Below are 288,358 nucleotides of genomic sequence, written 5' to 3' on the forward strand. Positions count from 1 at the left end.
GACTGCCAAGTCATCCCGAATGTTGTAAAACTGTGGGCATTGTCCCTTGAGCCACCCGTCCGTCATGTGGCGCATCACACGTTGCAGAAGGGAGTCAGCCGCAGTCTCACGGCGAATGTGGGCAAGGCGTTCGTCAGTGGCCGGCAGATTGGCAGAAGTGGAGGCTACATGTGCGTCAACTTGGCCAACGAACCCCTCTGGGTCGGACGGAGTGTCGACTGCCCTGGACAGAGCGTCTGCTATGATCAGGTCCTTACCCGGGGTGTATACAAGTTGGAAGTCGTAACTCTGGAGTTTGAGCAGAATGCGCTGGAGGCGAGGGGCCATGTCATTAAGGTCCTCTTGGATGATGCCAACCAGCGGGGGATGGTCGGTCTCCATAGTGAACTGGGGAAGGCCATACACATAGTCAAGGAACTTGTCAATGCCAGTCAACAGGCCAAGACACTCCTTCTCAATTTGCGCATAGCGCTGCTCTGTGGGGGTCATGGCACGTGACACATAGGCGACAGGGGCCCATGATGAGGCGTCATCTCGTTGCAGGAGGACCGCCCCAATGCCGGATTGGCTGGCGTCAGTCGAGATCTTCGTCTCCCTTGCAGGATCGAAGAACGCCAGTACCGGGGCGGTGGTGAGCTTGACCTTGAGCTCCTCCCATTCACGCTGGTGGGTGGGAAGCCACTGGAATTCAGTTGTCTTACTGACAAGGTGCCGGAGAGCTATAGTGTGGGAAGCAAGGTTGGGAATGAACTTCCCTAGGAAGTTGACCATTCCGAGAAAGCGTAGCACCGCCTTCTTGCCTGTGGGCTTCTGCGTGGCCGTGATGGCTGCCACCTTGTCGGCATCCGGCCGCACACCCAACCGGGGGATATGGTCCCCCAAGAACTTGAGCTCGGTTTGGCCAAAAGAACATTTGGCTCTGTTAAGGCACAGGCCCTGGTCCCGTATCCGTTGAAAGACGCGCTGGAGGCGACTGATATGCTCCTGCGGTGTGGCAGGCCAAATAATGCTATCGTCCACAGAGACGCGCACGCCTTCGATGCCCTCCATCATCTGTTCCATGATGCGATGGAAAACTTCAGATGATGATATGATTCCAAATGGCATTCTATTGCAGCAGTACCTGCCAAATGGGGTGTTGAAAGTACACAGCTTTCTGCTGGACTTGTCCAATTGAATCTGCCAGAAGCCCTTTGATGCATCAAGCTTGGTGAATATTTTTGCCCGAGCCATCTCGCACGTGATCTCCTCACCCTGGGTATAGGGTAATGTTCCCTCATTTTATTGCGATTTAAGTCTTTCGGGTCAATACAGATCCGGAGCTCGCCGGAAGGCTTCTTGACGCACACCATGGAGCTGACCCATGGAGTTGGCTCCGTCACCCGGGAAAGCACTCCTTGGTCCTGCAGGTCCTGCAGCTGCTGCTTGAGGCGGTCCTTGAGGGGTGCTGGGACTCTGTGAGGTGCATGAACTACCGGGGTGGCATCCTGTTTGAGCAGGATTTTGTATGTGTAGGGCAGTGTACCCATGCCCTCGAAAACATCCTAGTTGTGAGAGAGGATTGAGTTTAGTTGCGCCCTGAATTCCGCATCTTGGAAGTCAAACGTGCCTTATGGAGAGAGAGAGTGTACTCGCTGAATGAGGTGGAGGAGTTTGCACGCCTGTGCGCCTAGCAGAGAGTCCTTTGAAGAGCCCACGATCTCGAAGGGTAGGATGGCTTTACGCGAGTTGTGCGTCACTTCGAGTTGGCATGACCCGGTGGTGGGGCTGACGTTGCCATTATAGTCGACCAGTTTTCAGATGGATGGAAGAATTGCTGGCTTGACCTCCAGGGTTTGAAATGCTGACCATGCGAGGAGATTTGCGGAAGCACCAGTGTCCAGGCGGAATGTGATCTGGGACTGGTTGACCGTCAGGGTGGCACACCACTCGTCGTCCGGATCAATGCTGTGCACCGACAGCGGCTGGTGCGTTCGACTCGGGGACAGCTTATTCTTGTTGATGACAGCAATGCGGAAAGGCTCCCTGTCCTCAGTGTCACTGGTCTGTATGATGTCAGGATCGGACTCGGTGAACGGGGGTAGAATTGCCCGAACGTTTATGCGAGGCTGGTTAAACTGTTGCAAGTTGGCAGGCTGGGGTGCTCGACAGCAGGCAGCATAGTGGCCAAGCCTGCCACAGCGTAGGCATTGCCGCGCTTTGGCCGGACATTGCCGCTTTAAATGGGCGGAGCCACAGTTGCCGCACGTCCAGACGTCAGTGCGTTCGTTGCACCACCGCGCATGCGCGGTGCGGTCTTGCATAGTGCGCGCCTGCGCATCGCGTTCCTCCGCGTCAACGTCCCCTCTTTTGGCGCGTACAAGTGCGGGAGGCCTCAGAAAGCGTGCGAAACAGCCGCCCTGCTCCGGGCCGCGGGCCGGGAGGTACTCGATCGTCTGGACCCACTCCGCCTCGTGGGGCCCCTGCCGCGCCGTTTCAGCTGCCTGGATGTGTGAGTACCGGCTGGTGGAGTTCTCATGCAGGATGCAGATCTCGATGGCCGTCGCTAGGGTGAGTTGCTTGATTTTAAGGAGTTGCTGGCGCAGGGTGTCCGACATGACCCCGAAAACTATCTGGTCGCGTATCATGGAGTCAGAGGGGGGCCCATAGCCGCAGGACTGCACGAGGATGCGGAGGTGCATTAAATAAGACTGGAAAGGCTCGTCCTTACCCTGCAGGCGCTGCTTGAACAGGTACCTTTCGAAGATTTTGTTGACTTCAACGCTGAAGTGTTCATCAAATTTTAGGAGCACCGTCTTGTATTTGGTTTTGTCCTCGCCGTCCGCGAATGTCAGGGAGGTAAAGATGTGGATGGTGTGTTGCTCTGCCGTGGAGAGAAGAAGGGCAATCCTCCTGTTGTCCGATGCATTCTCCCTGTCTGTGGCCTCTAGGAAGAGATGGAAGCGCTGTTTAAAAACTTCCATTTCACCCCGAGATTGCCAGCGATGCGTAGCGGCGGCGGTGGGTTGATGTTCTCCATGCTGCAGGATGGCGGATTGCTGATAAGTTGCAGGTAGGTCTCACAGGGGTTAGTATGCGTCCACTCCTGGAACCATGTCGTGTTGGGCGTTCTGGTCTACAAACAGGTCAACACGGCTGGAGGGGCTGTTTAACACAGGGCTAAATTGCTGGCTTTGAAAGCAGGACAAGGCAGGCCAGCAGCACGGTTCAATTCCCGTACCAGCCTCCCCGAACAGGCGCCGGAATGTGGCGACTCGGGGCTTTTCACAGTAACTTCATTTGAAGCCTACTTGTGACAATAAGTGATTTTCATTTCATTCAGACGGTGCAACTTTATTTTATTAACAACTCAACTGTCATAACATACTGTAAGCTTGGGTACGTGCATTACCAGCTTATCTGTGGACCCTGTCCTATCACTATCTAGGTGAGGCACTCAGCACATGGTGAATGTCTGAGAGGCAGGATGTGAGCTCTGTGCTCTGAGTTGGCTGCTGCTAGAATGAGCGGGAACTCTGGTGTCCCCTGTCTTTATAGTGCATGTGCTCTCACTGGTGATTGGTTGCGATGTTGTGTATGCTGATTGGTCCCACTGTATGTCCATCAGTGTGTCAGTGTGTGTGTGATTGCACCATGATATGCTGATGTATATCATGACACCGCCAAGATTCACCAAGGCTGGAGGACCAGGAGACCCGGCAGCCACCGCCATGGAGCAACCATGGAATTCAGAATACGTGGAGCAGGAGTACCCAGGCAGATGTCCAAGCTCAAGACCACCTGACGGCCAGCCCACCCTCCGCCCCTCCAGACGGTTCCACCCACCTCGTGACAGGGCACACTTTGTCGACGGCCGCGAGGAGGACCCCTACCAACAACTCCACTGTATTACGGCACCCCTAGTGGGCCGAGTCACCCCAGTTCAAGCGTCCCTTTTGGTAAATGGGCACCCCATCGACATGGAGCTGGATACTGGAGCAGCTGCATCTGTGATCAACCACCGCACATTTCAGGGAATCCACTCCGGCCTGCACACATTGACTCTCCGCGACACCAAGGCCAGGTTCTCCACCTACACCGGAGAGCTGAGCCCATTGAGGGCACCGCCCAGGTACCAGCGACTTATGGACACCAATCCGCTAACCTACCATTGGTGGTAGCCCGTAGTGGGGAACCATGTTTTCTGGGTCGGGACTGACTGCGTCATTTTAAATTTGATTGGCAGAGGGTATGCCGCATGAACCCGTCTGGTCCCGAGGGGGTCCTGGCCAGATTCCCTGAGGTCATCACAGATGGACTGGAGACAATCATAGGGGCTGTGGCCCGAATCAACGTAGACCTGCAGGCACGGCCTCGTTATTTCCCCACCCACCAGGTCCCCTATGCATTGCTGCCAAACATTAATGCCGAATTGGACCGACTCGAACATATAGGGATCACCTGCCATGTACAGTTCGTCGATTGGGTCACCCCGGTCATGCCAGTACTCAAACCAGATGGTTCTATGTGCCTCTATGGGAACTATGAGGAGACGTTGATCTGCATTTCCTACTTAGACCGATACCCAGTCCCCCGCATCAAGTACCTCTTGATGCTAAGCTAAGCGGAGCACAAACATTCACAAACTGGACATGAGTCATGCATATCTACAGTTAATACTGGACCCGGACTCCCACAGGTTGGTCACCATCAACCCCACAGGTGTTTATACGAATATACCCGGTTGCCGTTTGGAGTCGCGTCTTCATGTGCTATTTTCCAGTATGTGATGGAGAACATCCTAAGGTGGCTACCCAGGGTGGCTGTCTACTTGGACGATGTTCTCATCACGGGGGCGTCCAACCAGGAACATCTGGCGAACCTGGCTGAAGTCCTCCGGTGGGCATCCGGTGGGAAAAATGTGTCCTTTATGCCCCAAAGCCACCTTATTTGGGTCAACGAGTGGACCAGAATGGGCTGCACCCTGTAGAGGGCAGGTTGTGGGCGATAAAACAGACCCCCATCCCGGCGGCCAGAGAGAACAATGCTCTTTCCTCGGATCAGTGAATTATTGTGGGAAATTCATCCCGAACCTGGCAACCCTCATCAGTCCCCTCCAACTTTTGCCAAAGAAGAGTCAAGCGTGGGATAGGACACCGTCTCAATAGTTGGCATTCAACGCGGTAAAATGGCAGCTTTCATACTCAAAATTACTAACGCACATCAACCCCGCCAAACCGCTGCTATTGACATGTGACACGTCCCCTTATGGGGTGGACTCAGTCTTCGTCCACCTCATGGCTGATGGATCTGAACAATTGATCGCATTCGTATCCCGCACGCTCGACAACGCTGAGTGCAATTATGTGCATATTGAAAAGGAAGAATTGGCGGTCGTCTTTGGAGTCTGTAAGTTCCATCAGTATGCTTACAGGCACACTTTCACGGCCTACACTGACTATAAACCCTTATTTGGCATATTCAAAGAAGGCAAGCCAATCACTAAATCGCGTCCGCCAGATCTGGTGTTGGACCCGATTGCTGGGGCATATGAGTACAGCTTGGAACACCACCCCAAGGCAATGATGGGGCCGAAGCTTCCCCATTAACAGGGAAGGCTCCACAATATAAAAAACCCGGCCTGGGTGCAGGTCGGGGAGGGTGACTCTTCAGGGCTTGGGAGTTTAGGAGTTTAGTTGTGTATCTTAATAAATCTCTTTCTTTGTATTCTACCGTGTGTCTTATGAGTGTTTCTCGCCCGTCGCATTCTACAAACATTTGTGTAAAATTATTCATTCCTGCTGGTTTTGATTTATTCCATACAGGGGTGGCACAGCGGCACAATGGGTTAGCACTGCTACCTCACAGCGCCAGGGACCCGGGTTTGATTCCGGCCTTGGGTGACTGTGTGGAGTTTGCACCTTCTCGCTGTGTCTGCATAGGTTTCTTCTGGGTACTCCGGTTTCCTCCCACAGTCCAAAGATGCACAAGTTTGGATTGGCCATGATCAATGTGCAGGGTTATGGGGATATGGCGGGAGAGTGGGCCGGGGTAGAGTGCTCTTTCAGAGGGTCAGTGCAGACTTGATGGGCCGATTGGCCTCCTTCTGCACTGTAGGGATTCTTTGGTTCTATGGGTGATTCAATGATTCAGCACTCCTAAGACGCTACACTTGAAGGCGCTCATTCCTGGAAATTGTGGGGATGCAGATTATAAGTTTTCAATCATTAAAGTGAATGAGCAGAATGGGCTTCACAACTTTAGGTTCCTGAGATACTCTCTCTCAGTTCTGCTTAATACTGAGAGCATTAGACTGTAGGATGAACCTGTATAAAAAATAGTGTACCCAAGTGAACCATTGTGCACCACTTACGAATACTTCCAATTCTCCAGTTTCATAATGCTATTGATACCTTGACTGTAATGTGGAGATTTCCTCTGTAAAAATGTTCCAAACGGACAGGTTTACAGTAATAATTGCATTAAATTTCCCCACTATATTTACAAAGCTGCTAACATAAGAGAAATCTTGCTCCATTAACTATAGTCCAGCATGAGCAGATGAACACAGGCCAATAAAAGTTTTAAGTTGTAACGCGACATTGATCCAAATTTCAGTTTATTCTTACTGATTCTCAGTGTGTGTTAGTTGGGGTTTAGTTGGGAGCACTCTCAAATCTGAGTCAAGCTGGGGTGGTTTAAGTTCCACTTCTGGGACAAATCCAAGGCTGACACTTCTGCGCAGTAATGAGCAGGTGCTGCATTGTCGGAGGTGCTGGGCGGGATACTCTAATAATGGGCTATGTCTCCATGCCGGCGTGAAAACCGGAGCCAACCACTCCGGCATCAATGGTTACCGAAAGTGAGGAATTCTCCCCTTCCGAGGGGGCTAGTTTCGCAGCGGAGTGGTCCCCGCAGCTCCAGTTGGCGTGGAACGGCTGGCGCGAGTTCGCGCATGCGCGGAAGGGCCGGTGTATTTCCACGCATGTGTGGGGTGTCCCTTATCCACGCCGGTCCCGGGCAATATGGTGGAGCCCTACAGAGGCCCAGCGCGGAGTAAAGTAGGTCCCCATGGAACCAGCCCGCCTGCCGATCGGTAGGCCCCAATCTCGGGCCAGGCCACCGTGGGACCCCCCCGGGGTCGTATCCCCCCACCCCCCTCCAGGACGGCCCCCGCACACTCATCTTCCAGGTTCCCCCGTGTAGGACCTGAGTAACCCACGCCGGCGGGACTCAGCCAAACCCGTCGGCCCCTCGGCCTATCGGGGCCCAGTGAATCGCCGGGGGGGGGGAGGGAGCTGCTATCAACGGCTGCCGACCGGCGCGGCGGGAATCCCGCGGAGAATGGGGAAGCCGGCGTCGGCGCGCGATTCTCGTTCTCCCCCCGGGGATTCTCCGAGCCGGCACAGGGTCGGAGAATCCCGGCCGCTGACTTCAAACCAGTTGGTGATTTCCTGGTCACACCAGTAGCAAGTGTCACTGCGGCGGGACAGAGAAACGCAGAGAAAGCAAAGGTCAGTTTTCCGCGGGTGCAATTATAGGTTGTGAATTTTCTGCCCCCAACTGTCGTGGTGGGTTGGGCAGCCCGCCACAGATGTTGGCAACCACATTTTCATTCATTTAAATATCATGAATACTCATTAAAAACCCAGGGGGGGGAGGGGTGACTGAGACAGGACAAAGTGAATGGAAGGGGCCAGTAGGCAAAAGATTGACTGGGTGCAAGGGGGGTGGGCTCGATGTGTAGGGGGTTCACAATAGAGCCAAGGGGAAAGCGCGCACAGAGACACATGATTGTGCGGGGGGGGGAAGCAAATTAGTCAGGGTCAGAAAGCACACACTGTCCTGGGCAATGGAGCAATGTGTAGTCGGGCGTCATAAAACATAGTCAGTCCTGTGCACCTTCGCCAGAATATAGAGGCCTGTGCTTGGCACGCCTGTCCTAGTCCCACTCCAGAGACTGGGGGAGGGGGTCTGTCCATCTAGTGCCAACCGTGCCCAGCATGGTGCACAGGGCCTAGTCTATCCCCCACACACATCTGCCCTGGGGGTAGGTGGATTGATATTGAACTGCAGATGGCACAGGGCACAGCCAGGGGAAACATCTACAGCCTCTTGATGGGGAACGGCTAACGTGGTGGAGGGGAAAATCTCGATGACATCAGGAGGCAAACCTCATTAAGTCACAGTACAATGAGACCTAAGATTGGGGAGGTCAGGGCATCAAGATGTCAACATCAAACGGTTCTGGGGAGGACAGGGATATCAACAGGCATCATAAGGGTATCAAAGATTATAGGGGAAGGGAGGAGAGTGATTGGAGGGAAGGAACACTGCAAATGATGCTCATCTATCACTGTGGTGTTGGGTGCTCTGGTGCACAGATGAGCCAACACAGTTGTATGTGGTACAACTCTATTTTATTTTAACTCTTATAATACAGTTCGTTCTGGATACTCTGCACGTGCTGTCTCCCTGAGTGTGTCGTGTAGTAGGTATGTCCTGGTCCTCCTCTGCAGCTAATACTGACCACCGGGGGTCGTGTCTGTGCTTTTATATCTTTCTGTCATTGGTTGTGGTGTTGTGTGTTCTGATTTGTCTGTTGGTGTGTCTATCATGATGTGTGTGTTTGAATATCATGACATCCCCCCTTTTTACAAAGATATGTGCCTACGTGGTTATAAATATAATTGTGTCGTGAGTGCATCTAAGAGTGTGTGTGTGTGTTGTGTACAGCGTGTGTATATGACGTAACTATTTACATGGGGCGATGTCGGGTGCGTCACACTAACAAGGTTGTACCATAACAAAACATGGATGCGAGAGAAAGAAAAACTTGAACAGTGGTCCGGTCAGACGATATCTGGAACAATAAACAACAACAGGTTATAATACAGAAGTGTTTGACTTTTTGAACGTATGAACAGCGTTATAAGTCCAGTCTAATGGGTGACCGCCTCAAGAATGGGCTGGTCCTCAAGCCGGTTCAGCTGTGGAGATTTGGGGTCACACTGGTTCACCTTGGACTGTTGGAGGTGATGCTGTTGCCGAAGTCTCTACTTTACCATTTGTTGTACTTCGTGCAGTGCTTGGTTTTTCATTCGTGCAAATATAACATTCAACATCTTTGTTAGTGTTGCCTTGGCTGTGGTTTGGTTCTGGTGGCGATGGAAGGGGCATGATCCGTGGCATCTCCACGAAGTCATCCTTGGGAACCAGTGGAGGATCCGGCGTGTGCGTACGGTTCAGTTGCCAGCGTGGAAGGCGGCGCAAAGCTCGCTGATTGCGCCTACGCACCAATCCATCCGCCCTGCATGCCAGGAACAAGGTGGAGTCTTTTTTCTTTTTATGTTTGTGGTGGACGGCATCTTGTAGCCGATGGGTCGTTGCAATCGAAGTAGCACCATCACTAATATCATGCAAGGCGATGACTGTGCCAGATGTGGAAGTTGGCCGAGACCGTGCACGCTGGTTCCGGCCACCTGCTGTGGAGGCTTGTGACACTGGAGTCACTTCTGGTTCATGCGAGGACTGCGCTCTGGAGTCTTGCATGTCTTCTTTCATAGGAACACTGCAAATGATGCTCATCTATCACTGTGGTGTTGGGTGCTCTGGTGCACAGATGAGCCAACACAATTGTATGTGGTACAACTCTATTTTATTTTAACTCTTATAATACAGTTCGTTCTGGATACTCTGCACGTGCTGTCTCCCTGAGTGTGTCGTGTAGTAGGTCTGTCCTGGTCCTCCTCTGCAGCTAATACTGACCACCGGGGGTCGTGTCTGTGCTTTTTATATCTTTCTGTCATTGGTTGTGGTGTTTGTGTGTTCTGATTTGTCTGTTGGTGTGTCTATCATGATGTGTGTGTTTGAATATCATGACAATCACGATGGGAGAGACTTTGATCGTTGGGGTGAGTGCTTGAAGCTGGTTGAGGTACCCTCAATAATGATGCTTAGAGATTAAACTGTAAAGAAGGCTTTATTAGGCTAATAACTGTGCTACAGATATGGACGAGAGCTGACTGCTATACAGACCATGAGGCAGGGCCTTTATGTATGGGCTCCCCAGATGGGCGGAGCCAGAGGCGGAGTCCCCAGGGTTCCAAGCCTGGTCGCAAAGGGGACATCACCTTACATGATGATAAGGCAGTAACCGTTCATCACACTGGTTTAGCAGTAAAACCTCAGCATCACCCCCTTTTTCATACTGAATCAAATGGTGTGGATGCAAAATAAGGTATGAAGAAAAATTGCTGGGGAGGGAACTCACAGCGTGTGACAGGTGTCAACCAATACACCCGTGGGTCGATTGAAGGGGTATCCTACTTATTTCTGATTTTGAAAACAGAGAGGAAGGCACAGTGGAGACATGTTAGGAACAGCGTACCTCCTTCTTGCTGCCGAAGTAAAGAACTGCTTTATTGTTCGAAAACCAGTGATTTGCCGGACAAACTTTACTGCAAATTTGAAATGATCGTAAGTCTACAGAGCAAGCTGACCCACCTTGCCAAAGAAAACCACCTCAAGCCTAGAAGGAAGAAGGAACAAAACAAAAGTTGAACATCAGAAAGGCACTAACTAGAAGTCACTCCAGAGCATCAAAAGATCCTTTATCCTTTTGTTTTTATTCATATTTTCATTACTTTTTCTACCATACTTTCACCTCTTGTGTGAGAGTGGGGATATTAGAAAGGGGAGTTGGGGAAAGGGGTATTTGATAGCCAGTTACATTTTTCTGTCAGTTGAATTATAATACTGTACATAATAAAAAGATACTTGTGTTTAAAGTTACAAACCTGGTGACTATCGTTTATTTGATTCACCCAATGACCTTGGTATTTAAAATAAAACCTAATTTCACCTGTGTTGCAAATCTGGCTCACATGGGGCTTGAATTAACCAGGCATTAGCCCAGGATGTTGTGGACAGGGTTCCATATCAATGGTTTCCATGACACGGGAGCTTCTATCCGGAGGGGGGAGAGGTTCTATATCAAGGGCTGGGTTTCTATATGGAGGGGGTTGTATTACTGGCGGGGGGGGGGTGTTGGTATATCAGGGGGTTCTGTATCGAGGTGGGGGGGGTAGGATAAAATTACATTCAACAGTTTACAAACCTGGGGCGAAAACTAGCAGCGACGTGACGGGATCCGCGCTTGCTCACGTGGTTTCACTGCCTGTCGGCGTCATACACGCCGCACGGCGTGGACGGCTCATAAGGATGCGCTGCTCCCCCCACCCGAACCGGAACACCCGGACCGGAACACCCGACTGGATGGGCTGGCCGCCGCTCAGCCCCGAGGTTCCAGTCACGGGATTGTGGAGGCGCTCCCTGGACGGCAGTGGAGCAGAGGAGGGAGGGCCCTGTATCCAGGGCAACGGCCGCAGAGTTTGCCCCCACGCCACAGCCGGCGGTCTGTGGAGGGAGGGTGGCAGAGGGCCGTCACCGCTGTGGGCCCTGACACCACGGACAGGCCACCCAGTGCCACAAGAAGGTGAACGACCTCGTCAGAGCAGGCAGGGTGAGCCCCCCCCCCCTGCCCGATATCCATATCCCCCCTTATCCCCCCTCCCCCATATTCCCCATATCCCCACCTACCCATATCCCCCCCTCCCCCACATCCCCCCTCCCCCATATCCCCCCTCCCCATATCCCCCCTCCCCCATATCCCACCCTCCCCATATCCACCATATCCCCCCTCCCACATATCTCCCCCTCCCCCATATCCCCCCTCCCCCATATCCCCCTCCCCCATATCCCCCCTTCCCCATATCCCCCATATCCCCGCCTCCCCATATCCCCCTCCCCATATCCCCCCCCTCTCCCCATATCCCCCCATATCCCCCCTCCCCATATCTCCCCCTCCCCATATCCCCCCCTCGCCCATATCCCCCCTCCCCAAATCCCCCCATATCTCCCCCTCCCCAAATCCCCCCATATCCCCCCTCCCCATATCCCCCCCTCCCCCCATATCCCCCCATATCCCCCCTCCCCCATATCCCCCCCTCACCTATATCCCCCCTCCCCATATCCCCCCTCCCTCATATCCCCCTCCCACATATCTCCCCCTCCCCCATAATCCCCCCTCCCCATATCCCCCTCCCCGTATCCCCGCCTCCCCATATCCCCCTCCCCCATATCCCCCTCCCCATATCCCCCATATCCCCCCTCCCCCATATCTCCCCTCCCCATATCCCCATCCCCCATATCCCCCCTCCCCCATATCCCCCATATCCCCCCTCCCATATCCCCCCATATCCCCCTCCCGCATATCCCCCTCCCATATCCCCCCATATCCCCCATGCCCCATATCCCCCCCTCCCCATATCTCCCCCTCCCCAATATCCCCCTCCCCATATCCCCCTCCCCCCTATCCCCCCCTCCCTCATATTCCCCCTCCCCCATATCCCCCTCCCCATATCCCCCCTCCCCCATATACCCCCTCCCCCCATATCCCCCATATCCCCCTCCCCATATCTCCCCCTCCCCCCATATCCCCCCTCCCCATATCCCCCATCCCCATATCCCCCATATCCCCAAGTGAATCCAGCCCTAACCTTAACCTCTGCAATACACGCGCAACTGATGGCGTGCATTCATATACCTGTCTAACACTGTTGCCTTTTTACCCCTGCCACCACTCCCCCCCCCCGCCCCCCGCCACAGGAGAAAACGCGCACACAACACCAGGGAGCATGTGAGGACTGGAGGGAGGCCCCGCTGATGAGAGGCCACTGACCGAAACAGGGAGGAAAGGCCCCTGGAACTGGCTAGCGGACCTGAGGACCGGGAGGTTGCTGATGCAGAGGTCGGGGGCGTACCAGCAAGTGAGCCACTGACATCCCCGTCCCCATATCCCCCCTCCCCTATATCCCCCTCCCCCCATATCACCTGATCACTGCCTGCGTGTCCTAACCATGCATGCTTCATTGTGTATCACAGGAGCAAACGTCGAGGCACCCCATCCCCGCAGATGAAGACCACCCGCAGGATGCCCCTCGGTGGCCACGGGAGACGGAGAGACCCGGACCCTCCGGCATGCGGACGCCCGCAGGATGCCCCTCGCACACCACGGGAGACGGAGAGGACCCGGACGCTCCGGCATGCGACGCCCGCAGGATGTCCCTTGGAGACCACGGGAGACGGAGAGACCTGGAGCAACAGGGAGACGACGCCCCCGTCACGTGCGGGTGCAACGACGCAGGCGTGTGCCACCCAGCAACGAGAGGGGCAGCCACAGGCCCCCGTCACAGCCGAGCCAGGACACCACTACCCAGGACACCACTACCCAGGACACCACTACCCAGGGACACCCCTACCCGGGACACCCCCTACCCGGGACAGCACTACCCAGGAAAGACGAAATACCGGACAGTGACACAGAGTGGTTGGGTGGAGGACGAACCCCCACCCCAAAGTGCCATGGACTCAGAGTGGGGACGAAGAGCACGACACAACGCCACTACTGTCACCAACACCCTCCCCCATCGCAGAAAACACTCACCTCGGTTGGGCACTTTAGTGATGAGGCGTCTGGTTACACTCACTGGTGCGCACAACACAGCCGTCCCGGTACAGCAGGTGGAGGTAGGAGCAGCAGAGGAGCCGGGCGGTCGGAGGGCAGCCCAGCCCAAGCGAACATCTGCCGCCCAGATGGATGCCGGGTTCCTGGAGTTACCACACCCACACATAGATCCGATGCAACCACCGACCCGGAGAAGAGCGAAGAGGGTGACGGCCATCTTGCGGCGGCTGCAGTCGCAGGTGGAGGAGTCCACCCGCGTCCAGGAGCTGGAAGTGGTGCCGGTCATGCGTGCCACCCAGGCCGACACCGCACGGGTGGCGTCCGCGGTGGAGGCAATGGGTGCGACGGTGTCAGACATGGGGAACGGTTTGCGAGGCCTGGGGCTTTCCGTGCAGGCGGCGTCTGTGGCCCAGGACATGGCTGCCCTTTCACAGGAGGCCATGAGCCAGTGCCAGCGCCAGATGGCAGAGGCGCTCATCGCCATGGCCCAGTCTCAGCAGGCCATAGCCCAGTCTCAGCAGGCCATAGCCCAGTCTCAGCAGGCCATGGCCCAGTCTCAGCAGGCCATAGCCCAGTCTCAGCAGGCCATAGCCCAGTCCTCTGCAGGCCCATCGCTGAGGGCATCAGCGCCATTGGCCATGTGCGAGCCGGCGACGCACAGTCACAGACAGGGTTTGCCAATCCCCTGGGCTCCATGGCTGCAAACCTGCAGACCCCTGTCGATACCAGCACGGGCCTCCAGGACTGGCAGCGCCAGATGTCGGGGGGGTGTCGGATGGCCAGTCCGTTCGCATCCCCCAGCCATGTAGAGGCCTGGGGTCCATCGAGCACACCGAGGGAGGAGGAGGTGGTGTGGTCCGTCCCGGGTCCCCCTGTAGGGGAGGTCCCGGAATCCCGCGACACCTCGGACTCCCCCCCTTTCGTCCCAGGTGCATTGGGTGGGCAACGGGTAGGACAGGCTGGCAGCTCGCCATCCCAGTCGCCCGGGCCGCAGCCTTGCCCATCTGGGCCAGGACGCCCCAGGAAACGGCCGCCAAAGGGATCCCGTGTCAGAGGGCAGGAATCACAGGAGTCCACCTCCAGTTCTGCTGTACCGTCTGGGGAACCACGTAGACGTAGTCAAAGGGCCCGTAAGGCCAAACAATTAGACACTGAGTAAGTTGGCACGGGTGCAGGGCACAGATGAGTTTTAGGGGCTAGGGCACGTGCATGAACTCCTTTGGTTATTAAAGTCAATGTTACACCTACAGAAGCTGCCTTTGTGCTCTGTCCAAAGTGTGCGGGGGTGTCATGTACGTTGAGCGCAAGTGTGTGTGTGTGAGGGGTGGTCTTACCTTAGCCCCAGGTGAGTCTGCCCCTTCCCCCTGGGCCGCCATCAACATCCCCCCGGGCAAGAGGACGGGACCGTGCGCTGCAGTGTCACAATCGCATGCAGGGATGGTCCGGGTGGTACTGTGGCCATGGGTCAGACATAGGCAGGTTTGTAGCCATGGAGCCAGGAGCTCATCGCAGTGCGGGTTGTCATCATCCTCCATGATCTGCAATAGACACGCGTCCACCCGCAACTGTGTGAGCACGGCCGTTGTGCCGCAGGTGGATCGGCAATGGGGGGGGGGGTGTGCATGCGGGTGGGGTGGGTGGGGTTGGGGAGGGGTGTGAGGGTGCTGGGTGGGTGGATGGGTGGGGGGTGTGGGTGATCGGCTGTTGCCATGGTGTGCGGTCTGTGGCCATACTGCCCAATTCCCACGCCCATCTAGTCAGTGAAGCGGGCGGCTATCAGCCTGTCCCGTGCCCGCTGGGCCAGCCGGTAACGGTGGACAGCCACCCGCCTGTGTCTAGCCCCTCGGCCCTGACCATTGCCCCCATCCCCCTCATCTGGGGAGGACTGCGACTCTTCCTGCTGCTCCTCCACACCGCCCTCCTCTGCCTGCGGCACATCGCCCCTCTGCTGGGCTATATTGTGCAGGACGCAGCACACCACAATGATGCGGTCGACCCTATCTGACCGATACTGGAGGGCGCCCCCAGAGAGGTCCAGGCGCCTGAAATGCATCTTCAGCACGCCAAAGCACCTCTCTATCACTCCCCTGGTCGCTACATGGGCATCATTGTAGCGGTTCTCCGCCTCATTGCGTGGCCTCCGTATAGACGTCATCAGCCACGATCGCAATGGGTAGCCACTGTCGTCCAGCAACCAGCCCCTCAGCCGGGGAAGGTGTCCCTCGTACATGCCGGTGATGGATGACCGCGACAACACGTATGAGTCATGTACACTGCCCTGGTAACGGGCGCAGACGTGCAGGATCATCATGCGGTGGTCGCAGACCACCTGTATGTTCATCGAATAGGTCCCCTTCCTATTGGTGAACACGGCCCTGTTATCTGCAGGTGACCGCCCGGCGAGGTGCATCCCATCAATCACGCCCTGGACCATGGGGAACCCGGCCATGGCAGAGAAGCCCACGGCCCGGGCATCTTGGCTGGCCCGGTCCACAGGGAAGCGGATGTAGCGGTGCGCCATGGCATATAGGCCGTCTGTCACTGCCCGGATGCACCGATTCACCGATGTCTGCGATATGCCGGACAGGTCCCCACTCGGTGCCTGGAATGACCCCGTTGCATAAAAGTTCAGGGCCACCGTAACCTTGACGGACACGGGGAGAGGGTGTCCCCCACCAGTGCCACGCGGTGACAGGTGTGCCAGCAGGTAGCAGATGTGTGCCACGGTTTCCCGCCTCATCCGGAGTCTCCTCCTGCATTCCCGGTCCGTGAGGTCCTGGTATGACTGCCGGGGCCGGTACACACGGGGCGCCCTCGGGTGCCTCCGTTGCCTTGGGGCCCTCCCCATATACACCCTGCCCATATCCCCCCTCCCCATATCCCCCCTCCCCCATATCCCCCTCCCCCATATCCCCCTCCCCCATATCCACCCCTCCCCAGTTCCCCCACCCCCATATCCCCTCCCCCATATCCCCCCTCCCCCATATCCCCCCTCCTCCATATCCCCCATATCCACCCTCCCCCATAGCCACCCTCCCCCATATCCACCCTCCCCCATATCCCCCTCCCCCACATCCCCCTCCCCCATATCCCCACTCCACCATATCCCCCCTCCCCATATCCCCCCTCCCCCCTATCCCCCCTCCCCCATATCCCCCCTCCCCCATATCTCCCCTCCGCCATATCCCCCCTCCCCCATATCACCTGACCACTGCCTGCGTGTCTAACCATGCATGCTTCATTGTGTATCGCAGGAGCAAACGTCGAGGCACCCACCCCCGCAGATGCAGACCGTCCGCAGGATGCCCCTCGGAGGCCACGGGAGACGGAGAGACCCGGAACCTCCGGCATGCGACGCCCGCAGGATGCCCCTCGCACACCACGGGAGACGGAGAGACCCGGACCCTTCGGCATGCGACGCCCGCATGATGCCCCTCGCACACCACGGGAGACGGAGAGACCTGGACCCTCCAGCATGCGACGCCCGCAGGATGCCCCTCGCACACCACGGGAGACGGAGAGACCCGGACCCTCCAGCATGCGACGCCCGCAGGATGCCCCTCGCACACCACGGGAGATGGAGAGACCCGGACCCTCCGGCATGCGACGCCCGCAGGATGCCCCTCGCACACCACGGGAGACGGAGAGACCCGGACCCTCCGGCATGCGACGCCCGCAGGATGCCCCTCGCACACCACGGGAGGTGGAGAGACCCGGACCCTCCGGCATGCGACGCCCGCAGGATGCCCCTCGCACACCACGGGAGACGGAGAGACCCGGACCCTCCGACATGCGATGCCCGCAGGATGCCCCTCGCACACCACGGGAGACGGAGAGACCTGGAGCAACAGGGAGACAACACCCCCATGACGTGCGGGAGCGACTAGGCAGTCGTGTGCCACCCAGCGTCGAGGGGGGCAGCCACAGGCCCCCGTCACATCCGAGCCAGGACACCACTACCCAGGACACCACTACCCAGGACACCCATACCCAAGACACCCCTACCCGGGACAGCACGACCCAGGAAGACGAAATACCGGACAGTGACTCAGAGTGGATGGGTGGAGACGAACCCCCACCCCAAAGTGCCATGGACTCAGAGTGGGACGAAGAGCATGACACAACGCCACTGCTGTCACCAACACCCTCCACCATCGCAGAAACACTCACCTCGGTTGGGCACTTTAGTGATGAGGCGTCTGGTACACTCACTGGTGCGCACAACACAGCCGTCCCGGTACAGCAGGTGGAGGTAGGAGCAGCAGAGGGGCCGGGCGGTCGGAGGGCAGCCCAGCCCAAGCGAACATTTGCCGCCCAGATGGATCCCGGGTTCCTGGAGTTACCACACCCACACATAGATCCGATGCAACCACCGACCCGGAGACGAGCGAAGAGGGTGACGTCCATCTTGCGGCGGCTGCAGTCGCAGGTGGAGGAGTCCACCCATGTCCAGGAGCTGGAAGTGGTGCCGGTCATGCGTGCCACCCAGGCCGACACCGCACGGGTGCATCCCATCGATGCACGGACCCCCCCATCCCCCTGCCCGGCACGGACCCCCCCATCCCCCTCCCCGGCACGGACCCCCTCCATCACCCTCCCCGGCACGGACCCCCCCATCCTCCTGGGGAGGGGGGATATGGGGGAGGGGGAAATGGGGAGGTGGGATATGGGGGAGGGGGGATATGGGGGAGGGGGGATATTGGGGAGGGGGGATATGGGGAGGTGGGATATGGGGAGGGGGAAATGGGGGAGGGGGATATGGGGGAGGGGGATATGGGGGAGGGGGTATATGGGGAGGGGGGATATGGGAGAGGGGGATATGGGGGAGGGGGATATGGGGGGAGGGGTGAAATGGGGGATATGGGGGAGGGGGGATATGGGGAGGGGGATATGGGGAGGGGGTATATGGGGGAGGGGGTTATGGGTGAGGGGGTATATGGGGGAGGGGGGATATGGGGGAGGGGGGATGTGGGGGAGGGGGGATATTGGGGAGGGGGGATATGGGGTATATTGGGGAGGGGGGATATGGGGAGGGGGATATAGGGGAGGGGGGATATGGGGGAGGGGGGATATGCAGGAGGGGGGGGATTTGGGGGAGGCTCACCCTGCCTGCTCTGACAAGGTCGTTCACCTTCTTGTGGCACTGGGTGCCTGTCCGTGTTGTCAGGGCCGCAGCTGTGATGGCCTCTGCCACCTCCCTCCACAGACGCCGGCTGTGGCGTGGGGCAACTCTGCGGCAATGCCCGGGATACAGGGCCTCCCTCCTCTGCTCCACTGCGTCCAGGAGCGCCTCCACATCCCATGACTGGAACCTCGGGGCTGAGCGGCGGCCAGCCATCCAGTCGGGTGTTCCGGTCGGGTGTTCCGGTCGGGTGGGGGGGAGCAGCGTGGCCTTATGAGCCGTGAACCATGTGCGCAAGCGCGGATCCCGTCACGTCGCTGCTAGCCCATTTCGGTCCGGAGACTTTCGACCCATTTTTCCGACGTGACGCAAGTCGGATTTGCGCCGTTTTTTGCGCCGATCGGCGGACTTTGCGCCGATAACGGAGAATTTCGCCCCCAGTCTGCTATGGTTCTCTTGTTGTGGGGCAACTTCCCAGCCTGTGCAGCTGCAGCTGATGGGGTCACAGCCCAGGGGGATTGGGAGCGACTGCACAATCTTGTCATCTCCTGGGTGGATGACCCCATGTTGCCCATCGGATGGTCCTCCTCCCTATGGGTGACCCCTGCCTGATTCCTTGAGGAGTAGGAGTACCTGCTGTAAGGTTGAGGTGTCGTGGGTGCAATTCTCCCATCGGGAGTCTAAGTGCGACGCCGGAGTGAAAATCGGAATGTTTCACTCCGGCGTCGGAGCCCGCTCCCAGCCCCCTGTTCTCCTGCCCCCGGAGGGCCAGGAGCGGCGTCACGTCATTTACGCGCGGTGGGCCTTGGTTGCCGTCCTCCCTGAGGCCGCCGGCGGGAACCCATCGTGTTGGGCAGGCCGCTCGGCCCATCCAGGCCGGAGAAATCGCCGCTCGCCCGTTGCAAACGGCGAGCGGCAATTCTCCGAGTGGCCAGCCGTGCTTCTCGCCGCGCCGGTTTGGGGGGGGGGGGGGAGAATCATGTGCGGGTGTCAGGGCGGCGTAGCGGGTCACGCGCGGCACCCCGGCGATTCTCCCACCCAGTGTGGGGTGGGGGGGAGAGAGAGAATTTTCCCCCCGATTCCCCTTGTGCCGAGCTATTATGTATTAAAATAATCAGCCTCTGAATCCCACCCTCTCTACATCTCCTCATTCATGCATCAGACTCCTGTTAAGAACTCTTGTAGGCAAGGGAAAATAATTTGGGAACTTATTTGACCTGCATCTGAGGGATTGTAACCTTTTCCTTGAACATATCCCACAGCAATACTGAAACAAGGGATGACTCTCATTGTTCAAGACACTCTTTGTTTCTATCATATTTCTCTGGAAGCAGGTTTTGTCCAGAATCTCTGCTCATCACATTCCCCTCCTGCTTTTGGTTCCATTGTACCATTAAAAATTCTATTTTCCTGAGACACAAAGAAGCAACCGGAAAGGATAACTTTCTGAACTACAGTCTTATCGAAGAGTTTCATGATTGTAAGATTCACTTGAAAGAATTGTAACTTTCGGAGGTAGTATGGTCATGGATGTCCCTTGATTACTCCATCTGTACACTGTTCCCTCCAATTTAATTTATCATCCACTGTGACACCGAGATACTTGTAGTTAGTAGTTACAAGTTCTATGGCCTTAAAGTCCTTTTGCACCGTACCATTTTCAATTTGTAGCAGGGTACAATTTATACTTCAAGCTTCCCCTAGAAGTATACATATCATCACAATCATTCAGCTTAAAAGAATCTTCCCATCTAATGTAGTTGAATGTTACAGCTCATTTAATCCATTAACACGCTTTCTGTGATTGGTGTGTCACTGGGGCACTTTATCATATCAGTTCTTCCACTGAAAGCCTTTTTGTGGAGATTGCTCCTTAGGGCACCATTGCAAGCTGCCTTCTCTCTCTCTCTAGTTGTATTATGAGAAGCTGAGTCAGGTCCCAATCTAACCAGGCATACCAACATTGTCACTCACTCTATTGTCACATAGATTAATTGTCAGTGGGGCCAGGTTGGTGAGCTAAGGGGGAGTGCACTGGAGAGTTTCACCGCATGATTACCCATGTACAGATGTTGGCATTGGAAGCATCCGGAAGGTCACCTTGTCTCCTGTAATGGCTGATAAAACTATAGTTCAAGATTTCTGAAGGGTAGCATTTTCAGAAAAAGGACCTTTCTGAACCACTCATTGGTGCAGATATTGGTGCCAGTGCCAAGCTGCAGATGGCAGCTTGATGGCAACGATTTGTGACCCCATAGATGATGGCATATCTGCGGGGTATGGAGTCACTTTGACAGGTTTGCTAATGCATTAGGCACATTTCCAAGTGAAGTAGAAATCTTCTTTAAGACACTTGATGATTGGTCACACACTAGAAATAATTCCTTTGCAGCAACCTGCGCTCTGAGATGGGAATGGCCAAGGCGTTGCGGAGCTTGCCCCAGTCGCAGGTGGGCATTGCCGAGGCACTGTAGGGCATGGCCCAGTCACTGAGGAGCATCGCCAAGGACGTTGACACCATGGTGCAGACAATGGGGAACCGCCAAGGCTGGCACAGTCAGAAGACACTGGGACAGCCAGGGCTTAATCGAGTGGGGTCTGACCGGGAGGAGAGGGCAGTGGGCGCCATAAGACCATGAGACATAGGAGCAGAATTAGGCATTCGGCCCATCAGGTCTGCTCCGCCATTCAATCACGGCTAGTTCTAGTTTTTCCCACTAGTGGAAACATCCTCTCCATGTCCACTCGATCCAGGCCTTTCAGTATCCTGTAAGTTTCAATAAGAACCCCCTCAACCTTCTAAACTCCAACGGGTACAGACCCAGAGTCCTCAAACACTTCTCATATGATAAGCTCTTCATTCCGGGGATCATTCTTGCGAACTTCCTCCGGACCCTTTCCAATGCCAGCACATCCTTCCTTAGATACGAGGCACAAAAGTGCTCACAATGCTCCAAATGGGGTCTGACCAGAGTCTTATACAGCCTCAGGAGTACCTCCCTGGTCTTGTATTCTAGCCCTCTTGACATGAATGCTAACATTGTATTTGCCTTCCGACTGAACCTGCACATTAACCTGAAGAGAATCTTGAACTAGCATTCCTAAATTCCTTTGTGCTTCTAGTTTCCTAAGCCTTTTCCCATTTAGAAAATAGTCTCTGCCTCTCTTCTTCTTCCCAAAGTGCATAACCTCACATTGTATTCCATCTGCCACTGCTTTTCCCACTCTCGTAGCCTGTCCAAGTCCTTCTGCAGGCCCCCTGCTTCCTCAATACTACCAGTCCCTCTGCATACCTTTGTGCCAACCCGACCCACTCCTATGGAGTGGTGACATGGCCACCAGCTTCCCCGAGGTCCAACCCTCTGACAACGCCGTGTCTCGCAGTCAGCAGCCGAAACAGCCGGCAAATGCGCCGTGGCCCTCTGGCCCCAGAGCCCCCAGAGGATGCCCGCCAGTGGTATAAAAGGTCATATGACATGGTAAGCAGCTGGCTGCCCCCACCTCTGTTATGTACCCTATGAATATACCTCAACGCAGTGGTAGAGCTAGGAAGGCAAAGCACATCGACGATCACTGAGAGGTGTCATAATATACACCAGTATATCATGGTGCAGACACACACTGATGGACACACAGTGGGACCAATCAAATACACAACACCGCAGCCAATCAGCAGTTAGAGCACAAGCACTATAAAGACAGGGGGCATCAGAGTTCCCGCTCATTCGAGCTGCAGCTAGCTAGGAGGACAGAGCTCACAGCCTGCAACACAGACATTCATCATGTGCTGAGTGCATCGACTGGTTAGGACAAGGCAAAGGTCTTTAGTTAAATCTAGTATCGTATTAACCCACAGTCTGAGTATGTATAAAAAAGTTAATGATTCAATAAAATAGTGTTGTACTATTTCAAGTGGTGGTGACCTGTATGTGTTCCACGGATCCAGAGCACCCAACACAACAAGAGGGAACTTGGCGGGGGAGGTAGGTAGGGGGCAAGGACGGCAGTGAGCTTTGGGGGGAAGAGGAGGGGGGTGGAAGGGAGTGTGGGGTGACACCATCAGGAGAGTGGGGCAATGGTGTGCACTTGTCAGCAACAAAATTAAAAATCCCTCACCATAACCAGTATGACGCCTCTGGCTCTTTGTAACATGATGCAGGTCGACCACCAAACCCATGCCCCATCTCCCCAGACATGGGGTCCTGCAACCCCCCATGACCCCCCACCCCCCAGCATGCCCTTCCCACACACAACCGGCTGCAGAGGGACCCTGCTCACTGGACCCCACAACCTGCACTCCAGATACCCGAACAGAACGTCACCATACCCCGACCGCGGCCCATCCCATTGGGTGTTTGGAGGTTGACTGCTGGGTGTGTGTGTGGTGGTGCCTCCCCAGTGTCCATGCACAGTGTCCAGGTATCATGGTCTGAATGGGATGCTAGGCAATAAGTTGCACATGCCACATGGCCCGCCTACTCACGGGGATCCACTTGTGATGTGTGAAGTGCTCACTTAACTACAATTGCCAATTCCCTATTAGCAATAGCCTTCAGTCACGTAGCCAGAGGCATCTGCAGTCAGTGGGAGCTATGAGTGGTCGGTGGGGCAGACAGGCAGGGACTAGGCTGCCCCCGGAATGGGTACACACAATCCACGGGTAGGCATGGAAGACCTGAGCAGAGCCCCCCACCCCCCCAGATCTGATACCGCCAATCCCGGCCCAATCCAACCGGGCTTGCATACCCCCCATTCCCCCGCACCCCCCCAGTCATCCGTCCCCCCCACCCCACCCCAAAGCATAGCAGCAGCAAGCCCAGTGCCCACGGGCTCTTTGCCTGTGAGCGAATATGTCAACCCAACTCCTCAGATCCCCACAGCAGACATTTCGCCAGGTTCACATTTTTCAAAAGGAGTATTAATCGGTGTCAGCATGGCCACTTGCTGGGGAGATGGTTGGATCACCGGAGGCCATTGGATATGGGGTGGCTCGGTTAATTGTTTGGAGATCGATCTTAAGTGGTGATTATTGGTTTCTCGGCACGCTACGGCAGGATCACGATTTTGTGAAGGGGAGCGGGCCAGTTGCATCGCAAAACAGTTTGGCGCCTGGCTCGGTTCTCGTTTTTGGCCTCTCCTGCTATTCACCGGCCTCGTCGCGCTCTCATTTGAGCGCTCCGAGGCCACTGAATTGCTCCCGTCTTTTCTCTCAGAGAGTCGTGAGTCTCTGGAACTCTTCCTCAAAAGGCAGCGGGAGCAGCGTCTTTGATAAGCAAGGGGGAGAAAAGCTATCGGAAGACTAGTAATTCAGAGACCCAGGGTAATGCTCTGGAGAACTGAGTTCGAATCCCACCAGTGCAGTTGGTGAAATATGAAATTTGAAATTTCACACTTATCCTATCCGTACCGGCAACCCCACCCCAAACTATTTTCAGTCAGGGTGGCTTCGGGTCAGATTGGCGGTCTGCTGCTTCCCAACCAGTAACCAATTCAGGGCAACTAACAATAAATATGGGGCCTATTAAAGTCCCATTCCTATACCGACTGGTGTTTTCAGTCAGCAATGTGGCCGGCTCATGTCAGCCTGGACCAAGCAAACTTAGGCTTAGGGTGGAAGTTAAGGAGGGGAGATTGGATTGGGTGGACAATGGATCCTGCGAAGCTCCCCCATAGCTCTGGCACATGTGGGCTGCCAGGCTACATTGATCCTCCCCTGGAAGAGGTGTCCCTCCATGATCACTTTGGACAAATGCTGGACGATCTCAGCAGGTCTGACAGCATCTGTGGAGAGAGAGGGGAGCTCACGCTTCGAGTCTGGCTGACTCTTTGTCAAAGCTTTGACAAAGGGTCGTCCAGACTCAAAGCCTCTTTTCTCTTTCCCCAGATAGAACATAGAACATACAGTGCAGAAGGAGGCCATTTGGGCCATCGAGTCTGCACCGACCCACTTAATCCCTCACTTCCATCCTATCCCCCTAACCCAATAACCCCTCCTAACCTTTTTGGTCACTAAGGGCAATTTATCATGGCTAATCCACCTAACCTGCACGTCTTTGGACTGTGGGAGGAAACCGGAGCACCTGGAGGAAACCCACGCAGACAGGGGGAGAACGTGCAGACTCTGCACAGACAGTGACCCAGCAGGGAATCGAACCTGGGACCCTGGCGCTGTGAAGCCACAGTGCTATCCACTTGTGCTATCGTGCTGCCGTACTGTCAGACCTGCTGAGATGATCCAGCATTTTCTGTTTTTGACCTTGACAGTAATGGGATGTGAAGTTGGAGGATTCAGGACGCTCACCAGATTGGAACTTCTGGCACAAACTCAGCCACAAAATTCCTCACGGTTCATCAAAATTAGACTCCCCTCGAACAAAGGGAAGTCTGTAAATCAAGGGAACAACTTTCATTTACCTGGCACTGATCATGACATCAGGATGTTCCAAAGAGCTTTACAGCATATATAACAATTTTAAAGATTAGTCAGTGATGTGGCATAGGGAAACGCAGCAGCCAGTTTGCGAACACCAAGGTCTCGTGAGCAGCAGTGAGGTGACAATAAGATCATCTGTTTTAGTGGTGTTTGCTGAGGGAAAATTGGCGAGGACTCCTCAATTCGCTCCCATGCTCCTTTTAAAAAAGTTGCTGTGGGAACTCTTATGTCAACTTTTCCAGGGTTTTCCCAGCTCTTCTGCTGAAACTACGGCAGGTGACTCCAACAGCCCTCCAGAACATCGAACATAGAACATACAGTGCAGAAGGAGGCCTTTTGGCCCATCGAGTCTGCACCGACCCACTTAAGCCGTCACTTCCACCCTATCCCTGTATGGTAGTATGTATTGGGGGTCATGTGGGACTGGAAGCCCTAATGTCATTGGCTGACAGATCCCGGGTCCTGATTGGCCGTTGACCTCATGCTCCGCCCTGAAGGCGAAGTATAAGAAGCCGGTGCCTTCCCCCACAGGCCAGTTTACTATCGGGCTGCTGGGGAACAGACACGCTTAATAAAGCCTCATCGACTTCACTCTATTCGTCTCACGGAGTCTTTGTGCGCCACACCCTGTAACCCAATAACCCCTCCTAACCTTTTTGGTCACTAAGGGCAATTTATCATGGCCAATCCACCTAACCTGCACATCTTTGGAAGTATTAAGCATTTTTTGGAAAGCTGGGGGAAGCAGTAACACAAGGGTATCGTAACTGCATTAGTAATCCAGAGACTTGTGGTAATGCACCAAGGCATGGCAGATGGTGGAATTTGAATCAATAAAAAAACATCTGGAATTCAAAGTCTGCTGATGGCCATGAAACCATTGTTGTTTGTTGGAAAAACCCATCTGCCATCCTTACCTGGTCTGACCTCATATGTGACTCCAGGCCCACAGTAATGTGATTGGCTCTTAAATGCCATCTGAAATGATGTAGCAAGCCGCTCAGTTATATAAGGAATTAAGGGATGGACCACCTGGCATCAACTTCAGCATTTGAAATAACAGTGGCAAAGTCCTGCAAAGTCCTCCTTACTAACATCTTGTGGCAAAATTGGGAGAGTTGTCCCACAGACTAGCCCCCTTAAACAGCGTCATCCAAATGCATGACCGTTACCACCTAGAAGGACAAGGGCAGCAGATGTGAGTTCCCCTCCAAGTCACACACCATCCTGACTTGGAAATGTATCTCTGCACCTTCACGGTCATTGGGTCAAAATCCTGGAACTCCCTCCTGAATAATGGGTGCACCTACACCTCATGGACTGTGGTGGTTCATGGCGGCAGCTCATCACCACCTTCTCAAGGGCAATTAGGGATGGACACTAAATGCTAGCCCAGCCGGGGATGCCCACATCCCATGAATGAGTAAAATAAAATGTTGCATTAAACATCACAGTAAACATCACATCCGGAGGAAATCCACGCAGATACAGGGAGAACGTGCCAACTCCGCACAGACTGACCCAAGCCGGGAATAAAACCTGGGACCCTGGCGCTGGGAAGCAACAGTGCTAACCACTGTGATACTGTGCCGCCATCGCCCATGACAATACCTTGGTTCACAATATTGATAAGAAAGCAGATTGGGCCAACCACGTAAACACTTTGGCAAACAGAACAGCGCAAATGTGGGTGTTCTGTTGCTTACCTGGGCAGCACGGTAGCATTGTGGATAACACAATTGCTTCATAGCTCCAGGGTCCCAGGTTCGGTTCCCGGCTTGTGTCACTGTCTGTGCGGAGTCTGCACATCCTCCCCGTGTGTGCGTGGGTTTCCTCCGGGTGCTCCGGTTTACTCCCACAGTTCAAAGATGTGCAGGTTAGGTGGATTGGCCATGATAAATTGCCCTTAGTGTCCAAAATTGTGAATCTTCAAAACCTCGCCATCATTTACGAGGCACAATCAGGAATGTGATGAATTTGACTGGATGGGTGCAGCTACACCAGCAGGGAGCTCGACACCATCCAGGCTAAAGTGTTGCCTAAGCCGCTATCCTCCCAGCACTGGTGTGCCAATGGCTGCATTTTGTTCTCTGCTTTACCGCAGAAACTCACCTTGCCTTCTTTTGCAGAATCCCCTCAACTCACCGGCACCAGTAACCAGAAAGACAAGGGCAGAAGGTGCACTTTCTGTATTTATTTCAGTCACTAATCCGCACATGTTTAATATGCAGCATGCTGACTCAACTGTCTCTCTGTGCTGCAGCTTAAGAGTTGATTACTCTGGGAAAAAAAAAATTCAATAGCTACCCGCAGACTGGTAAAAAAATTACTTACATACGACATTGTTTGAACTAAGCACCTGCTGCATTTCAATTATTATTCTTACTTCAGTTAGGTTTCCCATTTTGTGAGTTACACCGTTCCTCATTGAGCTGGCCTGATGGCCGAACGAGGCCATTTCAGGAACTACCTCCCATTGTTTCGCTTGCACCTGCAGGAAACTTCTTTTTTTAACGATTGTTCTCACGATGTGGATGAAAATGACATTTATTGGCTCTTTCCCAGTTGTGCAGGTTGCCTTGTCTCACAGCAGTTTGGGATTGCTCGACCCCTGCAGAGGAGGCATTCAGAGTTAATTACATTTCGGCCTGACCAACTCAGGGTTGTGCAGGACAGAGAGCTCGCACCATCTACATCAATGGTCTCGGCTGTCTGTGAGACCAGCACACGCAATGGGTGGAATTTAATGCCCTCCCCTGTGTAAGGTTGATAGAAGGGGCATTTTATTGGGCAGGAATGTGGATTGTGGCCCAACCGCCCTCCCACTTCCACAGCAATTAAGTCCATGGCAGGAAGGCCTGTGGACAGGGCTCCCACTGGCTATCGAACTGGCAATGAGACGTCCAACGCCTGCACTAAATTCAGCCTGATGAGTTCCAGATTTCAGTCAAACATGGGGCATCATTCTCCGACCCCCCCGCCGGGTCGGAGAATCGCTGGGGGCTGGCGTGAATCCCGCCCCCGCCGGTTGCCGAAGTCTCCGGGGGCGGGAATCGGGCCGCGCCGGTTGGCGTGATCCCCCGCTGGATTCTCCGGCCCGGATGGGCCGAAGTCCCGCCGATAAATTGCCTGTCCCGCCGGCGTGGATTAAACCACCTTTTGAACGGCAGGACAAGGCGGCGTGGGCGGGCTCCGGGGTCCTGGGGGGGGGGGGGCGCGGGGCGATCTGGCCCTGGGGGGTGCCCCCACGGTGGCCTGGCCCGCGATCGGGGCCCACCGATCCGCGGGCGGGCCTGTGCCATGGGGGCACTCTTTCCCTTCCGCCTCCGCCACGGTCTCCACCATGGCGGAGGCGGAAGAGACTCCCTCCACTGTGCATGCGTGGGAAACTGTCAGCGGCCGCTGACGCTCCCGCGCATGCGCCGCCCGGAGATGTCATTTCCGCGCCAGCTGGCGGGGCAACAAAGGCTGTTTCCGCCAGCTGGCGGGGCGGAAATTCCTCCGGCGTCGGCCTAGCCCCTCAATGTTGGGGCTCGGCCCCCAAATATGCGGAGCATTCCGCACATTTGGGGCGGCGCGATGCCCGTCTGATTGGCGCCGTTTTGGGCGCCAGTCGGTGGACATCGCGCCGTTTCTGGAGAACTTCGCCCCTGGGATGCGTTGTCGAAATAGGTCTAAGGCAGAGATGGTTCTGTGATGGCCTGGAATATGCTCTACTGCACTTGTGTTTATGGGAAATGATTGGAAGCATTTATGCGGGCAACGTAACCATGGAAGAGTTTTGTCGTGTTATGTAATTTGGAATAACACAAGCTGCCACTTGATGTAGTTTCGAGTAAAAGATGCTTCAGACTTTGAAGTGAGTTCAATGTGTTTTATTGAACTATTAGCACAGTTTTCAATGAGTTCAACTCTCTGCTAATCTAAATGTAGTAACTCAGTCTAACTGAACCAGCCTTGCTCTAAGCCACGTGCTGGGGTGTGATACACCCTGTCTCACTCTGGAGATGTTAGTCTGTGGAAAGAGGCGGGGTGTGAGTGCCTCATCTCTTTTATAGTGAGATACCACCCCTGAGTGTCCTGACTGCCATTGGTCATGTCCTATTCTATGTGTTCATTAGCTGCATGTTTGCATATCATGACATTTCCCCTTTTGTTTATGTTTTGTTGGCGTATGTGAATGCGTTTACATGTGAATGAGTCTGTCTAACGTGACTGATGGACGACAACAGAACAGAGCAAACAAAACAAATGTTCACAAGTCCAGTCTCTGAGGCTTGCGTCTGATCCTGGTTGACTGGTGGAGAGGTGGCGACGGTGCCTGACAGGTGGGATGGAAGCCTGACTGCTGGCCTTGTGGTGCGAGGTATCAGGAGGTGGCAATTCAACAAAAGGAAATGGAGGAGAAAGTGGTTGCGGGCAGGCAACTTTGCGCAGTGCCCGTCGATTCCTTCGTACGATGGAGCCATCAGCCGTACGTACAACATAAGAGCGGGGCGCGGCCTGTCGAACAACGACAGCCGGGGCAGACCACCCACCATCCGGTATCTGGATCCTGACAGTGTCTGCTGGGGGTAGCACGGCCAGATTGGTGGCATGGCCTGCTTTTGACGGTCTCTGAACTGCTTCATCTTCTGCAGCACCGGGAGGTGACCCAGGTTGGGCAGGTGTATGGCTGGAAGCGTCGTCCACAGGTCCCTGTTCATCAGGAGTTGAGCCGGCGACATGCCAGTGGACAATAGAGTTGCCCTGGACGCGAACTGGGCACTCCTTTCTCGACTTTTCCATTGGACTGCGGATAGTGCGGACTGGAGATGACATGCTGGAAATTGTATGACCTGGCAAACGTGAACCATTCTCGACTGGTAAAGACGCTCATGATGGTGAATGGGATGCCATGCCTTGAGAACGTCTCATTACAGGCTTTGATGACGGTCCGAGAGGTGTGGTCCGGGAGCTTCAGCACCTCAGGGTAATTCGAGAAATAGTCGATGATCAATACGTAGTCGCGACCATTCGCATGAAAGAGGTCGATGCCAACCTTGGACCACGGAGAGGTCACTATGTCATGCTGTTGGAGCGTCTCCTTGCTCTGCGCTGGCTGGAACCGCTGACAGGTAGCACAGTTCAGGGCCATGTTCGTGATGTTCTGGCTGATGCCGGGCCAGTAGGCAGCTTGCCGGGCTCTGGGTCTGCACTTCTCGACGCCTAGGTGTCCCTCATGAATCTGGCGCAGCACCAAGCTCTGGAGACTGAGCGGAATGACAATCCTGTACAGCTTGAGGAAGATACCATCAATCATCGTCAGGTCGTCCTTCACTTTGTAAAATTGTGGGCAATGCCCTTTCTGCCAGCCATTGGTTAGGTTGTGGCTGACGCGCTGCAAGAGGGGGCCCTTGGCTGTCTCATCACGGATGAAAACTACCTTCTCATCTGTCGCTGGGAGAGTGCTAGCACACAGCTGCACCTGTGTTTCGATGTGCTGGATGATCTCCAGCGGCTCACTGGGCGAGGTGACGGAGCGGGACAATGCATCTGCGATGATGAGGTCCTTGCCAGGTGTGTACACCAAGTTGAAGTCATACCTCCTAAGTTTAAGCAGGATTCTCTGCAACCGAGGTGTCATGTCGTTCAGGTCCTTGTGGATGATGTGGACCAGAGGCCTATGATCCGTCTCGACGGTGAATGTCGGCAGGCCATAGACATAATCATAAAATGTGAGGATGCCGGTGAGAAGACGCAAGCACTCCTTCTCAATCTGTGCATATCTGGTTTCAGTGGGCGTCATCGCCCTTGATGCGTAGGCTACTGGTGACCAGGATAATGTGTCATTTCGCATGCGCGGTGCGGTCCTGCGTAGAGCGCGCCTTGCATCACGTCCCTCTGCGCCAACGTCCCCTCTTTTGGCGCGTACAAGCGCGGGAGGCCTCGGAAAACGTGCAAAATGGCCGCCCTAATCCGGGCCGCGGGCCGGGAGGAACTCGATCGACTGGACCGGCTCCGCCTCGTAGGACCCGTGCCGTGCCGTTTCAGCCGCCTGGATTTGGGAGTACCGGCTGGTCGCGTTCTCATGGAGGACGCAGGTCTCGATGGCAGTCGCTAGGGTGAGGCGCTTTATTTTAAGGAGCTGCTGGCGTAGGGTGTCCGCGATGACCCCAAAAACTATCTGATCCCGTATCATGGAGTCGGAGGTGGCCTCATAGTCGCAGGACTGCGCAAGGATACGGAGGTGTGTCAAGTAAGATTGGAAAGGCTCATCCTTACCCTGTAGGCGCTGCTGGAAGAGTTACCCCTCGAAGCTCTCATTGACTTCCACGCTGAAGTGTTCCTCGAACTTCAGAAGCACCGTCTTATATTTTGTCTTGTCCTCGCCTTCCGCGAATTCCAGGGAGTTATAGATGTGGATGGCCTGTTCACTGCCGTGGAGAGGAGGAGGGCGATCTTCCTGGTGTCCGATGCATTCTCCCTGTCTGTGGCTTCTAGGAAGAGCTGGAAGCGCTGTTTAAACAGCTTCCAGTTTACGCCGAGGTTACCAGCGATTCGGAGTGGCTGCGGCGGGCTGATGTTTTCCATGGAGCAGGATGGTGGATTTCTGAAAGGGTGCAGGTAGGTCTCACAGTCGCTGGTTTGCGTCCACTACTGGTATCATGTCGTGTTGGGTGTTCTGACGCACAAATGATCCAACACGGCTGTAGGTGGTACAAGTCTGTTTTATTGTCTTAACAATGACAACTACTAACTGCTGGCTTGGGAACGTGCTTTACCAGCTAACCTGTGGACCCAGCCCTATCACTATCTTAGTGAGGCACTCAGCACATGGTCTATGTCTGAGTGGCGCGCTGTGAGCTCTGTGTTCTGAGCTATCGCCTGATAAAATGAGCGGGAACTGTGGTGTTCCCTGTTTTATAGTGCGTGTGCTCTCACTGGTGATTGGCTGCGATGTTGTGTGTGTGCTGGTTGGTCCAACTACCTGTCCATCAGTGTGTGTGTGATTGCACCATGATATGCTGATGTGGATATCATGACAGATCAGAGTGAACTCGAAAAACGATTTGGTGTCTGATCATGGAGTCAGTGATATCACCGAAGTTGCAGGATTGCGCTAGCAGTCTAAAGTTAGTTAAATATGAGTTGAAGGATTCGTCTTTACCTTGCAATCGCTGCTTGAATATGTAGCGCTCGAAGATTGTGTTCGTGTCCACCTCACAGTGGCTGTCAAACTTGTCCAGGATGGTCTGAAACTTTGTCTTGTCCTGGTCTTCGGCGAAGTGTAAAGAGTTGAATATTTCCAAGGCGTGATCACCCGCTGTGGTGAGGAAAAGAGCTATCTTCCGTGCATCAAACACACCATTGAGGTCTGATGCTTTGACATAAAGCTGAAATTTCTGCTTGAATGTCCGCCAGTTGGCACTGAGATTGCCGGAGATCCTGAGCTGGTGAGGAGTCCCTGCTCCACTGAGAGAGTGCCTGAAGGCACAGCTCAAGGTGGATAAAGGTGTGCATATTAGGTGGATTGGCCATGCTAAATTGCCCCTTCATCGAACATAGAACATTGAAAGTAGAACATACAGTGCAGAAGGAGGCCATTTGGCCAAAGGTTAGGTGGGGTGACAAGGAAAGGGTGGGGGAGTGGGCCTGGGCTAGGGTGCTCTTTCAGAGTGTTACTGCAGACTTGATGGACTGAATGACTGCCTTCTGCACTGTAGGGATTCTATGGATTCTATTCTATTACTATCCCTCCAAGGAACAAGGGGATCTTGACGTGTTTGTCCATCGATCTCTGAAGGCAGAAGGGCATGTTAATAGGGTGGTGAAAAAGGCATATGGGACACTTGCATTTATCAAACAAGGCATAGATTACAAAAGCAAAGAGGTCCTGTTGGAGTTGTATAGAATTTTGGTGAGGCCACAGCTGGAGTGCTGTGTTCAGTTCTAGTCGCCACAATATAGGAAGGATATGATTGCATTGAAGGGGGTGCAGAGGCGATTCACCAGGATGTTGCCTGAGATGGAACATTTAAGTTATGAAGTGAGGTTGGATAGGCTTGGGTTGTTTTTGCTGGAGCAGAGAAGATTGAGGGGCGACCTGATCGAGGTGCACAGGATTATGAGGGGCATGGACTGGGTGGATAGGGAGCAGCTGTTCTCCTTAGTTGAAGGGTCAGTTATGAGGGCGCACAAGTTCAAGGTCAGGGGCAGGAGGTTTCGGGAGGATTTGAGGAAAAACGTTTCTCCCCAGAGGGTGGAGACGGTCTGCAATGCACTGCCTGGGAGGGTGATAGAGGAAAGTTACCTCACATCCTTTAACAAGTACGTGGATGAGCACTTGGCAATTCTTAATGTTCAAGGCCATGGACCAAGTGCTGGCAAATGGGATTAGATAGCAGGCCAGGTGTTTTTCACGCATTGGTGCAGACCCGATGTGTCAAAGGGCTTCTTCTGTGCTGTATTTTTCTGTGATTCTGCATCCTTGAAAGTTCCTTTACTCCAGTCGGGAGTTCTCTCTCATTCCTTTATCTATATGTCGGGCGCTGGCATCGATACCAGCAGAGGGCACTGTTGGCCCTTAGTCTTTCATCTGATGATGCTTTCAAGCTTCTCACTGTCCCCTTTCCTCCATTGTGGCATTTGGGCTTAATCAAGTGAAGTTGCAGACATTATTCATACGCTAATCTTGGTTAATTGCTGACTGTCATCCCCGAGTTCAACTACTATCCTCACCAGTGCTCACTGTACCACAAGCTTCAACATGAATTACAAACAGTCTGCTACACGTCCCGAGAAAGTCTCGAAGCAAATATTTCTTGCACCACTGATTTTATTTTAATGCATGAAAGAAAGAGTTCCGAAAGCTCAGCAATTTAAGAATATTGGCGCCCTGCAGGATATATCTCATTATGGTGTTGACAATATGGCATGAGCCCGAGAGACCGGTATTCCTTCCCCCAGATGATCCAGCTCCTGGTTGATGCTCCTCCCCGTCGCAGGATTCAGCAGAGAAAGACTTGAACCTGATCCTGCCTCGAACATGCATTGATGCAGTTCATTTAATTGTAGCCCATGCAAGACTGGACATTGGGTAAACACTGCTCAACGGCACAGAGTGAGTGGAGGGGTTGAGAGAAGTGAGGAAGAGATCGATGTGCGTCTGCGATTGATGGATCAAGGATAGCTCCTTGAGGGGACTTGAGGTAACAGTGCGGGGGTGGGGGGTGGAAAGACATTAATTGCTGAAAATACTTTTTTTTAACGATTGAATAAATAAGAATGAAACCAAGAAAGTATGTGGTTGACTGATGCCAAGCTTCTTAATGTTTTCCAATATCATGCTCTGTGCGTTTAATGGTTCCAATTCTATTCAGAATATTACGCAATGTTTTACAGCATGTGCTTTTGAGAAAAGGTACAAGTGGATGTCAGGCAGTGTTCCAGTCATTACGTTACATTCCTCTGCATTCTCTTAATTTTTCCGACGCAACATTTTTTAAAGCTTTTCGTTCCAGTGGAAGTAAGTTTTATTTGCTATTGTTTTCACACCAAGCTGTAAATTCAGGGAATCAAAACATTTTGAATAATTTGAACTCCCCAAGCTTCGGTTCGCCTTCACTTTTTCAACAGCAGAATGCTTGCGTTGGGCCGAGGACTGAGATCCTATTAAATGCTGCTATTCTCTCCCTGTACGATCATGGGCTGGATTCTCGGCCCCGCCGCACCACTTTTCTGCCCCGCCCTGCCGGCGGGATTCTCTGTTACGCCGGCCGGTCAATGGGGTTTCCCATTGTGGGGCAGCCCCACGCTGTCGGGGAACCCCCAGGCACCGGCAAAATGGAGAATCACGTCAGCAGGGAATCCCACCCCCCATGTTTTCTTGTTGTGATCCAGCAAGTATAACAAGGTTGTTTTGTCTTTGTTTAAGCAGCTTGAGCCTTCTACTAGAGAATTGATTCTGATGTGAAGGGGTGTTGTATCACTATTGTACCTCACGGTGATCTAACTCTTTATTTGATCTCTTATAGTCCAAGATGAGGGTGATGCAGAATCATGATAGATGCCAGGCCATTAGATAACCAGTAAGAGAGGAATTTTATAGCTCTGTGGTAGGGCTGTGTCTCATTTTCATTCTTGTTTTTTAATAAAGGCGAATGCAACCTTTATGGAACAAAAAGTAGTGACAAAAATGTAAAGAAACATTAACCACAATTAGGCAACAGTAACCACAATTTAATAGAGACTGATCCCAGAATCCTCCTCCTGCAGTCACCATGGTCTGAGAGGACATTGGCAATCATGGACCTCCATTGGATAACACAAAGTGCAGCAGTGCATCACCAATGCCTTCACGGTATGGCCAATTAGCCAACATTCCTACCCTTACCACCTAACGTTAAGCGTGTTGGAAAGACTTACAGCCTGGTCATGTTATGAACACACGTTCCATGCTCATTGAGCCCCGAAGTGGGACTTGGGCCCAGAGTTTCTGGCTTAGAGGTTACCGAGTGCACCACCTTTGCTCCTGGAGATATGGGTTTGAATCCCACCCTGGAAGATAATGAAATTTCAATAAAAATCCAATGATGACGATAAAACAAAAAAATTGTCATTAACACTGGTTCACGCCATTAATTCTGTGAAAGAGTTTTTTTTTTAAATCGAAATACAATGGAAAGGCGTTTAGCAATTCCAGGACATATAAGGAAAGGTGTAAAATTAGGGCAAAATGTAAAGAACATTTGGGAAAGCTACAGAGATATTATACATGGGAAATAACATGGAAAAAACTCAAAATGCATGAGAGGCTTTAAAAATAAAAAAATGACAAATGCATTTAAGCAGTAAGATATAGAACCTTAGTTAGGCCACACTTGGAGTACAGTGTTCAATTCTGGTTGCCACACTACCAGAAGGATGTGGAGGCTTTAGAGAGGGTGCATAAGAGATTTCCCAGGATGTTGCCTGGTATGGAGGGCATTAGCTATGAGGAGAGGTTGAATAAACTTGGTTTGTTCTCACTGGAACAAAGGAGGTTGAGGGGGGACCTGATAGAGGTCTACAAAATTATGAGGGGCATAGACAGAGTGGATCGTCAGAGACTTTTTCCCAGGGTAGAGGGGTCAATTACTAGGGGGCATAGGTTTAAGGTGCGAGGGGCAAGGTTTAGAGGAGATGTCCGAGGCAAGTTTTTTACTCAGAGGGTTGTGGGTGCCTGGAACTCGCTGCCGGAGGAGGTGGTGGAAGCAGGGATGATAGTGGCGTTTAAGGGGCATCTTGACAACTACATGAATAGGATGGGAATAGGGGGATACGGACCCAGGGAGTGTAGAAGATTTTAGTTTAGTCGGGCAGCATGGTCGGCGCAGGCTTGGAGGGCCGAAGGGCCTGTTCCTCTGGAGGGCCAAAGGGCCTGTTCCTGTGTTGTACATTTCTTTGTTCTTTATTCTTTGTATAATAAGTAAGACCCATTGAGTGACCTGTTGAGTGATTAAGGAGGCAAACGAATATTGGAAAGTGAGATGATATTAAATACATATTTTTGTACCAGTGCTGTGTTCTAATAAAGAACAAAGAACAAAGAAGAATACAGCACAGGAACAGGCCCTTTGGCCTGATGACCAAGGACTTGGAACAACAATATGAGCTTGTGCTCTGCCAACCCTCCCGTCACGTGACCCTTTCAGTAGCCGCATCACACAGTCTACAACTTTTAAGCACTTTTCATAGATAAGTTGGATACTGCAATTATAGAGCCATCAGGGCTGGATGTGCGCCAGTTATTTTTCAGAGAATCTATGGACAGGGGTGGGCCATTAAACTCTTGGAACCCATTTCATCTTTAAACTCCTTAATGGCTGACCTCCACCTTAAATCCATTTACCCACCTTTGAACCATATATTCCGTGATATAATTTTTTCACATAAATCTGCCAGGGTTCATCTTGAAAAAAAATTGCTTGATGATTTTTAAAAGGTTGCTTGCGAAGAAAATGGACAGGCCCTGTAATCTTTCTGCGATGACTTTAATCTGAATCTAAGTGCAATCATTTCCTGCCATTTGAAACCTTTAAATACCAGGTGAAAAGATGCTTTGTGTGACCTATGGCATAAGAGCACATCTCGGACAGCAACCTCTACATTTTTCACTCAGCCACACATCTGCTGTTGCCTGATGCTGCTGTCCCACTTTTGAATGCTGCCAAGCTCGCTTTTACTTTTCAGTAAATTTTAGCCCAACAGGTAATGTACTGAATGCCACGGATGTGGTTCATGCAGATATAGAACCGGAACAAGATACTCCCGGCAAAGTTCACATGTGAATGAGTGGAGAAACAATTGAGGAAAGCAAGAGATCGTGGATTAGAAAGAATTTCAGAGATGGTGGGGTGTGAATTTGGGGAGTGGTGTGGTGGTGTTGCAAAGGGTTTATGTGTATCAACAAGATCAAAAATCGTGGAATAGATATTGACATTTTCAGATGTCAGTGCTGTAAATTGGAGTAGAGTTGGACTTACAGAACATAATGAGGATTGTGAACGAACAATGTTGAGGAATGTGGAGGTGTGTTAGCACGCAAGATAGAAAGCTAACAATTACAGCTCAGGGTATAAACAAGTTAAATCGTATATTTTGGAAGTAAGAAAAGGGTTAAGAACATCCTCATTATATGGCAAGGTTTTAAATGGAGCAGTTAAGCAAAGTGACCTTGATGTCCAGATGTATAGGTCATTAAAAAAGACAGTGCAAGATAATAAATCCATAAAAAAGGTCAATTGAATCCTTGGTTTTATAACCGGAGGCATAGAATACAAAAGCAATGAGGCAATATTAAATTTATGCATGACATTAAGTAATCGGAATACAATTGGAACATTATACATGGGCCACGATTTAGCGACCTCGTTAACCGTTGGCGCAAATCTCGCAATGGCCGCTAAATCTCCGAAGACGTGATCAGACATAGAAACAGAAATTAGGAGAGAGAAATAAAGGTTGGGTTAAGAGAGAGGAAAGCGGGGAGCACGGTGGCGCAGTGGTTAGCACTGCTGCCTCACGGCGCCGAGGTCCCAGGTTCGATCCCAGCTCAGGTGCACATTCTCCCCATGTCTGCGTGAGTCTCTCCCCCACAACCCAAAGATGTGCAGGATAGGTAGATTGACCATGCTAAATTACCCCTTTTTGGGTACTTTAAATTTTGAAAAATTGCAAAAGAAGCCAAGCTCTTAATGAACGTCTTAACTATTGTAATTTGCATCATGATCAACGTGGGCGCGTTTGTTAGCATTTCCTCCTCCTGCCCTTACATGTATTGCCGGTGTGGGCAAGCCTTTTTTTCCTTCAAGGAAACAGAAAATGCTGGAAAAACTCAGCAGGTCTGGCAACATCTGTGGAGGGAGAAACAGAGTTAACGATTCAAGTCTGTATGATTCTCCTTCAGAGATATAGGGAGGGACAAATGTGATGGAGTAAATATTGTACAAGAGGCGGTGGAGTAGCTGGAGCAAAGCAGAAAGTCAGTGATAGCTGGGAGAGGTTGCAAAACAGTTGTGTGGGGCAAGAGACAGAGGAAGCGTCAATGGCATTTATTTCTGCGTTGCCCAGCTCTGTTCCAATCTGATTTGGCCAGTAGAAATCCAACCCCTTAATTATGATCTTGCGTTTACTTCTTGTTGCTCTGTTGCTCTTCCATATTTTTGTTCTTGCTTCTCTTTAATTAATATTGGTGAAACAATTCATCACACTGCTGTTGGCAGAAACTTGCTTTCTATCAATTAAGCACTCTGTTTTTCTGCAAATCTTTAAAATGAGACGTTGTGGAGAAGCACTTTGAGCTATCCTATGGCCTAGAAAGTTAGATCTGTTATATTGTGTTCTGTCTTTTTTTAACTAATATGTTGCCTATTTTAACTTTACCTTTCCTAAGATTGAAAGATGTAACACACATCCTCCATATCCTTGCTCTCATTATTCAAGCACGTCTTGTTTTTGAACACCATCCCCTCTCAACCAATTTAGTCAGCCGGGCATTTACTCAGTGTCAGTACATTCCATCAGCTAATCAGACTCGCGGTGACTGGGGCGAATTAGTGATACAGGGTACATTACATTAAAAATATAATTACATTTGTTAATGGCCGCCAGCTGGTTTCACTTGGAGTTTGAAATAGGATTGGAAATTTAAGCCTATGAAAATTGAATTTGACTAGTTTAGGATGCTTTCAATGTTATTTTTCATGTTTCTTTGTATAGCTGAAGATGTCACGTGATTGTAGAAAGTTTACATAGAAGCAAATCATTTAGCCCATCAAGACCATCGATATTTTTCTCTGAATGAACGACTTTGACTAAACACTGTCCGACCTATTCTCCATCACCTTTAATATTCATATATTTCAAGTATTTTCTCCCTTTTGAAAGGCTTCCATAATGGTTTGGGGTAGAAAGTTCCACGTGCAAATCATCTAATTCTAGATGCTCCGGTTTCCTCCCACAGTCCAAAGATGTGCAGGTTAGGTGGATTGGCCATGATAAATTGCCCTTAGTGTCCAAAATTGCCCATAGTGTTGGGTGGGGTTGCTGGGTTATGGGGATGAGATGGAGGTGTTGACCTTGGGTGGGGTGCTCTTTCCAAGAGCCGGTGCAGACTCGATGGGCCGAATGGCCTCCTTCTGCACTGTAAATTCTATGAAATCTATGAAATCTATGAAATTATCGGGATCAAATGGCTTGTTAAAAAGCCCGATCGACCCTTGATTATTAATTTAAATGTGGCAGATGAGCTGCCAATTTCCAGAGTTGTCTCTCTCCACCACCCCCCCATTCCTCATATTTTCGGGGTTAACTCAGAGGTGGGAGGAAGGTGGTGGGGTGGGCACCCGCCTTATTGTACATGCTCCCCCTCGAAAAATACGCTTAGCAGAGATACATAAATTGCAGCCCCATAGGTTTATTTTCAGCAGCATATTTACTCCTATTTTAGATTAAAAGATGTGCTCAGATTAAAACAGGGAGGATGCACATCTGGTTCAAAGACTGCCCATTGAACCACTGTAGAGCTGGATGTGATTATTTTCTTCACATTTCAAAACAAATTGAGGGCGAGATTCTCCCATCCCGCGGCAGAGTCCACGCCGTTGTAAACGACGTTGTGTTTTACGACGGAATGAACGGGCCGCTGCCAGGACTAATTCTGACCCCTACAGGGGGCCAGCATGGCGCTGGACTGGTTCGCGCCGCTCCAGCTGCCAATCCTGGCGCGAACTGTGCGCCGCGGGATCCGCTCATGCGCAGTGCCCTCCTTCAACGCGCCGGCCCCGACGCAACATGCCGCAGGGCTACAGGGGCTGACGCGTAGGAAAGGAGGCCCCCACCCAAAGAGGCCGGCCCGCCGATCAGTGGGCCCCGATTGCGGGCCAGGCTACATCGGAGGCCCCTCCAGGGGTCGGAGGCCCCCTCCCCTCCCACAGGCCGCTACCCGAAACCTCAACGCCGAAGTCCCGCCGGCTCAGAGCAGGTTAGAACGGCACCGGCGGGACTCCGTTTTTTTCTTACGGCCGTTCGGCCCACCCGGGCCAGAGAATCACAGGGGGGGGGGGGGGGGCACGTAGAGCGACCCGCGACCGGCGTCACGCCAACCACGCTGGCGCCAATGGCGCCGATTCTCCGCTCTACAGAGAATCGCGTGCCGGCGTCGGGGCGGCGTGACCCGGTCGCGGGGATTCTCCAGCCCGGCCCATGGCTGGGAGAATCCCGCCCTGGATCTGCACAACTCAGTTTCTACTTTGCTTACTTCATGTTCCATGGTGCGAAAGTCATGAAGGTAATTGTGTGCTATAAAGGAACCCCTACTTACCTTGAAGCAGGAACAGTTACTGATTGGAGTTACAAGAGATTATGTACTCATTCCACAGAGATCTATTTATCCTGAAACATATTGTAACCTCACAATTTTAGTACTAAATCGCCCATCTCATAACAATACGAATAGCATTCAAGGCGAGGCAGTGGTATTGTCGCTGGACTAGTAATTCAGAGATCCAGAGTAATAATGCTCTGGGGACCAGGGTTCGAATCCCACCACAGCAGATGGTAAAATTTGAATTCAATAAAAATCTGTCATTAAAAGTCTAATGATGACCGTGAAACCATTGTTGATTGTCGTAAAAACCCATCTGGTTCACGAATGTCCTTTAGGGAAGGAAATCTGTCATCCTTACCTGGTCTGGCCTCCATGTGACACCAGATCCACATCAATGTGGTTCACTCTTTAAATGCCCTCATTTTACTTATTTTTACGATACCAGTGCTGGGAAGTGGGATTAGTGTAGATTTCGAGTCGTTTTTTGTTGGGCTCGATGGGCCGAAGCGCCTATTCTGTACTATATGATTCTATGACACGTAGGGATAATTTATTTTTGCATTGTTGATCGGCACTTTTTTATTCAGCAATAGAGCTGAGTTGGGCAGCACGGTAGCACAGTAGTTAACGCCAGGCTCCCAGGTTCGATTCCTGGCTGGGTCACTGTCTGTGCGGAGTCTGCACGTTCTCCCCGTGTCTGCATGGGTTTCCTCCGGGTGCTCCGGTTTCCTCCCACAGTCCAAAAGATGTGAAGGCCAGGTGGATAGACCATGATAAATTGTCCTTAGTGTCCAAAAGGTTTGGGAGGGATTGTTGGGTTGTGGTGAAGGGGTGGAGGTGGGGGCTTGGGTGGGTCAGTGCGGGCTTGATGGGGCGAGTTCCTCCTTCTGCACTGTATGTTCGATGTAATAGAGCTGTACAATCTTTAAAATGACCCAATTAAACCGTTTTAACTGAAGGTGATACAGTATATATAATATATATATAAACTGCAGCAAATAAAGACTGCCTTGAAGGAGGAACAATTGTTCATCATTCAGAAATAAAAAGTGACAGTTTTGCAGAATGAGATCTGTGTTTGCCAAAGTCAGGACAAGTCTGCATGACCTCTTGCTGTGCAGGCTTTCAAATGTCAGTTGAAAGGAATTCAGGACCGGCATGTTCCTGTGAGGAAGAAGGTTAAATATGGCAAATTTCGCAATCCTTGGATGACGAGGGATATTGTAGGCCTCGTCAAAAAGAAAAAGGAGGCATTTGTCAGGGCTAGAAGGCTGGGAACAGACGAAGCCTGCGTGGAATATAAGGAAAGTAGGAATTAACTTAAGCAAGGAGTCAGGAGGGCTAAAAGGGGTCACGAAAAGTCATTGGCAAACAGGGTTAAGGAAAATCCCAAGGCTTTTTACACGTACATAAAAAGCAAGAGGGTAGTGAGGGAAAGGGTTGGCCCACTGAAGGACAGGGGAGGGAATCTATGTGTGGAGCCAGAGGAAATGGGTGAGGTACTAAATGAATAATTTGCATCCGTATTCACCAAAGAGAAGGATTTGGTGGATGTTGAGTCTGGTGAAGGTGTGTAGATAGCCTGGGTCACATTGAGCTCCAAAAAGATGAGGGGCGTCATTCTCCGCCGGCGGGAGTCTCCGTTTTGCCGGCGCCCGGGGGTTTCCCGACGGCGTGGGGCTGCCCCACAATGGGAAACCCCATTGACCGGCCGGTGTTACGGAGACTCCCGTCGGCCGGTCGGGGCAGAAATGTGGCGGGGCGGGTAGGAGAATTTCGCCCGAGGTGTTAGGCGTCTTGAAAAATATTAAGGTGGATAAGTCCCCAGGGCCTGATGGGATCTACCCAAGAATACTGAAGGAGGCAAGAGAGGAAATTGCTGAGGCCTTGACAGAAATCTTTGGATCCTCACTGTTTTCAGGTGATGTCCCGGAGGACTGGAGAATAGCCAATGTTGTTCCTCTGTTTAAGAAGGGTAGCAAGGATAATCCCGGGAACTACAGGCCGGTGAGTCTTACGTCAGAGGTCGGGAAACTACTGGAGAGAATTCTTCGAGACAGGATCTATTCCCATTTGGAAGCAAAGGGTCGTATTAGCGAGAGGCAGCATGGTTTGTGCAGTGGAAGTCGTGTCTCACTAACTTGATAGAGTTTTTCGAGGCGCTCACAAAGATGATTGATGCAGGTAGGGCAGTGGATGTTGTCTATATGGACTTCAGTAAGGCCTTTGACAAGGTCCCACATGGCAGATTGGTACAAAAGGTGAAGTCACACGGGATCAGGGGTGAGCTGACAAGGTGGATACAGAACTGGCTAAGTCATAGAAGGCAGAGAGTAGCAATGGAAGGGTGCTTTTCTAATTGGAGGGCTGCGACTAGTGATGTTCCACAGGGATCAGTGCTGGGAACTTTGCTGTTCATAGTAATGTATATAAATGATTTGGAGGAAAATATAACTGGTCTTATTAGTAAGTTTGTGGACGACACAAAGGTTGGTGGAATTGTGGATAGCGATGAGGACTGTCAGAGGATACAGCAGGATTTAGATTGTTTGGAGACTTGGGCGGCGAGATGGAAGATGGAGTTTAATCCGGACAAATGTGAGGTAATGCATTTTGGAAGGTCTAATACAGGTAGGGAATATACAGTGAATGGTAGAACCCTCAAGAGTATTGACAGTCAGAGGGATCTTGGTGTACAGGTCCACAGGTCACTGAAAGGGGCAACACAGGTGGAGAAGGTAGTCAAGAAGGCATATGGCATGCTTGCCTTTATTGGCTGGGGCACTGAGTATATAAATTGGCAAGTCATGTTGCAGCTGTAGAGAACCTTAGTTAGGCCACACTTGGAGTATAGTGTTCAATTCTGGTTGCCACACTACCAGAAGGATGTGGAGGCTTTAGAGAGGGTGCTGAAGAGATTTACCAGGATCTCGCCGGGTATGGAGGGCATTAGCTGTGAGGAGAGGTTGAATAAACTTGGTTTGTTCTCACTGGAACGAAGGAGGTTGAGGGGCGACCTGACAGAGTTCTACAAAATTATGTGGGGCATACACAGAGTGGATAGTCAGAGACTTTTTCCCAGGGTAGAGGGGTCAATTATTAGGGGGCATAGGTTTAAGGTGCAAGGGGCAAGGTTTAGAGTAGATGTACGAGGCAAGTTTTTTACACAGAGGGTAGTGGGTGCCTGGAACTCGCTGCTGGAGGAGGTGGTGGAAGCAGGGACGATAGTGACGTTTAAGGGGCATCTTGACAAATACATGAATAGGATGGGAATAGAGGGATACGGACCCCGGAAGTGTAGAAAATGTTAGTTTAGACGGGCAGTATTGTCGGCGCAGGCTTGGAGGGCCGAAGGGTCTGTTCCTATGCTGTACTTTTCTTTGTTCTTTTATGTATATTTTTTGTCTTGTTTATTGGAGTGTCTTCGTTCAATGGATTCATACTTATGTTGATATGATGGTGATATGTAACATGTTGTAACAGTGGCATTAGCAGTCACTGTACCAGCCTCCCCAAACAGGTGCCGGAATGTGGTGACTAGGGGCTTTTCACAGTAACTTCATTTGAAGCCTGCTTGTGACAATAAGCGATTTTCATTTCTTGTTCAAGTGACTCTGAAGGGCAGATGGCTTGGTCTGTACAGGAGAGATTTACCGAGTAGCTCATCATGTACATGGTGTGGATAAAATAGTTTTGAAACAATCAATTTGAGCCTGGCCTGAGTCACTCCTGAATGGAGGGAAACTTTCCCACTATAAATTAGGCCATGAGACTAACCATAAAACAGCCCAGCAGCAACGTTGACACCAATCTAACAATGATTTGCAGCCATTGACAGAACATCCACAACGAGAAATTTGAAGAAGAATTCTTCAAAGGAAGAACCAAGACTTACCCCGGTGAGAGGCACCCTGAAAATCAGCAGCGATGCCAGCGTCAGTCGAGCACTCACTGTCCCATCCTTGGCCATTTGAAAACCAAGAAAGTCCACAGAGAGGCCAGTATTGAGATCTGTGGGGGGGAATATTTGAGCAACGTCGGGCTTGCATTTCAAAGAGCAGAAGCGCTGGGTTTGTTCATTCCTCTAAACAGCAGGGCCTGTCACTAACAATGACCTCCTGAAACATGATCTAAGGAAATCCATCAAAGATGCCAAAAGACAGTACCGGACCAAACCCGAGTCCCAGGCTCGCCGCACAGACCCCCGCTGACTATGGCAAGGTCTGCAAGACATAACAGGCTACAAGATGAGGGCATGTAAAATTGCTGGCTCCAATGCACCCTCCCTGATGAACTCAATGCATTCTATGCACGCTTTGAACAAGAGGTCATCGAGAGCAAGCCCTCCACCCCAGAAGCCGCGGATGAACTTGTATCTGAGATCACCACTGCAGACGTCAGAGCAGCCTTCTCGAAGGTCACCCCGCGGAAAGCCACTGTCCCGGATGGGGTACCCGGACGGGCACTCAGGTCTTGCGTGGGTCAGCTGGCGGGGGTATTCGCAGACATCTTCTACCTCTCTTTACAACAATCCAAGGTCCCTATCTGCTTCAAGAAGACGACCATCATCCCTGTACAAAAAAAAGCCAAGCAGCGTGCCTTAATGACTATTGTCTAGTGGCTCTGACATCCATCATCATGAAATGCTTCAAAAGGTTAGTCATGGCACGAATCAACTCCAGCCTCCCGGATTGCCTTGATCCACTACAGTTCGCCTACCGCTGCAACAGGTCCACAGCAGACGCCATCTCCATGGCCCTGCACTCTACCCTGGAACACCTAGATAACAAAGACACCTATGTCAGACTCCTATTTATCGACTACAGCTCAGCCTTCAACACCATTATTCCTACGAAACTCATCTCCAAACTCCGTGGCCTTGGCCTCGGCTCCTCCCTCTGCGACTGGATCCTGAACTTTCTAACCCACAGGCCACAATCAGTAAAGATAGGCAACAACACCTCCTCCACGATCATCCTCAACACCAGCGCCCCACAAGGCTTGTCCCCAGCTCCCTACTATACTCCTTATACACCTATGACTGCATGGCCAAATTCCCCTCCAACTCAATTTGCTAATGACATCATAGTAGTGGGTCGGATTTCAAACAATGACGAGACAGAATACAGGAATGAAATAGAGAATCTGGTGAACTGGTGCGACGACAATAATCTCTCCCTCAATGTCATCAAAACGAAGGAGATTGTCCAAAACAAGGAAGGCAAGACTGCCCAGCAGCGTATACGGAGAATGCTTTCAATGTGGAAAGACAACGGCCGGGATTCTCCGATCCCGCATGGGGTTGGAGAATCGCCCGGGGGGGGGGGGGGTTGGAATCGTGCCACACTGTTCCGACGCCGGGTCGCCATTCTCCAGCGGAAAAGCAGCAGCAATCGCACCCGTTTGTCGGGGGCCGTGGAAAGCGGCCTCCGCAGCGATTCTCCGTGCTCGACGGGCCGAGTGCCTGCCGAGATCCGCCGCCGTGGGTTACGTATGGTCCCACCCAGTGGGACCTCGGAGCTCTGGTTGTGGGGGCGGTCCTGGTGGGGGGGGGGGATCCGCCTCCGGGGGGGACCTCCATGGTGGCCAGGCCCGTGATCGGGGCCTACTGATCGGCAGACGGGCTAATTCCGGGGGGGGGGACCTAAATTTCTCCGCGCCGGGCCCCTGTAGGGCTCCGCCATATTGCCCGGGGTCTGGCGCGGAGATGGCAACACATGAGCATGCGCAGACCCGCACCAACCCTGTCGCGACGGCTTTCGAGCGCACAGCACTCTGGCGCCGAACTAGCTCCCGAAGAAGGGGTGAATGCCTGGGCCTGGAGGCCCATTGACGCCGGCGTCAGCACTCTTCAAGAACTCTTCAAGAAGTTCCATAAATATAGAAATTTCAAAGGAACAAGGAAAGAGGATCATGAACAAGGATTTTGGTCAGTCGTCACTTTGGTTAAGGCCATTAAAACTGACTTTGAACTTGACAGTGGAGTTGGTGTTACGGTATTGGCTGATCACTTGGAATGGCCGAAAACAATGCACGTTCAATATCAAACAAATTCACCGTAAAATTCCATCCTCACCCGCGGCAGGGATTCTCCAGTGCCGCTGAAAGTGAATGGAGTATTGAGTAGAATGCCAAATATTCCATTCTTACTTGAAGTGGAGCGGCCATGGACAAGATCGGAGAATTCCTCCCTAATTTTCAAGGTCCAGGTAATAAAAATCTTCAAGTAAAAGGATAGACAGTCCCACCTTTTGCCACCAAGGATGACAGTTTACAGAGGCCCCCAGGACAAAGTATTCCCATATAATGATTTCCGGCAGGATTCTCTGGCCTCCCAGAGGTCCCACCACTGCCAATGGGATATCTCATTGATTCCACCCCACTCTGCCGGGAAACCTGCGGTGGGGGTACGCCATCAAGCACCGGAGGAAGATCCCACCGGTGTGAAAGTCCGGAGAATTCCAGCCGAAGTGTCATTTCGGGGGGCGGGGAAGGAACGATGCGAATCGCACTGGGACAGTCTCCGTGATTCCCAATGCAATTCTCCCAAACTTCCTCATTTCTTTGGAGCTTGGGAAGATTATCACTGAATTCCCCCATATTTTTCCTTTTGGAGTGTGGTCCTAAAGACTCCGGCTCCTCAGACATCGGGGCACCCTTGGGAGCTCCGATCTCCAGAGAACCCCACAGCCATCCTCCTCCTACCCACGGGCAGAGATTCCACTCGCAGGCATCAGGCACTCCTGTCCCACCATCGCTGGGATAAGCAGCCCCATCCTCCAAATGACTGGCACCCCGATATGGGGTTGCCGAAGACCCCATCTACATACCGCCTCTTTATGCACATCCCTTCTTTCCCACGCTCTTCAGGCTCCCACCTCAAAGCCCCCCATTTAATGGCCATACCCCTCTCGGGCCCCACTCCTTGGCAGTGCCCCCTGGAACTGCCCCCTGGCAGCCTGAAACCCAGGAAGTGTCCCTTGGAACCAAGGCAGTGCCAACCCGGCACCCAGACAATTCAAACCTTGCACTGTCAGGGTGCCAGCTGTGTCCCCAATCACCGGGGGCTCCACTGAACTCTGAGCCCCCCCCTGGTGTGCTCATCATGTCTGGTCTCCTCCGTCCATGGAGATCAGCAATGATTCCTGCCTGCTCAGGCTGCGCTAGCGGGCATGGAGAATCCTGGGAGCCAGGAGATTGCGGTTTCAAATGGGCTAGGCATATTTAAATGAGTTTGCATCGGGTGTTGTGGGCCAGGAGCATCACGCTCCAATCGACGCACCCAGTTTTGGGGCTCTGTCACTATCCTCCAGGAATAGTGAGAGGTGCACCGGGCGCAACACGGCCGGGAAATCGCCACCTCTATATCTTGCCCAATCAAAGCTGAGCTTAAGTGCATACACAATACTGGGCATTCCGAAAAAAAATTGGACAAAGTCCGACATCAAGATAACAGGACAGAATTACATCAAGAATTCTCTCCGCTCTTTCAGGGCATTGGTAGCTCATGCATGCAGAGCATGTTACGTTGCTTCCAGGTGCTAAGCCTGTGTATGTCTATACACTCCCAGGTGGGTACCACCTCCACTGCTTCCGAAGGTTAAGAGGAACTCGTCAAGCGTGTTACATATAGGATGCCATATTCCCCACCAAGGAGCCAAGGAAATGGTGTCCATGTCCAGTAACAGTTTCCAAGATGAATGATTAGCTCAAGCTTTGTGTACACCTTGCACAACTGAACAAAACAGTCCAGAGAGAGATCCATTCTACGGCACCAATGGATGATAACTTGTCAAAACTTACCAACAGCGTCTGCTTCTCTAAACTCAATGCTGATAGCAGGTTTTGGTAAATAACACTCGACCAGGGTTCCAGGCAACTAACAACATTTATTAAACATTCAGACAGTTCTGTTTTAGCCACCTTCCCTTTGGACATCATCAATTCTGGAGATACGATGTAAAAATACCAGATGGAAAAAAGGGAGTAATTTGTCACATGGATAAAATGCTTGTCCATAGAGCTACACGACCGGAGCATGACCACAGTGTCTGAACTCCTCAAAGCTTTACAAGAGGTAAGCCTCATCCTGAGTGAAGAATATGATTTTCTGGAAACCACTGTTAAGGTCTTGGGACCATAAGGGCTTCCTGGTGGACCTTCAACGTCAAAAACTCAGTGAGTTCCCATGACCAAAATGTATTACTGATGTCCAGAAGTTCTTCAGAATGATAATCGGGTTGGTAAAATAATTCTGAATTTAGCTACAATTACTGAACGTTTTAGAGCTTTTGTTTTTTTGCGAATAGGCCAAGAGTGGTTTGGGGGCACTGAGCAAACTGAAGCATTTCAGAAAATAAAGAAAGGCTCATCTCTTCAGACAAGCTGGCACATTATAATCCCAGGTTGCCCACGATGGTGGCCACGAAAGAGTTCTCAACAAGAGTTATACTCATCAAGAACTAGAAGGATACTGACAGAAGATTCACTTCCAGGACATTGACAGAATTGGAGTAACACTCTGCGACTGTAAAGAAAGAAGCCTTTGCAGTAACCTGGGCATCAGAGATTCTTAGATTATTGGTGGCGTTAACACTTCAATTTTAGACAGACGGTAAATCACTTCTCACCCTCTTGAATTCCATAGAGATCGTCAAAATGCCTCTACACATGCAATGTTGGGAGATGTAAAATGAAGCAGTACCAGTAAGCAGCTGTGTACGTGCCAGGGAAAATGTAGGTCACAGCTTTCGCACTATCCAGAGCTATGGTTGATCATGCTGTCACCCAAGAGTTGGTGCTGGTTTCAACGGTGGCAGCATTCTAACCAGTCCATCATCAATTCCCGACCAGCCTTTGAGAGAAAGAAAAACTACATGGGGCGCGATTCTCCACTCCCACGCCGGTTGGGAGAATCGCCTGGGCCACCAACATTTCCGGGGACGCCGGTCCGGTCCAAGCGGCGGGAACGGGCCGGTCGGGTTTTGCGGGCCGCAGGCCGGAGAATCGTAGGAGACACCCAAAATGGCGATTCTCCGGCACCCCCGCTATTCTGAGGCCCGGTTGGGCCGAGCGGCCATGCCAAAACGGCGGGTTCCCCCCGGCGCCATCCACACCTGGTCGCTTCAGTCGTGGGCGGTGCGTGAACGCTGGGGGGGCGCCCTGTGGGGGTGCGAGGGGCGATCCTGCACCGGGCTTTACCTGGAATGTGGGGTGGCCCGCGATAGGTGCCCACGGATCGTCGGGCCGTCCTCTCTGAAGGAGGACCTCCTTCCTTCTGCGGCCCTGCAAGATCCGTCCCACATCTTCTTGCGGGGCGGATTTAGAGAGGACGGCAATCACGCATGCGCAGTTTGGCGCTGGCCAACCCGCGCATGCACGGATGACGCCCATTATGCAGCGCTGGCCGCGTCATCTATGCGGCGCCACTTTTACGCGGGCGACAAGGCCTGGCACGTGTAGATGACGCGGCCCCGATCCTGGCCCATTGTCAGGGCCTGAATCGGTCGCAACCGGGGCCGTTCCGCGCCGTCATGAACCTCGACGGCGTTCACGATGGCGCGGTCACTTCGGCGTGGGAGTGGAGAATCCCGCCCATGGAGTCAGTGTAACAAAGTGAGTGTAACCAGGTGAGGAAATTTTGCCAAGAAGGTTGGTAAAAATATAATCCGAAGGACCAGTTTTTCCAAAAGTACACTGAGCAGAGGAACTATTTAACGGTAGTGGATGATCTTCTCGTATTCACCTGGTAATACCCAAAGCTGTGAAGGAAGGGACTCTTCACAGATCCAAAGTGGTAATTTGGGAATAACGAATAGCAAAGTGTAGAGCCCTTGCACAATTAAGGTGGTGGCCAGGCACTTCAGAGGCAATTCACGACTTTGTCTTTGTGGTAGTCTGTATAGAGGTATTACAGTACCTGGTAATGCTGGAACACCATTGGTAGATATTGTATGCTTCCTATTAGTCAAGCTGTATGGTAGCTCCGTCCTGCTAGGCAGGGTATAAGAGCCCATGCCGCCCCAGCAGCCTTCATTCTGTACCTGAGCTGCTGGGGGAAACATCTAGCTTATTAAAGCCTTCAGTTGGACTCCAACCTCGCTTTAGTGGTCATTGATCGTGCGTCAATTTAATAAGCTAGATTTAAAAGGATGGAGCTCCGAATCAAGCCGGAGTGTCTGCAATTCAGCCCAAACGCGGCGAACTCAGCAGCAATCTTCAAGCACTGGCTGGCGTGTTTTAAAGGATATCTCGGGACGGCCGAAAACACACCCACGGGAGAACAGAAAATGCAAGTCCTGCACTCCAGGGTGAGCTCGGAGATTTACGCCCTCATCGAGGAAGCGGAAGACTTCGATGCAGCAATAGAGCTGCTAAAAGGACATTATATTTGCCCGGTAAACCATGCCTACGCCCGACACCTGCTAGCAATGAGGCGACAAATCCCTGGGGAATCGCAGGAAAAATTCTACCGTGTGCTCCTGGTGTTGGGGAGAAACTGCAGCTGCCCGCAGGTTTTGGCGAGCGAACACACAGAACCTTTGGTCCGGGACGCTTTCGTGGCAGGTATGCTGTCCTCCCAAATCCGCCAGCGATTGCTGGAAAAAGACACTCTAGGTCTCAAGGAGGCACGGGCCCTTGCAGGCTCCCGCGCTTACGTTCCCTAGGGCAGCGTGGAACCCCTCCGCAGCCAACCCCGAGACATCCCCCATCCTGCCACAAGCTTGTGCTGCAAGGCGGCCTGGCAACCCTGGGGGGCCCCGCTGCTAATTTTGCAGGCAGGCCATGCACCCCTGCCAGCGCTGCTCGGCCCGCGCGTCCACCTCCAAGGGGTGCGGTAAAAAGAATCATTTTGTGGTGGTATGCCAGGCCCAAGCAGTTGCGGCGGTCTCAGGCGCCTAATGCGGACCGCCATCACAAATCGCTCCACGGTCCCCATGCGGCCAGCGGGCGCCGCCATCTTCCTACTCCAGGGACATGTACGGACCCCGGGTGCCACCATCCTGTCCCACGGACGCCACATTAGATGGATGGGTGCCGCCATTTTGTGCACCCCCAGCTATTTGCGACCAATGGGAGCCGCCATCTTGGATGGACCCCCAGGACCCCAGCTCGGCTGATCGCACACCGCCCGAAGAGAACACTCAACTGCTGCGCTTAGCCTCGGTGACTCTGGATCAGTCCCGGCCTCGAACACTCTCAACTGCTACGACGATCAAATTCATCAACGGGCACGAGACGTCCTGCCTAATCGACTCTGGGAGCACGGAGAGCTTCATACACCCCGACACGGTAAGGCACTGTTCTCTCCTCGTCCACTCCGTTAATCAAAAAATCTCCCTGGCCTCCGGTTCCCACTCAGTAGAGATAAAGGGGTTTTGTGTAGCAAACCTCACAGTCCAGGGAATGGAGTTTAAAAATTACCGGCTCTACGTCCTTCCCCACCTCTGCACGGCCACACTCCTAGGTTTAGACTTCCAGTGCAATCTCCAAAGTCTAACGTTCAAATTCGGCGGCCCTATATCCCCCCTCACTGTCTACGGCCTCGCGACCCTTAAGGTCATCTCGCCTTCCCTGTTTGCGAACCTCACCCCGGATTGCAAACCCGTCACCACCAGGAGCAGACGGTATAGTGCCCAGGATCAGATCTTTATTAGGTCAGAGGTCCAAAGGCTACTGAGGGAAGGGGTCGTTGAAGCTAGCAACAGTCCCTGAAGAGCTCAAGTAGTGGTGGTAAAGACCGGGGAGAAACATAGGATGGTCATCGACTACAGTCAGACCATCAACAGGTTTACGCAGCTGGACGCAGATCCTCTCCCCCGCATATCCGACCTGGTAAACAGGATCGTGTATTACAATGTCTTCTCCACGGTGGATCTCAGGTCCGCCTACCACCAGCTCCCCATCCGCACTAGTGACCGGAAATACACTGCTTTCGAGGCAGATGGGCGGCTCTATCACTTCTTAAGGGTTCCCTTCGGTGTCACCAACGGGCTCTCAGTCTTCCAGCCCGAGATGGACCGAATGGTTGACCGGTACGGTTTACGGGCAACATTCCCGTATCTCGATAATGTCACTATCTGCGGCCATGACCAGCAGGACCACCACACCAACCTCCGAAGGTTCCTCCAGACCGCAAAGATCCTTAACCTTACATACAACAAGGATAAATGCGTGTCTAGCACCGACCGGCTAGCAATCCTCGGCTTCGTAGTGCGAAATGGAGTTATAGGCCCCGACCCTGAGTGCATGCGCCCCCTTATGGAGTTTCCCCTCCCGCACTGCTCCAAGGCCCTGATGCGCTGCCCAGGTTTTTCAGTTACTACGCCCAGTGGGTCCCCAACTATGCGGACAAGGCCCGTCCCCTGATCCAATCCAAAGCTTTTCCCCTGTCGATAGAGGCCCGCCAGGCCTTCAACCGCATCAAAACGGACATTGCAAAGGCCACGATGCGCGCCATCGATGAGTCCCTCCCCGTCCAGGTCAAGAGTGACGCGTCTGACGTAGCTTTGGCGGCCACCCTCAACCAAGCGGGCAGGTCCCTGGTCTTTTTCTCACGTACCCTCCATGCTTCTGAAATCTGCCAATCCTCAGTCGAAAAGGAGGCCCAGGCCATTGTAGAAGCGGTGCGACATTGGAGGCATTACCTGGCCGGCAGGAGATTCACTCTCCTGACTGACCAACAGTCGGTTGCTTTCATGTTCAATAATGCACAGCAGGGCAAGATAAAAAGCGCTAAGTTTGCGATGGAGGATCGAACTCTCCACCTACAACTACGAGATCTTATATCAGCCCAGGAAGCAAAATGAGCCTCCTGATGCCCTGTCCCGCGGGGCATGTGGCACCGCACAAGTGGACCACCTCCGAGCCCTCCACGAGGGCCTCTGCCACCCGGGGGTCACTCGCTTTTTCCACTTTATCAAGACCCACAACCTGCCCTACTCCATCGAGGAGGTCAGGACAGCCACCAGGGACTGCCAAGTCTGCGCGGAGTGCAAACCGCACTTACACCGGCCAGAGAAAGCGCACCTGATAAAGGCTTCCCATCCCTTTGAATGCCTCAGTATGGACTTCAAAGGCCCCCTCCCCTCCACTGACCACAACACGTACTTCCTGAACGTGATTGACGAGTACTCCCGGTTCCCATTCGCCATCCCCTGCCCCGACATGACCGCAACCACCGTCATCAAGGCCCTCCATAGCATTTTTACCCTGTTCGGGTTCCCCGCCTACATACATAGTGATAGGGGGTCCTCCTTTGTGAGTGACGAGCTGCGTGAATTCCTGCTCAGCAAGGGCATCGCCCCAAGCAGGACGACCAGTTACAACCCCCGGGGAAACGGACAGGTAGAGAGGGAGAACGGAACAGTCTGGAAGACCGTCCTACTGGCCCTACTGTCCAGGAACCTCCCAGTCTCCCGCTGGCAAGATGTCCTCCCGGATGCCCTCCACACCATCCGGTCACTCCTTTTTACCACAACCAACCAGACACCTCACGAACTTCTCCTTGTCTTCCTCAGGAAGTCCTCCTCTGGGACCTCACTCCCGACCTGGCTGGAAGCTCCCTGACCCATCCGTCTCCGAAAACACGTTCGGGCACACAAGTCGGACCCGTTGATCGAGAGGGTCCATCTTCTCCATGCTAAACCCCAGTACGCCTACATGGCGTACCCCGACGGCCGACAAGATACGGTCTCCCTGCGAGACCTGATGCCCGCCGGAGCCCCACGCACACCTCAGCCACCCTTCCCCCCACCAGGGCACCTTACAGGAGGATCGGTCCTTCCGCCGGCCCCGTCTAGGCCCCCCCCACCCACCGACGCACCCCACAGGCGCTCCCTTCCCAGGTCAACCATTTTCCCCACCAGCGCCGTCGAGGGGTGTCGATGCTGCCACAGAGTCACAGACGCCTGAACCTCCACTGGAGTCACCACCGAAGCTCCGACGATCACAGAGGAAGACCAGGGCCCCCGATCGACAGATTGCTTCATTTTAAATTGTAACTTTCAATCATAAATTGTAAATAGTTAATAGAATTGTAAATAGTTACAAAATGCTATACGGAGGTATTACGGTACCTCCATAACTAATTCTACCACGTTGCCATGTTTGTAGTACCAGGCCACCACCCCCGCTGGTCTCTTTTTTAACAGGGGGAGAATGAGGTAGTCTGTGTAGAGGCATTACGGTACCTGGTAACGCTGGAACACCATTGGTAGATATTGTATGCTTCCTATTGGTCAGGCTGTATGGTAGCTCCGCCCTGCTAGGCGGGGTATAAGAGCCCGTGCCGCCCCAGCAGTCTTCATTCTGTACCTGAGCTGCTGGGGGAAACATCTAGCTTATTAAAGCCTTCAGTTGGACTGCAACCTCGCTTTAGTGGTCATTGATCGTGCATCAGTCTTCTCATGCCGTAACAGCCTCCCCGAACAGGCGCCGGAATGTGGCGACTAGGGGCTTTTCACAGTAACTTCATTTGAAGCCTACTTGTGACAATAAGCGATTTTCATTTCATTTCATTTTTCATTTCATTTCATTTTAATTTCATTTCATTTCATTTTTCATTTCATGCTGTACTTGCCAATATAACACCAGCCACACACATAACCTTTATTACTGTCTAGATTTCTAGAAGGGCCTTGGAAAAGATTGAGACGTGGGCCACGATTCTCCCTTCTGGGGACTAAGTCCCCACGCCCGCCGGAAAGCGGGCGAGAATCAGTCCGGACATTTGCCTCGAAGGTCCGGGGTGCTTCTCCGTTTTCCAAGGGGTTAACTGAGCCCCGGCGTGCGTCCCGCAGCTCTGGCTGCCGCTGGGGCACTGCTAGCCAGACCGTAAGCGCGTCCGCGCATGTGCGCGGCAGTCCACCTCAGCATGGGTGCCGCCGACATAGCGGAGCCTCACAGCGGGCCCATGCAGAGGAAGGTAGGTCCCTCCCAGATCGCGATGGGTGGCCCCCGATCGCGGGACTGGTCACTGCTGAGGCCTGCCCGGAGTCAGATATCCCCCGGTTCCCACCAGGACCAGCACCGCGCCGCGGGTCCCAGCTCCCGCCGGTTGGTACCACATGTAAACCACGCTGGCGGGAGTTCAGCCGGTCGACCATGGAGAATTGCCCGCATAGGACTGGCGGGTCCGTGGGGAATTGCGGAAGTGCTGTCGCAATGGATTTCCGGCGTGAGCTGCTATTCTCCGCTCTCGCGCTGGGCGCGATTCCGGCGTGGAGGGTCGGAGAATCCCGCCTCGGATCTTTTCAATTTTTGAGGGCAGACGCACCTCCTCACATTGGATTATTAGAAGCTACCAGACTCCACACTACAATGGCTGAGACTATGATTTAAAAATTTTTTTTTAGAGTACCCAATTATTTTTTTTCCAATTAAGGGGCAATTTAGTGTGGCTAATCCACCTAACCTGCACATCCTTGGGTTGTGGGGATAAACCGCACGCAGTCACGGGGAGAATGTGCAAACTCCACACAGACAGTGACCCGGGCCCGGGATCAAGGGGCAGCACGGTAGCATGGTGGTTAGCACAATTGCTTCACAGCTCCAGGGTCCCAGGTTCAATTCCCCGCTGGGTCACTGTCTTTGCGGAGTTTGCACGTTCTCCCCGTGTCCGCGTGGGTTTCCTCCGGGTTCTCCGGTTTCCTCCCACAGTCCAAAGATGTGCAGGTTAGGTGGATTGGCCATGCTAAATTGCCCTTAGTGCCCAAAATTGCCCTTAGTGCTGGGTGGGGTTACTGGGTTATGGGGATAGGGTGGAGGTGCGGACTTGGGTAGGGTGCTCTTTCCAAGAGCCGGTGCAGACTCGATGGGCTGAATGGCCTCCTTCTGCACTGTAAATTCTATGTATGTAATCAAACCTGGGTCCTCAGCACTCTAGGCAGCAGTGCTAACCACTGTGCCACCGTGCCACCCAGGCTGAGATTATAATTACGGTATTTTCTCTGCGCATGGGATTCCGAACAGAATTGTTTCGTATAATGGGCTACAGTTCCTGAACGAATACTGTATGAAATTTACAGATGGCCATTGGATCACTCATACCACTCTATCTCCTCTCTGGCCACAAGCCAACAGAGAGGACGAGGGAGCAGTGAAAACCATGAAAATGTTAATAACCAAGAATACTGTTTGGTATTAAGCATTGCTGAATTACAGAGCTACACCTTTACCTAATGGCATTTCACTGGCAGAGCTGCTTATAGATCAATGAATGAAAACGCAAACTCGTTTGCTGCAGCAGAACTTGCAACCTAATGTAACATCAGATGATCATAAAAGAGTTTTTCCCTCAACGCGCCATTCTTCGCACCCCACTCCCAGCATCGGCAACGGAGAATCCATCGCATTTTCTTTCCTCATTTGGCTTTGAAAAAGGTGCAATTACCCGCCTGAGTTTCTTGGTACAGATTTTCATCAATTGTATTTTTGAACAACTGCTCTCTATAATTAAAAAATGTTGTGTTCTTGTTGATGAGATCAAGCGTAACATTCCTGAATGTCATTTGCAGGAACTGTACACATTGATATGGTGTACACCAGAGATGAGGTTTAGCATTTAAAAGGTTACGATTCATGTACCACAGAAAGTTTTACAGTTCCAGCTGCCCCAATTCATGTTAATTGCTGTGTTAGCTATGTGTTTTGTAACAATATACAGGGAACAGCAGGGGAGAAAGCCTGCTCCAGTGATCCTGTAGAACAATGTAGTAGGTCGACAATGTTGCATGCCTCCTGAGCTCATCAAGTAGTAAACACAGCTAATAACCGATAAGAGCTTAAACCTGTTTAGCTCTTCAATAGGTGAGTCAAAATCAATTCTTAACAGTGCCTCATAAAAAGTGGAGCCATATTTATTCTGTATCCAGTTGTATAGAGTAAATGAAATAACCAGGTTTGTCACACAAACATTTGCAGTTGTGAACCTTACTCTTTTATACACTTCATTATGCAATCAAACAACACTGATGAAAGGTTAAGTGACTTCAGTCAGAAATTAATACATTGATTTCAGATAGATTTTGAACTGTAATAATCATTCTTGCTCACAGAGCATGTAAATCTGAATTATTTCATTCACTTTGATTATAATATCACACCCTTTGTTAATAATCTGGGCGCGATCTACGCAAATGGGAACAAAGTCCTGTAGCGCAATAAGTCGGGCGTTTCCTGGCAATCGGAGCACCGAAATCGCCACACTGTCGAATGACGTCCTAATCTCTCGACCCCCCCCCCCCCAACGTGACCCCCGAATACCCCCAACTCACCAATAAGAGGACCCTCCCCCCCCTCCTTGCACCCGCACAGGGCCCGATTCGCAGCACGGGAAAAATGCCAGCCTGGAACCCTGGCAATGCCCACCCTACCCAGAGGGCAAGCACCTGGGGCCCTCCAATCTCCTGGGAGACCCCCACTAGTGCCGTTCCATCTGGTCCCTGTTTGTGAAGATCAGCACTGAAAGGCACTCGCCTGAGATCTCCAAGGTGAGGAGGTTAGATCGTGGGAATGCATATTAGAATGAGACTAGCAATCTCACTCTAATATGCAGATTCGATAAAATGTGATCCCACCCACAATAGGCGGGATTCACATTGCGACGTCTCGTGAGATCGCATTAGATCCCGTGAGAGGCGTTGAGCCGGTAAATCCTGGAAGAGGGATCTCCCGGCACCTACTGGTCATGTTGCGCCGCACCGTGCTGCCTTTTGGGCGAAACACGGCCAGTAGATCTTGCCTTCTGTGTCTGGTAAGTTGTTCCGAGCTGTTTCTACCCAACTATTGTCATACTATTGAAAGTGCAGTATGCCAGAAGCCTATGTTTAATTTAAACAAACTGACAGCGTGTTTCTTTTTCATTTTCAAAGGGCTGGGGATTTAAATAACTTCAGATTGTAACACTTTAACAGACTTTATCCATCTTTCAAGACTGTTTATGCCTACTCCATAAATTTGTGACTCCTGCACTGCAGCTTAAGGCTCTTGGAACAGTGAAAATGGGGTCTGTTTGAATAAAGTGCTCATTTTAAATGCCCCCTCTGAGTTTGTGTTTCGCGCCTTGCTCCCTTTTCCCGCTACTTGCAAAAATCGGGATCTGCTGTCAATGGCGGGTGGGATGCCCATGTCCGAGTCCGGCCCACCATTTTTAAAAGCGTCTGGAGTCAGCCCAATTCGGCGACAGTTCCATCCCCATGAGATAGGCTGAGTATTTTGGGGCAGCACGGTAGCACAAGTGATTAGCACTGTGGCTTCACAGCGCCAGGGTCCCAGGTTCGATTCTCTGCTGGGTCACTGTCTGTACGGAGTCTGCATTTTCTCCCTGTGTCTGCGTGGGTTTCCTCTGGGTCTCCGGTTTCCTCCCACAGTCCAAAGACGTGCAGGTTAAGTGGATTGGCCATGATAAATTGCCCCTAATGATCCAGAAAAAAGGTTAGGAAGGATTATTGGGTTACGGGGATAGGGTGGAAGTGAGGGCTTAAGTGGGTCGGTGCAGACTCGATGGGCCGAATGGCCTCCTTCTGCAATCTATGTTCTATGTTCCAGAATGTTCTGTTTTCATTTCCAGCATCCACAGTATTTTGCTTTTGTATCTTGCTTTTCATTTTCTTGATAATTCAGGTGGTCAACGCGTAACTGTTTTTCACACAATCCTCAGCTGTTTTCTCAGGGTTTCTCAATGAGCTTGGCTCAAGTTATCTGGTGGTGACAAGCCAAACCTCAATTTAGTTAGGCACCTACCAAAGTCTCTGATCGATATTTTCTTTGCACCAGTTCCTTGAGAGAATCATCTAAAATTATTCATTTTATCTTTGTAAGTGCACATCTATACAAATCATATGCGCCTGCACTCCTGAAATAGTGTCTAGCGACAGTGTATCTGATCTTTTCTGAATTGATAGACCTTATCAAACTTCTCTTCATTCATAATGCCACTTGCGCCCTCTTTTTCCAGTCTTGTTTCTTGTAGGACAAAATAATTTGTCAACTTGCCCTCACCTAATCTAGATTCTGATTGTATGAAACCTCCTTCACTGACCTTAAAAAACTTTATATTGGTATCACATAAAGATTGCAAGAACTAACTGCAGTCATTGAGTGTACTTATGGATTAGTGGCACTGATCAATCATCTACATGACCTTTATTTGATGACAAGTGACATCAATTCAAATTTAAAAGAATTTAAAACCTGATTTTAGTGAAGATCAAGTTTAAAAAAAAGAGTTTATTTTCTATCATTGACGATCTCGCCAACCGGTTATCACACATGTGACAGTGCACTCAGGCTGTACACAAATGAAGGAAGTAAAGAATTATTCTCTTCAAAGCAGGGACGGTTCAGCAGAGATTTTATAGAGGTGTTCAAAATATGAAGGATTGTGCTCGGCTCGATAGGGAGAAATTGTCTTCGCTATGTAACTGGATGGTACAGATTGGCAAAAGAGAGTGGAAGCTGAGGAGATCAGAGGCAGATCTTCTGACATCGGGAGCAGCGGCAGACTGAACTTAAGTCTCTGTTGTGTTTGACCACCAAATGGAAGTTCAAATAGGGGCACATTTCCTGGGAAGTTCAAACTTCTGATAAGTCGATTTGTGCTGCCCCAGACACTAAGCAAATGTCCCTTACACCGATCTCCGTGTCAAAGACTTGGGCTAGATAAGTGCTACTTACCCCGATACATACCCCAGAAATGTTACACAGTTGAATCTCAGGTGTGACTCAGTGATTAGCAGCGTAACTCAACTCACACCCTCCTACACATGCTTCCCCTCCTACACATGCTTCCCCGCCCCGCCTCCACACTTCAACTATCCCCCAGTCTGATCCGACTACCCTCCCCAATCCACTCTGTGTCCTCCGCCCCTAACATCCAACCCAACTATCCCCAGGCCTGGGCCGGCTCACCCTATAGAAAGAAATAGACCTTTAAAATCTTCCCTAACTATGGCTATTAGCGTCTTCTGTGTTGCTCTTCTTCATATGACCTGTCCTCTTGCCAGTGTTTCACTTGAAAGGCTGCACTGTTCAATTGCTGCTACATCGAGAATCCAAAGTCTCGATTGACAGTGTGCAAAATGGTAAACACGGAGTGATCTTCATGGGTAGCTACAGCATTGTTTTCTACCCGGCCATGTGGATATTTGCCCAGGTATATCCTGTACACACAGGTATATCCTGTGCACAAACAGCAGGACAAATCCAACCTGGCCAAATACTGCCCTATCAGTCTACTCTCAATCATCAGTAAAGTGATGGAAAGAGACATCAACAATGCTATGAAGTGACACTTACTTTGCAATAACTTGCTCACTGGTGTTCAGTTTGGGTTCCGCCAGGGTCACTCAACTCCTGACCTCATTACAGCCTTGGTTCACACATGGACAAAAGAGCTGAATTCCCGAGGAGAGGTGAGAGTGACGACCCTTGACATCAAGGCAGCATTTGATGGAGTACGGCATCAAGGAGCCCAGACAAAACTAGAGTCAATAGGAATTAGGGGAAAATGCTCCAATAGTTAGAGCCATAACTGGCACATAGGAAGATGGCTGGGGTTGTTGGAGGTCAAGAATCTCAGTCCCGGGACATCACTGCAAGAATTCCTCTGGGTAATGTCCTAGGCCCAAATATCGTCAGCTACTCCTTCAATTTTTGGGGGATTTTTCCAATTAAGAGGCAATTTAGCATGGCTACTCTACTGCTGTGCACATCTTTGGGTTGTGGGGGTTAGACCCACACAGACACTGGGAGAATGTGCAAACTCCACATGGACAGTGACCCGGGGCTGGCATCGAACCCCTGTCTTCGGTGCCGTGAGGCAGCAGTGCTAACCACCGTGCCACCATTCCTCCTCTTTTACTGCTTCATCAATTATCTTCCATCCAGCATAAGGTCAGATGTGGTGTTGTTTGCTGAAGATTTCACACTGTTCAGCACCGTTTACGACGCCCCAGAGGCTGAATGCAATAAGAGCTGGACAATATCCAGGCTTGAGCTGACAAGTGGCAAGTAACATTCACGCCTCACAAGTGCCAGGCAATGACCATCTCCAATAAGAGAGAATCAGATCATCACGCCTTGACATTCGATGGCATTACCATCGCTGAATCCCCCACTATCAACATCCTGGGGGTTTCCATTGACAAGAAACTGAACTGGAGTAGCCATGTTAATACTGTGGCTACAAGAGCAGGTCAGAGGCTAGGAATGCTTTGAGTAACTCGCCTCCTGATTTCCCAAAGCACAAGTCAGGAGTGTGATGGAGTACTCCCCATTTGTCTGGATGAGTGCAGCTCCACCAACACTCGAGATCAACATCATCCAGGACAAAGCAGCCCGCTTGATTGACAGCCCTTCCACAAACATTCACTCCCTCCAGCACCAATGCACACTGGTAGCTCATGTGTACCATCACCAACATGCACTACACCAAGGCTCCTTTCCATGACCATGACCATCTAGAAGAACAAGAGCAGCAGATACATGGGAATACCACCATCTGGAGGTTCCCCTCCAAGTCACTCACCATCCTTGCTGGATGGCCTACATACATTTCAATGTCCAGCGAGTCCAGGATACTAGGGCAGCAGCGTTTGCCACCATCGGCGTGATGCCCCAGGCCCAGGGGGTGATCGACGTCATGGACGTGCCCCTACTAGGACCTGCAGATGATAGGCTGTGCCAAGGTGCCTGGGTGCCAGAGGGTGAGCCAGGGGCCATGCCGCCCTGTCACTGACCACCCATGTGTACCCAATGGCCTGGGAAACCACCCAAGTGCTACACAGACCAAAGGTAATTCCACTCGATGAAAGTGCAGCTGGTGTGTGACCATCAGATGCGCATCATGTATGCCTGCGGCCGATACCAGGGCATTGTGCATAACTCCTTCATCCTCCCACATCTGACGGTTCCTGACCTCTTCGAGGCACCCCACCAGCTGAGGATTTGGCTCCTGGGTGACAAGGGTTATCTGCTGGGGTCATGGCTGATGGTGCCTATTCGGAGGCAACAGACCAATGCGGCGACCCACTTCAACTACGCCCATGCAGTGACCAAGGGAGTGATCGAGCAGTGCTTCAGCATCCTGAAGATGCGGTTCAGGTGGCTGGACCACTCTGGAGGGGCTCTCCAGTCTAGCGCTGGGAGAGTCTCTCACGTCATGGTGGCCTGCTGCGTCTTACACAAGATCGTGCAATAGAGGGGTGATGGGCTGGAGGACGAGGATGAATGCCAGTCCTCATCCGATGAGGTGGATTCGGGGGAAGGCGAGGATGGGCAGGACATGCGGTCCGGCAGGCACGGGAGGACACATAACGTGTGCTCCTGGGCCACCATGCACGGGACACTCTAATTGCCTTCAGGTTCACTGAATAGGAGGACACTGGCTAGGGGCACAGACATCGCATCCCATGCTCCATGTCGTATGACAACATCTGACTCCTGCCCACGGTAGCCTTTCCCACCGTCCACAGGCGTCATCCCTGCATGCGAGCTGGCCATTCCAAAACACAGTCCCTTTGAATCCCTGGGGTGACGAAGGTTGGGGGGGGGGTTTAGTCGTGGGACACTGGAGCGGTGAGCAGTCTCTTAACTGCAGTCCCGGGCCAATCCCTTCCCCATCTGGCTCACTAATGTCCTTTAAAGATAGAAGCCTGCTGTCCTTAACTGTTCAGGTCTACATGAGACTGCAGATCCATAGAAATGTGGGTGGCTCTTTTGAAATGGCCTAGCAAGCCACTAAGTTGTATCACACTGTGACAAAGTAAATAAAAAGGAAGGAAACCAAACATACCACCTGGCATCGACCGAGGCACAGGAACCCAGAACGGGACACCCCCAGTTTGTTGACCCTGCAAATTCCACCTTCTGGGGTTTGTACCAATATTGCACCAGATGGGTTGGGCGAGATCCAGATATGCATTTTTAAATCAGCCATTAAGCTGATTTTAATACATGCACCGGATTCTCCCGCCGCCCAGGAACTAACCTCCTCCCCAGCAAGGTCTGGATCGGGCACCAACTAGTATTGGTTCACACAAACATGGACCAGGCCTAACAGGTGGTTTCCCAGGCCATTGGCTACACATGGGTGGTCAGCTACAGGGAGCATGGCTCTCCCTCTGGCACCCAGGCACCTTGGCACTGTTAGCCTGGCACCTTGGCACTGCCATGGTGACACTGCCAATGTGCCCAGGTGGCACTGACAGGCTGGTAGGGACACTGTCAGGGTTCCAGGGTGACAGTGCTGGGGTGCCCAGGTGTCAGGGTTGCACTGCCAAGGTTCAGGGCCTGGGGGGTACATGCCCATGAAAGGGGAGTAAGGGGGTATGGAGGGTGGTGGGGAGAAGGGCAAATATGAAGGGACCTCATAAAAGTTTGGGGGGGTGGGGTAAAGGATGGCAATTCTGATAGGAGGGGGGCTGCCCGAAAGGCGGGGGGTGGGGGGAGCTGGAAAGGGGATGCGGCCCTCAGCGACCCCATAACAGGTTGTTCTCACTTGGAGGGTTGTGCCCTAATGTCCATGTGTGCAGGGGGTGACATTACCTCTGGGTGGGTGGTGCGGGGGATGCTTAAGCTCACTTAGAGATCAGGGAACCTTTTCAAAATGGCGCCCCGATCGTGGAGGACCCAGTCACGCCAGCAAGTTCAGCTCCCCACGTCGGAAAAAATTTCTAAGTGTGGACTAGACCGGGGAAGAAACTCTCCAAGCCCAAATAGTGTGGTTGAAAAGCGGTGTGGACCTCAACCGAACAGCTAGCAAGACGCACCTTGCCAAACTCGTCCAAAATGACACCTTGAAATTTTTTGTTTGAATCACGCCCTATACTTTGGTTGGATTTTTACGGCAAGTCTGACTGGCGAAACAGTTTGCCTATTTCACAGCCCGCCCCTGCCACAATGGGACAGTTTCTCCCCCACCCCCCCTCCCCTTTGAAACAAAAACGTTTCAATATTTCCAGCGAGACTAGCCATTTACGGAACTTGCCTCGAACTCCTGTCTGTTATGCTGGCCCTCATTGTGTAGTATTGTATTTGACACTCCTTAACAAGGCGCCAGGCTTAAGTTACACTCTGAGAGTTGTGTTGTGTGAGAACAGTGTATCATGCACAAAATAGCATCGGAACATTTTGGGAATTCACTGCCTGGTTTAGGTTGTTTTCTCAGGCAAAGCACAGTTACAAAATAGAGGTTGAGAAATACAGCAGCGATGAAGCACCAAACTCTAACCTCTACCTGGCCTATGCTTGAGAAATAACACAATGTGGGTAAAAAATAACATGAAAAAAAGTAAGATAAATAAAGTATTGTTATGAGGTAAGAAGGTGAGGCATTTTCCCCATGGGCATATGGACTGAATGGGATCTGCATTAAAGCGGAAAATCAGACCATGAATTCTAGGAAGTAATCTATTTCAAGTATTTCTTGTATGCAACAGATTCAATTCACCAATTCCCTTCATTATCACCTTCCACGCAATTATTTGAATCAACAATTTTAATCGCACAAATATGAAACACAAATATATAAATTCACACACAAAGTTAGTTACAAATACGTAATGTTATTTATGTATAATCAAAAATTGAAAAGGTAATAAAAATATTTATTTAAAAAATCACACAAAATTATTACACTCAAAACATTACTTGACAATCAATGTTTCTCAGCATAATGAATTTACTTCCATTTGCTTGTCTTCACACTAGTTAAATTAGGTTTGCAATTTTTACTATCTGATTTTGATGTAGCACAGTGGTTAGCACTGTTACTTCACAGCTCCAGGGTCCCAGGTTCGATTCCCCACTTGGGCCACTGTCTGTGCGGGGTCTGCATGTTCTCCCCGTGTCTGCATTGGTTTCCTCCCGGGTGCTCCGGTTTCCTCCCACAAGTCCCAAAAGTCGTGCTGTTAGGTAATTTGGTCATTCTGATTTCTCACTCTCTGTACCCAAACAGGCACGGAATGTGGCGACTTGGAGCTTTTCACAGTAACTTCATTGCAGTGTTAATGTCAGCCTACGTGTGACAATAAAGATTATTATTAGTATTATTGACTAACCACTCCCCACACCCCCAATGTTCATCTCTAAATCAAACACCTCGCAGGAGTTTGCCAGCAAACAGACAGACCGACGGAGAGGCAGACATTTCACATTCGTACCTGGAGATTTTGCAAGTTTAATATAAATATTATTGATAAAGTTATATATTTTACTGGTTAGAAATCGAGAGTTCAGTTCGGTAAAATTGAATGAAGGACCATGGAATGGTAAAATTGAATGGTTTGGGCACAGTCTCTGCGAACAGATTGGCATTTTGGGGAGGGAAAAATAACTTGTGTGATTGAAATCTTATTTTTTATGAATTGCTTTTTTTATTGGCGGGCATTTACGTGTCCCAGGATTATCAGGCAAAGAGTAGTTGAGCCAACAGGCGAAATCAATTGTTTTGCTTGGAACAATGCTGCTAGCCTGCAGAATTAATCATTGTGAAGTGTGCCAAGTTTCCCAATGCACACTGCCAGCTTTATCCACTGCTCACATACATATTGGAAATCATGAGAGGCTGGGTAGGAGTTTGCATTTGGGCAGGGGCTGCTTTTGTTGGAGGAAAAGGCGAAGTGTTCGGCGGGATTCTCCAGCCTCGTCCACTCGGCAACTGGAGGATACCGCCCATGGGCTGGATTTTCCAACCCCCCGACGTCGAAATCGAAAGCGGTGACGGTATTTGAATTCTCCGCCCCAATGCGCGTCGATTATCCACTGCCTCAGGCCATTGCCTGAGGCCCGGCCCGCGATGTTCCGTCCCCGACCGGCCGAATTCCCGATGGTGTGGGACTCTCATGATCCCAGCCGTTCGGCAACCTCGCGTGGCGGCTGCGGACGCGGTCCGGGTCCGCCACAATCGGGGGAGGGCCGATCCGCAGGCAAAGGGGAGGGGGGGCTTCATTCGGGGCTTGGGGCCCTGTGGGCGGGTGGTCCGGAATGCGCAAGCGGCCGAGCGCGTGGCACTACTTTGGCGGTCCAGGTCCGCCGGCTGAGTCTGCCATGGAGCACGCGCAGCTACTGCAGGCCGCTGCCGTGCGCATACGCGACCTCGGAACCGGAAATGCTGGGAGCCGAGTCGGCAGCTAGAGCTGCAAGCTTTACGCTGCCTCCCTGCTAGTCCCCAGTAAAACGGGGAATCGGTGGCCTTTTGACGCTAGTTTTCCTGTCGTAAAAGACCACTTTTCACCCTGGTCTGGAGATTTAGTCTCCAAAAAGGAGAATCCAGCCCCTTGTCTCCTTGCTGAGAGTTAAAATCAGGTCCATTGTATATGCGAGGCACAGATATGTAGTCTGAAATTCAAACTCGGTTTACAGTTGTCATCTCTCTCGAATATTGAGTCATTTGTTGAACTATTTGATGATGAAGCGTAAAATATGATTTAAAAATTGGAATAAATAGTGCATAAACAATGAGTAATAGTGGGACACACAATTTGTTTTATGAATGATGAGACCCTTCTCATTGAGCACGATGTAGAAATGAACTTATTGCCAGAAAGACTGGTTGCAAATTCATTAATCTACTGCCACTTAACCAGGAGGCGGTTTCTACCTGTGGAACTAATATAAAATATTTAGTTCAATGGTTCCAAACAAAGACACAAAATTAAGGATTAAGCTGCAAAATGCCATATGAGCCAATAAATGCAGAAGCACTTTATTTTTCTAGCTGTAACTGTGGTAACACAGCTACAAAAGTCTAAATGTATCAAAGAGGTTTGTCACTAAGACTGCATGAGAAATTTTGCATCATACTGGAATAATAATTTTATAACATAACAAAAAATATTCAAATTTGGATGTCATTTCCAGGAATGAATCAATGCAACAAAATTCGAAATCTTTTCTTTCAAAACATGACTGATTTTTCCTAATTCTCAGAGGATCTTTTTTGTGTCATTTGTGCAACAAATGGAATACCTCAGCCTTGGGATGATAATCGTAAAACTGACTGCTTGAGGCAAGTAGTGAGCGGATCGTGACTTTGTTAAAATTAATGCCATCCATGCATGGTTCTTCACTAACATCACGACTTGAATTCCAAAGCTGTGCCCGGATTCAGGTTTCAGTCCAGGGCAATGGGAAAATAACACTGGCTGATGCATTGCTGAGGGAGTGCTGCACTGATGGAGGTGCCATTCTGCCGGCAGCGCATCCTCGCTCACGGGTTTCCTGGAAGCATGGGATGGCTACAGTGGGAAATCCCGTTACCAGCAATGGAGAATCCCATTCCCAGCGATGGGGCGCTGCTGAGAAACACGGGACGGGGGAAGCAAATAATTCACCCCTAAATGTTGACACCAGGACTGAATTGCGTACGGTTTGCTTTCCCACAGTGGGTGCTATTTCTGGAGTAATTCAGTACATGCTAATGAGTCCGGTCTCACTGTGAATCCAGAGCAATTCTTCCCACCGGCATCGGATTCGCTGGGGCTGGAATTGGTGCTGGAGAGCTTGACAAGCTGAAGCTCCTTAAAAGCAGCCAACTCCCCACACACTCTCTCATTCCAGCCAATAAGATGGCACAAAGGAAATCTGCCTCGAGGTTCACTGAGACTGAGCTTGATTAAATGTTGGATTCGGTGGGGAAGAGGTGGGACACCATCTTCCCGAGGGTGGGAAGGAGATTCCAGCCCACAATCGTCAACCGGGCCTGGGAGGAGGTAGCTGAGATGGTCAGTGCTGTCAGCCTTACCAAGAGGACCGGCATGCAGTGTAAGAAGATGAATGATGGCCCGAGGGCAGTTTGGGTGAGTCGCCACCTCTGTTCCCCTGGCATCACTCCTGTCCCCCTGGCATCACTCCTGTCCCCCTGGCATCACTCCTGTCCCTCACATCTCACTGTTACAGAATTTACAGTGCAGAAGGAGGCCATTATGCCCATCGAGTCTGCACCAGCTCTTGGAAAGAGCACCCTACCCAAGGTTCAGGTTGGCACAGTTCTGTGCATCCACCACCAGATGGCGTTTTACCTAAGAATTCCAGGTTGGGGGTTGTTCCTCTCTTCAGCCACCAGATGGAGCTAGATCCAGGGTGTTCAGATCAGCGGAGTTCTTGTCGCCGACCAGAAGATGGTGCTGTACACAGGATGCTCAGGTCGGTGCGCTTCTGCCTGTCTACCACCAAAGGGAACTTTCACCTCCCTGTGAGCTCTGATCCTGGAATTAGCAGTTTTTACTGGCCTGATGCCTGTACAAGACTCTGGCGGCTTTATCACAAATGCTCCCACGATAAGCTTCAATTCTTCAACTCTTCTCAGCCCCTGACACCCACAGTTCAAAAGGTACAGATCTGTGGTAAAACGACTTGCACATTCACATTCAAGATCTATTTCCCAGTCTGATGGCTGTCTGTGCCACTTTAAACAAGAAAATCTTCCCAGATTTGATCAGAATGCATCTTAAACTCATCCAGCAAAGGAGACAGCGAGTTTTCAGGGCCCTTACTCACTGACTGCTTAACAGAGCTGAACTAAAGACGGCACTTTCCAGAAGTCCTCCCTTCTTTCCTGAAAGGTTCCTGAAAGGTTCTGACTGGCTTTGCCTACCACAGGCCCCGATAGGCGAAGGCTGAAAATTCCACCTACATCGATTGGCTGCTTGCCAAGTCCATCAAACAACATCAGATTCTGCCAAAGAACTTAAAGGGGATGTGGGGGAGGAAGGAAGGCGGGGGGGGGGGGGGGGGGTGGTGGTATTTCAGTGTCCAAAGACTATAATTTAATTAGAAATCCAAAAGAGTGCAGTAACCTTGTAGCAGCTACTCCAAGGAATATAGATCAGAACAGGCAGCAGGATGGGCATTAAAACGGAACACAGGACAGCCAGACAATAGCCTAACAACACCCTATTCCCCGAGAAGCCAATGAAAACCCACCTGTCTGCATGTCTGTCACACCCACCCTGCACCAAACCCCATCACCTGTTTTGTTAACTTTGGTCAAGTGCCTTCTACACACTTGCCATCAGCTACAGAATTCCTGTGTAACTCGCCTCAATGCATCTCAGCAATGTGTCCCCGAGGAAAAGGCAGCACATATCAGGCGAGATTGGGAGAAGGCCGGAAGGGTCGCCTTGTACCTCAGGGATCTCACCCCCGTGGAGCAGAGGCCAATGGAGTTAACCGGGAGAGAGCTATCTCTGAGGTGGAGGTCGGTATGCGGCAACCAAGTGAGCTCCCAATGTAGAGTGATGTCCCAATAGCAAGAGAGTTACCCCTCTCCCCCAGACCACTCCTTCGCAAGATCGCACCAAGGGTCTTGCCTGCCACCTTGCAGGATCTTCACCAGACCATGCCGGCTCGTCTGGAGTACCTCATCCCCGCCACATCCCCATCAAACCCTGGAGCATCTGTCCGAGGAAGACACCGGCTTCTCGTCACTGTTGTCACCTGCACCCTCCACCATCGCTCAAACTATCAACTCAGTGGGGCATTTTAATAAAGAGGCTCCTGGGTCACCTTCTGATGCGCATATCACACAGCATGTAGCACATCAGTTGGAGGTAGGGAACCCGAGGGAGTAGACAGTTGGAGGGCTACCGGACCCCAGGAAACAGCTGTAGTCCGGACAGATATTGCGCTTCAGGAAAGTATGATCCCATCACTGGTGGAGATGCAGACGCTGAGCCAGGATTTACAGGCGGGGATGTCAGCAACCTTCCAGTGCCTGCAGGTGTAGCTGGCGGAATCCACCTGTTCTCAGGTGCAGGAGATGGTACCCAGGCGAACACTGAACTGTTAAAATCTTTTCACTAACATTCCGACCTGCCTCAATCCTCTGTCGGAAAGGTGTGAGCGATGGGCTGGGCTGGCTGTAGAGGGTGTGCATGGTGGGGGCTGTGGGAGGTTGGTGGTATGGGTGTTGAACGACTGAATGGTGTCACTGTCAGAGGTGACAGGGAATGGGACCAGAATTATGAGGCCACCTTGTAGGATATTTTACCCGGTGAGTGACATCACTGCTCATCATCCCCATAAGCCCCCCCGCCACCCCCCCCCCCCCCCCCCAAAGGATACATGGGCCCGTGAGATGGAATGACCAGCCAACATGCAGGGATCTCCCGGGCGGACAGTGGCCGATGATCCTGAAGACGGAAGTTACACTTAGCCAAATGATTAGGAGCACCAAAATGTATCTCACAGCGAGTAGTCACCATCCCCCGTCCTGTGGACAAGACCCACTGACACTGCCTGCCCAGGGCCAACACACTGTAGTGACGTGGGTACGACCCTCGGAGGGGGGGTTGGCATGGAATAAGGGAGAAGAGACAAGGGTAATGCAATGAAGGGAGGAGGGACGGGTGGATTTGAGTGGCTGTGGGGAAGGGGGCACCACTCAGAAGGGTGGGGCTGGGGAGAGTATGGAGAGATGGGATGGAAGGGTGTGGGGGAAGTGTAGAGAGGTGGGGCAGGGTGGTGGAGCTGCTGGTGGCCAGGCCTTCTGTTGGCAAATCGGGAGGCAATGAGTTATGAGTTTCTCTGGAGTGCTCATTGGACGACATCTGTGCCAGCCCGGGTCCAATGCCTGGTTTTCCTGCCATCCTCCTTATCAGATGAGACCTGGCATTCTTCCTCCTCCTCCAGCATGCCCCTTGCTGCTGTGAGATGTTGTGCAGGACGGAGCAGACCAGCACATTGCTGGAGACCCTCCTGGGATTATATTGGAGCACTGCACTGGAGCGGTCCAGACATCAGAAGTGCATCTTGAGGACGCTGATCTGCTGCTCAATGACACTCCTGGTTGCTGCATCGGCGTCGTTATAACAGTTGTCTGCTTCAGTCTGGGGTCTCTGGACAGGTGTAATTAGCCAAGACCTCTGTGGGTAGCCCTTGTCTCCCAAGAGCAAACCATCACTCAAGGAAGCACCTCGAAGGTGTCGGGAACCGACAGGAGCGTCAGGATGTATCCGTCGTGCAAGCTGTCCGGATATCGGACACAGGCGTGCATTATATACAGCTGGTGGTCTCACACAGGGAGTGGGAGCCTGTCTGATTGATGAAGGGAACCCCCTGAGGAGCTGATGATTGTAGGGGGACATGCGCACCATTGATCACACCCTGGACCTGGGGAACACCAGCGATGGTGACAATTCCTGCTGCCCAGGCATCCTGGTGGACTTGGCCCAGATTGAAATTTATATCGTCTGTTGCCCGGGTACGTAGGGCATCGGTCACAGCACAGATGCACCTGTATACAGTTGTCTGAGATATCCGAGAAAGGTCCCTGCTCGGTCCCTGGCAAGACCCAGAGGTATAACATTTCAGGGTGACTGTATCCTCCTCCATATCCCCCCACTGCCAGGTGCACAACCATCTGTCAGAGGTGGCCTTTGGTCTCTCTGGTTAGCCGAAGTTGATGTGTTGGGTGCTCTGGATCCGTGGAACACATACAGGTCACCAACACTTAAAATAGTGCAACACTATTTTATTAAGTCAGAAACTGTTGAACATACTTTGAATGTGGGTTAACACGATATTAGATTGAACTAAACATCTATGCCTTGTCCTAACCAGTCTATGCACTCAGCACATGGTGAAGATCTGTGCTGCAGGCTGTGAGCTCTGTCCTCCTAACTAGCTGCAGCTCGAATGAGCGGGAACTCTGATGCCTTCTGTCTTTATAGTGCGTGTGCCCTAACTGGTGATTGGCTGCGGTGTTGTGTGTGTTGATTGGTCTTGTTGTGTGTCCTTCAGTGTGTGTGTCTGCACCATGATAAACGGGTGTAAATTATGACAGAAGTATTCGGTGGCACACACGGACCAGCAGCTCCTCAAAGGGCAGGTGCTGACGGTATACACATGGCCTGATGCAGCGCTTCCTCCGCACCTTCTCCTCGGCCTGTTTGATAACCAGCACTCGAGCCTCACCGGCTGGCCATCACTCTTCTGGGGCAGCTTCTCTTCACCAGCCTCCAAATGTTCCCCCCAAAGCCCCTCCCATCCCTAAGCCTTCCACACTGCACCCCTGTCCCCATCAGTGAGTTGCACTGGGCCTATGAGGTGGGGAACTTTTCTCCTCATCACCTGTCCCTGTCAACAGGGGTACCAGTGGCTGCGACAACCCGTGTCAGCGATAGGCTCTGCGGCACCTGTCCGATTTCCCCTGTGGGATCTACTATGGATGTCCTCATTGGGTGTGCCGTGTGTTAGCCTGCCAGCAGAGTGGCACCTGGCTGTGTGGTGGAGAGGGTCACAGTGTGCCTCCAATTGCTTCTCTGCTCAGAGGCTTATGTGTGGACAGGTTCTATAGATGGGGGTGAGGCAGGATGTGTTCGTCGGCTGGGAGCATAGCCGCTGCGTGCTGTGGGACCTGGCCATTGTGACAACCTGTCCAGGGGCAGGATGGATGGAAGCAGGGGGGCAGTGGGCAGGCAGGACTTCGAGACAGAGAGGAAAGGATGGCGAAGATGATTCTGGATAAGAGCGAAAGTAACGGGGTAGTTATTATGGGAGACTTTAACTTTCCAAATATTGACTGGAAAAGATATAGTTCGAGTACAATAGATGGGTCGTTTTTTGTACAGTGTGTGCAGGAGGGTTTCCTGAAACAATATGTTGACAGGCCAACAAGAGGCGAGGCCATGTTGGATTTGGTTTTGGGTAATGAACCAGGCCAGGTGTTGGATTTGGAGGTAGGAGAGCACTTTGGGGACAGTGACCGCAATTCGGTGACGTTTACGTTAATGATGGAAAGGGATAAGTATACACCGCAGGGCAAGAGTTATAGCTGGGGGAAGGGCAATTATGATGCCATTAGACGTGACTTGGGGGGATAAGGTGGAGAAGTAGGCTGCAAGTGTTGGGCACACTGGATAAGTGGGGCTTGTTCAAGGATCAGCTACTGCGTGTTCTTGATAGTTATGTACCGGTCAGACAGGGAGGAAGGCGTCGAGCGAGGGAACCGTGGTTTACCAAGGAAGTGGAATCTCTTGTTAAGGGGAAGAAGGAGGCCTATGTGAAGATGAGGTGTGAAGTTTCGGTTGGGGCGATGGATAGTTACAAGGTAGCGAGGAAGGATCTAAAGAGAGAGCTAAGACGAGCAAGGAGGGGACATGAGAAGTATTTGGCAGGAAGGATCAAGGAAAACCCAAAAGCTTTCTATAGGTATGTCAGGAATAAGCGAATGACTAGGGAAAGAGTAGGACTAGTCAAGGACAGGGATGGGAAATTGTGTGTGGTGTCTGAAGAGATAGGCGAGATACTAAATGAATATTTTTCGTCAGTATTCACTCAGGAAAAAGATAATGTTGTGGAGGAGAATGCTGAGCCCCAGGCTAATAGAATAGATGGCATTGAGGTACGTAGGGAAGAGGTGTTGGCAATTCTGGACAGGCTGAAAATAGATAAGTCCCCGGGACCTGATGGGATTTATCCTAGGATTCTCTGGGAGGCCAGGGAAGAGATTGCTGGACCTTTGGCTTTGATTTTTATGTCATCATTGGCTACAGGAATAGTGCCAGAGGACTGGAGGACAGCAAATGTGGTCCCTTTGTTCAAAAAGGGGAGCAGAGACAACCCCGGCAACTATAGACCGGTGAGCCTCACGTCTGTAGTGGGTAAAGTCTTGGAGGGGATTATAAGAGACAAGATTTATAATCATCTAGATAGGAATAATATGATCAGGGATAGTCAGCATGGCTTTGTGAAGGGTAGGTCATGCCTCACAAACCTTATTGAGTTCTTTGAGAAGGTGACTGAACAGGTAGACGAGGGTAGAGCAGTTGATGTGGTGTATATGGATTTCAGCAAAGCGTTTGATAAGGTTCCCCACAGTAGGCTATTGCAAAAAATACGGAGGCTGGGGATTGAGGGTGATTTAGAGATGTGGATCAGAAATTGGCTAGCTGAAAGAAGACAGAGGGTGGTGGTTGATGGGAAATGTTCAGAATGGAGTACAGTCACAAGTGGAGTACCACAAGGATCTGATCTGGGGCCGTTGCTGTTTGTCATTTTTATCAATGACCTAGAGGAAGGCGCAGAAGGGTGGGTGAGTAAATTTGCAGACGATACTAAAGTCGGTGGTGTTGTCGATAGTGTGGAAGGATGTAGCAGGTTACAGAGGGATATAGATAAGCTGCAGAGCTGGGCTGAGAGGTGGCAAATGGAGTTTAATGTAGAGAAGTTTGAGGTGATTCACTTTGGAAGGAATAACAGGAATGCGGAATATTTGGCTAATGGTAAAGTTCTTGAAAGTGTGGATGAGCAGAGGGATCTAGGTGTCCATGTACATAGATCCCTGAAAGTTGCCACCCAGGTTGATAGGGTTGTGAAGAAGGCTTCTGGAGTGTTGGCCTTTATTAGTAGAGGGATTGAGTTCCGGAGTCGGGAGGTCATGTTGCAGCTGTACAGAACTCTGGTACGGCCGCATTTGGAGTATTGCGTACAGTTCTGGTCACCGCATTATAGGAAGGACGTGGAGGCTTTGGAGCGGGTGCAGAGGAGATTTACCAGGATGTTGCCTGGTATGGAGGGAAAATCTTATGAGGAAAGGCTGATGGACTTGAGGTTGTTTTCGTTGGAGAGAAGAAGGTTAAGAGGAGACTTAATAGAGGCATACAAAATGATCAGGGGGTTGGATAGGGTGGACAGTGAGAGCCTTCTCCCGCGGATGGATATGGCTGGCACGAGGGGACATAACTTTAAACTGAGGGGTAATAGATATAGGACAGAGGTCAGAGGTAGGTTCTTTACGCAAAGAGTAGTGAGGCCGTGGAATGCCCTACCTGCTACAGTAGTGAACTCGCCAACATTGAGGGCATTTAAAAGTTTATTGGATAAACATATGGATGATAATGGCATAGTGTAGGTTAGATAGCTTTTGTTTCGGTGCAACATCGTGGGCCGAAGGGCCTGTACTGCGCTGTATTACTCTATGTTCTATGTTCTATGACAGCTGGTGGTGCTGCTAAGTTGGCTAGCTGCTAGTGTAACTTTTGAGGCCTCTGCCCTGAGAGGGGCAGTGTCCCAGGGAGGGTGCCGAAGGTCATGTTGCATGTGTCTCTCGTTTGCGGGGAGCTCTGCTATTCCCCTGCTTCCCCTAAATTGGGGCTGCGCTTTTGATGGGCGCACTGAGGAGTGGCAGCACCTGGTGTGACACTGATTGAGCTTGGCCACGCCCATCCCATTGATGAGTCAGCTGGGGTCTGGGGGTTTCCAGAGGGGCGGCCTGGGTGGGCTCGCAGATGGCCAGAGGCTCTGTGAACATTGACAGAACCCAGTGAGCAATCAGCAGAGTGATAAGCCAGGGCCTGTAACTTGTACCGAATAGGTGCATTTAAAACAAATACTGCAGCAAAGGCAGCCTGAGCCAGACTACCCCGATCTCGAGGGGGATATTCTGCATCCACGGAGCTGTCAGCAAGTCGTTCCCAGCTACTCCCCCCACCCCGTGGCCCTGGAAGCCACTTCCGTCTACTTGTGAGACCATTGAAATACCTCTGCTTTAGCAATCCAAAGAGAATGCATTTGAAGCCACAAATACGAGGCCTGAGGCACAATTCGGAAGAGACAGTACATATCAAAGGCAACACATAAACCCAAGTGATTTTCAAACTCTTCATTATTTTAATCTGGTTGAGTTATTGTAAAACACTTCCAATGCCACAGGCATTGTACATTGACAATCATATCTTAGGCAAACTCAGTTTATTAAGAAAGAATGCTTTGCACAATATTTTCTCAGTAAAATGAACATTGTAACTGACCCATTTTCCTGAACAGAAGCATTTTGAATTGTATAGCTGGTGACACATGAATTTGCCTAGCAACAGCAGTAAAGGGAATTTAACAAAACATAATAGGATGCAACTTGCCCAGCAACAGGTAGAAATCTGCCTGGAGACAACAGTAGCCAGTATTCAAAAGGGTGGAATAGATGCCTCTCTCCCAGTAACAAGATCAGAAGGTATTTCAGATAAGAATCTGGTGTGAATACATTATGATTAGAAACAGTTTACCTAGATGATCTGGAAGATTAATGAGGTGTACAAATGATAATGTCGAGAATCAAGGAGTTTATTAAGGGCAGACAGCCAAATACACAGAAGGCTGAATCAAAGTGAAATCAAGGTTTAATTACCAGCAGCCTCAGAAGCAAAAGAGGTAAGTTAGAATCTTAGAATTTGCAGTGCAGAAGGAGACCATTCAGCCCATTGAGTCTACACCGGCCCCTGAAAGAGCATCCTACCTAAGCCCACACCTCCACCCTACTACAGGGTAATTTTAGCGTGACAAATTCACCTAATCCGCACATCTTTGGACTGTGGGAGGAAACCGGAACACCTCTGCACATACGGGGAGAATGTACAGATTCCGCACAGACAGTGACTCAAGCCAGAAATTAAATCCGGGTCCCTGGCACTGTGAGGCCACAGTGCGAACCATTGGGCTACCATGGCACCACAGTTAACATCTAGCAGGCTCAGGATCAGTTAAACCAGTTTCCAGATACCAAGCCATCAGGGGGTTGGTGCAGGGATTCCATGAAACCTCAAGTCCAAGTTTTGACTCTAACAGCCTCAAGGTATTGGAGCCAAGACAGTGCAGAAAATCTTCGTAAATCCAGTTTAAATATCTTCGCTGGACCAGGAAAAAATGTTGCCCTGACTTGATTATCATCCCTGTATTGTGTGGTAACTATAAGTTTGGTAACTATAAGTTTTAACTTATAGATTTATTTACTTTGGATGCTGTGTTGGAAAATGGGAAAATATTTAGTATTCAGGGATCATAGATATATCTGGAACAACAGATACGTTCTACATAAACTGTGTGCGTGAAGGCGGCTCGATGATGCAGTGGTTAGCACTGCTGCCTCACGGTGCCGAGGACCGGGGTTCAATCCAGGCCCGGGTCACTGCCCATGTGGAGTTTTCACATTCTTCCCATGTCTGCGTGGGTATCACCCCCACAACCCAAAGATGCGCAGGGTAGGTGAATTGACCACGCTAAATTATCCCTTAATTGGAAAAACAGTATCGGGTAATCGAAACGTATTTTTAAAGAATAAACTCTGTATGTGTGTTTAATAATTCATATACCTTAATTGTCTTAGAGTAGATTAGTCCTCTATGTGTGTGTTTGCCTTTTCTTCACTTGAATAGTAGTCTTTCATGATTGTTACACGACGACAGGACTGCTCATAATCACTGGGGTTTCACTGGTCTCCTCGCATCATTCCAAAAACAAAACTATACACCCCCCCGGAACCGGTATTCCAAGTTGGGATACCCTCGCAGAGATCACCAGCATACTTCGTGACAAACATAAAATGGTGCAGAACCTGGGCCAACGTAATTAGTGCCAGACATCATAAAATGATGTCATGATCATCTTCCGTGAACTTCATAATTTCCTGAAAATGCAGTTTAAATGTGTATTGGTGAACAATAGAACATAGAACATTACAGCGCAGTACAGGCCCTTTGGTCCTCAATGTTGCACCGACCTGTGAAACCACTCTAAAGCCCATCTACACTATTCCCTTATCGTCCATATGTCTATCCAATTACCATTTGAATGCCCTTAGTGTTGGCGAGTCCACTACTGTTGCAGGCAGGTCATTCCATGCCCTTACTACTCTCTGAGTAAAGAACCTACCTCTGACATCTGTCCTATATCTATCTCCTCTCAATTTAAAGCTATGTCCCCTCGTGCTAGACATCACCATCTGAGGAAAAAGGCTCTCACTGTCCACCCTATCCAATCCTCTGATCATCTTGTATGCCTCAATTAAGTCACCTCTTAACCTTCTTCTCTCTAACGAAAACGGCATCAAGTCCCTCAGCCTATCCTCATAAGATCTTCCCTCCATACCAGGCAACATTCTGGTAAATCTCCTCTGCACCCTTTCCAATGCTTCCACATCTATCCTATAATGCGGCGACCAGAATTGCACGCAATACTCCAAATGCGGCCGCACCAGTGTTTTGTACAGCTGCAACATGACCTCATGGCTCCGATACTCAATCCCTCTACCAATAAAAGCTAACACACCGTACGCCTTCTTAACAACCCTCTCAACCTGGGTGGCAACTTTCAGGGATCTATGTACATGGACACTGAGATCTCTCTGCTCATCCACACTGCCAAGAATCTTACCATTAGCCCAGTACGCTGTCTTCCTGTTGTTCCTTCCAAAATGAATCACCTCACACTTTTCTGCCTGAAACTCCATTTGCCACCTCTCAGCCCAGCGCTGCAGCTTATCTATGTCCCTCTGTAACTTGTAACATCCTTCCGCACTGTCCACAACTCCACCGACTTTAGTGTCATCTGCAAATTTACTTACCCATCCTTCTACATCCTCCTCCAGGTCATTTATAAAAATGTCAAACAGCAGTTGCCACAAAACAGATCCTGGTGGTACACCACTAGTAGCTGGACTCCAGTCTGAACATTTCCCATCAACCACCACCCTTTGTCTTCTTCCAGCTAGCCAATTTCTGATCCAAACTGCTAAATCACCCTGAATCCCATGCCTCCGTATTTTCTGCAGTCGCCTACCGTGGGGAACCTTATCAAACGCTTTACTGAAATCCATATACACCACATCAACTGCTTTACCCTCATGCACCTGTCCTGTCACATCAGTGATCTCAAATGTGACACAGACAAAGACGTTCCCCAAAAAACATTCACGAGCTACCATTAAACCTTTTCTGATGTAATTTCTCGGATAAAAAGTGATTGAACTGATTTCGGCAGAATTTTTATTGGCATTGCTTGCTGCCTGTAAGTCCAGTTGTAACTTTGTTCTGATTAAAAAAGACAGAAGAACTTAAGGATGTAAGAAATAGGACTTAGAAGCAGGCTATTTGACACCTTGAACCTGTTCCGTCATCCAATAAGATCATGGTTAATCTCATTATGGCCTTAATTCCACGTTCCTGGCTGCCCCCCACAACCCTTGTTTCCCTTGTAGTTCAAAATTATGCCCTACTGAGCTTTAAATGTATTCAATTATCCTGTCTCCTCTGCTTCCTGGGGTAGAGATTTCCAAAGATTAACAATCCTCTGAGAGAAGAAATTCCCCCTCATCCCCATCTGAAGTGGGATGTTCCTTATTTTGAAACTGCGCTCCTTGTTCTGGAGTTTTCTTGCATTATCTATCCTGGCAAGCTCCCTCAGAACTTTCTAGATTTAATAAAGTCATCTCTCATCCTTCTGAACTCTCGTGAGTTGCAGGCCCAACTTTCCTCAGAAGACGACCCTTTCATCTCAGGAATCAACCGAGCTAACCTTCTCTGAACTGCCTCCAATGCACGTATATCCTTCCTAAAATAAGGAGGCCAAAACTGTACGTAACTAGGTGCGGTCTCACTGATACCCAATACTCTACCCACCCCCCACCTTGCAATAAAGGGCAACTTCCGAATTACCGACTAACCTCCACTAACCTTTTATGATTAATGTGTGATGACACCCAGATCCCTCGATACCACAGCATTCTGAAGCCTGTCACCATTTAATGATATTCTTTATTCGTTCATGGGATGTGGACCTCGCTGGCTGGGCCTGCTATTCATTGCCCATCCCTGAGGGCACTTTAAGAGTAAACCATATTACTGTGGATCTGTAGTCACATGTCGGCAACACACTGGTAAGGATGACAGATTTCCTTCACGGAAGGACATTAGAGAACCAGATGCGTTTTCACTATAATCGTCAATGGTTTCATGGTCATCATTAGACTTTTAATTCCAGACTTTTATTGAATCCAAATTTCACCATTTGCCGTAGTGGGAACCCATGTCTCCAGAGCATTATGTGTGTCTCTGGACTACTAGTCCAGCGATAATACCACAACACCACTGTGGTATTAGAGGTATTATGGTATCTGATAAGCTGGAGCACCATTGGTGGAAACTGTATGCTTTCTATTGGTTAGGTTGTATGGTAGCTCTGCCCTGCTAGGCGGGGTATAAGAGCCTGTGCCGCCCCAGCAGCCTTCATTCTGTACCTGAGCTGCTGCGGGAAACATCTAGCTTATTTAAGCCTTCAGTTGGACTACAACCTCGCTTTAGTGGTCATTGATCGTGCATCAATTTAATAAGCTAGTTTTTAAAAAAAAGATGGAGCTCCGAATCAAGCCGGAGTGTCTACAACTCAGCGGCAATCTTCAAGCACTGGCTGGCGTGTTTTAAAGGGTATCTTGGGACGGCCGAAAACACAGCCACGGGAGACCAGAAAATGCAAGACCTGCACTCAAGGGTGAGCCCGGAGCTTTACAACATCATCGAGGAAGCGGAAGACTTCGTGCAGCAATAGAGCTGCGAAAAGGACATGATATTCGCCCGGTAAACCAGATCTACGCCCGGCACCTGCTTGCAACAAGGCGACAAACCCCTGGGGAAATCGCTGGAAGAATTATACCGTGCACTCCTGGTGTTGGGGAGAAACTGCAGCTGCCCGCAAGTTTTGACGAGCGAACACGCTGAACTCTTGGTCCGGGACGCTTTCGTGGCAGGTATGCTATCCTCACAAATTCGCCAGCGACTGCTAGAGAAAGATACTCTGGGTCTCAAGGAGGCACGGGCCCTTGCCGGCTCCCTGGACGTGGCCTCCAGGAACGCCCGTGTCTACGTTCCCGACCGCGCGGCAGCGTGGAACCCTTCTGCGGCCGACCCCGAGACATCCCACATCCCCCCATAAGCCTGCGCTGCAAGGCGGCCTGGCAACCCCGGGGGGCCCCGCTGCTACTTTTGCAGGCAGGCCAAGCACCCCCGCCAGCACTGCCGGGCCCGCGCATCCACCTGCAAGGGATGCAGCAAAAAGGGCCATTTCGTGGGGGGGGTATCAGGCCCGTGCGGTTGCCGCGGTCTCCGGCGGCGAATGCGGACCGCCACCACATACTTCTCCACGGTCCCCGTGCGGCCAGCGGTTGCCGCGATCTTCCTATTCCAGGGCAACATGCGGACACCGGGCGCCGTCATCTTGTCCCGTGGACGCCACGATAGAGGGGTAGGTGCCGCCATTTTGTGCACCCCCAGCCATGTGCGACCAATGGGAGCCGCCACCTTGGATGAACTCCCAGGACCCCAGCTTGGCTGACCACGCACTGCCCGAAGAGAACTATCAACTGCTGCGATTGTTAAATCCAAAATTTCTTTACCCGTCAGTCTGGCCTCAATAAAAGTTGAGATGGATTTGCAGGTACAGCATTAGTTATTTTATTTAGCTTGCAAGCTTTACTCAGTTCACAGTGACACAAAGCACATCTTGCTTCGTACACCTCTGGAATCAAGTGAGTCTGTAGAACAAAGAAGTCTCTACTGATACATTCAAATGGCATCAAGTTTCACATACACGATTCCCATAGGTCATCCTATACCCCTCCTGACCTGGTAATACATTCTGATTGGCTCACTTCCAATCCCTTCCTCTGGCCTCTATTACCCAGCATCCTTTTCTCCTCCTTTGGTGGACACACCTCTTCCTTTGCTTTGCCATGCGGTCTGAAATCCTTTGTCTGTGAACTCACCAGAATTAGACTGGCCTACCTCTACATTACATTAACTAATATCTCTAAAGTAACTATTTTATATCACATTCGTCATTCCCTCCTATTATCATTCCATGATAACCGAACCATCCAATCCATAGCTACGGTTCCTCATCTAAAAAGATCCGTCGCTGCATTTCCAATTCCTGGCGTAGCCCCCCCCTTCACCTGCTGCACCCTCATGGATTTTGACAGCTAGGATTTTAGGGGCGTTGATCTGTTCCAGTGCACCCCGCATTCTACCCATCACACATTTAAGGATGGCTAGGCCCACAAAGATGCAGCCGATAGCCACCACTAAATACATGATCATATTTATCAACCAGTCCTTCCAACCTCCAAATCCCCAGTTACCCCAAGAGCCAGGATCCTGCATTCTGTCCAGGTGATCCCGTATGTGATCCATAAATTTAGTGATGTTAGCGGTCAAGTCCTGAACTCCCAGGATACACTTGCCCTGCACTATGGCGCGTACCCCACCCTCACAGGCCAGAAGATAGTCAAGAGCATACCGGTTCTGCATTGCAAACAACCGTAGCTGAGACAATTCCTTGGTTATTGCCCCGAGGGCTCCCAAGGTTTCATTTCCCAAGATGGTAAGGCCACAAATAAAATAATTCCTATTGCTGACAGCCAAGGAACCCCCCACACCTCCCAGTGTCAAGACGCTCAGAATCCCCCATCCGGCTGAGTGGCCCCGGTTGGGTGCGAGAACCTGAGTTTTTTTTCCAGTTCTCGCAAAATTCAGCCGAGACTGCCCGGCGTGCTAACTGATTATGCAGCTTCCACGCTGAAGGGCAGGGGACTGTGGTAGGGACTAGAGTCCCAATAGCAATTTGGCGGGGAAATGGGGGTGACAAAACATTGGTCGCTGTGCCATTAAATAAAAAGTAGTATCCTTGCTCCTAGCATCACAATCAGTATATCGGTTGCGTAAGGATCCCCCAGTAGCCCAGTTTATCCAGCTTCGAAACGCCCATTCGGGCCGCCTAGCAATGCGGAAAGCCCTAGTCCCAACAGTGATATGAGAAACATTCGCCCAGCCACAAAGGAGCTTGAGGCCGGCGTTCAATGGAACGCAAGTGGTGTTGTAACAAACGCGTTGGCCAGATGCCTGGGTGATATGGCACCTCCTGTCCGTACAGGTGGGGAACAGACATGTTATATTTGTTTCCACCTCTACCAGCAAACAGCCGTAGCCTTCACTGCTGAAACAATTCTCGTACGACCGGGAATCCCTATTGGGAGTGAAGTGGCTAGGTATATACGCCCTCCACCGTTGCAGCCTATCATACTGTGAATGGGAATTATCCCGAGGAAGGAGAAGGCAAATAGCCGGTGGTGCTGAACCCAGTTCGTAAGGATGAGTGACTTGCTCGGGCAGTGGCTCGGAACGCTGACAATGAACCACCGTTTGGGGAGTGCCCCAAAGCGGTGAAACAGAAAATAACCTAGACACCGCTGCGGGGTTCGGGTAGCAGACAACCCGTCCGTGGCCATACAAGCGGTGGTAAATCTGGTAGAAGAGATTCATACTACCCAGGTTTTCCTCAGTTTGGCCTGTAACTAAATTAAGTGTATCTCCCGGTAACCTACGTTCTAGCTGTACTTCCCTTCTCACACGCCCCGTCCTCTCTCTAGTCCCTCTCTCTCTCTCACAGCCTCTTCCTACGCTCTCCTGACGGCCTGATGTTATCTTTATTGCACCAATCTTAACACATCCAAAATCAAATTTACATGTATTCCAAAAACAAGGCAATGTCCATATAATGTTCCCTTCCCATCGCCGGGACCGGTGCAATTGCTTCATGAGTCCTGCAGTCTCCTTAACTTTGACGACCTTTCATGAGTCGATACCATGTCCTCGTATATGGGGGCAGCGAAGAACATCACCTTTGCATAGGTGATATATCCTTGTAGATTGGTTGGGGTTACAAATGTAGATAATATTCCCCTTTTCCATGTCCGTCGCCAATAACACTCCAAGCGAGGTGAGGCCAAATATCACACAGACGGTGCGTAGCCACCCCATCATGCTCCACACCTGTAAAATAGCACTGGAGAAGGGAGGCAGGTTAGTAACCGACCCTTTACAGTAGTGGAGATGGACCCAATTTACAGTGATGAAGGTGGACCCAAGCACTTCGCCCCTCCACTTTAACTGCTGTGGGGGTGGTAAGGAGAACTTGGAAGGGCCCGTCCCATCGCGGCTCCGACCCCTTCCTAGTCCAATTTTTGACCATGACATAACTACCGGGCTGGACTGAAAGTGAGCTAGGTACTGGGGGCGATGGCTGGTGAGCCGCGCGGACCTGCCCATGGAGCTCCTTGAGCACCTGCGTGAGGACTAGAACATAGGTGGTCATCTCTTCAGTCATATGGTGAAACTGAACCAGTCTGGGAACCTGCAGGCTCCAGGGAGTTCTAAGAGGCCTGCCATAAAGAATCTCGGCAGGAGAGAGCCGGGCCGGTCCCGCAGGTGTAACCCGCAGCTGGAAGAGGGCAACGGGGAGCAACTTAAGCCATGTCAGTCCCGTGTCTGCTCTTAATTTAGCCAATTTAGTTTTGAGGGTCTGATTGTGTCTCTCAACCAACCCAGCCGCCTGCGGTCTGTAAGCACAGTGTAACTGCTGGCGTATGCCCAACTGGGAGCAAAACTCCTTGTTAATTTGTCCAATAAAATGAGGCCCATTATCAGAACTTAACTGAGCTGGTATACCGTACCGGGGAATGATTTCCCGCATCAAAACTTTAACCACAGTAGCAGCTTTATTATCGATAGTCGGATACACCTCGACCCATCTGCTGAACACATCCACAATGACCAAAACATATTTATAACATTGACACCTTTCCAACTCAATGTAATCCATTTGGAGCGTCTCAAAGGGACCACTGGACAATGGGGTTTGCCCCATCCCACAAGGGATACCTTTTCCGGTGTTATATTGCTGACAAATCAAACACCGATTACTGATACTCTGGGCCAACCCCTGCATTTTAGGGTGCCACCGAGTGTCCAGCAACAAATCACTAGTCCCCCGGGCCCCACAATGAGTTGCAAAGTGTACACATTCGATGACCCATAAAGCCAGTACATCAGACATACAAGTCTGATGTGCTGGCGTGGTCCATAAAGAGGAAACAGAATCATATGTACAACCTAACCGTTTCCACATTTGTTTATCACTCTCAGGAGCGTCCTCCTGTAACCTTATGACGTCTTGGATGGTTGGCATTGGCTTGTCAGAAGCAGACATATTTATAGTAGATCGTTTAGTCTGACTTAACATTTTAGGCACCATCACTTGCTGAATTTGCGCGGCTGTCCGCGCTGCACAATCTGCTCGTTCATTACCAACGTCAACTGGGGTCTTACCATTTGTGTGGGCAGCACATTTAACAACGGAAATCTGCGTGGGCATAAGAAGGGCCTGCAGTAGGTCATTAACTAAACCCCGGTGGGATATTTCCGTGCCTGCCGAGGTAAGGAATCCCCTATTCTTCCAGAGTTGTCCGAAGTCATGAACTACCCCGAAAGCATATCGGGAGTCAGTGTAAATATTTACCCGACGATCTACCCCAAGTATACATGCACGGGTGAGGGCAAAAGGTTCGGCTTGTTGAGCTGAATAAGGGGTCTGGAAAGCTGCCGCTTCTAGAATCAGACCATCTTGTTCTACAATTGCATAACCGGACAATCTCCGGCCAGTGGGGCTTACTAATGTACTGCCATCAACATACACAATCATGTCAGGTTGTTCTAATGGAATATCACTCAGATCGTCCCTTATTGTGGTAGTTTCCTGAATCAAGGCTAAATAGTCGTGATCAGGTGCTTCCTCATGGACAGGGGGACCGCTAAGAAAACAGGCTGGATTGATAGTGGTACAATATTTAAATGTCAGACGTGGATTGTTCAAAAGGTATATCTCATACCTATTCTGACAAGCTGCGGTAAGATGCTGAGTCTGCAGTTGCCCCAATAGTGCGATTACCGAGTGGGAGCTATACACCGTAATATCCTGTTGGAGAGTGATATTGGCAGCAGCCTGCAAACTATTGTATATCGCTGCCAAGATCTGGGTGCAAACAGGGTGGCCCAACGCCACTGGGTCGAGTTTGGAAGAGTAATATGCTACGGGCCGGTGCTTGTCCCCATGTTGCTGGGTGAGTACCGCTGTTGAACATCCTTCCAGAACAGTACAGTATATCTGGAATGGTCGGTCGTACAAGGGCCTCCCGAGGGCCGGTGCTTGTAACAAGGCCTGCTTCAGGCAACGGAAGGCCTCGAGTGCCTCGGTGGTGAGAGTAAAGTTCCCCTCTTCACTAGTGTAAGGCGTCAGCAGCTTTGTATAGACAGCGATGTTTGGTATCCACTGCCGACAATAATTCACCATACCCAGCCAATGACGAACCTCCTTGGCTATTGTAGGGGCGGGGAATTGGCATTTTGGTTCAATCCTACTGGGTTCGAGACTTCTTTCTGTGGCTGTAAGTAAAACTCCTCAGAACTTAACCTTTCTCTGAGCCACCAAGACCTTTGCTTGTGAGACAACATAACCCAACGAGGATAGGTGGTTCAATAATTGGATCACATCATCCCTATTACTGGGCTCGTCAGGACTTGCTACCAATATGTCATCTACATACTGCACTAGAGTGGAGCCATGCTCCAATGTCAAGGCCTGGAGTTGGGTCTGCAGACATCTGGAGAAGAGTGTAGGTGAATTGACGAACCCCTGTGGCAGTCGGGTCCAGGTATACTGCTGTCCATTGTAAGTGAAGGCAAACAAATATTGGCTTTCAGTTGCAAGTGGGAGGGCAAAGAAGGCGTGCTGAAGGTCAATTATGGCGAAGACCCGGGCTTGAGCTGGAATTTGAGCCAGTATGTGGGCAGGGTTAGGGACGAGAGCATGTAACGGCTGTACAATGGCATTGATTGAACGTAAATCCTGTACTAATCGGTACTGGTCTGGTTTGGCTGGTTTAGGCACAGCAAGTATGGGGGTGTTACATTCTGATTGGCAAGGGACCAAAATACCCTGTTGCAACAGCTCTTGAATTAATTTGTCTATAGACGGAGCAGCTTGGGATTTCAGGGGGTATTGCCGAATGGAAGGTAGCTTTACATGATCCTTAATCGTTACCTTAATAGGTGTAACATTTGTCTTTCCCACTTGTGATGGGTATTCCGCCCAGACCTGTGGATTGACATATTCCAACACACCATGTCCCCAGTGATGCTGCAGTCGAGTGTTAATTGTTTCAGGGAGCTCAAAATATTTTATGGCAGTGCCGTCCGGCATGACGTGAAGTGCGTACTCTGTTGGATCCGAATGATCCACTGCCCTCCTTACCATTTGCCCCAGATCCCTGGCATGGTACTGGTCGTGGACCTGACGTGTAATATGAGGGCTTACCGAAGCTGACTGTGGCCATAAATGTGGTGGTATTGTAACAAAATCGGCTGTACCTTCTTTTCCTGTGACTGTGGCTGTAACCTTGACTGGCCATTCGGTCCCAATTAATGGCCGGTATTTGTCCTCCAACTCCCTGTTTTGTCCGGTTCTGTCATAGGCCAGGGTAACATGATGCAGTGAATGTTCAATGTCTAACGTCCATCACTCGGGGGTGATAGAAATATAGCACTGTTGTCTCATCCTCCATGATTTAACCGTTACCCCCTCGTCTCCGCACTCTAGCTGTAGCTGGAAGATACACAGTAAATCTCGAGCTAACAAGTTACAGTCCAATCCAGTAGTCACTACAAACTGATGATCTGCAGACTTATTCTCGTAAGTGACTGTCACAGGTTCAGAAATAGGATACTCACACACCTGTCCTTGGAACCCCGACAATTGCTGTGTGTGGTCGGATTATGGTAGTCGAAGACATGGCTGCTCCAGTGTCGATTACAAATGAGTGATGTTGATCTCCTATCTGCAGAGAGATAATAGGTTCCCTGTCCGATTGGAGAGTCCTTATGACTAAATTAGCTAATCAATCCTGTGTTGGGAAAGGGTTTGCCTGGGAGAAGTCAGTGTATCTCATCTGTCCTCCCCTTGGTGGGTACCCCCTCCTTTGGGTCGGATAATCTCCTTCTGCTGCCTGTCTTTTAAAGGGGCATTCCTGTTGCCAGTGATCTGCACGGCCGCAATTAAAACATGAATTGCTCCCTCTATATCTGCCCCGTCCTCGTCTCCCAGTAGACCAATGGCCCCTCAGAGGGGTCGGCGGTTGTAAAGCTGTTGATGCATACAGTGGGCCATAAAAAGGAGCTGAGGGTCCCTTTGGGTGGGTTTGATATCCTCCCCCTCGCTGATCCACCCACCCAAAGTCACAATATTGGGGCTCCTGCTGGTAAACTACCATTTCTGCCGCTTGTTGGGGTCGCAGATCATCCTTTTTCATTATATGCTCAGTCTTAACCTTTGTAACTGAGCCTCCTTCCTGGCCTACACCCTCCTTCCAATAAAATCTGACTGACCTTGCCACCTGGGAAGGGTTATTCTCTGTCCAATTCATGTTATTACATTTCACAGCAGTAGCCACAGAAGATGGCAGGCAATGCATTAACATAGAACAATATTGAGGGGAATTCTGACCATTTTGATATGGCAAGTCGCCTGACTGCCCACGGTAGATTTCATTAAAACGCTCCAGAAATTCCTCTGGCTCTTCAGTCTTCTTGGGTTTTAGGTCTAAGATAACAGAAAGATTTATGGGCTTTTGAAATGTGCTATTCAACGCATTCAGGATCTGTGTCCTTCTATCGTCGTCTAACGCATAGGCCTGCTGAAGTGCGGCATGGCTAGCATAATTCAAGTGATTAAGATAATTGCGGTACTCTGCTGGGGTTAAAACCTGCTGGACTAGGGCCCAGAGGTCCCTAGAATCAGCGTGATAAATTGAGATGGTAGTTCTCAAGGAATCCACGAAAGCAGCAGGAGATTTTTTTTCTATCTGGGATTGTAGCCATAATAGCCATCATCTCACTGGGTGTCCATGGGAAGTAAACGTCTATCGTGGGTTGCGCCCGGCAGTCACCGCGTCCGGGTTTGGTATCTTCCTAATCGGCAACTGTCTCCGAATCTCACCAGGGGGCACTCTAGCTATTTCCTCTGGTTCTTCCGAGACTTCGACGTCTCTCCCTGTCACTAGAGGGAGTTCTTTCTCTTCAAAATCATCTGTTGCATCTCCCTTTGTTCTCGAAATTTGCGGTTCCCCCTTGGTCTGGAGGGATTTAGGTGGTATGCTTAATTGTTTCTGGTTAGGATCAAGCCCTTCTCTCGCTGTCCGACATCTGGTCCTAGAGCTAACTGGGCTTGCGGAACAGAGCTCCTCTTTCTCTACTGATCGTGAAGATGGTAAATCGGGACCCACACTATCAACCAAAAGGGCTGGAGTTACTGGCATGATTGGAATCTGGGGAGCAGTGACTGAATATAAATTATTATACTCTGGTGGTTCTGGAATTAGTGCAGACAATGCTACAGGTGCAGTCGGAACTTTTACTGATATTTTTAAATTATCGAATTGATCATTTTCTGTCAATTCAAGGCCAGCCATTGAACTACGTAGCTCTTCTTTTGTTTGACCCGAGCCTTTCCTGTCTCTACTTGCGCGTTTTTTGAATGCACATTCCTTTTTCAAGACCTGTAATGCTTTTTGGTTACCCTGTTCACTAATTGGAATCCCCATTTTAAGGGCATTGTCTTGCCAACTTGATAACATGATATTATCTCTTTCCCCTTGACAATATTGTCTCCATAATCCAATTAATTCTTTTGCTTTCATACTTTGACTCTTTTTCCAGATGTGTCCCTGAATTTTCTTAATAATCTCTAGGTCTTTGGTGCCCCCTAGTGGCCATTCATCCCCCATTTTACTTCTTAACATTGCTGACATTTTCCTGAAATCTTTTGCTTTATCCGGATACATATCGCAAAATATTTGCAGTGGCATGCCTGGATCATTTGTGCTATCCAAGGAATTCCCCATAATCTCAACTAGTCCTCAGAACTGCGTTTTTTGCCACTACAATCCAAGGGTACAATATTTTTAGCTTAATCAACTATAGATTTAAAACACTCACACAAGGAATTGAATCATCTTCAGATTTAAAAACACTTATACTTGACTGAACCTTCACTACAGAAGTCTCATCAGCCCTTAAACACTTATACTTGACTGAACCTTCACTACTGAAGTCCCATCAGCCCAAAACCTAACCCAAGCCGAATCAACAATATGAAGTCCCATTAATTAAATTTTTAATCCCCAGACTGACCTTTGATTTCGTCGAGACGATCTTTCCGTACCAACCGCAAGTGACCAGACTAATCAGATGATAAGAAGAGGGGAAAAATCAATGCGTGGTCAATTTCCAGCTGTACATTGTGGGCCCCTTTTTCCCATCCTCCTGTTCATAATCAGTCTAATTCTGATTTCGCAGTTGGTCAGAACCGTCTTGAGAAATCCCGGGTTTTCGGCACCAAATGTTAAATCCCAAATTTCTTTACCCGTCAGTCTGGCCGCAATAAAAGTCGAGATGGATTTGCAGGTACAGCATTAGTTATTTTATTTAGCTTGCAAGCTTTACTCAGTTCACAGCGGCACAAAGCACATCTTGCTTCGTATACCTCTGGAATCAAGTGAGTCTGTAGAACAAAGAAGTCTCTCCTGATACATTCAAATGGCATCAAGTTTCACATACACGATTCCCATAGGTCATCCTATACCCCTCCTGACCTGGTAATACATTCTGATTGGCTCACTTCCAATCCCTTCCTCTGGCCCCTATTACCCAGCATCCTTTTCTCCTCCTTTGGTGGACACACCTCTTCCTTTGCTTTGCCATGCGGTCTGAAATCCTTTGTCTGTGAACTCACCAGAATTAGACTGGCCTACCTCTACATTACATTAACTAATATCTCTAAAGTAACTATTTTATATCACATTCGTCACGATTAGCCTCGGTGACCCTGGATCAGTCCTGGCCACGAACACTCTCAACTGCTGCAACGACTGTATTCATCAACGGGCACGAGACGTCCTGCCTAATCGTCTCGGGGAGCTCAGAGAGCTTCATACACCCCAACACGGTAAGGCACTGTTCTCTCCTCATCCACCCCATTAATCAAAAAATCTCGCTGACCTCCAGTTCACACTCGGTGGAGATACAGGAGATAAAGGGGTTTTGTGTAGCGAACCTCACAGTCCAGGGAAGGGAGTTCAAAAATTTCTGTCTCTACGTCCTTCCCCACCTCTGCGCAGCTGCACTCCTGGGATTAGACTTCCAGTGTAACCTCCAAAGTCTAACCTTCAAATTCGGCGGCCCAATACCCCCCCTTACTGTCTGCGGCCTCGCGACCCTTAAGGTCGATCGCCTTCCCTGTTTGCGGACCTCACCCCGGATTGCAAACCCGTCGCCACCAGGAGCAGACGGTACAGTGCCCAGGATCTGATCTTTATTAGGTCAGAGGTCCAGAGGCTACTGATTGAAGTGGTCATTGAAGCCAGTAACAGCCCCTGGAGAGCTCATGTAGTGGTGGTAAAGACCGGGGAGAAGCATAGGATGGTCATCGACTACAGTCAGACCATCAACAGGTTTACGCAGCTGGATGCGTACCCTCTCCCCCGCATATCCGACCTGGTAAACAGGATCGCGCATTACAAGGTCTTCTCCACGGTGGATCTCAAGTCCACCTACCACCAGCTACTCATCCGCACTAGTGACCGCAAATACACTGCCTTCGAGGCTGATGGGCGGCTCTACCACTTCTTCAGCGTTCCTTTCAGTTTCACCAATGGGGTCTCGGTCTTCCAGCGCGAGATGGACCAAATGGTTTACCGGTACAGTTTATGGGCAACATTCCCGGATCTCGATAATGCCACCATCTGCGACCACGACAAGCAGGACCACGACACCAACCTCCGAAAATTCCTCCAGACTGCAAAAATCCTTAGCCTTACGTACAACAAGGATAAATACGCGTTTAGCACAGACCACCTAGCCATCCTCGGCTACGTAGTGCGAAATGGAGTTATAGGCCCCGACCCTGAACGCATGCGCACCCTTAAGTTCCCCCTCCCTCACTGCTCTAAGGCCCTGAAGTGCTGCCTAGGGTTTTTCAGTTACTACGCCCAGTGGGTCCCCAACTACGCGAACAAGGCCCGTCCCCTGATCCAATCCACAGCTTTTCCCCTGTCGATAGAGGCCCGCCAGGCCTTCAGCCGCATCAAAGCAGACATTGCAAAGGCCACGATGCACGCCATCGAAGAGTGCCTCCCCTTACAGGTCGAGAGCGATGCGTCTGACGTAGCTCTGGCGGCTACCCTCAACCAAGCGGGCAGACCAGTGGCCTTCTTCTCACGTACCCTCCATGCTTCCGAAATCCGCCACTCCTCAGTTGAAAAGGAGGCCCAGGCCAAAGTAGAAGCTGTGCGACACTGGAGGCATTAACTGGCCGGCAGGAGATTCACTCTCCTCACTGACCAACAGTCGGTTGCTTTCTTGTTCGATAATGCACAGCGGGGCAAGATAAAAACGGCAAGATCTTGCGGTGGAGGATCAAAATCTCCATTTACAACTACGAGATCTTGTTTCGTCCCGGGAAGCTAAACAAACCTCCTGATGCCCTGTCCCGCGGCACATGTGCCAACGCACAAGTGGACCACCTCCGAGCCCTCCACGAGGACCTCTGCCACTCGGGGGTCACTTGCTTTTTCCATTTTGTCTAGACACGCAACCTGCCCTACTCCATCGAGGAGGTCAGGACAGCCACCAGGAACTGCCAAATCTGTGCGGAGTGCAAACTGCACTTCTACCAGCCAGAGAAAGTGCACCTGATAAAGGTGTCCCGTCCCTTTGAATGCCTCAGCATGGATTTCAAAGGCCCCCTCCCCTCCACCGACCGCAACACCTGCATCCTGAACATGATTGACGAGTACTCCCGGTTCTCATTCGCCATCCCCTGCCCCGACATGACCGCAACCACCATCATCAAGGCCCTCCATAGCATCTTTGCACTGTTCGGGTTCCCCGCTTACATACATAGTGATAGGGGGTCCTCCTTTATGAGTGGCGAACTGCGTCAATTCCTGCTCAGCAAGGGCATCGCCTCAAGCAGGATGACCAGTTACAACCCCCAGGGTAACGGACAGGTAGAGAGGGAGAACAGAACGGTCTGGGAGAACGGAACGGTCTGGAAGACCGTCCTACTGGCCCTACGGTCCAGGAACCTCCCAGTCTCCCGCTGTACCACCACCAACCAGACACCTCATGAACGTCTCCTTGTCTTCCCCAGGAAGTCCTCCTCTGGGACCTCGCTCCCGACCTGGCTGGCAGCTCCCGGACCCATCCTGCTCCGAAAACATGTGCGGGCGCACAAGTCGGACCCGTTGGTCGAGAGGGTCCATCTGCTCCATGCTAACCCCCAGTACACCTACGTGGCGTACCCTGACGGCCGACAATATACGGTCTCCCTACGGGACCTGGCGCCCGCCGGAGCCCCACACACTCCCTAGCCATCAGTCCCACCCTCCCCTCCACCCGGGCACCTTACAGGAGGATCGGTCCTTCCGCCGGCCCAGTCTAGGCCTCCCCACCCACCGACGCTCCCCGCAGGCGTCCCTTCCCGGTGCAACCGTTTTCCCCACCAGCACCGTCAAGGGGTGCCGAAGCCGCCATGGAGATAGAAGCCACGCTCCCGGTGTCACAGACGCCCGCGCCGCCACCGGAGTCACTGCCGAAGCTCCGACGATCACAGAGGATGACTAAGGCCCCCGATCGACTGATTGCTTCATTTTAAATTGTAAACTGTAAACTGATTGCTCCATTTTAAATTGTAAACTGTAAACTGTAAATGTAAATCACCAAATGTACATAGCTAACAGAATTGTAAATGGTTACAAAACACTGTACAGAGGTATTACGGTACCTCCATAACTAATTCTACCACGCTGCGATGTTTGTAGTGTCAGGCCACCACCCCCGCCGGACTCTTTTTTAACAGGGAGTGAATGTGGTATTAGAGGTATTACGGTACCTGATAGGCTGGAGCACCATTGGTGGAAATTGTATGCTTTCTAATGGTTAGGATATATGGTAGCTCCGCCCTGCTAGGCAGGGTATAAGAACCAGTGCCGCCCCAGCAGCCTTCATTCTGTACCTGAGCTGCTGGGGGAAAAATCTCGGTTATTAAAGCCTTCAGTTGGACTACAACCTTGCTTTAGTGGTCATTGATCGTGCTTCAACCACTGCCGGCATCGAGAAATGCGATTGGTCGGAGAATCTGTTCGAATGCCGAAATTGTGGCGGGCTCAGGTTTCCCGCAAAATTGCAATTCTCCATCGCCTCGACAGCGCCGTCAATGCGTTCCAGAATGCACACACAGTAAACGACATGGGCATATCATTAGCGGGCCTCTGCGGTCCTCTGCCTCCACTTGCATAAATTCCCGACGGCGAGGTTCACGCCTGCTTTAAAAAATCATGAAACTGGCGCCGTGGCTGATGAGGGAGAGAGGAAGCAGGACACAGAGGTGCATGTCTGTGGGCTGCCGGGCCAGACACTGGTTGGTCTGGCTAGGGTGGGGGGTGCACTGCCAGGGCCGGGTGAGGGGGGTGTTTGTGACTGTGGATGGGCCATGTGGCTGGGGTGAACCCCTACGGTACTGGGGCGGTACCGAGGCACAGACCGCCATAGCCACGGCCTACAAGGCAGCCATCATGCTCCACATCCCACTGACCACCCGCCTTGGCCCCTGATTCTGCAGAGTGACACCAGCCGTATGGCCTCCACCCCACTATCCCTGCACCCACCCCCACCCCCCCACCCCCCCCGCACTCACCATCCACCACACCACCCCTTGCACCCTAGCCCCCCACTCTACCTACCGCAGCCCTCATCCTCACCCCACCATCCCACACCCTAACATCCACCATACTACCCCCCCACCAACCGGCCACCTCCTCCCTGTAGGGCAATGCCCACTGGAGCCCCTATGTGGGTGCCAGATGGGGGCCACAGAGCATACTGCTGGTAAGGGCACCACTAGCCCATGGTACCCCTGGCAGCAGAGATGGGCGCCAGGGATAGAGGTTTCCACAGTTCTGGCCACCGATGGGTGCGGAGCGGAGGAGGGCGCCATGCAGGGGCAGAGCCCGCAGTGCCAACCAGGCGCATCATGTAGCACATTGGACCTGATTTGGAATGGGGATACAAACATGTTAACATGTCAGCCTTTCACCCCCTGCAGACAATGGATATTGGAACACAATCAGCAATGGAGGCCTTCCTGTTAGTCGCCGCAGTTCTTGGGGATGTCCTGTGGCTGTACGAGCTGGAGCTGCTCGAGGAGGAGGGAGCTGCAGCAGCGGAACAGGAGACAGCCGCTGAGGATGGAGAGCCGGCTGCCCAACGGGCCGAGGAGGAGGTGGTGCAAAGGAGGCGCCGCATGAGGCCTTAGCAGTGCCTGTCATTCGAGGACCTGCCGGACCAAGCATGCCGCCAAAGACGCCGGTTGAGCAGGGAGACAGTGTGACATATCTGCCATATCATGGCGCACCTGGCACAGCAGGGGAATGGGGGGAGGACACCCGTCCCCAGTGGCCGTCAAGGTAATGGTCAGCCTGAACTTTTCGCCACGGGGTCCTTCCAGGCGGCGAGTGGGGACCTGTCCGGCATCTCACAGACCTCTGTGTACAGGTGCATCCGCGCCGTCACGGAGGCCCTATATGCCCAGTCGGTACAAAACATCAATTTCAAGCCCACTAGAATGCCCGGGCAGTGGGGTTCGCTGCCATCGACGGGTTGCCCCGGGTCCCCTACGAGCACCTGCAGATACAGGCCGCTCTACACAAACCTAAAGGGGATCTGCTCGATGAACGTACATGTAACCATCAGATGCGCATCATGCACCCGATACCCGGGCAGTGTACACGGCGCCTTCGTCCTGGCACACTCAAAGATTCCCGGCTTCTTCAAGGCTCACCCCGGCTGGGGGTTGGCACCTGGGATCTGGTTGGCATCTGATGCATCACTCTTGACTTGGAAGGGGAGCATCTCGTCGACCGCGTGCATCGCAGCCTTGGCAATGTCGGCCTTGATACGGTTAAAGGCCTGGTGAGCTTCGGCCATCAGAGGAAAAACAGTGGATTGAATGAGTGGGCGGGCCTTGTCCGCATAGTTTGGGACCCACTGGGCGTAATACATAAAGAACCCCAGGCAACGTTTGAGGGCCTTGGGGCAGTGGGGGAGGGGGAGTTCCATGAGGGGGCACATGTGATCGGGGTCGGGCCCCAGAACTCCGTTCTGGACCACAGAGCAGAGGATGGCTAAGCGGTCCGTGCTGAACACACACTTATCCTTGTTGTACGTGAGATTGAGGAGAGTGGCGGTGTGGAGAAATTTGGCAAGGTTGGCGTCATTGTCACGCTGGTCGTGGCCGCAGATGGTGACGTTATCCAGGTACGGGAAAGTGGCCCGCAGCCCGTACCGGTCAACCATTCGGTCCATCTCCCGTTGGAAGGCCGAGACCCAGTTGGTGACGCCAAAGGGAACCCTAAAAAAGTGGTAAAGGCGGCCATCTGCCTCGAAGGCTGTATATTGGTTGTCCACCTTGCGGATGGGGAGCTGGTGGTAGGCCGATTTCAGGTCTACTGTCGAGAAGACCCGGCACTGTGCAATCTGATTGACCATATCAGATATGCGTGGGAGGGGGTATGCGTCGAGCTGCGTGTACCGATTGATGGTCTGACTGTAGTCAACGACCATCCTGTTTTTCTCCCCAGTTTTGACCACTACCACTGGAGCTCTCCAGGGGCTGTTGCTGACCTCGATGACTCCCTCCCGAAGCAGACGCTGGACTTCAGACATGATGAAGGTCCTGTCCTGGGCGCTGTACCGTCTGCTCCTGGTGGCGACGGGTTTGTAATCCGGGGTTAGGTTTGCAAAAAGGGAAGGTGGGTCGACCTTAAGGGTCTCGAGGCTGCACACAGTAAGGGGAGGTAGGGGACCGCCGAATTTCAGGGTTAGGCTCTGGAGGTTGCACTGGAAGTCCAGGCCGAGTAGCAAGGCAGTGCAGAGGTTGGGGAGGACGTAGAGGCAGAAGCCGCTGAACTCCACGCCCTGGACAGTGAGAGTGGTGATGCAGTACCCGTGAATCGCTTCGGAGTGGTACCCAGAGGCCAGGGAGACTCTCTGGTTAGCGGGGTGTACCGCGAGGGAGCAGCGCCTTACCGTATTGGGGTGAATGAAGCTCTCAGTGCTCCCGGAGTCCAGCAGGCAGGAGATCTCGTGCCCGTTGACCTTCAATTTAGTTGAAGCAGTCGTGAGGTTGTGTGGTCGAGACTGGTCAATCGTGACCGAGGCGACACGCGGCTGGTCATTGGCGGTTGCAGGCGATGAGTCCGGATGAGGTGCCCGACGGGCATTGGTCCTGAGTCAGGTAAGATGGCGGCGACAACGGGCCTCACGTGTCGTGGGGGAAGCAAGATGGCGGCGTCCATCGGTCCTGGGAGGAACAAGATAGCGGCGCCCACGGCCACACATGTTGCGGGTCGGGGTAGATGGCGGCATGCACTGGTCACATGTGGCCCTAGGAGGGGAAGATGGCGGCGACCACTGGCTACACGTGGGGGGTGCCGGGACAATAGGTGCGATTGAGCGAGCCTGGCACACTGCAGCGAAATGTCCCTTCTTGCCACAGGCCTTGCAGAGGGCGCTCCGCGCCAGGCAGTGCTGTTGGGGGTGTTTGACTGACTGCCCACAGAAGTAGCAATTGGGCCCCCCGGGATTGGTTGGCTGCCGTGCGGTACAGGCGTGGGATTGGCTGAGGGCGGTCGCTGATTGTGTCCACGATGGGGCGGCCGTCTGCGGAGTTCACGATGCACAGGAGGGGTGGGCCACGCGGTCGGGGGCATAGTCCTGAATGTTGCGTGATGCAACCGTAACTGAAAGCGCTAGTTTTTTGGTCGCCGCGAGGTCGAGCGTGGCCCCCTCTAAGAAGCGCTGGCGGATGTAGTCAGACCCTATGCCCGTAACAAATGAGTCTCTCATTAGCAAATTCGAGTGTTCCGTGGCCGAAACGGCCTGACAGTCACAGTCTCTAACTCGGGGGAGCAGGGCGCGCCAGAAATCTTCCACCGACTCACCAGGACGTTGACGCCGCGTGGAGAGGAGGTGCCTGGCGTAGAGTGTGTTAGTCCGCTGAGCGTAATTTTCCTTCAGTAGCGCCATGGCCTCTGTGTAGGTTGGCGCATCCTGGACAAGTGGAAAGACTTTGGAGCTCAGCCGCGTGTAAAGGATCAGGAGCTTCTGAGCTTCTGGAATTGGGTCTGGCGCAGACCTGATGTACGCTTCAAAACAGGCGAGCCAATGTTTAAAGTCCTTTTTGGCGTTGTCTGCTTGCGGATGCAGCTGCAGGCGATCCGGCTTGATGCGGAGGTCCATCTTCTGAAAAACTCAGTGAATTAAATTGATGCACGATCAATTACACAAAGACGAGAGTAGGATGTAATCGAGACTTTATTACACTGAGATGTGTGGCCTCCTACAGCAGCTGACGAAATGGCTGCTGTACGAGGAGCACACATATTTATACTCCGCCTACTGAGCGTAACCAACCAGCAGGGGTCTGCCCCCGTACCTGTAATACAGGGACCTTATCGTAAAGCACCTATCGCAGCATCCTATATATACAATATACACATCAGTGGTGACTACCACAGGCAGATAGCCAAATAATAATATTACGTTTCTCTAATCTTTCTACCAAGGTGGACGATCTCACATTACACAATCTGCTATTTTTGTTTCCACTCGCTTAAGCTATCTATATCGTTTTACAGATTCTTTCTGTCCTCAACATTTTTTTTCTTCCCTACGTTTGTATTATCAGCAAATATGGCTACAATACATAAAGTTGTTTCATCCAGGTTATTCATCTGGATTGCAGGTAGTTGAGGCCACAACACTGGTTCCTGTGATACTCCATTAGTTGTAGTTTGCCAACCTGAATGCTCTGTTCATCAGTGAATCCTCTATCTATATTAACGCCACAAGCTCTTAACTTGCGTCGTAGTCTTTTACGTGGCACCTCATTAAATGCCTTTCACATTTACTGGTTCCGCCTTATTTACCCTGCTTGTTACATCCGTTCAGGAGCTCTGATAAATTTGTCAAAATATGATTTCCCAGTCACGCTGCCATGTCACCTCTGCGTGATTGCATTCTGATTTTTTAAATGTCCCACGACTGCATCCTTAATGCTCGGCTCCAGGATTTTACCAATAACAGTTGTCAGGCGAACTGGCTTTTGGGCTGGAATTTGTGCAGCCCACTGGAGCAGGCAGGCTGGCAGGGGAAATGTCACGGGAAACAATGCAGCAGAACCCTGGTGCCAGGAAAACGTCACCCAATTATGTCTGCAGCAGGAGGGTAAACAAGCAGGAATCTCATCCATTATCGGTGGGAACGTCATAAATATACAAAATGACCACGAGAGCATGAAATTTAAATGCATTTCACAGGATTTAATACAACCACCCTGATTAAGTGAAACTGACATGAGGTTGCTGTGCCTTTAGTAACCCACCTTGAGAACGCAAGCAATTTAAACGTGACTCACCTGACTCACTGTGAGAGCTCTTTTGACCTGCACAAGGGTGTCTCAGCAGATTTTTGTCTCCATGTTCAAACTTGATAATCTGACATTCTGCTGTTGGAGTCGGAGGTTGTAAGTTACTAAACCCAAGTGTGAGTTCCAAGGGGCACTGCCTGAGCGAGGGACCACGCATTAGAGTAGCGGTGCACTTTTGAGTTCCTGAGGGGAGGGCATTTCAGCCATTGGCTTGACAGAAAGAGAGGGGGTGTTGCACAGTGGGTATCATTCACCTTGTACTGTTTCATCCTCGAGTGTAAGGGGGGCATCACCACTGCATTGGAGCACCATGCTGTATAGGAAACAATGTAGGCCACAGCAGCAAGAGGAGGAAACACAATGAAAGGAGCCCAAGCAGCAAGGCACAGGCACAACGAGGACTGCAGAACAACCGAGGAATAAAACTCCTTGTGAACAGGAAGTTCTGATGGCTCCCAATAAATTCAGGTAAATTAACAACAAGAGGTAAAACAAAAAGAGTTGGATATTTTGAGGAATTTAACGTGTACTCTGAAGCGGCAGATCGGGGACAGACAGCCTTATTACATAGCTGGATATGTGCAGTGTCACGACACACTGGGTTAATGTGCAGTTAATCCCAGTCACACTTGACCCAATGTCACGACACAAGTATAATTAAATGTTATTTTAAAATACCGGTGGTCCTTTGCTGAGCCCAATAAACTACAGTCACCAGGTTTGTAACTTTAACACAAGTAACCTTTTATTATGTACAGTATGATAATTAAACTGGCAGAAAGATGTAACTAATACCCCATCCTAACCCCCTCCTTTCTAACTACCCCTACTCTCTATACATACACACACAGACAAACAACACACAGGGAAAAGGGTGGTTGGGTGGTAAAGAAATATTAATAAATATAAAAGAATAAAGTATCTTTGCACTGGAATGTCTTCTAGTCCGTTTATTTCTGAGGTTCAGCTTTTATTTTGGTATCTCTTTCTAGACTTGGGATTGTTTTCTCTGTCAAGGTTGTCTACTTTCTCTGTAGATTCAGGCTCAGCTTAAGTTTCCAGCAAAGATGTGCCAGGCACTCACTGCTTTCAGAACAACAAAGCAGTTATTTAATTCAGCAACGAGAGAGAAAGACCGTCCCTTTCACTTCCAAGGTCTAAACATTTCTGCCAAACTCTCTCAAAAAGCCCCACACAGGAACCAATTATTGACGGTTGTCAGGCACAGCACTGTCCCTGGCCAACCCACCAGTCGCCTACCACACAATCAAACTGACTTCCTCCAAAGCTGGTGGCCAAGATTCACTCGATGACGATGAGTCTGTTTTTCTTCCCCAAAATACAAAACCTAGAAGCGCAATGTCTGGATACTCCACTGCCCGCCGCCAGTAATGGGGTCCCTGATGCGGCGGAGAATCGAAAATTCAGGATCGGTGGCGGGCGTCGGCGGGTTCTGATCCAACTGTGATGCTCCGGATCCTCCTGGCAATGGGATCGGGGTTTGTGCCCGCGTGACAGCGGGAGGATATAACTGAAACCAAATGGGTCTTAATGAAACTATTCTCCCACCCTCAGTGATTTTCCTCTTAATTAGAGGCTTAGAGGCTCGAGAGCCCCCCCCACCCCGGATACCCTAACTAGAGGGACCCCCAATAGGGATTTGTTTCACAGGGAGACTCTCCAAGGTATCCCCTAGCTATAGGAACCTCCGACAGAAATACCTTAATTAGAGGGCCCCCCCACAGGGACCCCCTTACTAGAGTGATCTCACAACAAACCCACTGGAAGCTACACAGTAGTCCAGACATGGGCAGTGACATAAATTACAGTTGTGACTCTTACATGGAAGCACCCTGTTTCCATTCCTGGAAAGACAACAGCTGTGACCTGTGTTTAAACCCCTCAGATACATTACCTGCAAGCCATTCATTCATTTCTAGTAGTGGGCTGTGATTGGCAGCTTACACAAAACAGCTGCACCCATGTGTCATTTCCCTCCATGTGTGAGTGACTCTAAGTGCTGAAACATCGGGCGGGATTCTCAGGAAAAGGGGCAAAAATCACTCTGGACTTTTTCCTCTAAAGCCCGGGGTGATTCTCCGCTTTCCAGGGGGCTAGCAGGGCCCCAGCGTGCGTCCCGCAGCTCTGGCTGCTGGTGGGGCCCTGCTGTCCAGGCTGCACAGCCACACATGCGCACGGCGGCCGCAAACGGGTCTGCCCATGCGCGCAGCGGCCCATCCCTAATTGCCCTTGGGAATGTGGTGGTCTGCCTTCTTAAGCCACTGCAATCCATGTAGGTACACCCATTATGCTGTTAGGGATGGAGTTCCAGAAGTTTGATCCAATGATCTTGATCTTGAGCACATTGTGACTTCTGGGACACTGGGCTGAATTCTCCCAAAGTATCATGTTGGGTGGATTTGGCGGGGTAATACCCTTTGGGTGTTTGGGCGTGCTCCAGATTGGTATTCACCCACACTTAAATCATTTTCTACGAGTTTCTCACTGAATCTCCCCACACTTTTTTTGAATAAACTAAGAGTACCCAATTATGTTTTTCCTAATTAAGAGGCAATTTAGCGTGGCCCATTCACCTACCCTATACATCTTTTTGGGTTTTGGGGGTGAGACCCACGCAGACACGGGGAGAATGTGCAAACTCCACATGGACATAACCCAGGGCCAGGGTCGAACCAGGGTCCTCGGCGCTGTAAGGCAGCACTGCAAACCACTGCGCCCCCGTGCCACCCTAAATCTTCCCACACTTAGAATGTTTTCTGCAAGTTGTGAAGACCGGTTCCAGAGAGATTGGCTATTTTTAAAGGGTGCCGAATCTCAAAGTTGGCTTGTGGGTCCCCCACACTGCTCATCCACAGACATCGGGGTCCCCCATACACATAGGCAACACTCCCAACCTTCAAACCCAGAGTGGCAACATTCCCCGTCCCCCAATTAATTAAAGGTTTGCATGGCCCCCCTAAGCCACCCAGGCATGGGTGTGACCCAGCCCCACCCGCATCCATCCTCGTCAGCATCTCGGGTATCTCTCCCCCTCCAAGTGAGAATACTCCACTATGGAGTCACTGAAGGCTCACCACATTTAAGGGCCAACCCCCCTTTCTGTCCCCTTCCCCATTCCACTCTGCATAACGGCTCTTCATGCCCCCACCCTTCACACAGCCCCTTCAGGCCTCCCCCCTTCAGGGACCCTCCTTTATGCAACCTTTTCATTCCCCCTTCTGGATCCGCTTTCGAGTCCAGTGGCAACTTTCTGGTATCTGATGAATTTGGGAAGATTACAACCAGTGCATCCTTGCAGCAATTCTGTTCCGACTCTAGTATTCAGGCCATCACAGTCAGAGAGCACAGAAAGAGGCCCTTCAGCCCATCGTCTCTGCACCGGCCATCAAGCACCTATCTATTCTAATCCCATTTTCCAACACTTGGTGTATCGCCTTGTGTGCTGTGGCATTTCAAGACTCAACTAAGAGGCACTGAGTTCGAGATCCCACCTCCCTCTGGGTGCAAAGGCTTTTCCTCAAAACCCCTTTAAATCTCCTGCCCCTGACCTTAAACCCCTGTCCCCTGGTCAGTGACTCCTGGGGAAAAATGTCTTCCTATCTACCCTTTTTATGTCCCCCATAATTTTGTACACCTCAACTATGTCCCCCCCTCAACCTTCTCTGCTCGAAGGAAAACAACCCCAGCAGACCAGCCTCTCTTCATAGCTGAAACACTCCAGCCCACGCAAATCCTGGTGAATCTCCTCTGCACCGTCTCTAGTGCAATCACATCCTTCCGACACTATGGCGACCAGAACTGCACACAGTACTCTAGCTGTGGCCTAATGAGCGATTTAAACAGCTCCAAGCAACTTGTCAGCTGCTAGACATATTAGGTTCCTATTATTTTTTCTCTAATGATAGTAATTATTTTAAGTTCTTCTCTCCCTTTTTTTCTATCATTTTCTCCTTTTATTTTTGGGATGGTTTTTGCATTTTTTCCCGTGAAGATAAATTCAAAATACTTCTTCAAAGCCTCTGCCATTTCCTTACGCCTATTATTAATTCCCCAGTGTCACCCTGTAAAAGGACCAACGCTCACTTTAGCGTCATTTTTACATACTTGTAGAACTCCCTACTGTTTGTTTTATTATGCTCCTCGCTAATTTACCCTCATTTTCTAATTTTTCACTCCACCTAATGTGCATCAGCAGCTTAATAATGCTCACCAGGTAAGTGACCCAGAAGCCTGTTTACTAATCCCGCTCAACGAGTTGCCTGGGTCACCATTTCCGAGCCATTAGTGTTGGAGATCAAAGCATGGCTCAGTCCCTGACGACCATGGCTGAGGGCCACACAGCACATCCCAGTCGCTGAAGCACATGCCCCATACTGAGGCACTCCAGGGAATGGCCCATTTACAATGGATCATCGCTGAGAGCGTTGGCACCATGGTGCAGACAATGGCAGGCCTCCAAGACTGGCAGTGTCAGGTGACTCAGAGACTTCTGGAGCTCACTCCAGCTGCCCCTCCATCCCATAGAATCACCCAGGGGCCCATGAGACCCCCTCCTGGGGCTTTCCACTGAGGAGACTCAGTCAATCTCCAGCTCTTCACCCCCCCACCCCCTCCCCCCGACACCGGCACATCTCAGGGGCAGCAGCCAGAACTGGATAGCATGGTGACATCTGTGAGACCAGTAAGTCAGCTTGGGCCCTCTGGGTCCAGATCCTCCAGAGGGTGACCAAGGGCATATAGGTCGGAGGGCATGGGAAGCAGCAGCCTGCCTGCATCTCTGATGTGCATCCAAGGGAGACACCTGTTGTGTTGTGCTTTTTCATGTACCATAAGCTGCTTCCTTGCTGTATGCTCTGACAAAGTGTCATGGAAATCATAACAAAGACAAATTCCTCGAGGTTCGATTTAAGGAAATTTATTTACACAAATATATTTGCGGAGAGAGAGTGTTCTAGCTGCAAAGCCTGTGCACTGCACTCTGAGATTCGATTGAAGGAAGCATATCTTTATAGTCTGAAATAACAGCTTGAAGTAAACAGGCATGTTTATATTAAATAGACCTTGGAAAGTAAGTAAGATGAAATACGTAGTACGTATGTTCTTGCCCTTGGCTAAAAACAACTCGAGTACACATTTTGTTATCTTTTGGAGGACAATATGTTTTTAATAATAAGGCCGAGACCAGAATATTAAACAGTATTTCATTTATGTTACCTGACCTACTTGTTTTCATTCAAAAGCAGTGTTGAACTATTGTCAAGCATTTCCCAGCATGCTTCTAAGTTGGCAATTCATTAATTTCCCTTCCACAATTCCCTCCAACACCTTTTAGTAAATTATTGTGTAGGGTGGGCTATAGCTATAATGTAAGGGGAATGGACGTATGCCAGTTCCCTGTGTGTTATGAGCCTGGTAGCAAGGAGGCAAGGTGGCTAGGGCTGTTCCCGTGTTTGTACAATAAAAATATCTTGCGCAACATTAAAACAGTAACCATATGGCAATCACGATTAGATTACAATGGTGATTATAATCCAGAACACGATCCTCTGTCCTAACGATCCTACCATCCAAAGCTAAAGTCCCATCCCTCATTTCCATGTAATCTTGTTACCTCTCTATGAATGTGATGCACCAGATTATCAATTTTCTCTGAGTACGTGCAACAGTCACTTCCAATGAGGGCACAAGTACCTCCCTTTTCAGCTAACAAGAAATCAAGGGCCATTCTATTCTGCAGAGTAACGGCTCTTATAGCAACCATCTCAGTTTCCATCTGGTTAACAGCTTCTGCAGTTTCATTAGCTACCTGCTCAAGGATGTCTCGTAATTCGCGTAGTTCGTATGCATTAGTGGCTATTCCTAGTGGTATCATTATTCCCAGCATTTGTGCCCATGTCATAACACTTTGTGTCGTCCTGTGATGGGGATGGTCCTGCAGTTGCTGGACGTGATGTACATAAGGGACTACATATCCCAAATAGCAGGCACCTTCCCAATTTTCTGGTAACCACGTGTACGCCTTCCATCCACAGATAAAATACGTGCCGTTATATGAGGTCAGGTTTCCTTTACTAGCAGTCATTATTAGTCTAATCGGATCCCCTTCCCAGGAGCCCCCACTAGTTCGATTTTCAACTTCTGACCAATCAAAGATGAATAGTCCTTTAGCTGTAAGGTGGAACATAGGGGGTTGCCAATTCAAGGTCTGATCACACTGACTCGTGCCGACTGAATGGGTCCCATATGTTTTATGATTCTTAAAGCATATACTTCCTTTTGGGACTCCAGTATAATTGGGAAGGATCAACCAGGGCAGTTGACGTGTTATAATAAACCTAGGGCCCCACCATTCCTCAAACCTATTCATATTGTATCCAGCTGATCTCCAATCTAACATATCCTGTGTATCTTCCCCATGCCTGTATTATTCCGTCTTCGGGCCCACTCTGCTATCTCGTTACTGGGGAATGGGATGGGTCGCATGGGGATGCCCTCCCCCAAGCATCTGGGAATTTGTGTACAAACCCAACAATTGGATTTATTTACCCTCTCTGCGTACGAGTGGGACATGTATATCAAGGTGTTAGTGTTCAGTTTACCCTCTACATGTTGTTGGATTAATATGATAATATAAATACATCAACGCCGTCATTCTCTTCAGGTCAGCGTTTCGCTAGTACGCTCAAAGTTCCGTATGATGTAGTTTACACGAGTTGTGTGGATCCCATCTGGCGTTTCTTTTATTTTAACGGTTGTTCGGTTGTTAGCAGCACTTGGTAGGTTCCATTCCACCTTGGAGAAAAATAATCTTTGTTTAGTGCTTTCACAGATACTTGATCTCCAGGTTTAAAAGGGTGTGTATTTCCCTCTTTTCGATGCAGCTGAGCCAGTCGCACCTTTTCATGTTTTTAAAAAAAAATTTCAGCAGTTTCACACATGGCCTGGGCATATTTTAGTGATGCCCCATCTGCCCATATTAAGGCTACTGCCGCTGGAGTCATTGGGAGTTTAGTTCCAGTTGTCATGGGACGTTCCATTAATATCTCATACGGGGTTAAACCCATATTACGATTTCTCTGATTTTGCAGGGCATACATTACTATGGGTATGGCATCTGGCCATAGCAGCTCATTTTGCTGACACACTTTTGTTAGTGCAGTTTTAATTATTCCATCCGCCCTTTCCACCATTCCTGAGGATTGCGGTTGATATGGGATGTGCAATTTCCAATCAAATCCCATGGCTTCTGTTAGGGCTTTGGTCAATTTACTAGTGAAATGAGTTCCCCTGTCACTGTTAATACCCATTTGTATCCCAAACCTAGGTATTATTTCCTTTAACAGAATATTTACCACTGTTCTAGCATCGTCTCTTTTGGTTGGAAAAGCCTCGACCCACCGTGAAAACATGTCCACTATCACCGATTATTCCTTTGACAAATCATACATGTGCGGGCTACTTTTTCAATTGTTACTGTAATACCTCGAGCATACCATTGTTGACATACGGCATGTGTCATTCCTCCTTTGCCCACATGAGCCTGCCCATGGGCAAGGCGACAGTGGCAAAAACAGACTTCTGGGGCATACTGCGCGGGTATCTGGGTGGATCCAGATTTGATGATTGTCTTGATAGCAACCCACTTTTAGCGAAGAGCGATGCTCCTGTAGGGAGGCTTGCACCTGTGCCTGTTTTAACTTTGGTTCTGTTATGGTGGATGGAAGTTCAACTGCAGCTGCTTGTAGTTATGGCTGCTGTTTGAGAGCCACTTCCTTTGCTATTTTATCAGCAAATCTATTGTCGCATGAGACTTCATCGTCTGCGGTAGTATGCGCTTCACACTTTAAAACGGCTATCTTGCTGGGCAGCTGAACAGCATCTCGTCAATTCATAACCAATTTAGCATGTTTCATAGGTTGGCCGGAGGAAGTTATGAATCCCCTGTTTTTCTATAATTGGCCAAAATCATATACGACCCCAAAAGCGGATCGGGAATCATGTAAATATTGACTGTTTTATTTTTAGCTAGAATACATGCTTTAGTAAGGGCAAACTATTCTGCCGCTTGGACAGACGTCCCCGAAGGCAGTGCAAAAGCTTCCACTATCTCGAATGAAGTTACTAATGCATAGCCGGCCAGGAAGGTCATATCATTTGGTCGGTTTGCTGACCCATCGGTGAAAAAGATGATGTCTGGATTTTCCAATGGGTCACTCAATAAATCAGGTTGAGGGATTGTGATGGCTTCAACCAATTGTGAACAGTCATGATCAAACATATGTTCTGCTTCCGAGGGCGCGGCCAAGAGTGTTGCAGGGTTGACAGCTGGCGCTCGCTTGTAGGTAAAGTTGGTTTTAGAGAGCATTACTTCATACCCAGTGCGTCGAGCTGCAGTAAAATGCTGCTTGGCGGATGAATTAAGCAGCAGCAAAACTGATTTTTTTCTACTATGGCCACTGTGGCTGTTACTGCTCTTAAGCAACTTGGCATGCTCTTTACCACAGCACATAGGGCGACCGAGCAATAGGCAAGGGATCTTTTCCCTCCTCAATGCTCTTGCACCAGGACCCCTGTTGCAAATCCCCCTGCTTCATTCGCATAAAGAGTAAAGGGCTTGCTGAAATTAGGAAGTCCCAAGGCAGGGGCACTAATCATGTCTTGTTTCAAGTTACGAAATGCTTGCTCCCTCTCTGGGACCCAGGTAACAACTGAAGGGGCATCCTGTAGGGTAGCCTTGCGCAATACTGCGTCCATCTCTCTATAGTCCGGTATCTACTGCCTGCAATAGCCCACCATTCTGAGGAAGGTAAAGGTTTCCTTATTCGTGCATGAAGTTGGAACCCTTGCTACAGCCTGAACGCTTTCAGACCCAAGCCTCCGCTGTCCTTGCTGCAGCTGAAATCCCAAATACTGAACTGTCTCCTGACAGAATTGCAGTTTATCCATTGAGACCCTATGCCCTCTTTCTGCCAGATGTGATAATAACAAAAGGGTATTCTGTCGACAAACTAGCCCTCCCTCTGAGGCTATCAATAAATTGTCATCATATTGAGGGAATGTTGAGCCTGCAGACAACTGGCACTTGTCCAAGTCTCTTTTAATACTGTTAATTCCGATATGTAAAGGCAAATAGATATTGGCTTTCTGGGTGCAATGGTATGGAGAAAAAAAGCTGAGAAAGCATTCGTTGTTGGTGGTATAGAAGACAAAATGACATTTGTGTCCGGCACCAATGGAGCAATAGTGATAACAGTTTTATTGATGGCTCTAAGATCTTGCACAAACCACCACTCGTGGGGTCTTCCTACCTTTGGAATGGGGAGCATGGGGTGTTACAGGGGCTTTGTGTTCTCTTCAGCACCCCTTGCTGTAATAGTGCATTGATCACTCCCTCTATCCCTTTTTTTGCTTCCGGTGTCAACCTGTATAGTTTTAAGCTGATCAGGGCAATGTTCTTCTGTAACTGCACCCTATGCGCTGGGGCAGAATGTACTTTTCCAACATGATTTTTATGTTGGGCCCATAGATGTGCAGTACCTGGGCCAGGATTGAAGGGAGTAAATGATGGCTCTCTCGGGGAGGTTGTTGTCTTTCAAATGTAGCGGGCCATTGCTCCTCTTTACAGGACACTTTGCCCTCCTGTTTGCCATAAAATTCTATCATGCAATTTCGTCCGTCCATTTCAATATAAATCCCATGTATTACTTTTTTCCTTTGGCCTCTTTGATCACTTCTCCTATTTGCTTTGCCTTAGCGGGATGTCTTACAGCCAATGTTAAATGGGGTTCTGAAGTTAAACCCATCCTAAAAAGGTCCCTCTGACTATGGGTCAACTGTACTAACATTCCTAATCCCACAACACTGAAAAATAAAAAGGTGTGATATGCAATGAGGTCTGCTTTCCTAAGGATTTTGTGTTTATAAATTGTATGCGCACTCATCCTCACGAGCATACCAAGCAGTGCAATGGGTCACTATATTCTCTCATCTGGACTCTATCAGGTGTTTTAATAGCTGTGCCCAAGGGTCATTAATCTTTTGTAAGACTTCCTGCAGTTTAAAATTAAAACATTTTTTTTTTTTTTTTTTTTTTAAAAACAGTGGTACTGTCAGGGTTAACATTCAGCTGCCAGCATAGAACACAGACACAGAGCGATCGGGCACAGGCTCGTTATTACATTTTGCAGCTGGTGAGCTCGTATTTGAGACAGTTCTATAAACATTCCATTATCAATGCAATGTATTACCGCTCCTAATTTGCAGAGTGTCTGTCTGCCTAATAGGGGAAGGTGTCACTAGGTGGGGTACATCCTTCCTGGGGGTTAAATGCTTCTTGGCCCCTTGCATGATTGCCTCTTTCCCTCTATTTGCTAACCAGTGTTTGAGGGACTCATTTCCTTCATTCAAATGATTATCATTATTGGGAACCCAGCCGCCATTTATGCCAGGTGGGACTGCAATCCCATCCTTCAAAGCTGGCCAAGATGCACTATAAAAGTATTTTAGAAGCAGCAAAACATCCCCTGGGAGGGTGCTATAAATAGCACACATTTAAGTCAATTTCTAATGATTGATTTTATAGGCATTAGCTATTCTTAGAGACATATATTTTTCTTCGTCAATTCAAAAAAGGTCAACTGTCTGCTGAAATGGTTAATATTTCCTGCAGAACCTAAGGGGTGGAGAACTTGGAATGATGGCATTTACGTCTTTTCATGTAATCTAAAAACTTATTCATATTCAATTAATTTTATTCGTAAAGGCACTTTCTTTTAAACTGATTTTAATTTCCATAAGTTTCAGTTCATTAGAGAAATTTCAACAAAAATCACTTAAGTTATAATCTCTGACTCACAATGACAGACGATAAAAAATACAACACACTTAGCACTTCATGCTTTGACTAAAATTAATTGGTTAAACAAAACACAGATTCTCACAGCTCACAAATATCACAGTTAACAGGTAGCCTTATCTCACGGCTACAGACAAATTTGAATTCCCTTTTTCTACAGAAACCCATCTGTTACGCTTTTACCTTAATCTTCTATTTACTTTTACTCCCCTGTTTTTTGTTTCGAGAGGGGGTCAGCTTCATTATATTCCTGTGCGGGACATAAACGTTTTCCTACCTCATTCCGTTGCTTTACAATTGTTTCTTTTAATTTTCTTTCTCATTTTGACTCCCTTATCTGTCCTCTTTAAGGAATTCACCTTCTTTCTCTCTCCAGATGTCTTTACCGAGGCTTCAGGACAACCTGTGAGGGGGCGTCGAGTTTATTGCTCACCGTTCCTTCTGCAAAATACTTTAGAACATATATATAACAATAAAAACAGCCGCGGAAATCATTTACAAATACTACAGGGAGCATACACCGGTGTTTATCCTTTCACGAACCTCAAAGTCTTTTTTCTTTTAAATTTTAGTCTCTAAGGCACCTTTTTTCTTCCCATGCAGCTATCATTAATTTATTAATTAAGATAACTCATCCTAACATGAGTCACTGGCCAGTAATTAAGGCTGCCGAGCAGCAGTTCCTCCTTTCAGCTGGGGTTGCGCTATGGCTCTCTCCCTTTCAGCTGAGAGAGTCCTGTTTAGAGAATCGATTCGGGGTTCAAGTCCCGTTAAATTAGTGAAACTGCAACGCTTACGCCAATTTGTCGTGGAAATCATAATAAAGACAAATTCCTCGAGGTTCGATTTAAGGAAATTTATTTACACAAACATATTTGCGGAGAGAGAGTGTTCTAGCTGCAAAGCTAGTGCACTGCACTCTGAGATTCGATTGAAGGAAGCATATCTTTATAGTCTGAAATAACAGCTTGAAGTAAACAATTCGAGGACACATTTTGTTATCTTTCGGCGGACAATGTGTTTTCATAATAAGGCCGAGATCAGAATATTAAACAGTATTTCATTTATGTTACCCGATCTACTTATTTTCATTCAATATCAGTGTTGAACTATAGTCAAGCATTTCCCAGCATGCTTCTAAGTTGGCAACTCATTAATTTCCCTTCCGCACAAAGGAAGGTTCAGATTTCGAGATAGGTTCAACACATTTATTGAACAGTTAACAATTCTCCTACTTGAGTTTGACTCTCCTGTTAATCTTGCTATAGTAATTCAGTCTAACTAACCAGTCTGCTGTAAGCCACGTGGTGGGTGTGATGCTTCTGATCTGCACCTGTCCTTCTCTCTGAGTGTCGCCTGTGGAAAGAGAAAGAGAAAGAGAAAGAGCATGTGTGTCCTTTTATATGGGTTGCCCCCTTGTGGTAGTGTCACCTCTCGGTGTCTTGACTGCCCATTGGTCGTGTCCTATTCTATGTGTCCATTAGCTGTACGTCTGCCTGTCATGACATCTCCTGTGCTCCCTCTAGTGTTTACTTAGTTGTAGTGTATTTACAGTAACCCCTTGTGTATTTACAATGATGCATATCACCACCACACCTAGATGTAGCACGAGACCATGGATGACTATGAAGTGGGCACTGGTGAGATCAGTAATTGTAGTTACGGAATGGCTAATTGTCACATGAAATGCTCACCATCAAGATATGTTACACCTGAAACATGCAACACTTGTCATTTAACATTCTCCAAAAGGTGGGTCTTTCCCCCCATCTGGACTCGGACCTTCCTACAGGCCCGCTAAGAGATACAACCAGCGAGAGCCCATGCAATCCACAATGACGGACATCCTGGAATGCAATCCCCATCACTCACTGGACACAGAAATGTTCCCCCCACACCCCAGCTGTAGCCCAAACAAAAAAAAGTGTCCCTGACACGCGCTCAGGCGTGAGGGGGGAGTCAGCGTGCTGCCAGCAGAAAGACAGGAGTCAGACTTAAGCAGAAGCTGAGGTGCACCAGAGCTTTCTTCACAGCGAGCGCTCATTATCCTCCGGCCTTGAATGGTGACTCGCTGACATAGCCAGCTTAGGCTCATTATCCTGGTGTGTTGTCACATAAATAAACCCTTGCTGGAAGGAAGGGGGAACTGGGTTTGAGAATCGGGGTTTGAGGCATGTGGCAGGGGTGGGGGTGGGAGCTGAGCTGGTGGACACAAAGCCTCCGATCATGCGAATTTGGAGGCTATGAATGCCTTCCAGGTCTTCCTGGCTTTACAAACCCTTGCCCCCGCCTGTCCTCCATTCTTCGGGTCCTCCTCGGGCTCATCCTTCTGCCCCTCCTGGTTCTCCTCCTCAAATGAGGCTGCATGTTCCTCCTCCTCCTCCTCCAGTATGTTGCCCCGCTGCTGTGCCATGTTGTGGAGGGTGCAGCAGACCACCACAAATTGGGAGACCCTCTGGGAGGGGTGATCTGCAAAGCACCACCTGAGTGGTCCAGGCAACGGAACCGCATTTTTAGCAGCCTGAAGCATCGCTCAATGACAGTGCAGGTGGCAGCGTGGGCCTCATTGTAACAGGACTCTGTCTCCACGCCGACATCATCAATCATGACCTCGGGGGGTATCCCTTCTCCCCCACGAATCAACCCGTCAGAGAAGGGTGGTCTTATAGCATAAACAGTGTATAGTGATCTCTGTATGTGCATGTGAATAAGGGGTTAATGTGTAATCAGTAGCATCAGAAGATCACTAGAGGGCAGCACCAACAGGGGTATAAAAGCAACCGCATTGTGCCTCTCTCTCTCTTTTGGGTGTACTGTGATGAGAGCAGGAGTATAGATTAGCTCAGAGTGATTAGTGTAGTTAAACATAGTTACTGTATTTAGATCTTGTTAACCTTACTACTAGTATTAATATTAAAGTAAAGAACTCACAAACTTATTGTTTTAGTTACTCAATAAATCTTTTGTTACTACTGGATGATTGAGTCTTTTTCAACAAGATTCAAAAAACCTCATCAGCAACAGAACTGAGTAACATATATTACATTCAGTGGTATATCAGAACATACTACAGAAGAGTAATAAAAAACAAGTGTAGTCCAGAGCAGAAGTGATTTCCTGATATCGAGAGAAGTCCAGGAATTGAAGGATGATGTCCATCCAGATTTTCCCGAATCTTTTGCATCAGTTGCAGATCAATCAAAACGGACTAACAGTCCGCCACAGTGGTCTAATCCCTCTAAAGGTCGCAGCCTTTGATTTTTCTACCTGACCCCTCCGCGCCCTCTACCACTTCTAACCCCCATCACCACGGGACTGAATAAAATTCCACCCCATTATTCTCAAAGTTAAACCATGCAGCACCAGTCTCAAAGGCAGCTACAACCCTGAGAAGTTCATAAATGCTACGAATGTAGCTCAGCAGCAGACACATGCACTGAGATGTGTTGTTTCCACTATGAGCGATGGTTGCTGTAACATTGAAAGGTAGCTTTTTACTTTAAATTATTCACAGCACAGATGACAGGTGATAACTACGTACACGGTCACCAAGAAGTATGCTCTTATCTTGCATAACTCCGTATCACTTCATTGTTGAAGGTTGTTTTATGTCACCTTGCTTGTAATGGAGGGAACAAGATGTTAATAATCAGACCTTATCAGCCCAGAGATTTACTACAGCTCTCACAATTGCACGACTCCAGCACTGGAAGCAGGTTACCATGATGCACCTACTGTCAGCTCAAAGGAAGCTGAAACCACTCACTTAATGCAGAAATTACCTTTGATGATCGAGGGAGGGCTGAAGGTGAAGATAGAAAGGGAAAACAAGCCTAGAAGTGCAAATTGGCTTCAGAAGCAGCAAGGGTAGACAACGAATGTTCACAGAGCAGTCATGTATTCACCATCAGTCACTCCAGATTTTTCAGGCAGACTTGCAGCATTGAAATGGCATGCCAATATTCAAGGGGCACCATGCTCAGCGCAAAATAAAGAAAAGAAATGATGGAGTAGGTGACCATTAACTATGCCACATTGTTTTGCTGGAATCTTTGCACAGCCTAGTTGTTAATTTCGCCAAAAACATTTGGAAGGCAAATGCCATGGGCCTACCCCCATTAGAATGAATGGCGATGGCGATTTTCCTACATTTTAAACAAGTGTTCACATCGCTGTCACTTCCAGAGGCACTGGTGACAAGGTAACCATATCCTTAATTGACTGAGAAGATGCCGCCATTTGTGAAAAACCCAATTACGCATAAAGTTAGGAAAAAAAAAATAGCAGCTCAGACCAGAAATAGGAGCATTAATCAGCAATTAGTGCTTGCAGTTGGATTGGGATTGCATTAATGCAATTGCATCTCAGAGCAAAGTTATGAAAATAACTTTCAATAATGTTGTGTTTTAACCAGTTGGTTAAAAGCTGCACATATTACACCACAGTGAGTCAGAAAGGGTATTTTTTTTGAAAATGGATCAAGAAGCCCAAGTTTAAATGTTGACTCTATCGGCAGGCATTGCTGAATTGAATCTGTTTGCACCATGCAGCTGTCGGCTTGTTGTGTTTGGAAAGTGCAAAGTAAATGAAACAAATCCTTCCACCCTATCCCGATGAAAATTTAACAGAAACGACATTTGATTGGATATCAAGCTGGATAAAGCCTGTGAAGTACAGAGACACATTACAGGTGGGCGTGGACATTACAGGTGGGCGTGGAAAATAATAAACCACCCAAGTCCACATTTTGCAGCTTCTGAATCATTGTGCCACAGTTCTGTGGCACATTCTCAATGGAAAAGCAACTAAATTTGAGGTAATTTTACAACACCAAGATTACAAAATTTACCTCACGGGTCTTGCAGGCAGACTCTGGCCAATCATTGCAACTGCAGCTATGCTATTAATTGTTAGCGCCTGTTGTGCTCCTGCCCTGCCAGTACAGACCTTTGGAAGGTAATGGAGAAATTTGGCTGTCCTGAGAAGTTCATCACAATGGTTCAACAGCTTCATGATGGTATACCCGCACATGACCTGGATGATAGTCAGTCTTCTGATCCATTCCCAGTCACTAATGTATTTTTAAAAAATTATTTCACAAGACATGGGCGTCCATTACCTTCTAAAGGTCTGTACAGGCAAGACAGGGCACAACAGGCGCCAACAATACATAGCATAGCTACAGTTGCAATGATTGGCCAGAGTTTGCCTGCAAGACCCATGAGGTAAATTTTGAAAACTTGGGTGTTATAAACTTACCTCAAATTTTGTTGCTTTTCCACGTCTAGGCTAGGACAGCATTTTTACTGTCCACCTGTAAAATTTTCTTGTTTCCGCTCTTCAACCAGACTGAGCAGCTTATTCCGAGGAGAAATATTATGATTTCTCCTCCGAATAAGGTACTCAGTCCGGTTGAAGAGGTGCCCAAAACACTCTTTATTTTTAAGAATTTACTTAATACACTTGCATAAAACTGAATCAAAAGCTTAGATCAAAATAATACATTAACTGGTCAGAACATAGCAAAAAGCGTTGAACATAATAGCGTAAAGAAATTACTTAAAACACAAACAGATAGATGATTCAAGAACTCAGAAAGGCAGGAATTCAAGAACAAAACATTGCCCACTAGGTCTTACTTTTAAGGAAATCCATATCTATGGTCTAACCATTTATTTACTATCATTGGTTATAATTCTCAGCTGAGACCCCCCCTGATTCATTCAGGAAAGTGTCAGCCACTGAACAGGTGGTTGGTTAATTAGACATTAATCAATTACTCCTAATTAATTATCCTTTCCCTGACACAGCACTGTTCCCATGCATTCTGCCTCACGGTCAAACTCCTTGTGTCATGTCCAGTCTCAGCTTATACCATTGTGACTAGATTGTTGCAAATGCATTGAATGTACCTTCGTATCGCTTCTCTGGACATATTTGTGCAGTACATCTTTTGCAACATTTGTCAGTATCTATAGACAGTCATGGTTTGATAATTCAGTCAATTTTTTATAATTTGATCATACGTCTGCAGATTCAGTAATTTTTCAAGAATCATTTCATTTTCCAGTATATTTTAGTTGATTCTCTGAAAAGGAACCCGAGATAATTGTTAAATCCAATACCATCCCAAATCGGCCTTGAGATGGTGGTGGTGAGCTTAATTCCTGAAGCGCTGTAGTCGATGTGGTGTAGGTACACACAGTGCTGTTGGGGAGGGAGCTCCAGGATTTTGACACAGAGACAGTAAAGGAACAGCGATATAGTTCCAAATCAGGGTGGCGTGGGTCTTGGAGGGAAACTTGAAGTGGTGATGTTCCTATGCATCTGCTGCCCTCATTTTTCTAGGGTGTGAAAGTCATGGGTTAAACAGGGCTCTGCGCTGACGCCAACCCTCTCCAGCACATTGTTCGCCATCATGCTTTTTGATGCTTCATGATGGCATTTGAATTGAATTAAAATGAACAATGGGCTGCAACAAAGATGGCTGGTAGAGGTATAGCAAGTATTGAGAAAGGCTAATAGAATATTACTGTTTATTGTCAGGGGAATTTTATATGAAAGTAGGAAGGTTATGCTTCGGTTATCCAGGGCTTTGGTGAGACCACAGGCATGATTTATCCACTGCATTGTGCCTCCTGCCGATTCTGCTGCACCGGGAACATCGCGGGAGAGGCATCCCACCGGCACAAAACCGTGCACGCATCATCCACCTGCGGTGCCCAGTGCGATATGGATCACGCCCTCGCTGGGCATGATCCAGATAATAATATGAATGGCTCATTTAAATATGCGTGGCTGGTTTCAGACTGCATTAACCTGGTAGCCGGAATCACTGACCGCACCAGCGGGCCTCACCCAGATGGGGATGAAGTGCTAATCCCCACAAGTGGAGATCAGGCGTGATGGCCACTCCGGGGTCTCATAGGTCATTGGAGTCCCCTGGATAGTTTGGGACAGGCAGGATGGTGTGCTGGCAATCCCCTTGCACCCGAGCATCCTGGCAATGCCAACCGTCCACTGCCTGGGTGCAAGGATGGCAGTGTCAGGGTGCTGTGATGCCAGGTTGACACCGCCAACGGTTGGGGCCTGAGAGGTGCATGCCCATGAAAGGAAGGCTAAGGGTGATTATGAGTTATGCAGGGGGGGGGGGGGGTGAAGCGGGGTATGAAGGGTCATCATGAAGATTCGGGAGATGTAGGGGGATTGCTGAAAGTGGGGGAGCCTAAAGGGGGGGACTGAAAGGGGAAGGCCTTAAAGGTGGGGGAGAGCCCACAGTGATCCCATAGCAGCGGTGGGAGGTGGCGATGCCTATGTCTGTGGGGGGGGGGGGGGGGGAGGTCTTGACGGGGAGTCACATTTTACGTGGTTGGGGACCCACAAGCTCACTTAGAGATCATGGCACCCTTTCAAAAATGTCGCCTCAATCTCTGAGGAGATTAGTTTCCCATTGTGAAGAAATGTCCAAGTGAACACCATGACTCAGTGTGGGTGAATTCAGATCTGGATCTCACCCAAATTGCCGACAGGAAACACCCCACCAAACCCACCCAAAATGACACTGTAATTTTTTGGGAGAACGGCACTCACATCTGGAGTACTGTGTACAGTGTCCAAATGCATAAGAAGCAGTTCAGAGGTTTACTAGGCAAAGACCAAGAATGCGTCTGTTGTCAATTGAGGAAAGGCTGGACAGGTTAAGCCTTTATCTACTGGAGTTTAGTAGAGTAAGAAGAAACTTGATTGAAACCTTTAAGACCTTGAGGGGTTTGGACAGGGTGGGAGAATCTTGAAGTTGAGATACCTGCTTAAAAATAAGAGGTTGACCATTTAAGACAGAGGTGAGGGGAATATTTTTTCTTAGAGGGCAGTGCATGTCTCTGACTATTTTCAAGGCAAAGGTAGATAGATTCTTGATAATCAAGGTGATAGGCCAAAGGTTACAATCAGTTCAGCCATGATCTTATTGAATGACAGAGTAGGCATAACTGCTATTCATGCACAAATGCGACAGTAGCTTTGGATAAGAGGTAGGTTCAAGGCTAAGCATCAAAACTCCATGGGCTGAATTCTATGTCGACGGGATCCTCCGTTTCACCAGCGGCATCCTTAATCCCGCAGATTTCCCGACGTCGCGGGGTTACACACAATGGGAAACCTTGGGCAGGATTCTCTGACCCTCTGCACCCGGAATTGCTCCCAGGCGCGAGGACAGCGAATAGCCGTACGCGGACACCATTTGGGGGTCACCGCCATCCCGACAGAAGCGTGCGTGCAGTCGAAGCGGGGTGGATCAGGGTCGTTGGAACAGGCTCCCATGGCGATTCTCCGCAGTCGTCCGACCGAACTCCCACCGGCATGGTTTACATCTGGTACCACCCCGTGGGAGCTCGGACCCGCGGCCGCGGTGACGGTCCTGGTGGGGGTGGGGTTATCTGACTCCAGGGCGGGGGGGGCCTCACTGGTGGCCAGACCAGCGATCAGGGGCCACCGATCGGCGGGCCATCGCGATCTGTGGGGACCTATCTTACTCCGCCATGTCGTCAGCGCCCGCGCCGAGGTGGGCCGCCGCGCCCATGCACGGGTCCGCCTGCGGCCGCCGTGCGCATGCATGGCCAGTACAGCAGAACTCCGTCGGCAGCCAGAGCTGACGGACACACGCCGGGGCCCTGCTACCCCCCTGGAAAACGGAGAATCACACCGGATTGCGAGGAAAACGTCCGAAGTGATTCTCACCCGTTTTCTGGCGGCTGTGGGGACTTAGTCCGCAAAAGGGAGAATCCCGCCCCTCATTGGCCGGCAACCGGGACGGAGAATCCCACTGTTGGCGCGGTGCACCGGAAAACAGGTGCAGCGGGATGGAGAATCCCGCCCCATAAATTGCCATCGAGATCCATTGTTCCACAGCTCCACAAAAAAGCTCCTCATTGTCTGAACAACCAATGAATTATTTTGAACGGTGTGAAGTTGCTGTACTTGTGCAGTAGATACAAAACTCACCACAGGAAATCCATTTCAGTCTCAGTATCATTTTCATAACGTATGAATTTTAGTTATTTCCAATCATATTCTCTGTCAATGAAAAGTAGCTGTAGCCACTGTGGAGTTTCATTTCTTTAGGTTTTAATTCTTGTTGGAGATTATTAAAATGTAAAATTTTGTTGACTTATCGGTTCTGTCTCTTTCCTCTCTCTTAATCCAATCTTTATTTCCCTCTCCTAATTTCCCTTTCTATATCTAATTTCACATTCAATTTGCCCACTCTGGGACAGTGAAAACAGCGCGGGAGGTTAGTGAGCCGGGACATTGAAAACAGCGCGGGAGCTGAGTGAGCCGAGACAGTGAAAACAGCGCGAGAGGAGAGACAGCCGGGACAGTGAAAACAGCGCGGGAGGTGAGAGAGCCGGGACAGTGAAAACAGCGCTAGAGCTGAGTGAGCCGGGACAGTGAAAACAGCACGGGAGATTTAAAAAGCGCGGGAGCTGCGAGTCGGAGTGGAGATTTTAAAAGATCGCGGCCTAGTTTCGGGAGCCATTCGGAGGAGGAGGAGCAGTCTCTGTCAGGGAGAGAACCTGAGAACATCTAAGACACTCAGAGGGTAAGAAGGTAAGTAAGTGATTTTTACTTTTATACTTTTTTCAAATTGTGTGTGTCGGGGGGAAACTGAAGTGACATCACAGAAAAGCTGTGGCCTGAGTGGCTGGTTGGGAATCTACACTAAATTAAAAAAATTAAGCATTGGTAACTAATTAAACATAATTACTTAATTATAATTTAGAGGGATATCTAAGCCAGAGATCGGAGAGTACTATATTTAGCTTTCGCATTTCTATGAGAAATCTAGTGCTAGGAAAAAGATAGTTAACAGTAACATTGAAATTTTAAAAAAAAAGTTGTTTTAAAATTTTTTTTAATTTTAATTTTAATTAATTGACGCAATGTCAGTTAGAGGGGTGCAGTGCTCTGACTGTGAGATGTGGCAGGTCCGGGAGGCTTCCAGCGTCCCGGATGGCTTCATCTGCAGAAAGTGCACCCAACTGGAGCTCCTCACACATGGTTCGGTTGGAGCAGCAATTGGATGCACTTAGGAGCATGCAGGTGGCGGAAAGCATCATAGATCGCAGTTATGTAAATGTGGTCACACCCAAGGTGCAGGCAGAGAAATGGGTGACCACCAGAAAGGGCAGGCAGTCTGTGCAGGAATCCCTTGTGGTTGTCCCCCTCTCGAACAGGTATACCCCTTTGGATACTGTCGGGGGGGATAGCCTATCAGGGGAAAACAGCAGCAGCCAGAGCAGTGGCACCACGGCTGGCTCTGATGTTCAGAAGGGAGGGTCAAAGCGCAGAAGAGTAATAGTAATCGGGGACTCTATAGTCAGGGGCACAGATAGGCGCTTCTGTGGACGTGAAAGAGACTCCGGGATGGTATGTTGCCTCCCTGGTGCCAGGGTCCAGGATGTCTCCGAACGGGTAGAGGGCACCCTGAAGGGGGAGGGCAAACAGGCAGAGGTCGTTGTACATATTGGTACTAACGACATAGGCAGGAAGGGGCATGAGGTCCTGCAGCAGGAGTTCAGGGAGCTAGGCAGAAAGTTAAAAGACAGGACCTCGAGGGTTGTAATCTCGGGATTACTCCCTGTGCCACGTGCCAGTGAGGCTATAAATAGAAAGATAGAGCAGCTAAACACGTGGCTAAACAGCTGGTGTAGGAGGGAGGGTTTCCATTATCTGGACCACTGGGAGCTCTTCCGGGGCAGGTGTGACCTGTATAAGAAGGATGGGTTGCATCTAAACCGGAGGCATAAATATCCTGGCTGCGAGCTTTGCTAGTGACACACGGGAGGGTTTAAACTAGTATGGCAGGGGGGTGGGCACGGGAGCAATAGGTCAGAAGGTGAGAGCATTGAGGGAGAACTGGGGAATAGGGACAGTGTGGCTCTGAGGCAGAGCAGACAGGGAGAAGTTGCTGAACACAGCGGGTCTGGTGGCCTGAAGTGCATATGTTTTAAGGCAAGAAGTATTACGGGTAAGGCAGATGAACTTAGAGCTTGGATTAGTACTTGGAACTATGATGTTGTTGCCATTACAGACCTGGTTGAGGGAAGGGCAGTATTGGCAGCTAAACGTTCCAGGATTTAGATGTTTCAGGCGGGATAGAGGGGGATGTAAAAGGGGAGGCGGAGTTGCGCTACTGGTTCGGGAGAATATCACAGCTGTACTGCGGGAGGACACCTCAGAGGGCAGTGAGGCTATATGGGTAGAGATCAGGAATAAGAAGGGTGCAGTCACAATGTTGGGGGTTTACTACAGGCCTCCCAACAGCCAGCGGGAGATAGAGGAGCAGATAGGTAGACAGATTTTGGAAAAGAGTAAAAACAACAGGGTTGTGGTGATGGGAGGCTTCAACTTCCCCAATATTGACTGGGACTCACTTAGTGCCAGGGGCTTGGACGGGGCGGAGTTTGTAAGGAGCATCCAGGAGGGCTTCTTAAAACAATATGTAGACAGTCCAACTAGGGAAGGGGCGGTACTGGACCTGGTCTTGGGGAATGAGCCCGGCCAGGTGGTAGATGTTTCAGTAGGGGAGCATTTCGGTAACAGTGACCACAATTCAGTAAGTTTTAAAGGACTGGTGGACAAGGATAAGAGTGGTCCTAGGATGAATGTGCTAAATTGGGGGAATGCTAATTATAACAATATTAGGCGGGAACTGAAGAACATAGATTGGGGGCGGATGTTTGAGGGCAAATCAACATCTGACATGTGGGAGGCTTTCAAGTGGCAGTTGAAAGGAATTCAGGACCGGCATGTTCCTGTGAGGAAGAAGGATAAATACGGCAATTTTCGGGAACCTTGGATGACGAGAGATATTGTAGGCCTCGTCAAAAAGAAAAAGCAGGCATTTGTCAGGGCTAAAAGGCTGGGAAAAGACGAAGCCTGCGTGGAATATAAGGAAAGTAGGAAGGAACTTAAGCAAGGAGTCAGGAGGGCTAGAAGGAGTCACGAAAAGTCATTGGCAAATAGGGTTAAGGAAAATCCCAAGGCTTTTTACACGTACATAAAAAGCAAGAGGGTAGCCAAGGAAAGGGTTGGCCCACTGAAGGATAGGCAAGGGAATCTATGTGTGGAGCCAGAGGAAATGGGCGAGGTACTAAATGAATACTTTGCATCGGTATTCACCAAAGAGAAGAAATTGGTAGATGTTGAGTCTGGAGAAGGGTGTGTAGAAAGCCTGGGTCACATTGAGATCCAAAAAGACGAGGTGTTGGGTGTCTTAAAAAATATTAAGGTAGATAAGTCCCCAGGGCCTGATGGGATCTACCCCAGAATACTGACGGAGGCTGGAGAGGAAATTGCTGAGGCCTTGACAGAAATCTTTGGATCCTCGCTGTCTTCAGGGGATGTCCCGGAGGACTGGAGAATAGCCAATGTTGTTCCTCTGTTTAAGAAGGGTAGCAAGGATAATCCCGGGAACTACAGGCCGGTGAGCCTTACTTCAGTGGTAGGGAAATTACTGGAGAGAATTCTTCGAGACAGGATCTACTCCCATTTGGAAGCAAATGGACGTATTAGTGAGAGGCAGCACGGTTTTGTGAAGGGAAGGTCGTGTCTCACTAACTTGATAGAGTTTTTCGAGGAGGTCACTAAGATGATTGATGCAGGTAGGGCAGTGGATGTTGTCTATATGGACTTCAGTAAGGCCTTTGACAAGGTCCCTCATGGTAGACTAGTACAAAAAGGTGAAGTCACATGGGATCAGGGGTGAGCTGGCAATGTGGATACAGAACTGGCTAGGCCATAGAAGGCAGAGAGTAGCAATGGAAGGATGCTTTTCTAATTGGAGGGCTGTGACCAGTGGTGTTCCGCAGGGATCAGTGCTGGGACCTTTGCTGTTTGTAGTATACATAAATGATTTGGAGGAAAATGTAACTGGTCTGATTAGTAAGTTTGCAGACGACACAAAGGTTGGTGGAATTGCGGATAGCGATGAGGACTGTCGGAGGATACAGCAGGATTTAGATTGTTTGGAGACTTGGGCGGAGAGATGGAAGATGGAGTTTAATCCGGACAAATGTGAGGTAATGCATTTTGGAAGGTCTAATGCAGGTAGGGAATATACAGTGAATGGTAGAACCCTCAAGAGTATTGAAAGTCAAAGAGATCTAGGAGTACAGGTCCACAGGTCATTGAAAGGGGCAACACAGGTGGAGATGGTAGTCAAGAAGGCATACGGCATGCTTGCCTTCATTGGCCGGGGCATTGAGTATAAGAATTGGCAAGTCATGTTGCAGCTGTATAGAACCTTAGTTAGGCCACACTTGGAGTATAGTGTTCAATTCTGGTCGCCACACTACCAGAAGGATGCGGAGGCTTTAGAGAGGGTGCAGAAGAGATTTACCAGAATGTTGCCTGGTATGGAGGGCATTAGCTATGAGGAGTGGTTGAATAAACTCGGTTTGTTCTCACTGGAACGAAGGAGGTTGAGGGGAGACCTGATAGAGGTATACAAAATTATGAGGGGCATAGACAGAGTGGATAGTCAGAGGCTTTTCCCCAGGGTAGAGGGGTCAATTACTAGGGGGCATAGGTTTAAGATGAAAGGGGCAAAGTTTAGAGTAGATGTACGAGGCAAGTTTTTTTACGCAGAGGGTAGTGGGTGCCTGGAACTCGCTACCGGAGGAGGTGGTGGAAGCAGGGACGATAGTGACATTTAAGGGGCATCTTGACAAATATATGAATAGGATGGGAATAGAGGGATACGGACCCAGGAAGTGTAGAAGATTGTAGTTTAGTCGGGCAGCATGGTCGGCACGGGCTTGGAGGGCCGAAGGGCCTGTTCCTGTGCTGTACATTTCTTTGTTCTTGTTCTCTAATTTATGTTTCCATCTCAGTCTTTGGATGGAATTCTCCGGCCGTTGGGATTCCCAAGAAACACACGGCTGGAAAACTGGTGTCAAAAGGCCACAGATTCACAGCCTTGCAGGGGGCCAGCAGGCAGCTGTCATGGAGCTCGCAGCTCTAGCTGCCGATACGACCCTCCGCAACTCCGGTTCAGAGGCCGCGCTTGTGCACGGTGGCGGCCTCCAGTGGCCGCGCTGTGCTCCATGGTGGACTTAGCCCACGGATGTGAACCCCCGAAATAGTGCCCCGCATCGGCCACACATCCGACCGAGACCACCCGCACACAAAGCCCCCAGTCCCGAATGAGACCCCCCCAGGCCCTCCGATCAGCCCGCCCCTAACTGTGGCGGCCGCAGACTGAGTACGCAGCCGCCTCGCAAGTTTCCCAAATGGCAGGATCACATTAGAAATAGGGCATCGGGAATTCGGCCGGTCGGGGATGGAGAATAGCGGTGCAGGCCTCAGGCAATGGCCTGAGGCGGTGGATATTGGCGCGCCGTACTCCCAGAGTATGCCGCATTTCGTGGCGCGGAGAAACGCGGAACTGGCGCCGGTCCTGATTTCATGCGGGAAAAACGGATTCTCCTCCCCGGCGCCAAACACAATTTTGGCATCAGGGTGCAGAGAATCCAGACCCATGTGCTCATAGTGTGACAATTGGAGGATTTTAGGAATGTGGATTGTAAATGTAATGGGAAATTTAGAGGTTACAAGCTTGGAGAGATTCTGTTTTTTTCCCTTGAGGTGATGAGGTCAGTGATGGGAGGAGCTAAGAGAGCACAGAGCCATTTTGTGAAAAGCTGTGAAGAGAGAGTGGCTGGAGGCATAACGTGGCTGTGGTAAACACCACTAGTAATCCAGTGGCAGTACCATAATACAAGCAATGTTCTTCATCCACGCCGGACTCTTTTAAAATCTTGTGCAATAAATTGATGTACCATCAATTACCACGAGACAAGAATGGTGAAATAATCGCGGCTTTATTGCACAAGATGTTGTGCCTCCTGCAGCTGGAACCAGAATGGGAGCTGCTCAGGAGAGCATACACTTTTATACTCCGCCTGCTGGGAGGAGCCAGCAGGCGGGGATTTACTGTGGTACCTGTAATACAGGGGCAGTACCGTAATACATGCAATGCGTTATTGGTGGTGTTTACCACAGTGGCGGGTAGATCTCACCCCTGATCTTTGCTCTGGCAAGCCTGGTTTTTCTTGGGGCCACAAGTAAAGGCAGAGAGGCAGTGTGTGGGGAAGCTTTGAGAAAAGAGAAGCTGCGTTCCCATCTGCCTGACTCGGAGGCCATGATTCTTTTCCAAGTAAGTTAGGTTAAAAAGTGAACCTATTTTATTAACAGAGCAGCCTTGTCTGGAGACAAGGGATGACTGAAGCAAATCAAGTGAAGCAACCACTTGAAGTACTTTCAGACAGAGTAAGAGCAAGGTTCTGTTTGTAATGCAGGTATTGCTGTAGGTCCTTGCTTGTTTAATCTGGTTTGAGTTGTATGTTTATTTTTTGTTTTAATGGAAAATTGAATGGTGGTGCTTTGTTTTAAATTTTTCCAATTAAGGGACAATTTAGTATGGCCAATCCACCTACCCTGCACATCTTTGGGTTGTGGGGGGTGAAACCCACCCAGACACCGGGAGAATGTGCAAACTCCACACGGACAGTGACTGAGGTTAACCACTGCGCCATTGTGCCGCCCTGAATGGTAATGTTAAGGTGTACAGGTGAGCTGTTCTTTTTGGGTTTGAAGTTAAAAAAAAAGGTAATCATTGTTCGTCATAATAAAGTTGATTTAAAATAGCAAATCCCTATTTCTTCATGCAATCACTCCAGGAGCAAATTGATCTTTCCACAGTCTTAAAATGTTGGGGTTTTCGATCCAGTATCTTAGCCCCTGTTGGGGTCTGGTGGGGGATCATAATAATAGTAACAAACCCTTTAGTTGGCAAAACTAGATTGTGCAATACATTTGGGACGAAGCGTGATATTAAATGGAAGATTAAAACAGAGGGGATTCTCCAGTCTGCCAGCGTGTTTTCCTGGGTGGCGTGCCATTGCCAGCAGCGGATTCTCTGTTCCTGCCAGCCGGCCAATGGGATTTCCCATTGTGGCCACCCCACGCCATCAGGAAACTCACGGGCAAGGATGTGCTGCCAGTGCAACGGCGAATCCCGTTGGCAGAGAATCCAGCCCCGTGGACTATGTCGCTAATTTTCTCCTTGGTTCAATTGCTCTGTTTTATTACCATTGCTCTCGAGTCGCCAGGTATCTTTATGATACCGCCACGAGGTACAAGTCCGAGTAATGATCCAATACACTGATTAGTAAGATTTAAATCAAAGCACATTTATTATACACAGTAATCGCTACTCATGCACAAATTCTACGTCTAAGCTATTTCTACAACTAACAGGCCTCTACTTAGCTTCGGACTGGCCCACCAGGTCAGGGGAACAAATGGCCTTTCGTTCGGGGTCTGAGTCTGCGGGATCCGAAGTTGGTACGGATTGGTAGCTAGGAGCGCCTATCTCGTAGCGAGCGTTGAATTAAGGCTTACTCGCTTCGATGATCACTGGAGTCACTGCGCCGGTCACAGTCAATGTTGGTTCCTTTTGCTGGGTGACCCGAGCAGGAAGAAGAGAGCGGTGAAGAGAGGTGACGAGTGAAGAAGAGCTGAAGAGAGCGATTTGAACTTGGGGCTCAACTCTTATAGTCCCCAGGGACTTCCCGCCTTTCGGGGCGGACCCTGTACCTGATCCCAAGTGATTGGACTTTGTCCCAATTGCTTGGTTCGATTTTCTCCAATACTGGAGCGGTTCCCTGATCGATGGGCGGTCTTGAGGTGCTCGTTCACCTCCTTTGTTTTGGCCCCTGCTGGCGCCGAGGAGTCTGGCTTTGCTTTGTGTGTCAAAATGTTACTTAGTGTTCCCGGGGATTGCTCATCAGTATGCAGGTGGCTGTTTACTTTGTTATGCTGATGGTCGCTGGTATCGATGTTGTCTGGGTTTTGCAGAGGTAAATACACAGCAAACCTGCAGCTGCTGGTTTCTGTCTTGTTGGCTGACTTTCCCATCAGCCTTTGCAGTTCACCATTTTAAATCGGGGGTTGGCCACTTTAGGTGGCTACAACTAAACTGACCAACATCCAGGTCCTTGAGAATAACAAAGACAATTCATTATTTTCCTCTTGGCTGTGCAATGATCTACAAACGGGTTTGCAACCAAAACCCAAAGAATAACAGATGAAGCTCTTCCTTTTCTATGGAATAGTGTTCAAGTGTTAAGCATCTGTATGGAATTTATATTGTCAATTAATTTGATGTTTAATCTGCAAATCTATAAGGCTGGAAAATACCTGGAAAGCAATTACCATTCCAGGATTTTGAAACATGACACACTGAGCTGAAAGATGCATTTGTTGCAGCCCACAGTTCAATTGAAAATTCTACTTTGTTTCCTAAAGATAAAGCTCAATGGGAATCATTGTTAAGTCACTACTTTGCTTCTTATTGATAGTCTGCTCCCTTTCTTCACAAGACCTTGGTGCTTTCCTCAGCTATTGTTCTTACCATTGCTTTCTGGGGCACATGGGGAGAAATAAGTGTGATTACAAGTATCTATAGATTTTGAACGCTCCAGGTCAAAATGTGAAAGATAAAGGTACCTAGAAATATAGTTTTGATTGAGCAGTGCAGATTGCAAAATTTGAAGGTTATTTTCCACTTAGAACTCAACATGAGCAGAACACTAGCTTCACACAAATGGACAGAAATGTACATAATATCGACTGGATATTAAATCTTTAGGGGGTGACTTTCCAGCCGCACTGCACCTGTCTAAAATCTCGCTATGCCGGAAAAATACTAAGGGTAAGATTTTCCGTTTGGGTAACTAGTGTGCCCGCACCCCCCTCCTCCTCCTCGCCCTCCCCTCCTCCTAACCCCCCCCCTCCTCCTAACCCCCCCCCTCCACCCTCCTCCGTTTCCAGGACTATGTCCCCACACCGCTGTGAAAATTGTGGCCTTTTAGGCCAGAAAAACTGGCGGCAAAAGGCCACAGATTCACAGACCTGCAGCGGGATAGCAGGCAGCTGTTGTGAATCGCACAGCACCAGCAGCAGATACGGTCCCCAGCACTTCCGGGTCAGAGGCCGCGCATGCGCACGGCGGCAGCCTCCAGCGGCCGCACCGTGCTCCATGGCAGACTCAAACCATGAAGCTGGACTGTGGAAATGTTGCCCCCGATCGGCCACGCACCCAAGCCAGACCACCCGCACAATATAGGCACAGTCCCCGTATGACCGTGGAGGCCGCGACTGAGTCCGCAGCCGCCTCGCGAGTTTCCCGAACAGCTGGGACCATATTAGAAATCCCCAAGTACGCCGCTTTTCGGGGGCTAGAGAATCGAGGAACCAGTACCGGTCCCGATTACATGCGTAAAAATGGATTCTCCGTCCCGGCGCCAGACGCAATTTCGCCGTCGGAGTGCGGAGACTCCAGCCCCATGTGCATCATATGCAGGAAAATACTGGCAGTTGAAAGATTAAAACCCACAAAACTTCAAAGTAATTTAAGACTAAACATTCCGAGTTCGAGGAAAAGCCTATTGATTTTTTTTCAACGGATGCAGTGAAATCTTAAATCGTCAGAAATGTAACATTGAATACCAAAGCAAGTGAGATTGTGTGGACCAAGCAGGCTCGCCTGTCACATTAAAGGTAAACAAAAATGATGGGTCCCAAAGGTCGGCCCGCGTGGGTCCCAAAGGTCGGCCCGCGTGGGTCCCAAAGGTCGGCCCGCGTGGGTCCCAAAGGTCGGCCCGCGTGGGTCCCAAAGGTCGGCCCGCGTGGGTCCCAAAGGTCGGCCCGCGTGGGTCCCAAAGGTCGGCCCGCGTGGGTCCCAAAGGTCGGCCCGCGTGGGTCCCAAAGGTCGGCCCGCGTGGGTCCCAAAGGTCGGCCCGCGTGGGTCCCAAAGGTCGGCCCGCGTGGGTCCCAAAGGTCGGCCCGCGTGGGTCCCAAAGGTCGGCCCGCGTGGGTCCCAAAGGTCGGCCCGCGTGGGTCCCAAAGGTCGGCCCGCGTGGGTCCCAAAGGTCGGCCCGCGTGGGTCCCAAAGGTCGGCCCGCGTGGGTCCCAAAGGTCGGCCCGCGTGGGTCCCAAAGGTCGGCCCGCGTGGGTCCCAAAGGTCGGCCCGCGTGGGTCCCAAAGGTCGGCCCGCGTGGGTCCCAAAGGTCGGCCCGCGTGGGTCCCAAAGGTCGGCCCGCGTGGGTCCCAAAGGTCGGCCCGCGTGGGTCCCAAAGGTCGGCCCGCGTGGGTCCCAAAGGTCGGCCCGCGTGGGTCCCAAAGGTCGGCCCGCGTGGGTCCCAAAGGTCGGCCCGCGTGGGTCCCAAAGGTCGGCCCGCGTGGGTCCCGAAGTTCGGCAGGCGTGGGTCGCGAAGGTCAGCCGGCATGGGTTCCCAAGGGCGGCCGGCGTGGGTTCCCAAGGGCGGCCCACGTGAGTCGCATAGGTTGGCCTGCGTGAGTCGCCAAGGTCAGCCCGCATGGGTCCCGAAGGTCGGCAGGCGTGGGTCCCGAAGGTCAGCCGGCGTGGGTCGCAAAGGTCGGCAGGCGTGAGTCGCAAAGGTCGGCAGGCGTGAGTCGCGAAGGTAGGTCGGTGTGGGTCGCAAAGGTCAGCCAGCGTGGGTCGCGAAGGTTGGCCGGTGTGGGTCGCGAATGTCGGCCAGCATGGCTCCCATAGGATGGCCGGTTGGTAAAATTGCATCCTGGGCAAAATGGTTTGAAAAACACTGACCTACAACCTATGAACTGCAGCAGTTTCAGAAGGCATCTCACCACCACCTCCTCAAATGAAAATAATACGAGCAACAAAAGTTGTCCTTGCTAGCAATGCTTTCATCAGATTAATGAATACAAGAAATGTCACCAACTGCGAATTTCCTGGATACTGATATGAACAAATGTGAAAATAAAACCAACTTCTACTTTCAGTGATGGGGTAACAGCAGCGTAATGGATTGACTGCTGTTAAAGACCCCACTCAATCATTTTCTCAATTCAAATCAATTCAATAAATGACTGACATTTGACACCAAATTAGTATCACTTATTTGACACAAATGTGGAAAACTACGTTTGACAGATAACCTGCACTTGATTGTTTACATTTACAGTGAGTGCTTTGCTGAGTGAAAGAATACAGGCCTAATAATTCGGTTCATATTTAATCATTTGTGCATCAATGCAAGTTCCAGGTCACAAATTTGGTAATTACCGCAACAGATGCAACTGAAAAATATTCAATAGTGTAATGTTGAAGCGCTGCAGTCCATGGGGTGGATTCTCCTCAACCCTTCGCCAGTAGTGAGTTTCCTCAGATCCGGCGGAGAATCGAACGCATGCCTAAAAGTCAGATCGGCGAAGTTTTGATGCTCCTGTACTCCACCAGTGGTGGCAGCGAGCTTCAAGCCCCATCTGATTAATGGCTAGAAGCCCAATTCTCCAGCCCCCCCACCCCCCATGATACTCTGGCCCTCTCAGCCAGGATTCACACGGGTGTGGATTGGTGCAGGTATTCATACAAAAAGTACCCCTCACAAAAAGATGAAAAAAACTACTCGCCAGTCCATATATCAGACTATCCATGAACCAACAAGGAAAGGGCACCTCACCACAGCTGTTTACTGCAAAATATCAGTACAAACATGAAGCTGCAACAGTGCATTTATACAAGGAAAACTAGACATACGTGGAACATTAAACAGTGAACAATACAATGAAATATCCCACCCCAGGCCACAGAAGCAAAAGAGGCGGCAGCATACAACCACACAGCCTCCAGGCATAAAAGATGAAAAGGTCAACTGAACAATTAAGACAGCAGCAATCCACAGAAGCATTTCTTCAACACACTCACCAGGTGGCCCATTCAGAGCAGACCACCCTTCCTTCCGCTTCCTGCAGCACCCAGCAGTAGACCCTCAAAAGGTGGGAATGATCACACGGGAAAGCCACAACGATGCAGGGGAGAGCGAACACCCCTTCCTCCTCTCCAGTGCTGGTAGCATATCATCATACATCCCACCCATTCCTTGCTCCAGGCCATAGAAGCAAAAGAGGCGGCAGAAAGCACACAGCCTCCAGGTATAAAACAGTCAACAGTACAATAAAGTCACCAGCATCTGCAAGAATATTTTCTCAAAACGCTTATCAAGAGGCCCATTCAGGGGCAGCACTGCTGCCTCACGGCACCAAGGTCCCAGGTTCAATCCCGGCCCTGGGTGACTGTCCGTGTAGAGTTTGCACATTCTCTCCGTGTTTGCGTGGGTTTCGCCCCCACAACCCAAAGATGTGCAGGGTAGGTGAATTGACGACACGAAAAGTTGAATTGGGCAGTCTAAATTTATTTTTTAAAAAGAGGCCCTTTCAGAGCAGTCCATCCCTGTCTTCCGCTCCCGCAACCTCCAGTAGCAGACCCTCAAACGGTGGGAATAATCACACCAAAAAGTCACACCGATGCAAGGCATGCCAGAAGAGAGAGAGAGAGAGAAAGAAAGAGAGAGAGAGAGAAAGAAAGAGAGAGAGAGAGAGAAAGAAAGAGAGAGAGAGAGAGAAAGAAAGAGAGAGAGAGAGAGAAAGAAAGAGAGAGAGAGAGAAAGAAAGAGAGAGAGAGAGAAAGAAAGAGAGAGAGAGAGAAAGAGAGAAAGAGAGAGAGAGAAAGAGAGAGAGAGAGAGAGAGAGAAAGAGAGAGAGAGAAGGAGAGAGAAAGAGAGAGAAAGAGAGAGAAAGAGAGAGAGAGAGAGAGAGAAAGAGAGAGAAAGAGAGAGAAAGAGAAAGAAAGAGAGAGAGAGAGAGAAAGAAAGAGAGAGAGAGAGAGAGAGAGAGAGAAAGAGAGAAAGAGAGAGAGAGAGAAAGAGAGAAAGAGAGAAAGAGAGAAAGAGAGAAAGAGAGAAAGAGAGAAAGAGAGAGGGGGAAGGAGAGAGAGAGAGAGAGAGAGAGAACCCCTTTCCCTGCTCCAGCGCTGGTAGCAGATCTCTCCCAGACCACAGAAGCAAAAGAGGCAGCAGCAAACAAACACAAGTCACCAGCAAAACACAAAACTGTTCTGCAACACCTTTACCAAGTGGCCCGTTCAGAGCGGTCTGCTCCTCCCTGCCCCTCTTGCAGCCCCCATTAGCAGACCCTCTAAAGGCGTGAATAATCACACCGGAAAGTCAGACTGATGCAGGGCAGGCCAGAAGAGGGAAAGAACACCCCTCTACCTTCTCTAGCGCTAGTAGCAGGTCACCTGACATCCTCATTTTCCGCACTCTAGACCACAGAAGCAAAAGAGGTGGCAGCGAACATGGAAACAGCCTCCAGGCAGCTGCAGCAGCATTCGGATCACTCCGCCTCTTCCCCCGACCCCCTTCCCCAGCTCCCTGCAAGTAGACCATCTAAGGTGGGAATAATCAGTCTGGAAAGTCACATTAACATAGAGAATGCCAGAAGAGGAAAGGGAATCCCTTCCCTTTTTCCGAAACTGGTAGTAGGTCATCAGACAACCTACCATTCCTTACTCCAGGCCACAGAAGCAGAAGAGGCAGCAGCAAACAAACATACGGCCTTCAGGCATTTGCAGCCACCAGCAGGAGCAATCAGCAAACACAGCCTGCAGCAGCTCATGAGAATATTTTATTTATTAAATGGTCAGCAACACCTTTGGACAAAAAAAATAAAAACAAACCACTCAACAATCATATGTCACATTAACCATTAACCAAGAAAAAGGCACAATGCCATACAACACACATGTACCTTTTCGCTACAGAATATCAGTACAAACACAAAGCTACAACAGTGCATTCAAACAAAGAAAACCAAATACATGTGAAACATTAAACAGTAAACAATACCATGAAGTCAACAGCATCCGCACCAACCCACCGCTCTCTTCCCCTTCTGCAGATCCCAGCAGTAGACTTGCATCAGTGGAAAGTCAAATCGGGGATGGCACAACAATACACCGGAAAGTCACACAGGCGCAGAGCACAGCATAAGAGTGAGAGAGTACCCCTTCCCCCTCTCCAGCACTGGCAGTATGTTCCTCCCGGCCACAGAAGAAAAGGGGGCTGCAGCAAACAAACCCACAGCCTCCAAGTATTAAACATGCACAGTCAACAGTACAATATCCTCTCCCCCTCCCACAATTGCATCTGTGGAAAGTCGCTTGAGGGTATAACAATACACCAGAACCACGCTGACACAGAGCACGTCAGAACAGCGAAAAAGCACCCTTCCCCATTCTCCAGCACTGGTAATAGGTCATTCCACTGCCTTTCTTTCCCTTGTTCCAAGCCACAGAAGCAAAAGAGGGGGTGGGGGAGCATCAGAAAAATGCATGGCCTCCAACAAGCATGAAACATTAACAACCCTCAACAATATAATAACCCTTCCCCTCCTGCAGCTCCCAGCAGTAGACACGCATCACTAGAAAGTGGCTTGGGGCAAGCGTACCAACACACTGGAAAGTCACACTGACGCAGAGCGTGTGAGAAGAGTAAAAGAGCACCCCTTCCCTTTCCCAACACTGGAAGTGGGTCATCTTATTTCCTACCTTTCCTCGCTCCAGGTCACAAAAGCAAAAGAGGCAGCAACAGACAGACACACGGCTTCCAGACATTAAACAGTCAACAGTACAATAAGGTCACCAGCAATCTGCAAAAGCAGTTCTTCAATACTTTCATCAGGTTACTCAATCAAATCGGTTTGCTACCCTTCCTTTTCTCCTGCACTGGTAGTGGGTTAGATTACTCCTTCCCTTTCCTCACTCCAGGCCACAGGAGCTAAGGATGTTGCAGCAAACAGACACACAACTTCCAGACATTAAACAAAGAAGTCAAGAGTGCAATAAGATCAGAAGAAATCTGCAAAAGCATTTCTTTAATACCTTCATCAAGTTGCTCAGATGAATCAGTCCGTCACCCCTTCCACCTCACAAGCATTGGAAATGAGTCATCTTACTTACTCTCTTTCCTTGCTCCAGACCACAAAAGCAAAAGAGGTGGCAGTGAACAGGCACACAGCCTCCAGGCAGCTGCAGCAACATTTGTGTACACCTGCCCCTCTCTCGCCCTCCCTAATTGCACCAGAATGTCACACTAACACAAGAGCACACCTGAAGAGTAAAAGAGCATCTCTTTACCCTCTCCAGCACTGGTAGTAGGTCATCTTGTTTCCTCCCTTTCCTTGCTCCAGGCCACAGAAGTAAAAAAAGAGGTGCCAGCAAGCAAACGCACACCTTCTAGACATTAAACATCAAATAGTCAACAGTGCAATTAAATAACTAGAAATCTGTGAAAGCAGTCCTTAAGTACCTTCAGCAAGTTGCTCAGTGGGATTGGTCCACAATCCCTTCTCCTCCTCTTGTCGCTCAGGGGTAGTGTATCAATACACCGGAAAGTCACACTGAAACAGCACAGCAGAAGAGCGAGTGCACCCACTGCCCTTTTCCAGCACAGTTAGTATATTTCATACTACACGACACATAAGCAAAATGGGGCTGCAGCAGACAATCACATGCCCTCCAAGCAGTAAACATTACATAGTGAAAAGTACAATATGTCTCTCCCCCTCACGCAGCTCCAGCAGTAAACTCACATGAGTGGAATGTCGCTCAATGGTCACAAAGCAAAACACCGGATCACACCGACACAGAGCACGGCAGAAGAGTGAAAGAGCACCTCTTCACCTTCGCTAGCACTGGCAGTAGGTCACATTACTGCCACTCTTTCCCTTGTTCTAAGCCACAGAAGCAAGAAGGGTGGCAGCAGACAAACACACAGACTCCAGGCATTAAACAACCAACAGTACAGTAGCAAACACGTGGCTTCAAAACATTAAACATTTATCAGTCAACAGCGCGATAAAGTCACCAGCTTTCTGCACGGCTTCCAGACATAATCAAAAACAGTCAACAGGTCAATAAAGTTACCAGCAATTTGCAAATACATTTCTTCAAAACCTTCACCAAGTTACTCAGTTGAATCTGGATGCCAGACTTAATAATAGTAATAATAATCTTTATTGTCACAAGTAGGCTTACAATGCAATAAAGTTCCTGTGAAAAGCCCTTAATCGCCACATTCCAGCAGTCGGTTTCGGACCACAGGCCACAAAAGCAAAAGGGGCTGCAGCAAACAAACATGCAGCCTCCAGACATCAAACGGTAAACAGTCAACAGTACAATAGCAAACACATGGCTTCCGGACATGGAAGTTAAAAAGGCAACAGCACAGAAAGTCACCAGTAATCTGCAAAAGCTTTTCTTCAAGACCTTCAAGTTGCTCAGTGGAATTGGGCCACCATCCTTCCCCTCCTGCAGTCCCGGCAGCAGGTCACCCGACTCCCACCCTGTCCTTGGTCCAGGCCACAGAAATAAAAAAAAAAGGCGGCAGCAAGCAAAGACATGACTTCTAGATATTAAACACTGAACAGTCAGCAATCCAACAAAGGCGCCAGCAAGCTGCAAGAGCGGTTCTTCATACCTCCAGCAAGTTGCTCAGTTGAATCAGGCCCCCACCCTTCCCCTTCACAGCACAGGCAGTAGCTTCCTTACTCCAGGCTACAGAAGCAAAAGAGGCAACAGCAAACATACACACAGTTCCCAGGCAGCTACAACAGCATTCGGGTCACTCCGCCTCTGCCCACTTTGGCAGCTCCCAGCAGCAGACTCTCAAAGGCAGAAACAACGATTCCCTGAAAGTCTCACGCACGTTAAAGCACAGCAGATGAGCACCCCTTCCCCTTCTTCAGACAGGTACTAGGCCAGCTTACATCCTCCCTTTGCCTTATTTCAGACCACAGAAGCAGACGAGGCAGCAGCAAACAGACACTAGGCTTTCAGGCATTGCAGCCACAAGCAGAAGCAAACACAACCTGCAGCCACTTTAGAGCTGTTAAGTGCTCTCACAACTAACAAGGCAAATTCCTGATTAGCAATAGCCTTCAGCTGTGAAGCTAGAGGCTGCTCACAGACAAAGGGAGTTAAAATGACCTTCAGCATTTATCCAAAAATAGGGCTCTGTCCTGGAAGTGTTTGGCAGGACAGACAGGCAGCAGCAGCTGAAGTTGCCCCTGTTATGGGTACCAAAATATTTAAAGATGGCTTGAAGGCCTCACAGCTGAAGCCAAACCGCCCCCCCCCCCCCCCCCCCCCACCCACAACCCAGGGGCAACCACCCCGATCTGGAACACTTCTGGCCTCTGACAAAGCCTGTCCCACTGATGAGCCCCCAACACCCCTCCGAGCACTGGGGCAGCAGCTCCAGTGCCCTTCAACTACATGCCCGAAAACCTGGTCAGATCCCCTCAACAGCCATTGCGGCAGCTTCACTTTTTTAAAAAGGACTACTCACCGGAGCCCATCTGATTTCTCGATGGGGAGCCGATTAATTCGCGGGAGGCCGTTGCATTCGACCATAATCTCGCCAATGAGGTGGCAATTATTGCAAATTTGGGTTAATGTGATGGAAATTAGTGCAAATTTTGGTTAATGATATGCCCGCCATATTCAGGCGGGACCTGGAACTCTCCAGCGGGAGGGAACCTGTTGGGTAGTTTTGTGAGGGCCACGAAGAATCCAGCACGAATTTTAAGGATACAAAGTAATAACATTTATTTACAGTGGTAGTATGTATTGGGGGTCATGTGGGACTGGAAGCCCTAATGTCATTGGCTGACAGATCCCGGGTCCTGGTTGGCCGTTGACCTCAAGCTCCGCCCTGAAGGCGAAGTATAAGAAGCCGGAGTCTTCCCCCGCAGGCCAGTTTACTATCGAGCTGCGGGGGAACAGACACGCTTAATAAAGCCTCATCGACTTCACTCTATTCGTCTCATTTAGTCTTTGTGCGCTACATTTACAATAACATATATATATAACAGCAGCAGCAACTTCCTTTGCTGCACTCTCCTTCCTGCTGGTTCCAAACTGGCCAGCTTTATTTATACTTGGAGTTTACTAATGGTTTCTCCGCCCCCCTCATTGGGGAAGCTCATACTCCCACAGGATTGTGGGATAGTCATTAGTCCCCAGCCAATGGTAAGTAGGCAGGTTATAACATCCCTCCCCCCGCAAAGTCCAAGGAATTCACCGAAGACCCTGGCGAAGGAGGGTGTCGGACTCGTTTTGCCGCAGGCCGGACACCATTTGCACGAGGCGCTGGATCAGGCGGCGTGTAACGAGACGGAGACCGGCGCTTCCGTGGTGAACGGCGCAACGGTTGTACAGCCACGGCCTGTGGACCCGAGGATTCCGCCTCTGATGCGTCCTGTGTCTCCATCTCGGAGTCAGAGTCTGCTGCCTCCGTCATGTCAGCGTCTCTATCTCCATTCGGTTCTGTAACGACCTGCGCAGGCTTCGAGTGAGGCACCAGTGGAAGATTGTGAGGACTACCTTCCCTTGTCTCTGGTCTCTGCGGCTGTAGAAATGAGCTCCGAGGGCGGGGAATCTTTTGAGGGGATAGTCTTCTGGACCGAACGTGGTCTACATGTTTGTGCTGGAGACGACCCTGGGCTTGCACCTGGTAAGATATAGGGCCCGTTTGGCGAAAGATTACGCCAGGAACCCACTGGGCACCACCAGCAAAATTCCGAACGATCACTGGGTCACCGGGCGCAAACTGCCAAATCGGCCGATGCCGAGAAAATCCCTGTCCCTGCCGTTCTTGTGTGCGGCGTACTTTTGCGCCAATGTCCGGGAAAACCATACTGAGGCGGGTGCGAAGTCTCCGGCCCATTAGGAGTTCTGCGGGAGCTACATCAGTCACCGCATGGGGGGTGGTCCTATACGTAAAGAAGAAGCGAGCCAGTCTCATGTCCATTGATCAGGAAGACTGCTTCTTTAGGCCTCTTTTGAATGTCTGCACTGCGCGCTCTGCCAACCCATTTGAAGCCAGGTGGTAAGGGGCAGTACGGATATGGCGTATGCCGTTCATCTTCATGAACCTCGCAAACTCCTCACTCGTGAATGGAGTGCCGTTATCCGTGACCAGCACCTCGGGGAGGCCATGCATACTAAAAGACAAACGCATCTTTTCAATTGTTGTGCAGGACGTTGTCCCCTGCATCTTATGCACCTCTAGCCATCTAGACTGGGCATCGATTAATAGAAGGAACATGGATCCGTGAAAAGGGCCTGCGAAATCTGCATACAAGCGTGCCCAAGGCCGCCCTGGTCATTCCCAGTGATGTAGGGGAAGCTCCTGATGCTGCTGGCAAATGGAGCAGTTTTGGGCCACCTTCTCAATGGCAGTGTCGAGGCCGGGCCACCAGACATAACTCCGGGCCAACATTTTCGTTTTGGTCACACCTGGATGCCCATTGTGCAAGTCTCTTAGTATCAGCTCCTGGCCTTTTTCCGGGACAATCACACGCGTCCCCCACAAGAGGATGCCGTCTTCCACGCTGAATTCTGACAGCTTGGAGGAAAATGCCCGCAACTCACCTGGGAGCTGTCGATGCTGCCCACCATACAGGACTATGTGCTGAACCTTTGACAGGACTGGCTCCGTCTGGGTCCACTCACGGATCTGTGATGCCGTGACAGGCAAGGTGTCCATAAAATTTAGGGTTGCAACCACCTCACCGGTCGTGGGGGTCGACATGGGGCCGGTCGATAAAGGCAATCGGCTCAGTTCATTGGCATTTGCTATCTGCATTCCTGGTTTGTGCTCCAGAGAATACCCGTAAGCAGCAAGCAACAAAGCCCAGCGCTGGATCCGTGCAGAAGCAATGGGCGGTACTGGCTTATCCTCTCTGAAAAGTCCCAGCAGAGGCTTATGATCAGTCACGATAGTGAAATGGCGGCCATACACGTACTGGTGGAAGCGTTTCACCGCAAAAACCACTGCCAGGCCCTCCATCTCGATCTGCGCGTACTTTTTCTCCGCTGCAGGCAATGTGCGGGAGGCGAAAGCTAGCGGTCGCTCAGCCCCGTTCTCCATCTTGTGGGACAGGACGGCCCCAATACCATACAGGGATGCATCACATGTGACGAGCAAAGGCTTTCCAGGATCATAGTGGGTTAGTAACCCAGACGACGACAATTGTTGCTTTACCCACCGGAAAGCGGTTTCTTGCGGCTGACCCCAAACCCAGGTGTGATTTTCTTTAGCAGAAGGTGCAACGGGGCCAGCGTAGTTGCCAGATTGGGGAGGAACTTCCCGTAATAGTTTACGAGACTGAGAAAAGAACGAAGATGCGAAGTGTCAGTCGGGGCGGGGGCCTGTTGAATCGCACGCACCTTCTCTGCGACGGGGTGCAAACCTTCGCGGTCCACCCGATAACCTAGGTAGACTACTCCGTAAGCCTGAAATACGCACTTTGTGCAACGTAAATGGACTCCAGCCTCCGAAAAACGTCTAAGGACAGCCTCCAGATTTTCCAAATGTTCCTGCTCCGACATCCCTGTAATCAAAATGTCATCTAAGTAGACAGCAACACGTGGTAAACCTCTCAAAATGCCCTCCATAACACGTTGAAAAATAGCGTAGGCAGAGGATACTCCAAAGGGCAACCGTGTATATTCATACAGGCCACGGTGTGTATTAATCATTACATATGGTCGGGAGGCAGGGTCCAGCTCCAACTGCAGGTAGGCGTGACACAAATCTAATTTTGTGAATGAGACTCCACCTGCAAGCTTCGCGTAGAGATCCTCTATGCGAGGCATTGGATATCGGTCGAGTCGGGAAGCCGTATTCACTGTACGTTTATAGTCGCCACACAAGCGAACTGTGGTATCTGGCTTCATTACAGGTACAATTGGTGCTGCCCAGTCAGCAAAACGGACGGGCCTGATAATACCCAAACTCTCCAAATGAGTGAGCTCCCCTTCTACCTTCTCGAGCAAGGTGTAAGGCACCGGGCGCGCCCGGAAATAGCGCAGCGTGGCTCCTGGTTCGACTTGGATACGGGCTACGGCCCCTTTTATTTTCCCCAAACCAGACTGGAATACATCTGGGTATTGTCCTAGCACCTCAGTCAACCCTTCAGAAACTGTTTGGAGGATGTGCTGCCATTGCAACCGCAAACGGCGCAACCAGTCCCGACCCAACAGGCTGGGCGCATGGCCGCGCACCACGATAAGTGGGAAACGCCCCTCCTGGCGTCCATAAACAACAGGGGTCATTGTAGTTCCTGCAATGTCCAGTGGTTCCCCCGTGTAGGTGGCCAACCGGGCCTGTAAGTCGGTTAATGTAAGGGTCTGTATACCCTGCTTGATGCGGTCGAACGTTCTCTGGGCGATCACGGAGACCGCTGCACCAGTGTCCAACTCCATCTCAAGCGGGTGACCATTGACCCGTACTGTCACCTTAATGGGGGCCACACGGGGAGCTGCCACACAATGCAGCTGCAGGCAGTCGTCCTCCGTCTCCACGTCCTCAGGAGTAGTCGCCGCAGGTTCATCCACATGGAAGGTACGACCCCTGGGCTGGTCCCAGTTTCGCTTGCCCCCAGGACCGGCATCCGCGACGGGGTCGGCGCCTACAAGTCTGACACGGACATGGCTCCTCATCCATTGGTTCTGGAGAAGGCTCCCTTCGGGGAGGAATGGCCGACGGCCACTGGCGTCGGTCCGGACGTCGCCTTGCCCATTGCGAGGGGGACGTTTTCGGACGGAAGGGGTTGTGCCCCAAGGCATGCACTTCCATTCCCTGTAGCTCCTGCACCCCTCGTTCTGCGCTCTCTCGGGACAATACTATTTGAATGGCCTGTTGAAAAGTCAATGTTGGCTCAGCTAACAACTTTCTCTGGGTGGTCGCATTGTTAATACCGCAAACCAAACGGTCACGTAACATTTCTGACAAGGTCTCACCATAGTCACAGTACTCCGCAATCCTGCGTAGCCTGGATAGAAAATCGGCAAGGGATTCTCCAGGGGTCCTCTCAGCGGTATTAAACCGGTAACGCTGGACTATCGTTGACGGGGTTGGGTTAAAATGTTGCCCCACTATATTCACAAATTCATCAAACGTTTTGGTGTCCAGCGCAGCTGGGTACGTAAGGCTCCTAATCACCCCAAACGTATGCGGGCTGCAGGCGGTGAGCAATATGACCACCTGGCGCTCGTTTTCGGTGATATTGTTTGCCCGGAAATAGTAACGCATCCGTTGTGCGTACTGGTTCCAGCTTTCCAGCGCAGCATCAAAAACATCCAAACGTCCATACAGAGGCATGGTATAATAGAAAACAACTTCCAACCTGTATCCAACAAAAATCCAGGGAGGTGGCTTCAGCAGTGTAGACAGCTATTCACTTTAACCCTCATCGCCAGTTCTGTGAGGGCCACGAAGAATCCAGCACGAGTTTTAAGGATACAAAGTAATAACATTTATTTCCAATAACATATATATATAACAGCAGCAGCAACTTCCCTTGCTGCACTCTCCTTCCTGCTGGTTCCAAACTGGCCAGCTTTATTTATACTTGGAGTTTACTAATGGTTTCTCCGCCCCCCTCATTGGGGAAACTCATACTCCCACAGGATTGTAGGATTGTCATTTGTCCCCAGCCAATGGTAAGAAGGCAGGTTATAACAGGTAGCAAACTGATTTCTGCCCTGCACGATTCTCGATTTTGGCCATTCCCGCTATTTAACCAGTGCGCCAAGATCCGTGCTGGGTTCCACACGGTGGTTAAATCACGCCTCTGGTTTCAGATCACCAGAAGCACACAATTCAGGTCAGTGCCTTCCTCCCTGGCAGCTACTATGATGCCTTTATCTTGCACCAATCCTTCATCGCCCCATTGTTTGGCCCATGGCTGCAAGTGAGAGGCTTGGCGACAAAACCTTTTCCTAAAAACATAGCTCATGATGCCTCTTAGGAACCAAGAGGACAGAACTGAATAGCTATTGGATTGATATTATAATTGCCACAGCCCACTTTAGTCCCAATATCCTCACTCATTCCCAATCCCATTTGTATCCTTTCATTTCGTATCATACGCATAATTTTGCAGGATATGTTTTGGCCTCCAGTAGTTTCATTAAGCACCACTAATTAGCTGGTCAATGTCCAGTGCAACTAGACACCATGTGCATTGAGCCACCCCACTCAGTAATATATAAAAATGGTAATTATTGTCCCCAGTTAGCATATTTAAACAGCCTCTCGCCTATTTTGGATGGAAGTACAGAGCAGCCATTTAAAGGCCTCTCCGAATCAAACTGGACATCCTGGGCAAGAAAAGAGTGTTGAAGATGTCGGGTCAGTTTTCCTCCCCCTGTTGTCTGTATACAGGAAGAAATGGATAGGCAGTGATTGGAAATTACACCCTAATCTTAATAATAATAATCGCTTATTGTCAAAAGTAGGCTTCAATGAAGTTACTGTGAAAAGCCATTAGTCGCCACATTCCGGCGCCTGTCCGGGGAGGCCGGTACGGGAATTGAACCCGCGCTGCTGGCCTTGTTCTGCATTACAAGCCAGCTGTTTAGCCCACTGTGCAATAAACTGACCCCAGAATGTAACCGCAATACTTCATCTGAGGAACACATCTGTAGCAAAATGCGATAATGTAGAGATAAATTAAAATGAAATATCAATTCATCATTTGCAAATTGCTTCATAGCTCAATAGTTGGAGTCATTTTTCAATTCATAATGACACTTTCAACCACGTAGCAAACGGAGAAGAGTGTTCCTTACCAGGGAGATTATCATTTAACAAATTAAAAGATGTCAGTTCTTGGATAATGAGTGATGTGATTAAAACTCAAAGTTGTAACTATTGATTAGGCTGAGGAAATTAAAACCTGAAGCAAAGTTGGATTATGCATGATGAATGATGATGTCCCTGGAGAATCAGATGGGAAAAATCTGATCAGATCGCCTTATAAAGGATGTAACAATTCTCTGACGCACCATGGGAGCAAGAAGAATAAATTAATAAATAAAATATATAAGTTGCTCAACGTCATCAGAATTTATTAAAAGTAATCCGCTTATAAGGTCATAAATGACTCCTGTGCACTGAAGACAAAACGGAGACTGCAGGCTGAGGAAGGCAAGGGAATTTGCTGAATCTATTTCTCCATCGACTATTACAATTATGATTGTCTGATTTTTTAAATGTTTAATTCATTCTGGGGAAAGTTATGAAGGTATAACGGTTTCATTTTACAGTTTGGTGGTGAGGTGGTGTGGAGACAATGATGTAACTTGCAAGATGAGGGAGTGAAGAATACGATATTGGAACTGGGGGAAAGTTCAGAAGGCAATCCTTCTCTGCATACTGTTTTCCTTCACATCCGAACTGCAGATTTCGATCGGAACTTCTATTTAGATTCAGGTTCATTACCTTCCGTTTATGGAGCATCAAAACAACTAATCATGCATTGGCTATGAGATTTATTGGAACTCTGACATCCTGTACTTAGAACACAAGAGGTTGGCCACTCAATTGTGTTGTGCTGGAGTGCTGGTCCATTTTGAGGCTCCAGGTCAGTGAAATATGAACCAGATAGGACTAACCCAGCTGGCAAGGAGACAGGCCCATGCGTTGACTGGTTATGGTGAGAGCAGGAGTTTAAGATGGCAGCATCCCAAGTTATTCTTCTAGAGCCCAGGTGTCACCCCTGTTGCACATGCTGCCACAAAAGTAACTTTTCACTTAGCATTTCACTGCCCAGTACAACTGTTACACATTCTGCCCATTTGACTCTCAAAAATTACACCAGGGTCCTATTGTCAGGCAGGCACCTGGGCCACCCAAGGGAAGACCTCAGTAACTTGGGCCATGGAATGTGTCATTACCTACCCAGATCCTATTGGCTGGGGACAATTGGTTACCCCATGTTACTTTAGGAATATGAGCTCCCCGACGAGAGGGGGGTAGGGCAATCATTAAGCAGTACTGTTGTATAAATAGAGCTGGTCAATGTGGTACCGGCTAGAGCGGGAACCAGCAGTGAACTACTGGCCCCGTGCACATATTCTTAGAAATAAAGTTACTTTCTGCTTGACTCTACAAACTCATGCTGGGTCCTTCCTGGCCCTCACAAAAGAATGTGAATGGGGACAACAAATTATTTTAGCTCTGCTATCGGCTCACTTCTGACAGGTGTCATCGATAGGTCAGTGTTGATGGATAAGAGTGTCGGAGCTCAAGCATTCAAAGGAGGAGGAAACAACTGGTGCAAAAGCTAAATATTTGATCACCCGGAATGTGGGCCTTTCCTTGGAGACATGTGTGGATGTAAGACTCAATAAGCAAATACGTGATCATTCTAATGAAGAACTGATTGATTTGAACCTTGTATTCTAAGATAAAGAACACATCAAAACATATAAATGATGTACAAATTCAGAAGAAGGCACAAAACAACCACAATTGAGCAGCATGAAGAAAGAGAATACTATTGATAAAACATCAAAATAAACAAAAGAAAGACAGAGGGCTGGATTCTCCGTTGGCGGGATTCTCCATTTCGCTGGCAATGCACTCACGTCTGCGGATTCCGCAACGGCGTGTGGGTGCCCAAAATGGGAAACCCCATTGTCCGGCTGCTGGGACGGAGAATCCCGCTGCTGGCGGGGGCGCGCCGCACCAGAAAACGGGTGCGGCGGGATGGATAATCCCGCCAAGAATGGCAGAAATGACAAGTGGATAAAATAATATTTTTCACCCTAGATGGTTTTTGTTTTGTGGGTCTCCGGGCTTGGTTTGGTTTAGACCCCCTCCATTTCACAAGTCAATGATGTTATGCAGTCAACGGCTTCAGGGGTCTGGGAGATCCATTAAAACCTGACAGAATTCTAGTGTACCTATCTAGTAACTGCTAGCCAAGTCTTGGTTCTGAGATGAATTGTAAGTTCAGGTAATGAAGAACATAATACTGGAGCGGTGGTCATTCTTCAAATTCAAGCCATCCCCCTACATTGCATTCCTTCCAATCCCTGCCCTTAGGTTTTGATAACAGTATCTATGTAGCTTGAGACGCATTCTGATATTACCCAAGGTCAAAATGAAGTGATGGAAAAGGACTTTAATTGCCTTTTCAGAGGACAGGAGCAGCCAATTGAATTTTGATTATGAGGCTAATAATCTCATGAGCATGTCTTTCAAGACAAAGAGGATGGTACACCATGGATTGGAGCATCTGGAAAATGGAAAACTGCAATTTTCTTTGTCGTGCCTGGGCTACATTCAAGGAGCAGGCAAAGACCATAATAAATAAGACAATGTTAACAAAAGGCAAAGAACTGTTGATGTCTATATATAAACAGAAATAGTATCAGGTCTCCAGTCAAGTCAGCATAGTGTCAACCCACAGTTGAATATGTATAATAGTTTAGATGTTAAATAAACTCGTGTTGCATCTTATTAAGTGTTGGAGATCTGTCTCTCGCTACACTGCATCAAGTGCAGTCCATATCCCCGGGACCTGATGAAATGTATCCCAGGATGTTGTGGGAGGCTAGGGAGGAAATTGCGGGTCCCCTAACAGAGATATTTGAATCATCGGCAGCCACAGGTGAGGTGCCTGAAGATTGGAGAGAAGCGAATGTTGTGCCCTTGTTTAAGAAGGGCAGCAGGGAAAAGCCTGGGAACTACAGACCGGTGAGCCTAACGTCTGTAGTAGGTAAGTTGCTAGAAGGTATTCTGAGAGACAGGATCTACAAGCATTTAGAGAGGCAAGGTCTTATTCGGGGAAGTCAGCATGGCTTTGTGCGTGGAAAATCATGTCTCACAAATTTGATTGAGTTTTTGAGGGGGTGACCAAGAAGGTAGATGAGGGCAGTGCAGTAGACGTTGTCTACATGGACTTTAGCAAAGCCTTTGACAAGGGACCGCATGGTAGGTTGTTGCAGAAGGTTAAAGCTCACGGGATCCAGGGTGAGGTTGCCAATTGGATTCAAAATTGGCTGGACGACAGAAGACAGAGGGTGGTTGTAGAGGGTTGTTTTTCAAACTGGAGGCCTGTGACCAGTGGTGTGCCTCAGGGATCGGTGCTGGTTCCACTGTTATTTGTGATTTATATTAATGATTTGGATGAGAATTTAGGAGGCATGGTTAGTAAGTTTGCAGATGACACCAAGATTGGTGGCACAGTGGATAGTGATGAAGGTTATCTAGGATTGCAACGGGGTCTTGATCAATTAGGCCAGTGGGCCGACGAATGGCAGATGGAGTTTAATTTAGATAAATGTGAGGTGATGCATTTTGGCAGATCGAATCAGGCCAGGACCTACTCAGTTAATGGTATGGCGTTGGGGAGAGTTATAGAACAAAGAGATCTAGGAGTACAGGTTCATAGCTCCTTGAAGGTGGAGTCGCAGGTGGACAGGGTGGTGAAGAAGGCATTCGGCATGCTTGGTTTCATTGGTCAGAACATTGAATACAGGAGTTGGGACGTCTTGTTGAAGTTGTACAAGACATTGGTATGGCCACACTTGGAATACTGTGTGCAGTTCTGGTCATCCTATTATAGAAAGGATATTATTAAACTAGAAAGAGTGCAGAAAAGATTTACTAGGATGTTACCGGGACTTGATGGTTTGAGTTATAAGGAGAGGCTGGATAGACTGGGACTTTTTTCCCTGGAGCGTAGGAGGCTTAGGGGTGATCTTATAGAGGTCTATAAAATAATGAGGGGCATAGATAAGGTAGATAGTCAACATCTTTTCCCAAAGGTAGGGGAGTCTAAAATTAGAGGGCATAGGTTTAAGGTGAGAGGGGAGAGATTCAGAAGGGCCCAGAGGGGCAATTTCTTCACTCAGAGGGTAGTGAGTGTCTGGAATGTGCTGCCAGAGGTAGTAGTAGAGGCAGGTACAATTGTGTCTTTTAAAAAGCATTTAGATAGTTACATGGGTAAGATGGGTATAGAGGGTTATGGGCCAAGTGCGGGCAACTGGGACTAGCTTAATGGTAAAAACTGGGCGGCATGGACTGGTTGGGCCGAAGGGCCTGTTTCCATGCTGTAAACTTCTATGATTCTATGATTCTATATCGACCCAGCCGACCCAACACATCATGGTACCAGTGAGTGATGCTGAAAATTGACTGACCTACGTTGAGTGAATCAGCGTTGACCTGCAAACAGCTATCCGGTGGCATGGAAAACGCCCGCCCTTCTCCGCAGCTCCGCATCGCCGGCAACCTCTGTGCAAATTAGAAGATCTTCAAACAAAAGTCCCAACTCTATCTAGAAGCCACCAACCTCGAGGCCGCATCGGACGCCAGGAAGATCGCACTATTTCTCTCCACAGCCGGGGACCACGCCATCCACATCTACAACTCCCTTATGTTCGCTGAAGGCGAAGACAAGACAAAATTTAAAACAGTCCTACTGAAGTTCGACAGCCACTTCGACATTGATGTGAATGAGAGCTTTGAACGGTACGTTTTCCAGCAGAGGTTTCAGAGTAAGGATGAACCTTTACAATCCTTTCTGACCCATCTCCGCATCCTCGCGCAGTCATGTAACTATGACTCGTCCACTGATTCCATGATCCGGGATCAGATCATTTTCGGGGTCCACTCCCATTCCCTTCGCCAGCAGCTCCTGAAAGTCAAGCAGCTCACCTTCACCATCGCCATCAAAACGTGCGTTCTCCACGAACATGCTAACAATCGGTACTCCCACATCAGGGTGGCAGAAATGGCAAAGCTAACCTCCCACGAGGCAGAATGGGTGCAGGCCATCACACAAATGCAGGGCCTAATTATCGATGATAGTGGCCATTCCGCGCACTTTACCCGGGCCCCTGCGCATGCGCGCCACGACCGAGGGGACGGCAAGACCGACGATCAGACTGCACAGGTGCGTGCATCGTTCGACCGCACTGCGCCTGCGCGATGGCGCACAGAATGTGTTGACGTTGCTGTCATGACGTGTCCGAATTGTGGCTCCGCCCATTTAAAGCGGTAATGTCCGGTAAAATCACGACGGTGTCTACAGTGTGGCAAACTTGGCTACTACGTAGCCCTTTGCAGATCTGCTCCACTGCCCAGCATCCAGCGATCCCAGCCGCGGCGCAGAAGCGTCCGTTCAATACAGCAGGCCATGCCAGACACCCACCCCGACAGCCCAACAGATCCTGATGCTGCGTGCCTCAAATTTCCATACCGGGTGGGCATCATTACGAAGCATGCGCTGCCCTTCTCCAAGACAGCGAAGCACCTCCCGATCCTCAGCGTGAATCCCGACGATGAGTGGTGTGCTGTCCTCACAGTCAACAAGGCTTGCATCCGGTTCAAACAGGACACCGGCGCATTGGCGAACCTCATCTCCAAATCTGATCTCGACACCATCCGCGTCAGACCAAGCATTCTTCCACCGGCCTGCCAGCTCCTTGACTACAATGGCAATGCCATAGCTGCCAGTGGCTCATGCCAACTCGGAGTTTCCAATAAGTCATTTAAAGAGACACTGCGATTTAGGATCGTGGGACCCGACAGAGCATCCCTGCTCGGTGCTCGGGCCTGCAAACTCCTGAACTTGGTTCAGCGAGTCCACACCACGTCATCCTCACAGGCAACGGCTTCACCTGATGAGAACTTCCAGGCTGAAATTCATGACATCATCACGCAATACCACAGCGTGTTCAACGGAATGGGCACACTCCCATACCGACACAAAATCCTGCTCAAACCAAACGCCACCCTGTGATCTACGCACCACGTCGGGTGCCGGCAGCCCTCAAGAACCGCCTCAAGCAGTAGTTACAGGACCTCCAGGACCAGGGAATCATATCAAGGGTCACAGAATCCACGGACTGGGTCAGCTCCATGGTCTGCGTCAAGAAGCCGTCAGGGGAGCTTCGAATCTGCATCGACCCCAAGGATTTAAACCGCAACATCATGAGGGAACATCACCCGATACCAAAATGAGAGGAGTTGACCAGCGAGATGGCTCATGCCAAACTCTTTACGAAGCTGGACGCCTCCAAGGGGTTCTGGCAAATACAGCTGGATGAATCCAGTCGCAAGCTGTGCACATTCAATACCTCATTCGGTCGCTACTGCTACAACCGGATGCCTATTGGCATCATCTCTGCCTCAGAGGTATTTCACCGCATCATGGAACAGATGATGGAGGGTATCGAGGGGATGCGCGTGTATGTTGACGATGTCATAATCTGGTCCACAGCTCCTCAAGAACACATCGATTGTCTCAAGCAGGTATTCCACAGAATCCATGAGCATGACCTCCGACTCAACAGAGCCAAATGCTTGTTCGGTCAATCAGAAATCAAATTCCTTGGTGACCACGTCTCGCAGCAAGGCGTGCGGTCAGATGCTGACAAGGTCTCGGCGATCAACGCCATGAAGACCCCAGAGGACAAGAAGGTGGTCCTCCGCTTTCTAGGGATGGTCAACTTCCTCGGGAAGCTAATTCCCAACATGGCGGCACACACCACAGCCCTCCGCCATCTCGTCAAAAAGTCGACGGAATTCCAGTGGCTGTCCGCTCATGAGAACGAATGGCGTGAGCTGAGCGCAAAACTCACCACAGCCCCGGTTCTGCCGTTCTTCGGCCCTACCAAAGAGACCAAAATATCAACTGACGCGAGCCAGGACGGTATTGGGGCGGTTCTCGTCCAACGGGATGACTCCTCCTCATGGGCCCCAGTTGCGTATGCCTCCAGAGCCATGACACCCACTGAGCAACGGTACGCTCAGATTAAGAAGGAATGCCTGGGCCTCCTAACGGGAATCGACAAATTTCACGACGATGTGTATGGCCTCCCAAAATTCACGGTTGAGACGGACCACAGGCCATTAGTCCACATAATCCAGAAGGATTTGAATGACATGACGCCTCGGTTACAGCGAATCCTTCTCAAGCTAAGCCACTATGACTTTGAATTTATCTGCACGCCAGGGAAAGAACTCATTGTTGCAGATGCCCTTTCCAGGTCTATCACCACACCATGTGAACAAACTGACTTTGTCTACCAAATCGATGTGCAGCTGCAATAGTGTGCCTCCACCCTTCCGGCCACTGATGAAAGGGTCATCCAAATTCGTGAGGAAACGGCCAAGGATCCTCTGCTACAGCGTGTGATGCAGCACCTCACGAATGGCTGGCAGAAGGGACAGTGTCCCCAGTTTTACAACGTCAAGGACGACCTGACGGTGGTGGACGGCATCCTCATGAAGCTCGATAGGATTGTGATTCCGCAGAGCATGCGAGCTATGGTGCTCAGCCAACTCCATGAGGGTCGCCTGGGGGTCGAGAAATGTCGACGCAGCGCTCGAGAAGCAGTCTATTGGCCGGGCATCAGCCAGACATTGCCAACACGGTCCTCAACTACCCCACATGTCAGAAATTTCAGCCAGCTCAACCCAAAGAAACTCTGCAGCAACATGAGATAGTGACCTCCCCATGGTCCAAAGTCGGTGTCGACCTTTTCCACGCCAAGGGGCGTGACTATGTCCTCCTGGTCGACTACTTCTCCAATTACCCAGAAGTGGTGAAACTGTCCGACCTCACGTCGAAGGCGGTGATTAAAGAATGCAAAGAAACGTTTGCCAGGCATGGGATACCGCTCACGGTGAGTCCCTGTTGTTACAGCCAGGAATGGTCTGATTTTGCCCGCCTGTACAACTTTCGTCACGTAACCTCCAGCCCCTACAACCCGCAGTCAAACGGGAAGGCCAAAAAAGGGGTTCATATCATCAAGAGATTACTATGCAAGGCTGCAGAGTCAGGCTCCGACTTCAACTTGGCGCTGCTGGCATACAGAGCATCCCCGCTGTCCACTGGGTTGTCTCCCACGCAGATGCTGATGAATCACACTCTGCAGACCACGGTTCCAGCCATCCATGTTCCAGACCTTGACCACCTCACGGTCATACAAAAGATGCAGCAGTCTCGGGCTTAACAGAAATCAGCATACGACGCTCATGCCACGGATCTCCCCGAGCTGGTCCCAACTGATCGTGTTCGTGTGCAGTTGCCTGACGGCGGCTGGTCAGCCACAGCTGTGGTGGTCAAGCAAGTGGTCCTGAGATCATTCCTCGTCCGCATGGCTGATGGCTCCTCCCTACGACGCAACAGACGGCGCTGCACAGAGTTCCACGTCGCCACCTATCCATGATGTCCCACCTCACACAATGCTTCCTCCGGAAGTGCCCTACCACGAGGCCACCGATCTAGCAGCAATCCTGCCGACCGCTGTGACCACCACAAGTGCAGGCGGCCTCTGATCCACCCTTGAGGCGGTCAACCAGAATTTGTCGCCTAACGCAGAGACTAAACGTATAGACCGAACCTTTGCACAACTGTGTTACCTTATCGTTTTGACCTCTGTAAATATCATTTTTTACTGTTTAATCTGCCCTATGTCTGCACTAGCGACACCTTCATGTGTACATAAGGTCATTTTCGCACATTCTGTATATAGTCAGGCACATATACACATTCACACGCACATGCACCTTAATATTTATTATCTCAACACGCACAATACGAAACAAAAAAGGGGAAGATGTCATAATATACATCTATGTATATAATGGAGTGCAGACAGGCAGTGATTAACACACAGGATGACCAGTAAGCACACAGATCAGAGCAGCCAATCACCAGACAGGACATGACCACTATAAAGCCAGAGGGCACCAGTTTTCCTGCTCTCTCAGGACCCAGCCTCTGAAACAGTCAGAGTTCGTGAGCTGGCCAGTGCAAACACCGTGTGGTAGCTAGTAAGTCTGGTTAGGCTAGTATCAGGTCTCCAGTCAAGTCAGCATAGTGTCAACCCACAGTTGAACATGTATAATAGTTTAGATCTTAAATAAATTTATGTTGCATCTTATTAAGTGTTGGAGGTCTGTCTCTCGCTACTGCATCAAGTGCAGTCCACATCGACCCAGCCTACCCAACACATCAGGACTATGGCGACTTTACTCAGCGATTTAACAATTCTAAATGGTATCTTACTCCAAGACGTAACATTTGTTCAAAACTAATTGACAATTAAGGGGGACATTTTACGAATTCACATTATGAATCATGAAAATGGTGACCTTCAGGTCTGTATCCCTGATAATGTCCTCTTAACACATGAAGCTTCACGACAGGAATGCAAATGTTTAAAAAAATCTACACGTAATTATCCACTAATTATTTTAAGTCACAATTCTAATTATTTAAAATGCAATAAACATTACCCAGGCTAATTTAAATTGTCAAAGTTCATGAACAACCTTCATTTGTCTCTTTTGCTTCCCTTTGCACCAATTGTCTTATATCTTTCCATTCCTTCACATATTCTTTCCCTGTGTGTTTCTTTAAAATTCTTCTTTCCTCTGATTCTCTCTGTCCTTGTCTGAAGCTCTTAATATCTGTCGCTGGTCCCCTTGTTATCTATTCTGTTGTGATTTATCAGCTGTCATTCTCCTATCTGTAGTTTTCTGTCTTACTCACTCTGTACGGAACTTTCTTCTGCACAACCTCATTGTGCTGTCAGTATCTGAGATGGTCCATTACATTCAAGAATCTACAACAAACCCTCGTGATGCTTGACTTATGAGAGTTAACAGTACACAGAGTGGTTCATGAACTGGATATTTTTACCAAGATGGAAAAATATTTGCTACTTCATATGAGAGGTATTTAGTAAGTTACTCTTCGGCTACTTTTTCTTCTCAAGCAGCATATTGTTCAAACAAACCCTGAAAAACCAAAAGTGCAAATATTAGAGCAAAGAACAAAGAAAAGCCTAGCACAGGAACAGGCCATTCGGCCCACCAAGCCTATGCCGATCATGATGCCCGAACTAAAAAAAAAACATGATGTGGAGATGCCGGCGTTGGACTGGGGTGAGCACAGTATGAAGTCTTACAACACCAGGTTAAAGTCCAACAGGTTTGTTTCGATGTCATTAGCTTTCGGAGCGCTGCTCCTTCCTCAGGTGAATGAAGAGGTCTGTTCCAGAAACACATATATAGACAAATTCAAAGATGCCAAACAATGCTTGGAATGCGAGCATTAGCAGGTGATTAAATCTTTACAGATCCAGAGATGGGATACAGATCACAAACCCACTCAAGTCGACCTACAACACAGACTTCGCTGAGAGACTCTGCCGTCGCACCTCTCTCACACTCACACTGTGCGAACCACTGTGCTAGTGTGCTGCCCACATGGAAGTTCATGGGGGATTGTGGTAGTAGGTGGGGAGCATACATTGGCATGGTTGAGCCATGGAGGTTGAGGTGGCATGTGGGTGACTGGGTCAGGGTTAGAGGGCCTAATGGCTACTGAAACAACTGGGATGAAGTCCCAGAGAACTGAAGCAGGAACTCGATCCAGCGCAACTCAGCACTCACCTGTCCCTTTAGCCACTAAAGATCTGCTTCTAGGGTCGACAGACCTGACTCTGTCCTTCCCCTGCCTGCCCGGAGCGAAAGTTGTAACCAAAGCGGCCCTTTAAGTTTTGGTCTCCTTACCTGAGAAAGAACATACTGGCGCTGGAGGGTGTGCAGAGGAGATTCACTGGATTGATCCCAGAGCTGAAGGGGTTGCATTACGAGGAGAGGTTGAGTAGACTGGGACTGTACTCATTGGAATTTAGAAGGATGAGGGGGGATCTTATAGAAACATATAAAATTATGAAGGGAATAGATAGGATAGACACGGGCAGGTTGTTTCCACTGGCGGGTGAAAGCAGAACTAGGGGGCATAGCCTCAAAATAAGGGGAAGTAGATTTAGGACTGAGCTTAGGAGGAACTTCTTCACCCAAAGGGTTGTGAATGTATGGAATTCCTTGCCCAGTGAAGCAGTAGAGGCTCCTTCATTAAATGTTTTTAAGATAAAGATCGATAGTTTTTTGAAGAATAAAGGGATTAAGGGTTATGGTGTTCGGGCCAGAAAGTGGAGCTGAGTCCACAAAAGATCAGCCATGATCTCATTGAATGGCAGAGCAGGCTCGAGGGGCCAGATGGGCTGCTCCTGCTCCTGGTTCTTATGTTCTTATGTTTAACCTCAAGCGGGTCTGCCGTGTAAGGAAGATCCCTGACTCTGGCTTTTCACCTCAATCGCAAAAAATGGCTCTTAGATTTCATAAAGGTTTCTGACAATTGCTACGTCCTCCACAGTCTGGTTATTAACTTACTCTTATTAAGTTGCATTCGTGTCAAGTTTGACAAGTGCTATTGAAGTATGGCATAGTGATGCGCATAACTGGATGATTCTTGCCGGAGAGCTTTATTTCATAGATTCATAGAATTTACAGTGCAGAAGGAGGCCATTCGGGAACAAAACATATTTTTTTTTATGTCGCCAAATAGTCCAGTTTAGTCATATGCAAATGAGAGTCCTTGCAAACGTTTTGCATCTATAGTGACGATCCAACTCTGAACAGTGGCTGTTTGTCAATGTTCGCGGCTAATGTATCAACTGCTGCTTCAGCAATTGTTATAGTTTCCTGATCTCAATGTTATCCAACAGCATTAATCTCTGCGGCTAATGTCAGCTCAGCCCCAAGTAGTGGTGTGACAGTAATTTCCGTGAGATGTGCCAGTTCGTGCAACTCCGATCCCCTATCCCCGATTGTCTGTTTTAACTCTAGCCTGTAAAAACATTAGCCCAAAATGTATTTCAAAATGTTTAACCTTCTTTTAAGATTAAAAGAAAATTGTTCACGTTTCATCTAATTACTGAAATAACCCCTGCCAACCGTTTTTCTCTGTTGTAAAATCTCAGATTTTCCCAGTTTTATTACTAAAACTATTGTCATTTTTCACCTTAAGGTGTCCATTACCCATCTGATTTATCCAGGACAGTGTTAATTGGATGTTGGTTTCTAACTTTGCTCTTCTCTAACTTCTGCCACCACTTGTGTCCACCTCAAAGGGCAGACAGTATCTTGTTTTAATGTCTCATCTGAAATTTAACACCTCTGCCTACATTGCAGCATTGTTGCGTAATTTTAGCCTCGAATTTGTGCCAACATCCCTGGGGTGGGACTTGAAGGCACAGCCATCTGATTCAAGGATAAGAATGATATCAGCGAGGCATGGTTGGCAAATGAGCAGCAAGCAGATGCTGAACCAATTACCTCTTGTTGCAGTATAGTTGAGTAATAAATGTTGGCTCGGATATCAGGGCAGCGTCCCAGTGTGCCAGCTGCATCGGAGTGGGCAAGCATGGGTTAATTGCATGTTGCAATCTCTATGCCGGTTCATTGAATCATAAAAGCCCGACAGTGCAGAAGGAGGCCATTCGGCCCTTTGATGCTGCACTGGCCCTCTGAAGGTGCGTAGGGGGCAATTGTCCAATATAGAGCCCAAGTGTTCGCGCCGTCGTGAACGCTGTCGCGTTTCATGACGGCGTGAACCAAGCCCGGGTACGACAGATTCTGGCCCCCGCAGGGTTCATGCTGCTCCAGCCTCCTTTCGTGGCGCCAAATGGGCGCCGTGCCAACCCGCACATGCGCAGTAGGGCCGCGCCAACTTGCGCGTGCGCGGGGGACGTCTTTAGCGCGCCGGCCCCGACTCAACATGGAGTCGGTGTTCAGGGGCCGGCGCACCAGAAAGTAGGCCCGGGGGGGAGAGACCAGCCCGCAGATCAGTGGGCCCCGATCACGGGCCAGACCCCATCGGAGGCCCCCCCGGTGAAGGAGCCCCCCCCCCCCCACAGGCCGCCCCCCGACCGTTCCCGCAGAGTTCCCGCCAGCAGAGACCAGGGGTGAACGGCTCCGGTGGGACTCTGTCATATCGGCGCGGCCGCTCGGCCCATCCGTGCCGGAGAATTGGCGGCCCCCCGATTCCAGCGGCCCATGGCTGACACCATGCCAAACGCGCCGGCGCAAATGGTGCCGATTCTCCACACCTCGGAGAATTGCGCGCCTGTGTCGCGGCATCGTGGCGCAGTTGCAGCGATTCTCCGGCCCAGTGGGGGCTCGGAGAATCGCCCCCGTTATACTTCGGCCCAATCCTCCACCCTATCCCCGTAACCCCATCTCTAGCACGGCCAATTCGACCGAACCTGCACATCTTTGGACTGTGGGAGAAAACCAGAGCACCCGGAGGAAACCCATGCAGACACGGGGAGAAGGTGCGGATTCCGCACAGGCAGTGACCCAGCAGGGAATCGAACCTGGGTCCCTGGAGGTTGGAATTGTATCTGGGTCCTGGTGCTGTGAAGCCACAGTGCTAACCACTATGCTACCGTGCTGCCCATTATCCAGTTTCACTTCCAAAGGTTTCTGAAGACAGAATTGCTTTGCCAGCTACCCAGGTTATGAAGTTGAAAATTACTTTCAGTGGGCAGAATTTTACGGCCCCTCCCACCCATGGGATTTTCCATTCCCGTCGAAGTAAATGGACCTTTGAATGTCTCGCCACATTTCATGGCCCCATCTCCTCCATGACTGAAATTCTGCCCAGTATATCTAAGAATGCAGCATTCAGTTTGGACTGTATTGAGGTATCATTCCAGGTGATGTGTTCAAATTCTGAACTGAGGGTTGCATCCACAGTTTTATAAGTCATAAATCTTAGCTGAGATGACATTTGGTTTGATTTATTACACTTCAAGGAACATTCACTTCACGGTAATTTTCATGATTGTTCGACGACCAGGTTATTGTTATAACTGATCCTTAAATGTTTCTAGAACTAGATAAGGGCAATTTGGAGACACGTATTTAAAAAGTGCAATACTAAAATTGTTCCACCAAAATAATATTTTGGTTGGGCAGCAGTCATAACCCTGGGTCAGACAAGGAACATACCCATTAGTAGTGCAAGCTACAGTATTTGTGACTGTTGAAAATATTGGCTAATAGCAAGTACAGATATTTTATTTTAAAAATTATGTTTAATTGCAAAGACTACTCGCTGAAGGTTAACTTCTACCTTTCATGCTCACAGCCTTGAGCATCATTGACTGAGAATGCGTTTTGTGAATTCAGAATGATAGGCCACGAGCCTAAAAGGATTATCTATCCATTACAATTGATGCACAAAATAATTCTACAGAATCCACCCACCATTTTAAATTTGTTATCTGCATTCTTAATGGGGCACAGCTGGCGACTGGGTGCAGGCATCGATCAACACTTCGTAATGTATGGTGTCCAGGAGGTCTTGTGGTGTAGTGGGGTGCGTCCTGGCCTCTGAGTCAGGACCTCCAGGTTCGAGTCACATCCCAGGACTTGGAGGCCAAAGAAGGTGAAATCATTTTTTGAAATGTTTTCACTGTTTTTTTGTTATTTTATATCAGTGTGTACAGAGGACACTGTGAAGAGCATGGTCATTCAACAACAGATATAAGATATAACAACAATCCAACCGTAAGCTACCGAACATATTTACAAGTTTCTATCTGGGTACCCCCATCCCCTCTCTAAAGCACAACCCCCGCCCTTCCCGGTATAGGGTGCGGTTGGTGTGTACATACAAAGAATAAAGAAACGTACAGCACAGGAACTGGCCCTTCGGCCTTCTAAGCCTGCGCCGACCATGCTGCCCGTCTAAACTAAAATCTTCTACACTTCCTGGGTCCGTATCCCTCTATTCCCATCCTATTCATGTATTTGTCAAGATGCCCCTTAAACGTCACTATCATCCCTGCTTCCACCACCCACGCCGGCAGCGAGTTCCAGGCACCCACTACCCTCTGTGTAAAAAACCTGCCTCGTACATCTCCTCTAGACCTTGCCCCTCGCACATTAAACCTATGCCCCCGAGCAATTGACCCCTCTACCCTGGGAAAAAGTATTTTGTTCTGCCTGTTGTGTTATGTAGTTTGGAATAACACAAGCTGCCACTTGACGCAGTTTTGAGTAAAATTTGCTCCAGACTTTGAAGTGAGTTTATTGACCTATTAGCACAGTTCTCAATGAGTTCGACTCTGTGCTAATCTAAATGTAGTAACTCAGTCTAACTGAAATAGCCTTGCTCTGAGCCATGTGCTGGGGTGTGATGCTGAGGATACACCCTGTGTCACTCTGTAGATGGTGGTCTGTGGAAAGAGGTGGGGTGTGAGTGCCTCATCCCTTTTATAGTGAGATACCTCCCCTGAGTGTCCTGACTGCTCATTGGTCATGTCCTATTCTATGTGTTCATTAGCTGCATGTTTGCACATCATGACACAGCCCTGGAAATGTACTTTTGTTCTGCCCTGGAACTTTTTGACCCTACTTTTGGGTCCCTCCTTTGCGGCTGTGTTTTCAAACTTCTGCTGTGTGCCTTTTTGGTTTCCGTCCTCTTCCCTGGTCCTCTCCCCATCCCTTCACCCCCCTCTCCCCCTTCCTCCTTCGCCTTCTTTTGTGTTTTGTGGCCCATCTGTGGATCCTCCCCCCCCCCCCCCCCCCCCCCCCCCCCCCCCGGGGCCAATTGGCTGTTGGCTACAAACATGTCCTGGAGCTAGTTAGTGAGTGGCTTCTACATCTTGTGGAAGTCCTCTTCCGAACCCCCCGAATGGCAAATTTGATTTTCTCCAGTTGGAGAACTTCCGACAGGTCGGACAGCCAGTCTGCAGATTTGGGTGGTGTTGCTGATCGCCAGCCGAGCAGAATTCTTCACACTGCCAAACAGGTTGAATGTCAACCTGTAAAACCAATGGCTGGTGGCAAGAGTGGGAGAGAGTCCTGGTCAGCCAAGTGGTGTCCCTCAGGCTAGGTGACAGACTAGCGACCTGTTCCAGGAATAACTAGCGATGCAAACAAGTGAAAGTCTGCCTGAGAATTGGAATATGTGGTGTATTTATAAATGCTTTTATTAAAATGGTACTCAGAGTTATATTCTGTGCGACAAACAAGTGTCATTGTTAAAGCAATTTGCAGTCATAAACATCAAATAAGCATTTATTGTACTTCACATACTTTAAACTCCAAGTAATAATTGTTCTAAACTAAAATGTTTTTTATGACAATATTTTATTTTCTTGCACTTGTTTCTCAATGACAGTCAATCTTCGTTGTCTTTCCACCTATCCGAGCTGTCCTTTACTTATTTATTTCCTTAGTTTTGATGTGTACTTGTTCTCTGTGTCCTTTTGTTCAGCTTTGTACCTGTCCATCTGATCACAATTTTTGTTATCATTGATCAGCTGTCATTTTGCCACCAGAATATGTCCTTCCGAACGACCCTGTTCATTTGTCCTCAATATTTTAAGGAAATCTCTCTTATGACTGACTGGTGTCACTTTCTTTCCTGCCAGACATCCCAGAGAGGTAAATGTTGGACATTTCCGGGAGTTAAGGATGAATAACCAAACTTCTCTATTTTGGAGCAGCAAATTTTTTCTTGATTAGGAAAATAGCAGTGGGGTGTCAGGGGGTTATTTTTGAGAAATGTATTTTACGGGTAAAAAGCTAAGACTATTTCTGGAAACAGAGGACTGGATTCTCCGCCGGCGTCGTTCTCCGTTTTGCCGGCGGCCGAGGGTTTCCCGACGGCATGGGGCTGCCCCACAATGGGGAACCCCATTGGCTGGCTGGCGTAACGAGTATCGCACCGGCGGATCGAGGCAGAAATGTGGCGTGACGGGGCGAACAACCCAGCCCAGACTGTTTGAAAAGGATTCTGGCGTCGATACATCATTTCCCCTGCTAGCTTTCTCCCCATGTTCATATATTGCTCCTTTTACCCTCCTCAACTGACCCTCTGCCTTTCCTGGGGAAAGGAGCCCAAACTCCATTTGAAGTCTCTGACGCTCCTTCAGGAGCTCCTCCTTTGGAGACTCTGAATATCTCCTGTCCACCTGTAAGATTTCTCCTTCCAACCTGTCCAGCTCTGACCGCTCAGTTTTATCTCTGTGGGCTTGAATCGAAATACATTTCCCTTTAATGACCGCTTTCAATGCCTCCCAGACCACCCCAGCTGCAGTCTCTCCCGTGTCATTGATCTTTATGTACCCCCGAATGACCTTTCTCACTCGCTCACAGATCTCCTCATCCGCTAACAGCCCTGTATCTAGTCTGCACTGTGGGCGCTGGGACATTCCCGTGTCTGCCCGTAGGTCTATCCAGTCTGGTGCATGATCTGAGAGCACAATTGCTGAGTACGCAGTGTCCACAACCGCTGCTAACAGTGTTTTACCAAGCACAAAGAAATCTATCCTGGAGTACGCCTTATGTACATGGAAGTAGAATGAATATTCCCTGTTCCTTGGTCTCTCAAATCTCCACGGATCCATCCCTCCCATGTGCTCCATGAACCCCCGCAATTCCTTTGCCATTGCTGATAGCTTCCCCGACCTGGCACTCGACCGGTCTAACCTTGGGTCCAGGACCGTATTAAAGTCACCCCCCATGATCAGCCGGTGCGAGTCAAGGTCTGGGATTTTTCCCAGCACCTTCCTGATAAACGTGACATCATCCCAGTTTGGGGTATATATGTTCACCAGCACCACTGCCATTCCCTCTAGCTTCCCACTAACCATAATAAATCTGCCTCCCGGGCCTACCACTATCCTCCCCACCTCAAATGTCACCCTTTTATTAATCAGGATAGCCAACCCCCTTGTTTTAAAGTCAAGTCCTGAATGAAACACTTGCCCGACCCATCCCTTCTTTAATCTAATTTGGTCTCCCAGCTTCAGGTGTGCCTCCTGTAACATAACCACTTCTATTTTTAACTGTCTCAGGTGTGCGAACACACACGCTCACTTAACTGGCCTGTTCAGTCCACGAACATTCCATGTAACCAGTCTGGTCGGGGAGGGAGCTTTTGACCCCCTCCCCTGTCAGTCAACCATGACCTTTCCTAGGCCAGCTCCTAGCCCGTATTCTGCACATCACATGATCCGCCCCTCGGCGGCGACCGCCATCTGATCTCCATCTCCAGTCTCCTAACTGTCCCTTACCCATCAGCAGTACCACCCCACTCTCCATCCCTACTTTGTCTTTCCTCAGCTCTCCCCCCCACTTTGCTCTCGTGAACCAGCTATCCAGCTAGCTCAGCATCTCCCACCCTCTGGCGTCAAAAAACCTGCCGACTGCCAGATTCTATCACACCTAACAATAACACAAACACTCAACACAGTAACAACAATCCCAAAAAGCAAACAAACCATCCCCCAACGCGCAGGTAACGAGGCAAACCCCTCCCCCTTTAACCGATTCTTATCAGTCACATCACTTTCAAACAGAATCCAATGCAATAGAAGAAGCTTCAAGCAGCTTAAGCAAAATTATGCCTGCAAGGATCAACCATCTTTCTAACAGAAAGGAAAACACCCCGTCACAACTTAAAAGTCTTTTCCTCTGTAATCCAGAACATAAAGCAATAAAGCAAAATAAAATTATAAAAGAAGAAGAAGAGAAAAAAAAACCTTTTCTTCTCGAACATCGTGATTTAACTCACAGAATTAAAAAGACCGAAATTTTAAACAAGACAAAACAGAACACAGAACCATTTTTCTCTCCTTATCGCCACCTTGTTCCTTCAAGGAGTCTTATCTGTGACGTTTACCTTTGCTGGAAGCAAATTAAGGTTTAAAAAGAAGCAAGATTTTCAACAGTCACTTGGAGGACTTAAAAGATACAGAAACTAAAATACTATTCTTTGTATCCTGTTGGATTTTTTAAATTTATGCTACAGATCAATAAATTCTACTCAATATATTCCACCATCATGTGTCTCACACTTGCTTGTTATGCAGCATAGGAGGAAGGAAGTTGATTAACAATTAGTATAAAAATTTTCCCTGATATCAGAAGGAATATTGCTACTCGACTAAAAATCCAGAGACCTGGACTTGTGCTCTGGAAACACAAGTTCAAATCCCACCCTGGCAACTGGGGGCAGTTTGAATTCAATTAATAAAGCTGGAATAAAAAGTTAGTTTCAGACCATGAAACCATTAGATTGTTGTAATAATTCACCTTCTTCACTAATGTCCCTTAGGGGTGGAAATCTTTTGTCGTTAGCCAGTCTGGCCTCTGTGACCTCAGATCCACATCAATGCCCTCTGTAATGGCCTTTATAAGGTTTCCCAAACTTTTCCTGGCCACAGAATCCTTTTGACCTAACCAAGAGTACTGACAAGAACCCTTGAGAAACATTTTAATTGAAGAGTTAAATAACAAAAAAAATCGATTGATTGCTTCAAGGCCACTGCCACCCTCATTCCAAGGCCACTGCTTGTCCTCCCACCACATCTTTCCCTCCCACCCCACAACCATTTCCCATCCATTTCCCAGCCCCAGGGCTGCTGCCAACCTCGCTCTGCTGTCCAAGCTACACCTCGCTCTTGCCCTGGTCAGAACCATTGAGGACTTACTTTCCCATGGTTTCACTTTTGTCCAATCAGAGGCTAACTTCTCCCATCTTTAGCTACTCTTAGGGTCACGATTGGGCCAATCAGCAGCCAATGCAGGAAGAAACCAGCCTCTGATTGGACGAGCAGCTTCATTGCATTCTTCACATTTTAGACATCAGCCTGGCCTCCCATGGAGCCCATGGATGTATTCAGCAGAACCTCAGTTTGGGAAACCCTGGCCTATACCCAAGATACCCAGTTATATAAAACCAGATGGACTGCACTGGTTCAAGAAGGCAGCTCAACATCACCTTCTCAAGGACATGATGTGGAGATGCCGGCGTTGGACTGGGTTGAGCACAGTAAGAAGTCTTACAACACCAGGTTAAAGTCCAACAGGTTTGTTTCGCTGTCACTAACTTTCAGAGCGCTGCCTGGTGGGCAGAGCCGGAGGCGGAGTCCCCCAGGGTTCCGAACCCGGTCTTAAAGGGTCATCGCCTACATGATGTTAAGGGTACAGTAACCATTCATCACAGTCAAACAAATAATTTCCTTTCAATGTAAAAACGTTTTTAAAAACCAGTTTAAGTTTCCCCACCCGAGCCTTCTGGCATGATATTATATTATTTAGACATTAATAATGAGTACAACTGTTCAAATGCAGTATTTTTACTTTCCTAGCGCAAGTAATAAATATCCAAAAGTGTTATGAATTTTCCATTGAAATTTTCATGTCGGTTTTTTAAAATCTCTCCTTCACGCAATCTGCATTCTGATGTTTATTTCATATTTTTGGGCAATATTGATGCAATCAAGAGAGCGTTAAAATACCTTGGGCTCATTGCAAAGGTTTTTTTTCATTTTCCAAATGTATTTTAAATCTTTCATAAAGAAATTCCTCCAGCGCATTCTACAAGACTTTTCCCAGGCACAACGCAAACAGGAGAAAGCTAAATTTATTTGTCAAATTAATCTCAACGTGTTCTTCATATTTTTCAGTTCAGAGTCACCTGGTGTAATAAGGAACATACATCTCGGAGATTTCTTTTTAATATATGTATGGCATTTTCCATTTTTCTTTCTGCATGTCCATGTTTTTAAACCTTTACCATCATATTACCACACAAAAGCCAAGGAACTATTTTCAACATTTTGATAAGCAGAGTTACTGTGGTACAAATTATTGAATGAGTGCAGAGGAAGCTCCTTGGCCCATTGTGGCTATACTGGCTTTTGAAATAGATACCCAGTTGGTTCCACTCTCCTATTCCTTTTTCATAGCCCTGCACAATTTTCCTTTTCAAATATACATCAATTTATTTATTATTTATTTGTTCACAGGTTGTGGTTGTCGCCGGCCGGGACAGCATTTGTTGCCAGTCCCGAATTGCCCTCGAGAAGGTGGTGGTGTTCTCTGCGATTCTTATTATTCGGATGAATGTCGTAGTGTTCACAATGACCACAGAAGCTATAATAATAATAATGATCTTTATTGACACAAATAGGCTTACATTGACACTGCAATTAGGTTACTGTGAAAAGCCCCCTCGTCGCCACATTCCGTCCCCTGTTCAGGTACACAGACAGAGGATTCAGAATGTCCAATTCACCCAACAAGCACGTCTTCCGGGATTTGTGGGAGGAAACCGGAGCACCGGGAGGAAACCCACGCAGACACAGGGAGAACGTGCGGACTACACACAGGCAGTGACCCAAGTCGGGAATCGAACCTGGGATCCTGGCGCTGTGAAGCAACATCGCTAACCACTGTGCTACCATGCTGCCCATGGTAACATTAATTACACTACTTATTAAAGCTCGACCACTTACTCTTATAGCAAGCAATAATCTAGTAATCAACAATCTACACTTTACAAACACTAGTCTCTACACTCTATCTCTAACTGTATTCTGCACTCTCTAGACCTCTCCTCTGCATTCTCTCAAGCCCTTTCCCAGAAGCCTAAGAATCAGTGCTTTATATAGTTCTGTACCTAACTCCATCTAGTTGGCAATTATGATATTACATTAACCCTTTATATACTAGACATTCTACATAATGTCACAAAGGTGGTGGCGAGTTGCCTTCTTGAACCGCTGCAGTCCATGAGGTGTAGGTACACCCACTGTGCTGATGGGAAGGATAGTCGAGACATTTGACCCAGTGACTGTAAAGGAACGGCCGATGTATTTCCAAGTCAGAATGGTGAGTGACATGGAGCGGAAATGTGCAGGTGGCGAGGTGGCGGTGTTCCCAGATACCCGCTGCTCTTGTCCTCACAGCTGGTAGAGGTTGCGGGTTTGGATGTCCTGGCAAAGGAGCACTTTTGAGTCACTTTCGTGCATCTTCTAGATGGTACTCACTGATGCCATTGTGCGTTGGTGGTTGAGAGAGTGAATGCTTCAGGTGCTGGATTGGGTGCCGGTAAAGTAGCTGCTTTGTCTTGGATGGTGTTGAACTTCTTGAAGACTGTTGGAGCTGCACTCATCCAGGGAAGTGGAGAGTATTCCATCAACTCGCCTTATGCTGTGTCGATGGTGATCAGGCTTTGGAAAGTCATGAATGGGTTACCCTTCACAGAGTTCCAGGCCTCTGACCTGCTCTGGGAGCCATAATATTTATATAGGTGGTCCAGTTCAATTTGTAATCAATAGCAACCCCCAGTATGTTGATCTTGGGGGATTCCACAATGGTAATGCCATTGAATGTTAAAGGGAGGGGGTTAGAATTTGTCTTGCTGGAGGTGGTCTTTGCCTGATGTTTCTATGGTATGAATGTTACCTAGAATCATAGAATAGAATCATAGAATCTCTACGGTGCAGAAAGAGGCTATTCGGCCCATTAGGTCTGCACCGACCCTTGGAAAGAGTACCTTACCTTGGCCCATGTCCTGACCATATACCTGTAACCACACCTAATCTTTTGGACACTAAGGACAATTTGAGCATGGCCAATCCGTCTAACCTGCACATCTTTGGACTGAGAGAGGAAACCGGAGCACCCGGGGGAAACCCAAGCAGACACGGGGAGAAAGTGCAAACTCCACACAGACAGTCATCTGAGGCTGGAATTGGGCCCGGGACCCTGATGCTGTGAGGCAGCAGTGCAAACCACTGTGCCACCGTGTCGCCCCAAGTGCTTGCTACTTATCAGCACAAGTCCACGTCTTGCTGAATTTGGACATGGACTGCTTTAGTGCCTGAGGAGTTACCAACAGTAATGAACATTGTGCAGTCATCCACGATCATCCCCAATTCTGACATTATTGTGGAAGCAAGGTCACTGGCGAAGCAGCTGAAGAACACTACTGAGAAACTCTTTCAGTGAGACCCAGGTCTGACATGTTTGACCTCCGACACTCACATCCATCTCCCTTTGTGCTAGGTATGACTCCAACCGATGTAGAGGTTTCCCCCGATTCCCATTTAGATCCGGAGCTAATTTCCTTACAGGGAATACAATCTGATGTCAGTGAGTAGGGTATCAGTGAACTGAGTAAGTACCACTTGATGGCACTTCAACAACATGGGGCGGGATTCTCCGGTCTCCGATGCCGCCGTATGGACGGCCTCAGGATATTACCTGAGGCCCTCCCCTCGATGCTCCGCCCCCGATGGGCCGAGTTCCCGACGGCATCGGTCACTCATGGTATTTATATTTGGGAAGTCGGCGTGGCAGCTGCGGACTAAGTCCAGCGCCATTACAGTCAGGGGGAGCTGATCCGCGGGCAGGGGGGGAGGGGCTTCGGCGGAGGCTGGGGGCACTGGTGGGGGTGGTGAGCCTGGCATAAGGGGGTCACTATTTGGTAGGCCGCCGGCGTGTGCATGCGCGGCCACAGACCCGGCAATTCTCCGGCCTTATCCGCAGCTATGCCCGGGTGCTCTGCGCTGCGTCCTGCTAGCCCCCCACCAGACAGAGGGTCGGTGGCCAATTTGCGCCATTATTTTGGTCGTAAAACGCCACCGTTCCCACGCTGGTGTCAGCATTTAGTCTCAGAATCGGAGAATCCAGCCCATGATGTTTGGCAGCAGACTGATGGGGCTGTAATTGGCCAGATTGGACTTGTCCTGCTTTTTTGTGGACAGGACATTCTTGACAATTCTCTATATTGCTGGGTAGATGCCAGTGTTATACCTGTAGTAGAGCAGCTTGGCACAGGGTGCAGCGGGCTCTGCAGTACCATTGCCACAAGTGTTGCGAGGGCCCGGAGTCTTTGCAGTGTCCAGGGTTTCAGTTGTCTGGCGCTAGCTTTTGATTCCAGATATATGAATTGAATTTGTATTCCAAGGGCTCTCATGTTGGGATTTAAACCTATGTCCCCATAACTTTAGCCTGGGTCTCTAGAATTCTAGTTGAATGACATTAGCACTATGCTCCACCTCCCCTTGAGGCTGTGAAAATAATTTTTATTAATTTGGATTAATTAGTGGTCTTTCTGTGCAAAAGATTAATTAAATTGTCAGGATCTTTGGCTTGTGAAGGGTCACAAAGTGACTGCGAATTTCATTTAGAAATGTATTAACCTATTAAATCTGCATTCATCAGTCTTCCAGGCTGTGCATTCCAGGTCATTACAACTTGTTGCATGAACAAATGTCTCCCATTTCTATTTTGGTTCTTCTGCCAAGTCCCTTCATTTTGTGACCTCTGGTTACCAACCAGCCTAACAGTGCAAATATTACTCCTTATATTCTCTCACAAAATCCTTCATCATTTTGATCACCTCTATTAAATCTCCCTTTACCTTTTACTGCTAAGCATGTCCTGTTCGCTGGAGAACGTGTCCTTGTCCCAGGTGGACCTTTCGGGGGCTTTCCAGAGCATGTCCCAGTCACTGAGGAGCATCACCGAGGGCATCAGCACCATGATGCAGACATTGGGGAGCCGCTAGGGCTGACAGAGCCAGATGACGCTGAGACGCTCAATCCAGCTGCCCCTTCATCCAAAAGTAACCCTCAGGGCCCGATGTGCACTGACCAGGAAGAGGGGGCACTGGGTGCCAACCTGGAGCCCAACTAGGGAATGGCAACGGTGGCCACCAACTCCCCAGAGATTCACCCGCCCTCGACAAAGGCGCACCTCCAAGTTAGCCTCCGGAACAGGGTGGCACGACATGGCTGGGCCACCTGAAAGTGCATCCGGGCTCTCTAGCTGGGCCACCGTCAGGTGCATCGAAGGCCATGGGATTTGGTAAGCAGCTGGCTGCCTCAACCTCTGATGTGCATCCGGGGGACACACCTAGACACAACGGAAGAGCACGGAAGACTAGGCAGGTCGAGGATCACTGAGAGGGCACTGGGGGGAAGGGGGAGTAAGGGACGGAATGGGGGGCAAGGGCACAGAGGGGTGTGGCAGGGAGGGCTGCACCAAAAGAGTCAGTTGGGGACACAAACGTGCAGCACTCAAACACATTGCACCCGAGAAATATGACGCCTCTGGCACATTATTCTGCAATGCAGGTCGACCTCCAATCCCCTGCCCAGCAAACCGCGCATAGTTGTCCTGGATTCTGCCGCCCAGCCCTTCCCCTCCAGGCACACAATGTGCAGGTGATGGGTGTGAGCGAGCACTCAGCAGATATGCAGGAGACAGACTATGGCATAGATTGAGGAGCACCAGAGCTCAGCTCACAGGAGGTTATCATCACCCTCCTGCCTTCGACAGTGACCCGCTGACACAGTACCATGACCCTGGAGTGATGTTACACAGACCCTGGAAGGGTGGAACAGGGTGCTTGAGGGGAGGGGGGGTTTGGGTGGAAGAGGCAAGATGATGGGTGAAACCATGTCCTATGAGAAGTGGGTGAGTATGAGGACCTCCCTGGCCCTTCGAGTATGATGGACACTCACCACCACTGCTGTTCTCCACCCTCCTCCATCCTCCCTCTGATCTTATGCGTCCTCCAGCTCTTCCTGGTCCTGCTCCTCATTGTCCGCCTCCTCGGAGGTGGCCACATGTCCACCTCCTCTGCCTCCAGCATGTCACCCCACTGATGTGCCAGGTTGTGGAGAGCATAGCAGACCTCCACAAAATGGGCAAACCTCTGGCGTGTTGCAGGGCACCATCAGAACGGTCGAGGCATCGGAACCACATTTTGAGCAGTCTGCTGCACTGCTCAATGACAGCCCGGGTGCCCGCATGGGCCTTGTTGTACCGGATCTCCGCATCCGTCACCAGCATCTGTATTGGCGTCATTAGCCAGGTCCTCAGCGGGTACGCCTTCTCCCCCAAGAACTAACTGGCCATCCTGGAGTGGTTTCGAAGAGGCCGGGGATGTACAACTGCCCCAGGATGTCGCTGTCATGCACGCACCCTATGAAACGTGCACACATGTATATGATCTTCATGTGCTGGTCGCACACAGGCTGGACGTTCAGGGAGTGGAACCCTTTCCTATTGATGTAGGGCACTTCCTGATGCCAAGTGTGCGCAAGGCCACATGCATGGCATTTATTACTCCCTGGACCTGGGGCATTCCGTCGATGGTGAGGAATCCTGCTGCCCGAGCATTTAGTTGGGCTTGGCCCAGGTCAAAGTTTATATAGGGAGCTGCCCGGGCAAAAAGGCGTCCATGACTTCACGGGCTGTAGCTTGTGAATTGCCGCCTAAGTCCCTGCACGAGCCCTGGAATATTCGGGAGACATTGAAGTTCAGGGCTGCTGTGACTTGATGGCCACCAGAAGCGGGTATCTTCCTCCTCCATATGGCGCCAAGCCTGCAAGACCATGGTACAGGTTAGTGCACCGTCCCCTTGTTGAGATGGAGTCTCCTGCAGCACACGCTGTCTGTTAACTGTTCGAAAGACCAGCGACGCCTGTACACCTTGTGCCGGCGCCGACTTCACCCTCTGGCCTGATGGGCGGCCAGGTCCTCAGGGAGTGTGATGATACCCTGCACATGTACTGCCGCCTCAAGCCTCTGCTGACGCTGCTGCGACTGCCTGCTCCGGCGTCTGGCCGCCTGGCCTGCTAGCCGCACTGCGAGGGCAGTTTCCACAGGGTCCAAGATATCATCTATCTGGTGTATTATCTGTGAGGAATTGGAAAGGGTGAGACAGGGTGTCTTCCACCTCAGGACGCTCCAGTTCCCCATGGCTCCACCCTCCCTGCTCACATCTCCTGCCATCCCTCAGTGTACCATCCAACACGTGCTGGCCCTGCAGTGGGGGCCCCTGGTCACCGGACCCCAGACTCTGAACCCCAGACACCCATTTGTAACTTTACCTGGACCAGGTACTGGCCCCCTCCCCGGTGCACACACCCACCCTCCGGTTGTCGAAATGTCCACAATGCTGGGGGCGCAGCCCCTGGGTGTTCGGATGTTGGCAGCTGCGTCCCTGGTGTTGCTTCCTGCAGTGTTCAGGCACTGTGTCCAGGCCTTGCGGCCTGATTAGGATGCTAGACAACTCCCACTTGTGGCATGGCACGCCGACCCAGGAATCCACTTGGGAACTGTGCATAGCTCACTCAACTAGGATTGCCAATTACTTTTTAGCAATAGCCTTCAGCCGCGCAGCTAAGGGCCACCACGGTCAGTGAGAGTTGTTCCCGTTAATGGTATGGAGATTGGCTTTATTTGGTGATCATTGATTTCTCGCCACGCCGTGGTGGGATTCGGATCTCGCCAACGTGGACTGGCCGGTAACATAATGGACCAATCGGCGTTTCCCGATTTTGGCCTCTCCCACGATCTAACGGCCGCGTCGCGTTCTCGCTCAAGTACGACACGGCCATTAATTCCGCCCATAGCATATTGAAGTACATTTAGATATAATTTTTAATTTCAACATTCTAATCATACGAAAATAACAACATTACTCTTCCACATAATTGTGAACAGGCAAGTCCATCACATAACAAGGTCTTTCAATCTTTCAATCTGTATTCCTTTACAATTCCCAGCATAGAAAACATAAGCTCTGAATTTTTTGCGGCCATCTGTTTCTTTGCCACTCTCCTCTCTGTCACCCAGTCAGATTTATTTATTTTAAGTGCTTTAATTTACCAATGTGCTGAATCAGCGATAATGATTCAGCTCAGGCTTTGAAGTTCACATATACGCCATTCAAATATTGCACTAATTGCAGCACTTAATCATCATACAGACAATTAACATTAGACTTCATCATTTCAGCTGCTCTTTCAAAGAAAGTCCACCTCTACTGTGTTTTCTCTCTGTGTTTGGAGAGCTAAATGCCTCGGTCATGTTAAACTTGCAAACAATGCTGCAGTGTGTTGAAGATACTTAGAAAATCAAAAGAAATGAATTGGGAATAGTACCCAGTGAGAGTGCATTGTCTCATTCTGTGAATTCAATAATAGGCCAAATTTCCTGATTTGAAACTATTACTGATTTGAAATATTAAAGTTTTCACTATGCACTTAATTTGAAACGATCTCATGCACCTCCTCCCAACACCGGCGATCGCAATTTTAAAAATAATTTCAATTGATTGCCATTGCTCATCCATCTGAAGTAGATCTTGAGGTGATTGTCCCTTTAAGGGCAAAACAGCAGAGTAAGGGTCAGTTGACTTGGTGGACCAATTGGGACTCAGAGTGGGTAATCATCGCAGGGGCTGGAGTCCGCTCAGGCAGAACACATTTAGGGAGCCATAAGGATGTTGAACAATTTTTAAAAAATATAAAATAGCTAATTCTTTTTTTTTTCCAATTAAGGGATAATTCAGCATGGCCAATCCACCTACCCTGCACATCTTTGGGATGTGGGTGTGAGACACACAAAGTCATGGGGTGAATGTGCAAACTCCGCACAGACAAAGACCCTGGGCCAGTCCTTGGCACCATGAGTTGTTGAACAATTTGTATCAATAAATCCTTTTTGTTTGGTGGTGTTTTGGATCTGCTCCAGATGATTAGAAACTTTAGGGCCCGGATTTTTGCTCCCGGGTTGGTTGCAGAGAGTAGGTATACGTAAGGCCCACCACCTCCCAACATCAGAATTTGCCAGCTGCAGAGGCGGGGTGGGCGAACGTTTGCCTCTGTGTCCAGGTGCTTTGCTGAAGTTATTTTTAAAATTTAGGAAACAAAAACCATCCCTCCAGTCGTAATCTCTCACCCACCCCCACCCCCAACATACCCTCATACTCCATCGATGCCTGTCTGTGCCACCTGATTACTCCGCCCACCCCTCATACCCACCGTGTCACCTTTTTCCCCTCTATTACCCCAATGGCTCTTTGTTGCCCCAATGTCAACTTAATGCCTTAGTACCAACTCATGCCAACCCATGCTCCCCACTCACCACCACTTGCCCTTACTCCCTCCATGCCAACTCACTTAGTATCCAGTGTGGGTAATCTTCACAAGCCGGGTTGACATAAAATAAATGTGTGCATCCATTGATGGCATCACTATGAAAAACAAATCTGACGAAACAAAACAATGTTACAATTCCTTCAACTTTTCTCCAATGAAAACAAACATTTCTATTCTATAACAGTTTGGAGCAGTCAATCAAACTGTTCACTTAACAGACGCCACGCCATTATAATCTTAGGTTGCGAAGTCAGTCACAAAGCACAAATCAGATAATGATAACCCTCATGCCAACACAGTGAAATAGCCAGCACTGATTTTTTTAAATGTCACAGATTTGTTTTTAAATTTAAAGCCTAGCAGTGTTAAATCCCTTGAAAGCTTTTATAATTCCAATGAACTTTGTCTGTTGTAATGGGTTTGACAGGATTTTTTGGGACAGTTTTTTTTGACAGCTTGATATTTCCAATGAGTTATGCACAATTATGTTAATGTTTAACAATCCTAAATAGCATCTGACCTGTCCAAAGTGCACTTGACCTCTCCCAAAGGTGACCCAGGGCCAAAGGTGTCCCTTAATGTCTGAAGGAATTCTCAAGTTTAAGATTTGCTGTTACTAGGTCTAATCTGCACACTTTTGGTTTCCGTCACCTTACGTCATCAAAATCATGCTAGTGTGGAGGCACCTGCCTTCATGGATCCGGATGTGAAGGTTAAAAACTACCCCTCATTTCTCCAAAAATGGCGGAAGCTGGGTCTGCAGGGGACTTCTGGATTTGAGTCTCTGCTGACATTTTCCCGCAAAGGAGAGCTTTTCTGCCTGCATGAAAATTCCGATCGATGAGTTTTTGGTTGCACTATCAGGTAACCTGAACTCATCATACTATTTAAAATTCTCACATGGCAAAGCATTTAAATAATGCACAGAGCCGTTGCTTCGCTAGTCTTGTTCTTGGATGCTTACCACGGCTGCAAATGGGACAGCATATGGGCGGGATTCTCTGACCCCCCCGCCGGGTCGGAGAATCGTCGGGGACTGGCATGAATCCCGCCCCCGCCGGTTGCCGAATTCTCCGGCACCGTATATTCGGCGGGGGCGGGAATCTCGCCGCGACGGTTGGCGGACCCCCCCCCCCTCCCGGCGATTCTCCGGCCCGCATGGGCCGAAGTCCCGCTGCTGGAATGCCTGCCCCACCGGCGTGGATTAAACCACCTCTCTTACCGGCGGGACAAGGCGGCACAGGTGGGCTCCGGGGTCCTGGGGGGCACGGGGCGATCTGGCCCCGGGGGGGTGCCCCCACGGTGGCCTGGCCAGCGATCGGAGCCCACCGATCCGCGGGCGTGCCTGTGCCATGGGCGCACTCTTTTCCTTCCGCCTTCGCCATGGGCTCCACCTTGGTGGAGGCGGAAGAGAACCCCTCCCCTGCGCATGCGCAGGGATGCCGTGAGCGGCTGCTGACGCTCCCGCGCATGTGCCGCCCGGCAAAGTCAGTTTCGCGCCAGCTGGCGGGGCACCAAAGGTCTTTCCTGCCAGCTGACGGGGTGGAAATTAGTCCGGCGTGGGCCTAGCCCCTCAAGGTTAGGGCTCGGCCCCTCAAGATGCGGAGGATTCAGCACCTTTGGGACGGCGCGATGCCGGATTGATTCACGCCGTTTTGGGCGCCGGTCAGCGGACATCGCGCCGATTGCGGAGAATTCCGCCCCTGGTCAGGAAGACGACAGACTTCCAATGGCTCCCTGCTCACGAGCGCGAATGGAGAGAACTCAAAGCAAAACTGACCACGGCCCCTGTCTTAGCTTTCTTTGATCCAGCAAAGGAGACCTAAATTTGGACCGATGCCAGTCAATCCGACATTGGGGCAGTGCTCCTGCAACGTGATGAGGCCTCAGCGCATATGTGGCACTTGCGATGACTGCCACGGAGCAGCGTTATGCGCAGATAGAAAAGGAGTGCCTGGGCCTTCTGACCGGTGTGGTTAAGTTTCACGATCATGTCTACGGACTTCCTCAATTCACCTTCGAGACCAACCATCGCTCGCTGGTCAATATAATACAGAAAGACTTGAACGATAAGATGCCTCACCCCCAGCGTATTCTTCTCAAGCTCCGGCGATATGACTTCCAGCTGGTATATACCCCAGGCAAAGACCTCATCATTGCTGACGCTCTCTCCAGGGCAGTCAACACTCCATGTGACCCAGCGGGATTGGTCTGCCAGGTTGACGCCCATGTGGCATTCGCGGCCTCCAATCTATCTGCCATGGATGAACACCTCATCCAAATTCGCCGCGAGACGGCGGCTGACCCCTTGCTACAGCGTGTCATGCGCCACCTAATGGACGGGTGGCTCAAGGGCCAATGCCCTCAGTTCTATGTCAGAGATGATCTGGCGGTAGTAGACGAGGTTCTTCTAAAACTGGACCGCATTGTCAACCCGCGTAGCATGCGCCAACTTGTCCTGGAACAACTACATGAGGGCCACCTTGGCGTGGAAAAGCGCCGCCGATGGGCCCGACAGGCAGTGTACTGGCCCGGCATTAATGAGGACATAGCCAACACAGTGCTCAACTGCCCCACTTGTCAGCGCTTTCAGCCGGCCCAACCACGTGAGACCTTGCAGCCCCATGAGTTGGTCACGTCACCATGGACTAAGGTGGGCATCGACCTGTTCCACGAGCTGGGCAGGGACTATGTCCTGATCATGGACTACTCCACTGGGTCGGAGAATCGCCGGGGGCTGGCGTGAATCCCGCCCCCGCCGTGTCCCGAATTCTCCGCCACCAGAGATTCGGCGGGGGCGGGAATCGCGCCGCGCCGGTCGACGGAAATCATGCCGGCCAGCGGGCCCATCCCCGGTGATTCTCCGGTCTGCAATGGGCCGAAGTCCCGCCGCTGTCAACCCATGCCAGCCGGCGTGGATTGAACCACCTTTCGAACGGCAGGACAAAGCAGCGCGGGCGGGCTCTAGGGTCCTGGGGGGGGGGGGCGGGGTGATCTGGCCCCGGGGTGGCCTGGCCCGCGATCGGGGCCCACCGATCTGGGCCTGTGCCGTGGGGGCACTCTTTTCCTTCTGCCTTCGCCATGGTCTTCACAATGGCAGAGGCGTAAGAGACCCCCTCCACTGCGCATGCGCGGGGATGCCGTGAGCAGCCACTGACGCTCCTGCGCATGTGCCGCATGGCAAAGTCATTTCCGCGCCAGCTGGTGGGGCGCCAAAGGCCTTTCCTGCCAGCCGGCAGGGCGGAAATCACTCCGGCGTTGGCCTAGCCCCTTAAGGTGAGGGCTCAGCCCCTCAAGATGCGGAGAATTCCGCACCTTTGGGGCGGCGCGATTCCGGAATGATTTGCGCCATTTTTGGCGCCTGTCGGCGGACATTGCGCCGATTGCGGAGAATCCCACCCAGTGTGCTTAAATTACCCCACAAAACCCCTTCTGCACTGTAAATTCTATGATAATCTATGAAATCTAAATCTATCTGTTTTCCTAAACTCTGAGAATACACTTGCCCCAAAACAACATCCCATAGGTTTTAAATCCAGCAAATAATTATGAAACATGGTCCATAGTTTTCTTTTGGGAATCCTTCTTCTAGTTTAGAGCATCATATCTTTTTAAAAAAAAAGTATTTATTGGCATTTTCCAACTTTAACAGCATAACCGTTTAACATAAGAAGCACTTGATATTTACAAAGTAGCAACTCAAATGTGTCTGATATTTACAAGCACGCTCGTATGCACAATGTTTTTTACAAGTGGTCCCGTCTCCCCCACTCCCCTTCCCCTGTTGTAGGCATGTTCCTCTTTTTCTCCTTTTTTCCCCTCGTTGGGGGTTTTATTCTTTGGTGTTGGGTGTTGGGAGGGGGGTCTGCGTGGGGCTTCCCCTCCTCCCCTTTGCCCCCATGCTTCATTTTGGGATCTCTTCCCTCCTCTCCCCCGCTGCCCCACTCTCTTGTGCGGGTCCTCCCTTGTCTTTCCCTCTCACTCCCCCCCTCTCTTCCCACTCATTGTTTGCCTCAAACAGATCTTGGAACAGGCTGATGAATGGCCCACACGCTTTGTGGAAGCCCTCGTCCGACTCTTGATGGGGTACTTGATCTTCTCCAGGTGGAGAAATCCGCCAGCCGTGCCAGCCAGTCTGCAGCTGTGGGTGGTGCTGCCGATCGCCAGCCGAGCAAGATTCTCCGGCGTGTGATTAGGGATGCAAAGGCCAGGGCCCTCTTTCCCCATATGAAAATCTGGCTGGTCCGATACCTTGAAGACTGCCATTGTCAGACACAGCTCCACCCTCATCCCACAACCTTGGACATCGCCTCGAAGAACGCTGTCCAGAACCCTACAAGTCCGGGACAGGTCCAGAACATGTGGGCACGTTTGGCGGGGCCTCCCTGGCACCAATCACATTTGCCACCTCTGGGAAGAACTTGCTTATTCTGGTTCTAGTCAGGTGGGCTCTGTGCACCACTTTAAACTGCATGAGGCTTAGCCTTGCAAGGAGGAGGTAGAGTTGGCTCTGCTCAGTGCTTCGCTCCAGAGTCCCCAACTCACTTTGTCCCCAATTCGTTGTCCCATTTCCGTCTAGTTTCATCCAGTGGTAGTCTTGCCCTGTCCAGCAACCATCTGTATATATTCCTACCATTCCCCCCCTCCTTATTGTCTGTGGTGATTAGCTCCTCTAAGAGAAAGTCTTTCGGGGCCCTGGGGTACTTCGGCGTCTCCTTACGGAGAAAGTGTTTAATTTGGAGGTGTCTGAGCTCCTGTCCAGTCGGTCGGTCCAGGTCCTCTGTCAGTTCGTCCAAGGTCGCGGGTCTGTCCCCTTTGTAGAGGTCCCTAACCGCTAGCTCCCCATCCTGACTCCATTTTTTAAAGGTAGCGTCGAACATGGCTGGCGGGAATCTGTGGTGGCCGCAGATGGGAACCATGGAGGACATCTCGGTTAAACCAAAATGCTGCCTCATTTGGTTCCACATCTTCAATGTGGCTGCCACCCTGGGCTGGATGTGTGCCTTGATGGAAGGAGGGGATCGCTGCCATGGCAAGTGCTCGGAGGGTCAGTGCCTTGCAGGAGGACTCCTCCAGCCTCACGCATACCATGTTTGGCTCTCATATCCATCCCCTCTCGGCTGTGGCCGCCCAATGGTCGTACTGCAGATTTGGCAAGGCTGGACCGCCCATTTCTTTCCTCCTTTGCAATGTTGACTTAGGGAACCCTTTGGTTCTTACCCCCAACACAAACACCATAATCGTTTTGTCTACTTTGTGGAAATAGGCCTTGGGGATGAAGAAAGGTATGGATCTGAACAGGAAGAGGAACCTCGGCAGTATGTTCATTTTGATCATCTGCATTCTCCCGGCCAGGGAAAGCAGGAGTGCATCGTATCTCTGCAGGTCCTTTTTTACTTCCTCCGCCAGCCTGGTCAGGTTCCACTTGTGGATCTGTGTCCAACCATGGGCTATCTGGATCCCCAGGCCACATAATTTATTTTTGGCTAGCCCCTCCAGCTCTGTCCCTCCCCCATTAAGATTCAGCGGGAATGCTTAGCTCTTGCCCAAGTAGAGTTTGTAGCCTGAGAAGGCTCCGAACTGTCTCAGAAGCTGTATGATTGCTTTCAGGCTGCTCTGTGGGTCCGAGACGTATCGGAGCAGGTCATCCACACAGAATGATACTCTGTGCTTCTGCCCCCTCTTTGTTACCCTTCCAGCTTTTTGCGTCTCGGAGAGCGATCGCCATTGGTTCAATTGCCAGGGCAAACAAGAGCGGGGACAGTGGGCATCCCTGCCTTGTGCCTCAGTGTAGATGGAAGTATTCAGAGCTGGCGATGTAGGTCCAAAAGCTCACGTTGGAGGCGTTGAACAAGAGTTTCACCCATGAGGTGAATCCCGGGCGGGATTCTATGATCTTCAGGCTAAGGGTTGACGTCGTCGGAAACCACGTTTCTCAACGGCGTCAACACGGCCTCAGGATCAGCAATTCTGGCCCCTACAGGGGGCCAGCATGACACTGGCGCGGTGCATGCTGCTCCAGCTGCTGATTCCGGCGTCAACTGGGCGGCGCGGTCGCTTCGTTCAATGTGCTGGCCCCGACGCAACATGGTGCAGGACTACAGGGGCCGGCATGGGAGAAAGGAGGCCCCCAGCCAGAGAGGCCGGACCGCCGATTGGTGGGCCCCAATCACGGGCCCGGCCACATGGAGGGCTCCACCGGGATCCCCCCCCCCCCCAACAGGCTGCACCCCAACCCTTCCACGTCGCGTTCCCGCCGGCTGAGAGCAGTTGTGGACGGCGCTGGTGGGACTTGCCGTTTTTACGAGGGGTCGCTCGGACCATCCAGGTGCGAGAATCAGTGGGCCCTGATGGGCGCCATGCCAACCACGCCGGCGCCAATGGCTCCGAGAATCGCGAAATGCTTGATTCCCTTTACGAGGGTCAGGGACTAATTTGCGAACATAACAGTAGACTGCTGCGAGGTTTCCCCCCAAAAAATCAAACAATTTCTAGTTTCCATCATCTCATTTCTCTTCACCCTCAGAAAATAGGATTATTAAGACTTCTAAGCTGCTTCTGGCCTCCAAACTCAAACTCACATTTGCCACATGACCTATGCTTTCTGGTTTATTTAGTATGAAATGTTCTATCATACCCAGTGGATCAGATTTTGACCGTATGGCAATGTCTTCTGGGTAGGTTTCTCCCCTTGTTTCTGCAGAAGAATTAGCAGTCGTTTGTAGTTCCATTTCCATCTGAGTCCACTTCTAGTTCTTGTTCACCTTTATCAGACAATGTGGGATCTCCTGAAATTGGCAAGTCGAAGTCATCAGACAATTCATCCACACTTTTGGTGGATGAGGATGACTGTGCAATTTGTGCACTGTTCAAGACTTCCAACTTTCTGAAGCAAAATAACAAACTGTCTTTTTGCCTCACTCATCCTCTTGCCTCGTCTTACATTTCCTGTGCATTTGACTGCCAGATTGACAGTGCCGCTTCGTATTGCCGGACACTATCAATTTTAACAAATTAATTTTCTAAAAGGACAGGTTTTTTATGCTCTCCTCAGCCCTGGGGTTCAAATTGCCGCTGCTCACCCCGGCATACTCACCTCGCTGCTTGCTCAGGCTGTCTACTTGGCTATCTGGTCTCTCCTCGCCCTTAGTTGCCCAGCCCACCTCAGCCCCTGGCCTGGGGGTTGAGCCACTCTGCTGTTGCCCTTGATAACTGCCGGAAACCCCCTCGGCCCTGCTCACAGGCTGCCTGCCTGGCTATCTGACCTCCTCAGCCCCCTGGCCCTCGGTCAGAAATGGTTGCTGCTTTATTTATGCATTTAGATTGCCCATCCACCCTCCTGAGCCTGACCTGCGGGTCGAGAATCATCCCGCTGCTCTCCTCGACAACTGCTGGTCAGCTCCTACCTCCTCAATTGGCCCTCACAGCCTCGCACCCGCGAGGCAAGTTCAATGATCTCGCTGTTGACTCAGGATGCCTGCCTGGCTATTTGGCCTCCTCAGCCCTCAGCCAGAAACCTGGCTGCTGTTTAATTTACAGATATTTTTCAGAGGTCCTTGCTATTGCGTTCTCCCCCTCCAAGCCATCATCACCTCTCAAGGTCTTGGACAGTGTTTTCCTAGTCTGAGGAGTCCGATGTTGTTCTGCATTTCCTTCTGATGGAGTCTATCAGCAAACCCAGTTTATCACGTTCTGATTGGTGCCCCAAAGCCACCGGCCAGTTTGGGGCCTCCCATTGGTTGGGACCTGTGCCTAGGCACGATGTGTTTCACCCGCCTCTGCACTTCAGCACTAAATGAATGTCAGTGAAGGACCTAAATGCATCCAATAGATCAGATTTGTTGTACCGTTTCAGGCCTTGACCATAACCGAACATTCAATATGTAATGTTTGGGGTCAGGCTGAGATGAACAGACGCCCCAGTTTTTCAAGTCTATGAGCGGGAATTCAATCCTCCTCCGAAGCATGTCATGCAGTGGCGGTGGACGGTTTGCCAGTGGCTGTCGGTGGAACCTTCTAGTTCTGCTGTTGTCAATGGGATTTCCCCTTGAAAGCACCCCCTTGCTCCTGCAAAACCCACGGTGAGGGTATGCCGTCGGTGGGTCTGTAAGATCCGGGCTGCGTGAACGGCCAGAAAACCCCAACCTTTCTCTCTCGAAATGAAACTCATTGTTCAGTTTGTCATTTTTCTGGCCTTATTAATCTAAGCTATTACCTTTAATGATTTGCTTTTCACCCCACTTCGTTTAGGTTCTGATTAGCTTTGTACTAAGAACTCCTTATTCTTCCTACTGAAATGCACCACCTCATACTTATCTCTATTGAAATTAATTTGCAAATTGAACAGTCCTTTTGCAAGTTAATCAATCTCTTCTTGTATTTTATCCCATTCCTCCCCTGCATTACCTTCATACCACCACCCCAACCACTGCACAATTTCATGTCATTCACCAATTTACAAATTGTACTTTCAATTCCCAAGTCAAAACCGTCAATGTAAATTGTGAACGACACTGGATCCATATGGAAAATCACTTTCCACGTTGTGCTGGTTTGAGTCGCTACCCATTCACCCTTCATTGTTTCAGGTGCAGTCAAGGCTGGCCCTGGCAGTCAGAGGTCAACTTACTGAAAGGCAACAAAATCCATTGAAGAAAGGTGAAATGTTCATTTTGCAATCGGAAAATCTTTCTCCTCGGAGACCATTTATTGATGTTGTCCCAGTCTGTGAATTTAGTGATATCAATTGCTCAGTATTGAAGCTGTGAATTGAGTTGGGAAGGAATTGAAGGTGGTCCCTACAATTATTTTCAATTGGAAGTCCCCCTGTTTTGCTGAGGCAATGATGCATGAAGAAGTATTGACCCTTAGGGCCTTTGCTCTTGAAAGAAAAAGTCTTACACGGGATATGACAGAAATGCTTAACGTTAGAAAAGTTTTGGACAAATTGGATCTAGTTCAGCTTGTATGAAGAATGTAAGAATTTACATCTGAATTTAAGCACAACAGTTATATTTGTAAATTGAGGATATCAAAATAAAATCAGAAATGTGGGAGGAACTTTTATTACTTGATGGAACACCTTCCTGGCATGGATGGTAAGTCTGAAGGGACTTCAAATAGGAAATAAGCACTTTTTGTGTCAACCACTGGGATTTAGGGTCACGCAGGGAAATGTACCCAATGAGTATTCATGCAAAAGCCTACATTGTGCTTCATCTTCTAAACTTTTGCCTCACCTGAGGAAGGAGCAGCGCTCCGAAAGCTAGTGATATCGAAACAAACCTGTTGGACTTTAACCTGGTGTTGTAAGACTTCTTACTGTGCTCACCTCAGCCCAACTCCAGCATCTCCACATCATAGCAATAATGCCCACCAGGAAAAGCCAATACTACTTGTGACATCTCAATCAAAGGAGCAAACACTGCAAGTCTTCCTGAAGCTGTTACATTCACCAAGGAACATGAAAGCAGTGAGGAGAAACCCCCCTGAATCACGCTTCTCCTTTCTGAGAGTCAGCCTGCAGTGCCTGCAGATGAGTATGATACTTCATTACCAGCTCCCATTAGAGAGTATTTCCCATTGTATCTCAAAGCTCTGCACTCAAGGAATGCACTCATCATCCTTTTTATCCCAAACTTCCCTCCTTCTTAACACTAATGCATTGTGTATCACTTGTTACCCTCTCTGTCTCCACCCCTGTCTCCACCCCTGTCTCAGCTCACCTATGGCTGAAGTCCTTATCCATGCCTTTGTTACCTCTAGACTTAACTATTCCAATGCTCTCCTGGCTGACCATCCACCTTGCACCGTCTGTAAACTTGGGGACTATTCAAAACCCTGCTCCCCACACCCTAACTTGTTCAGAGTCCCATTATCCTATGCCCGCTGAGCTCACAGATTCACTTCAGTTCCACACCCAGGAGAACATTGATTTCAAAAATCTCTCCATGACCTCATTCTTTTCAATCTCTGTCACCTCTAAGCTTTCAATATTTCTGCGCTCCTCTAATTCAGGCCTCTTACGCAGCCATGATTTTAAGTGCTCCACCAACAGTGGCCATGCTGCCAGCTGCCTAGGGTATAATCTCTGGAATTCCCTCCCTAAACCTATCCAATCTCTACTCTATCCCTTCGAGACACTCGTTTAAAAATCTATTTCTTTGACTACGTTTTTGGTCACTTAGCCACCTGAGGAGATGTTAGGGTATGAAGACAAATATTTTAACCCTGGAAATTCTAGCAGGAACAACCAATAGCCCTGGACACAGTTAATTGTACCGTCCGTCATATAGAAAGTCCTCCAAGTTGATGACTGCAATGAACATCGTGGTGATTCTGGGACACAGTCAAGACTAAGAGGTTTGAACGTGACTTCAGAATTCTTTCATTTTGGTCTGTTTCACTTTGTAAGATGCCCTGTAGTCATAAGCAGACAGTCTCGGAGAGAGAATAAATTCCCTGTGGGAAGGTTTCTGTGATCTTGTGCAAGGATGTTGTCTGTCAACAGATAGGTTCCCAATAGCTATCAACAGATATGGACCACTAATGGCTTAGGGAGGTACTGCAGAGAAAGGATGCTGGTGGAATATGGCCAACCATTTTTTTCTGATGCCACAGTATCCTGGGGATAATTCTACCGAAACGGTAGAATGTCCGCCGACTGGAGCCCAAAACGGCGCCAATCAGACGGGCATCGCGCCGCCCCAAAGGTGCGGAATGCTCTGCATCTTTGGGGGCCGAGCCCCAACATTGAGGGGCTAGGCCGGCGGCGGAGGAATTTCCGCCCCGCCAGCTGGCGGAAACGGCCTTTGTTGCCCCGCCAGCTGGCGCGGAAATGACATCCCCTGGCGGCGCATGTGCGGGAGCGTCAGCGGCCGCTGACAGTTTCCCGCGCATGCGAAGTGGAGGGAGTCTCTTCCGCCTCCGCCATGGTGGACACCCCACGGCACAGGCCCACCCGCGGATCGGTGGGCCACGATCGCGGGCCAGGCCACCTTGGGGGCACCCCCCGGGGCCAGATCGCCCCGGGCCCCCCCCCAGGACCCCGGAGCCCGCCCACGCCGCCTTGTCCCGCCGTTCAAAAGGTGGTTTCATCCACGCCGGCGGGACAGGCAATTTATCGGCGGGACTTCGGCTCATCCGGGCCGGAGAATCGAGCGGGGGGGCCCGCCAACCGGCGTAGCCCGATTCCCGCCCCCGCCGAATATCCGGTGCCGGAGACTTCGGCAACCGGCGGGGGCGGGATTCACGGCAGCCCCCGGCTATTCTCCAACCTGGCGGGGGTCGGAGAATGACGCCCAGGGTTACAGATCTTGAAATTCTCCGCTCAAAGGCAGCGAGCTCTGTACAGCAGCCAAGTAAACCCATTTTCCGATACTTCATCTCCCAACGCCGACCTTAAAAGAAGTGCAACTCTCAATGCTCAGTCTCTCAAAATGAATGTCCCCCATGTGAGATCAGCCATTTTCTACCAATTCTGCTATTATTACTGTGGTGGTATGTATTAGGGGTAATGTGGTACCTGTGAAGCCGAGAGGCTATTGGCTGACAGGTCCCGGGTCCTGCCGACTTCTGGCTCCGCCCTGAAGGCGGAGTATAAGAGCTCGAGCTTCTCCCCGCAGCCTCATTCCGTTGTTAAGCTGCGGGAGACAAGTCTCGCTTAATAAAGTCTAGATAGACTTCATCGCTTCTCGTCTCGCGTAAGTCATTGTACGCTACAATTTATTAAGCGAGCTTAAAAGACGATGGAGCTCCGGATCGCCCCGGAGTGCCTGCGGATCAGTCCCCATGCAGCGAAATCGGTGGCCGTATTCAAACACTGGCTAGCATGCTTCGAAGGCTACCTCCGAACGGCCCCTGGCCGGATCACGGAAGAGAAGAAAATGCAGGTCCTGCATTCGAGGGTAAGCCCGGAAATTTACTCAATAATAGAAGACGCAGAGGATTTCCCGACGGCACTCGCATTGCTGAAGGGCATCTACGTTCGGCCCGTAAACCAGGTCTATGCGCGCCACCAACTCGCGACGAGACGGCAAATTCCCGGAGAATCGCTCGAGGAATTCTACGGCGCGCTGCTAATTTTGGGACGAGGCTGCAACTGCCCGCCGGTGAACGCGATCGAACACACGGACCTGCTAATTTGTGATGCATTCATGGCAGGTATGAACTCTCCCCAAATTCGTCAAAGATTTTTAGAAAGAGAGGCGCTAGGACTCTCAGAGGCACGGGCCCTTGCGGCCTCCCTTGATGTGGCCTCCCAAAACGCCCGTGCCTACGGTCCCGACCGCGCGGCAGCCCTTTGGGCTCCGTGGACCCCCGTCGCGACCAACTCCCCGGCACCCGCCCCCTCCCCCTCCCCGCAAGCCTGCGCGGTTAAAGCACCAGAGCATCCCAGGGGGGCCCGCTGCTATTTTTGCGGACAGGCGAAACACCCCCGGCAGCGCTGCCCGGCCCGCGCAGCTACTTGTAAAAGCTGCGGCAAAAAGGGCCATTACGCGGCAGTGTGCCGGTCCCGGGGGGTCGCCGCAATCCCCGGAGAAGAACGAGGACAGCACATCCCAAACACCCCCCAACCCCCCCAGCGCCCCATGTGCGACCCGCGGGCTCCGCCATTTTGGGTCCCGGGCACCACGAGGGGAGAATGGGCGCCGCCATCTTGTGACCCCCCAGCCACATGCAATTCATGGGGGTGGCCATTTTGTCCACCCCCGACCACGTGCGTCCCATGGGGCGGCCATTTTGTCCACCCCCCGGCCGCGTGCGATTCATGGACGCCGCCATCTTGGTTGACAACAAAGGACCCCAGCATCGACGGCTCCACGGGGTCTGAAAAAGACGCCGCAACACTACTACCACGACTGGCTTTGGTGACACTGGATCAATCGCGGCCCCGGACGCTCCAGACGATGACAACAACGGTGCTAGTCAACGGATACGAGGCGCCATGCCTGATCGACTCTGGGAGCACTGAAAGTTTTATTCACCCAGACACGGTAAGACGCTGTTTTCTGACGATCCATCCAAGCACGCAAAAGATGTCCCTAGCTGCAGGATCCCACTCAGTGGAGATCAAAGGGTTCTGCATCGCAAACCTAATGGTGCAAGGGAGGGAGTTTAAGAACTACAGGCTCTACGTCCTGCCCCAACTCTGCGCGCCCACATTACTGGGATCAGACTTCCAGTGTAACCTTCAGAGCCTAACATTCCAATTCGGCGGCCCAATACCCCCACTCACTATCTGCGGCCTCGCAACCCTCAAGGTTGAACCGCCGTCCTTGTTTGCAAACCTCACCCCGGATTGCAAACCCGTCGCCACTAGGAGCAGATGGTACAGCGCCCAGGACCGGACATTTATCCGGTCTGAAGTCCAGCGGTTGCTGAAGGAAGGCATAATCCAGGCCAGCAATAGTCCCTGGAGAGCCCAAGTAGTAGTCGTAAAGACCGGGGAGAACTAAAGGATGGTTGTAGACTATAGTCAGGCCATCAACAGGTACACGCAGCTAGATGCGTACCCTCGCCCCCGCATATCCGACATGGTCAATCGGATTGCTCAGTATAAGGTCTTTTCCACCGTGGACCTCAGGTCCGCCTACCACCAGCTTCCCCATCCGCCCAGGTGACCGCAAGTACACCGCCTTTGAGGCAGACGGGCGGCTATACCACTTCCTAAGGGTCCCATTTGGCGTCACAAACGGGGTCTCGGTCTTCCAGCGGGAGATGGACCGAATGGTTGACCAGCACGGGTTGCAGGCCACGTTCCCGTACCTCGACAACGTAACCATCTGCGGCCACGATCAGCAGGACCACGACGCCAACCTCCAAAAGTTCCTTCAGACCGCAAACGCCCTGAACCTCACATATCACGAGGAAAAATGCGTTTTTAGCACAAACCGTTTGGCCATCCTGGGATATGTAGTGTGCAATGAAGTAATAGGCCCCGACCCCGAACGCATGCGCCCCCTTATGGAATTTCCCCTCCCCCACTGCTCCAAAGCCCGAAAACGTTGCCTGGGCTTCTTTTCATATTACGCCCAGTGGGTCCCCCAGTACGCAGACAAGGCCCGCCCGCTAATACAGTCCACTACCTTCCCCCTGTCGACAGAGGCTCGCCAGGCCTTCAGCCGCATCAAAGCGGATATCGCAAAGGCCACGATGCGCGCCATCGACGAGTCCCTCCCTTTCCAGGTCGAGAGCGACGCATCCGATGTTGCTCTGACGGCCACCCTTAAACAAGCGGGCAGACCCGTGGCCTTTTTCTCCCGAACCCTCCACGCTTCAGAAATCCTCTGCCACCCGGGGGTCACCCGAATCTACCATTTTATAAAGTCCCGCAACCTCCCATGCTCTGTGGAGGAGGTCCGTACAGTCACCAGGAACTGCCACATCTGCGCAGAGCGCAAACCCCACTTTTCCAGGCTGGATAGAGCGCACCTGATCAAGGCTTCCCGCCCCTTTGAACGCTTCAGTCTGGATTTCAAAGGGTCCCTTCCCTCCACCGACCGCAACGCATACTTCCTGAATGTGGTGGACGAGTACTCTCGTTTCCCCTTCGCCATCCCCTGCTCCGACATGACAGCGGCCATAGTCATTAAAGCCCTTGACACCATATTCACACTGTTCGGTTTCCCGCGTATATCCATAGCGACAGGGGGTCCTCCTTCATGAGCGACGAGCTGCGCCAGTTCCTGCTCAGCAAGGGCATAGCCTCGAGCAGGACGACCAACTACAACCCCCGGGGCAACGGGCAAGTAGAGAGGGAGAACGGCACGGTCTGGAAGACAGTCCTACTGGCCCTATGGTCCAGGGATCTCCCAGTTTCCCGGTGGCAGGAGGTCCTCCCGGACGCTCTCCACTCCATCCGATCGTTGCTGCGTACCACCACTAACCAAACGCCTCATGAGTGCCTCCTTGTCTTCCCCAGGAAGTCCTCCTCCGGAACGTCGGCAACACACACACACCCCCGACACCGATCACCCCCTCCCTGCCACTGCCGCACCCCGCGGCCGCCCCCTTCCCGGGGGGATCGGTCCTCCTCCCGTGCCCGCCCAGGAGTAAAACAGGAACAAACAGCGAAACGCTCCCGGAGACGACAACGCCCGAGCAAGCACCTACACCACCACCGGGGCTGAGGCGATCGACGAGGAAGACCAGACCGCCCGCTTGACTCGTGGAATCCGCGTGAGACCAAGAAAAAGCAAGAATGTTGTTGTAACAAAAAAAACATTTTTTTTTGCCCGTATTGTAAATAGTTCTCACAAACTTGTACATAGCCCAGTGTAGGGCTAAAGCTGTATTGACACAGTCCGAAATTTGTTCCAGGGCCAGCCTTGTAAACCCCTACCACCATGCGAACCACCACCCCGCCGGGTTCCTTTTTAACAAGGGGTGAATGTGGTGGTATGTATTAGGGGTAATGTAGTACCTGTGAAGTCGAGAGGCTATTGGCTGACAGGTCCCGGGTCCTGGTTCGATCTGCCGACTTCTGGCTCCACCCTGAAGGCGGAGTATAAGAGCTCGAGCTTCTCCCCGCAGCCTCATTCTGTTGCTGAGCTGCTGGGGACAAGTCTCGCTTAATAAAGCCTAGATAGACTTCATCGCTTCTCGTCTCGCGTAAGTCATTGTGCGCTACAATTACGTTGGGAGAACTATTGGCATTTTGAGTATTAAAAGTAACATAGCGTCAGATAATTTCAAGACAATGGCCATCCCCATCAAGACAGAATCTAATCATGTCCTCTTGACATTCAATGGCATTACCATCCATAAATTCAATGTCCTAGGGTTTACTATTGACCATAAACTGATCTGGACCAACCACATAAACAATATGGTTAAAGGAGCAGTTCAGAGATTGGGAATTCTAAGGTAAGCAACTCACTTCCTGACTCTCCAAAGCCGTTCAACCACCTTGCAGGCAAAAGTCAGGGATTAGATGGAATACTCTCATCTTGCAGGGATGAATGAAGCCTTATAACACTCAAGAAGCTCAACACCATCAAGGACAAAGAAGGCCACTTGATCAGCACCCCTGTCACCTATTTAAATATTCACTCCCTCCACCACCAATGCAAAGTGTTTGCTGTGTGTACAATATACAAGATGCACAGCTGCAACTTACCAATGCTCCTTTAATAGAACCTTCCAAACTCCTGAACTCCAGAAAGGCATCAGAGGACTGGGAACACCACCACCTGCAAACTTCTCTCCAAGCCGTACACCACACTGACTTGGAACCATATTGCCCTGCCTTCACTGTCAATGGATCAAAATCCTGGAACAACCTTCCGAACAGCACTATGGGTGTACCTGCACCAGATTGACTCAGCGGTTCGAGAAGATGGCTGACCATCACCTTCTCAAGGGCAATTAGGGAGCTTGCAAAAAGTGCTGACCTTCCTAGCGACACCGAAATCCCATGTAAGAATTTAAAAACAGATAGATGAATGGTGAAAAATGCATGACAGTCATGGTGAAATCATTAAGTTGATGCAATAGCTACATTTAATTCATATAAATCAATGAATAGTCTTATCTCTTTCCCATTGTTTCATTGGCTAAATGGATGATAGATATGGAGTGAGAAGTAAGTTCAGGTAATAGGAATAGTGAGCAGAACTTAAAAGAGGAATGGTAACCAACTTTGTGGTGATTAATTAAATTTATCTTCTCAGCTTTCTATAAATGCAATGCCTACGGTAGCTAAATTGGGTTCTTACAATTGCACAAGAGATTCAATTAACATCAATCAGTTCCAGATTCCCCCAAACATTCAGTTTATCCCAGTCCTCTTTCAAAATGACAGTACGGTCAAAATGTCATATCACTTACCCTATGCTGAATTTGATTAATTTAAGGCAGTTCAGGAGCCTACGTGGAGGATATATCATTACTTGAAAGCTTCACTGGAATTGGAAATAATGCAAACCGCATGACTAAACACTGATTTCTCCAGGTATCAGCTGGCCTTTCTTTCACTTTGGTAGTTAATGCACCAGCCCCACTATTTATTTAATGGGATATCAGCAGTATTATGATTGAAAACCCTGGGCCTCACACAATCACAGGATGGTTTCAGCACAGAAGGCCATTTTATCTCGTTATTTCTGGGCTGATTCTCCGAAGCAACAATAAAAAGTTAATTGAAAACACAAATATCTGGAAATCTTTCTCTGAGCTCGCTCTGTTCGAACATATTATTTTACTTACCAGGATGTTGCCTGGTCTGGAGGGTGTTCGCTATGTGGAGAGGCTGAATAGATTTGGACTGTTTTCATTAGAAAGACGGAGGTTGAGGGGTGACCAGATAGAGGTCTACAAGATTATGAGGGGCATGGATGGAGTGGATGGGCAGGCACTCTTTCCCAGGGTGGAGGGGTCAGTCACCAGGGGGCATAGGTTTAAGGTCCATGGGGCAAAGTTTAGAGGAGATGTGCGAGGCAGATTTTTTATGCAGAGGGTGGTGAGTGCCTGGAACGCGTTGCCAGGGGAGATTGTGGAAGCAGATACATTAACGGCGTTCAAAAGGCATCTTGACAAACACGTGGACAGGATAGATATAGAGGGATACAGTACAAGGAAGTGCTGAGGGTTTGGGGCAAAGATTAGTATCATGACTGGTACAGGCTTGGAGGGCTGAAGGGCCTGTTCCTGTGCTGTATTGTTCTTTGTTCTACTTGCCCCCCCCCCCCCCCCACCCCCCACCCCCCTCCCCCGCCAATTATTGAATCAATCTGGATATAAACTCTGAGATGCGAATTTCCAGCCCTTCCTGTTGGCGGGATCTCACGGTCCTGTCAAAGTTGACCCCTGCAGCGGTTCCCTGGTGGGAGGATGGGTGGCAGAGATGGACAGACCAAAAGATCCTCAAGCAGCCAATAGTGAGCCAGCCCCACACTCATCACTAACGCTCCTGATCTTGCATGAATATGAAATGTCCACATGGACGGGAGTGTAAGTTGCCAGTGTCTCCAGGTCCTGTGACCAAAGATGTGACCACCTCCATACTCCCAGAACGCCTTGAACCACTGCAATTCGCATACCGCTGCAACCGGTCCACATCAGACACCATTTCCCTGGCCCTACACTCATCCCGAGAGCATCTCGAAAACAAGGACTCCTACATTAGACTCCTATTTATTGACTACAGCTCCGCCTTCAACACCATAATCCCAGCCAAGCTCATATCAAAGCTGCAAACCTTGGACTTGGCTCCCCACTCTGCAACTGGATCCTCGATTTTCTGACTAACAGACCACAATCAGTAAGAATGAACAACAACACCTCCTCCACAATAGTCCTCAACTCCGGCGCCCCACATGGCTGCGTACTTAGCTCCCTACTCTACTCCCTGTACACACACGACTGCGTGGCAAAACTTGGTTCCAACTCCATCTACAAGTTTGCTGACGATACGACCATAGTGGGCCGGATCTCGAATAACGATGGGTACGAATACAGGAGGGAGATAGAGAACCTAGTGGAGTGGTGTAGCGACAACAATCTCTCCCTCAATGCCAGCAAAACTAAAGAGCTGGTAATTGACTTCAGGAAGCAAAGTACTGTACACACCCCTGTCAGCATCAACGGGGCCGAGGTGGAGATGGTTAGCAGTTTCAAATTCCTCGGGGTGCACATCTCCAAAAATCTGTCCTGGTCCACCCACGTCGACGCTACCACCAAGAAAGCACAACAGCGCCTATACTTCCTCAGGAAACTAAGGAAATTCGGCATGTCCACATTGACTCTTACCAACTTTTACAGATGCACCATAGAAAGCATCCTATCAGGCTACATTACAGCCTGGTATGGCAATTGCTCGGCCCAGGACCGCAAGAAACTTCAGAGAGTCGTAAACACCGCCCAGTCCATCACACGAACCTGCCTCCCATCCATTGACTCCATCTACACCTCCCGCTGCCTTGGAAAAGTGGGCAGTATAATCAAAGATCCCTCCCACCCGGCTTACTCACTCTTCCAACTTCTTCCATCGGGCAGGAGATAGAGGAGTCTGAGAACACGCACGAACAGACTCAAAAACAGCTTCTTCCCCACTGTCACCAGACTCCTAAATGACCCTCTTATGTACTGACCTCATTAACACTACACCCTGTATGCTTCATCCGATGCCAGTGCTTTTGTAGTTACATTGTATATGTTGTGTTGCCCTATTATGTATTTTCTTTTATTCCCTTTTCTGCTCATGTACTTAATGATCTGTTGAGCTGCTCGCAGAAAAATACTTTTCACTGTACCTCGGTACACGTGACAATAAACAAATCCAATCCAATCCAATCCAAGATGTAAAATTAGATCAATTTGCAGTGGCTTTGATGTTCCTTTACTATAGAGCAGATCATTTACCCCTGGTGTCACTCCCCTGCCTTCTCCCCAGGGCCCAGCACATTCTTCCTCTTTCAGATAATAATCCAATTCCCTCTTGAGTGCCTTGATTGAACCTGCCTTCATCAAATGTTCAGGCAGTGCTTTCCAGATCCTACACACTTGCTGCATGAAAGCATTTTCCCTCACGTATCTATTGTTTCTTTTACCAATTACTATAAATCCGTACCCTCTTGTACTCGAACTTTCACCAATGGGAAAAACTTTCCCCTTTCTATCCTGTTCAGATCCCTCATGATTTTGAATACTTCTATCAAATCTCCTCTTTACCGTCTCTTCTCCAAACCATCTGAATTGATCCAAATTACTGAGATAACTGAAGTTCCTTATCTTGAAGACTTCTTATGAATCTTTTCTGCACTTTCTGTCATGCCCTCATAGCCTTCCAAATGTTTGACACCCAAATCAGGAAGCAATATTCTATCTAAGGCCAATCCAGTGCTTTATACAAGTTTAGCATAATCTTCTTGCTTTTGTACTCTTTGGCCCTATTAATGAAGTCCAGGATGATTTATGCTTTATTAATCCATCTCTCAAACTGTCCTGTCATATTCAATGATTTATGCACATATACACACAAGTCCCTCTGCTCCTGGAACACTTTAAAATTGTACCTTTTATTCTATAGGGCGATGTGGTAGCACAGTGGTTAGCACTGTTGCTTCACAGCACCAGGTTCCCACGTTCGATTCCAGGTTTGGGTCACTGTCTGTGCGGAGTCTGCACGTTCACCCTGAGTCTGCTGGGTTTCCTCCAGGTGCTCCGGTTTCCACCAGAAAGACATGCTGGTTCGGAAAATTGGACATTCTGAATTCTCCCTCTGTGTACCCGAACAGGCGCCGGAATGTGGCGACCAGGGACTTTTCACAGTAAAGTCATTGCAGTGTTCATGTAAGTCTACTTAATATAAAATTATTATTATTATATTGTCACTCTCCATTCTTCCTCCCAAATTTAATCGCTTCAATCTTCTCTTCATTAACCTTCAGCTGCAACTTGTTTGTCAATTCCATCAATCTGCCTGTGTTCTTTTGATGTTCTGCACTACCTCCTCACAGTTCACAATATTGGCAAGCTTTGTATCATCCACAAAAACATTTTGAATTGTGTTCTGTACACCAGTGTCTGTGCTATTAATATACATCAGGAAGAGCAGTGGCCCTTGGATATTTCCACTAGAAACCTTCCTCAAGTCTGAGAAACATCCATTAACCACTGCTCTGTTTCCTGTCAGCTAATGTTGTATCTATGTTGCTACTGTCCCTTTTATTCTATGAACTCTAACTTCACTCATAATGTTGTGCGGCACTTTATCAAATGCCTTTTGCCAGTCAACAGTACCCCTCATTATCCCTCTATATTACCTCATCAAAAAACTCCAGCAAGTTAGTTAAACACAATTTGTCCTTAACAACCCCACTGATGGCTTTCCTTATTTAACCCACATTTTGCCAAGTGACTGATTTTTCCCAAAATATCACCTCCAGAGGTTTTCTCAACACCAAAGTTAAATGGACTGGCCTATAGTTTCTAGGCTTATTTTTACATCATAATTTGAACATTTGAAATTCTCCAGTCCTCTGGCACAACCCATGAGTCTAAGGAAGATTGGAAAATTATGGCCAATGCCCCACAATTCCTACTCTCACTTTCCTCAGCATTTCATTCAGCACTGGCATTTCATCAACTCGAAGTATAGACAGCTTACCCAATTCCTTACCCTTATCAATTTTAAACCCATCTCACGTCTGAAATACCTCGGGCTGGATTCTCCGAATCTGCGTCTATGTGCGGAGGATGCGGCTGGTCTTACGACCAAAATGTCGGCGGCGCCCCCACTCTGATACTCCGTTCGGTGGGGGGCAAGCAACCGCGCCACGTAAAGCCTCTGTCTTTACCTGCCGATATATGGACACACAATGGCTGGGTCTGTGGCTACGCATGCGCACGGCAGCGACCTGCGGCAGCCGCTCCGTACAACATGGCGCCGGCTGGGCGTGGACCTGGCCTGCCAAAGACTGCCCCCCTGTAACCCACCTCGCCACCTCTGGACCACCCCCCACCAGTCCCACCATCCCCCACTGAAGCACCGCCTGCCAGTGGAATGGTTCCCACCCCACGGCTGTGGCGGCATTGGGCACAGTCCACAGCCACCATGCCAGGTTTACAAAAGTTGAGAGGACACGCGACCGACGCGGTCAGGAACTCGGCTCATTGGGGGCGGAGCATCAGGGGAGGGCCTCAGGTGATGTCCCAAGGCCTTTCCAACGGAAGGAGTACGGCGTTTTTGAGGGTATGGAGAATCCCGCCCCTCATCTTTCACACTCACCTCAGTAGCATGGCCGGCATTCTCCGAGCCTCCGTGCCACAATCGCGTTCGGCACGGGGGCGGAGAATGGGGTGTCAGACCCGGGACCGGGTCCAATGCCTTCTCTGGGGACCGGAGAAGCGCTGCCAGTCGTGCGCGCACGCCACCAGTCGGGGGCCATTGAAAGAGACCCCCACGGCGACACTCTGCCAACAACTGGCCGAGTTCCCGCTGGCGTGGTTCTCTCATGGTTCCACCCGGCGGGCACTCAGTCCGTGGCCGCCCTTGTGGGGGGCGGGAGAATCCATCACCGGGAGGGGGGGGGCCTCCAGGAGGGCCAGGCTCGCGGTCGGGGGCCTATATTGTCGGGGCCAGCATACTGTGTGGGTCCGCCATGTTGCGCGGGGCCGCCTGCTGCGCACATGCACGGACCCGCGACCGGAAGTGCAGGGCCCCGTATCGGCAGCCGGAGCTGCACGGGCTACTTCCTACTTTCTCCTACATTCGGCCCATCGAATCTGCGCCGGCTCTTGGAAGAAGCATGCTACCCAAGCCCACACCCCCACCCTATCCCCGTAACCCAGTAACCCCACCCAACACTAAGGGCAATTTTGGACACGAAGGGCAATTTAGCATGGCCAGTCCATCTAAACTTCACATCTTTGGACTGTGGGAGGAAACCGGAGCACCCAGAGGAAACCCACGCACACACGGGGAGAACGTGCAGACTCTGCAGTTTTTTGCGGGGGACATAGCCCCATTATCATAGAACTCTGCCCCATGCTCTTCCTTTGTAAAGACGAATACAAGTACCAATTTAATGCCTTAGTCACGACCCCTGCTCTCAGGCTTAATTCCTAATCGGCCCCACTCCTCCTTTTACTACCCTCTTACTCTTGATATGCCTACAGAAGACATTTTTATTTCCCTTTATTTTAGCTCTAAGTCTCTTCTTATAGTCTCTCTTTGCTTTTCTTACTTGTTTTTTCATATCGCTTTCTGAACCTTCTATATTCAGCCTGGTTCTCGGTAGTATTATCCGCCTGACATCTGTCATGTAGACACCTTTTCACCTTCATCTTAATCCCGGCATATTTAGTTGTTTAGGGAGCTCTGGATTTATTTGTCCGACTTTTCTGCTTCTTGGGAATATGTGTTGATTGTGCCCGAACTTTTTCTTTTTTAAAGGCGGCCCATTGTTGAGTCATAGTTTTTCCTGCCAACCTTTGATTCCAATTGAACTGGGCCAGATCCATTATTACCCCATTGAAGTTGGCTTTCCCCCTGTTAATTATTCTCACTCTGATTGTTCTTTGTCCTTTCCCATGGCCAACCAAAATCTCATGATGCAATACGTGACTGGCTTGCGGACAATCGCGTGGGAGCGAGTGAACTCCGGCCAATGGGGATGAGCAGGACCCCGGGCAGTGAAGACCAGGGAGCTGAAGTGTAAAGACCTGTTAGTGTTCTGTGCCTGCTATCTAACAGCATTTGCTTTTCATTAATAAACCCCTCTGTTTACTACTGGAAGCCTCCAGTGTATATCTCGAGCCACCACATTGGCGAAGATCTGAATGTTTTTGATCACAGATGACCGTCACCGTGAATCGAGGGAGGAAGAAAGGAACGGTTGAAAAAGTAGAGAAGCCCAGCAAGAATTGGAATCATTTAAACCGTGAGTGGGAATGTGTATTACTGGTAAACTAAACCCATTTGACCAAAGAAGGGGTTTAGTCATGGGGTCAGTACGTCGAACGGCTCCATTTCTTCTTTTCCCCAAACAAGATCACAGGCGAAGATAAGCAGAAAGTGATACTTCTGACCATTTGCAGGCCAAAAAGGAATAATTTGATTCGGAACCTCATGCCCCCGGAAGCACCCGACTCGAAGACCTTTGACCAGATAGTGAAATTGGCTGAAGAACGTTACACCCAAGGTCCTTGATTATCCTCCAATTTTATAAATTTAACTCTGCAGTGAAGGACCATGAAGAGTGCGCCTCAGCCTTCATAGCTGGCTTCACCAGCCTGCTGAGTGTAAGTTTGGGAGTGCGCTTAACAACATGTTGCGCGGCCAGCTGGTTTGTGGGATCTATAGCCTTAATATCCAGAAGACGTTTCTGGTGGAGACCACAATTATGTTGAAAAAGGTGATCGAGAGAGCTGAAGGGATGAAAAAGACGCCACTGAGTTTCAAAGTGTGGCTGAAGTGGAGGTTAACCAAGTTTGGGGTGGTACGGCCACGAGGTCTGCGGCGGAATCAACAGGCACAGCTCAGAACCAGACACGGTGCTCGAGGCAGCACCAGAACCCAAGGAGTGGGAAGGAACCAGGGGGTCAAACCAAATCCGAGTTAGACTGCTATCATTGTAGGGGAGAACCGTCCCGAGGAGACCTGCCATGTTCGGGAGTTCATGTGCTTCCATTGCAACCTTGTCACATCAGGTAAAGTGCGCCAATGCAAAAGAAACCAAACAGCAGCAGTCCACAGCCCCACTGAACATAGTGGAGAAGAGCTTTGAAAAAGAGCGTGCAATGCATCGATTGAATCCAGTCCAATTGAATAAGATGACTCTGATTGAAATTGTTTTAAAGGTGAATGGCAGACCCCTTAAATAGAAGTCGACACCAGGGCTTCGATGGCATTAGTGGCGATGCAGTACCAATGCTGGCATCTCCACATCATAGTAGGGGTGAGCAGACCTTCCAAAAACCCCAACAAATACTTTTTTCCAATTAAGGGGCAATTTAGTGTGACCAATCTGCCCACCTTGCACATCTTTGGGTTGTGGGGGTGAGACCCATGCAGGCACGGGGAAATTGTGCAAACACCACATGGATAGAGACCCGGGGGCCAGGATCGAACCTGGGTCCTCTGCACCATGAGGCAGCAGTGCTAGCCACTGCACCACCGTGCCACTCAAAACAGAAACAGCAGAGAATGGTTTTGATCCATTGACCTCTGGGTTATGGACCGAGCATCCTTCCGCTGCACCACTCTGCTCCCTGTCCTCTACGCCAAACTGGCGGGGGCCTCAACTATTCAAAATTGGATCTCAGTCATGCCTACCTGCAATTAGAGTTAGATGAGGAGTCTCAGATGTTTACTACAATCAATACCTCTAAAGCCTCTATCACTGTCCCAGACTGCCATTTGGCATCGCTTCAGCCTGCGCAATGTTCCAGTGCAGGATAAAAGCTCTCCTCTAGAGGATCCCAAGGTGGTGGTTTACCTTGATGACGTTCTAGTCACCAGCACCACACCAGAACACATGGCCAACCTCGAGGAAGTATGAAATAATTTTTGTGAACCAGTGGTCTGCCATAAACACGAAAAAGTGCATTTTTCAGGCCTCATAAGTGACGTACGTAGGATTTTGTGTTGATGCAACAGGGTTGTACTCATTGGAAGAAAAAGTCAGGGCCATTCGATATATCCCTGCACCCAAAAATGTCAGTGGTTCTGTGGGGATCACGGGGGGATGTCCCGCCTCAGGCGAGGTGGCCCCTCCTTCAAGGGTTACACAGCGCCCACCCAGGGCAGACAAAGATGAAGGTGTTGGCATGGAATTACGTCTGGTGGTCAGGCATAGACACTGCATTGAAACCCCAAATCAGGATCCGTGCCGGTCGCCGGGCCATTCGTGAGCCACCCGACTCACTCCGCCCGGTGCGATCTGGATCACACCTTCACTGGGCGCGATCCAGATCAGCGTATTTAAATGAGCTATTTGTCTCATTTAAATACCCGAACCCTGCTTTCATCCCACGCACAGGCATCAATGGCCATGCCTGCGAGACTGCGACCTGGCACTATTTAGCATTGATTTCCACAAAGGTGGACCAGGCATGATGGCACCTTGGGGGTCTCGCAAACCATTAGAAACCCCCTGGTGGTTTGGACAGGGCAGGGTGGTACCCAGGCACCCGGGAACTGCCAGTCGTATAGTGCCAAAGTGCCCAGGTGCCAGGTTGGCACTGCCAGGGGTTTGGCCTGGAGGTTCCTTGCGGAGGTTCCAGGGGCTAGAAAATGGTTGGGGGAGGGTGATGGGGATGGGTGTCCAGAAAGCGGCGGGGGCCTGAAGGGGGGGGGTGTAGCAACTGGGGCTGCCATTCAAAACAGTGCCCCGATCTGCAAGGAGATGATCCTTCCAACGAGCTTGGCTCACCAGCGCAGGAAATCCCCAAAAGTGTGGTCTCAGCGGGGAGAAGCTCCCCGAGGCCCCAGAAACTGGCAAAGTGCCAATGAATAACGGGTGAATTTCGGTGCTGGAGCCACCGAGGAACACCCTGCCAAACACGCCCAAAAACAGACAGTGTTTTATGTCCACTGAATTGCACCCCTGATCACATCATTTAAAAAAAAGAGCAGTGTTCTGGCCAAAGTTTGACTGTGTGCGAACATGTTTGAACAAATAGATTGACTGGTTACACATGGAATTAACAATTGTGAAATGGTTCTGGCACAGAGCAACTGCATAATCTGTCCATATAACAGCATTAAGTAATTCAATATGTGAGGTGCTTTGACATGGTATGACAAGGCGCTGTGCAAATACAGTTCTTTCTTCATTGTATCTAAGTTTGCATTAGCTGTCGAATATTGTAAAGCATGGAAAGAGTTACAGGAAAGAATGGAGGCAGTTAAACTGATCTAGTCTGTGCCAACCAAAAAGTGGCCCTCAACCTAATCCAGCTTCACAGTAACTCTGCAAGTCCCGGAACATCACGTTTGTGTCCAAGTAATTTTTCAAGGTGATGAGGATTTCTGCCTCCATCACTCTATCCAGCAGAAAGTTTCAAACTCCAACTACCCTCGGGGTATAAAAATTCCTCCCCTACTCTCCCCTACAAATTACTTAAAATCTGTAGCCTCCCGACCACTCCACAATTGGAAATAGGCCTGTGCTCTCCAATCAGGGCCCTCAGAATTATATGCACCACAATTAAAACCTGCCTCCTCTGCTTAAAAGAAAATAACTCCAGCCTATTCATTCTTTCTACATTGGTAAAATTCTCCAATCTTGGCAACATCTTTTCTGTGTCCTCTCTAGTGCAATCAGATCCTTGATCCAACATAGTGACTAGAACTGTCTGCAGCTGGGCATCCAACTCGGGTTTTCTAACCTCGTTGGTCTTGTACTCCAGGCTTTACCCAATAAAGGAAAATATCTCATGTGCATTTTTCTCACCTTATCTAACTGTCCTGCTTCCTTAAGGGATCTGTGGATAGACACTCCAAGGTCCCTCTGATCCCTTACTCTTTTCAGAATCCTATTACTTATTGTGTATTCCCTACCTTCTTTATGCTCGCCAATTTGGTTAGCTCATAATTCTCTGGACTGAATTCACCTTGCCACTTTTCTGTCCACCTGACCAGTCCATTGACATTCTTCTGCGGTCTACAACTTTCTTCCTCACAGTAAATTACACAGCCAATTTTCAAAACATTTGCAAACCTCTTAATTCTGTTCCCTGCATTAAATCATTGACATATTGGTCAGCGCAGGCTTGGAGGGCCAAAGGGCCTGTTCCTGTGCTGCACTTTTCTTTGTTATATGCTGAAAGCAACACAGGACTTAAAACTGAGACCAGTGGAATCCCATTGGAAACAGCCACAACAGCACCCATCAACCATAACACTTTGCTTCCAGACATTGACCCATACTTGTCATGGCCCCTGAACTGCTAATTTACCAACTGCTACAGAGAACCTTGTCAAAATCTATGTAGACAACATCAAACACACAACCATCATCAACCTTCCCTGCTATTGCTCAAAGAATTCTATCAGGCTAGCCAGGCATGACATTCTCGTAACATATCCCTGCTGACCTGTTCTTGATTAATCTGAGCTTCTCAAATGCCATCTTTCAGAATTTCTTGAGCAATAATTTGCCCACAACTGAGGTCAGGCCAACTAGTCTGTAATCATTTAGACTTCCTCCCTTTTTAGACAACGGTACATAAAGTAAGAGCCCCCAAGCATTTCTTCCCTTGTTTCTATTCAAAACTTGGAATACATTTCATCTGGACCTGATGACTTATCCACTTTCAAAGATGCTGAGCACCATAATATTTCCTCCCTGTCTCTGTCTTTATCTAATCTATTATTTCACACTTCCCCTCCTTAACTACAATATCTACTTGTTCCCGCCTACTTTAAGGAAAGAGGCACAACATATTCATTATAATTACTCAATAATTACTAATTAATATTAATCATAGGTAAATGAATATTATACTAATTTTTATTGTCACAGGTATGCTTACATTAACATTGCAATGTAAGGGGCTGGTTTAGCACAGGGCTAAATCGCTGGCTTTTAAAACAGACCAAGGCAGGCCAGCAGCACGGTTCAAGTCCCGTACCAGCCTCCCGGAACAGGTGCCGGAATATGGTGACTAGGGGCTTTTCACAGTTACTTCATTTCAAGCCTACTTGTGATAAATAAGTGATTTTCATTTCAATTCATGAAGTTACTGTGATAAGCCGCTAGTCGCCACACTCTGGCTCCTGTTCGGGTACACAGAGGGAGAATTCAGAATGTCTAATTCACCTCACAAGCACATCTTTCGGGACTTGTGGGAGGAAACTGTAGCACCCGGAGGAAACCCATGCAGTTACGGGGAGAACATGCAGACTTCATACAGCCAGTGACCCAAGCTGGAATCCAACCTGGGACCCTGGCGCTGTGAAGCAACAGTGCTGAGCACTGTGCTACCGTGCCGCCCTGAGCCGTGTTCATGACTCACGCCGCCATTTACAAGTTACCTTTTTGATCTATTGTTGGCCCTACCCTACCTTGATTGTTCTTTGCTCTCCACTCATTTACGAAACATCTTTCTGCTTTTTCTTGATTTTATTTACCAATATTTTTTCCAGCCTTCCCTTTGCTTTCCGAATTTCCTTTTCAACTCTACCTCAACTTCTCAAGGATTTCGGCCATATTAAACACTTGGAATTTGACATTAACTTTCTTTATTTTCTTTTGCCTCATCCTACTGTTCATTCTTTGACATTTAGGTGATGCTTTGGTTTGTGAGTCACACCCCTTTCCTTTGCGGGAACATGGCTGTTTTGAACCTTCCTCCCTGAATGCCTTCCACTGGTTCAACACCAACTTACCCTCAAGTACCGTCTTCAGTCCACTTTTGCCACATAACATCTCAACTGAATAAAATTGGACTATTCCAGCTAAACCGTTAATGCTTGGTCCACCTTTATCCTTTCCCGTGACCTCTTTAAATCTAACTAAATTATAATCACTACCACAATACTCCGCCCACCCCCATGCAGATTCATTCCCGAAAATGACTGTTCCCTCTTTTGTTGAATTTTCTGGCTGGAATTCTCTACTATCGAGATTCACTTTTCCTGCCGGCAGTGCGGCCCCGCCCACAGATTTCCCAGTGGCGTGGGTGGCTACAATGTGAAATCCCATTGTCAAGCGATGGAAACAGAAAATCCCGCAGCCAACGAATGGCGTACCATCGAGAAACACGCGGCTGGGTACCGGAGAATCCAGCCCACTATCTTCTGGCTCATAACATTTCTCCTGAACACATTTATAAATTCAAACCTCTCTGTATCTTTTAGAATCAATTTATCCGAGGAAATGTTCGGATATTTGAAATCTTCTATTACTACAACTCTTTTGTTTCTGCATTTTGTTCTTCGATCTCCCTCAGACCATTTGGTGGCTATAAAGTACTCGCAACAAGGTGAGTGCATTTTTATGCTTCCTGAGTTCAGCCCAAATGGCTTCATTTGCTTCTTTCCAGGACATCTCGGATCTCACAACTTTGATTGTTTCTTTAATCAATATTGTGACACGGCTGAAGGAAACCTGCTATTTCTGATAGGTAAAAAGATCATTGATTAGCCATTTTGTTATAAATATTAAAGCCCAGTTCAAAAATCATTTTAAAATGGATTCCATCATAGCACTGCAAAAATGATCAAACATAACCTCAATTTGCAAAAGCACATAGCTTGCAAAAATAAAAGCACAACATTTGAAACATTTGCAGTTGAACGACAAGCAAATGCAACGTTTCTACTGAAGGTCAAATTGACATTATAGTTCATATGAACTCTCCATTGTTCAAAAGAAAGAAATTGCAGATTTCAGCACATACCAGTTGAATGATAAGAGCAGAGTTTGCATTCCAATACACATTTCAGAATTCCACATGCAACATTTATATTAACTTTAAAGTTCAACGAAATAATGTTGCACATTGAAGACTGTCGACACAATCATCGAATCAAATGTATTGGAAACTCACCCAAACCAATCAGCTGTTAGAGGGGTAGAAACAGATTGACTCAGATTGATAACAAATTCCTTAAAAATTGAGGTCTGGGCAGCCATTTTCTATTCTGGAATCACTCGAGACTATATGCTTGACTATCTACAATCTTTATTTCATATTTCTACTCCAGCTCTAAGTCTGCGCAAGCTGTTTTGCTTTGAGCAAGAAACCATTACTGTATTTTGAAGATCAAGTTGTTTGTAAGCTACTAAGTTTAATTATATCTCTTAAAAGTCTTCTGCTGGCAGGGGCTTTCTTGAGAACATTTGATTTGTAACCACAAGAAGATTTCAAACTCTCAATTATAATCAATAGACACCCAATAAAGATTACATTTCGCACCCGAGACGTGTATCGCAAATGTCTACTGAGTTAGGTGTATACGAGACTACACTTCACCAAAGGGTAGATTTCATCAACTGCCCTTCCCCCCCTCTTTTTTTATCCTCCTCTCTATCCCCACTGAAAATCCTGCGACCAGGAATGCTGTGCGGATGTTCCTGTCCTTCCTTAAGGCATCTTTCAATAAGAGCAATGCTATCAGACTTCCAAACAGTCGATGATTGGACCTAGGATACGATCCTGAGGAATTCCTACTGTGCCCTCAGCTCATTTGCCTTATTTACAGGACTTCTTGCATTGAATTATACATCACTAATAACCAAGAACTCCGATATTGGCCGTGGGTTTTTGGGCCCAGTCACCATGGGCACAAATCCCATAATGGCTGCGAGGTCAAAAACAGGAATTTTCACCACCAGAACGCCGAACGCGATTTTCCAGGCCCTCCCCACTGATATAATTAGGTTCATGACCAACAAGGGTGTGAACCTGATTACCATGAATTTAAATCAATTTAAATATGCGTAAATATGCAATAGTGCCATTGCTTCTGGAGTCGTCAGATACCCCCCCCCCGGCCAGCATTATGTTACGCCACTGGGAATCACGATTGATGTCCAAAAGCGGACACCAAAAATTCCACCCATTGTCTATCGTCTATCTTCTTTCTTTTATCTCCCCTTTTGCCTGAAGCATTTAAATACACTGGCAACGTTAGCTTTATATTAATCTATTCCCAGGCGCTTCTGGTATCGGCTAAATACATTACTTAAGCAGATTTACAACGATGGTTTGAACACACAATTCTTTTTGTATATTAATTAATGCACTAAAATATTCCACTTAGCGATGAAAGTCTCTTTCTTATGTTCGGAGAATAAGGAAGGATCATTTAAGGATAAGAGATAAAAGAGATAGGTTTAATGTGCTTATCAAATTTCAGCAACTTTATTTGCCAGAAATGGCATCAAGTAGTGCTCAAAGGCATATTGTACAGCAGCGAACTCAATGGCTGGGATTTGAATATTGTATTTAACATGGTGAAGTATCACAGAATGTTATTTCTGAGCGAGTGCCTTGATTTCTTTTTTAAAAAAATTCTGTGCAACAGGATGTTGTCTCATTTGATATTTGATGCACCTCTGCTTTCTGAGGGTAAAAATCGAATTGTTAGTGCTTCATGTTCTGCGCTGGCAAACTTACTTTCAGAGATGCTGACAAATTTGTCAATGAACCAAGTTGATTTTGAACTGTTGCCTAATCATAAATCTTGTGATGTTTGTTATTCTTTCATGGGATATGGGCAATTCTGGCGAAGATAGCATTTGTTGCCCAGTCCTCATCGGCCTTGAGAAGTGGGTGGTGAGCTACCTTCTTGAACCGCTGCAGTCCATATGGTGTAGGTACACCCACAGTGATGTTAGGGAGGGAGTTCCAGGGATTTGACCCAGCGACAGTGAAGGAACGGCGATATAATTCCAAGTCAGAATGGTGGGTGACTTTACGAGATTGTGGTGTTCCTATGTGTCAGCTGCCTTTGGCAGGGTTTGCAAGACACTGTCAAAGGTGTATTGGTGAGTTGTATAATGCATCTTGTAGATGTTAAAAACTGCAGCCACTGTTCGTCGGTGATAGGGGGAATGAATCTTTAAGATGGTGGATGGAGTGCCAATCAAGTGGACTGCTTTGTCCCGGATGGTGTTAAGCTTCTTGAGTGTTGTTGGAGCTGCACTCGTACAGGCTAGGGGAAAGTGTCCCATCACACAACTGGCTTGTGTCTTATAAATGGTGGACAGGTTTTGGGGAGTCAAGAGGTGAGTTACTTGATGCAGTATTCGCAGATTCTGATGTGCTCATGCAGCTGAAGCATTAACATGGCTGATCCAGTTCAGTTTCTGGTCAACGGCAACCCTGTTCGTGAGAACATGCACGAACAGACTCAAAAACAGCTTCTTCCCCGCTGTTACCAGATTCCTAAATGACCCTTTTATGGACTGACGTCATTAACACTACACCCTGTATGCTCCATTCGGTGCCAGTGCTTATGTAGTTACATTGTATACCTTATATTGCCCTATTATGCATTTTCTTTTATTCCCTTTTCTTTCCAAGTGCTTAATGATCTGTTGAGCTGCTCGCAGAAAAATACTTTTCACTGTACCTCGGTACACGTGACAATAAACAAATCCAATCTAATCCAATCCTACAGAATGTTGATAATAGCGGAATAGGGATGGCAGTGCCATTGAATGTCAAGGGAAGATGTTTGGGTTCTCTCTTATCGGAGATGGTCAATGCCTGGCACTTATAAAGCACAAATGCTACTTACCATTTAACAGCCCAAGCCTGGATATTGTCCAGATCTGGTCACATTTTGACATGGTTTGCTTCAGTGCCTGAGGAGTCATGAATGGTACTGAATAGTGTACAATCATCAGCGAACATCGCCATTCCTGACCTTGTGATGGAGAGAAGATCATTAATGAAGCACTGAAGATGGTTGGACCTAGGACACTACTCTGAGAAATTTCTGCAATGATGCTGATGGATCTGTACTTTGTTAATATATTTATGTGTCGCCGCACTATATATTAATCAAAAGATCTTGAGACTGAGCTTCTTGGGTGAAGTAAAGTATAGCTTTATTTGTGTTAGTTTTAAAGTCTACTGATCAAGTCAAATTTTATGCAAGTACAGAAACTAGAAAGTTTGTTTGTCCAACGCAAATATAGATGGTTGAGTTGAATTCAAAATACAGTTCAGCTTGTGGTAATTTCTTCAGATCAAAATGCACAATACAAAAATGAAACGAAAGGAAATAGCAGTTTGCAAAGCAAAGTAAAGAATAGGTTTCAAAGGTTAGGTTAAAGATGATTTCAGAGAGCAATAGAGAGAGAGAAATGTTCTCTCTCCCGGTCTCATTAGGAAATCATAATCTTTAAGGTTCTGTCCCCTTTCTGACTGTAATTGGGTTAAAATAATTATAATTCATCTAATTTGACCGAAAAGTCTGTCTATCAAGTTTTCAGAGATAATGTGGCATGAGAGAATTTCTATATGTTTCCATAATATGGTGTGATCAAACCACCTGTTTCCCACCATGTTTTCTTGAACTGGGACTTTTGCCCAGTAATGATAACAATGAGTTAACTCTGCAATGTGGCCTTGCAGTGTATGACTTCCTTATCTGGGGCGGGATTCTTCGCAATCGGCGCGATGTCCGCCGACCGCGCCAAAAACGGCGCGAATCAGTCCGGCATCGCGCCGCCCCAAAGGTGCAGAATTCTCTGCATCTTGAGGGGCCGAGCCCTCACTTTGAGGGGCTAGGCGTGCGCCGGAGTGATTTCCGCCCCGCCGGCTGGCGGGAAAGACCTTTGGCGCCCCGCCAGCTAGCGCGGAAATGATTTTGCCGTGCGACGCATGCGCGGGAGCGTCAGAGGCCGCTCACGGCATCCCCGCGCATGCGCAGTGGAGGGGATCTCTTCCGCCTCTGCCATAGTGAAGACCATGGCGAAGGCGGAAGGAAAAGAATGCCCCCACGGCACAGGCCTGCCCGCGGATCGGTGGGCCCCGATCGCGGGCCAGGCCACTGTGGGGGCACCCCCCGGGGCCAGATCGCCCCGCGCCCCCCCCAGTACCCCGCAGCCCGCCCGCGCCGCCTTGTCCCGCCGTTCGAAAGGTGGTTCAATCCACGTCGGCTGGCGTGTGTTGACAGCGGCGGGACTTCGGATCATTGCGGACCGGAGAATCGCCGGGGGTGGGCCCGCCAACCGGCACGATTTCCGCCGACCGGCGCGGCACGATTCACGCCCCCGCCGAATCTCTTGTGGCGGAGAATTCGGGACACGGCGGGGGCGGGATTCACGCCAGCCCCCGGCGATTCTCCGACCCGGTGGGGGGTCGGAGAATCGCGCCCCTGATCTTTTCCCATGCTCGCAGCATTCTCTCTCAGCTGTCATGGTTAATATATGACTTTTAATAGTATAATGTCACTAAATCATTTCTTCCTTTAAACTTTCTTACCTATAAGAAAAGTTGATTTCTATCAGATGCCGAGGACTGAGATGATTGACCACCAACAAGGGGGAGATGGGGGTGTCGTGGTAATATCACTTGGTGAGTAACCCAGAGGCCCGGGCTAATCCCTTGTGACATGGGTTCAAACCTCACCACATAAACTGGCTAAGTTTAAATTTAATGCATAAATATGAATATAAAGCTAGCCTGAGTAATAATAGCCATGAAACCATTGCTAATTGCTGCAAAACCTGTTCTGGTTCACTAATGTCCTTCAGGGGAGAAAACCTGCCATCCTTCCCTGCTCTGGCCTACATGTGACTTTAAATCCACAGTAATGTGGTTGACTCTTAACTCCCCTCGGAAATGGCTTAAGTTCAAGGGCAATTCGGGTTGGGGAACAAATGCTGGTCTTGCCGCTGACACCTGTACCCCACAAAAACATAAGAAGAAACAATGACAATGATCTTCCTTTGTGCCAGATTTGACTCTAACCAGTGGACAATTTCCCTACAGACTTGACTAATCTACTGGAATTCTTCGAGGATGTAACTAGTAGAGTTGATGAGGGGGAGCCAATAGATGTGGTATATTTGGACTTTCAGAAGATTTTTGACAAAGTCTCGCATAAGAACTTTGCGGATAAAATTTAGGCACATGGGAGTAGGGCTCATGTATTGAGATGGACAGAAAATGGGTGGCAGACAGGAACCAGAGAGTAGGAATTATCTAGTCTTTTTCAATTGGCAGGCAGTGATTAGTAGGGTACTGCAGGGTTGGGTGCTAGGATCCCAGCTATTCACAATATATAGCAATGATGGAGGATGCAGAGATCCTTCAGTGTGATTCAGACAAGTTGAGAGAATGGGCAAATAAATGGCAGATGCAGTATAATGTGGAGAAATGCGAGGTTATCCACTTTGGCAGCAAAAACAAGAAGATAGCTATTATCTGAATGGTCATAAATTAGGAGAAGGGAATGTGCAACAAGACCTGGGTGTCTTTGTACACCAGTAACTGAAGGTAAGCATGCAGGTACAGCAGGCAGTAAAGAAGGCACATTGCATGTTGGTCTTCATAGCGAAAGGGTTTGAGTACAGGAGCAGGGATGTTTTGTTGCAATTACACAGGACCTTGGTAATAATCTTTATTGTCAGAAGTAGGCTTACATTAGGGGCTGGTTTAGCACAGTGGGCTAAAACAGCTGGCTTGTAATACAGAACAATGCCAGCTTAGCGGGTTCAATTCCCCTAACGGCATCCCCGAACAGGCGCTGAAATGTGGCAACTCGGGACTTTTCACAGTAACTTCATTGAAGCCTACTTGTGACAATAAGCGATTATTATTATTACATTAGCACTGCGATGAAGTTACTGTGAAAAGCCCCGAGTCGTTACATTCCAGCACCTGTTCGGGTACAGAGAGAGATAATTCAAAATGTCCAAATTACCTAACAGCGCGTCTTTCGGGACTTGTGGGAGGAAACCGGAGCACCCGGAGGAAACCCACGCAAACACGGTGAGGAAGTGCAGACTCCACACAGTGACCCAAGCCAGGAATCTAATCAAACCTGGGACTCAGGTGCTGTGAAGCAACAGTGCTACCCACTATGCTACCCTGCTGCCCCTGTGAGGACGCACCTGGAGTACTGTGTGCAGTTTTGGTCTCCTTATCTGAGGAAGGATGTTCTTGCTCTAGGATGGATGTTCTTGCTCTAGAGGGAGTGCAGTGAAGGTTGGCCACACTGATTCCTGGGATGGCGGGACTGACTATATGGAAAGATTGAATAGGTTAGGATTGTATTCGTTGGAGTTCATAAGAATGAGGCGGGATCTCATGGAAACCGATAAATTTCTAACAGGACTAGGCTGGGTAGATGCAAAAAGGATGTTCCCGATGGTGGGTGTGTCCAGAACCAGGGGTCACAGTCTGAGGGTACAGGGTAGACCATTTAGGACAGAAATGAGGAGAACTTTCTTCACCCAGAGAGTGGTGAGCCTATGGAATTCGTTACCACAGGAAGTATTTCGGCCAAAACATTGCATTTTTAAAGAAGCAGTTAGTTATAGCACTTAGGGTGAAGGGGATCAAAGAATATGGGGGGAAGGCAGAATCAGGCTATTGAGTTGGATGATCAGCCATAATAATAATGGTTGGTGGAGCAGCTGTGAAGGGCCAAATGGCCTCCTCCTGCTCCTATTTTCTATGTTTCGTCTGTAGGCTGTGTTCTCCAGCCACATCCGTCCAGCGACCAGAGAATCCGATCCGAGATCACTGCTAGCTGTGGCGAGGCAGAAGAATCCAGCCCTATGATGCTATCGACCTCAGTTTTACTCGGGCTCCTTACTTGGTCAAATGCTGTCTTGATGAAACGGCAGCTCAGGTTGATAGGCATGGTTGTGACCAACGAATAGGGTTGCATCTGGACGGAAGATGATGAATGGCCCTATTTGTGGAATTCACTATCATGAGAACAAAGATATCTCAATTCCCTGGAAACAAAAGTCACATCAAAGAATATGTTACTTGCAGAAAGCAGTAAGCTTGCTGCTACTTATTCAGCACGACTTTCATCGTTCTCCCAAGAAATGGCATGACAAAAGTTGTCACATTCAGACCTTATGAATTAATGGCGTAAGATTGTCATTATCCAATAACAATCATGGATGACTACAAAAGGTAGGCTGACTTCACTTCTATTACACAACCAGATGCAAACATCGGTGTAAAGACTGACAAAAAATTCTACTAGGGTCCTCAGGCCTGACAACATGTCTTCACTCAATCCATTTAATTTAACTATCTTATTAATAAACAGGAACAAAGTTAGCTGACTCAGTTATTCTTCAGCATTATTCATGTTCCACCTGGTTGAAAAAGATCTCTGTCTTTTATCTCTTTCTAACTAGAATAGCGATAGTGATAGTTCTACAAAGTAATCTCTGACTCCTTCCCCTCTACTTGCATTTTCCTCTTCTACTTCTATTTCCCTCCTCTTTTTTTTCTCCTACTCTTCACTTCCTCTCATTCTTTTCAGACTGTTTTGTCCTTGTCCTCCCTCCTCCTTCATTTTGCCTTACTGTCATCGTTTATTTCTCTGCCTCCCGTGCTCTCAATCGTCACCCCTATTTCCCTTTCGTTGTTACCCTTCATTTTTACTTCTCTCAATCTCTTCCATGATTTCTGTTCCTCCTACCCCCTCGAATTGGGCACTGAGTATCCGTCATTGGGGGACCCCCGTCGGGGGCCCACAAACAAACTCAACAGGGTTTGCTGGGTGGTCTTCAGAGGCATGGGAGAGCCGTGTGACTCCCGTTTAATCTCTGAGTATCCACTAAATTGCAGTGGGCTCGGGGATAATTGGTGTTCTGTGCTCAATAATGAACCTGAGTGATATCCCACCATGAGTGGGCAAGTTGTATGCATTTGTCCTTTGTCACCTCCAACTTCAACGTGGCAAGTTTAATAACTGCCAGCAGACTAATGCGTGGCCTCCCATGTGATTTAATGGAACCGGCCACCATGTTTCCCATCGCAACGCACTGGATTAAATCTCACCCATCATTTCTGTGCTAGATCAATTCTAATTGTATCTAAACACAGGATAGAAACAAATGAACCATTTTCCTCAAGGATTAGCATTTAATCAGAATTGTTGTTGTCATGGTACTGTTGCTGACCACAGAAAAACTATACAGAAAGAAGGAAAACAAGAGGAAAATAAACAGCTCTGATCTAACAGTATTAGAAATCCTGGGTAGGATTTTCCAGGCAGGTTTGGAGACGAGGATGCGACTTTTCCTCAGAAGAATGAACCTCCGATGAATTGAAGCTTACTGAGGAGGAGCAAACCCAGATCTAGGAATTGATCCTAAATCATGGTAAATCAAAGGCAAAGTGGAATCCCAGGATCAGGTCACTGTGTGTAGGTGAAATCATGTTACATTCTTTGCAGAGGCAGTAATGTTAAATAAGATATAGTTTGAGAAAAAGCAACAGACTTGCACGCTTATCAACTGGGTTCGCAGTTTAAGCAGATGGAACGGTTCTTTTGGAGAATCTCAGCAAGCTCTTAAAAATGCGAAATTGAATTGTGGTGTTCTTTGTGTTTCTTATTTCAGGATGGTTGGCGTGGTGTTCCACAAAGACCACAGTATAGTCTTTATTCAAACAAAGCTGTGATTGTACTTGCCCTGCTAAACTGGGGTTCGACACTTAGTCCTTAAGAATACACAACTGATGAATAACATCTAACTACACTCATCTCCTGCTAATCCCACTACTGGTATAAACTATAATCTAACCTTCTCACACAAACTGCTCTGGTGACCTTCACTAGCTGTCTGCTGCTTACACTCCTCTCCTAAAGTCTAGCATCACTGCCTTATATAGTTGTATCTGCTGCTCCCTCTAGTGGCTACTTTAAAAACTACATTAACCCTTGTAATGCTGATAGATATTGTAATGACCTCCAATTGGCATTATTGGTTGGCCAATTGGAGTATGAGCTCCCTCAATGATAGCTCATTGAGGGGGCCCATATAAGCACCTGTGTAGGCTTTGTGAACCAGTCTTAAGTTAACTGGAATGCTAGCAGCACTGTTTGGAGCTGCTCTTGGATATAGTTATTGCAAATAAATACTGGTGTAGTGACGGTACCCCTGCCTCCTGTGGATCATTACAGTGGCGACGAGGTAAACAAAGAACCTTGCGGAGACCAGCTGCCACACTCGGAGGGTAAGTCTTGCTATTTCAAAAATGCCGTTTTTTTGGGAAGTTAGATGCATTCGACCTGATTATTGAGGACTGGTCCCAGCATGTGGAGAGAATGTCTTACTTCTTCCAGGCCAATGAGATAATGAGGGACGCAAGGAAACGGGTTATCCTGCTGTCGGCGTGCGGACCCTCAGCCTTCGCCATTATACGTAGTCTAACTTATCCCGATATGCCGGACACGCTACCTTTCCAAGAATTAACTAAATTGGTGGAAGAGCACTATGACCCAAAACCACCCCTCATTTTGCGTAGGTACAGATTCTACACAACGAAGCGGGAAGACAGAGAGTCAGTCATGAATTTCTTGACACCCCTGAGAAGGCTGGCGGAAAAATGTGAGTTCGGCCCGACGCTAAATGAAATGCTTCGGGACCGGTTAGTGTGTGCAATAAATTACCTCACAATACAGAAGTGCCTGTGGCGGAAACACAGCTAGACTGCAGGCGGGCGTTACAGCTCGCACTGTCCCTAGAAAAGGCAGCAAGTGGGGGGCAGGAACTATAGGGCACGCCAATGGAGGTAGATACCTGTGAGAGGGACTACCACAACGGGTCTAGCTACCAGATAGCCGCCCTCAGGAAAAGCCTGAGGAATAGAGGGCCAAACTGGAGACAGAGGGAACTACCGGCTGAGGCTCCCCCAACAGAGAAGGACCGTTTCTGGCACCAGACAGAGTGGGGTTACAGTGACAGAAACCCGAGAAGGAGGTGGCAAAAGAGGAATAGCAGGTGGGGACGCAGGGAACTACACAACCTAGATGCCCCATCCTCCTCCGAAGGCGAACAGTTATATAATATTGCTATGAAGAAAGCAGAACCTATTAAGATTACCCCACGGGTGAACGGTCGTGCCGACTATAATGGAAATAGACACGGGTGTGGCCGTAATAGTAATGGGAGTGGCGGCATTTTTTTAAAAAAAAATCAAAGATGGACTCCAGCCACTAACCCTAACAGAAACATCGACGAAACTTAAAACCTACACGGGGGAACCCCTGGAAATTCTAGGCACGACTCGGGTACCCGTGGAATATGACAAACAATTGCTCAGATTACCGTTGACGATAGTAGAGGGCTCCGGACCGAACTTAATAGGACAGAACTGGCTGAAAGATCTAAAATTAGATTGAATGAAAATTTTCCAGATTGGAAGCGGGCAGTTGAGTGGAGTACTCCAAAAATACCCGGAGGTCTTCCAAGAAGGTTTGGGGGAAATTATAGGCGGCAAAGCAACTTTGCACGTGGACCCAGAAGCCCTTCCGAAATTATGTAAGGCCAGGCAGGTACCTTTTGCATTAAGGAAGAAAGTAGATGTCGAAATAGAATGGTTACGACGCGACGGCATTATCAGACCAGTACAGTTCTCGGAATGGGCAGCGCCGGTGGTAGCAATTTTGAAGCCTGACGGCTCGATATGTCTCTGTGGAGATTTCAAACAGACGGAAAACAAATACGCACTGCTGGGCAAATACCCGATCCCGAAAATAGACGACCTATATGCCAAATTGGCAGGTGGACTTTTGTTCACGAAACTGGACATGAGCCACGCCTACCTGCAGTTAAAACTGGACAAGGGCTCCCAGAAGTTCGCTAGAAGGAGGTTGAGGGGCGACCTGATAGAGGTATACAAAATTATGAGGGGCATAGACAGAGTGGATAGTCAGAGGCTTTTCCCCAGGGTAGAGGGGTCAATTACTAGGGGGCATAGGTTTAAGGTGAGAGGGGCAAGGTTTAGAGTAGATGTACGAGGCAAGTTTTCTATGCAGAGGGTAGTGGGTGCCTGGAACTCACTACCGGAGGAGGTAGTGGAAGCAGGGACGATAGGGACATTTAAGGGGCATCTTGACAAACATATGAATAGGATGGGAATAGAAGGATACGGACCCAGGAAGTGTAGAAGATTGTAGTTTAGTCGGGCAGTATGGTCGGCACGGGCTTGGAGGGCCGAAGGGCCTGTTCCTGTGCTGTACATTTCTTTGTTCTTTGTACGATCAACAGCCTGAAGGGAATTTTTTGTTATACTAGGCTACCCTTCGGAGTGTCATCAGCCTGCACTATATTCCAGCGTGCGATGGAAAATATTCTGCAGGGACTACCGCAGGTGGCGATTTATTTGGACGATGTCTTAATCACGGGTAGGACAAACAGGGAACACTGAAGGAACCTGGAGGAAGTGCTCAGACGTTTCGCAAAGGCAGGCGTACGACTGAAAAGAGAAAAATGTGTTTTTCTGGCCCCACAAGTGACGTACCTGGGATATAAAGTAGACGAGTCGGGCTTACGCCCATTGGAAGACTGAGTAAGGGCAATAAAAGAAGCCCCAGCTCCCACCATGGTCCAGGAGCTACGATCGTTTCTCGGGTTGGTAACCTATTATGGCAAATTTATTGAAAATAGGGCATCCATCCTAGAACCCCTCCACCAGCTACTAAAAAAGGGACAAAAATGGAAATGGTCCGCCCGCCAAAACCGAGCATTTAGGGACATTAAGGAACAGCTGTCATCCGAAAATGTCCTGGAGCATTATGACCCAAGGAAGGAGTTGGTGGTCACGTGTGACGCATCACCTTACGAGGTAGGAGCCGTCTTAGCCCATAGAGGAAGGAATGGGGAAGAACGGCCAATAGCCTATGCTTTGAGGACCTTGGCGATGGCTGAGAGAAATTACGCCCAAATCGAGAAGGAAGGACTGGCGGTGATATTTGCAGTAAAAAAATTTCATCAGTATCTGTACGGGTGGAAATTCACCATAGTGACGGACCATAAGCCGTTATTAGGGTTATTAAAAGAAGACAAGTCAATACCCCCGATTGCATCAGCTAGAATCCAACGCTGGGCGTTGCTACTGGCGGCTTATAGATACGTTCTGTAGCACAGACCGGGAACGCGAGTAGCAAATGCAGATGCTTTGAGCAGACTTCCCCTCCCAGACACCCCGCCGCTAATATCGAAAGTAGAGGAGACAGTAATGACTCTAAAATTTTTGGACACCCTACCAGTGGACGCACAACATATTTGGTTGTGGACGCAAAAAGACCCAGTTTTAGCCAAGATGAAGCATTTACTGCTAACAGGGGAACTGGAGAGACCAGTGGAGCCCCAGATGCACCCATACAGGAGCAGAAGGGACCAAATAACCGTAGAAGACGGTAACCTATTATGGGGAGCCCGGGTAATCGTCCCAGCTCAGGGCTGTCGGGCAATCTTAACCGAGTTGCATCACGGACACCCAGGGGTGTCTGAAATGAAGATGCTAGCTCGAAGCTACATTTGGTGGCCAGGATTGGACACAGACATAGCCTTGGTACGTCGGTGCCAGGAGTGCCAACAGGGGCAAAGAGTTCCACCAGCTGCGCCATTGCACCCGTGGGAATGGCCAGGCAGACCGTGGACCCGCCTGCATATTGACCACGCCGGCCCTTTCATGGGCTCAATGTTTTTAGTGATAGTGGACACCCACTCTAAATGGTTGGACGTCCACCGGGTAAACGCGGCAAGTACAGCATTGACAATTGAAAAGCTCAGGGCCTCGTTTGCAACACCTGGACTTCCAGAGGTATTGGTGTCGGACAACGGAACGGCATTCACAAGTGGGGAATTTGGAAAATTCCTAAAGGGAAACGGAGTCCGCCACATCAAAACGGCCCCTTACCATCCAGCGTCCAACGGCTTGGCAGAGAGAGCGGTCCAGATACTAAAAGCGGGGCTCAAGAAGCAGCCGGCAGCGTCAATGGACACAAAGCTCTCCCGTTTGATTACAGGACCACACCGCATTCCACAACGGGCATACCGCCAGCTGAACTCTTAATGGGAAGACGGCTGCGAACGAGGCTGAGTCTCCTTTTCCCAAATTTAACAGGGAAAGTGGAGAAACAACAGTAGGTCCAACGCAGGTGGCATGATAATAGTCGGCAGTACAGACATTTCCAGGTGGGGGCACCGGTTTGGGTCAAGAATTATGGGAATGGACCAACGTGGGTCAAAGGCACGGTAGAGTCCCAAACAGGGCCTATATCCTATGAAGTTTCAATAGGAGGTAAGGTGCTGAAGAAACACCTAGACCAAATAACGGCAGCGGAACCACACCTGGAGGCAGGCGAAACAGGACAGCCTCAAGCTGGGATAGCCCAGACGGAGAAGATACTCACACCCCAGCCCCGAACAATCTCTCCAGACCCCGTCATCCAGTCTTCAGAGTCGGAGATGGACACGTTCGACAAGGCCGCCGCGACACCTCTCCCCGAGGAGGAGGAAGAACAACTTCCAAGGAGGTCATCCAGGAAAAGACGGGCACCTAATAAGGTACACCCCACCCACGTCAGAGAACGACCGGTGGACGACAGAGGTGACAGACCCGGACATGAGGAGCAGGAAGAAGCTCAGAGGAATGCCAGCTGGCAGGGGGCTGGGGTGGGGGGGGGGGGGTGTAATGACCTCCAATTGGCATTATTGGTTGGCCCATTGGAGTATGAGCTCCCTCAATGATAGCTCATTGAGGGGGCCCATATAAGCACCTGTGTAGGCTTTGTGAACCAGTCTTAAGTTGACTGGAATGCTAGCAGCACTGTTTGGAGCTGCTCTTGGATATAGTTATTGCAAATAAATACTGGTGTACTGACAGTACCCCTGCCTCCTGTGGATTATTACAGTTATGAGAGTATTGCCTGAGATTTTTTATGCTCTTGCTATAGGAGCTCAGCACACCAAATAGAAAAGAAAAGTTGGCCAATGAGCAAGTCCCGTGATTATGAAATGACATTTCCTTTGAGCAGGAGTTACAGGTCATCGCGGGGAGATCAAGAGCCGTTGATGACCCATCACTTTCGATGGAATCAGCCCAGCATATTACCCCACATTGATGCCACCAAATCCAATTGACAAGATATCTCAGCTAATTGCTTGGAACACAGTCATCTATTTCCAGCAGTTGTATAGTTTGAAACCCCAGTCATCACAAAGGATGCTGTTATTGGCTGTGTTGATAAGTGACTGAGTACCTGCTTCCATGATTTAACTCAGCAAACAGAGAAGACTCAATTTTCGATCCAGCTGTTTAAAAAGAAAAGATTTGCCACACTAAACAGATTTAAGTTCAGCGGACCTCTAAGCTGAAATTTGTCAGGAATCAAAGAGGCATCAGCTAGATGCTCAATTTGCAATTACTGTCAATTTGACAATTGCAATGAGACAGACAGCATTGTTGACATCTGTGGCATTCACTTCTTTCAGTCACTGCCTCGTGATTGTGCAGCGATCATTCATCAATCTTGCATTGCTTCGAACAAGTGTCAGACATCTTCTTCAAGTGACTGAGCATTGCATAGACAATCCTTAAATAAAGCGGTGGAAAAATGCAGTTGTGTTCTGCGCATTATTTAAGATGTGCTGATTTAATGTTGGTGCCAGGACATGTCCACGGCAAACAAGAACAAACATGGGCAAATATTCACAATGATTCAAATCCTCCGATCAGCGTCAGGACCACCGATAAGACTGAAAACCATCCACTTGCCTGGGTAAAATTTTTAAAAGGCTGCGACACCTGATCCATGATGAAGAACAACTTTCTCAATGCAGGAATCCTCATGGAGACCAGTACAGAGAATCTGAGCAGATGCTGCTTTTCCTGGTACTAGCTGCTGTGAGATATGTTGAAATGTCCAGTGTGAATGTTGTGAATGGGCGAGAGCTTGAGTTGCCAAGGTAGAACTGTCCAAAGCTTCCAACTCCAGATTCAGAGTTGGAGTGGGCAATTTGCCCAAAAGATGACTCCGGGCGCGATCTGACGCAAACGTTTTTGAGTGTGGTAGCGGGCATGAAATGTTTCCTGACAGTCGACCCGGCGAGGCTGTCACCGGTATCTAACAGTAATTCGGTGACTTAATGATGCCCCAGGTGCTTTAGGCCACAAATGATTGTCATGCCGGCTGATTCGCCGGGACCGCGCACAGCAGCCTAATGAGGTGACGCAGCATTTAAACCGATCCCGCAGAATAAACAGCAGGCAGCCATGGAACCGCGCAGACCACCTCCGCGATTCGAGGACGCCGACCTGGCCAGGCTGATGGACGTGGTAGAGTCCAGGCAGGACACCCTGTTCCCCCGAGGGGCTCAGAGGGCTAGCGACAGGGCAGACAGTGCCGCCTGGGAGGCAATGGCAGCAGTCATCAGCACAGCGATTGTGACAAGGAGGACCGCCACCCAGTCCCACAAGGAGCTCAACGATCTCCACTGGTGAGTTGGCATCGGAACCCTGCTACCAGTCCCGTGGCATTCTGGAGGTGGAGGAGGAGGAACATGCGGCCACCTCCGAGAAGGTCTAGTAGCGGGACACCCGGGGGGCTGGGTTGGGGGAGGGCTACTGGTGGAGTGGGGTGCAGGTCGGTCCGCAGTGCTGAATAACGTGACAGGGCCTTCGCAAGTCTCGGGTGTAACCTATTTAATGTTGTATTATCGTGACCCCCAACTGTCCCTATCCTTGAGAATCTATCAACGCAACTGCCACCGCCTTCACCATCATCTGGTAGCCTGGCCTGCCAATGCCACCATGAGGACAGCTTCTGCGGGGTCCATGATATCATCCATAATGTGATATCTATAAGGAATTGGAGAGCATGTGAGACTGACAATCAGCTGTGGCTTCCAACTCAGTACAGTCAGGTCCCCCAGGCTTTCCCACCTTCACATCCCCTGCTATCTATCAGGGTGCCATCCAAGATGCCCTGCAGATGTACCCCAGCCTCAACAGTGGGCCCTGGGCACCGGATCCCAGACCTTGTCCCGCAGGCACCCACTGGATGTGGTACCAGGACTGGGCGCTGGTTCCCTTGCCAGTCCAGGCGCACACCCTCTGGTCACGAGCATGTCCCCAGTGCTGAGGCCCAGCCCTTGGGTACTCGAATGATGGCTGCTGCCTCTGAGGCGTTGATGCATCCAGAATAACAAACGACTACATCATGGCACGTACATCCACAGCAAGTGAAGTGCTCACATTGCTAGAATTGCCAATTCAGCTTGAGCAATCGCATTCTGCTGTGCTACCAATAGCCGCCACGGTATTGGGGGTTAAAGTGACCTTTACCTTATTACCACGGACGGGGCTCTGTCACGGGGGTGGTCGGTGGGACAGATAGGTAGCAGCTGGAGTTGCCCCCGTTATGGGTATACTCGATCTGGGGATGCGGCACAGCGGATCCGTGGGCGCTGAGCCCCCTCACCCTCTCCAGGCAAGGGGCGACCATTCCAACGATCACAGCCCCCTCCCCACCTGTCTGGTCCCATCCCCACCTCCTCCCCCCGGGCAGTGGCTCCAGTACCCCCGGGATGACAGCCCGATTTCAAAGATGGCTACTCCCTTCCTCGGATCCGCACAGCAGCCATTGCGTTAGTGTCTCATTTCTAAACAGGTGTACTAATCGGCGCCCGCATGACCACTCACTGGGGAGGAGGTTAGAGCCCTGGAGGCCGTTCAATAGGGGGTCTATCCCGGTAATGGCATGGAAATCGATCTTAATTGGTGATTATTGGTTTCTTGCCGTGCCGCGGTGGGACCTGGATCTCACCAACAGTTAGATCGGAAACTGATCGGCGCCCGGGATGGTTCCCGATTTCAGCCTTTCCCGCTATCTAACTGACCCACATGTATTCGCGACCGGCGCAATGAGGTCGGTAGATCGGTCCTTTTGGGTGGGTTTTGCAGGGTGATTCCCGCCTGGTGTTTGGACGCGGTTCAGAGTGTAGTCACCCACATTCAGTCACTTTGTTGGAGCTTGAGGAGTTCCTCATTGATAACTCCCACACTGATAACTCTTTTGAAGTGGGCATGAAAGATGTCGGCAAGATCGGCTCCTCAGAGACCGAGGCGTCATTTTTGAAGGGAACCCAGCGAGGGCGGAATACAGATCGTGTTGGGCATAGCGGGTCCGGTGCATAATGTGCGGCCCGATGCCCAGCGTGAAACCCGTTTTTTACCACTCCCGCTATGCATCCAACCTAACGGGTTTGGCACAGTGGGCAAGGCGGTGGGTAAATTGCAGCCAGAGAATTTTCCAGGGTGCCCTGGGGTGCAGTGGAATTGACTATTGGATGTTTAAAAGGTAGTAGTGTTGATGAGTGGGTCAGGTAAGTGAGTACCATTGGCAATGTAAGTGGGTAGGGTGGCAGGTGGGTAAAGTGGGCGGTGGGCAGGGTCATAGCACGGGCGGTGAGAAGAGTGTTTCCGGTGGCAGGTGGTTAGGTGCAGGAGCGGGTTGTTGGTTCAGGTGAGGAATTGTCCGGTCGGCTCGGGAGAGTAGCTGGCTTGGCGAGGGGGGGGGGGGGGGGGGGGGGGGGGGGGAGATATCGTGGGTGTCAGGTGGGCTAGTCAGGGGGAATGATGGGATAGTCAGTGTGAATAATCGGGGCGGCAGTTGTAGTTGTATCGTACCCTAAGACTTTGACGAAGATGTTTCTGTGCAATAATCTCTGGCTGCCAATTCAAGTCTCTACGCAGAGCTATCAAAAATCTCCAACAAAATCAGCGTGCTGGGATTCCCGCTGGGTCCCAACATGCTTTTAGAGGCATACATCTGGGTCTGGATTCTCCAGTCGCCGATGGCGAAATCACGTTCGGCAATCAGCCAGAGAATCAAAGTTCCCGACGGAATCGGGAGTGGCGCCTCCTTCGCAATGCGCCGCCCTCTCCAAAGATGCTTCCTCTCCGGGTATCGACGGCCTCAGGACATTGCCTGTGGCCCGCCCCACGATCCTCCGCCCCGACCGGCCGAGTTCCCGATGACGTCGGTAGCGAGTGGTCTCATCCGTCAGGAACTCGGTGTAGTGGCTGCGGACTCAGTCCAGCGCCACCTCAGTCGGGATGGGCCAACAGGGGGGACTTTATCAGTGGCTGGGGGCGCTGTGGGGTTGGTCCGAGCCGCGCGAGCCGGCCAAAAGGGGGGGGCACTATTCCGCAGGCCGGGTCCGCGAGCGGCCTCCGCCATGTAGCGAGGCACGGCCGCTGCAGACCGCCGCCGTGCGCATGTGCGACCACAGACCCGGCAATTCTCCGGGGACGCTACCGACATACTAGCCCCCAGCTAAAGGGAGGATCATTGGCCGTTTTACCCCTTTTTTTTCTGGCGTAAAAGACCACCGTTTCCCCGCCGGCGTGGGGACATAGCCCCAGAATAGTGAATCCAGCCGCCGGTCTCAGACAAGCCAGGTGTTGCTGAATGTTAATATAGAATCAATCATGCAAATTCAAATTGCTCTGGCCTCTTGACTTGATTCTTTCAACCCAATCATTTGAAATATATCAATATTATAGCTACATTTGCATAATTTAGCTTTTATATTGCCAAAATGTGTTCCATAGTCCCCATTGTTTAGGCTCTATGGTAGTAATCTAACAACATCTGTATGTGTGTGCACCAATTGCCCACTGTGGCATCACAATATGGAGACAGTGTGTGAATTATTGTGCAATATTTATATGATATAACTCTGCTGTACCCCAATTGCACATTGCAGTTAATGCCCTGTCTTAATCCTGCACAGCTCACCACAACATAAAACAGTATGAAGGACCGTTCTCCCACCAGCACCTTTTAAACAGTCGCAACCTACTTGCAGGTTATTTCTGGATTATTTATTTGACTGCTGGCCCATTTGCACTTGTTTTTGGACATTGCCTGGACCAGGTTAAAGCTTGTACAGTCAGCACGGAAGGGTCTGGCTACTGCTGAAGTACTTTTGTGTGATTTTAAAAGCTTGTGCTGAAACAATTTCATTTCCAAATGTGAATAGGGCGCCGTCTTGGAATTGAACATGACTGGGAGAACGAGCAGCAGCCACACAGTGCACGAAAAGCTGGCGGAAGAAGCACGTCTCTCGATCGAATGCCTGCCAACGATCTTCAGGGAGAAACTCTCTTAGCTCGACTCCAGCAAGGGCCAATGCAGGAGACACCTAACTTCAGGTAAGAGATGAGGACTGATACCTGTCAACTGCTGTCACCACAATTCTGTCGAACAAGCTGACTGTGGCTCTTTGCTATGTCTAGCTTATTCCAGGCTACGGTTGGATAAATGGCATCTTTGCAGTGCACTGCTGCATGTGGCGGATGGCTGGGCTTCTCAATACAAAAAGGGGCAAGTTTGTCCCAATCCCTGTTAGAGCTAAGCGCAGAGTGAATATGAGGTGGTGCAGGATGCCATTGACTCCATCTGAATTTCCTTGTGTGCCCAGACAGAAAACTGATGCCACTCTCCACAGCTGGTTCGCAGTTTCGGACAGTGCACGTGCAGGTGAATGTCTATTAGTTTGTCAACGGTTACAATTTCTTCATTCTGCAGTAGTCCTTTGTGCCACACAGATCTCACCCATTATAGAAAATTGAAGGTTGACTACTGAGCGACATGGTTTATTCAGTCATCAACATGGATCATGACTCCGCTATGGGACCTACGCATACTTGCAGAGCTGCCCTACAATAGGGGCTTTGTTACCAGAAGGAAAAGCACCATCGGAATTCTCAGCCAACATTTCTATTGCAAGTCCACAGTAGATGAGCCACACAGTACTCAGCAAAGTGGGTATTAAGATTTGTAGCAGCACGCTTCATGCTCAAAATTATGGAAGAACCGTTTTCACCACTACCTATTGGACAAGAAATTATAAGAACACAAGAAGCAGGAATAGGCCATCTGGCCCCTCGAGCCTGCTCCACCATTCAATAAGATCTTGGCTAATCTTTTTGCGGACTCAGTTCCACTTACCCGCCCGCTCACCATAACCTTTAATTCCTTTATTGTTCAAAATCTATCTACATTTGCCTTAAAAACATTTAATGGTAGCCTCAACTGCTTCACTGGGCAGGGAATTCCACACATTCATGACCCTTTGGGTGAAGAAGTTCCTCCTCAACTCAGTCCTAAATCTGTTTTCCCCCTCCCCCTTATTTTGTGGCTATGCCCCCTAGTTCTAGTTCACCTGCCAGTGGATACAGCCTGCCTGCTTCTATCCTATCTACTCCCTTCATAATTTTACATGTTTCTATAAGATTCCCCCCTCATTCTTCTAAGTTCAAATGAGTATAGAAGAAAGAACAAAGAACAAAGAAAAGTACAGCACAGGAACAGGCCCTTCGGACCTCCAAGCCCGTGCCGATCATGCTGCCCGTCTAAACTAAACTCTTCTGCACTTCCGGGGTCCCTATCCCTCTATTCCCATCATATTCATGTATTTGTCAAGATGCCCCTTAAACGTCACTATCGTCCCTGCTTCCACCACCTCCTCAGGCAGCGAGTTCCAGGCACCCACTACCCTCTGTGTAAGAAACTTGCCTCGGACATCTCCTCTAAATCAGTCCCAGTCTAATCAGTCTCTCCTCATAAGCTAATTCTCTCAACTCTACCGGAATCAACCTAGTGAATTTCCTCTTCATCCCCTCCAGTGCCAGTACATCCTTTCTCAAGTCAGAAGACCAAAACTGTACACAGTAGACCAAAACCGTACACAAAACTGGAGCAGGAGCATGAGGAAGAGAAGGAGGCAGAAGAGGAAGTAGAGGCCAAGGAAGTATAATAGAAAGTGGTGGAACTCAACAAGGATGGAAGGCTACAATACACCGTTACTTTCTGTCTGGGCTCTAGCTAAACAAATAATTCATCAGCAATAGCATGAAAGGTTCAACTTTGGATTGCAACATTGCTGTCTCAGCCTGAACTTGCAGGAGCGGAAAAAGAGTAATGGGGGTTGAATACTGCCATCCCAAAAGGATAGCGGGTTTATACCTCACTGAGCCACTGCCACTCTCCCAGGGCAACACATCAGCAAACAAAGAACAAAGAACAATATGGCACAGAAACAGGCCCTTCGGTCCTCCAAGCCTGTACCTGTCATGATTCCACCTTTAGCCAAAACCTTCAGCACTTCCTAGTCCAATTCCCTCTGTACCCATCCTATCCATGTATTTGTCGCGATACCTTTTGAATGCCGTGAATGTCCCAGGTTCGATTCCCCACTGGGTCGCTGTCTGTGCGGATTCTGCACGTTCTCCCCTTGTCTGCGTGGGTTTCCTCCCGGTGCTCCGGTTTCCTCCCACAGTCCAAAGACGTGCAGGTTAGGTGGATTGGCCATGATAAATTGCCCTTAGTGTTCAAAAAGGTGAGGAGGGGGTTATTGGGTTACGGGGATAGGATGGAACTGAGCACTTAAGTGGGTCGGTGCAGACTCGATGGGCCGAATGGCCTCCTGCTGCACTGTATGTTCTATGTTCAATGTATCTGCATCCACAACCTCCCCTGGCAACGCGTTCCAGGCACTCACAACCCTCTGTGTAAAAAGCCTGCTTCACCAATCTCCTCTAAACTTTGCCACACGGACCTTAACCCTATGCCCCCTGGCGACTAATCCCTCCACCCTGGGAAGATGTGCCTGCCCATCTACTCTATCCGTGCCCCTCATAATCTTGTAGACCTCTATCAGTTCACCCCTCAACCTCCGTCGTTCTACTGAAAACAGTCCGAGTCTTTTCAGCCTCTGCGCATAGCTAACAGCCTGCAGACCAGGTAACATCCTGGTAAACCTCCTCTGCACCTTTTCCAAAGCCTCCACGCACTTCTGATAGTGTGGCGACCATAATTGTGTGCAATATTCCAAGTGCGGCCTTACCAAGGTTCTATACATTTGTAGCGTGACTTGCTAGTTTTTACACTCTATGAACAACAGATTGCTGGACTGCTGTGATGCCTTGGAAACCCTTTTGAATAATAGGGTTGATACACGATCAATGACCACTAAAGCGAGGTTGTAGTCCAACTGAAGGTTTTAATAAGCTAGATGTTTCCCCCAGCAGCTCAGGTACAGAATGAAGGCTGCTGGGGTGGCACGGGCTCTTATACCCCACCTAGCGGGGCGGAGCTACCATACAGCTTGACCAATAGGAAGCATAAATTATCTACCAATGGTGTTCTAGCATTACTAGGTACCGTAATACCTCTACACAGACTGCCACATTCACCCCCTGTTAATAAAGAGTCCGGCAGGTGTGATGGCCTGATACGACAACATGGTAACATGGTAGAATTATAGTTATGGAGGTACCGTAATACCTCCGTACAGCGTTTTGTAACTATTTACAATTCTATTAACTATTTACAATTTATGATTCATAAATACCTATACACATTAAAATGAAGCAATCAGTCGATCAGGGGACCTGGTCGGCCTCTGTGATCGTCGAAGCTTCGGTGGTGACTCCGGTGGAGGCTCGGGCGTCTGTAACTCCGGGAGTGTGGCGTTGATCTCTGTGGCAGCTTCGTCACTCCTAGACGGTGCTGGTGGGGAAAATGGTTGACCTGGGAAGGGAGTGCCTGCGGGGCTCGTCGGTGGGTGGGGGGGCCGAGACGGGGCCGGCGGGAGGACCGATCCTCCTGTAAGGTGCACTGATGGATGGGAGGGTGGGACAGGTGGCTGAGGTGTGCGTGGGGCTCCGGATGGGCGCCAAGTCTTGTAGGGAAACCGTATCTTGTCGGCTGTCGGGGTACTGGGGGTTAGCGTGGAGAAGATGGACCCTCTCGACCAACGGGTCCGATTTGTGCGCCCGCATGTGTTTTCGGAGCAGGATGGGTCCGGGAGTTGCCAGCCAGGTCAGGAGCGATGTCCCAGAAGAGGACTTCCTGGGGAAGACAAGGAGACGTTCGTGAGGTGTCTGGTTGGTTGTGGTACAAAGCAGTGACTAGATGGAGTGGATGGCATCTGGGAGGTCTTCCTGCCAGCGGGAGACTGGGAGATTCCTGGACCGTAGGGCCAGTAGGACGGTCTTCCAGACCATTCCGTTCTCCCTCTCTACCTGTCCGTTACCCCGGGTGTTGTAACTGGTCGCCCTGCTCGAGGCGATGCCCTTGCTGAGCAGGAATTGACGCAGTTCGTCGCTCATAAAGGAGGACCCCCTATCACTGTGTATGTAAGCGGGGAACCCGAACAGTGCAAAGATGCTATGGAGGGCCTTGATGATGGTAGTTGCTGTCATGTTGGGGCAGGGGATGGTGAATGGGAACCGGGAGTACTCGTCAATCACATTCAGGAAGTACGTGTTGCAGTCGGTGGAGGGGAGGGTGCCTTTGAAGTCCATGCTGAGGCGTTTAAAGGGACGGGAAGCCTTTATCAGGTGCGCTTTCTCTGGCCGGTAGAAGTGCGGTTTGCACTCCGCGCAGCCTGAGACCGCCGCAACCGCTTGGGCCTGACATACCACCACAAAATGGCTCTTTTTACAGCATCCCTTGCAGGTGGATGCACGGGCCAGGCAGCGCTGGCGGGGGTGCTTGGCCTGACCGCAAAAGTAGCAGTGGGGCCCCCCGGGGTTGCCAGGCCACCTTGTAGCACAAGCTTGTGGGGGGATAGAACATAGAACATAGAAAATACAGCACAGAACAGGCCCTTCGGCCCACGATATTGTGCCGAAACTTTGTCCTAGATTAATCATAGATTATCATTGAATTTACAGTGCAGAAGGAGGCCATTCGGCCCTTTGAGTCTGCACCGGCTCCTGGAAAGAGCACCCGACCCAAACTCAACACCTCCACCCAACACCAAGGGCAATTTTGGACATTAAGGGCAATTTATCATTGGCCAATTCACCTAACCTGCACATCTTTGGACTGTGGGAGGAAACTGGAGCACCCGGAGGAAACCCACGCAGACACGGGGAGGACGTGCAGACTCCGCACAGACAGTGACCCAAGCCGGAATCGAACCTGGGACCCTGGAGCTGTGAAGCATTGTGCTATCCACAATGCTACCGTGCTGCCCTTAAGAACAAATAAATCTACACTATATCATTTTACCGTAATCCATGTACCTATCCAATAGCTGCTTGAAGGTCCCTAATGTTTCCCACTCAACTACTTCCACAGGCAGTGCATTCCATGCCCCCACTACGCTCTGGGTAAAGAACCTACCTCTGATATCCCTCCTATATCTTCCACCTTTCACCTTAAATTTATGTCCCCTTGTAATGGTTTGTTCCACCTGGGGAAAAAGTCTCTGACTGTCTACTCTATCTATTCCCCTGATCAACTTATAAACCTCTATCAAGTCGCCCCTCATTCTTCTCCGTTCTAATGAGAAAAGGCCTAGCACCCTCAACCTTTCCTCGTAAGACCTACTCTCCATTCCAGGCAACATCCTGGTAAATCTCCTTTGCACCTTTTCCAAAGCTTCCACATCCTTCCTAAAATGAGGCGACCAGAACTGTACACAGTACTCCAAATGTGGCCTTACCAAAGTTTTGTACAGCTGCATCATCACCTCACGGCTCTTAAATTCAATCCCTCTGTTAATGAACACGAGCACACCATAGGCCTTCTTCACAGCTCTATCCACTTGGGTGGCAACTTTCAAAGATGTATGAACATAGACCCCAAGATCTCTCTGCTCCTCCACATTGCCAAGAACTCTACCATTAACCCTGTATTCCGCATTCATATTTGTCCTTCCAAAATGGACAACCTCACACTTTTCAGGTTTAAACTCCATCTGCCACTTCTCAGCCCAGCTCTGCATCCTATCTATGTCTCTTTGCAGCCGACAACAGCCCTCCTCACTATCCACAACTCCACCAATCTTCGTATCGTCTGCAAATTTACTGACCCACCCTTCAACTCCCTCATCCAAGTCATTAATGAAAATCACAAACAGCAGAGGACCCAGAACTGATCCCTGCGGTACGCCACTGGTAACTGGGATCCAGGCTGAATATTTACCATCCACCAGCACTCTCTGGCTTCTATCGGTTAGCCAGTTCGTTTTCCAACTGGCCAAATTTCCCACTATCCCATGCCTCCTTACTTTCTGCATAAGCCTACCATGGGGAACCTTCTCAAATGCCTTACTAAAATCCATGTACACTACATCCACTGCTTTACCTTCATCCACATGCTTGGTCACCTCCTCAAAGAATTCAATGAGACTTGTAAGGCAAGACCTACCCCTCACAAATCTGTGCTGACTATCCCTAATCAAGCAGTGTCTTTCCAGATGCTCAGAAATCCTATCCTTCAGTACTCTTTCCATTACTTTGCCTACCACCGAAGTAAGACTAACTGGCCTGTAATTTCCAGGGTTATCCCTAGTCCCTTTTTTGAACAGGGGCACGACATTCGCCACTCTCCAATCGCCTGGTACCACCCCTGTTGACAGTGAGGGCGAAAAGATCATTGCCAACGGCTCTGCAATTTCATCTCTTGCTTCCCATAGAATCCTTGGATATATCCCGTCAGGCCCGGGGGACTTGTCTATCCTCAAGTTTTTCAAAATGCCCAACACATCTTCCTTTCTAACAAGTATTTCCTCGAGCTTACCAATCTGTTTCACACTGTCCTCTCCAACAATATCGCCCCTCTCATTTGTAAATACAGAAGAAAAGTACTCGTTCAAGACCTCTCCTATCTCTTCAGACTCAATACACAATCTCCCGCTCCTGTCCTTGATCGGACCTACCCTCGCTCTAGTCATTCTCATATGTGAGAAATATGTGTAAAAGGCCTTGGGGTTTTCCTTGATCCTACCCGCCAAAGATTGTTCATGCCCTCTCTTAGCTCTCCTAATCCATTTCTTCAGTTCCCTCCTGGCTATCTTGTATCCCTCCAATGCCCTGTCTGAACCTTGTTTCCTCAGCCTTACATAAGTCTCCTTTTTCCTCTTAACAAGACATTCAACCTCTCTTGTCAACCATGGTTCCCTCACTCGACCATCTCTTCCCTGCCTGACAGGGACATACATATCAAGGACACGTAGCACCTGTTCCTTGAACAAGTTCCACATTTCACTTGTGTCCTTCCCTGACAGCCTATGTTCCCAACTTATGCACTTCAATTCTTGTCTGACAACATCGTATTTACCCTTCCCCCAATTGTAAACCTTGCCCTGTTGCACGTACCTATCCCTCTCCATTACTAAAGTGAAAGTCACAGAATTGTGGTCACTATCTCCAAAATGCTCCCCCACTAACAAATCTACCACTTGCCCTGGTTCATTACCCAGTACTAAATCCAATATTGCCCCTCCTCTGGTCGGACAATCTACATACTGTGTTAGAAAATCTTCCTGGACACACTGCACAAACACCACCCCATCCAAACTATTTGATCTAAAGAGTTTCCACTCAATATTTGGGAAGTTAAAGTCGCCCATGACTACTACCCAATGACTTCTGCACCTTTCCAAAATCTGTTTCCCAATCTGTTCCTCCACATCTCTGCTACTATTGGGGGGCAGATAGAAAACTCCTAACAAGGTGACTGCTCCTTTCCTATTTCTGACTTCAACCCATACTACCTCAATAGGGTGATACTCCTCGAACTGCCTTTCTGCAGCTGTTATACTATCTCTAATTAATAATGCCACCCCCCCCCCCCCCCCCATCTCTTTTACTACCCTCCCTAATCTTATTGAAACATCTATAACCAGGGACCTCCAACAACCATTTCTGCCCCTCTTCTATCCAAGTTTCCGTGATGGCCACCACATCGTAGTCCCAAGTACCGATCCATGCCTTAAGTTCACCCACCTTATTCCTGATGCTTCTTGCGTTGAAGTATACACACTTCAACCCATCTCCGTGCCTGCAAGTACTCTCCTTTGTCAGTATTCCCTTCCCCACTGCCTCATTACACGCTTTGGCGTCCTGAATATCGGCTACCTTAGTTGCTGGACTCCAAATCCGGTTCCCATTCCCCTGCCAAATTAGTTTAAACCCTCCCGAAGAGTACTAGAAAACCTCCCTCCCAGGATATTGGTGCCCCTCTGGTTCAGATGCAACCCGTCCTGCTTGTACAGGTCCCACCTTCCCCAGAATGCGCTCCAATTATCCAAATACCTGAAGCCCTCCCTCCTACACCATTCCTGCAGCCACGTGTTCAACTGCACTCTCTCCCTATTCCTAGCTTCGCTATCACGTGGCACCGGCAACAAACCAGAGATGACAACTCTGTCTGTCCTGGCTTTTAACTTCCAGCCTAACTCCCTAAACTTGTTTATTACCTCCACACCCCTTTTCCGACAGATGCCATTGGTACCAATGTGCACCACGATTTCTGGCTGCTCACCCTCCCCCTTAAGAATCCTGTAGACTCTAACCAAGACATCCCTGGCTTTGGCACCCGGGAGGCAACATACCTTCCGGGAATCTCGCTCGCGACCACAGAATCTCCTGTACATTCCCCTAACCATTGAGTCTCCTATCACTATTGCTTTTCTATGCACCCCATTTCCCTTCTGAGCCACAGAGCCAGGCTCAGTGCCAGAGACCTGGCCACTAGGGCCTTCCCCCGGTCGGTCATCCGCCCCAACAGCATCCAAAACGGTATACTTGTTTTGAAGGGGAACGGCCACGAGGGATCCCTGCACTGTCTGCCTGTTTGTTTTTTTCCCCCTGACTGTAACCCAGCTATTCTTGTCCTGTACCTTGGGTGTGGTTACCTCCTTGTAACTCTTCTCAATCACCCCCTCTGCCTCCCGGATGATCCGAAGTTCATCCAGCTTCAGCTCCAGTTCCGTAACACGGTCTTTGAGGAGCTGAAGTTGGGTGTACTTCCCGCAGGTATAGTCAGCGGGGACACCGGTGGTATCCCTCACCACCCACATCCTACAGGAGGAGCATGCAACTGGCCTAGCCTCCATCCCTTCTTACCTGACAGAATATAGCTGCCCTGTGGACTAACTAGATCGCCGCCCTCCGACTCTGCTCCCAGTCAGCTACACTTTCTGTAAACTCCTGGCTCTCTTCGCACTCTTTGCGGAAATGTCGGAAACAAAATGAAAGGAGCACCTTACTCCCTCCTCACCTAACTCCCTCGGTCACCATGCGGGATGTCTCGGGGTCAACTGCGGAGGGGTTTCACGCTGCCCAGGGGGCTGCTGCGTGGTCGGGAACGTAAGCGCAGGCGTTTCTGGAGGCCACGTCCAGGGAGCCGGCAATGGCCAGTGCCTCCTTGAGGCCTGTGTTGTCTTTTTCCAGCAGTCGCTGGCGGATGTGGGAGGACAACATACCTGTCACGAAAGCGTCCCGGATCAAGAGTTCTGTGTGGTCACTCGCCGAAACTTACGGGCAGCTGCAGTTTCTCCCCAACACCAGGAGTGCACGGTAGAATTCTTCCAGCAATTCCCCAGGGATTTGTCACCTCGTTGCTAGCAGATGTTGGGCGTATACCTGGTTTACTGGGCGGATATAATGTCGTTTTAGCAGCTCTATTGCCGCATCGAAGTCTCCTGTGTCCTCTGAGGGTGTAAATTTCCGGGCTCACCCACGTGTGCAGGACTTGCATTTTCTGTTCTCCCGTGGGTGTGTTTTCGGCCGTTCTGAGATGTCCTTTAAAACACGCCAGCCAGTGCTTGAAGATTGCCGCAGAGTTCGCCGCGTGGGGGCTGTGTTGCAGACACTACCTGCTTGATTCGGAGCTCCATCCTTTTAAATCTAGCGTATTAAATTTATGCACAATCAATGACCACTAAAGCGAGGTTGTAGTCCAACTGAAGGCTTTAATAAGCTAGATGTTTCCCCCAGCAGCTCAGGTACAGAATGAAGGCTGCTCGGGCGGCACGGGCTCTTATATCCCGCCTAGTGGGGCGGAGCTACCATACAGCTTGCCCAATAGGAAGCATACAATACCTACCAATGGTGTTCCAGCATTATCAGGTACCGTAATACCTCTACACAGACTACCACAAGGGTCCACAACTATGACTGCAAGCTGACGTCAGTCCAAGCTTCAAACTGCAGCACTCGCGCATCTGGACCTGTCCCATCAACCACCTCACAGGAGATCATCACACTCTATTGATATGCACAGGTCTCTTATCAGTAGCCCAGATCAAACCAGACTGTTGGGCAACCAGAGTTTCTGCTGTCATCTTATATGGGAACAGATTATATGCAGCCCACACCACCAGAGATGGGACACTTGGGTCGGACTCAGGTATCCTGTCAAATGGTCACCAACCGGACCATTGGGTGCTGAGACCCCTTCCTGAGGCATCATTGAGAGAAAGCCAGATGAAATGGCAAAGGAAGCGAAGAGAGGGGGGATAAAACAGGCACCCAAGGCACATCAGCAGCGAAGACTCCAGGCAGAGGCAATCAAAATGACTGACCAGAGAAGAAAGAAACAGGGTGTAAGAACCACCTTTGCGACGACGGACCAGAGGGACTCGAGGAGCGGAAAGTTCAATCAAGCCAAGGTTGTGGTAGTATAACCGAATCTTGGGGATTTCTAGCATTATATATTTTGGGTTAATTTACGGTGGGCAGCACGGTAGCACTGTGGTTAGCACAGTTGCTTCACAGCTCCAGGGTCCCAGGTTAGATTCCTGGCATGGTTCACTGTCTGTGCGGTGTCTGCACGTTCTCCCCGTGTCTGCGTGGGTTTCGTCCGGCTGCTCCGGTTTCCTCCCACAGTCCAAAGATCTGCAGGTTAGGCGGATCGGCCTAAATTACCCTTAATGTCCAAAATAGGTTAGATGGGGTTATGGGGACAGGGTGGAGGCGTGGGCTTCGGTAGGGTGCTCTTTACAAGGGCCGGTGCAGACACGATGGGCCGAATGGCCTCCTTCTGCACTGTAAATTCTATGTAAATTAATTTTGTGTTTAATAAAGATTATTGAACTTGTGTTTGTGTTTGTCCTTTGCTTTCCTCGCTATTAAAAGACACTGACATAAAACCTTTGAGTAAGTGAACTGGTCGAAAGTATCTGAATTGTCAGACACAACAGAGGCTTGTCAATACACCAATACACCAGCATTTCTGTGTGCATACCCATCACCTCGCTTCTGTCGACCACCCCATTGACGTCCTCCTCTGCGTGACCTTGCCTTTCAACAAGACGTCAACTATGTTAACCCCTGCCCTGGGCACATGAGCTAACCCTCAAGCCACCTGCTTTGCCACCTGTAGATTATGCCACAAAGCTATTCTGTGAAGCATGCACAGTGTCCGTCTCTGAGCTGATGTGTGCAAGTGTGACAGCGAGTAATAAAATGTCTTCTTCGTCATTAATTTTCTTTCATTTTAAACTTTTTTGCAGTTCTGACTCTCCGTCGCCAGATTGCAGTGCTTGGGTATCTAAATGGAAAAAGATACAAGGGTAGCGGGGAAGTGCTGCAGTGAGTATGGCTGGTGAACGTAAGAGGTGAATGCTCACTCCACCTGCAGCCGGAGATCTGGAATTGCGAAGGAGGCTGGATCTTCTCCATGCCGCTGGATGGCTGCTTGCTGGTCGTTGTAGATGCAGTCGAGGTATGTTCATTAGGATTAATAGAACTCTGGTACCATGATGTGTTAAGTAAGTTGGTTCAACGTTGTCTGCAACTGGTTGCAGTGAAACTAGAAACAGGCTTCTGACACACGAGATGGTCCAACACTGTTTTATTGAACTTCCTGATTGCTGTACATAGTCTGCTGTGAGTTGACACTCTATCAATCTAACTGATAACCTCCTACTGGCTTGACCAGACTAACTCTCTACCTCATGGTGACAGTGCTCACTGGCTTGTGCCCTCTTACTATCTCAGTAGCTGTGGCCTGTAGAGAAAGGGAGAGTCTTAATGCCCTGCGTGCTTTATAGTGGTGGTGTCCTGTCTGGTGATTGGTTGTTATATGTTGTGTGTGTTCATTGGTTATCCTGTGTGTCAATCACTGCCTGTCTGCATCTCATTATATACATGTGTGGTTATTATGACAATTGTGTGATGATGTGATGAGGAGGATGTGGGATGTGAGAAGGAGGATGTGGGATGTGATGAGGAGGAAGTGGGATGTGAGAAGGAGGAAGTGGGATGTGAGAAGGAGGAAGTGGGATGTGAGAAGGAGGATGAGATGTGCGCAGCCTGTCATCTTCAAAGTTTTTAAACCCCACCCCCCTCCCAGTGGCTATAACTCCTGTCTATGATTGCTTCAGTGATGACCACCACCATCGCCTCCATGGGACCATCTGTACCTGTCCTTTCAGTTAGGTACCACTGCCTCTGGTAAGTAAGCAAGGAGGATGGAAGTGCTTCAATGAGTATGTGTGTTGCAATTAGTTTTAGTAATGTGGCTGTAATGGTGAACAGGGTGTGCAAGCTTTGGAAAATGGGTATGAGGCTTGCAAAAGTACGAATTGAATTGAACCCAGGTAGGTGACGTATGAGTCGCGATTAATAGATTGTTGCTGAGTGGGAATTTGGTGCACTGAGCAGTGCGTGGGCCAGAACTTTTGAAGATACATTCACTGTGGTCCATGGGGCAGACTCGGCAATGGCCGCCACTTCGAACTGATCCCACAGCCTTTGCAGTCCCTGTCCAATGGGCTTCCTGGCCTGTCGTGGGCAGGCAGCACGTCTCCTCCTCTTCAGCTCCTGTACCAATACCTTCAATACAGTGCAGAAAACCTTGCCGCCCATTCTATGCCATGTTGTGGTGTGGCCTTATCGAATGATTCTCCTGTCAACATCACTTGGAGAATGAGCTTGAATCAAAATGCAACACCATCATTGTGAGAGTGGCAGGCTGACTTTAGGTCATGCAGCCTAGTTTTAATTCATCCTAGCTTCTCAGTATTTTACACTCGCTGCTCTCGGACAGGCACCCATTCAACAATGTGCTTCGAGCTGGCTGGCTCCAGGTTAAAATGAACAAGCATCAGAAAGCTTGTGACCCACACTTTTTTCAAGCTTAATGTTGTAGCCCAAGCATTCACAGCCTATTACATGATTTGAAAGTTAAACTTCTGTAAAACAGAGACAGTTGAGATTGTTTTGGAAGGACTGTAGATAATTCATTGGAATTATAGGACCAAGTGCAGTGTAACACGTGATTCTGAGTAAAAACCAGCTGCTCAATACAATCCATTTTTGGATGTGGTTCCAATGAGACATTCTTGTTTTAATTGATAGCATTCTGCTCATTATGTAGTCATGGTGGTTGACCCTGATCATGTTTGTTTTCTTTGACAGGCAGTAAAGAAATCCTGTGTCATAACCGTTAGATGGCGAGAGAAACATCTCTGAATGCTTTGCAGATGGCAGAACACTCTTTCCTGTTAGCTCATTTTAAATGTTATGACGAGGTGTAAAATGGGTGCCAGCAAGTCAGCAGCATGCGTTACCTTCAGCCCACCCACTTTCCTATACCATTGAGTCTTTCGGGAAAATAGCTGGATGAGGTTTAAACCAGTTTACTAATTAACTAACATCTGCTTTCTGCCCAGCTGTGAATGTTGAACTGCCCCTATTGCGACCAAGAAGATAACATTTCCTGCATAACTATTCTTCTATGTAGTATTTGAAGAAGCATTCACTTGCGTGTATTATTTAACCATAAGCATTCAATAGCAATTGGAATAAAATCCAACAATTAACCATGCAAAATCAATCAGGCAGGTGCACATTCAGCTTGATTCTTGATTAATAAAGTTCTTGATTAATAAGGGGATCAGGGGTTATGGGGAGAAGACAGGAGAATGGGTATGAGAAAATATCAGCCATGATTGAATGGCGGAGCAGACTCGATGGGCCGAGTGGCCTAATTCTGCTCCTATGCCTTATGGTCTAATATATTCTTCAACTGGAAATCTGGGACAAAAGAAAAATCAACTGCGGTGTTCCCCACTGGCGGGATCCTGCACTTTTCCGGCATAGGTTCCCTGACGGCGTGGGGGTGGCCGCAATGGGAAACCCCATTGGCTGGCTGCGGGAATGGAGAATCCCACTGCCGGCGGGGGGGCGCGCCGTGCCGGAAAATGGAGCTGGCAGGACGGAGAATCCGCCCCAAGTCGCTCAGTGGAAAATAAACACAGATTGCAAAATTGCTAAGACGGTACATATTATTTTGCAACAATAAATCTGAAAGCATGAAGTGAACCAGATAGTGCCAAGCCATTGGATCTGTGCAAGTAATATTTCTGGCTGAGTTCTGGAAAATGTAAAGCGACTCCACGATAATTTACAGAATTACCGCCCAGAAACACTTCCTTTATTTTGAATATGGAAGACAGATTGTGGCTTTCCAGCAATATTGCTTACTGTCTGGAAAAAGTAATACTGGGAGATTTATGTTCCTAATTAACAACCTTTTAGGAATTTTGAGATAAGTAATGCAAGGATACTTGGAATTCAGAAATGAAATGCATTACTTAAATAAATGACTTATGTTCCTGCCAAATGCTATATTTGCTATAGTATAATTAATCATCAATCAGTTGATGGATTAATAAGTGTATTCATATTTTTGAAAGCTTAAAATACAATCAGTTACAGCTACTACAGGCCTGACATAATGAGCAAAATATTTCAAGTATTTAAAATGTTCTCAGCAGTATTATTGAAAAACAAAATACATTGGTTCACATTATTGCAATGCAATCAGAAACATAGAAAGTATTATAATTTGAGTATTTTCTGATTCATTTAAATATCCAGGCCTTTGGCACGTTTTTACCCTTCGTAGATATTTTTTAAGTGATGTGTCATTATTTTGTGTACAATTAGGCTTCAGTCAGACTAGCATTGAACAGTACTATAGTGATGGTAGCTCATCATTATAAAAGCAGTAATTGAGGCTCAAAGGAAACTATTCCCTAGATATATTAAAAACCTCCACGTTGAAGGCACTTTGCATTGAGCTAACGTCTATCAGTCAAAGGGAATAACTATTGCTTCCTGTGTAAGGGCCTTTTCTGTTGATTTTCTTATATTCCATTTCTTTAGTTTTGCTGTTAACATTTTGATTTATGGATGCTTAATGGGCATATACATTTAAGTCCAGCAGGATAAGAAAGGAATTCAAAAGTTACAAAAGAGAGCAAGTATTCTGCTAGCTTTCAGACAGCAGAACTCAGGCTTTTTGGCACCTGAGAGATTGGTGGGACCCGGTTCAATTGGTTGGCTGGCGGTCAATGAATTGGCCAAAAATGTTGTATTCTGCACGGTAACAGGCAGTGATTTGGTCCTGGCTGAGCACAATCATTTTAAGAGAGCCAGGAGAAAGTCAAGTTGGAGACCTGGACACTCAGAGGAAAGGACCAGCTCTCTCTTTCTCTCTTACTTTGGTCCAGAAAAGATGCCGAGCTGCTGTAGTTCTGAAACTGCAGGGACCTGAATGAATCTGCAGTGAAAATCATTACAGATTGAAAGCAGAAGATTCAAACTGAAAGCCTAGATTGGAGGAAGAAGCTGTACACAGAATCTGCATGAATCTCCAGTGAAGACCTCGGACTAAAAGACAAGATTGAAAAGAAGGACTATGTGCGATGAGACAACCATCTGAAACAAATACTTTGATCCCTTTTACTTAATATTTTACACCCCTCTTCTCCCCTCTGTGTTTGTCTGTCTTGTGTGTGGAATGAGTTTAAATGGGAGAGGTTAGAAATTGAATGATAGTTAACCTGTTGTATTTTCTGCATATTTAGTTATTGTTATCAATAATAAACTTAATTGTGTTTAAATTTACAAACCTGTAAATGACTGTAATTATTGGGCAGCTAAATGCCAAAGACTTTGGGTATTTTTCTAAGAAATGTTTACTAATTTCAATTGTGATGCGATTTTGGGTCAAGCAGGGCTGGAATTGAATATGCACTAACCCAGTGGGTTGTAACACCTGTGACAGCCCTTTAGTCATCTTGCTTCTGTGGGGATCATTTTGTTTATCAAATTGCAATTGTGAAGTCAGTTTCTTCATAGCTGTGTCAACTCCTCAGCTTTGACCTTGATCCTTTGAGAATGTGTTTGAGACTCAAGCCGGATGCAATTATTACTGATCAGACTGTTTTTTTCTATTAAACATTTGTTAGAGCCCATTAAATACTAGTAAGCTTGTCATGCATGGAAGGCTGTGCTTGATATTGACAGCTCATATTGAGTCATTAGGTTTCGTCCAACACCACATTCTTTTTCATTTCTCCCTTCATTACTCATATTTCTTTCTTTATTAGAGCATTGGTCTCTATTCTAAGACAGCCACCCCATAATCACTTGTGGTGAGAGGAGGTTAGGGCGCGATGGGAGAGGTTGTTAAACACTTAAACGGTGAAATGTGACCCCAACACATTTGCTGCATTTTTTTGAAGGCGCTAGGTAGCATTTTGATGAGCGGGGCATACATTAACATATTTAAATCAAGCTTCCACAAAGCAATTGGGAGCCTGAGTTAATTTTAACTGCTGCCAGTTGTCATAACATACATCTATGTATATAATGGAGTGTAGACAGGCAGTGTTTGACACACAGGATGACCAGTAAGCACACAGAACAGTGCAGCCAATCACCAGGCAGGACACGGCCACTATAAAGCCAGAGGGCACCAGTTTTCCCGCTCTCTCGGGACCCAGCCTCTGGGACAGTCAGAGTTAGTAAACTGGCCTGTGCAAACACCATGTGGTAGCTAGTAAGTCTGGTTAGGCTAGTATCAGGTCTCCAGTCAAGTCAGATTAGTGTCAACCCACAGTTGAACATGTATAATAGTTTAGATGTTAAATAAAATCGTGTTGCATCTTATCAAGTGTTGGAGGTCTGTCTCTCGCTACACTGCATCAAGTGCAGTCCACATCGACCCAGCCTACCCAACACATCACCAGTCAGATTTATCATAGCTCAAGAAACCCAGCAGTGAAAGAAAAGCTGGAGTTACTATTCGCAGAAGGCAGGTGATTTTATAGCACTGCTTATGGGCCAGGAGGAGCAGGGTGCTCCCGTTGGCCATTCAAGGAAGATTCTGGCCTCCCAGCTGCCAACCCCAGCCTCTCAGTAGCCTCCTTCTCAGATCAACTGCCACCCTCCCCCCAATATCCTAACTTCCAGACTTCCTTACGACCGTCGGTTCTGTCCCCCGCACCACCCGACAACCAACACTCGATTTGCAGCGGGTGATCTGCTCCTGATGCAGTGTTTTTCTCCCACCTGACAGCAAGCTAAGCTGTCAATCTGATTAGGTGCCAGACAGGAAACAGAAGAAATAAATCGCAATTAGTTCCTTCCGATCCTGCACACACCTGACCTTGTCGGACGTTCACCTAAATCTTCAAAAACAATGGAGCTAGTGGCACAATTTTAAATGCCAAGGGGAGAGATGATTTAGGGTGCACACAGGCCGCAAAGCTATGCAAAGTGACATCGTGTGCCACCCAGGTAAAACTGGTTAGGTTTGCAGGAAAGCAGGGAGACCCCAAGTAAAGAACTAAAATATTCATCAGACTATATGAAAAAATATATGGAATAAAACAAGAATGCAAAGAAAATTCAAAAGTATTCAATGAATTACGATTTTACTCAGCAGTCTGCCTTTAACTGAACAGTATGGAATTCAACACGCTGAATGAGGCAATTGCACAATAGGGAACACTTGTTCAATGAAACTGACTGAAGACCGGGACACTCCAGTTCAGTGTTTTTCAAACTTTTTTTCCGGGGACCCATTTTTGCCAACCTTCGGGACCCAACCCGGCCGACCTTCGCGACCTACGCCGGCCGACCTTTGCGACCCACGCCGGCCGACCTTTCCAGCCCCCGCCGGTTGACCTGCGCGACTCACCATTTTCTCTTACCTTGTGATGTTTAGATGAAATGTGGTGAACTTCCAATTTCTAGAGGACGAAAACATTTCTGCATTTTTTTCCTGTAAAATTTTATCAAATAAAAACTCCCTCGAATTTGTAAAAAAAAAAGGCTGCGCACCGATCAGCAGGCACGCATGCGCAGTGCGGCCACATTTTTTTTATATGTTCGTGGCCATTTGAAGGCCGCTTGCAGCTGGCATTATTAAAAGGCGACTGTTGTGTGTGGATTTGCACGAACGGGAGCGCCGCGACGGACGGCTCCGCGACCCTCCCAACACCCACCCGTGACTCACGCCCCTGACTTTGACAATGCCTGCTCCAGTTAATTAGTAAGCACAAAACCTTTAACTTAGAATCAAATTACTTCTTTATTAAACACAATATAAAAACGCCAATGTTTATCACTACGACAAGATAGGTTCTATCATACACTGTATCAATACCACACAAATGATTTTACCTTCCTGTACTACCACTATAATAATAATAATCGCTTATTGTCACAAGTAGGCTTCAATGAAGTTACTGTGAAAAGCCCCTCGTCGTCATATTCCGGTGCCTGTTCGGGAAGGCTGGTACTAGAATTGAACCTGCGTTGCTGGTCTTGTTCTGCATTACAAGCCAGCTGTCGTAGGCCACTGGGCTAAACCAGCCTCTCCTTCATAAGCATGGATTAGACTTTTGATACTTTTCTCATAACATTTAGTGGACCTGTGGAGCCTTCACCACCCAATCGCACTGGTCAGACACAAGCAGGGATCGGACTCCCACTTCGAGCGAGAGGCTTGAGATCTTTGCCGATTGCACTTCCTTGCGGTTTTGCATACAGTGTTCACTTCTGCGTTGATATTTATATATTTCTTGAGACTGGGCACGTTCTACCGGCCGTGTTATGCCTGAATGGTGGCGCAGCCGGTGGATGCCAGTAGATTTCTGCATCTACAGGACCTACCCGCCTTGCCAAGCCTCATGAGATCTTGCGAGACTTTGTAATCTGAATCCTGCCCATTGTGGGCAGGGTCAATATTTTGCAAATCTGCATATTAGAGTGAGACAACTAGTCTCACTCTAATATGCATTCCCCTAATCTACCTGTGGCGTAGGGATCCAACCCCTTTGCCTGAAAGACCTTGGGTGTGCGCTGTTCCCCACAAATGGGAATGAGATGGAAGGCATTTATGGGGGGTTTCCCCAGGAGATTGGAGGCTCCCAAATGGTTGCCCTCTGGGCAGGGTGCCACGCTGGCACTGCTGGTGTCACCTGGGAACTTTGGCACTGGCACCCTGGCAGTGCCACTTGGGTGCCAGCTTGGCACTGCAAAGGTTCCCAAGTAGCACTGCCAGCTGGAAGGGGCACTGCTGGGGATTGGGAATGCCCTGCCTTTGTGAGGTGGCATGCTGGGGAGCTTTAGGACCCCCTTATAGGTGAGTTTGGACTTTGTGGGATTCAAGGGTTGTATCGGGGGGGCGGGGGGCGGGGGTGGGGGGTGGGGGGGGGGGGGTCAGGAGATCGGGACAGCATTTAAAAATGGCGTCCGATCTCTTCCTGCACTGAGGAATTCCAATGCTCAAAGGCAAATCCCCAACACAGGGTCAACAGACAGAGAGAGGATTAGTTACCTCACCATGCACGAGCACCAGTGTGCCTGGAGGCTCAAACATTCGTCGCAAATCATCGCTGAGAAGGCCTTCTTCACTGTTGGCCATGCGGATGTGCATTACCAATATCTGGCAATGTGGCTGTCACTGGGGAGCTCCACTCGATATCCAACCCAGTTCGCTGTCTCCTCCTGAAGATCTGCACTTGCCTCACTTGCAAGAAGTGTAAACAAAGAGATGTAAAGTGTGAGAAATGGATTCTCAGATGGGACTGAGGTGTGTAAACGTTTTGATCAGTTTTGGTTCAGTGCTCAAGAAGTAGCATAATTCAAGTGTAAAATTAACTGAATCACACAGGTAACATATGCTTCATACAAGGTTGGTTTCATAGCAGTTCAATATCTTTAAAGCCAATGGAGGAAAGTTTAAGGGAACAACATTTCTGCTATGTTTTTCTCTGGAAGAGTGGTGGTACCGTCTAGAACATCACAGTGCCTCAGGCCGAGATCAGGATTGAGGCCTCCAGCAAGGGTGGACCCAAGGAGACCAGGTGCTGTGGTGCGTCTATGGAGCATCAATCGGGTGGATCCTCTAGCTGTAAGTGGACAGCTACAGGAGGCACTGTCGGGTGGCATTGATCTGTGTTGGAGAGGGGGATTAGATGGGGAGGAGCGGAATGAAGAGGAACGGTCCTCTGATGTTACTTGATGAGTCCTGCAGGGCATACCAAGGGAATTGTCGATACGAGGTGGCGGGTTGGATTAAAAGGGGCAGTGGCAACAACTTGGTTGGGTGGGTGAGAGTTTGGTGTTGTCAGGTGAATGGTTTCTGAGGATTGTTGAAAATGGAACAGCAGGAGAACAGTGTTCTGGGGGTCAGCAGAAAGAGAGTGGCAGATCTACTCTCTGTGCGGTGGGGAGTTTGCATCTTCCTTGTGGAGGCAGCGGTTGTTAACATTCACTCATTTACTTGCATGGTACAGAGGGTGATGGGAGAGGGGTGAAGGATCACTGTGGGCAGGTCAAATATGCCATTCCCATATTGGGGGGTTGTTGGTCAGTCATTATGGGGGTGGATGCCGGTCATGGGTACAGATAAAGGTATTTGACTCGATGTTGGAGTGAACGAAAACCATGGCTGCTCGAAACTATGCAGAGCCTTGTGGTGAAGATTCCAAATGGTCGTTGAATCATTGGAGGTGGGTAGCAATGCAGGTCAACTCAATGTTGGCAACTGAAAGGGAACCCCAGGATTCAGTACTTACAATGATTTTCTGGCTGCAGCAGAGGGGTGGATGTTGTGCCACATCGCCAATTGTCCCATCCTGTTCCATCCTAAATCGGAGCCTTCCCACTGAACTTAAACATCTGACAGCATCATTATTGTGTTTTATGGCTCCGAGATATGCAAGTGCAGTGTTGAAATGGTTTTAAAATGTCTCCAGCTTCCAGCTCACAGCTGATTCCAATATCTCTGCAACCAGGCCCCCACAGGACTGAAGAAAGACATAGTGAGTGGTCAGCAGACACACACACAACCAAACACTGAACAATTGAAAAATAAATGACAGTCAACCCTGCAAAACACAAGCAGGAGCAATCCTGGCATCCCAAAGACCTTTGACTTTGAAATATTCCCTAACACTCGATTGGAACACCCCAGGAGATTTGGAAAGTTCACGTTTAACCTTTGTAACGATAGCAGAGACGGACCTGCAACAGGTTGGTTAATATTGCATTTCATTTTGACTTGCTAATTTTCCCTTTCCCTCCTCAAAGCTGTTGGCACTTTGGCTGGGGTTGGTTGTGGCGGCTGCTGTGCTAACTGTGATGCTTTTACTGATTCAGATCAGCTTGGTCAGCATAGCTGGATGTCAAAGCCAGGACCCTTTCTGCTCTGTCCGTCTCAGCTCTTCATGGGATTAATTTGCTGAACTGACAGAGAAGCTCATTTTAAACCTAACCTAAAAAGTATTATGGTTTTCTTGGACAGAGAGTCGTGTCAGGCCAGAAACCTGGCTCAAACCCGTCAATCATTTGTCACCGCCAATAAGTACTTGTCTGGTAACCTCTATCTGTAGCATGACAACACTCTGAACATGTCTCCCACCCACTGGGCTAAAACAGCTGGCTTGTAATGGAGAACAATGCCAGCTGCACGGGTTCAATTCCCGTACCGGCCTCCCCGAACAGGTGCCAGAATGTGGCGACTAGGGGCTTTTCTCAGTAACTTCATTGAAGCCTACTTATGACAATAAGTGATTATTATTATTACCTTAGAAATAAGCACTGTGCTTTACTTTGTAAAACAATATGCTCGAATAATGCGAAGATGAGCAGGCATTTCCCTTGGTACTTTATTTTAATTTGTGCGTATCATTAAATACACTGACTTTGGTCTAAACGCCACAATGCAATACAAAAAGTTACAACCCCTCCATTTGGTCCAGATATCACAGACTTATTTGACCATAAAATTACAATGGAAAATAAATCTGTTCTGAATGTCCAGCATAACCTGAAACCTCATGATCACTTCAGAATTACCTGAATGAGTTGGGGTAAAATGGATATAATCATATTTATGCAGTCAGAGATATATTGCTTTGATGGTATAAGTACAGCTTTCAGTGATAAATTACTCTTTGTGATTATGCTGAGATATTTAACTTGATATTTTACCATTTTGATCATTTAATTCAGTGAGATAATGAAACATGCTCAGAAAGTCAACATGGTTTTGGTTCCCCTGTGTTTATTTTTGTGGGAGGGAGATCAATATTGTTATTGATGTATAGCAACCAAATCATTAAATGAGCGGCCTGCCTTTCAAAAGCACTTAATTCATAATGTGACCATGTTAATTTAGCTCTGAGCTACACATTCTCAGTTCTGCAGTCCATTCAGTTTTGATCATTGGCGTAAGTGAACCAGGTGATCATTGCAAGAGAAAATTCTTCATCCATTTTATTCACAGCTTTGTGACGCATTATATAAATGCAAGATGTAGTTTTTATAAAATTCAGTTGTGAGGTGTGGGCATCACAAATGCTGTTGAGATTGTGGTGGTGACCTGTCTTCTGAAACTGCTTGGGTTGGATTAACATTCACAATGGGATTCAGGGGCGCGACCTAACAGCTGCGCCGCACTCAGGACGCGATGCGGCCGGTAAATCTCGTGAGTAGCTTCTCACGGAATTTACCCGGCTCGTCGTGCCTCGGGAGATCTAATGGGATCTCGCCAGATGTCACGATCTGGACCCTGCCCACAATGGGCAGAACCCAGATTTGCAAATTCAAGTGTGCATTCAGGCTCACTTGAATATGCTCTCACCGGAGCTACCCAAGGCGCGGGATCTAATCTGGATGCCCAGGTGGCATGGCAAGCCCGGCAGGGGCACTGCCAGAGTGGCAGACTGGCAGTGCCAAGGTGCCCGGTTCGCATTTTGCCTGCGCCGGGGATTGGGCCCAGGCATGCCCTGCCCTTGTGATGTGGGGTGCAGCCGGGGGGGGGGGCTTGATGACCCTCTTATAGGTGAGTCGGGTCATGAGGGTGTTAGGAGGCCACAGTGGGGGGGGGGGGGGGCAGGATGCCATTTTCCTTCCTGCACTGGCGAACGGAACTCGTTAGTGCTGGAAATGGGACTGAGTGGGGCCTCGAAATGAAGCAGGATTTTGTTTTATAACAGGGTCGCTCTCGGCGCTCTCAGCACCGGGAAACACCCGGCTAAACGCGCTCACCAAGGGACTCTATTTAATTTCCGTTAAATCGCGCCATAGGAGTTTGACTCAAAAGTAGTGAGGGCATGGCGATATAATTACAGGACAGGATGGTATGTGGCTCGGAAGGAAACTTGCATGTGGTGATATTCCCGGGCATCGCTAGCTTTTGTCCTTCTTCATGGTGGAGGCTATGGGTTTGGGGAGTGTGGTCGAAGGAGCCCTGGTGAGTTGCTGCAGTGCATCTTGTAGATGGTGCATCCTGCTGCCATTGTGCTTCAGTGGAAAGGGTGAATGTTGAAGCTGGTGGATGGGGCGCTAATCAAGCAAGCTGTTTCATTCTGGATGGTGTCGAGCTTCTTGAGTGTTGTTCTACTCAACCAGGAAAGTGGAGAGTATTCCATCACACTCTGACTTGTGTCTTGTAGATGGTGAACAGTCTTTGGGGAGTCAGGAGATGAGTTACTCACTGCAGAATTCCCAGCCTCTCACCCATTCTTGTCGCCACAGGTATTTATATGGCAGGTCCATTTCAGTTACTGTTCAATGGTAGCCCCCAGGATGTTGATGGTAAAAGGAGTGAGTAATTATATCCATTATTTGATCTGTGTAAAATTTGACACATTTCATCAAATATTTTAAGGAAATATCTGTAGGTGTCGACTGCTGATCATATTATCATAAATCCTAGAATTTACAGTGCAGAAGGAGGCCATTCAGCCCATCGAGTCTGCACCGGCCCTTGGAAAGAGCACCACTACTTAATCCCACACCTCCACCCTACCCCGTAACCCAGTAATCTCACCTGACATTTTTGACACTCGGGCAATTTAGCATGGCCAATCCACCTAACCTGCACATCTTTCGACTGTGGGAGGAAATCAGAGCACCCGGAGGAAACCCAGACACGGGGAGAATGTGCAATCTCCACTGTGATGAACGGTTACTGTATTACTGTACCCTTATCATCATATAAGGTGATGTCCCCTTTAAGACCTGGCTTGGAACCCTGGGGGACTCCGCTTCCGGCTCCGCCCACCTGGGAGCCGTATCTAAGGGGCCGCCTTGTGGGCGGCACCCAGTAAGCACCCGTCTCGACACCAGGCTAGTTCTTAGCTTATTAAAGCCTTCTTTACCGTTTTACTCTCTAAACATCGTTATTGAGGGTACAACAATTTAATAAGCTAAACTACATCAGGATGGACGGAGGCCTAAAACCAGAGAAGCTCAATCTGGAAGCATGGACACCGGAATCAAAGGAAATTTTTAAAGACTGGCTCCGATGCTCCGAGGCCTGCCTGGACTCCTCAGAGACTCCCATCCTGGGGCCACGCAAGCTGCGCCTACTCCACGCCCGGGTGATTCACAGAATCGCCACGCTCGAAAAGGCGACTACCTACGAAGAGGCGGTGGAGTTACTACCCAAGCGGTTTGTCAAACCCCATCAACGAGGTACATGCCCTGCATCTGCCCTCTTCCTGCCGGCAGCACTCGGGGGAATCGCTAGACAAATTTGCAGAAAAACACACCGCGCTCGCCAGGGACTGTGACCATCAGGATGTTCCAGGGGAAATCCATATGAACCTGCACAACAGAGATGCTTTCGTGTCCGGCATCCGCTCGACCTACATCCGGCAGCGGCTACTCGAAAACGGGGCAAAAGACCTCCAGGACACGCTAACGCTCGCCTCCTCGCTGGAAGTGGCCCGACATAATTTGGGCACGTACCCCACGGACCCTGTGAGCCCTGCACGGACTTCCCCAGACTCGGCCACGTTACGGGCCTGCCGGCGCCACGCGGTGACCCACCCAGACCGGAGGCACACCGTGCTACATCTTTGGGTAGGGCCAGCATCCACGCCCACGCTGCCCATCCCACTCAGCCATCTGCAGCGACTGCGGGAAACAGGGGCATTTTGCGAGGGTCTGCCTGGCCAGGCCCAAGGCCCAGAAACACAAAGAACAGCAGGCCCGAAAATTAGGCTCACAGGCCCGCAGGCCTCACAATGCGGCTGCGCATGGTCCCGACACGCCCCCTTCTGACGCATCATCTGCCTCGTGCGAATCATGGGGCGGCCATCTTGGCGGCGGCCACCTTATCGACCCGACACGTGGGGGCGACGGCCATTTTACGAATCCGACACGGCTGAGGACTCGGACTACCCGCAACTGGGAGCAATCACCCTCAACCAGACGCGGCCAAAACATCTGCAGAACTCTATGATGAAAGTCCATGTCAACGGGCGCGACACTCCATGCCTTTTCGACTCCGGGAGCATGGAGAGCTTTATTCATCCTGAGACGGTAAGGTGCTGCTCCTTGTGCACCCATCCCGTGTCCCAAACCATAGACCTTGCATCCGGGTCCCACTCGGTCCAAGTCAAGGGATATTGCATTGCGGATCTCTCGATCCAGGGCGCCGAATACACCCGTTTCAAACTGTATATCCTTCCTCACCTCTGCGCCCCCCTGCTGCTCGGACTGGATTTCCAGTACAGCCACTGAAGCCTGACACTGAAGTTCAGCGGACCCTTGCCCCCCACTCATGGTATGCAGCCTTGCGACACTGAAAGTTGCACGCCCTCTCTATTCGCGAACCTCACTACCGACTGTAAGCCCGTCGGCACCAGGAGCCGGCACTACAGTGCCCAAGACATGACGTTTATCAAGTCAGAGGTCCACCGTTTACTGGTAGACGGGGTCATCGAGGCTAGCAACAGGCCCTGGGGAGCACAAGTGGTGGTAGTCCGGTCCGGGGAAAAGAAACGGATGGTCGTGGATTGTAGCCAGACCATAAACCGCTTCACGCAGCTCGTTGCGTACCCCCTTCCTCGCATAGCAGAAATGGTAAATCGGATCGCCCAATACCGGGTATTTTCCACGATCGATCTCAAATCTGCCTCACACCAGCTCCCCATCCGACCGAAAGACCGCCCCTATACTGCCTTCAAAGCAGCCGGCCAGCTCTTCCATTTCCTTCGGCGTCACAAATGGGGTCTCCGTCTTCCAAAGGGCGATGGACCAAATGGTGGACCAGTATGATTTGCGGGCTACATACCCGTACTTGGACAACGTCACCATCTGTGGCCATGATCAGCAGGACCATGACGCGAACCTCAAAGTTCCTCCAGACCGCCCGAGCCCTCAACCTGACTTATAACAAGGAAAAATGCGTTTTCCACACAACCCGGCTAGCCATCCTCAGCTATGTCGTGGAAAACGGGGTCCTAGGTCCCGACTCCGACCGCATGTGCCTCCTTAAGGAACTTCCCCTCCCCCGCAGCCTCAAGGCCCTCAAACGGTGCTTGGGGCTTTTCTCCTATTACGCCCAGTGGCTCCCCAAATATGCGGACAAAGCCCGCCCACTCATAAAGACCGTGATATTTCCCCTGTCGGCTGAGGCCCGATTGGCCTTCAGCCGCATCAAGGCCGACATCATCAAGGCCGCAATGCATGCGGTGGACGAAACTATCCCCTTCCAGGTAGAGAGCGATGCGTCAGACATCACCCTGGTTGCTACCCTCAACCAGGCAGGCAGACCAGTAGCGTTCTTCTCCCGGACCCACACCGCCTCCGAAATTCGGCACTCTGCAGTCGAGAAGGAGGCACAAGCCATTGTGGAGGCTGTGCGGCACTGGAGGCACTACCTAGCCGGTAGGAGGTTCACCCTCGTCACCGACCAATGGTCGGAAGCCTTTATGCTCGATAACGCACAACGGGGCAAAATAAAAACGATAAAATTTTGAGGTAGAGGATCGAACTCTCCACCTACACGTATGATATCAAGTGTCGTCAACGAGCCCCCAGATGTCCTGTCCCGAGGCCCATGTGGCAATGCGCAGGAGGACCGCCTGCAAGCCATCCACAATGACCTCTGTCACCCGGGGGTTACCCGGCTCATCCACTTTATCAAGTCCCGCAATCTACCTTACTCAACCAAGGAGGTCAAGGCATGGACCAGGGCTTGCCAGATCTGCGCGGAGTGCAAACCGCACTTCTACCGGCCAGACAAGGCTCGTCTCGTGAAGGCCTCGGGGCCCTTTGAGCGACTAAGTGTGGACTTCAAGGGCCCCTTCCCATCCACCAACCGCAATGCCTATTTCCTCACCGTCCACGATGAGTTCTCCCGCTTCCCATTCGCCATCCCCTGCCCCGACATGACCTCAGCCACTGTGATAAAGGCACTGCACAGCATCTTCATCCTGTTTGGTTTCCCCGCTTATATCCACAGCGACCGGAGTACATCGTTCATGAGCAATGAACTGCGTCGGTATCTGCTCAGCAAAGGCGTCGCCTCGAGCAGAACGACCAGTTATAACCCGCGGGGAAACGGGCAGGTGGAGAGGGCGAACGTGACAGTTTGGAAGGCTATCCTTCTGGCCCTACGGTCAGAAAGTCTCCCAGCCACCCGCTGGCAGGAGGTCCTACCCGACGCCCTCCACTCCATTAGGTCGATCCTCTGCACGGCCACAAATGAGACCCCTCACAACCGATTTTTTGTCTTCTCCAGGAAGTTTACCTCCGGGGTCCCGCTTCCACCTTGGCTGACGGCTCCGGGACCTGTTCTTCTCCAGAGACACGAGACGAGCCATAAAACGGACCCCCTGGTCGAGAGGGTCCGATTACTACACGCGAACCCCAGATACGCCTACGTCAGGCAAGATACGGTTTCCCTCCGGGATCTGGCACCCGCTGGTTCTCCCACTACAGACACCCCTTCCCTCACAGCTCCCCTACGGGATCCAGCAACCCCCACCCTCCGGTCCCACTCACTGTCAGTGGGCACCGACCGCGCGCACCCCCTAGCCCCCCTCCACTACACACCCCGCTGGCGCCAGCACCGCTACCCCCAGCCTCAGCTAATTCCCCTGTGCCCCGATTCCCTACCTCGACCCGGACCAAGGCTCCGACCACCGTGCTCCCGGACGTACCCACAACTAAGATGTCCATGTCCGCCGCACCACCACCCGAGCTGAGGAGGTCAATGAGGACGATCAGGCTGCCAAAACGAATGGACTTATAATGGCACTTCACCCCTGCCGGTCATTTTTTAAACAGGGGGTGAATGTGATGAATGGTTACTGTATTACTTTACCCTTATCATCATGTAAGGTGATCTCCCCTTTACGACCAGGCTTGGAACCGTGGGGGACTCCACCTCTGGCTCCACCCACCTGGGAGCCGTATATAAGGGGCCGCCTTGTGGGCGGCACCCAGTTAGCACCCGTCTCGACACCAGACTAGCTCTTAGCTTATTAAAGCCTTCTTTACCATTTTACTCTCTAAGCGTCGTTATTGAGGGTACAACATCCACACAAACAGTCGTCTGAGGCTGGAATTGAACCCGGGTCTCTGGAGCTGTGAGGCAGCAGTGCTAACCACTGTGCCACCGTGCCTCTAGTTTAAAGCTTAGGTTGTGGATATGTTATCCTATTTTCCTGTTACATTTACCTATATTGATCTTCGACTGGGGGAAACAACACATATGTCGTTCCTTTTAATCGACGATATAAAATTTATTAAAAATGGATATTCACCCCCAGTCCTTGGTAACCTTTACTGCTGTCAGCAAGCATGGCTGTCCCCCTTGATGATGCTCCTTTAAAGAAAGATGAAAAGAAAATCATCACCAGGGATTGTTTCTAAGGCAGAGAGTGAGTGTTCAATCCACGTCATTCACAATAACCCAGTTAAGTCGCTCACTCCTGTGGTATTACAATAAATCCCATTAGTATCACCTTCTCTTTTTGATTCCGCTGAAACAGAGGGTAGGAGTGAGCTGAACATTTGTACAATAACATTGCTAACAACTTCCAGGATATTCAAGGCAGGAGCATTTAGTAGAAAAGTGTTATTCTGATTTAAAAGAAAATAGATGAGTATTTGTTCGCTATCTGTTTTGAAATGAAAGGGGATAGTTTAAAAATATTTCCCTAGTCAGAACAAGAAATAAACAACAAAATTGATTTTTTTTTAAAAGCCAGTTAATCAAAAATATTGCTGATTTAGTCAGATAGTGTTGCATCTGATTTATTTTCTTCATCATTCTATTTTCAGTTTGTTATCTTTCTTCTGTTGCCGCTATTGTTTGCCTTTTCCAAATCAAAACTATGGATTGCACTTTAGCTCCCAAAAATAGGGGGCTGGATTCTCCGTTTCTGCAGCAAAGTGCCCGCGCCAACGGAGCATGTGCGGACTTTTACGACCAAGAAACCAACGTGAAGCCCTCACCGATTCCGGGACCGCTGAGAGGCTAGCACCAGTGCCGAGCTAAACCACCGCCTCCCACGCCGGGTCTCAGGCTGCGCATGTGCATGGCTGACGACCTGCAGTGGTCGGGCCGCACAAAATGGCGCCGACCGTGCGCAGATCCAACCCACCTTTATCGCACTGCTTGTGGGCCAGAAGGAGCAGCAGTGCTTCCTCTGAGCTCAAAAGACTACTCTGCTCCCCTGCCAAACACCATCAACTCCTTTAACCATTCTAGATCCCTTTCAACCACAATTGGAACCTCCCCCCCCCTCCCATACCCTGCGAGGTCGAGATCCAGATTGCTGCAAATCGTTAGATCTGCGAGGCGTTCCGTGTGTCGCAAATTAGTTTGCACATTCTCCCCGTGTCTGCGTGGGTTTCCTTCGGGTTGTCCGGTGTTCTCCCACAGTCCAAATATCTGCAAGTTAGGTGGATAGGCCATGTTAAATTGTCCCTTTGTGTGGGGTTTCATGAATAGGGCGAGGGATTGGGCCTAGTTAGGGTGGTCCTTCGAAGCGCCGGTGCAGACTTGATGGGCCAAATGGCCTCCCTCTACACTGTAGGGATTCTATGATTGGCTTCATTATCTATTTTCCTATTTTGAAAAACTCGCAGACGCCTGTCATTTAACTGAATTGAGTGGCAGCACGGCGGTGCAGTGGTTAGCACTGCAGCATCACGGCACCGAGGTCCCAGGTTCGATCCCAGCTCGGGGTCACTGTCCGTGTGGAGTTTGCACATTCTCCCCATGTTTGCGTGGGTTTCGCCCCCACAACCCAAAGATGTGCTGGATAGGTGGATGGGTCTGTTGCTCATTTTAGCCTTAGTTTAATTGCTCTTGTTCTATCACCTTTGCTCTTGAGTCAGCAGGTATCTTTCTGATACCGCCACGTAGTTTAAGTCCGAGTAATGATCAATAATCCAACACACCGCTTAGTAAGAGTTAAATCAACGCACATTTATTATATACAGTAATCAATACTTATACATTAATTCTACTTCTAAGCTACTTCCTACAACTAACAGGCCAATACTTAACTTTGGGAATGGCCCACCAGGTCAGGGAAACGAATGGCCTTTCATATGGGTTCTGAGCCTATGGGATTCGAAGCTGGTACAGGTCGATAGCTAGGAACGCCTATCTCGTAGCGAGCATTGAAGTAAGACTTACGATTTGAGCAGTTGTTACAGAGGGTCAGGAGAAGGGTCTCGAAGGGTGCGGAAGGATGAGAAAGGGTGAAGAAGGGTCGATTTGAACTTGGACTCTATTTTTATAGTCCCCAGGGGCTTCCCGCCTTTCGGAGCGGACCCTGTACCTGTTTGATATTCTCCAATGCTGGAGTGATTCCTTGATTGATGGGCGGTTTTGGGGTGGTCATTCACCTCTTTTTGTGTAGGCTCCTGCTGGCGCCGAAAAGTCTGGGTTGGCTTTGTGTGTCTAATTTGTTGCACATTGTTCCAGGGGATTGCTAATTAATATTCAGATGGCTGGTGTTTTGTGATGCTGATGGCTGCAGGTATCGATTCTGTCTGGCCTCCCTAGAAGCGAATACACAGTTTTACCTGCAGCTGCTTGTTTGAGTCCTGTTGGCTGATTTTCCCATCAGCCTTTTCCGTTTGCCATTTTAAATCGGGGTTGGCCATTCTAAATCGGGAGTTAGCCATTTTAACTGGCTACAGGTCACGCCAAAATTGCCCCTGAAATGGAAAAAATGTATTGGGTACTCTAAATTTATATTGAAAAAAGAATTCAACTGAATCGAAATACATAATATTGCAACAATAAAATGTCTGTGCCTTTTGGGATAAAAGTGGGATGATACACACGTTAGGCTACAATTTCATGCTCAAGACTGGAAAATATTTATTTGATAGTAATAATAATCTTTAGAAACGCAAACAATTCCGTTGCTGAAGTGACTTTAAAAAAATCTGCACCAATTTTATCATGCTCATTATCATTAAGAAAAATATATATTTCCCACATCACACTTACTGATGTTCTTAAGTGGGTTAACAGTGGTTGGATGGATTATTTTTTTATTATATTTTATTTTGAGCTCCAATCACTAAACTGAAATTCCTGCCCTCTGCTGAAATATGAATCACCCATTTTCAGTGGGCAGGATTTCACATAGTTCTTCAAAGGTATAAAGGAGAGGGCTTAGATGAAGTGAGCCCAATGTTATCAAAGTCCCTTTGTAATAATAGATGTTCTATGAATAATATGTTCTTGATCATCTTGAAAGAAAGACCGCATATGGAGCTGGAAAGAGATGGAAAAATTTGGAAACAAATTTAGCTTCAACTTCAGAGTCGCTATCACCCACGTCAGATGTGACTTTGAGAATTTTAAACTTAATGTTTTTGATCCAATACAATTCTAAAGTGAAGATGAAAGCAAGTTACATTTATATCAACATTAAACATTTTAAAAACATGTAGACATACGAAACCATCAAAAAGGTTCGGCATTGCACTGAGCAAGTACATTGGGCAGCGAACTCTGCCAGTTATATGAAAGCAAAGTCATGTGATTTTTTTTTCAGGGTTTACAGCAGCATGGTGAACAACCCAGGCCTCACAAAGTTCAGTCACAGCTCAGACATATTGAAACACACTCTGATTACCTGATGTATGAATTGAGCTAAACTAGTAGATGCCACAAATGAATCACTCCTCCAAAGCTTAAAAGATGAGAGTCTGCTGTGGTGTGAAGGATGGCCAATTGCTTAGCCCGACAGATCTGTCTTCATGTCAGACATATGTACTTGTCTGGAATGTCCCAGTGTAGATAATTGTTTAGAGTGGTTGGTATATTAAATGATGAACTGAATTCAAGGCATACTGGACGGGATTCTCCACCCCCACGCCGAAGTGGCCGCGCCGTCGTGAACGCCGTCGAGGTTCACGACGGCGCGGAACGGCCCCGGTCCCGACCGATTCAGGCCCTGACAATGGGCCAGTATCGGGGCCATGTCATCTACCCGCGCCAGGCCTTGTCGCCCGCGTAAAAGCGGCGCCGAATAGATGACGCGGCCGGCGCCGCATAACGGACGTCATCCGCGCATGCGCGGTTGCCGTCCTGTCCAAATCCGCCCCGCAAGAAGATGGGGGGCGGATCTTGCGGGGCCGCGGAAGGAAGGAGGTCCTCTTTCAGAGAGGACGACCCGACGATCGGTGGGCACCGATCGCGGGCCACCCCACATTCAAGGTGAAGCCCGGTGCAGGATCCCCCCACGCCCCCCCACAGGCCGCCACCCCCCACCGTTCATGCACCGCCCACGACTGCAGCGACCAGGTGTGGACGGCGCCGGGGGGAACCTGCCGTTTTGGCCTGGCCGCTCGGCCCATCCGGGCCTCAGAATAGCGGGGGTGCCGGAGAATCGCCATTTTGGGTATCTCTGGCGATTCTCCGGTCTGCGGCCCGCGAAACTCGACTGGCCCGTTCCCGCCGTTCGGGAGAATCGCGGGAGGGCGTCGGACCGGTGTCCCCGGAAATCTTGGCGGCCCAGGCGATTCTCCCAACCGGCGTGGGAGTGGAGAATCGCGCCCACTATCTCACACGCCATTAGTTATATTTTCTTTATTTTGCCAGTTTTCTCTTCTTGTCTTCTCTTCATTCCAGCAAGGGACACTCTTGGATGAGATACTTTTCCTCAAATAGCCATTGTGAAATTAGCAACGCATCCATAATTGCGATGCACACTGTGCAGGCAGGAAATTATAATGAATGAATACAAATTTATGGCTTCATTCACGTTCATACCCAGACTGCGCAGCGTAATTGGCACATCTTCTAATTGTGGTATTATCGTAACTGTAAGAACTGCAAGGGTTAATGAAGTGTCTAGAGTAGCCACTAGAGGGAGCTACAGTTGCAAGTGTATAAGGCAGTGATGCTAAGCCTTGTGGGAGAGTGTGTGCAGGAGGTAGCTAGAGAGAGTCAGAAGTACAAATAGTGTGAGTGAGAGCAGCTCATAGTTTATATCAGTATAGCTGTAGGTGAGTGTAGTTTAAATGTTAATAATCAACTGTGTATTCTTTAGGAGTATGTGTCGAATCCAAATTAGTAGTGTTGATAAATTTATAACTTTGATTAAGTTCAAGCTATTTTGTGGTCTTTGTGAACAACCACGCCAACCATCCTGAAATAAGCAACACAAAGAATACCACACTAATGATGATTTAAATAAAAACCTTATGCACTGATTGCACTTTTCCTTTAAATCACGATATTGCGAAATTTAAGGCCAATATTCAGCAGCTGAGGCAAACTGCCAAATGGTAGATTCCTAATCCACTGCTGCCACCATTTCTTATACCTCCACATTTACGCTCTCATACATCACCCGGTGTGGCTTCCTGTCACTCTCAATCAGTCCACCATGCTGCCTGGACAACTTGCTCTGTGGAGCCGGTTTAAGACGTGATCAAAGATTCAGTTGCTAAGTTGCTGCTTTGAATATGTGCCGTGCTGTTAGATTTTGTGGTGTGACAAACCTACTCGACACGGAAAACAGACTATCCTTGTCGAGCTAACCTGAAGTTGACCATCTCCCTCCTGGGCAGTCACATCCTCTGGATATTTATTGTAAGTCCCACCTGACATTTTATTTTTGTGGAGGCACCATTAAGAGTCACCTCGTGGCAGCCTATCCTTTGTTTCATATAGCATTCCCTAAAGGGCAGCAGTCATAAACCTTGCTGCATGGTGACTGGACCCTCCATTTTACTAGAACTATTCACCTTCACTTCCTATGCTTTCTGGTCAGCTGAAAATGCACCGCTACTTGCGATATTTCAGTTCTTTAAGTAGTTGTCAGCGAAGCCGGGTGCATGCAGCATAAAGTCGATTCCGCATCTTTAAATTAGAATTTAAATTTGCAAATCGGATTCACGCCCAGCGAGGGCATGAGTCAGATTACCTCACTGGTTGGGGACGAGGCCAATATCAAAATGCGTTCTTGCCGGTGCAATCGTATTACGGCCCTCTCGCGAGAGTCCCCCGCCATAAAGAGATTTGCGCCTGCGCGAATGGAATGCTTTCCCATTGTGACTCACTGGGAAGTTATAGGATGGTCTAACCTGTGACAAATATCAATAACAAGATTGCGGACTCGGCAATCACGGGAGAACGAGATGACGCAGCTACAAAAGAGGTCATGTGGCGGGAGTGCGGTAGTTACCCCGAGAATGCAGCCCGAGCACAAGTAGTAAGTGTGGAGCTCAAGAATAAACTACTTTTGTTGGTAGTCCTTAATGTCAGTGACTTGATGAACCCGTAACGTTCTACAAGGCTGTTAAATAATTGAATGGCCCTGCTATATTCCCAGAAGATTTCTTCAGTGATTTAAATATTGCAAATAGCACTGATTTCAATATGGCAGCTGGACATCAACATCTCTGGAAACTTCCGTCATAGGAGGAGTGCCTTCTGAAAAAAAGTGCCTCCATTTTTCAGACAGGAAAAAATGCCGAATGATTTCTGCGACATTTTTACCATAATGTATGGGAATAATGACAATGATGCATGTTGTGTTATGTACTCTGGGATAACACGGGCTGCAACTCGATGCAGCTTTAACCAAAAGACACTCCAGACTTTGAAGTAAGTTCAATGTGATTTATTGAACCATTAGCACAGTTCTGTATAAGTTCGACTCTCCTGCTAATCTTGCTATAGTAACTCAGTTTAACTAACCAGTCTGCTCTAAGCCACGTGGTGGGTGTGATGCTTCTGATCTGCCCCGTCCTACTCTCTAAGTGTCGCCTGTGGAAAGAGACAGAGCATGTGTGCTCTGTCCTTGTATATGGGTTGTGCAATGCCCCCTTGTGGTAGTCTCACCTCTGGGTGTCTTGACTGCCCATTGGTGGTGTCCTATTCCATGTGTTCATTTGCTGTATGTCTGCATGTCATGATGTCTCTGGTGCTCCCTCTAGTGTTTACTTAGTCGTAGTGTATTTACATTAACCCCTTGTGTGTTTACATTGATGCATATCACCACAATGCAATCAGTGTGATTCATGTTATCGTATTACATTTTTGCAAAAGATTCAAAGAAAGTTTTGATGAATTTGTGTGCTGAAGTGGCTGTTTACATTAAAACTTTGTGACCTGCAAAATGTGCCAAGGGCTTTCTGACAAAACCAAGAAATGGAGGCTCCAGAGACCCGGCATCCTAATTCAATTTAAAATGACTAATGCAGCCTCTACTCTGGTGAAAAAAGGCTGTGGTAAATGTTGACAGGAACAATGTCCCCAGGTCCTCCTCATGTAAAGATAAGACTGCTGAGGAAACTCCAAGGAAGGAATAATAGAATGTTCTAGTTCCAACTGTTCAAGGTTATCTGCTGACACAGCACTTTGGGTGGCGAGTGAATACTCAAATAAAAAATAGAGCCTTGAGGAAATCTCTGCTTCTAATGTATGTGGAAGGTGGTGTCTCTCCGAGTGCTTTGTTGTGCACTAACCTTTATGGAGACTGATGCCGTTGCATGCAATTTACCATTCCTCAGGAAAGGAGGGATAGAGGTTTCCTGAGATTATCTGACGCTAATGGCCGGAATTCTCCCCAAAAAGTTACTTAAGTGTCATTTCGGGTGGGAAAACCAATGAGAATCCTGGGCGCGATTTCTCCCATGCCGCACCGTATGGGAGAATCGCCATTCGCCCCATTTTTCCCCGCGGTGCCGGTCCGACGCTGGCGGGCGATTTTCTGAGGAGCGGAGAGTCGGCGCTGGGCCTCCAATTCTCCGTCCTTGATGAGGCGAGCGGCTGCGCGGAAACGGCAGAGTCCCGTCGGCGCCGTTCATACCTGGTAGCTGCCGGCGGGAACTCTGCGCGAAAGGTCGGGGGGCGGCCTGTGGGGCGGGGAAAAGCGCTCCTTCAGGGGGAGGGGGGGGGGAGGGCCTCCAATGGGGTCTGGCCCGCGATCGGGACTCACCGATCGGCGGGCCGGCCTCCTCCCCCACCCCCTCCCCAGGCCTACTTTGTTGCGCGTCCGGCCCCAGAACCCCCCGTGCTATGTTCTGTTGGGAGTGGGATGCCAGCAAGACTTGCTCCTCAGAGATCGGGACATCCTCTCAAAGTTGAAATGAAGGTCCCCCTTCCTTCCCCCCAACACGGATATCACAAACCCTCCCCCCCACCCCCGCACAGCCGTGAGCAATACTCAACCTTTGACCCTGGAGGGGCAACCCCCCCCCCCCATCACTATATGTCTGGGTCACCCACCGCACCTTACATGCACGATGACTTGGCCCCACCCTTACCGGCATCAGGGCATGGGAGAATCCCCCCCCCCCACTAAAAAATGAGCGATACCCCATTATGGGGTCGCCTAAGGCCCAGGCCCCTCCCCTTCCCAGTAACAGGTTGGTGGTGCCAGGGGGCAGTGCCAGGGGGCAGTGCCAGGGCACTACCGAGCCATTTCCCCGACCATCCGGGGGAATGACTGCCCTCCAAGCCACCCAGTGTGGCCATCTCGACTGGTTTCCACTTTTGGAAGACCAGTAGTGATTCTCGCCAGCTCCCGCTACTTCGGTATGTGTGGAGAATCCTGGGAGCCAGGAGACTTGGCTTTGAATGGGCTGAGCACACTTAAATGCTCGTTTAAATATGCTCGGCTGGTCCACGCCCTGCGAGGTTGTGAACCAGCTGGTGCCAGGTGCCGCGGGCTGGGAGCATCGCGCTCAATTCAGCGCCGGCGTGAACCACATTTAGGGGACTTCCCGCTATTCTCTCAGGAATAGCGGCAGATGAGCCTGGCACAAAGCAGGGGTAGGATCAAGCCCAATATACTCCAGGGGTTTGGCAGTGGCTGTTGGCTATCTTGTGACAAACAAGATTAGCTTGTAGTATTCACTGAATTTTAAAATAAGGAAACACAGTGAATGATTTGGGGGTGGTGGTGGTGTTATAGTGGCGTTGTCACTGGACAAGTAAACTTGAGACACACAGTAATGCTTATGGGGATCCTAGTTCCCCAATTAAATGGTTGAACATTAAACCATTGCCGATTGTTGTAAAAGCTCACCTGGTTCATTAATGTCCTTTAGGGAAGGAAATCTGCTGTCCTTACCCGGTCTGGTCTACATGTGACTCCAGTCCCGCAGCAATGTGGCTGACACTTAAATGGCTGAGCAGGCCACTCATTCTGATGGTAATTAGGGATGGGCCTAATTAGATAATATGAGATGACCGTGCCTGCAGTGCCCACATCCCATGAAAGAATAGAGGGTAATTAAAAATTACTTCAAATGAAACACATAATGGGGAGAGGACGGTTCCTCTTTGAGGACGAGGCTCAAAAAAGTGAGCCTTGTGAAAACATTTTTCAAAAGAATATCTACCCTTGTGAGGCAAGAAGGAATGGGAGTACCCCATCAGATCCCACAAAAAGCTTCAGAGCTGCCCTGCCTCACACGTCCTCCCACCTGCCAAATGGTGCCCAACACTGCACCCCTACCAGTTTTCTAGCCATGTTTAGCATTCAGCCCACTGACTGGGTAATCTTCCCTCTTCAAATAACCATCATCTCTCGCAGGTGCCAATCAAACAACCGTTCCAGAAACAATGGATTTTACAGGCCAGATAATGGTCTCACTAGGCCTAAGGGTGGGTGGGCAGGCTAGCTAAGGCCTTACTCACCCACCATGTTATGGCAGACAGCTCGGGAATGGGCAGGGAGACAGTGGTCTAGTCATCAGCCGGGGTGCAAAATGCCCTGAATGGCCAATTCATTATAACGAACAGCTGATGAAAAATATTGACCTTTTAGATACCAAGTGAGAACTCCCTCATGCTGCGAGCTGTGAAAGTTCATTGCAGTTGAAGACATTTTGTGCTTTGGTAGAAATTTACACCGTGACTCTCCTCATGAGAAAGGTTTGCAATGGACACAGAGGGCTGGATTCTCCGCCGGCGGGATGCTCCGTTTTGCCGCCAGCCCGGAGGTTTCCCGACAATGGGAAACCCCATTGACCGGCTGGCGTAATGGAGCATTCCGCCGACGGGGTGAAATAGAAATGTGGCACGGCGGGTCGGAGAATCCATCCCAGAATGCTTAGGAATACTACCAAGGATGAGCCAAGGACAATGCAACAGCCTGGACCAAGTAGATAAATGGAGGTGGACTTTACGGAAAATGGGAGAAATTATGGCAAACCTTTGTTTATCATGCATTATATTATTAGCATTCTTATTTCACTCACAATGCCCTTTGAGTTCAAATTCTGGGCGAAATTCTCCTACCCGCCCCGCCACATTTCTGCCCCGACCGTCAGGCGGGAGTCTCCGTAACACCGGCCGGTCAATGGGGTTTCCCATTGTGGGGCAGCCCCACGCCGTCGGGAAACCCCCGGGCGCCGGCAAAACGGAGACTCCCGCCGGCGGAGAATGACGCCCACGGTTCTTGTTTTCAAAAATGCCCAATTGTTTTGTTGCACAATTCCCGAATGAGTCCAGCATGACTTTTTATAATGTGGTGCCCAACAATGCACTCAGCATACTGATCGAAAGAAACATTTGGTCCAGATTAATCATCGGTTCAATTCAATTTGGTTCAATATTTTTTATTGTCCTTCAGGAAATTCGCTGTGAGTACAACTGCCTATGTATAAACCACACCAAAGGAAAAAAATAATTATGTATCAATACAATGACCTGTGTCACTGCAGTGCAGCATGGATATCACAGTGAAGGATAATAAAAAAAAGGATGAAGATAGAAAAAAAGAGTCTTTGTCAACATTCCCTCCCCAGCACTACATCCGAAAACTACATCGAAATCGGTGGTGTGACTATCATTGCCATTGTAAATTGGCAAAACGTCCTCCAGATCAACACATTGATGGTATATGTGGGGGCAATGATAGCGTTTTAGAGATGAGGCAATTCTAGACTTTTAGAAACCTCACCGATCTCAGGTAGAGTCGCAGTCTATCAGGATATCGACCATCCTTAATATCCTGATATCTCTCCGCCACTAAAAAGCTCCAGACTGAGGAAAACCCCCCAGTTTTTACTGGCTGAACCCATCCGTATTCTGGCCCCAAAATCACCTGCTGCACAGCAATGGCTCCAACCCAGCCACTCTCATCTCCGAGCGACAAAGGTCCGGTGCTAGCCGAAGAGCCGATCCGGGGAACGGGGCTGTGTAAAGGAAATGAAAGATGCACTCATCACTTCTGAGCTGCAGTTGATGCAGCAAAGCCAAACTGGGCCAGTACAGCACGAGTGATCACTGGACCGAGGCTCCTTTCTCCCCATCCACAAGGAACCTTCTTTCAAATGGCCGCCATCTTGTTAGTCACACGAATGTCGGTCAACTCCTTACTTTGGTATTCAATTCCCGTATGTAAGAAATACACTGGGCTGGATTCTCCAATTTGCAGGCTATGTCCGGAGTGTCCGTGGTGTTTTACGTTGGAAAAATCGGTGCCGCCCCAGCACTGATCCTCCGACCGGTGAGGGGCTAGCAGCTGCGCCACGTAAAACGCCCGGCCTCCACGACAAAAACGGCTGTAGAATTCCCGAGTCCATGGCCGCGCATGCGCATGGCGATGGCCTGCAGCAGTCGGGCCGTACAACATACCGCCGGCCGTGCGTGGACCCAGCCTGTCAGATGGTGCCCCCCTGGACTTTCACCCACCACCCATTGGCTACGCCCCACCAGTTCTTCCAGCCTTCGCCGAAGCCCCCCCCCCCCCCCCCCCCCCCGGCCAGCAGCATGGCTCCTGCGGCGCTGGACACAATGCGCGGCCGCCACGCCTGGTTCCCAACCGCTGAGACCATGAGTCAACTGTGCGGTCGGGAACTTTGCCTATCGGGGCCGATAACGGGGGAGGGCCTTCAGGTGACGTCCTGAGGCCGTACCAAAGGAGGCGCCGCGCTCCTTGATGACGCCGTTTTGGAGGGGACAGAGCCTGCAAAAACAGGCGCCGCCTCCGATTCCACGGTAAAAAGGGATTCTCCGCCCAATCGCTGATTACAAAATCGGCGTTGGGGAATGGACATTCCCACCCACAATCCTTTGCACTTTTCATGACATCCTCCACTGAAGTCATGCAAGGTTCTTCCTCCTGGTATCTATCTAGTAACGTCTGCTTTCGAAGGCCCATCGGGTTTCCTGGGACTATTTATTTTCTATTTCATCAAGAATGTTACTCTTCGGATCATGGAAATTCTACAAAAAAGAAATAACTTGAAAATGCACAGTATTTTTGCTATTAAGCCTCTATTTATGATGATGATACTGTCAGTGTTACATGCGAGAAATAATTCTGCTTTCGTCGTTGGGGGTACTTAAATCCTCAATAACGTTTCTGCATTCCAGTTAATTCCGTTACTATTTCTCAAACAAAAACCTCTGACATCGTAGGGGCAGTACATTTGATTAAACCTGCTGTTCAGCAGGCACTCGTTCAATAAAGAATGAATATGTATGAGATAAACAAGAGGCAATTGTAAATCAATAACTTATTGATCTAATTGGTTCAGCACTGTGGCACAGCTTTCCTTTGTTGAAGAATGTTGAAAACATGCATTGCCAGTGTCAATACGTCTGTGCTGGGTCTGTGGCTGTAATGTGATATTGTTATGATGCTGCAAAAAATCTATTTAAATGGTATTGGCAATTAAGCCTAAAAGCAGGGTCAAGCAGAAATCCAAGATAATCCCAATTTGATCAGGTCGATATGGCTGAGTTAACACTCAGCTTTGTTTGAACAAGTCTCAATAATAATTTTAGATCCTCCCACCTGTTTTTCCTGTACTCTGCTCTCACATTTCCTTCTCAGCAAAAATGGCCAAAGTCTGCAGAAATAATTCTGGAAAGCCAGCCTTTTCCAGCTTTCAACCTTGCTTTTAAGTTAAGTGAGTCCGTTAGGAATTCAGCCGGTCAGTCAGTGGTTAGCCATGGTCAAGGGTCGCGAAAGCCTCGAATGTTCCAGCTTTGATTCCTGAGCTGCGCTGCGTTGGCGGATCTCATCTGGGGTGGCATTGGTGCCACAGTCGCCAAATCTGTGTGCCTGGCATATGAAACGCAGCACATAAAAAGAAAAGCTTGTGTTTCCTACTCTTGAAGGCCCTGCCTTCTTACCCTTGCCCCTCGTCTGGGGTGTGGTGATCCCTAGGTTAAATCACCACCAGCCAGCTCGCCCCTTCAAAGGCGAAAGCAGCCTGTGGTCATCTGGGACTATGGCAACTTTAACCTTAATAATAATCTTTAGTGTCACAAGAAGGCTCACATTAACACTGTAATGAAGTTACTGTGAAAACCCCCCAGTCTCCACATTCCGGCGCCTGTTCGGGTACACTGAGGGAGAATTCAGAATGTCCAAATTACCTAAGAGCACGGGCGGGATTCACCGACCCCCCGCCGAGGATTTGGTGGGGGCGGGAATCGCGCCATGCCGGTCGGCGGCCGCTGGCCCGCGGTCCACCTGGCGATTCTCCGGCCCGCGATGGGCCGAGTGACCGCCTGTTTTCGGACAGTCTCGCCGGCGTATGTTACGACAGGTACTTAGTGGCGGGACCTGGCTCCGCGGGCGGCCTCCGGGGTCCTCGGGGGGGCGCGGGGGGATCTGGCCCCGGGGGGGCCTGGCCCGCGATCGGAGCCCACCGATCCGCAGGTGGGCCTGTGCCATGGGGGCACTCTATTCCTCCGCGCCGGCCGCTGTAACAGTCCGCGATGGCTGGTGCGGAGATGAACGCCCCCTGCGCATGCGCTGGGATGACGCCAGCACACGCTGGCGCTCCCGCGCATGCGCCAACCCGCGCCGGCTGGCGGAGGCCCTTCGGTGCCAGTTGGTGTGGCGCCGGCCGGCGTGGCACAAACCACTCCAGCGCCGGCCTAGCCCCTGAAGGTGCGGAGGATTCTGCACCTTTGGGGCTGCCCGACGCTGGAGTGATTCACGCCACTCCTTCGTGCCGGAGCTGCCCGCACCGCCGGTTTCCGAAGAATCCCGCCCCACATCTTGCGGGACTTGTGGGAGAAAACTGGAGCACCCAGAGGAATCCCAGCCAGACACAGGGAGAACGTGCAAACTCCGCACAGACAGCGAACCAAACCGGGGATCGAACCTGGGACCCTGGCACTGTGAAGCAACAGTGCTAACCACTGTGCTATCCCATTAATTGCTTTTGCGTCTGTTTGTGATTTCTATTTTCCCCACTGACTTTAATGAGGTGTTGTGATGCCCTCTGCAGTCAAATAGCATACTGGCATGTACTATGTCGGATCGCACTTCAGCTTCTACAGTACCGTTGCAGTGAATAATAGACAATACTTGACATGATTTTTCGGTCTTGTCTTGTAACAGGAGTGTTGACCAATTTGCTTTATTGACTGCATTTAAACCAGCAGAGAAATGTCAGGCAGGTCAGGGCTATTGACGAGTAATTTCTATAATGGTACTGGGAGCTTTGTATCTCTGACTGACAATATTTTGGAAACGGCATTTTTCTACAAGTTTATTTTTCATTTTGGTATCTGAATCAAAATAACACTGTTATTGTTGCAGTTCATTGATGAGAAATCTTACTTGGCATCTTCATGTATGTATCTTTTGTAAAAACACCAAAACTAGTTACTTTCCCATTAGAATCATACAATCACAAAATCCCCACAGTGCAGAAGCAAGCCATTCGTCCCATCAAGTCCACACTGACCCTTTGAAAGAGCACTCTACCATTTCCCCATCCTATCCCCATAACCCAACTAACCTGCACACCTTTGAACACTAAGGGCAATTTAGCATGGCCGATCGACCTAACCTGCACACGCAGACACGGGAGGAGGTGCAAACTCACACAGACAGTCACCCGAGGCCGGAATCGAACCCGGGTCCCTGGCGCTGTGAGACAGCAGTGTTGACCACTGTTCCGTCAAATTGGTGGATTGCTGAGATGATAGGGGGGAATTTTCCCAGGCCAGAGGAGGCAGGTTTGGGTGGTCGGCGGCTGGGAAAGTCACAGAAAACGCCATCTGGCTGGTATCCCGACACGTTCCTGCTTCCATCCAGCTTTGCCAGTGACAGGTTGGGAGTGAAGTCAGGATCCTTGAATTGGGAAGACAATTAAAGTCGTTAGGCTTGCAAGGCAGTCAAGATTAGTTTTTATGCTCTTCACCAGTGGCATGTGGATCACACGCTGTGCCTACACCTTGTCAGCTTAAAGGAAGCGAGTGCACAGTGTGAAATAATTGAGAACTGAATTTGCCACAAACTCAGCTGTTTGAAAGGGGAAAGTAGCAAACCTGAGGTCAGCCACAGGCAGACGCTGTGTACAGCAGTGCGCACGGCCAGAGAGTACTGTCAAGGAAGAAGTCATTAGCCTCAGCACCGGCTCTATCGACCAAGGTTCAGCTTCTTGGACATCTCTGATGGGCCAGGTAGGCCGGGGCTTTGGAGGCAGGTGCTCGCAAAGCTCAGCACCATCCTGGAGAATGACCTGAGGCCAGTGAGAGAGGATGGCTACCCTTTGTCAGTGATGCTCACTCTGGCACTGAATTTCTCCGCTTATTGTTTGTGATGGCCAGAGCAATACTGCGGAGGCTCCTGGTATAATCAAAAAAGGTTTATTGAGAACAAGGGAAAGGTTAACAATATACAGGCATAGAGGCCTGTGAAACAGGTCTTGACTGTCCACACTGCTCCCAGGGCCCCACGCGTTTTCCCCATTGGTCGGGATTCGCACGCTCATGTATGAAGGCCCCGAGCTGGTCACGTGGACGGCGAGGGGTCATCCCTTAAAGGGGCCACACTGTTCATTCCATTGGGCTGTCGCTGGCATTTGCAGAATTTTGCAATCTGTAGCGCATTGTATGCCAATGTGTTATTTAGCTATTTAATGTACAATCACTGTTTAACCATGAAACTTCTTTTTTCTATATATATGAATGTAGACCAGTTGCGGTCTAGCCCTATGTGTGGAGTCTGTCTCATGGTGGTAACATGGAGCGTCGAAGTGAAAGAAGGACCAAAGACATCTTTAGAACTGTGTAAAATGGGCAGGTAGGAATGCATGATGGGTAATTTGGGCAAGGTAGGATCTTGCTCGAATCAGTCAGTTCGACAAAACAGAGTAAAAACTCCACAAAAGTGCTTGCCTCAGACTGTGAGAAACTTACTTGTTGGAGCTAATAATCGTGTCTTCCTCCACCAGCCCTTTGGGATCGATAGCAGTCAAGTGAAGCTGAAAGGCCATGCTTATTCGAGCGTGGGCCTCGATTTTCCTGCAACGGGTCTCTAAGCAGAAGACACCTGGAGAAGGCATGGAAAAGGACAGTGTTGCAATTAAAATAACAATTAAATGAGCCATAAACAGTACAAAGAAAGAGTACACAAAGACACCACTGCAGTGGTTAAGTTGGCATGGTCACTTATCCACAAGTCTCCCACGGAGGCCTTATTGGTGTATTGAAAGCCAAGAGGAACTCTGGCTCACAGGGAGACTAGCAGCCGATCTTTATCATGCATATTGGCCGGGTTTCTCTGGCCATTGCAATTCACTTTTCCCGCCGGCAGTGCACCCCCGGGTTTCCTGGTGGCATGGGGTGGTTACAATGGGAAATCGCATTGACTAGTGGCGGGAGAACAGAATCCTGCCGCCGCGAATGGCGCGCCATTAAGAAACACGCAGCTGGGGAAATGGAGAACCCAGCCCACTTATGAACTATTGCTTAGTGATTAAATAAAGCTGTACCATATTTAGCAGAATAATATCCAAGTTTTTGTGTGCCATTGATACCCAAAGTAAAGGTGCGCGATTGTCTGGTCCCCTAGATGCATGTTTCTCGGAAGCGCGTCGTTCACTGCTGGCGGGATTCGCTCTTCCCGCCGCTTGTCACCCCACACCGCAGGGAACCCATGGGTCTGGGCGCGCTATCGGCAGGAACAGAGGATTCCGATGGCTTGAAAATTCCACCCAAGGATAGAATGTTTGGGCTGAGATTAGAGGTTACAGAAGTAAGACCCGGGTCAGGCAGGAGCCTTGAAGATAAAATATGTCAGAACATAATACCGTGCGGGCAGCACGGTAGCACAAGTGGATAGCACTGTGGCTTCACAATTCCAGGGTCGCAGGTTCGATTCCCCACTGGGTCACTGTCTGTGCGGAGTCTGCACGTTCTCCCCGTGTTTGCGTGGGTTTCCTCCGGGTGCTCTGGTTTCCTCCCACAGTCCAAAGACGTGCAGGTTAGGTGGATTGGCCGCTAAGTTGCCCTTAGTGTCCAAAAAGGTTGGGAGGAGTTATTGGGTTACGGGGATAGAGTGGAAGTGAGGCTTAATGTGGGTTGGTGCAGGCTTGATGGGTCGAATGGCCTCCTTCTGCACTGTACGTTCTATGCTCGAAATGCTGATGGGGAGTTTGTCATTATGGACCTGGTGCGAAAAATTTACCTCTCAAAACAGAGGTGAGCTTGGGTTGTCCTGGAGGGGGAACAAGGCAGAACAACCGACTCAGGCCTGCACTAGTAGCTGCCTTGACAAGGCCTGTCCAGCTGATGGCATATCAGCAAATATGCATCAGAACTGAAACTGAACACGTAAAACTTAGGCAGGAGTCACAGATTGGTTAGGAGGAATTAAGCTGGACCATGCCATGCAAAACATAGACAATATAGAATGCCTACAGTGTAGAAAGAGGCCATTCGGCCCATCAAGTCTGCACCGACACTTCGAAAGAGCACTCAACTCATGTCCACTCCCCTATCCACCCCGCCCTATCCCCGTAATCCAACCTGCACATCTTTGGACACTAAGGGGCAATGTACCATGGTCAATTCACCTAACCTGCACACCTTTGGACTATGGGAGGAAACCGGAGCACCCAGAGGAAACCCACGCAGACACGGGTGTGATATTATCATAACTGTAAGAATTGCAAGGGTTAATAAATTGTCTAGAGTAGACACCACAGGGAGCTACAGTTACAAGTATATAAGGCAGTGATGATAAGCCTTGTGGGAGAGTGTGTGCAGGAGCTGGCTAAAGAGAGTCAGAAGTACAAATAGTGTGAACACTGCACCTAACATCCTGAATCAAGCAACGCAAAGAACACCACACTGGGTAGAATGTACAAACTCCGTACAGACAATCACCCAAGGTTGGAATTGAATCCAGGCCCCTAGGGCTGTGAGGCAGCAGTGCTAACCACTGTGTCACCATGCCGCCCATGGTATGGTTAAAATGCAATGTGCAAAAGAAAGAGAAGAAATGTTTGTGCAAATAGATTTCCGGTTTTGTATTTTGTTGAAGTATCCTGTGACCTCCTTGCCATAACCTCCGAGCTCCCCATCATCAGACTTTGGGGGTTCCCCAAAGATGCACTGGGGAATATCCCTCTTGGAAATTCACAGGTAAGCATTTGCACAGATTGCTCAGAAGTGCAAACTTCCCCTGCAGAATTAAAACCTCTTCTAGCCTTTGGGGAACTACTGTACAGACCCAAACTGAATAATCCCCCCATGGGCCTCCCGGGAGCACCCCCCAACCCCTGACTACCCCGTCCCATGGAGCACCTGGCCCCCTGATCCCCCTTGAGTCACCCAGCCTCCAGTAGGTCTCCCCACAACCTGCACGGGACCCTGCCTGAACCTGACCAGAGTTCCCTCCCCACCTCCGCACGTCCGACCGGACAAGCTCACCTCCAACCCAACACCCTCCCACCAGCCGGCCTGATTTGTTGATTAAAGCAGTAATTTTCAAACCCAGGGTCACGACCCGCGGGCCGTTGTCGAGAGGGTCACGGGGCCATGCGTCACCGTTCCTGATCACGGGGCCATGCATCAACGTTCCTGAACGTGGGAAGAAGAGCCCAACGGTGTGACCGGCTTTCAGAATGATGGCCGTTCTGCACAAGTGCCCCCTCAGCATTGCGCAGGCCCGGAGCCCAGCGAGGTAGAATGCCTGCTGCTGACATCAGCGCGCTGACCCAGGAGCAGATTTGTTTGAAATCGCCGGAGTCTTCCTGCCTGGGGCAGTGGCAGAGAGCAGGTCACACGCCCCGTACACTGACGTCATGAGTTCTTGGCATGAGAGAGATTCCTCCATTGAAGAAGAACAACAACCCATGAAGAATCTGAAAACATGAACAAAGCAGCATAAAGATGGTTACTTGAGGTATGGGTTTATTAATTGTGCCATCGCAAATCAGGATTCAAAGTTCATGTGTGTTATATGCAGAGAATCACTGGCAAATGAAAGATTAAAACCCTCAAAACTTCAAAGACATTTGAAGACTAAGAACGGCGAGTACGAGGACAACCTGTTTATTTTGTTCAAAGGATGCAGTGAGATCTTAAATCATCAGTGGAAATCATTATCAGAATATAACATTGAATGACAAAGAAAGTGAGATTGTAAGGACCAAGAAGGCTCACCTGTCACATTAAAGGTAAGTGAAAAAGGTGGGGCGTGAAGTTTGGACAGTGTGGGTCGTGAAGGTTCGCTGGCGTTGGTTGCGAAGGATGGCCGGTTGGTAAAAATGGGTCCAAGGCGGAAATGTTTGAAAAACACTGCTTTAAAGGATTGTGAGTATGTCGTGTTCTGTCTCTTTAAGAGCCTACCTCTGGCTGCAGTGAAATATTGAAGTTTACAGACTGAAAAGCTGCTGCATAACAATTGTTTGAAGGAAGAATGTTTTCTTTTCTGTGAAATTCACTTTTTTTCTTTAGTTTTACTTTCAAAGCAGTTTGAGGAAAAGAAGAATCAAGACTGTTGATGCATATCCCTTTGTTTTCTTCCTTTGGAAAGCACACGCTATTTTATTTTTCTGAATTAATTTAGAATTTCTTCTGGCCAATGTTGTAAGGTCGGGGGGTACAAAGTGCGGTAACAAGAAGCTGGTGATAATACATGTGGAGGGATTTTGAGCCGTGTTAGCTGTCAGCATAAACGGCGACTCAGGCCCAAAATCCTACCTGAGTCGGGAAACGGGATTCACGCCAGCGAGATCCCGTTTCCCAATTTCCCACACCCTCCTCTGCGATGTAACAAAGTTCCCGCCAAGGAAGGACAGGAACCTTATTTTAATAAATTGCAATACAGAGTTCATAGAATTTACAGTGTCGAAGCAGGCCATTCGGCCCTTGAAGGAGCACCCTACTTAAACCCACAGCTCCACCCTATCCCCGTAACCCAGTAACCCCACCTAACCTTTTTGGATACTGAGGGCATTTTTTTTAGCATGGCCAATCCTCCAAACCTGCACATCTTTGGACTGTGAGAGGAAACCGGAGCGCCGGGAGGAAACCCACGCATGGGGAGGATGTGCAGACTCGGCACAGACAGTGACCCAAGCCGGGAATCGAACCTGGGATCCTGGAGCTGTGAAGCAACAGTGCTATCAACTGTGCTACCATACCATCCAACTGTCACTACCCGCTCGTTGGACATCACGCCAGCGCAGTTTACAACAGCTCTATAAAATCGTGACTGTGGCGACCTCACCTTTGAAGAGGATATTGAAGACGAGCATGTAGGTCAGCACTGCCCACCAGGGAGCCCAGTGCAGTGTGGGCACTGGAGCGAACATGGAGGATCCAGCTACGTTATTCTTGGGGGCGGGAGGTTGTGTCTCGGCTGTTTAGGAGGGACGTCAAAGGGCTTTCTGCCAACAGGCCTTTGCAGGCCTTTGCTATTGTGGTGCTCTTGGTCTCCAATGGGTTTGACTTTTGTTGGGGGTGGGGGGGAGGGAGTGTGGTCTTCGCTCAACTTGGATCGCCCTTGCTGGGGTTTAACTAATGTTTTCTCAGAAGATTAGCCTTTCTGGAGTGGCATGTTGGAAGTTGGACAGGAGAGGGGAAAATCCATCGGATCAGAACAGGGCACAATTGCCAGGTCCCAGATAGTGTTCGGTTACACTCCAGGCCGGATTGGCAATTTGGGGGGGCTATGACATAAGTGCTGACAAGCCCCATGAGGACAATAGGACCCTGACACAGAGGGCATGGTGAGGCTAGTCACAAATGTCCCCCATCCTCAGACTAAAGGGGGTACCTCTGGATGGGCACTGCCAATGGTCCTGGAGGCCAGGCCATCAGGGTTGTTATCATTGGTGGCTGGGTGTACAAGATGGAAGGCTCGTATGATCCCCTTCCCATGAAAGCTGGGGGAATGCAAGTTAAAGTTAATGATCAGGTTGCTGGGACCAGAATATGCCGCTGGTGCGAGGGAGCTGGAAAGTTTGAGCTTGAACCTTCTTACCATGTTGAAAGGTTTGAGGATTTTTGCTCCTGACGCAGTTGCAAAAAGAGAAAAGGGCAGTTTTGAAGCTGAAGGTTTGTGTCTGAAACAGCCCGGGTGTTCTCAGGTCAGACTGTGTCAAAAAGAAAATTCAACGTTTGTTCATTTTTTTTCCTTAGGAGGAAAACTTGTGTTTTGTTTTGAAGGATTCTCCTTTGTTTGAAAGAAACTGGTTTGAACTGGATGGTGCTTTCAGTGAACAGAACATTCTGAAATCTGAGAAAGTTGTAAAGATGTCAAAAGAGTTTTAAACAAAAAAATCAATCCAAAAGGAGAGATTCAGGAATTTTCCTGTGTTCCAAAAATAATGTTTGAACTCGCCCATGAACACGTAGCTATGCTTTTTAAAAAAGAAACGATGGGGTCATAATTGGCCAGATTATGGTGTCAGGTTTTGGGTTGTTAGATCTATTCCAGTTAACACAGAGGTCTTCTTTTCCATAAAGATTGTGCGGAAATCACACATACCAATACCCTCCTGTACTGACATACGTACGACAAGTAAATTTGTGGGGACGAGGTCGGTCAGGTAGATTTTTCTCTTTTTTTGGCACATTCACCACCTGTGCAGACCCAGTCTGCCAGTGATATCCTTTCGGTCTCGACCAGCGCAGTCTGGCAGCGGTGCTACCGAGTCAAGCTTGGTGATGGACATTGACATCCCGCACCCAGAGTACATTCTCTGCCCTTGCCACCTTCCACTCAACCTCTAAGTGGTATTTAACATGGAGGAGTATCGATTCGTCATCTGAGGTGGTGGGGCGGTTTTGGAGGGGAGGGGCTGGAGGAGGTGTTGTGGTCAGTTGCAGTTAGAAGGAGGTTTCCTAAATCGTGTTTGACCTGATGCCGTGAAACGTCATGGGGCCTGGAGTCAATGTTGACAACTGCCAGGGAAACAATGTTGACAACTCCCCCCACACCCAACTGTCTGTCCCGCCCGTGGCAGCGGACATTTTCCTGGAATGATGATGGTCGTGACATTGCACTTCGACCCTCACATCTCGCTGACCAGAAGATCTACCAAATGTACTGTTAGAGTTACAGCTCTGTACCACTCGGATGATTAATTCTCTGCTTCCCTCCTCCCCCCCCCCCCACCCATCTCTCCTTCAGGCCTTCCTCCTGCGTTGACATCAGGATTACCAAGGATGGCCCTCCAGCCCCATTTGACCATCTCACCGCTCCCACGAATAGTGTACCCTCTTCTGCTGCAGCGCTAAGAGGAAGAGTATTAGTAGCAGGAAGGATCAGGCCTTCAGTCCGAAAGGTGCAAGGACATTTAAAGGACACCACTATGGAATGGGGCGCACTGTATCAGGATGTTAGGGGTGAGTGTGAGTGCTGTGTGCACCACACACCAGCTCTGTCACCTCCAGCCATATCTGCTTGGTCAGGCTGGCTCACCTCCTCCTGCCATCTTCAGGGAATATTACCTGCCCCTGTGCCCTGTCCACTTCCAACACAGCCTTGAGGGGAGGCATCCGTGAAGCGGGGAGCAGCCCATCCTCACCTTCCTTCCATTTTGCTCCTGATTAGCCCCCAAACATCAGCATTGCACAATTCTCTGTGTTGACATTGTGAAGGGAGCTGTTTGCTATTTAGATCTAAATAGAGCTTCTGATACGTCATCCTGCCCACCATCACTGATTGGGCGCCAATCCTGAAGGTGCGTTTTCAACTGGTCGCCTTCTGGAAAGAGCAACTGGAAGGCCTGCTACTCCTAAATTCGGGTACCTGAGCTGAAAATAGACTTGACACTCCATCAAATGCTGTGGTCAGATCCCACTTGGTAAATCTACAATGGACACTAATACATTTCAAATGACAAATGCGGCAGCATAGTGGCCCAGTGGTTAGTACTGCTGTCTCGCAGTGCCAGGGATCCGGGTTGATTCTGGCCTTGTGTGACTGTCTATGTGGAGTTTACACATTCTCCCCGTGTCGGTGTCTTTCAGCAGCTCCGGTTTCCTCCCAGAGTCCGAAGATGTGCGGTGGGATTCTCAATGTCAGAGAATGTTAGAGCTGGGTTCTCCGATCGCCGACGCCGGAATTGCGTTTAGTGATCGGCCAGAGAATGCGCTTATATGCGGGAATCGGGGGCGGTGCCGTTTTTCCGACGCTCCGCCCCCTCAAAAATGGCATCCAAGAGGAGTTCGCCGCAGGCCATCAGAACCGCCTCAGGATGTCAGCTGAGGCCCTCCCCCAATGCTCTGCCCCTGATGGTCCGAGTCGCTGACGGCGTGGGGCGCGTGTCCTCACTGCTTTTGGGGACGTCACATGGCGGCTGTGGACTGTGTCCAGCATCGCCACAGTCGGGGGAGCTGTTCTGCTGGCAGTGGGGGCTTCTAGCGAGGGCTGGGGGGGCTGGTGCGGGTGGTCCGAGGTGGCGATGGGGTTACAGGGGGGCAGGTTTTGGCAGGCTCTGTCCGCCCGTGGCCGGCGCCATGTTGCACGGCACGGCGGCCACAGGCCACCGCCATGCGCATGCGCGACCATGGACCAGGCCATTCTGCAGCCGTATCCGCAGGCAAAGCCCCCCCACCGGGCAGAGGCTCGGTGAGGGGGCGGCGACGACCTTTTGCTCCAAAGACCAGGCGGATCCTGCAGACATAACCGCAGAATCAGGGAATCCAGCCCTAAGTGCTGATGTCGTGGAATCACAGTGGACTTGTGCAACAGCAAAATTGGCGCCACTCCCGGAAGAATTCAGGAACCATTAATGGGCTGGCATCGGCGCCACGTAGAACACGACTGATTCCAATGAAATATGGAATCAGATTCGCCGGGGTCGGGGTTGGCATTCGAGAGGCTGACAAGCTGCAGCTGCATATTACCATACCAGCCCCCACACACACTCATCCCAGCCAACAAGATGGCACTGATTGCGCTGGAGCCCGCCCATCACGTTGATGGGTTGGCTGGAGCCAGAGGATGCCTAGGGGGGGTGACCTCAGGGGCCACCCATATGACCCGTGGTACTAAGTTCACAGTGGGCTGTCAGCAGCTCGCGCAACCTCATGACTGCCTTGCAGGCTGCGGCAATGGTGCTCCGTGCCCGTCCACCCCGACCGCCTGGCCAGCCCCCGCTACTCCCCCTGGCCCTGGCAGAATCTCCCCGGCCAGCGGCACAACTGTCAGCGCACCATGCCGATTTTGGACATTTTCCGTACCCCCTCTCTCCCCCTCAGCAGCAATGTCGCCGGTTTCATGATTTCTGAAACCACAAGTGAACCTCGCTGTTGGTAACTCGTCCTGGCGGAGGCAGAGCATTGAGGAGGCCCCGGAGAATACTGTGGTCAAGCCCGCTACTGATATGCGGACGGCGTTCACCGTACGTACAGAGTGGAATGCATTGACACCGCTGTGGAGGCACCGGTGGCATTCCGGCGGGTGCCCGGCACCAGTCATGATTTTGGCTTCATAACCGACTTGCTGCCCAATCGCCTTTCCTGATTCCGGCGTTGGCCAACGGAGAACCCCGCCTGTGTAGTTTGGAATATTGGCCACGCTAAATTGTCACTTGGTGTTCAAAGGTTAGTTGGGATTACGGCAATAGGGTCACGTTAGGGGACTCTTTCAGAGGGTCAATGCAGACTCCATGGGCCGAATGCTTTCCTTCCATACTGTCGGGGTTCCCTGATGATTTTATGATGTGGATGGACCCGCGATTGGTTGCGAAGGAAAGGTTGTTTCAAGGTTGTTAGCCCTGATATTGAGCTGGATTTTCATCTTTGAGTTGGGAATTAGGAATTCTCCTGACTCTACAATCCCACCTGCACTGAGAGAAGCTATGTTTGCTTCAGTTGGATTTGGATTTGGATTTATTGTCACGTGTACCGAGATGCAGTGAAAAGTATTGTTCTGCGTACAACCCAGGCAGATCGTTTCATACATGAAAATCATAGGGGATACAATAAATACACGAAATAAATACATAGACAGAGACATCGGGTGAAACATACGGAGTGTAGTGCTACACAGTAGAGAAGATGTGTGGAGAGATCAGTTCAGTCCATAAGAGAGTCATTCGGGAATCTGCTAATACTGGTGAATCTATATCGGTTTTTGAATCTGTTAGTGCCTGGTCTCAGACTTTTCAATCTCCTGCCCGCTGGAAGAGGTAGAAAGAGAGAATAACCCGGTTGGGAGGGGTCTTTGATTATGCTGCCCGCTTTCCAAAGGCAGTGGGAGGTGTAGACAGAGCCAATGGATGGGCGTGGGTTCGCGTGATGGACTGGGCCGTGTTCACGACCCTCTGAAGTTTCTTTCGGTCTTGGGCCGGGCAGTTGCCATGCCAGGCTGTGATGCAGCCCAATCGGATGCTTTCTATGGTGCATCTGTAAAAATTGGTAAGAGTTAATGTGGACATGCCGAATTTCTTTAGTTTCCTGAGGAAGGAGAGGTGCTGTGGTGCTTTCTTGGTCGTAGCATTGACGTAGGTGGACCAGGGCAGATTGTTGGTGATGTGCACCCCTAGGAATTTGCATGCTGTCAACCACCTCCATCTCGGCCCCGTTGATGCAGACTGGAGTGTGTACAATACTTTGCTTCCTGAAGTCAATCACCAGCTGCTTAGTTTTGCTGACATTGAAGGAGAGACTGTTGTCATTGCATCATGCCACTAGGTTTTCTATCCTGTACTCTGACTCATCGTTGTTTGACATCTGACCCACAACGGTTCATTTGATGACCTGCTACTTTCTCTGACTAAATCCTAATGATGCAAATCAGGAAAATCTGCATGCATACTCCCTGACGTTATATTTGGTTAATGGAAAGAAACACTCCCTGAAGTTAACTGATTGGTTGAAAATGCTTTCTGTGACCCTTTTATAGTACAGATGAGCTTGAACGTATGATTCTATTGTTGCTTTTGTTAAATTTCATCTCATCAAAAAGAATTAAGCCCAGAACTATAGTTATCTTCCTGTTTTGATAGAAGACATAGTCAGATGGAAAGACCAATCTTTTAATGGTTGCAGAAGAAAGAAAAGAAATTGCCAAAAGTGATTTGAAATACAATCATGCAAAGCTGTTGTACTGATGGTCCTTAACGTGACAACTCCTGAATTAATGCTGATGATAAGAAATAACAAAAGAAAAACCTTTAAAAAGTAGGAATACAATTATCACGGAAGAGCAATGGATCACTTGTCAATTCTCTATGTAGCAGAAATGCAAGTAGTTACATTTTCATGGCATATAGTTACTATTTTAATAAAAAAATGATGGCCATTGAAATTCATTGCCTTGTTAAATTTTATTGGACTATTTGAGTTATTCCATTGCGTTTTTATATATATATTGTAGCCATCTCAGATGGCCACCTGCAAAGAAGCATGGGAATTATGGCCACCCCAGGACTCAGACTGACTCAGAGCTTGTGTGTGCATTTGCAACCCATTCAGCTAGACGCGATCGAAACCCCCGCTCGTTTGCATTCTAATGGCCCATTTCCCCAGAACAAAAGGACTGTACTCAGGTAACCGATACAGATACAGACTAATCGGCGCCACTCCCTTTACTCAGGGAGCCCAAACAGCCAAGGTCAATGACCGCTCAGGACACGCGCAGCCATCAAGGCACCCGCCCCTTTATTGGCCAAAATCTTAGGCAGTGATCGAAGCCTGTCGAATTATTGGGTCCAAGTTAAGGACCGCCCCAAAGAGCACGAAATCCCAGAGGGATAAGAAGAGACACAGCCATGTGCTCGGTCTCTCTTGGATCCGGCCTATGCCAAGCCAAGTGCAGCATAACGACCAGTCAGACAAGTTCAAGACCAACGATTGCTACCAGATGGATGAGCCCAACAGAAACAAAGCCACTTCTTCCACCCAGCCACGCAAGATCCAGACAAAGGCCTTGTCCATCTACATAGAGCCGGTTGCCCTGAAGTTAAGTATAGGTTATTGTAGTTGTTAGGTGTAGTTTAACTTGTCGTGTTTTGTGTTGCAAGTCGAAGTAATCCTTGTGTGTAAATAAACCATCTTTGAACTTGAACTGACTAACTGGTTGTGTGGTCCTTTGATCGATATCCGGTAAAGCCTTGTGGTGGTATCATTTGATACCTGGCGGCTCTAAAGAGCATCATTATTAATTGGCAACATTATTGCTCATTCTGGTGGTGATTGGCAACAATGTGTATATATGTACACACACACACACACACGTCCAACACATAAAATGGAAGTCGAAACACAACAAAGATTCATTCAATAGAGGCAGTGACATTACAAAGGTTCAGCACAGGTCCTATCATGTAATCAGCATCCTTCAAAAATGAATTCCTTTAACACATTATTTCGTTTTGAGGCAACTATACTGTGCATACCAAAGTTAAATAGGAAGAAAGAAGCTGTTCAACCCCATTGAGCTATTTTCCTCTGTACATCTGCAATAATAGGTTTGAATATATTATGAAGAGCATCTGTTCCTCTTGCATCTATTTTAAAACTACACTCTGCAATTGGAAAATGTACTTAATGAAGTGCAACTTCATATCGGCTGAGCATCCCATATCCTAAATTCCGAAAACCGGAAAATTCCAAAATGCGTATTTTTTTTTCGGGGGTGCCGCACATGTGCAACTCCCAACACGCGTCGCACATGTACAATTCCCAACATTCCAGTATGTGCAGTTCCCAACGCGCACCCCGCATGTGCAGTTCCCAATGTTCCACGCATGCACAGTTCTCAACGCATGCCACACGTGGACAGTTCCCAATATTCCGCACATGCGCATTTCCCAATGCGCGCTGCACCTGCGCAGTATGTTCCAAAACCCGAAAAATTCCGAAACCCGATACGCACTCGGCCCCAAGCATTTCAGGTAAGGGATTTCAACCTGTAGTAGATCAAATGAGATCAGAAAAGACCAGTAAGAATGATTCAGGTCATGTTTTTCTAAGAGATTTGCTAAAATGAAATAGTTTTCATTGAATAAAGGAGGGGCTGGTTTAGCACAGGGCTAAATCGCTGGCTTTGAAAGCAAACCAAGGCAGGCCAGCAGCACGGTTCAATTCCCGTTCCAGCCTCCCCAAACAGGCGCCGGAATGTGGCGACTAGGAGCTTTTCACAATAACTTCATTTGAAGCTTACTTGTGACAATAAGCGATTTTCGTTTCATTTCATTTAATTGGGCCATGACTTCATTAAAATGATGAGAGGCATAGGAAGAGGAGCAGATAATTTTGTCCGTGGAACATGTTTCCCAATTCAATTAGACTATGGCTGACTTGCACTAAAATTTCAATTACCAGTTTTTTCATGGTATCTCTTACATAATGAAATGTTCCGAGCTCTAGCATCAGGGGAACCGAAATTTACACCGGGGAATCCCTCAAAGAGCTTCACAGGTAATTATTTGCAGGGAAATTGCCCAGAGATTCAAACATCCCCTGGCCAATTGCGCTGCACAATGAACAACCCGGAAATGCGATTTAAATCGCAAACTCCGATGGGTCCGACTGTGTTACATTAATAGTTATCCAGAAAATGTTTAAAGAATTAAAACCTCTTCTAACTTCTGGTTAACTATCGTAAAGACCCAGACCGACACCCATGGGACCAAGCCCCCCAAACCCCTGACCAACACCCCTCCTCCCCCTGTGTAGCCCCCATACCCCTGGCCCCCTAGGCCCGAGGACAGGGTTTTCCAAAGTGCTGTTCATGACCTGTTGGTAGGTCGCTGAGTGATCGGTCTCCACGTTCCCGCAGTGGTCCTGATTGTGGGAGAAACACCCAACAGCCACTACCGGCATTTTTATTCAGAGTAGTGGCCACTGACACCTTTTAAAAATAAGGAAATTAGGCTGTGTGCAGTATTCCGGCCAAATACAGCAGCAGTGAGCAGGGCATGTGCCCAGCACCTATACTTGACGTTAAGGTACGTTTGGCGCCAAATCAGGGAGGAGAACTTCTTCCATTTTCTAGTTGCTAGCAAGCAAGGCAAGAGAACTGTGAAGATGAATCATTTTCCGACAAGTAGGAGATGGCAAGGGACACAAATAGGCAGTGTACCTACTGGGCAGGATCTCAGAATTGAATCTGCTGGGGAGAGCAGCTCAGCAGAGACAAGGGCAGGACAGAGCAGTGATCGTGTTAGCTCTGCACAGAGCTCCAAAGTCTCTGGTTAACAGAAAACAAAGAAGAAACTTAACTCGGGAACAAAGCAATATAAAGATAATTTCTTGAGGCATGGCTTTGTCAATTGTGCCAATGCAAACAAGGATACAAAGCGCAGGTCTATTATATTTGAAAGAGAAGTGAGTGGTGTGTGAAAATCCTTTTTGAGGTTGAGACGCCAGAATCATTTATTAACTTACAGCTAACTCCAAATGAGAAGACTATGCTGCAGTACCTGACCTCTGATAGCACATTAAAAACATTCCAAAAACCCATGAGGCTGTCAGAATTCTGGTGTAGTATCTCCCAGGAATATCCAGTGCTGAGTAAAGTAAGCATTTTGTTGCTATTGCCCTTCACAATGACCAATATATACGAGATTGGATTTTCGCACAAAGATGAAGACGGCAAAAAAGAACTGCCTGAAGTCTGCACCTGATGTGCGCATTACCATCTCCTCCTGTGAACCTGATGAGACTGGGATTGTGAGGACCAAGCAGGCTCCCCTTTTGCATTAAAGGTTAGCGAACATGGTGCGTGTCATGAAGGTCGATTAGCATAGTTTGCGAAGGTCGGTTGGAGAGGGTCGTAAAGGTCGGCCAATTAGCAAAATTGTGTCCCGTGAAAAACGTTTGAAAAACACTGCCCTCGGAGATTCCCACACACCACCACCCCAATTAACCATGCCCCAGAGAACCACACCCTGCTCCATCTCGCCCTCTTCTCAATTGGATTTCTAAACCTTTCCACCAACTCTGGTCCCGACTTTTACCCCCAACCCAACTGCCACATAAATCACCCTCAATCCTGCAAGCCTGACCTGACCTCCCGATCTGATCCCCACCCAGTGGGCTGGTTCTCACCTGACCTGACCAGACCCCCCCCCCCCCGCCCCACCCATCCAGCATGCAAGCCCCCCCCCCCCCCCATCCCATTTCTCTGATAACCCCTCTATCTCTCCAAACTGATGATGAAGTCTTACCTTCTCCTTGGTCTATCAATTTCAATGGGATCAGTAAACTTACATGACTTACAGCAAATAATGCTGTAAAAATGGGGTGTGCCCTTCTTCAATCCTCACCGCTGGACTTCAGAGACAGCTGTGCTTCCTGGATCTCACTTAGCCTGAGTCAGAAAGTCATACGGGACAGGCACAGAAGAAATGTAGTGCAGGTAATTATTCTCAGAATGGCAGCCCAAAGCTGGTTGCCACTCTGAGGAATTTACTGATCTTGGGCCTGAAAAGTTCAGTTGGTTCCCAAATCCAGTCATTTGGAAGGAGAGTTCCAGCTTTCATGGTAATGTGTGTGTGAACAAAACGTTTCCTGATCTTGGCCCTCGCTGACCCAGCTGTAATTTTAAAATTACATCATTTTAGGATCGCTCAACAGAGAGAATAGGTTCTGAGGTGCAGTGCCAAAACTGAGGGCAGTCATGAAGTCCGAGGAAGATTTTGGACAATTGAAGCATCAATTCCTCTTACTTGCATTCCAGGCCTCGAGATAATGGCCGCTAATAAAAGTACGCTATTGGTTTTCTAAATAAGGCAATAATGATCAGATAGTTTCCTTCTCTGCATTTTCTGGCAGCCTTGGGACCCTGTCATTGTTGTGGTACCCGCATGCCATTGTAATGTAAAGGTATTCAGCAGGGCAAAGGTTAACATGGCACTGCAGTGTGGTACCAGCTGTTTGTCTTGAGAAATTACAACTCAATTGTTTCATGTATTCATGAAGTCAGTATTCATCAGCTCTATTTGAAGTAATGGCTGAAAGTAGTTTATCCTTAGAATAGGAAAGATTAGAGGCTCCATTCCTGGATGCCGTGATCAGGTTTCCACACAGCTGCACTGGATACTTGTCCCCATCCCGAAAATCCCACAATGTTGGATTGCACATGGGCCACCCACTCTTGATCCACTCGTATCAGGGGTAAGGATCCTTCATGTTTATTCGCTGTTCATTCCCTTATTTTCCCTTCTTTTATGTTTACCTTTACATTTTTTATCCGTGGATGATTAATGGACATGTGTCTTTAAGGTAGCCTATACCTTTAATTCAAGCAGAAGAATTCAGCAGCAGGAGAGAGCACTGTGCTGGTTAAAAATGGAGTTGTAGACGGACCAGCATTACTGAGAAGAAATGGGCTGCAACTCAGTTCTGTTGATTTGGCCAGTGTCCAATGAATTGGCCTGAAAGGCTGTGCTCTGCCCGGTAACGGGTGGTGATTGGATCTTGGCCCTGTGGGATGCTTCAGCATCCCAAGGGTTTCAGATTGCTTTCAGTTTGACTCCCGGCAGCTTAGAGAGAAGATCCACTCTCTCTTCCCTCCATTTTTCACCAGAAAGGCTGTGTTTCTGAACTGGCAAAGAACCTGGATAAATCTACTTGCAGGAGAACCATTACAGGCTATGCAGGCAAAGTACATAATCTGCTAACTCTCTCCAGAAAGCTGTTGCTAATTCTCTCCAGTAAGATCCAGCTAACTCTCTCCAATAATATGGGTGTTGGACTCCTGAAACTGATGCGACCCGAAGGCAGGCCACAAGGCTTGATGAAACAGGATCTCTGCCTCTCCAGGAAAGTTGTGAGTACAGGCTGCAAATGAAAGACTGTGATTTACAATGTTACTGTGAAGAAAACATGCTGAGAACCATCATCAGAAGCAGACTCATTTCTCTTTCACTTATGTAATTAAGAAAGCAAATGCAATGTTGTCATTTATCTCAAGAGGCTTGGAATATAAAAGCAGGGATGTACTTCTGAAGCTTTATAAAGCATTAGTTAGGCCCCATTTAGAATACTGTGAGCAACTTTGGGCCCCACACCTCAGGAAGGACATAAGCGGAGATTCACATGGATGATCCCAGGAATGGTAGGCCTAACATACGATGAACGTCTGAGGACCCTGGGATTATATTCATTGGAGTTTAGGAGGTTGAGGGGAGATCTAACAGAAACTTACAAGATAATGAATGGCTTAGATAGGGTGGATGTAGGGAAGTTGTTTCCATTAGCAGGGGAGACTGGGACCCGGGGGCACAGCCTTAGAATAAAAGGGAGTCACTTTAGAACAGAGATGAGGAGAAATTTCTTCAGCCAGAGAGTGGTGGGTCTGTGGAATTCATTGCCACAGAGGGCGGTGGAGGCCGGGACGTTGAGTGTCTTTAAGACAGAAGTTGATAAATTCTTGATTTCTCGAGGAATTAAGGGCTATGGAGAGAGAGCGAGTAAATGGAGTTGAAATCAGCCATGATTGAATGGTGGAATGGACTCGATGGGCCGAATGGCCTTACTTCCGCTCCTATGTCTATGGTCTTATGTTTTGTCCCCCCTTTCCACCCCTCTGTGTGCGTCTGTCTGGTGTGTGAGTGTGTGTGCAGAGGGTGGGGAAGCACGTTAAAGTAGGAATTAGATACTTATTAATATTTAACTAACTGTATCAGCTGCATATTTCATCATAGTTTTTGTTATATGTAAGCGGAATTGTGTTTCATCTTGCAAACCATGGGCGAGATTCTCCGATTCCCCACCGGGTCATGGGCCGTCGTGAATTCCGCCCCCGCCACCCGCCGAATTCTCTGAAGTGAGAAAAGTCGGCGGGGCGTCAACCGCGCCGCAGGCCTCGGAGAATGGCACGGGTGGTCCGTGCCGGGGAGGGGGACGGGGAGGTACGTGCCGGGGAGGGGGGCGGGGAGGTGCGTGCCGGGGTGGGGGACAGGGGACGGGGACCCTGCCGGGGAGGGGGACGGGGAGGTGCGTGCCGGGGAGGGGGACGGGGAGGTGCGTGCCGGGTAGGGGGACGGGGAGGTGCGTGCCGGGGAGGGGGACGGGGGACGGGGGGGGGGTGCGTGCCAGGGAGGGGGAAGGGGTGGTGCGTGCCGGGGAGGGGGGATGCGAGGGCAAGTGAGTTGGTCCACCTGGCCATGTGCCAGCTTCCAACAGCTGGACCCATGCGGTCCATGCCACCTGGCTGGGGGGAGGAGGGGGTATGGGCAATGATGACATGTCGTCGTTCCACCCCCCCCCCCACCCACAGGCCATCATGTGTTCCGGTCAGCCAGCGATGTTGACCGCCGTGGCGGAAGCCGCTAATGTCCATGTTGCCCTGGATGAGGAGGAGGAGCGTGCCAGAGAGGCGGCGCAGGCTGCCGCAGAGGGGCAGGCGGCAGCCGACCAGGCTGGAGGGACACCCGCCCGACAGGACGAGGAGGGGGAGGAGGACGTCGCGGCCCCACGGCAACGGAGGCACCCGAGGACGCCCCGTGTGTACAGGCCCCGGCTGTCGTACCAGGACCTCACGGACCGGGAATGCAGGAGGAGACTCCGGATGAGCCGGGAAACCGTGGCACACATCTGCCACCTGCTGGCACACCTGGCACTGGCGGGGAACACCCTCTCCCCGTGTCCGTCAAGGTTACGGTGGCCCTGAACTTTTATGCAACGGGGTCATTCCAGGCACCGAGTGGGGACCTGTCCGGCATATCGCAGACATCGGTGCACCGGTGCATCAGGGCAGTGACAGACGCCCTATATGCCATTGCGCACCGCTACTTCTGCTTCCCTGTGGACCGGGCCAGCCAAGATACCCAGCCCGTGGGCTTCTCTGCCGTGGCTGGGTTCCCCATGGTCCAGGGCACGATTGATGGGATGCACGTCGCCGTGCGGCCACCTGCAGATAACAGGGCCGTGTTCACCAATAGGAAGGGCCCTATTCGCTGAACATACAGGTGGTCTGCGACCTGCATGATTATCCTGCACGTCTGCGCCCGTTACCCGGGCAGTGTACACGACTCATACGTGTTGTCGCGGTCATACATCCCCGGCATGTACGAGGGACGCCATCCCCGGCTGAGGGGCTGGTTGCTGGGCGACAGGGGCTATCCATTGCGATCGTGGCTGATGACGCCTAAACGGAGGCCACGCAATGAGGTAGAGAACCGTTACAATGATGCCCATGTAGCGACAAGGGGAGTGATAGAGAGGTGCTTTGGCGTGCTGAAGATTCGTTTCAGGTGCCTGGACCTCTCTGGGGGCGCCCTCCAGTATCGGTCAGATAGGGTCGGCCGCATCATTGTAGTATGCTACGTCCTGCACAATATAGCCCAGCAGAGGGGCGATGTGCCGCAGGCAGAGGACGGCGGAGTGGAGGAGCAGCAGGAAGAGGCGCAGTCCTCCCCAGATGAGGGGGATGGGGGAAATGGTCAGGGCAGACGGGCTAGACATGGGTGGGTGGCTGTCCACCGTTACCGGCTGGGCCAGCGGGCACGGGACTGGCTGATAGACGCCCGCTTCACTGACTAGATGGGCGTGGGAATCGGGTAGTATGGCCACAGACCGCACACCATGGCAACACCCGACCACCCACACCGTGTCTAATTACTCAGTGTCTAATTGTTTGGCCTTACGGGCCCTTTGACTACGCCTAGGTGTTTCCCCAGACGGTACAGCAGAACTGGAGGTGGACTCCTGTGATTCCTGCCCTCTGACACTTTGGCGGCCGTTTCCTGGGGCGTCCTGGCCTAGATGGGTCAGGCTGCGGCCCGGGCAACTGGGATGGCGAGCTGCCAGCCTGTCCTGCCCACCCAATGCACCTGGGATGGAAGAGGGGGAGCCCGAGGTGTTGAGGTGTTCCGGGACCTCCCCTCCAATGGGACCCAGAACGGCCCCAGCACCTCTTCCTCCCTCGGGGTGCCCGATGGCCCCCAGGCCTCTACATGGGTGGGGAATGGGAACGGACTGGCCATCCGACGCCCCCCCCCCGACATCTGGCGCTGCCAGTCCTGGAGGCCCGTGCTGGTATCGACAGGGGTCTGCAGGTTTGCAGCTATGGAGCTCAGGGGGTTGGCAAACACTGTCTATGACTGTGCGGCGCCGGCTCGCACATGGCCAATGGCGCCGATGCCCTCAGCGATGGCCTGCAGAGACTGGGCTATGGCCTTCAGAGACTGTGCCACGGAGTTGAGCCCCTCTGCCATCTGCCGCTGGCGCTGGCTCATGGCCTCCTGTGAGAGGGCAGCCATGTCCTGGGCCACAGACGCCGCCTGCACGGAAAGCCCCAGGCCTCGCAAACCGCTCCCCATGTCTGACACCGTCGCACCCATTGCCTCCACCGCGGACGCCACCCGTGCGGTGTCGGCCTGGGTGGCACGCATGACCGGCACCACTGCCAGCTCCTGGACGCGGGTGGACTCCTCCACCTGCGACTGCAGCCGCCGCAAGCTGGCCTTCACCCTCTTCGCTCGTCCCAGGTTCGGTGGTTGCATCGGATCTATGGGTGGGTGTGGTAACTCCAGGAACCCGGGATCCATCTGGGCGGCAGATGTTCGCTTGGGCTGGGCTGCCCTCCGACTGCCCGGCCCCTCTGCTGCTCCTACCTCCACCTGCTGTACCGGGACGGCTGTGTTGTGCGCACCAGTGAGTGTACCAGATGCCTCATCACTAAAATGCCCAACCGAGGTGAGCGTCTCTGCCATGGTGGAGGGTGTTGGTGACAGCAGTGGCGTTGTGTGGTGCGCATCGTCCGACTCTGAGTCCATGGCACTTTGGGGTGGCAGTTCGTCTCCACCCATCCAATCTGTGTCACTGTCCTGTATTTCAGTTTCCTGGGTAGGGGTGTCCTGGGTAGGGGTGTCCTGGGTTGTGGTTTCGTGGCTCGGCTGTGACGGGGGCCTGTGGCTGCCCCTCTCGTCGCTGGGTGGCACACGCCTGCATCACCGCACCCGCATGAGACTGGGGCGTCGTCTCCCTGTTGCTCCAGGTCTCTCCGTCTGCCATGGTCTCCGGGGGGCATCGTGCGGGCGTCGGCATGCCAGAGGGTCCGGGTCTCTCCGTCTCCCGTGGTCTCCAATGGGCATCATGTGGGCGGTCGGCATCTGCGGGGATGGATGCCTCGACGTTAGCTCCTGCGATACACAATGAAACATGCATGGTTAGACACGCAGGCAGTGATCAGGTGATATGGGGGAGGGTGGATATGGGGGAGGGGGGATATTGGGGAGGGGGGATATGGGGGAGGGGGGATATGGGGACGGGCTGTCGGTGGCTCACTTGCTGGTGGGCCCCCGACCTCTGAATCAGCAACCTCCCGGTCCTCAGGTCCGCCAGCCAGTTCCAGGGCCCTTTCCTCATGTTCGGTCAGTGGCCTCTCATCAGCTGGGCCTCCTCCAGTCCTCACATGCTCCCTGGTGTTGTGTGCGCACTAGTGGCAGGGGTAAAAAGCAAGTGTTAGACAGGTATATGAATGCACGCCATCGGTGGCGCGTGTATTGCAGAGGTTAAGGTTAGGGCTGGATTCACTTGGGGATATGGGAGAGGGCGTATATGGGGGAGGGGGGATATGGGAGAGGAGGGATATGGGGAGGGGGGGATATGGGTGATATGGGGGGAAGGGCGTATGGAGGAGGGGGGATATGGGTGGGGGGATATGGGGGAGTATGGGGGATACGGGGAGGGGGGATATGGGGGAGGGGGGATATGGAGGAGGGGGGATATGGGGAGGGGGGTATGGGGGATATGGGGAGGGGGGATATGGGGGAGGGGGATATGGGTGATATGGGGAAGGGGGATATGGGGGAGGGGGATATAGGGGATATGGGGAGGGGGGATATGGGGAGGGGGGATATGGGGGACGGGGGATATGGGGATATGGGGGAGGGGGGATATGGGGAGTGGGGGATATGGGGAGGGGTATATGGGGAGGGGGGATATGGGGAGTGGGGGATATGGGGGAGGGGTATATGGGGGAGGGGGGATATGGGGAGGGGGGATATGGGGGATATGGGGGAGGGGTGATATGGGGGAGGGGGGATATGGGTGATATGGATATCGGGCAGGGGGGTGGGGCTCTCCCTTGCTGCCCTGACAACGTTGTTCACCTTTTTGTGACACTGGGTGCCTGTACGTGGTGTCAGGGCCACAGCGCTGACGGCCTCTGCCATCTCCCTCCACTGACGCGGGCTGTGGCGTGAGGCGACTCTGCGGCCTTGTCCGGGATACAGGGCCTCCCTCCTCTGCTCCACTGCATCCAGGAGCGCCTCAATGTCACGGGACTGGAACCTCGGGGCTGAGCGGCGGGAGGCCATCTGGTCGGGTCTTCTGGTCGGGTGGGGGGAGCAGCGCGTCTTGTGAGCTGTCACGCGGCGCGGCGTGCATGACACCGCACGACGTGAACCACGTGAGCCAGCGCGGATTGCGTCACGTCGCTCCTAGCCCATTCAGGGCCGGAGACTTTGCGACGTTTGGGGCGGCGTGATGCAGGTGGGATTTGTGCCGTTTTGGGCGTCGGTCGGCGGACATCGCGCCGATATCGGAGAATCCCGCCCGAGGTGACTGCAATTATCATGCAGACAAGGGCCAAAGACTTTGGGGCGGCATTCTCCGGTCCACCAGCTGCGTTTCTCTGTGCAGAGCACCCTCGACGTCAGCGGGAACCTCCATTCCGGCAGCCGGCCAATGGGATTTCCCATTGTGGCCACTCCATGTCATCAGGAAACCCGTGGGCCTGGTGTGCTGCCTGCGGAGCAGAGGATCCCTCTGATGGAGAATTGCGCAGTGGGTATTTTTATACTTGTGTTGTGGCTCCAGGACAAGAGGGGTTGGAATTGACCGCGCAGTCACCCAGGGTATGGTAGCATAGGCAACTCCCAGGACTTGCAGTTACCAACCTCCTCTAAGAAATCAGGCAAATTCCAAGTTCTTGTTCAGGTAACAAGGCAACATGAGAAAAAGGAAAAATACATAAACACGCAGCCTCATTTAAATATCATTGCCATGTGGTCTGTTGTAAAAATTAGGCTGAAAATGCATAGTGGGCAAGCCTAAAACTCAGCCAGATTACTTGCTGCAGAACTCGGCAGAGCATCTTGCAACATGCATCCCGGTGCAGACTCGATGGGCTGAATGGCCTCCTTCTGCACTGTAAATTCTATGATAATCTATGACAGGTAAGTGGGGTGTATAATGTGCAGCCAACCTGCTACAACCTGCTTTACATCCCTGGCGAAGCTTAACTCTGCACACCCAAAGCCACTTTGGAAGATTTCCTTTCCAAATTGCAGATTTTCACCTTTCCATTCACCGATTTGAGTTAGTGGGAAAGACAGGAAATTCAGCCCGGCCGGGCTGTCAGAAGTCCAATTCTACAACCGTTTAAAAATCATTCTATTCATACAGCCTTTACCCAAACCTTCACGGTAGATTTTCATCTTATTGCCTAAGGCATAAAACTGGCACGCGGTTCAGCCACCCATCATAAAAACTCTCCGTTTGATTCCATTGAAAATGCACCCCATAATTTCAAATATAAATCCTAGT

At 49.6% G+C, this 288,358-nt stretch overlaps 1 long non-coding RNA gene across 1 annotated transcript; it reads left to right on the forward strand.

Annotated features, from left to right (window-relative positions):
* Positions 1-33,816: 33,816 nt before the first annotated feature.
* LOC140391374 (uncharacterized) lies at positions 33,817-237,091 on the forward strand. The gene is made up of 4 exons (XR_011935022.1): positions 33,817-34,253; positions 221,316-221,487; positions 232,593-232,804; positions 234,502-237,091. It is a non-coding gene; the product is annotated as an uncharacterized lncRNA (long non-coding RNA).
* Positions 237,092-288,358: the final 51,267 nt, after the last annotated feature.

The sequence above is a fragment of the Scyliorhinus torazame genome, chromosome 15, assembly GCF_047496885.1.
Source record: "Scyliorhinus torazame isolate Kashiwa2021f chromosome 15, sScyTor2.1, whole genome shotgun sequence".
In the NCBI taxonomy this organism is placed as follows: Eukaryota; Metazoa; Chordata; class Chondrichthyes; order Carcharhiniformes; family Scyliorhinidae; genus Scyliorhinus; species Scyliorhinus torazame.